The 288,358-nt window shown below is 44.7% G+C and overlaps 3 protein-coding genes and 1 pseudogene across 5 annotated transcripts in view; 1 reads left to right on the top strand and 3 right to left on the bottom strand.

The window, feature by feature from the left end:
- Slc22a16 (solute carrier family 22 member 16) overlaps positions 1 to 7,327 on the bottom strand; it is a 34,380-nt gene extending 27,053 nt beyond the window's left edge. Inside the window, exons 1-2 of the mRNA XM_032888466.1 lie at positions 7,275 to 7,327; positions 3,433 to 3,912 (exon numbers count right to left, since the gene is read on the bottom strand). Of these exons, the coding sequence (XP_032744357.1) occupies positions 3,433 to 3,912; positions 7,275 to 7,327 (533 nt within the window). The remainder of the gene's footprint in view (positions 1 to 3,432; positions 3,913 to 7,274) is intronic.
- A 61,623-nt stretch (positions 7,328 to 68,950) lies between these two features.
- Cdk19 (cyclin dependent kinase 19) lies at positions 68,951 to 209,225 on the bottom strand. 3 transcript variants are annotated; one of them, XM_032888295.1, is made up of 13 exons: positions 208,839 to 209,225; positions 158,039 to 158,114; positions 115,579 to 115,689; positions 113,670 to 113,810; positions 97,865 to 97,922; positions 85,169 to 85,300; positions 81,380 to 81,523; positions 81,147 to 81,216; positions 76,208 to 76,280; positions 75,595 to 75,692; positions 74,939 to 75,017; positions 74,129 to 74,395; positions 68,951 to 73,097 (listed from the first exon to the last, which is right to left on the bottom strand). In XM_032888295.1, the coding sequence occupies exons 1-13, from the start codon at positions 208,964 to 208,966 to the stop codon at positions 72,969 to 72,971; spliced, it is 1,506 nt and encodes a 501-aa protein (XP_032744186.1). In that variant the 5' UTR covers positions 208,967 to 209,225; the 3' UTR covers positions 68,951 to 72,968. The 3 variants fall into 3 exon arrangements, with proteins under 3 accessions (XP_032744186.1, XP_032744187.1, XP_032744188.1); XM_032888296.1 differs by lacking the exon at positions 158,039 to 158,114 and having other exon boundaries at positions 208,839 to 208,934; XM_032888297.1 differs by lacking the exons at positions 97,865 to 97,922; positions 115,579 to 115,689; positions 158,039 to 158,114; positions 208,839 to 209,225 and having other exon boundaries at positions 113,670 to 113,761.
- Positions 209,226 to 222,684: 13,459 nt separating this feature from the next.
- Positions 222,685 to 222,921, bottom strand: LOC116886815 (annotated as a pseudogene).
- Positions 222,922 to 263,673: 40,752 nt separating this feature from the next.
- Positions 263,674 to 279,361, top strand: Amd1 (adenosylmethionine decarboxylase 1). The gene is made up of 8 exons (XM_032888397.1): positions 263,674 to 264,109; positions 271,674 to 271,760; positions 272,856 to 272,982; positions 273,943 to 274,045; positions 275,281 to 275,323; positions 276,232 to 276,469; positions 276,570 to 276,725; positions 277,378 to 279,361. Exons 1-8 carry the CDS (start codon positions 264,000 to 264,002, stop codon positions 277,513 to 277,515), a joined length of 1,002 nt encoding a protein of 333 aa, XP_032744288.1. The 5' UTR covers positions 263,674 to 263,999; the 3' UTR covers positions 277,516 to 279,361.
- The last annotated feature ends 8,997 nt before the right edge of the window (positions 279,362 to 288,358 follow it).

Raw genomic sequence — 288,358 nt, 5'->3', positions numbered from 1 at the left:
TTTCTCCACATCCTCGCCAGCATCTGCTGTCACCTGAGTTTTTGATCTTAGCCATTCTGACTGGTGTGAGGTGGAATCTCAGGGTTGTTTTGGTTTGCATTTCCCTGACTAAAGATGTTGAACATTTCTTTAGGTGCTTCTCAGCCACACAAGATTCCTCTGTTGTGAATTCCAACGCAGTCTTTAAACTTCACAAGCCCCACCTCCATCGTCTGCATCACACACAACATTCTTATCTTCCAAGCTCCTACAGAACAGCTCGCCAAGCGCTGAACACTCGATGGCTTCTCTTGCATAAAGTTCCAAAGTCCTTCCATAATCTTCCCCAAAACAGCATGGTCAAGTGGGTCACAGTGATATCCCACAGTCCTGATACCAACTTGTCTTAGTTAGGGCTTCTATTGATTCAATTAAATGTCATGATGAAAAAGCAAGTTGGGGAGGAAAGGGTTCTTTTGGATCACACTTCCACATTGTCGTCTATCAGTGAAGGAAGCCAGGACAGGAGCTCCAGCAGGGCAGGAACCTGAAGCAGGAGCTGATGCAGAGGCCATGGAGGGGTGCTGCTCACTGGCTTGCTCCCCATGACTTGCTCAGCCTGCTTTCTTACTGTACCCAGGACCATACGGCCACGGATGGTACTGCCCACAGTGGGCTGAGCTCTCCCGCTGTCAATCACTAAGGCCCCATAGATCTTATAGAGGCATTTCTCAATAAAGGTTCTCTCCTTTCAGATAATTCTAGCTTATGTCAAGTTGACCTAACCTATCCTGCAAGGTCTCCCTTAGGCTTCTCAGCTTCCACACACGTCAGTAGGGACTGCTGGCCACACCCGTGGGTGCTTCCCCACCCTATCTGAGACAAAAACACCACCAGAAACTATTTTTAACTATTGCTGATGAAGCCCTTCTGCTACACCTGTGTCCTCTCTCTCTCCCTCTCCCTCCTCCCCCCTCTCTCTCTCTCTCTCTCTCTCTCTCTCTCTCTCTCTGCAGGAGAACAGCATCTCTGAATGGCCACAGACCATCAAAGAGGGAGCCCCTCAGCTTCCTGTCCTGACCATTTGTCTGCACAGCCTACATTTACCCACCTCCTCCAAGACCTTAACGTACCTGGCTCTCTTTTTCCCTCCTAGCTCCTACCTTCCTCAGTCTCATCCACCCTCAATGATAACGTGTCAAGGACAAAAAGGGCTTTAGCCATGCTGCATTTACTCCCTCCACAGATGTAACAAGTGGATGACACCACATGCTATTACCTTCTACATGTCTACATGTCCCTAGTCACCCACTCCATACATCTTCGTGGCTACAGGCAATGTTAACTGTGAACAGCCCATCCTGTAATCTCCATAACCCAGGGGTAGTGCTAACTTGTCCAAACTATCTGTTCAGCTGGAACCCCAGCTTGCCCCCTTCCCCTACATGCTCCAGAGGATTCTACCTCCTCCCTCTTCCTCCAACCCCACCCACTCGGAAAACATCCAAATAGAAAAGGTCCCCAAAATGCCCAGTCCGAAGTTCCTGGCATTCCTGACAAATGTCCCAACCCTCCCTCTCCTGAAGCCACAAGCCCCCCTACACACACACACACACACACACATATGCACACACACAGAGGCACAGGCACACATGTATGCACACACATATGCACACATACACACATATACACACAAGCACACACATGCACGCACACACATGCACAGAGGCATGCCAGCCTTCCTGCTCCCTGAACACTCATCCCTCTGTCGCATTAGTTTTTTTTTTCTTTTTTTCGGAGCTGGGGACTGAACCCAGGGCTAACCCACTGAGCTAAATCCCCAACCCCTCACATTAGTTTTAAAATGCTTCCAGACGTGTCTTTGCCTTTCCCTGCCTACTTTCCCTGCTTCCCATCAACCCTGCACTGTTTACATCGTTCACTTCAGCTGGCCTTTCTCACCTCACACCACTACACCACTCTCATCCCCTCAAACAAAGCCAGCGCTGGCCCTACTTCTGCATCTGGTCATTCATTTCCTTTCTCTGGCCTTCTTTCCTGACATTCTAACCTTCCTCGAGTCCACCAGGCACAAAGGAAGGAAATCAATTTGCTTTGAGTTAGCATCTTTTGTTCTCTGATACAGGTTTCCACGCACTGGAGGTGCAGAGAAAAGGTATTTCAGCACATTTACCGAGGGCTGGAGATACACTGAGCACATTTCAATAACAACAAAAAAATGCTTAGATAATCATTTTGGCACCCATCTGCCAGGGAAAAACATCATCACTCAGCACCTACGAGCGAGCATTTGCAATGATACAACACAGGATGGCCCCACCAGAACAAAGTCCTTCAGACATATTTCACAGTTGTGTCCTAGAGGCAAGGGATTCTGATCTAAGCTTGCTGTCTCTGAGTCCCCAGTGTCCCAAACATGCTTGTAAAACTCCCAGCTGTGAGGACAAAACATGTTCATCTTTGTGTTAGCAGAGGCGCTTAAAAAAAAAAGTGGTCTGTGTCTACTCCGAGATAAAATTTGTTCTAGGTTAGAGTTCTGCGTTTATTTTAATGTGAATGCTTAAAAATGTGGCTGTTCCGTGAAGTATGTGATGGTCTGCACTCCAAAATGAATGTTGAAATACAATCCCCCAAATACCCAAGATGTTCATGTGGTGAGGACTCCCCAGCTCCTGAATGGAATTAAACCCTTACAATAGGGCTCAAGATTGACAGAAGAATTATCCAGCCCCACCCCCATGCCTTCTTCTGAGTAAGATTGTATTAATCTCTGGAGGCCGCAGCAATAACACGCCATCTTGGAGCAGGCCTCAGCAGCTATGAGTCCTGCTGACCTCTCTTATCTCAGATCTCCCAGACCCCAGGAGTGAGGAATAAATCCCTTTTGTGTATAAGCTACCAGTATTTGGCATTCTTGCTGTGGAAGTGCAAAGGGCCTATGACGAGCCAGCTAATTAGATTGTCATATTTATAAATAATATGGCCTAAGGCCACCTGTCTTTAAAATCAAGTCTAAAAAAAGTCAAGAAAAAAATATAGGAATAATTATTATTCATCTAGTGGCTATATGTCCTAAGTGTTTTCTTCTGTATTACTCTTTAAAAGAAAGCTTCAGGATGAGGTATTTTGTGGGGCATCGCTTTGTAAGCTAGCATTCCGAAACAGATGAGCCTGTTTCCCCAGCAAGCACAGCTAAGCGACAGTCCTAGCAGTGTCCAAGCCCAGGCGGGCTGCTCGGTCATCCGACCACTGTGTTACTCTGTATCCCTAATTGATGGATCAGCAAGACGGCACACGTTAGATAGGAAGTGTGAAAATAACTGGGGCTTGGACATAATGCTCTGCCCCACCCCCACCCCAGAAAACCCAGACAGAAAGTTGAATCCTACACCATGCAACAGGGCTAAATATTGCATTTTTTTTTTTTTTTACCTGTCAGAAAGGTAGCTAAAAGTAATTGCTCCCAGCAGCATGGCGAATATAAACAAGGGCTGGATCATGTTCGCGTACCATTTCTGATCACAGACCAGGTTGAAATTTCCCACCACAGAACTTCTCCATTTGCTTTGGTCGTAGATGTAGCCATCGGAGCAAGGGCTGTCCCGCTTATAGCCACTGTACTCATAGCCCAAGTGGGACGTGTTCTCCCTCCAAGTCCTGCTACATCTGGTGAGCTCCCAGATCTCACCGTCGTGCAGCTCCACCATAATGTGGTCTTTGTGCTCTGGAGACCGCAGGGCCAATATGTCCTCCAACCTCCAAGCAGACACGTTGTGGAAAACAGCCTTCCGCACCGTGCCTGGGGGCTTGCACGCATGTTCAGGGATAATTGACATGAACACGGAAGACAGGAAGTGGATACCACAGGAGATGCTCTGGTAGGCACATATGAGATACAGGGCTATCTGGAACCTGTAAAAAGAAGGAAGGGCTAGAGTAAATATGAAGGGTCTCCATCAGATATGATCTCACTACACTTACATGCATATAGATAGGTAAATACAGAAATAATTACAGGTGCTTCTCTCTCGTGTGCGAGCATGCGTGTGTGCGTGCGTGTGTGTGCGTGTGTGCGCGCATTTACTAAGTTTTAGTTCCACACCCATCTCATTAAGTCATTCCGACATACAAGTGTGCGAGCGAGTTCATTTATTGAGCAAACAACCTTTGCCGGGCAACTCATTAGAAAGCCGATCTAACTTAAGAAAAATTCATATTTACTATTTTTTTTTTCCAAACCTGACATGAGAATATCTCTACTTCTCAACAAGTAATTAGAGCGCCGAGTGTCACCGGCTACCCTCGGAGGTAATTAAACCAGCTCTCCGTGTGACCGGAAGTCGGCAGCAAGAACGCCGAGTGTCACCGTCTACCCTCGGAAGTAATTATACCAGCTCTCCGTGTGACCGGAAGTCGGCAGCAAGTTTGCTCATCGCGCCAAGTCCCCGGCGGGAAGATATTCTGATGCCCTGTAAGCCAGTGGCCTCCAGGCCTCTAACTGCAGAACACCGAGAGCTTAGCACTGCCAGCAGGCGAATTGGTTAAAGTTACAGGCAGCACATGCCAAATCTGGTGGTGTGAAGTTTTTTACTCAGAGGGCTGCAGTGTATAGTCAAGTGTGCGTCGTTTGGAAAAAAAGGAAGTCTTGACTGAGAAAAAAATGCCATCATTTTGGCCTACAGGCATCTATGGTGAGTTTTCTTAATTTGACTGATGTGGGAGGGTCCCACTCACTGCAGGCAGTGCCACCCCTGGTCAGGTGGTCCTGGGAGCATATAAGAAAGCAGGCTGAGGGGTTGGGGATTTAGCTCAGTGGTAGAGCGCTTGCCTAGGAAGGCAAGGCCCTGGGTTGGGTCCCCAGCTCAAAAAAAAGAACCAAAAAAAAAAAAAGAAAGCAGGCTGAGTGCCAAGGGAAACAAGCCAGCGAGCAGCTCCCGTCCATGAGCCCTGCTCTAACTCAGTTCCTGTCTTTTGGTTCCTGCCTTGAGTTCTTGGCTTCCCTCAGTGGACTATGACCCGAGCAAGATATGGGAGCTAAATAAAGCTGTTCCTCCCAAGTCTGCCACACAAGAACGAGGATGAGCTCAGACCCCCAGCTCCCACCTCAGAAACCAGCAGAACCTTTCTTATCAATGTTGCTGGGGTAAACAGCATCCCTGAGGCTATCCCGGCCACGTCCAGCCTCTAAGAGAGCTCCAGAGACTCCCTGAGAGACCCTAGCTTGAAAAGTAAGTAGAAAGGGGGCTGGAGTGATGGCTCAGCAGTCAAGAGCACTGACTGCTTCCAGAGGTCCTGAGTTCAATTCCCAGCAACCACATGGTGGCTCACAACCATCTGTAATGGGATCCGATGCCCTCTTCTGGTGTGTCTGAAGACAGGGACAGTGTACTTATATATAAGAAAGAAAGAAAAAGAAAGAAAGAGAAAGAAAGAAAGAAAGAAAGAAAGAAAGAAAGAAAGAAAGAAAGAAAAGAAAGAAAGGCTGGTACTCTTTAAAATAATAAAACAATAAAATGGAGGGTGACCAAGGAAGATGCCCAACAGCTAACCTTGGCCTTCCATGTGCCCATACATGGGCACATGTAAGCACATACGTAATTCACACACAAAATAAAGTCAACTCCAAAGCAACGAAAGGACCAACTAGAACAAATGGAGGAAACCCGGGGTGGCATCTACCAGCCACACTGACCTCAGTTCCTGCCAGAACCATTCCCCCCTTCCCTCCCGCAAGCCGCTTCCCAGGTCGGCTCGCCATCATGGAGACTTGGGGAACCAGTAAGCTGTGGCTTATCACTAGATGAGGAGACTCATCATTCATCACCGTGGCCAATTACAAGTCATTTCTACAAACGCATTGACCCCTTTTCCCTCCCAGGGAGCAGTGTCTGACATCGAGGACAACAGGAACAGCTGCTGGGGTGGGAGTGGTGGGTGGTGCAGGGGGAGGGCTGCGGGGGACATGACTAACCCAGTGGTACAGATTCATTCAGAACAGTCTGTCTCTGTAGTCCAGACTAGCCTAGGATTCACTGTGGAGGCCAGGCTGGCCTCGAGCCCTCAGCAGTCTCCTGCCTTAGTCTCCCAAGTGCCGGGATTATAAACAGCAGTCACCATGCCTGGCTATGGAGTAATTTCTAGCTTCGAACGGAAACGAAACACTAACTTCTCTGATTGCTTTAGTTAGCTCCTTAAACACAAGGAGAAAATGAGATATTATTACCAACTACCTGCCTTGCAGATGAGTGTCTGTAGAAACCTCCGGAAACCTTTTCCTTTTATTGTTTGCTTTCTTTTTATTTTTAAACCATTTTTAATTTTTTAACCTTTATTTTATGTGAATGGGTATTCTGCCTACATATGTGTCCGTATGCTATGCGCATGTTGGATCCCAAGATCCGAGGCTGCCACGTGGGTTCTGGGAATTGAACCCAGGTCTTCTGGAAGAGCAACCAGTGCTTTTAACCCTTGATCCATCTCTCCAGCCCCGCAACCCTTTTATAAATGGTGTCTTCCTATATAGTTGAGGCTGGTCTGGAACTTTCTGTCACCTTCCCAGAAGTAGGACTACATATGCAGACCGCTTCTAACCATGTATTTCTACAGTTTTTTGTAAACCTCCAAGTTACATTATTAACCCAATTTTACAGATGGGGAGGTGGTAAATGAAACACTCAGGCCAATTGTAGTTCATATGTGAGAGCTGACCCCTTCATCCCTGTTAGTCTGCTGTGGGTCCTTGACCATATAGCTTCCATCGCAGTCGTTCAAACAAGGATTCCAACGTGTCTTTTGCAGTGAGCATCAAATTAAAGGACACATGCATACAGTGGGTATCTATATGAAAACAAAGGCTATCTATCAGCCAAGAAAATCTGCCGGGCCCAGAGGGAGAACGTACTAGGGTGCGTATCGGGATTTATCTTGAACTCTGGGAAAGAACACGATTGGGCTGGCAGTTTTCTATACCTGTAGCCGTGCCTTCCAATCGTGTTTTTTTTTTCCCATTGGTGGTCTAGAGAGCACCCTAAGTCCAAAGTGTCCCGAAGGGGCAGACTGCCTGTGCCTGCCAAGTCCAGGCAGACTCCAGCGCCCCCTGTGGCCAGAGGCCAAAAGGACAAGCCAGTCCGTGGGTTATTGGCCAGACCTCTGCATGCATTCAATAGGGGGGTTGAGAAGCTGTGGAACCCATCCCAACCGACAGAAACAGACACCTCAGCGCCCCGATCACGTGCCACCCCACTGTGGCTCCATGTCCTCTTCTGCCTCCCTACCTGCCGAAGTGTCCCACGTGGTCAAAAATCAGTTCCACGTTGCAGGACTCCATGTCAGGATGGCAGAGCCGAGCACCCTGGCGGGCGAGCGAGCACCTCGCCACGCCCTGGGGTGCCCCTGCCGGGGAGGCCTCTGGCCTTCCTTCCCAGCAGCCCACGCGTCTCAGGGATGCCTCGTGAGCCACCGTCACATGTGCATCAACCCCTGCTGGGTGCTTTCCCACACACCCCACGCTGCTCCCAGGACTCCAAGATCCAGGGAAGTGTCAGCACTTCAGGAGGTTTAGGAAATGCAGGCCCCCTGGCTTAGTCTCGGGACATCAAAAGCACCCCATCTTGAACAGGACACTCCTTTGCTCCCTAAACTTTCATGCTTACGAATCTACGATGTGGTGGGTTTTAAGGACACATTTTAAGTAAACATTTGCTAATTCATTCCCAGAGATTCAGGTGTCCTGAGAGGACTCAGGAAGGACTTTGTTGTTGTTTCATGGAGGTGGGGGATGGGGGTGGGAGGTGGAGGATGGGGGTGGGAGGCGGGGGAGAGGTCGGGGGAGGGGGTGAGAGGTGGGGAACGGGGGCGTCATTTTATGTATCTGGGTTGTATTGTGTTGTGTTGTGTTGCGTTGTGATAGTGCCTGGCTATGTAGCTGAGCTGGCTGGGTCAAACCCGGGAGCTTCCTACCTCTGCCGGCTGTGCCCACCCCTCCTCCTCCAACCCGAACCCTCAGAGATGGGATTTCAGTGGCCGCCCCTCATCCTCCAGCCCCGCACCCACTTTAGCTCACAATGATACTGAACCAAAATGGTCCAAAAAGAAGAAGCAGGTCTGAGGATGAGAGATTTTACAAAATCTCTGAATATATTCATTAAGGAGCCTGGAGCACAGAGGAGAATTTAGAAAAGAGGTTCACTCAAAGCATCTGCATTGGGCGCCGGACAGCTCCAACCTGCCCACGCAGTGTCCTGGTGGAAAACTTCTCTAAGAGTGGGTATTACACAGACTTATAAAGAACCCAACATCCTCCTCTTCAATGTGGGAACAAAATTACGTATGAAGCTTGGGCTGCCACTCAACCAGTGCATCTTCCTTTACAGCACATACATTGAATAAAGACGACCCCAATAACAGCAAAACAGGAAGTTAGGAGCCCCCGACTCTGACCCTCTGAGACAAACTTAAGTAGGATAATGACTAAGTAATTCAAAACAGGACCAAAGCAAGGATGACACATAAATTCAAATCATAAAGTTCTCATTGCAGTTTTGACTATCAGGAAGGATTTAACAGCAGTGTATGATTTTAGGAACTCTTACAGGATCGTTATTAAGGATTAAGAAATCACCTATTTGTCTACACAGCACCACTACAAGACAGTACATCTTCCTTGTTCTGCAGAGATCTGCTCAAAAGGGTGAGCTAATACCTAGGTGTTGTTATATATTTTTTAATAATAACAGAAAAAGCATATTAATAGCAAGAATCTTTCCCAAAATGGATTTCTCCTGGGCCTTGTCTACTAGAGAAAATCTGTTGTAGTTGTTTTTTTTTTTTTAATCCAAGGCAGACCCACCTCAGCAAGATCACCTGGTTGTTTTTTAGCTTCTACTTGTTGGCTCCTGGCAGTTGGGGGTCACCACAGCATAAAGAACTATATTAAAGGGTCACAGCATTAGGAAGATTGAGAACCACAGCACTATAAGACCCTACGTCTGGAAGTCTCACTTTCAAATACAAAAACTAGAATGTTAAGTCTCCTTAACATCAAGGAGACAATAAACATCTCCAGAGACAGGAAGCACACTGCAAAGAGACCTTCAGACAGAAGAAAGGAAAGCTGAGGCTGGCTCTCAAGCTACCAAATGATGATATTCCCCTCCTGGTGGGGGAGGGGTCTGTGTGTGTGTCTGTCTGTGTGAGTACCTGTATGTGTGTGTGTGTGTCTATGTGTGTCTGTGTATGAGTGTGTGAGTGTGTGTCTATGTATGTGTATGTATGTGTCCGTGTGTTTGTGTGTGTGCGTGTGTGTGTATCTGTGTGTGTGTATCTGTGTGTGTGTGTCTGTGTGTGTATGTCTGTGTGTATGTGTGTATCTGTGTGTGTGTCTGAATGTGTCTGTGTGTATGTCTGTGTGTGTATCTGTGTGTGTATGTGTGTGTGTGTATGTGTGTGTGTGTGTGTGTGTGTGTGTGTGTATGTGTGTGCTCCCATGCCAGTGGTCCAGATGATTAAACTAGAAGTCAAATTACGGTATTCAAACAAAGAGTTCCAAGGAGACAGAGTGAGGGTAGCCACCCAGGGAGGGAAAAGGGAATGCTAGCCACTGGGAAAGGGGAAAGGTATTGATTGGTGATCAATCACTGACATTGCAGTCTGACAAGAGCAAAGAGGCTCTTCCTAGGATTGTTGTTTCACGGTGTCAGGGAACCCACAAACCTGTGTTGGGACAGAGTGACACGGGAGACTTCAGTTTCATGCCCCGTGTTTCCTCCAAGGTAAAGAATTGCACCAGCTCATATTGCTCGGTGCACCAGCCAAAATTCAAAAGTTACTGTCGGAACACTGGGAGAGGTGCCACACTCGTGTACTCCCTCACTAGGGGAAGTAAAGGCAGGAGAGGCAGCAGTTCAAGGTTCTTGGACTACATATCAGTTTGGAGACAGGCTGGACTGCTTGACACTGAGCAAGCAAAAGCAAATGTTACTGTGGTCTAACAGGGACCATTTGTCTGGTCTTTGCCCCAGTTCCTGGTATGATGTCATCATATGCTTGGAACTTCTTGACACAGATAACTACAGCATCTTCTGTCATCCATAGCGATTTTCAGCCACACTGAGTTTATGCTAATAAAGTTGCTCGAATGGGGTCATTCTCAAGCTTCATAGTGAGCAACCCTTTACCACAGTTCTTCCTATTGTAGTGACCCCCAAACCATAAATCATTCTCATCGCTACTTCATAGCTGTAGTTTTGCTACGATTATGAATTGCGATGTAAACATCTATGTAGAGAGACTAAATTGTGTGTTGTATGAATGCATCACTGGGCAATAGAAAACCTACAGCCTACAGGAAAGGGTAAAATGAGAGGTGGGACATCCGTAGGGAGACAGAATTCTGGGGTAGAGAGAAAGCGGAGGGTTCACCCCATGTCATGAAGAACAGATGATTGGGAGCTGAGCAGAGGTAACCAGCCACAGGGCAGAACTTATATCAGAATACAGAGAACTTGAGTTATGAGGTAGCAGGAGAATGGGCCAAAGTGCAAAGCCAAAGTGTTTGTAAATATAGAGCCTCAGAGTTGTCATTCTGGGAGCTTGGGGCAGGAGATGTGCACCAGCACATCTGTATTTTCCAATGGTCTCAGGTGATCCCTGTAGAAGGGCCGCTCAACCTTCAAGGGATCAAAACCCACAGGTTGAGAATGGCTGCTCTAATGGGTTTCTAGGTGGCTTCAGGGTGGGCTGAGATCCCTTTGGTTACAGGATGAGAACTTTTATCCTCTGCTTCTTTCTGAAAAGGAAAAGCTAGAGACTAAATCAATCCCCACCACCAAAGACTTGGCCTTCATGCTTATGTAATGAATGCCCGAAGAGTGGGTACTTTCAAACCGTGAGCCAGGAGATTCGGGGCTCTAAAAGCCTTGAGCGCTCAGAACTCAGTGAGCTGCTATGGAGGATAACACTGAGAGCAGTGTGGAAAATGGAAGCCTGGCTTGTAGAGCTTCACAGGAGAGCAAAGACTACCACCGACCATTGTGACGTGCTTGAATTAAGAATCTGGAATTAAAAGTTCTCCTTTACCGGAACCATAGATCACACTGGCAGCAGAACCTGGCAAACAATGTGTAAGGCTCTCCTACGTGGTACTGGTTTTGAAGAGGTCGAGGAGAGCAGCCAAGGCTCTGATGGCACTGTGTGACAGGGTCAGAGTCTCTCTGAAGAGAAGCCAGAAGAGGCCATTGAACAACCTCCACTGGTGTAGATTCCAAACCAGAGAAAAGGGCCCAAGCCCCTTGGAGCCCAGAAGATTATGAGCGAATCACACATGTCAGACATTGAGCTTTTAAGACTGTTAGATTTTGAATTTGTATTAATCTAATTGTAATTGTACCCAGAGAGTCTTCTCTTTTAGGATAAGTATTTAACTCGATTTTTATTTTACAGGAACCCACAGTTAAGAGACTTTAGATATTGTAAATGACTTTAAACTTTTAAAACATTAGAGTTTTTAAAGACTGTGATATGGGAATAGTTTTTCAGGGATTTATTATTAATTAATTAATTTATTTATTTATTTATAGCCTGCCTTCACAACTTGAACTTTCACCTGACCTTATAACCAAGCGAATCATATCCTTTAAGATCACCTAAAGCTATGTACTGTGGACTCTGCCTGTCGACGTTTAACTTTTCTTTAAGGAAAACAATGCAATCTCACTCTGCTACAGACTCCTCCTGCAGTCAACTGTCGCAAGCCAAGCTGAACTCACAGCTTTAATCTTAAACTCTGCTCCCTGTCCCTCCCTCACACCCCTCCATGCTCCTGACTCAGGGCACTTGTGTGAGACGCAGTGATTGGATCTAGGAGCACTGTTGAAAGCGGGGACGCAGGGCCCACGTGAGCCACACAAGGTGTGGGAACGTGTGTAGGTCAGTCATGTCTGTTTATGGCCTGGCTTGCTGCTCTTAGTCGGTGAGATGCGAAAATCATCTTCTTCCCTTTTAAAACTCATGCAAGATACTGATTAAGGCAAAGTTTACATTCCTTTCTCCTCATGCCACGCTAAACGTGCTGTTCAATAAGTAAAAATGATGGCCCTCGGTTAAAGGGATTGGACTCTTGGCTAAGTGACTCCAGGGGCCTGTCTTTCTCCTGTGACACTGCTATGCTGTGTGACTTTTAAAGTTATAGTACTAGGTTTTATATCGTGATCTTAACCTGGTATCTTGGGAGAGATACAAGAAAGGGACGTTGTGTCACGTTGGCACGAGGGGTCAGCTGTGCTGTTTAGTTCGTGTCCACTTGACATGAACTGGGAAGACAGAATCTCAGCTGAGGAATGGCCTCCATAACTAGCCTGTGGGAATTTCTGGGGAGCATTTGACTGGTGATTATTGTAGGGGGGCCCAGGACACTGTAGTCAGTGCAAGGCGGTCCTGGGTTCAGTAAACAAGCGAGCCGGTTAAGCCAAGGAGAGCAAGCCAGTAAGGAACATTGCACCAAGGATTTTGTTTCAGTTCCTGCCCTGAGCTCCTGCCCCAGGTGAAGGACTGGAAGCCATAAACTGAAACGAACCACTTCCTCCCGTCTAAGTCGCTTTCGGTCCGTGTTTTACCACAGCAACAGAAACCAAGCTAGGGCAGAGAGACAATAAATTTCTGTTCGCTAAGTCTCTCGCCTGTGTAACTTTTCTGCATCCCAAGACACTTGGGTATCCATTCAAAAATATTCACTTCAGGAATGTGGAGCTGTCCCAGAGGTTAAGAGGGTGTGCCTCTCTTCCTGGGGAAACAACCATAGCTCCTAGCATCCGTGCTGGGCGGTTCCCAATCACCTGTAACCCCAGCTTTAGGGGACCTGACACCCTCTCCTGGCCTCTGCAGGCCCTTGCACTGATGTGCACAGACACATATTTTAAAATGGTATACATCATTTTTTTAAAAAAGAGTATCTGATCTGTAAGCAAACACGAATAGATAGAATATCCTTCTTTTTCGTACAAATTATTTTACAACTCTCTGAACTCTAGCTGAAAAAACAACCCAACGTACAACATTGCTTGGGGAAAAAAAAATCAAGATGTCTTCCCATTACACTAAGGAACCTCTGTCGTTCATTATCCAGACGTCTGCTGCGAAACGTTCAAATTGTTTCCAAACTTTCACAATTATAAATGATTCTACCGGGGCTGGAGAGATGGCTCGGCGGTTAAGAGCACCCGACTGCTCTTCCAGAGGTCCTGAGTTCAATTCCCAGCAACCACATGGTGGCTCACAACCATCTGTAATGGGATCTGATGCCCTCTTCTGGTGTGTCTGAAGACAGCTACAGTGTACTTATATATAATAAATGAATAAATCTTTAAAAAAAATAAAATAAATGATTCTACCATGAATGACTTTTCATAAAAGAAATTCTGTCTGCGTACAAGAGTTGTTTGTTGGCTAAATTCCTAGAAATGGATTACTGGGTAAAAAAGATATCCAATCTGTAACGGTGTTAGACAAATCACCCTCTCGAGTCAGAGTGCCAGTTTCTAATGCAGGCCGTGTCTGCGTCTTTGTTCCTGGCTTCCACCTACACACCATGCTAGCAGACACGAGATCTGCCAAACCAACACACGAAATGTTTATAGTCCCCCACCCCCACCCCCGGATGTGAAATTGAACATCTTTTTTACATGTGTAAGAGCCTTGTGTGTTTTGTTCCTACAGTTCTGATCTTTTCCTTTGGTGGTCATTTTTCTTACTGTTTGGCCGTGCTGGGAATTGAACCCGGGACCTCTTGAATGCTAGGCAAGTATCCTCCCACTGAGCCTCGACTTTGCCCCTGTTATTGTCTCACAGAGATAAAACCAAAGCTTTATGAGTAAGAATGGCACACTTCCCTTCCGGTTGTGGCGGGATTCGTTTTTTTTTCCTATGGTGATCTTGTCATAATGAACTTTTATTTTGATGTAGTTCCCCTGCTCAAAGGTCGACTTTAAGCCTTCTGGGTTTCCTGTTATACTTAGAATTTTCTTCAATTCCAACTCAGAAGACCTCTGTGCCTTCTTTCATATCTCTTTGCCTCACGGATCTGATTCATCAGAAACTTACTTTGATACAAGATGGGAGGTACACATACAACTCACTCAGGTCGACCCCAAACCACTAACTGAACGGTCTGTTGGTCTCCTCTGATTTGAAGTGCACCTTTACCATACACCAGAATAAACCGGACCACACTTTATACTCTACTTCACCGATCCACCTCTCGTAACCCCATGTCATACACGTACGTCACAGTTGCTTTATTCTAGGTTTTTAATCTTTATTGTTGCAGGGGTCCCACATGCTATACACAACGCATCACTGGAGGTCAGCAGGCAACTTGCAGGAGTCCTGTGTAACTTTTTTTTTTTTTTTTTTTTGCTAGTCAAGTGTTTTGGGATGCAGCTTGCAGGAGTCCATCCTCTCCTTCCACCATTTTGGTCCCTAGGAATAAACTCGGGCTATCAGTTTGTCACAAGTGCCATTAACTGCTTTTCCATCTTGCCTCTCCTACCCATTTCTCTTTTTCCCCAACATAATATGTTCATTGATTATTTGGGAATTTCATAAAGCATACCCCTATCACATTTACTTCCCATCCCTCTGGGGCCCATTCTCCCACCGTCGTGCCCCCCACAAAAGTAAAAATGCACCAAGTGCAATTTGTCCTGCCCATGTACTCCTTGGAGCATGGTCAGACTCCCTGCGGCCAGCCCCTTAAGGAAAACTGAGACCTTCACCACCACCAGCCTTCCCCCACCAGCAGAAGCCACCAACTGTGAAAAGCTACAATTTTAAAGAACTCTCTTCAGTGGTTTGCTGTGTGAACTTTTTCTTCCAAGGGGCGGGGGGACCTTGCCACAGAAACCTTCAGGGTCTCTCATTCTCAACTTTAAGTCTGCAGTCATCCGTGCCACCTCAAAAGAAGCTTCCCAGCTCGCAGTAGCCAGCAGCAGCCCAGCTCAAAGACTTCCACATGCTTTCTGGTGTCAGCACAGAACACAGACCCCAACATGTTCCCCAGGGGCAGCACCCACCACGGACTTCAACCTGGCCTCGGTCGGGAGCACAGATCACAGAAACCAACATTGCCGGTGGGAACACAGACTGCGGACACCAGCTTGGCCTCCGGTGGCAGCATGGACCATGGAGGTCTTTTGAGGGGTCTTAATCCAGAAAACGAACTGTTCTTCATCTCCAACCTCTTCTCGTTGCTCAGAGTCTAGGTGATTGTGGAGCTGGACCCATTTCGGGGCAGAGCTGTGTGAGCTCCAGGCTGCTAAACACCGCCCTGCTGGTCTTCTTACTTAGCAACGGCAGGGTCCGCCATCCACTGCACCTTTTGCCACAGCTAAAGTGTGTCTAGTTCATTCCGCCTCTTCTCCATCTGGCCATCACACACTCATGTATGAAAGTAACGACGCAAACTGTGTGTGTCCCGCAGAATAGAGATAGAAATGTATATACACATGTATATGATGTGTGTTGTGAATAAATAGCATGTGGAGTGGTGTGTGTGTGTGTGTGTGTGTGTGTGTGTGTGTGTGTGTGTGTGTGTGTGTGTAAGGCGTTGGTCTGGTTCAACCATAAACACTGGAGCATTGCTGACACCCATTTTGGATATCCTGTTCTTGACCAGAGTCAAGGTGACCTGTGGCTGTGGGGCGTCCAGGAGTCCAGTATACACTTCGCTGTCCGGCTTTCCTGCAGCCCCAGGAAAGGCTCCAGGGAAAGGCTGAGGACCAGCTCCACTCAGCAATGACCTGCTCCACCACCCTCCAAGGCTGCTGCTGCTCCTCCTGCTCCTCCTGCTGCTGCTGCTGCTGCTGCATCTAGTTTCGCTTTTCTCTGCCATGCACACAGCCCAGCTCCATCATCGTTTCTCCTATTTCATGAGACCACTTTTTAAAAGCATCGTCCAGTGAGACCCACCCCTTTTCAGTTGTTCAAAGACACTGTGTGCCCTGCAGATTCACTTTCCACTACGTCTCCCTTTGAAGCCCCTGGGGTCTTCCGGGCTCCTCAAAGCAGCTCTGCCCCATCCCATGTGAGCCTTTGGCTGCCGCCATCTTGAATCATCCCCATTTCTTTAGAGTTAGCTTTGGGAATGTAATATGATGATTTTTAGCAAGGCAGAAGGGCGAGGCCTGCCAGCTGGCCAGAGTCCCTTCAAAATCAAATTTGTCTAAGTTCCTCCATTGTGTCTCCTGATTATTTTTTATTTAAAAGTGTATTTATGTCTTCCCGTTTACTTTTTATCAGACAAAATTACTTCCTATATTGACATGAATTTTAGATTTTTAGATATAATAGCTGCAAATAATCATATTACCTCTTCTTAATGCCTAATTTCCTTTATCCAATTGAATTTGGTAGCACACACAGCCTACTGCTAACTGGCACTAATTGTTAGTAGACAGCTTTGCCTTGCTTCTGACTTCAATGGAAACGCATTTTATTTCTCCAGAATGTTCAATCTGGGCTTTGGACGGAAAGGAACGCATGTGCTCCTGAGTGCAACTGTTCATCCCTTTCTATTGACTCCATCAAGAATGAGTATCAACTTTTCTCAAATGATCTCTTAGTTCCTATGGGGGAAAAAAACAAAATTTCTTCTTATAATAATAGATTTCCTGCTAGTGAGAATTCCTTGCAATCCTGGGATAAGCCCAACTGTCACTTTCATGAGTCAGTTAATGCACTGCTAAAGTCTGGTTACTGATAGTTCGTGCTGGACTTTGGGACTGATATCCATAGTTGCACTCCACTGCACTGCACTACATTGAACTGCACTGCACTGCATTATACTGCACTACACTACACTGCATTATACTGCACTACACTACACAACACCGCACTGCACTGTACTACACTGCACTGAACTGCACAACACTGCACTGCATTACACTGCACTATACTGCACCACACTGCACTACACTGCACTGCACTAAACTTCACAACACTGCACCGCATTACACTGCACTATACAGCATTACAATGCACTGAACTGCACAACACTGCACTACACCACACTGCACTATACTACACTGCACTGAACTGCACTGCACTACACCGCGCTGCGCTACACTGCAGTGAACTACACCATACTACAGTACACCACGCTGCACTGCACTGCACTGAACTACACCATACTACACTATACCATACTGCACTGCACTATACTGCACTGCACTGCACCATACTACACAACACTACACTGCACGGCACTACACTGCACTGCAGTCACTAGTGTAGCCATGTTGTATTTAATGTTCAACGTCATTTCAGATTCATATAAAGTAGTGCAGGCTCCTCTTTCTGTGCTGGCTAAGTAGCATTGAAGTAATCTGTGGCTCACATAAAAATTTACCTCTTTCTTTCACTTAAATTTTATTTAATATTATTGTGTACAGGTGTTTTGCCTGCATGCGTGGTTTTTTTTTTCTTTTTTTCGGAGCTGGGGACCAAACCCAGGGCCTCGCGCTTGCTAGGCAAGTGCTCTACCACTGAGCTAAATCCCCAACCCCCTGCATGCATGTTTATGCACCCCAGGCATGCTCTGTGGAAGTCAGAAGAGGGCATTGGATCCCTCGGAGTTACAGACAGGTAGGAGATGTCATGTGAGTGCGGGGACTCAAACCTGGGTCCTCTGGAGGAGCATTGAGTCATCTCCAGCCCTCCTTTCTTTCTCTTTCTTTCTTATTGTTCTTTTCCTTTCTACCAAAGTTTTTAGTTAAGCATGAATAGGTTTCAATTGCTTCAGATAAAGATGAGTTTATTCATTCAGAAAATTTTTTAATAAACTGCATTACCTTACAATCATCGTGTATTGGAATATCATAATATGGGGGAGTAATCACAGAAATGCGTAAACAAAATTTTGACAACTACTGTCACGCCCACCTCGTCCGGCAAGGAACACGCAACACCGTCGGATCCTTGTCAACAGCCTTTATTGCAGGACACCTTCATTGCTGATACGGGGACCTCGAGCGGCAAAAGCGCTCGCCTTATAAACACAACAGTATGCTAATAATCCTTCAGGGATTGGCGGGGCACGGGTCACCCCACTATCACCCCACTGTCATCCCACTATCACCCCACTACTTGTCCTCCAGGGATTGGCGGAGAACGAATCACCCCACCAGCATGGTACCGCCCCCCTCATTAGCATATTACTGGCCAACAGACACCAGGTGCAAAACCCGTGCGTGCGCAGTACTATTTTTCACCACAAGAGGGCGCCGGATCATACAGCTGTCCTGAGGAGGGGACAAGCCTGCGCATGCGCAGTAAGTTTTACATTCAGACAGGGCTGGCTGTCGGTGCCATCTTTGTTTTGCCACGCTGCTCCCTACAAACTACTATTTATAAAAAACAACAAAATAAACAACGAGGGGCTAAATATTAACAAGGACTAGTTAAATAATAAATGTTCTCTCTTTTTATTTATACGATAACACAAAATACAATATTGAAAATGGCATGCTGGTATTTTCTCAAATGTTTATTAATGGAAAGTTTTTACTTTGTAACAAACAATACATAATTTACAAAGAGAAGTCCTAGTGTGGTTGTGTAGCAACACAAAACATTCACAGTGTGTAACAATGTGTGATTAGAAAAACACAACCCCAGTTTTGTAACGTTTTCCATGTGGGTAGGTTGGAGATGATTTTGAGGGGCTAACTTAATTTTGGGTGATGTTATTTACTTTTTCTTAGGCTTATATTTCCAAACTTTCCAGGGTGATTAAGAACTACTTACATGGGGTTGGGGATTTAGCTCAGTGGTAGAGCGCTTGCCTAGCAAGCGCAAGGCCCTGGGTTCGGTCCCCAGCTCCGGAAAAAAAAAAAAAGAACTACTTACATAAGAGAGTGGGTGTTCTCCACAAGGTCAAGTCCGTTTGGTTGGTTTCATTTCTTTTCGTTTCTCTGTGCATTCCTGTGGCTGTCCTGGAGCTCTCTCTGTAGACCAGGTTGTACTCACCTCACAGAGGTCCACCTGCCTCTGCCTCCCGAGTGCTGGGATTAAAGCTGTGCACCACCACCACCCAGCTTAGGTTGATTTTTATGTTTCTTGATTTTTATGTTTCGTGGGGTGGGGGGTGGGGTGGGGTGTGTGTGTGTGTGTGTGTGTGTGTGTGTAGGTCAGAGGACAACATTCAGGAGTTGGTGTTTTCCTTCCACAGTGGGTTCTGAGGATCAGACTCAGGTCCTCGGACTTTTGAGGTGATCGCTTTTGCTCACTGAGCCATTTGTCTGGCCCTGAAAGTTTTAACGGTATATAGTCATGAATTTACTCTTTTCAAAATTCAAATGTTTGTGTGGTAATGTGGTGATCTCCTTCAGTAGGCAAAGGAAACACAAGAGGCGACCCTTGAAGGTTAGATGGGCACTGACAGTTACTGTCGCTGCTGGGTGTTAACCAGTCTTTAAAGAAAGTAGCCCCGCCCCTGTGGGGGCGGGGCGGGGCTGCCTATAATTAACACTTGCCTCTACTGCTTTCTTTCCAGTGGGAGAATGAAATAATCAACTGTGCGAATAGTGTTTCTTTTTTAGGTAAAAAAAAGTTCAATCAACTAAAAATACATTTTCTAAAACTCCATTGAGGGCCTCTAAGAGACAGAACCATAGACAGCGGCTTCAGGTAACGAGCTTTGGGGCCTAACTGTGCCGTGGGGAAGCAGCGAGCGGCTCTTGAAAAGTCTGCAGCATTCTGAATTGTGGAACAGTCGGCCATTTCTAAAGTGTGCGAGCTCAGTGCGGCTCTGATTGGAGTCCTGAATGAAATATGGCTCTGAACGGGATCCTTGGACTGCAGCCAGCTGCAGGGCAGAGGCCGCAAGCACACGGTGTTTCAGTAGGTCTTCTACGACTCTGGCGTATTTAATGGCACCTTGCGTGGAACCTTTAAAGAGGAAAGGGACAGGGTGGTTTGAAAGGCTTATGAGAACGTTCAATATGTGGGAGGGATTTTCTCCTCTTCCCCTCCTCCTCCCCCTCCCCCCAATCACTGCTCAGAATGAGAACTAGACCTTGCAGCAGAATCAGGTCTGGCAGGAGGCGCAGGGGTGGGAGGGTGCGGGGGAGGGGTGGGGTGTTGGGAATGCTGGTTGAGCCTCTCATCCAGGATCCTTCGTGCACATTAGGAGATAAGCCAGTTTTGTAGCAGTAGTTCTGCATTACTTCAGTAAAAAGGGGAGCTGAACTCAAGGAAGAATGTGGGCATCTATTCCAAGTTATAAATGATGTCTTCCATCTGCCTACAGCTGACTTCTTCAGTTTGAGTATCTCTCTCTCTCTCTCTCTCTCTCTCTCCTCTCTCTCCCCTCCCTCCCTCCCTCCCCCTCTCCTCTCCCCCTCTCCCTCCTCCCTCTCCCCTCTTCCCCTCCCCCACCTCTGATAATCTTGGGCTAGACAGTGACATGTAGCTCCCTGAGTCCCACAGTTCATGAGAGGTGAGCTCACCTGTCCATCCAAAGTCGTGTCTACCCTTCCAGCCTAGTAAAGTAGTAAAGGCTTTACTTCAGTAAAGTCTGGGGACCCACTCCTACGAATCAAGCAGTTTACTGGAGCAGTTGTAAGCCACCAGAGGTAGGTGCTGGGAGCCCAACCTGGGTCCTCTCTACGAGAAAAGCAAGTGCTCGTAACGGCCAAGCCATCTCTGCGGCACTGTTCCGGCTCCTTTTATGACAAACTTTTTGACCATCCATCATCAACCACTCCGTTCATTCACCATTTGCATGGTGCCCCCACAATTCACCCACCCCCTCGAGCCCCACTCTTTTTTTTAATTTTGTATATATAGGTATTTGCATGCACGCACACACGCACACACACGCACACACATACATACACATGTGTGTGTGTGCATGTGTATGTATGTATGTATGTATGTATGTATGTATGTATGTATCCTTGTGCCACATGAGAGAGTGCCTGGTGCCCTAGGAGGCCAGAAGAGGGCATTGGATCCCCTGGAACTGGAGTTACAGATGGTTGGGAGCCACCGTGTGTGTGTGTGTGTGTGTGTGTGTGTCTGTGTCTGTGTCTGTGTCTGTGTCTGTGTCTGTGTCTGTGCGCGCGCGCACGCGCGCGCACTAAGAGTCGAGTCCTCGGAAAAGCAGCCAATGCTCTTAATTGCTGAGCTGTCTTTCCAGCCCCTGACCTTTTCGTATTTTACACCAGGGACATAGACACAGCCAGCAGAGGACTTTTGCACACTCTGCGTTCATGCTTCCGTGGTTTGTTTCCCTGGCACTGTAGAAAGCCCACCCTGCACTCCAGTACCCAGACCTGCAACCTGTGCATCCTTTGGTCCCATCTTTTTTGGTTGGTTGGTTGGGTGGGTGGTTGGTTGGTTTTTTAAGACAGGATTTTTCTGTGTAACCTTGGCTGTCTTGGAACTCACTCTGTAAACCAGGCTGGCCTCAAACTCAGAGATCCACCTGCTCCTGCCTCTGGAATTCAGGGATCAAAGGCCTACGCCTGGCCCTAGGTCCCATCTTGCCACTCCCTTCAGAATGTCCACCATGAATTTCTCAGTTTCCTCTGCGTGCCCTGCAGCCTAGCCCCTCTCTCCTTAGGATCTGCCAGTAGTGTGCTGCGCTTATGCTAACTTGACCGGGCATCCCACCTTCATTCTGCACCCCTCCAGCCTGCCAGGGTCCTCTCTAGAGTTGACATTATTCTCTGTCCCACTCCTCCCATTGTTTTGATGACAACTCAGGCTCCACTGATGAACTCCGCCATCTCCCATAGGCACTGGCCGCCCTCATCCTGCCAGCGGCTTTCACGGACTCGATTACTCTTTCTGCCTGAGACCCAGGGGTCCGTGATCCCTAGGTTCTTCCTGTCCCACGGGTTCCTCCTCAGTGTCTTTGGCTAGACTTTTCTCTCCTACCAATCTGCCTTTGTGCCACGACGGTCCTTGGAGCAGACTCCTCTCCCCCTAGGCTCAATGTTTCACAGATTCAAATGCCATCTCTATACCAGAGACCCCCACACTGCTCTCCGCAGCTGACGTTTACTTAGAACCGTTTCTCTGAGAAGCCATTGGGCACTCGGCCTTCACACGTTTATGTTGGTTCCTCCTCTGCTCCCTGGAGTCACACCCCAGTAGAGGCAACTAGAGGACAAAAGGATTATTGTGTAGAGGCCTCAGTCCCTCTCAGCAGGACACAGCAGCCCCAACTTCAGTGGGAGGAACTTATGTCAGAAAGGAGCTCAGGCAAGAAGCAGGGTGGGTAAGCAGGATCCTCAAAGCTCCGCCCCCTCTTGACCCGCCTTCACCATCTGTATCTCGCTCACCCCAATGGCTTAGCAGCCTGCCCAGAACACCACAAGCAGAAGGGCACTAGGTATTCAAACTCATGGACTTGTGGAGACGCGTCACATTGACGTCATAACACTGTCCAAAACAGACTTGGTGACTCTGATCTCCCCAAACTACGCCCACGGTCCCAAATCTACCTTTCTTTTTTTTTTTTTTTTTTTTTTTTTTTGGTTCTTTTTTTTCAGAGCTGGGGACCGAACCCAGGGCCTTGCGCTTCCTAGGCAAGCGCTCCACCGCTGAGCTAAATCCCCAACCCCCAAATCTACCTTTCTTATGTTTACTTCTTATGAGTGTTTTGCCTACATGCGTGTACTTATGTACACCACATGCATGCCTGGTGCTCTCGGAGGTCAGAAGCGGGCATTGAATCCCCTGGAACTGGAGTTACAGGTGGTTGTGAGCCGTGCGGATGCTGGGAACAGAACCCAGGTCCTCTGCAAAAGCAACAATTGTTCTTAACTGGTGAGCTATCTCTCCAGTCCATCGTTTTTCTCTTTTGTTAATGTCTCTGAGTGCTTCGTCTACATTATGTCTGTGTACCGCTTGTGTGCTGTGCCCACAGAGGCCAGAAGAGGGCATCAGAACCCTGTCACTGGAGTTACAGACAGTTATGAACCACCTTAAGGGATTCAGGGGATTGAACCCAGATCCTCTAGAAGAGCAGCCTATGCTCTTAACTGCTGAGCCATCTCTCCAGCCCCATAATTTTTATATAAAGGTTGTTTTGAACTTATGGGCAGATGGGAGCCACAAAGTGGATGCTGGTAACAGAACTGTGGTTCCCAAGGGAAGAACAAGATGCTGAGCCATCTCTCCAGCCCCAAACTATCCCAAATCTTGCTGACTAGTGTGTTCATTCCCTCTGTTGTTTGGGCCCCAGGCTTTGGGATCTTCTCTGCTGCTGCTCTGTGGCACTTTTCCTGAAGAAGTGTAAACGAACATCTGCTCAGTCCAGACAGGGAATCAACAACAGATCAAAGTAAGAATATCACCAAAGTCTAACCGGATGAACCAGTGTGTTTACTGGTGGTTTGTTACAGTTGTATGGATGATGGGTTTCTAATAAAAACCAGAATGGCTCAACCAAAGCATCACCAAAAGCCCCACCCCAGCACCCCTCACATAAGTTGGAGCCCTGGAGCTCAGTGCACAATCACCAGGTAGATGGACAGGTGGGAGACTATCTTGTCCAAGCTGCTCAGGTTATCTCGTCTTAGCCATCTTTACTACTTGTTACAGTTTGTACATGCTCGGCCCGGAGAGTAGCACTATTAGAAGGTGTGGCCCTGTTGGAGTGGGTGTGTTACTGTGGGTGTGGGCTATGAGAACTTCACTCTAGTAGCCTGGAAGTTAGTATTCTGCAAGCAGCCTTTAGATGAAGATGTAGAACCCTCTGTTCCTCCTGCTCCATGCTGCCTGCCTGAATGTTGCCATGTTCCTGCCTTGAAGATAATGGATTAGGCCTCTGAACCTGTAGCTCAACCCCAATTAAATGTTGTCCTTTCTAAGACTTGCCTTGGTCATGATGTCTGTTCACAGCAGTTAAACCCAGCTAAGACACTGCTTATACAAACCTGGAGAGGAAGGAGTCTAGTGCATTCTGCTCAGTTTCAGGGACTTCCTGGGCCTCTTGAGTTGTTTACTTCTTGGGTAAGCCCTCCTTTAGAACTTCCTGGTCCTATGGAAGATTTTAATTGGTTGGAAACTGTTATACAATAGACATTGTGTTTCCCTTCACACTCCATGTTTAAGCATCAGCATATTATGTGACATTTATCTCCAAAGCGTACCTCATTCCAACACTAGCCACCACATTCTTGCCTCTGCTCTTTGCCACAAGACACTTGATCACTTCTCTGGACCATTGCAGTTGCCTCCCACTCTCCCTACTTTTGTTTCTGCTTCCTAGCCCTTAGTCCACTCTCAACCCAATAATCAGGATTATTCTTTGAGTCTATGAGAACGTCTGCTTTAGTGGAGTGCTGCTAAGGGTATATGAACCAAACATTTCATTTGTAATAGAAGAAAATTTGAAACAAGTTCTCAATGAGTTAATAAAATATGGTTTATTTCTATAGTGAAATATTATCCACTGGGAAAAATGTAGTAGGCCCCTGTGGAAGACGTGACAGAGTAGCATATTTATCTCTGGAAGAATACACACAGAGAATTCCCTCCCAGGAGTGTCACACAGTTCATGATAAAGAAGGGGAGGAGAGTTGTTTATTTCAGCATTTGAATGCTACACCATGCCTTGACCTGCATGGCTCTGAATTGACCTGACTGGAACAACAGGGTAATGACAGTAGGACAGGCATTCAGATGCACAGAAAACTGGGACCAGATGATCTGTGTGCTCTGTGGAGATGCACCAGCAGCCTGGAAACTCAGCACATTTACATGGGCCTCTGAGTGAGGAGGTAGCTTTATTATTCATAGCTGACCAGGAAGGGCAGTTAGCTCAGCTCGGTAAGAGAGCCTTCAGAAGCAAGTAGCCATGGTTGGTAGTTTCTGTATACACGGATTTTACCTTAAGGTCAATCGCTCTTAACATCAGTACATGGACCAGAGGAAGAGTCTGCCATTTCTCTGAACCTGACTGGGGGAAGATTTTGCCATTCCCATGCACCTGCGGCATTTGGGGTCTCGACATGTCTACCCTTAAGTCAGTAGAACACATTCACTCAGTACTTCATCGGTTTCCCACAACATACGAGATGTGTGTACATGAACCCAGACATGCTTACATAATACCTACTGTGCTGGCGTGAATGAGAATGACCTTCATGGGTATGAACGGTTTGTCACTAGAGATGAACACCATATGAAAGGACTAGGAGCTTGGCTTTGCTGGAGAAAGTGTGTCACTGGAGGAAGTGTGTCACCAGAAGAAGTGTGTCACTGCAGGTGGGTTTTGAGGGTTCAAAGTCCCATGCTGAGCCCAGTATCTCCCTCTCTGCCTGAAAATCAGGACACAGCACTCAATTTCCTCTCCAGGGCCTGCCCTGTCTGCAGCCTGCTTCCCATCAAGATGATAGCCAAGGAAACCTGAAATCTAAGCCAGCTCCCAACAAAAGGTTTCCTCAGAGTTGCCTTGGTCATGGTGTCTCTTCACAGCAATAGAACAGGGCCAAGACACATACATACATACATATTTTTTTTCTAGGGCTTCAAGGTTGCTTGGTTGTATTTTTTTTTTCTTTTTTTCGGAGCTGGGGACCGAACCCAGGGCCTTGTGCTTGCTAGACAAGCGCTCTACCACTGAGCTAAATCCCTAACCCCTGTATTTTTATTTTAATTATCATTGTTCTTCTGGTATTTATTGGAGTGAAAACAGGGGGCGTATATGCCCCAGCAGGGATCCTGCCCAAGGTGTGTGTCTCTTCCACTGAGTCCAATGTGTATTAGATTTCCACTGCTTTAATTCTTGTGATGAGGATGGAATCCAGGGCTTTGCTCTTCCTAAATACAAACTCTACTGCTGATCTGCATTCTGGAGCTACTGTGTGTGCGCGTGCATGTGTGCAAATTCACGTGTGCATATTAAAACCAGAAATCAACAATAAATATCTCCCTCTGTTCACATGAGTTTTATGTCCCCTTAACATGAGCTAACAGTCATTTTGGGAAAGGGAGTCTCCCTCTTGGCCTTTGGTGCATTTTCTTGATTGATGATGGATGTGGAAGGACCCAGCTGTGCCATCCCTGGTCCCGGGTGCTATTAGAGGGCAGGGCGAGCAAGCCAGTAAGCAGCATCCCTCCACGGCCTCTGCATCAGCTCCTGCCTCCATGTGATTGTCTCAAGCTCTGCCCCTACTTTGCTGATGATGGCAGGTGACATGGAGATGAGCTAATCCTTTCCTCTCAGGTTCCTTTCAGTCATGGCGGTTAGTCACAGCGTCTTAGTTAGAGTTCCATTGCTGTGAACAGACACCATCACCAAGGCAACTTATAAAGGACAGCATTTAACTGGGGCTGACTTACAGTTTCAGAGGTTCAGTCCATTATCACCATGGCGGGAAGCAGGGCAGCCTGCAGACACACATGGAGAAGGAGCTGAGAATTCTGTCTTGATCCAAAGGCAGTCAGGTGAAGTCTGGCAAAGCCCAGCCCCACAGTGACACACTTCCCTCCAACAAGGGCACACCTCCTAATAGTGTCACTCACTGTGGGTCAAGCATTCAAACACAGGGGTCTGCAGAGGCCAAATGTATTCAAACCACTACACACAGCAATGGAAACCTTAACTAGGATAGTTGTCTAGTGTACTCCAGCTTAGTTTTTGAGATGGGGCTCCTCATGAACCTGGAGCTTGAACCATTTTGGCCAGAATAACTGACAGACAAGTGCTTAGAATCCACAGGTCTCCATCAATCCCGGGTTGCTGGAGTTACCCATGGAGCTACACCCAGCTTTTACATGGGTGTTGGGGATCAGAACTCGGGTCCTCGTGCTTAAAGATCAAGTACCTTGACACCACCACCACCCCAGCCCTCTAGTCCTACCATTCTAATTACTATTTTTATCAGCTAATTAAAATCCTATATTACCAACTTAAAATTTTCCCGTTGGGTCTGTGCTGCTGGCTGATAAAACAGAATTGTGCAAGAGGGTAACTTTTATTTTAATAAAAAGTATCCCAAACAGTTGCAAAATGATCCACAGTATCACCTCTTTTCTTTACAAAGATACAAAGTGAGGGAGATCTGGCTTTTTTTAGCCACATTATCAACTCTGAAAGATTGTGCTGGTTGCCTGTTCCTGTGCCTTCAGTCCTCTCTGCAAGAGCAACTATGTGTCACCAGAACTTCCTGTGTTCATAGCGTCCTCTGCACAAAGCTGCCACAGGGTAATACCGATGTCCAGCCTTTCTACAGCCGCCTGGAAGCCCCCACCGGAAGTGGGCTCTGAACTCATGGAAACCACATCCGCAAGCCGAAGGGACTCAGAAAATGTTACTGGGGTCAGAATCAAATCAACGTTGCTCGATTTCCCCTGCCACTCAAGACAGGGCGGTCCTGTGTCCTGTGATTGCACTGCAGATGGCTTGTGTAGCCTGCAGAAGAATCTAGAGCTCGAATGGGCTAGGGGAAAGATGAGAGATAAAAGTTGCACCCTCTGTTCTAGGAGTGTTGCCGACCTTCCCCAAGCGTCGCTGTCTAAAGAGTAGCTGGAAAGTCTCGCTGAAATTCCCTAAAGGTATAACATTCAGGTTGAAATACGCAGCTAAACATTACACTGGGAGCTTTGAGTGCTGGATCAAGATATACGACTATCCAACACAAAGCCTTGTTTTTAGAGAGACCAAGCTGAAGATGATAGGTGTGGGTGACCATGAACACAGCCCTCACTGAACACTAGCAGTCCAGTAGCTGGCCTCAGAACTTCCTGAAAAGGCTATGGCACACCGGGGGAGAGGCACTGTTAACCACAAGGAGTGATGGCTCACCTCTCACCTGGTCTAAACAGGGACTTCCTGTGACCTCTCAGAGTGTCATATGCATCCCTGGAAATGTCAGGCCTGGGGACAGGTGACTCGGGACTGAGGAAGCTAAAGGTGGGGAGGTCACTGATGGCTTTCAGCTAGGGACAACAGGGCAAAAGAAAGTTGTTGCTCTGTGATAGGCCTGCGCTGAGAGTATCCAGAACTCTGGGGATTGGACATAGTGATTCAGTGTTTCAAAAATGAGTGGAGGAGGAAGAGGAAGAAGAGGAGAGAATCTTGCTTCCCACCTTCACATTGTCTGTAAAGATTAACTAGAAAGCAACCACGATTTAAATATGAGTCAAATTTATAAGTCTTTAACTTTTAAAATGTATAATTATCTCTGTGTGTGTGTGTGGGTGGTGTGTGTGTGTGTGGGGTGTGTGTGTGTGTGTGCATGAGTGTGTGTGTGTGTGGTGTGCGTGTGTGTGGTGTGTGTGTGGTGAGTGTGTGTGTGTGTGTGTGATGGGTGTGTGTGTGTGTGTGTGTGTGATGGGAGTGTGTGTGTGTGTGTGTGTGTGATGGGAAAGAGTGTGTGTGTGTGTGTGTGTGTGTGTGTGTGTGTGTGTGTGTGTGTGTAAGGTGGGAGAGTGTGCCCATGTCATGGCACCTATGTGGGGTCAAAGGACAACTGGGCAGAATCAGTCCCCTCCTTGCACCTCCACTTGTGTCCTGGGGATGGAACTCAAGTCCCCAGATTAATCCCCTTACCCAGTGAGCCATGAGTCCCAAATTTAAAAGTTTTAAAGATACTTGTTCTGCCAGTCAATTTCTGAGTAACGATGTTATAATTAGTGCCTTGTATTTTAATTAGTGCACTGTGCCTTGAAACAACTCACATTTCCTATCTCCCAATTCCCACGGGCCGGGCTCCTCTGCTTGGAGTCTCAGTGTCTGCCGTTAGGCTGTGGTCTCCTGCAAGACCCAACTGAGTACACGTATTGGAAAAATCAGTTTTTGCAGCTGTTGACCAGGGCGTCACTGTGCAGCCCTCAGCTTCTAGATGCCACCCCAGCTCCTCGACATGGTCACTTGTTGCCTCAAAGCCACATTCTCCAGCTAGGTGGACCCTGCTTCTTCTTCTTCTTTTTTTTTTTTTTTTCCTTTTTTTTTTCGGGGCTGGGGATCAAACCCAGGACCTTGCGCTTCCTAGGCAAGAGCTCTACCACTGAGCCAAATCCCCAACCCCGGACCCTGCTTCTTATGTGACAGTCGTAATCACCCTTGACCGTGTGCACGCATGGGCTTTGGGGTATTCTGGCCTAGCAGCAAGCCACACACCTTCCCCACAGTCAAAGCCGCAAAGCAGTAACATAGTAACGAAGAAGGGCGCAGTTCCCTGCCCAGTCTGTGGATTCAGCCAATTGCAGAATGAAAACCTACGGAGGAGGAAACCCTGCATCTGACTGAACTTGGCTTCTTGTCCCCTTTCCCAGAGAGGTTACCGTTACACTGTATCAGAATACGGACAACCTAGGCAAACTAAAGTGCATCGAACACAAAGAACTTGAGGGTCTGTGAAGGCCCTGGAACCAGATTCCCGGATCTCCAAGGAGGGCAGATAGGAAGCTTTTCCCAGTGGGAAGATGAATACAGAGTCCTGCAGACCATCTGTGTGTATAAAAACACGTCTCTGTGGATGCTCCTTGGGTTCCCTGTCTGCTAGATTCTTCTCTGTGCATGGTTTCGGTTCCTGCTCTTGCCCTAGCTCACACACACCGTGAGTCCCCACGGACCCAGCAGCAGCAGCTCGCACACGGTCACTTCTCGAAGTTTGGGTACAGCCAAGCTGTGCAATGGAAAGCCCAGAGCTTGCTGGGACTGGAAGGTTCTGGTCAAATCCCAGCTCTCGTCTCAGAGTTAAGTGAGCAGCAGCTCATACGAAACCTTTCCTCCTCTCACTCTCCTATAGCCTCGTGGGCCCAGAAATTAAATAAGATAACATGAGGGAGGAAACGGCCAGGTTCACTAAATGATCAAAGATCGCTGTTACTCGCAGGTGAGAGTAACTGGCAGTACTGTGCTGTAAGTGGGTACACTCAATATGAACCAGAAGGGAAGAGTTCTCTACGACAGCTATTGCTTTGCCTGTACTGAAACATCAGGATGACACAGCCAGGCTTGCACACTCTGACAGAGGACTCTTTGCCAACCACCTTCTTTAGGCTGTCTCTTCCTTGAATATGAGTTTTTCTTTAATTATTATTAATAATAAAAACTTCCATAGAAGAAAGAGAAACCTTGAGACTTTTCTTTCTATTCTGTTGGGTTGTGTGGCTGCTCCTTCACACAAGGGGAAACTACAACGAATATGATTTCTATCCTGAGTCTGATTATTATTAAATTAAAACGCCAGTGTCGTTTGCATGTAGTAATACCTTCCTCCACAAGGGGGCAGAATGAGGCTGCATATAGTGTTCCTTTAAAAAGGGAAGAAGTTCGTGTTGCATCTCAAGAGACGCGGCGTTCCAGTCATTGTTTAATTTTGATTTTTTTATTTCCTACATGCATGAATTGATTGTATTCCTTAAGGCAAGGGAGACGGAAATAACAAATTCGTTTAGGAAAATGTTGTTCTTAGCCGCCAGCTGGTTAAACTAGCGGCTTAATTCTCTGTTTTAAAAAAAATGCTATGATTCGCCAGCTTTTCCTGGTAGTCATTTTCTACCGATCCTAAAGAGGCCTTATGGCTCTAAATTGCTCTACATTCCTAATTCTTGTTATGCTTCCTGCAGGCCATCAAGTTCATGGGTTTATTACAGCCTTGCAAATTAGTAGGAAAAAAATTTACTAGCCCATAAACATTTTCTCGGTTCCATCATACTCCCGAGGGCAGATTGGTAATGGGAGCTGAAGGCGTTATTATTCGTAGCTCACTCGGTTGTAAAACGGATAATTGTTATGCAACCGGTTTCTGGCTTACGTTCCTCTCCTCAGGACGAGGCTGTGTGGATACCAGCATCGGAATCCAGGTGTCCAAATGAACACCTCATGTAACCGTATGGCGGGAACAGTTATGCGCACAATCTAACTTTACCAACAAACGGCCATCACCCTGGACCGTGGACTGAACGTTCATGTCTCTTAGATTTTACATAGTTGGAAAACTGAGATGTCTGAGCCGGTAAAGTGCTTGCCACCCAAGTAGGAGGCCCCAAGGTCAGTCCTCAGAACTCCGGTAAAAAATGCTGATCCCAGCAATGTGGAGGTCAAAACAGGCAGGTTCCTGTTGTTCACCGGCTGGCCTAACCTACTTCATAAGTTCCAAGCCAGTAAGAGAGAGATCTTGTCTCAAAAAATTAGGTGGACCGCCCTGGTGGAGAGAGAGGACAGTGTCGGGGTAGTCAACGTCTCTGCTCATGTGGTCTGATGAAAAGCAGTCTGTCCACATTCTGGACCTCCAGGAACTCCATGTCTCCCAAAGACAACATCATCGGCAGGGTTCATCCCTAAAGCCAAAATCAGCTAAGCATCCTGAGCAATCAGAATGACCCAAAACTGAGCACAGCGGCACACATCTGTGAGACTAAGGCAGGAGGATTGCCATGAGTTGCAGATCAGATAGAGGGAGAACCTTAAAAAGGGGGGGGGGCAGGGAGAGGTGGGGGGATCTTTATCTCCTCCTAGACACAGAGAGGAGTCACAGGCCAACCCTCATGGCCACATGGACTAAGGACTTAAAAGGCCGAAGAAGAAAATACACCATTCTAAGTGGAGAAGAAAACAAATATTGTTTAGAAGTTAGATTTAAAAAAAAAAATCCTACATAAACAATGGGCAGCTGTTTTCAGTCTTTGCTTTTAGAGCACAAACGGACCGATGGAAGTGGGGTGGGGGTGGGGGTACTCTTTCAAATGTGGTTTGTCTTCAGAGCCCAGATTTTCTTCCAACTAATTTCCAACCCTGGTTCAAAGTTTTATTTTGAAGATTATAGACAACAGCAGGCTTCCAACAACCACGAACGTCCAGACAGAGGCCACAGCCGGCAGCATCGCTGCACCAAGGGGAAGGAGGAGGGCCCATTCCAGCCTGCGTTAGGGACAGAAAGGTTCCCACATGGGCGAGCGTCGGGAAGACAGGACACTGGCCCGCCCAAGCGGGAGACAGACAGCTCTTCAAGATCACGCTTGATTTCAGTTCCTTAGCACTGTCCTTGGGAAAAGCTGTCCTGGCTTTAATGAACACTCCCCTCTGGTAAACAAGGAAATTATAGAGGTTTCCAAACAGGATATTCATATAAAACATTACTAGCTAAGTCTTATAATTATGAAGGCAGAGGGATAAACATGAGACGAGCCTCTTTCTGTAAACAGACCTGAGGATAAAGCCTTAGTTCTTCCTTGCTTCTCAGTTACTGCTCTTTTTTCTTTTTTTTTTTCTTTTTTTTTTTTTTTTGGAGCTGGGGACCGAACCCAGGGCCTTGGGCTTGCTAGGCAAGCGCTCTACCACTGAGCTAAATCCCCAACTCCTCAGTTACTGCTCTTTATGCCCCCCAGATACCTCCCTGTCCCTTGTAGAGGTCTTACACTGTGAGTAATCGATCTTCCCCTGAATCTTTCTAAGTTACGTGCATAAAGTTGTTACTGAGAGAGACCGAGAACAAGCTGAGCAGATGAACGGTTCTCACTTCCTGTATAACTGTTTTCTTTGCAAATATTTGATGCGAGGACCATGACGCTGGCTGATGTGTATCTTGCCACTATGCCTACATGGCCCGGGACATTCTGCATACACGGCCTCCACTCCCACGATTATGCCAGAGCCAAGTCCCTGAAGGATGTCCCACCACGATGCAAGATGCTCTGACACACAGCGTGGGTTTAGTGCACAGCTGCTCTCGCAGAGAAGAGAAACTTTCCAAAGCCAAGAAATGTGCAGTGAGGAAAAAAATCTGGACAGAAGGAGGTGAGGGGGAAATCAGTCCGCACGGAGACCTGGGCCTCCTGAAAGGTGTGAGAGCTTACGTTTCGCAACCTCCGGTCTTCCATGTAAAAATCAGTTTAGAATCAAAGAACACTAAATAGCAGAGAGAGAGAAAGACAGAGTTGAAAAGAAAGTCATTAGCTGTGTCTGAAAATCACCTACAATATGACACGGCGAGGCAAGAAGATAGAAAATGTGAAAGAAAGCTTAAGACCTGGAGCACAACGGGAGCTCTTCTCAATACATGCCCAACCTAGCGTCCAGGAAAGAGGAAAAGAGGAGTGAGATCAGAGAAAAGGCGAGATTTAGACAAAGAAAAAAGATAAATGAGGGGGTTGGGGATTTAGCTCAATGGTAGAGCACTTGCCTAGCAAGTGCAAGGCCCTGGGTTCGGTCCTCAGCTCCAAAAAAAAAAAAAAAAAAAAGAAGATAAATGAGTTTCCAGAACTGATGTAGGCCACAGCTCCACGCACATCAGAAACTCCACCGACCGACGTTGCCCCATGAACCTGTACGACGGACAGAGGCGGTCACTTAAAACTGCAATGTCGCCGAACTCAAAAGGAAGACTTTAAGGGAAATAAGAAAAGCAAGATCGATCTCCTGCAAAGAAAACAACTGGATTGTCAGCAGAACCCATTCAGATCCCAGAATCCTGTGTAAGGTGAGCTTCAATGTGAGAAGAGAGAGAGAAACGGGTGACACGCACCACGCCCAACCCCTTTTAAGAGTGAGTAGGACACAGTGAAAATTTTGAAGTAAACATTATGTACGGGCAAGAAAATGGGCGCTCCAAGGTAGTGCGAAGCTCAAGCTTCCTCCGGAACATACTCCGGGGATCTTTTTTCTGAGAAAAACAGATTTAATAGGAGGTTAACATTCCCCGAGTTGACAGACAAAGACGGGCTTCTGCGCTCCCGACGCTGGGAACTCAGGAAGCAGTTGAGTGATTGGTGGTTTACAATGTCAGAGAGCAGTAATCACAATGAGCTCCCCACTCTCAATTACTTCCAGCATTGTCTGGCTCCGAGGCCATTCTTGAGAACCGAGATGTTTTTCTAAGCCATATTGTGTAGTTTCCACGTGCTCCGCCTGACTAATGCATTAGTCACAGGTTACAACATGAGAGACTCCATCCTTAACAACCCTGCTTCCCCAGTCCCACGGCCTCCATTCAATTCCCCCCGGCCTGCCTCCCAGACTCCTTCTCCCCTTGGCAGAGCGTGAACTGCCTGCTTCTGGAAACCTTTAGCTCTGTCTTTTTTTTTTTTTTCCTCTCTCTCTCTCTTTTAATCTCCACATTCTGTCTTATGTAAACATTCACCATAGATCACCCATCCTTTGCTAGACTCCATTGTCTACGGTCAGATAGCGTGTGCCCCCAGCTGCCAAGAGAGCTGAGCGCAGGAGACGCAAGAGGAAGCATGATGAGGATCTGAGGCAACGGGAGCAAAGAGACCATAGGTTTTCTGTAAAGTGGGAGAGTGTGGGCTAACCCAAGGCATAAGGTGGGAGAATGTGGGCTAACCCAAGACCCAAGATCTGCATCAGCTTGGCAAACGAATGGAGCAGTGCGTGGCTGATGAGAACTGCGAAGGCTCAGGGGACAGTAGCTGCACTGTGGCTTCCAGAGCCAGAGAATATACACAAAGTCGTGACAAGAGGTAAGCACGAAGGACAGACTGCACACAGGGCCCGTCTGTGCCCGGGTCCCAAAGCAGCAGCATCAAGCCAATGACAGAACTAAAGGCAGAAGAGAAGGTAGACTCCTCCAGCTCACTGTACGCTGTATCTCCTGTCCTTTCTGCTGCTTCTGCGATTCTTGCGTGTTTATTCACACAGAGGGGGCTATACTGAAAACATGATAATCAGAATCAGGAGAGCCGTGTACGACATTAACTTAACTTACAGACCACTGACCACGGAAAAGTTCCCTTTTTGACTCCTGACTATTTTATAGCTATAGGGGCTGGGAAAGGTCTTGAAAAGGAGTTTCAAGTTTAGACTTGACCACTGACGTCACAATTCTGTATAGTGACCACCGGAGCAATGACAACATCGACAGGCTGTGCTATGCACAGTGCCCAAGTCCTGAGGCTTTGAGGACCCCAGCCACGTTACGTCTGATGTGGGAAAGGCACCTGACCCACATACTTACTTATTTACTTATATTGGGGTTTTACTGTGTCCCTCTATATGGCCTGGAACCCACCATGTAGACCAGGCTGGCCTTGAGCTTCCAGAGGTCTGCTCGTTTCCATCTCCTGAGTGCTGGGTTTAAAGGTATAGCCCAACACACCTGGCTTATCTTGTATTGGTTTGTCTTGAGACAGGGTCTTCCTGTATTGTTGAAGCTCAACTGTCTGGGCTTCTGATTCAGTCCACCAAGTAGCTGGGACAGCAGCATGTGTCACGGCTGCCAGCTCACGTTTAAATAGGTTTTAGATATCTTTTTTATTCTTGCAACCGTGTTCTCTCTGTCAGACTTTCTGCTGTACACAAAGACACGGTGAAATTATATGTAGCTATTATATTCAAGTTATTATATATAATTACTAAATGTTTTGTGAATATATATATATATATATATATATATATATATATATATATATATATATATCTCCATCCAATGAAAAGGCAAAAACCTCAGTAATTTCTACAAGTAAACTCTAAAGAGTGATTTTCAGGAGACTGACATTAGCAGGAATAGGCCAGTGAGACCTAAGGTGGCATTAAGGAATATCAGAAGAGCAGAGAAAGAGACAGCAGCTAGCATCCTCAGCCCCTACTCCCAGATAGAGCGTTCAAGATGGAGGCCATCTTGTCCCAGACCTCATGGGTGGAAAAGGTCATGAGGGTTGACCTTTCCAGAAACCCGCTCTCTGGAGTGCTAAAGAAGCCAACTGCTGAAAAGCTGTGCAAGGGGTGGTGAGGGAAGCTGGCCAAGGGGAGGCACCCACTCTTGGCCAGCTACTGCAGAGACTGGAGCATTCCAGCAGAAGTCATTTGCTGGAAGGTGCTGGGGAGGCTGTCTTGGGAAGGCATGGTGTGCTGCTGACACTGAAAACCTTCAACTTAGCCGCTAGACTAGAGAGGAGTTCTCCCCCACCGTCTGTCCGCTCTAAGAAAGCTCGACCCATTCTAGTTAGCAAAGCAGAGCTCCTTAAACAGTCCCAACCTCTGGCACCAAACTCATGACTGCCCAGATGGGTAGCTTAGAATATTGGAAGATGTTTATTGAACAGAGGAAACTGCAAGGTAAGGGGACGTTAGAGCCCCTACAGGAAGCAGTTGAGTTTGTCAGGCTGAGGAGGGAGGAAGTTGGGCACCATCAAGACTTCCTGAACACTCACCACTGGTGTGCCTGAGGCTTTGAAGCTCCCGAGACTGAAGCATGAGCCCCTGCTGCCCCACTTCTTTCCTGGGACCTCAGTTTCCCTGGGCAGATCCATGCCTTCTTTGTGGTCATAGCCACATACCAGCATCTGAAGTGCTTTGACAGAGGGTGCACGCGAGGCCCGAACGTTTCCTCTTGAGATCTGTGCTTGCTTTGTTTTCAGAGAACAGTGTCTTTACACCAATGGCCTGAGAACGGAAAACCAGGGCTGGGGATGTAGCTTAGTGATAGAGGAAGAGAGTGTGTGAGGTCCTGGATCCAAAGTCCAACAAAAGAGAGAGAGGGAAGGAAGGGAGGGGGGAAGGAAGGGAGGGGGAAGGAGGGAGGGAAGGAGGAAGGGAAAGGAGGGAGGAAAGGGAGGGGGAGGGAGGGAGGAGGGAGGGAGGAGGGAGGGAGGAGGAAGGAAGGACAATAGAAAGAGGAAAGGAAAAGAGTTCTGCTGCAATGTTTAGCAGCTAAATAACACCTGTGTCTTCGTTTAGACTTTTCGTTACCTACTCTTCAACAGTCAGTACCAGACAATTCAAAGCCCAGGCTTTGAACTACCTGCTGATCACATAACCTTGGACACATAAATTGTCTCTGTGTGCCTCAGTTTTCCAATCTGTAAAGTGGGAGAGACAAAATACCTGCTTCGCAAGATTGAGAGGATTACGTGAGTTAAACTATAGGATATTATTCAGAACAGCGCCTAGTACACAGTAAAAACACTCTGTGTGTCAAGTATTACTAATACTTGAAAACAATAATACCCAGCTACTGCTAGGGGTGGTGATGCACATCTGTACTTCCAGCACTAGAGAGGCTGAAGCAGGAAGACCAGGGGTTTAAGGGCAGCCTCGGCTACATAATTAGTCCAAACCCAACATGAGCTGCATGAGTCTCAACACAAAAATCAGTAGAGAAAGGTGAACAGTCACCAAGCTACAAACCCTCAGATCTACGATGGTGACCAGCCTGCAAGATATGTTGGTGCAACAGTGGCAGAGCACACGAGGGGTAACCAACCAACATCTGATTGATTTAAGGCCCACGCTGTGAGATGGAATCCTTGCCTTGGGTTGTCACAAACCTGAGACGATTAGACCATAGACTTAGGACGAGATCAAATACTACAGTTCTGCTAAAGGAACATAGCAATAATATGACTCCTAATGGCATCCTGCTGTACTCAGACCAGCGTTTTCTCGCACAGCCATTGTCAGAGCAGCTCCTTCCTGCAGAAGATGGAAACAGAGATATAAACAGCTGGACGTTGTGCAGAGAGTGAGAGGACCTCAGAACACACATGTGTGTGCACACATACACATACACACAAGCACACACACATACACACATGTGCACACACATACATACACAAAAACACATATATACATACAAGCACACACATGTGCACACACAGAAACACACACATATACACACAAGCACACATGTGAGCACACACATAAACACACACATACACACAAACACACACATACACACATGTGCACATGTACACACAAACACACATATACACACAAGCACACATGTGAGCACACACATAAACACACACATACACACAAGCACACACATGTGCACACACATAAACACACACAAACACATACACACACGTGCACACAAACATGCACATACACACATGTGCACATGTACACACACAAACACAAATATACACACAATACATACATAAGCACACATACACACATACATGCACATATATACACATACAAACACACTAATGCACACACATACACATATATACACACATTAAAAACACACACATACAAGCGTGCGCGCGCACACACACACACAGGAATCCTGTTAAAACCCAAAACTGGGGAGATGTCTCCATCAGACCCCTCCCCTCAGGGATCAGGGAACCCCAAGGAAGAGGAGGCAGAGAGTGTAAGAACCAGAGGGGACAGAGGACACAAGGAAATAGGGCCTTCTACACAGCACATTGACTCGCAGAGGCTATGGCAGCATTCGTGGGACCTGCATGGCTCTGCACCTGATGGGGGCCGAGAACTGAGAGGAAAAGTGGGCATAAGTTCCACCCCTAGCCCAGAAGCTATCTCCAGTTGATAACCACTCTCTGGGGAATCAAACCACTCTTAAAGCCAGGCCCCAGAGCCCATGCCCAGCAGTAATGACCAACATAAGACGAATACAGTGGTACCTTGGGACAGACTTTGTCCTATAATGTCATGCCAGTCCCCTCTTTTAACCTTACATGTTCCTTGCATATACATTGTGGCTTCTGGTTTTGTGTTTTTAATGGGATTCTTGTGTGTGTGTGTGTGTGTGTGTGTGTGTGTGTGCACTCACACATCACATCTACATGTGTTCCTCATGTTATTTCTTTGGTTCTTTTTCTTCTCTTCGTTTTGTCCTATTCCAATTTGGTTTTTTTTTTTTTTTTTTTTACCTTATTTTATTTTATTACCATCCCTTGGAAGTCTGAAAGGGTGTGGATCCAAATGGAGAGGAGAAGAGGAACTGGGAGGACTTGGAGGATGGGAAACCAGAATCAGAATAGATTGAAAGAAAAAAAATCTATTTTCAATAAAAGGGAAAAAGGAAGAAAATAAGAGAAAAATTAATATATAATATGGAGACCCACTAGGACCCCCCCAGGCTCTTCCCAGGATGTCAATCTTTCCCACAGCCGCTCCTAAGGGACACCCCAGCACAGACTCTTTCTGTGTGGTCCATCAGTGCCACCAGTCACACAAGTCACCCGGCTCCCTCCTCCCTCTATCATCAACTCTGGAGAAAAAACAGCTGAAAACCAAACAAGAACTTGTCCCCGAGGAACTGATCCAAAGGGCTCAAGGCCTGGCAGTGCCAGGCGAAGGACAAAGAACACACAGGCTTGTCTTTGTCATGACTGACCCCTGCTCACAGCCAGCTCTATGAGAAAACGCCTTTCTTTCCCCGAGGTAACTGAATCCAGTTGTGGATTGAGGTTATGTTAATGAGGTTTAAGAAAGCTGTGTGTCTTAGATTTGTGTGTTCCAGATGAGCTTTCTTCCTTTCTCTCTCTCTCTCTCTCTCTCTCTCTCTCTCTCTCTCTCTCTCTCTCTCTCTCTCTTTCTTTCTTCTGGTTAACTCCTGCTAGGCAGGATCCTTGGGCATCCCTGGGCAGTATAATCCTGGTGTACACTCACCCGAGATCTATGTTGGGAGTCCTTTAGACTGAGACCTGGTCCAAGACAAGCCCTCTGAACACTGAGTTCTGCTCTTTAATAAATAGCCTTGAGGTAGTTGTTCAAACAACTCAATTTCCAGAAAGACTTTAGATTGGCTTTATCGTGATTCCTTCCCGACGGAGCTTCTTTCTCTGATTAACTACTTTTTCTGGGGACCCCCCCTGGAGACTTGGGGGTGTCTGGAATTGCTGGCCATGTTGCTTTGGTTTTATCTTGTCTCGGGGCTATTACTGCTTGCTAACTGCGAAGAAGGGAATGCAGTAGATCCTGTTCTAGTCTCCGCCACCCACCCACCACAGGACTGCAGGTCTTGCACCACCCAACTGCCGGCCTGCCCCGGGGCCGTCATTCATCCATTCTTTGCCAGAAGTTCTTCAGAGGTGCAGACTCTACTGTTTTCAACATGACTTTGGTGGTCTTTTTTTTTTTTTTTTTTTAGGTTTATTTATTTGTTATATGTAAGTACACTGTGGCTGTCTTCAGACACACCAGAAGAGGGCTTCTGATCTCATTAAAGATGGTTGTGAGCCACCATGTGGTTGCTGGGATTTGAACTCAGGACCTCTGGAAGAGCAGTCAGAGCTCTTAACCGCTGAGCCATCTCTCCAGCCCGCCTTTAGTGGTCTTACATTGGCAAGACGCTCCTCATGGGAAACACCGAAAGCTGTGAATTCAATTAAAAGTAGAGAGGTTTCTTCCCTAGACAGAAAAGCAAACGATTCTTGGTAGCCATACCGGTCGCAGGATTCTGTGTGTGGACACTATGGTGTGTGGCAGTCCCTCCTGCCCTCAAGCCCCATGTGCTCAGTCCTCCGGTTTCTGCTCTGATGACTGCTTGATTACCCATGTCACTCAGGGTGTTTGACACACGTAAACATGTCACAGTTTAGTAACTATTTGTAGCGGTGTGGCAGAGTACAAGGGGAAGCCATAGGGCAGGTGGACAGGCACCAGTGATGATGGGCACAGTGACTTCCTCGGCCTGAGGGTGACAGGAAGACACAGGTGCTTCCTCCTGAGACAAACAGCCATGTTGAAAGGACCTCCTAAAGAGACCTGTGACACCATTGCCAAAGGGAACCCCATAGCCGAGAGCAGGGGAACTCCCACCTGAAGCCTCCGACTTCTGCTTTTCTATCCCATTCCTTGCTGAGAGACCACACAGAAGCCAGAGAGTAAGGGGACCTGCGGATGGCACTGTTAAGTCAGCCTCCTGAGGGATGAGCTGTGCAGAGGACAGACTGGAAGGGCCAGTAGGAACAAGCCAGCCTGCATACTGTACCTAAAGCTTCAAGTCCAGTGCCAAGCACGTAATTTATGCTATCCCCACCCTCCGCCTCCCGAAACAAACATAAGGAAGGGAGATAAGCAAGTGTGTTAACACGTAGAAGAAAGTTTACCCACAGCAGAAGATAGTGAGGTGTTAATATGTGGAGATTTTCAGAGGAGAGAGGGCTCTGTGGCCTGGACTATGCAGAAGGGGTACTATATGGTGAGCATAGAAAACTGGGCCTCAGTGGGGTACAGAGTAGGGTCAGCAGAGGAGAACGAGATCGGGGAAGCAGGGGCGAGAACCTACATGAAGATGTGGCGATCCAGAGTGTCACCACTGGGTGTGCAGTTTGAGCAAAGATGACAAGATGTCAGGGGGCCAGGCTACAAAGGGTGATGACTGACGGCCACAGTACAGGAAGTCCCTCCCTGAAGCAGGTGGCATTGGTACCCTAGTCTAAAGAACGGTAGGGACAGTCTGGAAGGACAATGTCCAGGGGTGCCAGACAAGAATGAATGGACTAGTGGGTACAGAAAGAAGGACAGGGGCATCAGAACCGAGAAAGAACCAAAAAGCTTGGCCCCTTGTGGTCGGGGAAGCAAACGAGAAAGGAGCCACTGTCCTTGTCAGGAACTGAATTTGAAGCTGGAAAATTACAGCGCTCATAGCACGGAACCCTCCTGAGGTAGCCCGTGTTCTCTCCAGGGACAAATCTGCTACTAGACTCCAGTGCCACAGGAGGGCCAAGCTGTTCTTGGAGATCCTCCAACTTTGAAATCGACGGTGAAAACCGGCCCCGGGGCACATGGGAGGACAGCCACTTCAGCCTTTCCCAGACTGATTCTCTACCTCCTTCATCCTCAAAGGGTCCACACAAGACTCTATTAAAGATGAAAATGTCTAGTGGCCAAGGGGCCTTCCACTGAGGTTCCTGGTCAGCCTGGTCTGCATGATGGCTGGCTTGACACCCATGGCCCCAGAAGGAGAGCAGTCCCTGTGTCACTGCTATATTCAGCAGCAGATGGGACAGGAATATCAGACTTGACCCTCCCTAAAGTGGCCTAGGATTGTCACAGACCCCATTGTCACCTGTGGGCCACACAGCAGGAAGTGGGGCCGCTCAGGAAGAATGCCTCCAGGTCACCTTGGGGACCAACCTGGCTCAGCTCTCAGAACTTGGAGATCTCCTAGAATCAGGTGCAAACCAAAAGGAAGACACACTTCCTTCTTCTGCCAGTCAGGAATGTTAGCACCTCAGTGTCTAACCTCACAAGAACTGAGCTCCCAGCTGTGCTAGAAGCAAGTGGCATGGAGGGCTGAATTGCATGAGACGCCTCAGTGCCTTAGGTGTCCATCACGAGGTCCAGTATCCCCAGCCTCCATTCACTAGGATGCCACTAACAACTAGCCATGACAAACGTGGTCATTTCTGTCACAGCTGTGGAGAACAGACACCTGAAATCAAAGTGGTGCTGTGACACCCAACTCCCAAGAACCTTAAGGGACAGTTCCTTTCCTTCCAGCTCTTAGCGACATCTGGCATTCCTTGGCTTGTGGCTACATCACTGTCATCTCTATATAGGATCTCCCAAGTTCTCTTCAAAACCTGTCCTCTCCTGTCTCAGACACTGGATTTGGGGGCCAACTGGATAAGCCAGGTGAATTCCAAATCTTTAATTATTTCCACAATTACTGTCTTTCCTAGTAAAGTCGTATCCATAGTCTCAGACCTAGGATGTAGACATCTTCCTAGGGACATTCTACCCACTTCCTGTCCCTCCACCTTCATCCTCTCCTTCCCTGTGAGACCTCACACTCTGCCAAGAACTATGTCCAAGCTGTATCTATCTCATCAAAAGGAAAGAAAGCTTTGTTATGTTCCTTATGTTGCAGCTCTAATCCCTGTGAGAGTCTGAATGGTTGAATGGCTACTTCCATTTCTGACTTAGCACACTTCTCTCACAACTTAAGGCAATCCATTATGATAATGTATCAAGCATATAGGAGAGTACAGAAGAGAATATAATCTTTCTATGTCTACATTGTTTTCCTGCTTGCTTTTTTAATGGCAAAAATGTTTCTACGGTGGCTGTTCTGAGGGTATACCTCAATCAGATTTGAGTGGGGGGAGTAGAATATAGGATGTTACTATGTAGCCAGTCGGGCCTTGAACTCAAGATCCTCCTGCTTCAAGTCTCCTAGGCACTGAATTACGAGCCAGTGCTACCTACCATGCTAGGCTACACCTTAGATACTTGGTTAGCTGACAACTCAGTGAGATTGGCATCAAATAGAACATGAAAGGTTGCTGGCACTGTAGCTCTGTGACAGCACTTATCTGCCTTGGGCAAGGCCTGGGTCCAACCCTTAGTACTAATCAATTAATCAATTATTGGTACGTAGCCAAGTCTAGTAGTACATGCCTATTATCCCAGCACCTGAGTTGCTGGAAAGGTTGGGGATTTGAGGTCGTTCTTGGCCACATAATAAACTCAAGGACAGCCCAGTTACATGAAATCTCCTCTTTAAAATCTGAAAAAGAAAATCTCTGTAAGTTGGCTTTGATCCTCGCCTCTTGCCACCGGATTTCCTCAAGAACCAGTAGCTCCTGGTTACTCCTCAACCTTCACAGCTCCTTTTCTGAAACCTACGATTGGCCACCCCCATTTTAGAGTTACTTCTTCAGGGAACTTCTCTCTTTGCCACTGTTTCGCTAAGTGTTACCCCACCTCTCTGCTCCCTAAATCAGGACTTCCCCAGTTCCCTTTTGCTTTTTCTGTTTCCATAGAAACCTCCTCTGGTCCCACCCAGTGGTGAAGACTCTATCTAGCTCTGGTCTCACAGTTTGAGTTGACTTCTGATCATCTCCATCTTGGTGACTCATGAAGACTTCAAATGTCGGATGCCCAGAAGAGGGGTAGGGGTCTTTCCTTTAGAATGTGTACTTCGTCCACAACTTACCCAATCCAGACAGGCATTCTCCCTTTCTCATGAAGCACGAAAATATAATCCTGTAATTACATCCAATAAATGGGTCTGCCTGAAGCCCAGCCCTAAATCACTTGGTCCAGAATTGTCACTATCCCCCACTGCTGTGGATGCTTTGAGAATAAAGCCTTGGGCTGGAGAGATGGCTCAGCGATTAAAGGCTAGGCTCATAACCACAAACAGAAGAGAAGAAAGCCTTGAGTGTAGACCTGAGACTTGGACACCTTCTCGGAACTGGTTTCTAGTTGCCTGCTGCCCACCATGAATCTTCTGCTTCCAGCTGCCTCAAACCGGATGTGTGCTCTCTGCGCTCCGCACAACTCCCCCGACTTCTCTCAGCTTTCCCCATCCAAAGGATGGTTTCACAGTCTTCTAAAAGACTTCCCTTCTTTTCAAATACATGTAACAAAATCAGACATATTGGTGGAAGGCAGACAAATTCCATAAATTGGAGGCACACACCCCTCATTTCCTGTACCAAACAGAGAACACACCCCATATTCTTCTGATCCCAAAGGGTCTACAGAGCTTTTCACCAGTTGGCCCGGAAGCACCTCTTTCTGAAGATTCAAACTTTGCATTTGTGACTCACCTGCGGGAGCTGTGACGAGTCCGAGCTATGGTTAAGAGAGAGGAGTTTGCAGATAAGAAACAAACTCTGTCACTTCGACCTGGCTGCTTTGCAATGACATTCCCCAAGAAGCCAAGCAGTGCCAAAGGAGAAAATTGGATTCATAAACTAATGGCAGGTACAATCAGCTGGAGGAGCTTTTCTTGGGGTGCTTGTTGTATACGTCCATGACCAGTCTTTGGTCTTACCAGGAGATGGCATCAGACTGCTTTCTGGGACCCTCCCACCCCCACCTTGATAGGCCAGCCAAACCAAAAGGACTTCCTTCAGAAGACCAAAGTGAGGCATCCTCTGGGAAGTCCTAGACTGCCTTTGTTTCTGTCTGTGCAGTTTCTGAAATTCCAGACTTTTCTTTTGGTTTCTTGATTACTTAATCCTGTCCTGTTCCCACAACCATAAGATACCCCAAGCTGCTGCACCTTGTGACATAGACACAAACAGCTTTGGGGAGTGTCACATTTTCCCCCTGAGAAAGGCATTCTGGCCTGCCCAACCCCAGGGCTTGGTTACTCTGACAGTTTCATTGGTGTTGCTGTGAGAAAAGCAATGTAGGAGATAAAGGGTGTGCTTTAGCTCAGGTCTAGGTTATAGTCCACCATTGTGGGGAGGTCACAGTGGCAGCAACTTGAGACAGATGGCCACATTTACCCAGTTGAGAAGCAGGAGGAGTGAAGGGGTGTCTGAACGACTGTGCTCAGCCTACTTTCTCCAGCTTGTACAGGGCAGGATCCCCTCCAGGGGAATGGCGCCGCCCACAGTGGGTGCACTTTACACCTTACATCCCACAGATTGTCCTACAACCCAGTCTGATATAGAGAATCCCTCAGGGAACTCTCTTTCCAGGTGACCCTACAATGTCAAGTTGACAAACCAATTATTGCTACTTGGGGAGCAGTCCTGGGTCCACCTCTAGCAACATTATGGGATCTCTCTTGGCCTCCTCTGTCTCATATCTAAATAAGAGGGCTAAGGTTACTTTGTAATTGTTCTAAGAACTAAAAATAATTGCTTGTATGTTATGGTTTCTGATTTTGTAGCTTTATGGTGTGTTTGTGTATGTTCTTTTCTCTTCAGCATTTTTGTGTTTTTGTTTGACCATTCATTTTGCTTTGCTTCATTCTGTGTAATGACTATTCTTGGTTGTCAACTTGACTGCATCTGGAGTTAACTAAAACCCAAAAATAGAAGGGCACCCCTATGAGGGATTCCTGCTTAATTTGAGGTGGGAAGATTCACTGCTAATCTGGACCTTGAGTTAGGAAAACATACCTTTAATCCGGATGTTTTGAGCTGGGAAAACCAACGTCTAGTCTAGATCACGCCTTCTGCTGGGAGCCTATGTAAGGACATAGACGAAGGAAGTTTTCACTTTTTTGCCTGTTTACTTTCACCTAACCAGCAAGTCCAGCCCGTCACTGGCACCAGAGCCTATGTCTCAAAGATGCCAATGTATCCTGGAGACATCCAGCTTGGTGGACTGAACAACTACTGGATTCTTGGACCTTGTATTCATTGGCAGCCATTGTTGGCTTAGCTCGACAACGGCCTGTAAGTTATTCTAATAACTTAATGTGGCTTAATAGAATAATACATATACATATATTCTCAATATATATCCTCTCTATGTATCTATAGTTAGATATCCATGTCTATCTAAAGAGAAAGATTCATTCTATAAGTTCTATATGCTAGAGAACCGTAACTAATACATTCTGTTTCTTTTTTTTTTTTTTTTTTTGGTTCTTTTTTTCTCAGCTGGGGACCGAACCCAGGGCCTTGCGCTTCCTAGGCAAGCGCTCTACCACTGAGCTAAATCCCCAACCCCTTCTTTTTTTTTTTTATAATTATTTTCCCATTTGTTTTCTAGAGAGAGAGAGAAAGAAGGTACAGAGTTGGGAGGGTGGGGAGGTGGGGAGGAGATGGGTGAATCATAATCAGAGCATATTATAATAAAAACTTTTAGTTTAAATAATAATGTAGTAACACCCCAAGAGTCTAGTTCAGAAGCTAGCCCCGGAAAAAGCAAGTTCACTGAAATGAAAAGAATAACTTTAAAGATCAGAGTTATTTGGAGAAAGACAAATACGTACAACACAAAGATGGGATCATACATCTCGTGCCATCACCTGTGTGATGCCTATAGACCACAAGTCAGTAAAATTATCTTATGTACTGTAAGTCTGGGTGAAGGAGAAAGGTTGGGTTGGCCTTTATTAAGAATCCTTTTTGTGATCTTGGTGGGGGTGGCATATGCCCTTAATCCCAGGCAGAGGCAGGGAGATCTCAGCCTGGTCTACAAAGTGAAACCCTTCCTTGAAAAGAAATCCTGTTTGTGTTTATAAGATGCATTTGGGATCTGTCTATCTCTCTATGTATCTATGTATCTATGTATCTATCTTTCTTTCTCTCTTTCTCCTCCTCCTCCTTCTTCTTTCTTCTTCTTCTTCTTCTTCTTCTTCTTCTTCTTCTTCTTCTTCTTCTTCTTCTTCTTCTTCTTCTTCTTCTTCTTCTTCTTCTTCTTCAACAAACAACTGTCTTCTTAGATAAGTATGCATGTGGCTTGGAGCTGGGAATGCTCCTTTGGAGTTGATCTCCATTCCTGGTCTTATATGTTGCACTTCATTTCTTGTCATTCCTTTGGGTCTGGCTTTGGTGACTATTATATCTAAAAGCCAATTCTTGGGCCAGGGATGTAGTTCGTTGGTGAAATGCTTTCTTTGCACATGTATGACCCTGAATCATGCATAATAAAAATAAAGTCTTCACACACTGCATGGTTGTAGTCTCCAGGAAACCACAAGCAATATTTCACCGCTTACTTGAGATTGGTGGTTCAGGCATTTTCCCGGAACAGGATGCCACTTTATAGCAAAGACTCCACCTCTCCCCAACTGGTAGTTCCTCTGGTAAGTAAGGCTTCCCCCAGCTTAGCCTAGAGGTGGCCAATTACAATATCCAGTCTCTGGACATAGTTACCAGTTCATATATTGTTGTGTAACCTGCATCAAGCCAATCTGAGTTTCCCCATGGAACTGTAGCAGCTGCTAGAGAAAACCCTCTCTCCAGATGCTCGTACACCTCAGAGCCTGTGAAGCAGCTTCTGCAGCCATATCCAGTCATGAAGCTAGGACAGGGCACAGTGTCCTCAAATGGAAGACTTGAGGAGAAGGAGGAAGAGAAGGAGGAGGAGGAGGAAGAGGAGGAAGAGACGGAAGAAGAGGAGAGGGAAGAGAAATAAGAGGAAGAAGAGTGAAGAAGAAGGAAGAGGAAGAAGAGGAAGAGGAGGAGGTGAAGGAAGAGGAAGAAGAGGAAGAGGAGGAGAAGGAGAAGGAAGAGAAGGAAGAGGAGGAGGTGAAGGAAGAGGAAGAGGAGGAGGAGAAGGAAGAGCAAGAACAGGAAGAGGAAGGAACAATGGAAGAGGAAGAGAAGGAAGAGGAAGAAGAGGAAGAGGAGGGAACAATGGAAGAGGAAGAGGAGGAAGAGAAGGAAGAGGAAGAAGAGGAAGAGGAGGAGGAGAAGGAAGAGGAAGAAGAGGAAGAGGAGGAGGAGAAGGAAGAGGAAGAAGAGGAAGAGGAGGAGGAAGAGGAGGAGAAGGAAGAGGAAGGAAGAGGAAGAGGAGGAGGAGAAGGAAGAGGAGGAAGAGGAAGAGGAGGAAGAGGAAGAGGAGGAGGAGGAAAAGAAGAAGAAGAAGAGGAAGAGGAGGAGGAAGAGGAGGAAGAGAAGAGGAAGAGGAGGAGGAGGAAAAGGAAGAGGAAGAAGAGGAAGAGGAGGAGGAGAAGGAAGAGGAAGAAGAGGAAGAGGAGGAGGAGAAGGAAGAGGAAGAAGAGGAAGAGGAGGAGAAATCCAGGCAGAGGTGGCCAAATGGGGCAAAAGATAAAAAACCGAAGGATAAGAAGGGAAAAGGAGGGTGAACCTGAGGGGAGGGACGCAGTCAACAGCTCATCAGAGGGAGGCAAAGCAGAGAAGCATCCTTCCCAGCCCCTAAGGTAGCGCTTCCCACTCCAGCTAGGGATTCAGCCCAGACACTGAAACGGGCAGCCTCCCAGTATGGCCCCCACTGCGAACTCGCTCAAGGCAAGTATGAAGAATACACACAGTTATATACATGGATGTTCCCTGAACCTTATTTAAAGTAACAGCAAGGTAGGACCTAGGTGTCCCCAACATGTGTATGTGATATCCATTGTGTTTATATACCTGGGGGACATGGGAACTCATCTGAGTATTAATATATAGATAGATATTAATATGTAATATAATAAGTTATATAGATATTATATACCTACGTTACACTTAACCAGTCTGAGAGGAAACACAAAGGTGCTAATCACTGTAACTCTTCAGTGGGGGGTCACGGCAGGTGTGTACTTCTCAGCTCATTTGCATATTCTAATTTATTTCCTAGAGAGTGTGAAAGCTCCTCCCCATACTGCTAGAAAAGGGACCAAAGCCTCCTGAAGCCTTTGTTCAGTGGACCGAGGCACTTTCTCCAGTTTTCCTCATGGACAATGGCAGCAAAGACTCCTGCACAGGAGTGGGTGTCCCCGGAGCTCATCAGGCTGTGGTGGTGGTGGTGATGCGACCTCCCCTCCGGTGACCTTTGCTGGGTTAATGAGTATCTGCTCACAGCTAGGATGGAGAGTGCCAAGGTGAGAGCCTGCTTTCCCTCCTCCTCCTCCTCCTCTTTCTCCTCCTCCTCCTCCTCCTCCTCCTCCTCTTTCTTCCTCCTCCATCTCCTCCTCCTCCTCCTCTTTCTCCTCCTCCTCCTCCTCTTCCACCTCCTTCCGAAGAAGCTCTCTCGCTTCCGTAGAATTTGCCCAGTAGGCTAGGCCAGTGAGCCCTGGGCGTCTGCCCACCCGGACACTGGGATTACATGTCTGTCACCACACCTAGCTTTTTTATGTGGGTTCTGGGAATCAAAACTCAGGCCTTTACGCTTGCAGGGCATGTGCTGGCTGATCTATCTCCCCAGCCCCTAAAGCTTACCTTCATTGATGTCTGTTGGGGTCCAGCCTCTACCCAGGAGTGCAGGCTGCCCCTGCCAGGGCATGCTGTCTCCAGCAGATGTCATTGCGATTGTTGTGTTATGCCAAGTCTGCCTGTTAGAGTATCAGTGTCATGACTGACAGGCCACGTTTTACACCAAATCCAAACTTAATTCTCACGTAGGCTCCTCCCTGCAACCCAGCTCCAGATCCATTTCTAGAACACTCCAGTCTATCCTGCTCCAAGCTGCTCTCCAGTACTGTGCTGACGGGGGCGGGGACAGGAAATGGGGTAGCCTTCTTTCTGGGGTGTTCCACACAGTTGATACCCTGAGCGTGACAGACGCTGGGCTTTCTGTGGAGATCCTTGTGAATTCTTCAGTAGAACACACGGACAGGTTTAGCCCCCGTCAGCCCCACTGATAAAGGTACGATGATTGGGCTCCACGAACAAGAACAAGTTCCTCAAGAAACGTGGGAGAAGGGGTTGGGGATTTAGCTCAGTGGTAGAGCACTTGCCTAGGAAGCGCAAGGCCCTGGGTTCGGTCCCCAGCTCCGAAAAAAAGAACCAAAAAAAAAAAAAAAATGGGGACAAGCATGGGCCCAAGCGGCTGCTTTCTGCTACGTATCGTAGCCCTGATAAGGTATCCCGGTTTGCTCGCGTCCTCCCCCGGAATTCTGATTTACATGCTTCCTTCTCAGAGGCCTGCCTCAGCTCCAAATCCTTTGCCAGTCAATCTGCAGTTGCCTTCTGGTATCGTCCTAGTGGGGACTGGATTCACATCCTGGTATTTGCGAAAGACCTTGCTAGCATGTGGCCCAAGGGTGGCGTTACACCACAGGAGAGGCCTGAGGCACTCTGAAAATGAACCCAGCCTTAAACACAGACCCAGAACACCAAGTCCAACCGGAATCTGTCAGTGAAATACAGAAATCGCCATCTTTTCTTTCCCCCCGGGGGAGGGGTGGGGGTGGGGGGGTGGGGGGGTGCGGGTGGGAGACAGAACCAGCTGACCTACACGCTCCCTGCCTTTTACACCTTTGTGCTCTTCCAGATCTTTCTAGGTAAAGGTATGGATGATGGGGCTACATATATCACCTCTTGGGATCCCAGATTTTTGGTCCCTAAGCCTTGGCTCCCTAAGGACATCATTCTTGGGTCCAAGTAACCAAAGGCAACAAAAACTGCCTCACTGCAGAGCCCTTTCTCCTACCCTTTCTCCATGCGTTCTTTTGTGTGGGTTCTGGACCCGGAAAGAAAGCAGCGAGTATAGGATCTTTAACCTCTCACTGGCTCTGGTATTTTTCTTTTTGGGGCTTAACGTTTATTGAATTCTTACAGCTTGATTATGACAGGTCTCAATACACTTCACCTTCCCCTGGCTTGGGTTTTACCTTTCTGAGCGTTAGATGTTCTCTGGCTTAGACGAGATCTCTCTGTGTAGCCCAGGCTGGCCTTGAACACAGAGCTCTTCCTGCCTATGCCTCCCAGCTGTTGAGTCTAAAGGCATGCTCCACCAAGCTTCACTTTTAAAGCATGTTTTAGTATTGTTCATGGATGCCGCCAGGAAATAGAAAGACTTGTTTTTAAGTCTTGCTGGGAGTGGCTTGAGCTGTCGCTGGTCAAGCTTGGTTAGGTCCCATGACTGAGACAACAGTGGATTCCTCCATCAGGGCTGTGAATGAAAGGAACAGGACTACGTAGTCCCTGTCCAGGACTCTAGAATCACTCCTGGGGATTATTTTGGGGTAGTTCTTTCTCCAGCCTTGTGTGGTGCCACATGCTTTGGTTGATCCATACCCGGACTCCAAGGCCTGGGCTGGAGAGATGGCTCAGAGGTTAAGAGCTCTGGCTGCTCTTCCAGGCTCTTCCAGAGGTTCTGAGCTCAATTCCCAGCAACCTGATGGTGGCTCCCAACCATCTGTAACGGGATCTGATGCCCTTTTTTGCCATGAAGTTAGAACACAATACATAATAAATATTAAAAAATACTCCAAGGACATATCGCAAAACCACAGTTGTATTTCTCTGCTACAGAGACTGCCCTGTGAATCCTGGGCCCCCTGATCCTGGATCCCAGGTGATCTACTGGATTGTCTGGCTGGATCCCAGGTGATCTACTGGATTATCTGGCCGGATTCCAGGTGACCTACTGGATTGTATGGCTAGATCCGGGTGATCTACTGGATTGTCTGGCTGGATCCCAGGTGATCTACTGGATTATCTGGCTCTACTTGAATTCCTCTTAGGAAGTGGCCAGGGAAGTTACAAATTCAAGTCCTTCTGACCTTCTGACCGCCATTAATTCTGAGCCTGTCCCAGAAGCCTCCCTCAGCCAGGAACTCTCTAGGGATTAAGCTGGGGGTAATCATAAGACTTATTCCCACTCAGAAATTCTCGACCTTGTGCTGTCTGTGGCCCTGGGTCTGTAAACCATTGGTTTAAACAATTTAATGGAGTGTCATGTGCTTCTAGTCTCTGGCACTCTGTAGCCTCAATAGGGAGATTATTTGAACCCGCAAGTTCAGGGCCAGCCTGTCGCAGAGGAAAAACAAAATATTTTGTCCAGTGTTTTATTTCAGAACCAAGTCTTAATGGCTACTTCTGGAAGTTTCTAGAGTCGTGTGCACTAGCGGTCAGCTGGATTTTAGAGATCACCTAAATCTTTATCCATTTGCTGTGGAAAAACTGAGGCAGAAGAAAGTCATTTGCCCTGGTCTGCTGACTTCAGGTGGGAATTGTCTGGGGAGAAAAGGAACAGTTTGGAGAATTGGGTCCTGCACGTTAGGGTATAAATGGCATTTGTTGCTCTCCAGGTCTCGCTCCCTTCCTCATTCCAGCACTTACTGTGGTCTATGCTCTCGGGAAGTCAGCTCCACTGACATTTCTAGGTTGGAAATGTGGACTTCCAGCCCCTGTGGCTATCACCTAGGCCGGCCAATTCCAGAATGATTGGACCTCCTGGAGCTGACACACTCGCATGAGGCAGAGAGCCAAGCCGGGGTTGGAGCTGAGCATCAAGGACCCTGTGAGCTTGTGTGTCATCCACAGACAAGGAACCTGGGACCCAGCCAGGTGTGCCCAGCACTCAGACTGATTACCCACGTAAGCCCAAGCAGTAAGCATTTGTCTCCTATTCCTCGTTGGTTTGTGGGTCTTTCTTCTTTTGTCTTTATTTACTTATTTTTATTTTGAGACGGGATCTCACTCTGCGTTCCAGGTTCACCCTGAACTCCTGGTGCCTCCGCCTCAGTTTCCCTCCCGAGATTTGGCATTGTAAGCGCACACCGCCACATTCAACCATCGCTCATATTTTCCACGCATGTTCAGCTTTCTGCACAGCAATTTGCCTGCAGCAACTGCCCCAAACCAGTTGGAGCTTTGTATTAGAAGTTTTTCCATGTCTCTGAGCATGTGGATGGAATATTGATGGAATCTATCTACATATTTCTAAACAATCTGCCTTCTCTTGATGAGTGAGAATTCCCAACAGAAGCTTGGGGCTGCTACGAGGGGAAGTTTTGTTTTGTATTTTTTAAGCGCCAGCTGTAAGAGAGAGAAGAAGAGGGCAGGACAAGGGAAACAGCCCAAGGCTTGCATTATTTTAAAACCTCTGGAGCCGAGACGATGAGTAGATAAGTATCTCTCTTTCCTCGCTCTGGCTTTGTTTTTTTGTTTTCTTTAAAGGAACAGCCCCCACCCCATCTGCACAATACGAAACGCACACTTCTCAGCACGTAAAAGCGGGGGAGGTTCCCGGTTTTTTGCTGCACCCGACAGACTTTGCCCTGCCTTGTTGACCAGCGGTCACAATAGGACCTTTCATTGCAGGCCACATGGTGCCCTGCAACGTGACCTGGGACCTGGCAAACGCTCCAGGACGGCACAAAGGAGCGGAACTTGTGTTTGTGCAGAGCACACGATGCGGTTGGCAGTGTTCGGGGGTTTCCTTCTCTGCCGCATGCTCGCTCGGCAACTCTGTGGCTCTTTTGCCCTGCCCTCTCCTGTCTGCTCACACTGGTGGACCAGTGGTGGGCCAGCTCGTTAGGAGTCGGCAGGGCCCCTGTGAAGTTCACTCGGGGTAAGGCGCATCGCGTAGATGTAAAATAGAGTGGACCCCACCAGCACATGGTACTCATGGCTTTACCTTCTTTAACCTGTACATTTGCTGAGAGAATTCACTTGGGCAAAGTCTGAAAGAGGAAGGTTGTGAAACTGGGTCAAGAGGAGGCATCTGGTGACAGCACACACTTTCTGTATTCCAAACGCACTCGTGACACAGACTCTACAATGGCCCTACGGCAAGTGAAGGGGCCTTCAGGCTCTTTGAACTTTGCCCCTGGGAAGAAAGCTTTGTTGGGGTGAGATGTGGGGGAGCAGGACACGGCTGGCTGGAGAGGCCTTCTGCCCGTTGATCAGTCAGTCACCGTTTCTTCACGTGGACAGGAAAACGATAGCCAGCAACTTCTTTAGGCTGGAGAGATGGTGCAGGAGGTGAAGAGCACGTTCTGTTCTTGCAGAAGACTTGAGTTCAGTTCCTAGCACCCACTTCAGGCAAGAGTGGTGTCTGTTTGTTTGAAACCGGGTTTCACTGTATCGCTCAGGCTAGCCTCAGACTAACAGTGATTTTCACTCGACAGCTTCCTGTGTGCCTCCACAAGCAGAGGAAAGTTTAAACATTTCAGGAGTTGATTGAGCACCTAATATGGAGACCAGGGTCCTGTGTTGTCACGTTGTTATTACAGACTAGTCACCAAGGAGCTATAAAGAGCTATAAAAATATTGATGACAGAAAAAAAACAAACAAACATTGTTTTTTTTTTTAACTCACTAGTGTCTACAACACCCTCCACATGCAATCATGTTCAGCATTTGTAAGAATCTCATGAAGACAGGACACGTGCATTAATCTCCCAGAGAACGCAGGATAAGGACCCAAGACAACAGGCGCCAGAATTCAAACCTAAGGGATACGGATCTGCAGACAGCACATCTACAGCATAGAAAGCAGCAAGGAGAGGCGGGGTGTGGGGGTGGGGGGATAACTAAGGGTAGGTAGGGCTCCACATCCTGAAGACAGAGAGAGAGAGAGAGAGAGAGAGAGAGAGAGAGAGAGGAAAGAGAGAGAGAGAGAGAGAGAGAGAGAGAGGAGAGAGAGAGGAGAAAGAGGAGAGAGAGAGGAGAAAGAGGAGAGAGAGAGGAGAAAGAGGAGAGAGAGAGGAGAAAGAAGAGAGAGAGAGAGAGAGAGAGAGAGAGGAAAGAGGAGAGAGAGAGAGAGAGAGAGAGGAGAGAGAGGAGAAAGAGGGAGAGAGAGGAGAAAGAGGAGAGAGAGAGGAGAAAGAGGAGAGAGAGAGGAGAAAGAGAGAGAGAGAGAGAGAAGAGAGAGAGAGAGAGAGAGAGAGAGAGAGAGAGAGAGACTCCTGCTCAAGATGAGAGAGCAAAGAGATGGGTTGTTGATGGCCAAGCATCGGTGTGGCGCCGTGCGGTGTGGCGCCGTGCGGTGTGGCGCCGTGCGGTGTGGCGCCGTGCGGTGTGGCGCCGTGGCAAACGGAAGTGCGTGCTAATCTGTTTCCTGTTAAGCAAGGGAAGCAGCATTCGGGCCTGTAGGCTGGAGAACGCAAGGCAGAGGGGAAGATGTTTACAGGTCAGGGTTCTGTGAGGACAGAGAAACCTTTTTAAACAGATTTTTTAAAAAAAGAAATTAAGCTACTAACAAAATCACGACAGTCCAACAAGACAGACAATGTGTACAGGAAGGAGTCTGGATGGAAACGGGTGTCCTCGACATGTCGCTACTGTTACTGTTTTCTAGAGTGTCTGAAAACATCAGGCCCTGAGAGTCATGTCTGTTATTTTTGAGAAGCGTGTCTAGAGTCTCAGGGTTGAAAAGCAAACAAATAACTATGACATGAGTCCAGGCTGGAGTCTATGCACTTCCTGAGTATGACTGAATGAGCTGGAGAACTGACTCTTCTGGCTAACTGACAACCTGGGGTTCTGTCCCTGTCTTTGCTCGGCAGACCAGGTCTTGATGAGAAATCGAAGGGAAGGGACCCCACCCTGAATCCTGATGCCCGATATCAGAGACAACGCCCTTCTGAGGCTCAGCCCCTCAGCCTGCTTGATGTTTTCCAAGATACGTGAGGGGTGGGCAACTGGCTTCCAGTTTGCCTCTTTGCTCCAATTATGCCTTTAATACACAGAAGGGCATGTGGAGGTCATTGTCTGAGGCAGACTTGAAAGGGCAGAGCGAACAATGAGCTCGATTCCTCTGCATCAACAACTCCGGTGACCTTCTGCCTCCAGTGACTTGGAGCCTGAACTCTGAGGCGTCAGCAGAGGCGACCCAGATGGTCTAAGACTCTCCTAGGACCCTCCCCTGCTCCCTGACCCCCACATGGTTCTCTTTGTAGTTCACAGACACTTAGGAAATGAAGCTTCAGTCTTCTGAGCAACTGATGTAATTCCTGCCTGTATTTAGGTAATTCTCTCAGGCTGTGCGTGCATGGATGTGTATGTGTACATGCATGTGTGGGTTTGCATGTCCATGTGTGTAACAGGTATGTGAGGATACACATGTTCATAAGATAGTATGGAGGCCAGAGTTGGTCAAGCATCTTCCTCAACTGCTCTCCATCTTAGTTTTTGAAACATGGTCTCTCATTGGACTTCACCTCAAGTTCCAAGATTCAGCTAGACTGGCTGGCCAGTGGCTCCAGGGATCTTCCCTCCCCAAATTCCTGTTGGGATTACAGGTGATCACAACTGAGCCTGACTTTTCTTTCATTTTCTTTCTTTTGTATATATTTTATTTTGAGTGTGTGTGTGTGTGTGTGTGTGTGTGTGTGTGTGTGTGAGAGAGAGAGAGAGACAGAGACAGAGAGAGAGAGACAGAGACAGAGAGAGACAGAGAGAGAGACAGAGAGAGATAGAGACAGAAAAAGACACACTCACAGAGTCAGAGAGATACAGAGGCAGAGAGAGAGAGAGAGAGAGAGAGAGAGAGAGAGAGAGAGAGAGAGAGAACAAGAGAAGAGAGAGGGAGAGAGAGAATATGCACCTGCATTAGTTCCCACAGAGGCCAGATGAGGGTGTTGAACCCCTTGGGGATGGAGTCCCAGGAGTTTGTGACCCCCTTGATGTGGAAGCTGGGAACTGGAGCTCTGACAGAGCATCGAGTGCTCTTAACCACTGAGCCATCTTCCCAGCCCACGCCTTTTTTTTTTTTTTTTTTTTTTTTTTTTTTTTGGTTCTTTTTTTGGAGCTGGGGACCAACCCAGGGCCTTATGCTTCCTAGGCAAGCGCTCTACCACTGAGCTAAATCCCCAACCCCCACGCCTGGCTTTTTTAATGAGTGCTGTGGATCAGAACCCAGGTCCTCACATTTGAGCTACAAATATTTTTCTCACTGAGTTACCCCACAGCCTGTCAAGCATTCATTGAAAAGGTATCTCCTCTTCTTCTTCTTCTTCTTCTTCTTCTTCTTCTTCTTCTTCTTCTTCTTCTTCTTCTTCTTCTTCTTCTTCGTCTTCTTCTTCTTCTTCTTCTTCTTCTTCTTCTTCTTCTTCTTCTTCTTCTTCTTCTTCCTCTTTGTCTTCGTCTTCCCCCTCCCCCCCTCCTCCTCCTCCTCTCCTCCCCCTCCTTCTCCACCTCCTCCTCCTCTTCCTCCCTCCCCCTTCCTCCTCCTCCTCCTCCTCTTCTCCCCCTCTTCTTCCTCTTCCTCCTCTTCCCCCTCTTCTTCCTCTTCCTCCTCCTCTTCTTCCTCTTCCTCCTCATCTTCTTCTTCCTCCTCCTCATCTTCTCCTCCTCATCATCTTCCTCTTCCTCCCTTTGGCTCTGATTTTATTTATTTATTTATTCTTTGAAATAGGATCTCACTATGTAGCCCTGGGTTCACAGGATCCTCCTGCCTCAGCCTCCCACAGAAGTAGTGGTACAGAGTATTGGCTCCACTTGGGGTCTCCTGACACTCGGTCTCAGAGGAACAGTGACCCCATTCCGTGTGCAGTCTCCAGGGAATGCTGAACCTTCATTTCTGTTTATAATGAAGATGGCCCCCTTGCATTGGCTGCTCCACCACAGTCGCTACCTCGTGAAGCTTCTCCAAGGACCTCCTGGTGGCCAAGTAGGAACATTTTCCTTCCATGACTCAAACTCACAGTCCTCTTGCCTCTATGTGAAACAATGCTGGTTTTGGGCAAATGGGAAAACACAGCCTCTGTGTACAGCAGGCACTCAGTCAATGCTTTTCTACTCACAGTGACTGTTTCCCCGGTAAGGAGGGGAAAGCTGTTGCGGACTGTACACTGAAGACCTAAGAGTATCGACCATGTTGTGCGTGGCTGCTCTGGGAAACGGGTCTCACATCAATCAGTACTCTATTACCTTTTCAATGTTAAGGACTAAACCCAAACCCAGGCCCTAGTGCCCCGTTTCCCCTCCAGGCTGCAGGCTCACTGGAGTAGGGCTGTCAGGTTAAGGGCTGCTGCTGAGCAAACAGAATTGTAACTTGGCAGAATGGGTGAGATGGTGGGGTAAAAAGGGCATCAGGGGAAGGATGTTACTCCTGAGGGGAAAGGGAATCAGGGGAAGGATGTTAACCTCTGAGGAGTGGCTGTGAGGGACTCAGGGGAAGGATGTTACTCCTGAGGAGAGGCTGTGAGGGGCTCAGAGCCACTCCTGGGGAGCCTCTGGAAGGTAGAAGAACACTGAAGTACTACAGAAGGAGTAGAGAGGTACAGAAAGGCCTTTGGGGCTACAGAGGCCTGCAGCCTCCTCCCAGCATTTTTTTTCCCAGAACCACCTGCATCTACTGGCACATAGGCCCGTCACAGGGCTGGGACAAAGGGACCCTTAACCCCTAGGCAGAGCAGCCTCATCTTGTGTCCAAGTTATTCACCTGCCGATTGACAAATATGTAACCATACCTACTGTGTGATGATACCTACTGTGTGGAGGCACCTCCTTAGGGACAATGAGGCCTCACCTCAAAATCACCCCAATAAGCAAGTAGGTGCAAAGTCCAGCTTTGGGCATTCCATTACAGCCCCGGAAAGCACGCTGAGACAGCTGTGGTCTATTGCGTAGCCATTGATGAAAGTCTAAGTTACTCTCATCTAAGCAAAAGGTTCACAAGGGCAAGTCTGGGTTTCTCTATGGCTCGGGGCCTCTGTCACCAGCACAGTGGAGAAAGTGCACACACCGTGTGCCACGTGCCAGCCACTAGTTGACTTCTTATACCCATTTGCTCTCAGATCTTCTACAAGCTCCTCTCCTTTCACGTGTCTCAGATGCCGAGTAGAACGATGTAAGCTTGCAGAGCCCAGAAGACAAGGCCAGGGTCGCAGGAGGCAGACTGGTCTCGTAGCCACCAAGGCTATGACAGTGACCCAGATAGATGCTGAGAGGCACTGCAGGTGACAGAGCCTAGGGCAGCTTCGCCTGAGATCTGTCAAGTGTGGTGAAGCCTGAGGAGATGATTAGAGCAAGAAGGGTTATTCAGTTCTGGTACTGAAAGGCCAGTAGGAAGTCAGAAAGCCTGAGGGGACTCTAAATCACTTCCACCAACACCCAAGAGCTTGGGGAAGTGTGGATACATCACTTCCCGGCCTCTGGGCCTCCAGAGGCCAACGTCCTCAATAGCCCAGAGCAGTTCTTGGCCTTCCTGCTCTCCACAGCCCCTGAGCAGAGATCTGTAACGAGATCGTGCTGCTGGAGGCCTCTTCACTGTCGCTTTCCAGCCTCCTGCAAACTGGGCAAACATTTTACTGCTGAGCCACACCCCTGATCAATCAGACTGCGTCCTGAGGATGACACACCACCGGACCCGATCTTGTACCGAGTCTGAGAGAATCTTTGCCCTGTCATGGATCTCTCTGAGTTTAAATGTGTTGAGTTTGGGGGCCTGTAAATGGTGGTTGCTCTCAGACGGTGATTTTCATTCATTACATGAATTCTCCCAGGGTCTCTTTTACGCTGTGGAAGTCGATTACACAGGTATTACCATGGTTGGCGTCGTACCATCCAGCACCTGAGGGTTTACTTTTATTCAATCGTTTTCTTCATCGTTCTTCGAATTGGATCGTTTCTAATGGTCTACGTTTAAATATACTGATTTTTCTGTGACACCCTCTGGTAAATCTGTGTTATTATTACACACTTAAACCACTTAGATTATTTTTTTAAGTGTATACCTTTTTATTGAGATCCTCTATTTGTTGAGTCCTTATTAATATGCTGATTTCTTTCTAGGGGGGTGGGCATTCCAAACAGGATTTCCTTGCAGAGTCCTGGCTGTTCTGGAACTGGCTCTGTAGACTGGTCTGGCCTTGAACTCACAGAGATTCTCCTGCCTGTGACCCTGCAACCATAGGCTGATTTCTGAATTCCAGATCACAGTCCTTTGCTCCTCGGAACATACTCGCAGCACCTGCTTTGAAACCTTCATTAGCTGACCCTGCTTTCTGCTCAGTCTCAGTCAGGGCTATTGTCTCGTATCTTCCCATGTCCGTTTGTTGGTTGGAATGTTGACATTTTATATGCAGTAGCAACTCTCCTGCCACCACGTCCCTTGCTGCCAAGGTTAATTTGACTGAACTCGGCAAGTGAAGTATTTGCCACGTCTCTGGTCGCTTTATGTTTTTAGTTTGTGTAAGTTTTAGCCCAGCTTTGTAAAGGTTGTGCCTGTGTCTACAGAGCTCTGGAGTCGACTAATAATTCAGCCAGTGCACCTGAAACCTTTGGGGGGCAGTGGGGGGGGGCATCCCTTGTTACTGAGTCTCTGTGGGAGCCGGAATTACCCTTGAAGTCCGTTTACAGCTGTCTCTACCATCCGCTGGGCTCTCTCAACTCCCCCTGGGCACAGGCTCAGTTTTCTGACCAGGCATGAAGGGCTCATCTCTGTAAGATTTTCTTAGGGTGCTCTAGAAATTCCCCGTTAAGCTCCCAGAAAGTCAGCTGCTCTCCCTAACCAGGATGGTGATCACGGACTGGCGTGGATGTGGTGTTTCCTCTCTGTGTCCTCTCGGGTTGGCTGGCTCTGCTGACAACCCTGCTGGGTGTGTGTCACCTTCTGTTCCCACTCTAGCACGCTGGCCGCCCGCGGACCATGGAGTCAGTGCCGTTCAATCAGTGAGGTTCTACACTGCCAAACTGCGATTCCCGGCCTCCCAGGAAATGAAGAATCCTTATTAACAGATACATTTGCACACAGGCCAACTGGTATCCTCTTAACTCTCTTAATTGATCTATTTTTAAGCCTGGAATCAATCAATCAATCAATCAATCAGGTTTGTTTTTGAATCCAAAATCAATCTCCCCCTTCCCCTCTCTCTCTCCCACTCTCTCATCTTTGTTTTCTTTAGCCTTTTCTGGTCTACAAATACTGATGCCAACATTGCAGAATAGAACACTTGAAACTCTCCTGAGTCTGAAGGCTACCTGCTTCACAAATCAAATAAACATTTAAATTAATTTTCTTCAAAGTGCTTCATTTCTTTGACCCCAGAATTCCTTTAAAGGTAAACAGAGCTGAGGGCAGGGCCCAGTAACAGAGCACTTGCCCGTCATGAGCAAGGCTTAGGTTAGATTCCCCAGTGTCAATGAAGGGGTTTGGGGGAAACCCACCCAACAGGCCTAAGGGAAAGTCAATATGCAGTTCTGTTGTGGTCATTTCCTTACGGCGTTCAAATAAACTTGTTTTCTTTCTAATAAATAAGCAAGTAAAGAACAAAACCTAATTAAATCTTAAGGGATCTTGCATTCAGAAGACCCCTGACGGATCCCCTTAAGTTCTAAGCTAGGGGACAATAACTGCAGAGGCAGGGAGGAGAGATTAATGCTATTTTCAATATTTCAAAGACACCACATGGGAAGTGTATAATCACCCGAGATAAGGCTGCCAAACAGGGCCTCACGCCGGAGTTCTAAGTTTGGACTGGAATAATTTCAACACAATATGGAAATTCTGATTATCTCGTGTTGATTAGAGGGGTTTGTTGGTCATTATAAATAGCCCTTGGTTAACAAAAGTGGAAGGGTAAGCCAATTATTACCAAACGAAACACTTTATTTTAACCCTGGGTGTGGGTCCCAGAGAACAAAGGAACAAGCTAAGGGGTCCCTGGAGATAAAATAAATGGAAGCTTCTGATTCGGAGCAGACTTCCTGGGCACAAGGGAGGGACGTGAAGCCAGTCAGGTTGGCCAGAGAGCAACTTAATAAAAGAACACAGACTTGCACGTATAGGCTGCTCACTTACCCCTCCCTGCACAGCACAGCCGCAATGGAGTGAGTCCTGTGGGTTTTAAACAAAATGGAGACCCGCGGCACCTAGGAGAACTTTTCGCATAGGCGCTAAAATCACCAGCAACACGTGGCTTCTGAGTAGTTGAAATATGGCTAATAAAACTGAGGTTTGTTTTTAAACAAACTGTGGTTTGTTTTTTTCCCTTGAGAAAGGTTATCATGTACCCCAGGCTGACCCCAAACTCTCGATGTAGCTGAGGATAACCTCGAACTCCTGCCTCCACATCTCAATCGGTAAAACTACAAGTTTGTGCTACCACACCTGACTCCTTTTTTTAAATAAGAACAAGTAAGTCCTTGATAGATCGCTTAGCCTGACCTCAAACATCTGGGCTCGAGTAATCCCCCTGACCTCACTCTAAATATAACTGTTTTGTGAAGTTAGGGATGGGTCAACCATGGAAGGTCAGACAGACGCAGGAAAACTCCAGAGGAGTGGAGACCGGCAGGAGGCTCCTGGGTTTACTGACCATGAAACGAACGAACCAGCCTTTCAGGCTTGAAGCCAGAGAACCTTGTGTTCCCTCAGTTTGCCAGGTTCCAGGCTCACTTTCTCTCGAAGGGCAGCGAGGAAGAAAACGCGCCGCTGTGGGACCTTGCTCTCCCCTCGGGTATCGCTTGTCAGCGGGCTGTTCTTGGAGGGCTCTGAGCCAAGCCACCCAGGGATGGTTAATATCTAGTTCTCACCCTGGAGGCCTCTCTCAATAGCTGTCTCTTAGGAGTTCTTTCCTCCGGCAGTTTTAGAGGTGACTCCGTCCTGGCTGTAATGTGGCAATGTGGCGCTCTCCCGTGAAGTTTTGGATATGGGGAAGACAGTGAATAGGGAGACCAGTCCAAACTCAGAAACTTCGAGGGTAGAAGGTTTTCTGTGCTCTTAGAAACTTAGGTTCAGCTCCCTTCCCAGTCCTGAGGAAGGCAGATAAAAATGGAGCAGACACATTGGGAAGGAAAGACCCAGGGTCCGAACGGAGGACGTGCGTTTTCTCCAGTGCCGCAGGGCAGGCGCTCTTGGCTCTGCCAGCGGTTTCCTGCGCCGTGCAGAAGCCCTTTGCCCTCATGCAACCCCATCATTCAGTTCGTGGGATAATTTCCTGTGCTCTGCTGTTCTTTTCAGCAAGCCTTGGCCAGTGCCTGGTGTTTGAAGTGTTTAGCCTGCGTTTCTTTCTGGCTAAGATCTTTGTCCACTTTGAATTATTATTTGTTGTTGTTAGAGGTGGTTCTCTCTCTCTCTCTCTCTCTCTCTCTCTCTCTCTCTCTCTCTCTCTCTCTCTCTCTCTCTCTCTCTCTCTGCTGAAGTATCTATACCTGTGTGAGTTTGACACCGGTTCTCATCATCATCAGTTTAATGTCTGCATTGGTGACAGTTCCATGCTGTTGGTTTCTACAGTTCCGTAGCAACGGGAAACGAAATGATGACATTCACAAGGAAGTGCTCGGAACTGAGACCCTGTTAAGTGAAATGAGCCAGCCTGAGAAAGGCAAGCACTGTGCGTATTCTTTTTTTCTACGGAATGCAGATTTAAATGTGTGTGCCCGTGTGTACAGGACAGGGACGTAAAGACAGAAAGGGGCCCATGAAAAGGAAGAACTGGCCTGAAGGGAAGGGAAGAGGAGATGAGGATAAGGACGTGTACCTCACAAGAGCGGAAGCGAGGGTAGGGGCAGCAGTGGCAGAAGATTAAGAACCAAGTAGACTGATATATCTGAGGAGAGGGGACTTGCTGGGGAGAGAGAGGGCTTGGCTTGCAAGTGTGAGGGCTTGACCTTGACGCCTAGAACTCATTTAGAAATGACAGGTGTGGGGTCTAGCTCTTGTAATCCCAGTCTGGGGAAGGCAGAAAGAAGCAGGAGGCCCCCTAGAACCCACTGGCCTGCAAGCCTAACCTAATCAGAATGGTCCAGGTCAGTGAGAGGCCCTGAGTCACAGGTGGTGGACATAGTGCAGAGAAAGAAACTTAATGACCTCATCTTTGGGATGCAGTCACAACATGACCTTTAGTTTTAGAAGATGAGTCAGAGCAGAGACCACAGACTCAATCCAATTATCAAAAGATGTATTGATTAGCTGTTACCAGGATGAGAACCTCCAAGCCAAATCTCAGGCTTGTCTTGAAGGAGGGGTGTGGGGAAGGGATTTTAAAGGAGAAATCCTCCCCGAAAGACATTCAATATCTACACAAGAAAGCAAACACTTTTCTGTTCTGCCAAGTTGAGTGGTTAATGTTGGGGTTTAAATCTCGGCCCACTTCCAAACCAACAGAGAACACCAAACCAATATGGTTCCATGTGGAGAGGTTTAATGAGAGAAGAGTAGAAGAAGATGGGCACGTGGGGAGAAAGTCAGGGTGGGGTATGGGGAGAGAAGGGACAGGGACAAAGAGGGCATGAGAAGAGGAAGAGAAAGAGAGAGCAAGAGGGAGAGGAGGGGGCAAGTAGCCCCCTTTATAGTCAGGCACAGCTGGCTGTTGCCAGGCAACTGTGGGGCGGAGCATACCTGGCTGTTGCCAGGTAGCTGTGGGGGTGGAGCTTAGACAGGATGCCAACTGTTAAGGTAACTCAAAACAATATTTTGCTATCTACATATGCAAGGTTACAGAAGTCAAGAGAGAGTGGGGTGCGGGGGGCAAGAGATACGCAGTCTCCGTCGAGGTGTAAGGTGTGCTCACTATCTCAGATCCGGGTCCGTAAGACGGCCCCAAGTCCTTACTGCATAGGCGACAATCTTCCTGGGAGATGACCCCTCTTTCTTGGGGATGACCTCACCGTAAGAGAATCTATCTGGGGAAGGCTCTGCTGTCCCTGGACTCCGAAGGGCCTGCGGGTTTAGGATACCAGCTGAAGACCTTCCTGTGTCCTTGGAGATCTGGGCCAGGAGACTTCGGAAAAAGTCAACAATAGGGAGGTCACTGTGCCCTCGGCCTCAAAGCAGTGAAGTAGATTAAGGAGCAACTTCTTGAGTATGTGCAGAGTTAAGCTGGTGGCTGTCCCAAAATAAAAGGGGCAGACACAACACAAACGCAAGGAGGCTTTGACTTCGCACTGTGGTTTACTCCACGCCCAAGTGAGCAGTCAAAGCTTTTCAGGAAAACCGTCCCTAATGCCTATCAAAGGTCTCTCGGAGAGCCCGCTAGAAATCTGTGGGGCTTCAGGGGTTAACTAATGGTTTGGGTGTACTGATGGCCTAGAGTGGGCAAGGGTCAGCACTTCTGAGCATGCTCAAATGTACAGACCGGGTCCTATATTGAGGAGTTTCCTAGATGGTGCACGCCCTTTCCTTTTTCCTTTCCTTTCCTTTTCCCTTTCCTTTCCTTTTTCCTTTCCTTTCCTTTTTCCTTTCCTTTCCTTTTCCCTTTCCTTTCCTTTCATTTTTCTTTTCCTTTTTCCTTTTCCCTTCCCTTCCCTTTTCCCTTCCCTTCCCTTTTCCCTTCCCTTCCCTTCCCTTCCCTTTTCCCTTCCCTTCCCTTCCCTTCCCTTCCCTTCCCTTTTCCCTTCCTTCCCTTTTCCCTTCTTCCTTTTCCTTCTTCCTTTTCCCTTCTTCCTTTTTCCCTTCTTCCCCTTTCCCTTCTTCCCCTTTCCCTTCTTCCCCTTTCCCTTCTTCCTTTTCCCTTCTTCCCTTTTCCCTTCTTCCCTTTTCCCTTTCCTTTTCCCTTCCCTTTTCCTTTTCCTTCCCTTTTCCTTTTCCTTCCCTTTTCCTTTTCCTTACCTTTTCCCTTTTCCTTTTCCTTTTCCTTTTCCTTTTTCCTTTTCCTTTTCCCTTTTCCTTCCCTTCCCTTCCCTTCCTTCCTTCCTTCCCTTCCCTTCCCTTCCCTTCCCTTCCTTTTTCCTTTTCTATAAACTGCAAGGCAGTTCTATAAATGGCTGACCTGGGCTATCACCACCCAAGAGACCATTCTCATTCCTATGAGATGATCTGTCCCCCCCCCCATCATAAACAGTAATTCTTATTTTGGGATGAGGGTGTGGGAGAGGGGAGGGTGGTTTGTTCTGTTGTCACTGGAATCAGTACTCAAGGGGACAGTTGGAAGACAGTGACTTATCTACGTCCCTATCAATGGTCTCAAGGAACGTGAGATACGTCAGGTAGACAGACAATGCTGGTATGATTACCAAACAGGACATGAGACAGACTCCACAGGAAGGCCCCCATTCTATGCTTTGATCCTGCTCCCAGTTCCCTTGTGGACCCAAGTGACGAGTCCATGAGTTTTAACAAAAGCAGGTTCGACACGCCTGTTATAAACTCATTATTAAGAGGGGGTGTGTCTGAGGCAGATTAAAAAACTATTTGCCTGGGCAATGCTTTCCCCAAGTCTGCTTTCTGTTGTGTGCAGCTTGGCATTGTAGCGGGCCACTGAACTATATAAATTATGTCACCTCATGAAAGTACTCTTGAAAAATACTAAAAACGCTAAACCTACCTTGGGTAAAACTGGTCTCTGGACCAGCCATAACTTCCTAAGGTAAACTGGTTTCTGGGTCAGCCCGAAATTCTTAGACAATGTGACCCTGAGATAAATGTTCAGTGCCTGAGCACTTGACCGTTCTCTCTCCCGAGTTGCCTTTGGGTAGTCACAATTGCGGTTTTTTGCCCTTAGAATTTCAACTGGAGGTGGAGGCTGCTTCCTGCTAGTCTGCCTGGGACAATCCCACTAGTGGTTACTAAGGATTCCATTGGCTTATTCAGGTACCTCAGAACAATGCCTGAGGAGAACACTGGGTATTCCCTCTATTGCTCTCTCCCTATTGCCTTAAGACAGCGTCTCTCATTGAACCTGAAGTTCTTTGATTAGGTTATGCTGGCCAGCGTGTATCCAGAACGCACCTCTCTGTCCCTAAGTGCTGGGTGTTACAGGTACATAGAGCCAGACCTGGTCTTTTACATGTGTGCTTGGGATTTGAACTCAGATCCTCACGATTTCAAAGCAAGCTCTCTTACGCACTGAGCCATGTCCCTAGCCCAACCATGTTTACTGTCTTTACTTTTATTCATTTGCCAAGTGTGTGTGTGTGTGTGTGTGTGTGTGTGTGTGTGATATGAATGGAAACTAATGTGCTAAGGCTTTCAAACAATAAACATTCCACACGATGCTGTCAGGGTTCCGTGCTCTTAGCACTAAGAAGAAGCCCTCAAAGCTAGAGAGTTTGACTCTCTAGTATCAGAAAGCCCAAATAAAATTGGATATTGGAGGAAAATGCATCCTTCCAGAAAAGAAGTCCGGAGTTAGGCAGCTTCAGGGTTGGTTAATCTCCTCATCTGATGTTTTTTAGGTTTCACTCTTTCCATTGTTCTCTCTGGTCCTCACTGCTGTCCATGAGGATGGCTCCCTTCCTGGTCCCCATATTGCTGTCACAGCTTCTTATACATGTCTAGAGGTAGAAAGGGAACTTCTTAAGCTCAGAGTAAATCTGTCTAGAGACTGTCCCCAGAAGACGGCCTCAGTTGTCCTGGTTGGTGTGTCGCGGGTCCACGTCTGTATCAATAACTCTGCAGAGAACAAAGCCACTGCTCTCATTTTGACCAGCCCATATCCATTCTCTTTTGCTACAAGGGGCCAGCCTTTGTGGAAAAGTATGGCCACCCTGGATGGAATGAGTGACCGAGAGGAAGTGTAGAGGGACTAAGGAGACCACAGTATTGTGTAACTCACTTAGTGATTTTTCTAAATCGTTCCCTCTCACCAAAACTGTGTACGTTGTCCACACACAAACTTGGCAAAGTATAGGCCCTGGGATGCAGGTCCTTTGATGCAGACAAGTGATGCAGCGGACAGGCCACGTTCCCAACCTACTTTGTGTACCATGCCAGTTGTAAAATCCTAAAACCTTAGAGGAATGGGTGTTAAGTGTTCATGCAGTGCACGCTCTCCTACTGAGATGCAAGGAGCAAGGCAGGGGAGCAAACACGTTCTCCAAGGAGAGATCTATCCTATGAGTAGCCCAGCACCTCTGCTGGCTGGTTGTACAAGTGGACATAAGCTGGAGTCATTTGGAAAGGGGGAACCTCAGTTGAGGAAATGCCCCTAACAGACCAGCCTGTGGGACCTTCTCTTAATTGATTTATGTGGGAGGGCCCAGCCCCCTGTGGGTGGTATTGCCCCTGGGGTTTTTCTGGGTGCTCTAAGAACAAGCCAATAAGCAGCATCTTCCTCCGAGCCTGGCATCAGCTCAGGCCTCCAGGCTCAGCCCTGACTTCCTGCTTTGGCTTTTCTCAATGGACTGTGACCCAGGATATGTAAGCTAAATAAACCCTTTCCTCCCCAGGTTGCTTTTGGTCGGCATTTCATCACAGCAACAGAAACAGGGCCAAATGGCTCTACCTACAGGGAGAGTCAAGTTGGATGTACGGCGTCTGTTTTACCAAGAAAGGGAAGCTTTCTACTTAACTCAAAACATTCTTCGTTCCATGATGCCTCTGACTACAGGAATGACCTCAGCAGGCAGACTAGATGGGCAGCCAGGTCCATGAGAACATCTCTTCAAAAGGAGAATCTCGTTCCCCAATACCATCCATAAAAGTGCTTTTTTTTTCTTAAAAAAAAAAAAAAATCTAGATTATTTCTCGCTTTCACTTGAGACAGGGTTTCTCTGTTATCTCTCTTAAAGGTGTTTAGGACACTGTGATTTCATGGCCGAGTTATTTTTCCTGTGGTTTTGTGTCATACTTGCCCTGAATAAAAAAACATGTGGCTGGCAATGGGAGTGGGCCCACACCTCTAATCCCAGTGCGCACCAGGAAGAGGCCGGTGAATTTCTGAGTTTAAGGCCAGCCTGGTCTACAGAGTGAGTTCCAGGAAAGCCAGGGCTCAAACAAACAAACAAACAATCAGAGAAGGTTCCTGGGAACCAGGGAATAAATAGTGCAGCACGCAAACCACTCTCCTGGACTCACATGGAGGAGAGCCGACTCCGAAAGCTGTGCTCCAACCTTGTGGGGCTGGTTTCTGTCTCAAGTCAGAGCCTCGGGAAGAGGGAGCCCGCACCTGAGAAAGTGCCTCCAGCAGACTGTCTGTGGGCAAGCCCGAGTGCATTTTCTGGGACTGAGAACAGATGTAGGAGGGTAAATCCACTGTGGGCACTGACACCCCTGGGCTGAATGAACTGGGACAAGTCGGTAAGTAGCAGCACCACTCCATAGCCTCTGCTTCAGTTCCTGCCTCCAAGTTCCTACGGTGACTTCTGTGGACGATGGACAGCAAGCCGGTGAAGTAAATGCTTTCATCCCCGAGTTGCTCTCAGGTATTTTGTCACAGAAACAGAGCCCCTAAGATGTCCCTCTGTACTACTGCATACACATGCACTATTCTGTCTATGCACACGTGCACATGAGCATAATACTTCGTTAAATTTAAAAAACGTGTGTCTATTCCTAAAATAATTCACACGGAAACAAAGTCAATTAAATTTTATTTCAACCAAGAATACAAAATAAATGTGACGTAACTCATCGTAGCTGGAACAGCCATTCTGAGGAGGGTGGCCGGGTAACTCCAGAGCAGAAGCACCCAGTTCTGAAGACACCGAGGCCACACACCCTGCATCCCCAGAGCGGGCTTCGGGGGGCAGTGGGCTTGGGGTACATACATCACAGCAGAGCAAGGAGAGCCGCGGCAGTATCTACGATCATACAGAGGGGGTGCGTGCAGAAAATGACCAAAGAGAGAGAGAGGTACACTTCACAAACAGGAATTATCAGGAATACAAACTAGTTTAGAAAGGACATACTGTGTAACATATATAAAAGGACTATCAGTTGTTATTAAAAAGGACATCTCAGTCTTGGCTTTGTATAATGCTTTTAGTGTCTACCCAGACAAAGCTTTTTTTTAAAAAATGAAATAGTATTAATTTACTCACTATGTGGGTGGTAACAGTGCCTTAGGTATTTCCCATATAACACGCTAGCATCACTCCCTGTTAAAAACGGCTTGGAAGGTAAGTACCGCCTCGGGGACCATACACTTCTGAGACTGGGGCTGTATCTAACTATTCTTGATGATTAAGAGGACCTAAACTGCTACACCTTGTATAAAATTATTACTCGTGCTGGACTTCTTCCGTTCTCCATAAGCCCAACGGCCCTTCACTGTCTTTCTCGGTCACTGAGGGAGCAGCGTATGGCTGTTGCTACATCTCAGAAGCAAGCAAGCCGCAAGTCTTACTCTCCAACTGCTTTTCCTCTCAGCGAAGCAGAGCATCATCTCAGAGGCAGTAGGGACAGCTAGGGACAGCTAGGGACAGCTAGGAATGAGGCAGCCAGCGTGTGTGGACGTGAGGCCCTCCCTTCCCGCCATGAAGCCGTGTTACAGAGTGCAGCATGTCAGAGCTCTAAGTCCTAAGGTTTCCAAAGCGCAGACATAAAAAGTAGACTTGTCCCCTCCTTGATTTCTGCACCTCACTTCATGGTTTACTTCATCAAAGGGATTGCTTCAGCCTCAAGTTGCCAACTCACGCTACCTTACTTTGAGCTACTCTGTTCGCAAGCGCCTCAATCTTTTCCCTTAAACACCTTGCCACAAAGCTACGGGTAAAAGTGACTTTTAATATAAAGAACAGAAACCTTTCAACTCAACCCTTCAATCCCTCCCTAGACTCGAGCTCCCCTAAGTCAGAGGGTGCCTCCCTGTGTCCCTAGAGAATAAAATAGTATCTAATAAAAGGTCAAAGAGAAATACCATCACTCAAGGCTCACGAAGGTAAACTCCACCCTTAAGGAGCTCCACGGGTCCCATGGTCCTATTAGAGGTCCCAACCCATGGACTATGGCCTTAATGAATACAAAAGGCTTTGCTTCCTTGACAGAGAAAGGAAAGGACGAACAGAAATCATTTCTGAGAGTACTGAGCACAGGTACGCATCACCCACCCTGAGGAAGAAGAGACACTCAAAGGGTCAGAATCAGTGCAGCGATGTGGAGCCCAGTTGTATATACAGTGAAGGTTTCTGGCTTTGTCCTGGAAAACAGATACTGGGAGCGAATGACAAAGTGCCCTGTGTGAGTCAGTTTTACCAGAACAGTCCTATGAATGTGTGAGTGCGCATGGCAGAACTGTGGATCCAGTCTGTGTAGAGCACTGTCCTAATATATACCTATGGATACACACAGACTGGTCTAATGCCTGTTACTATGGATACACACAGACTGGTCTAATGCCTGTTACTATGGAGCTTACTCGAGGGCAAGAGCAGGGCTTCTGTTTTCATTGTCACTTTCAACAACCACCTAGTACAATACGCTGTCCACAGGGGCCACCGCCTGCTGCTGCCGGCTGCTGTGAACTCAAATATGCATAGATGCCTGTGTGACGGCTCATCACAGGCTTTCTCCTCAGTGGTCAGACAGACCTGCTTCCCCGTAACACTGTTTACCATAAAATGCAGAAGGAAGCTTGGTTATCCAAGTGGGTTCAGAAGTAAACAAAAGGACCTTCATGGCACGTGACACTCCCACATGAGTTTATTGTCACGGGATTGGCTGTAACAAGGAAATGTCTCCTGCTCTCTGTTTTCCCGCCCAGCAGAGCACTGGGCCTGTGATAAGGGGAACACTGGCCCTGGACAAAGGGCTCCAGGGCGCGGGACAGAACTTTATATGGATAGCGACACGATGCAGGAGGCTGATCCTTATTTTAAAAAAGATATAAGGGATAAAAAGAAATCTAAGGAGACGGTCAGAAATTCCTCCCAACGAAGCATGTCACGTGTCGATGCCTTCATGTTCGGCCCTGGTATGCTTGTCACTATAAGCCTGTATTACTATTTATAAGCATAAATATGCTGAAATCAGTATGGTCCTGGCTGGCTACAGTATTACATCAATAGTGCAAAGTGTATACTGGCTTCTAAAAAATCCTAGTTTACTTGTATATGGACCCCAGAGTATCAGAACCAGGTAGATAGGTTCACAAGAATAGTTTTTAAAAATCATATAGTTTGCATATACAACAACTGGCTATTTTTTCTAGCTCAACAACCATGGAGAACAAGGCTGGGCACTGCAGGGGCATCAGAACAGGGTGTCCTGGTCCTGCACTGCAATGGGAGTGCTAAGCCTTTACGTTTCCTCGACTCTGGAGGTGTGTGGGGGTCCTCAGAAGGAGCTAAGGAAGGACCCCCTCTAATTCGTAGATCACAGAAATGCAAATCTTCACCTCATCTACTTCACACTATCTGCCCATAGTTCGTAGGCACAATTATTAAGTTTTTTCCTAGGGGCAAAAGAAAGCATTCAGTGCAATAAAAAAGGTTCTTGACAGCGTTAAGTCTCAGTAACAGCAAAATTATGCATACATAATACACACTTTGAACATGAATGAAACCTAAAAGTTTAACATGCTTTAAAAATAGTCACTTTATGCTCTGTCCATACAAATGGAGAACACTGCAGATGAGTTAACAGGCTTCTATCTGAGCATCCTTGATTATGAAACACAGTTACTCATGCTGACCAGACGTGAAGAGACTGAAGAACCAGCAGCGCCTTGAGAGAAGCTCTGAGATGTACATGGAAAAAGCTTTTCCCTCAAGTGGACGAAGCGCGCTTTGATCAGCATGACTCCTTGTGAGGTCCTAGTGCAGCAAACAGTCTCTTCAGACTTCCAGGTGAGTCCCAAAGGACCGGATTCCATCAAAGCTCTTGAAACCTCTTTTAAAGTAGACTTAGCTACATGAAGTTAAAATTATAATTTTAATCACTGAATATTATTCAGAATATGATGATTCTGGGAACTGAGTTCCCCATGAATGATTATATAAAAACCACCAAGTACTTCAGTTCTTCATAGCATAAGCAGGTAGCTGCAAAGACCTAAGCTGTTTTTGGTTGTGGGTACTGTCTGTCCCACATGTGTCTTTCACTAACCTTCCCTGAAAGAGATAAATAGAACATAATAGTAAAGTACTTTGGGACAGTAACAGTTTCTTTTTAAGACTTCCAAGAGCAAAGCAGTTAGTCTGTGAAGACTGTGTAGTGCTTTAAAAGGTGCATTTGACTGGTGTTGCTAGATCAGTTCATGAAGTACAAAACTTTACAGCACTGGAGCCCTGTTCCTAGAACATTGAGATCCTAAGACAAGATAAATTATAATGATTGCTACAGCGTGAGAAAGGTGCACCAGAAACTCCTTCAGAGACTGCTGAAGGATGCAGAAGTGCTGGGGTAGAAAAGACGCTTCATCAGGAAAGTCACAGAGGAATTCATGCGGGGAAGAGGGCTGGGGACACTTCACAAGACTCTTCTTTAAGTCAACGAAGAAGAGATATTCGTCCTTCAAAATACTTAGCATGCAAAGGTTCCCTCTCACACATCTGCGCTTTGCATGACGTCAGTCTTCAGCGTGGGGTTCTTTGTATTGCAGGAACCACCCTGCCGCCGGCTCTGTGCTCCCCAAGGCCAAGCGGGCAGTGGGTCAGTACCGGTGGGCCTGGTGAGACGGGTGGTACTGGGTACTCTGCTGAGATGACGAGTAGCCTAGGGTACCCTGGGACTGAGAGGACCCCTGAACGCTGCTTTGGTAATTCAGGCGAGAACTGGAGTGCTGGAAAAAACAGAAAAGCAGGGCAGGGAATTAGTGACTGTAGGGGGGGGGGTCAAGGTACTCCTCACAGGAGAACAGACACATTAGCTCCTTTCCTCATGAGGCTCCTGCTCAGACCCACAGACAGATGTTGCTATATTCTGCTTGTCTGAAACCAGCCCGCTCAGACCCTAACTAACCTGGTTAGCACTGACTCTGGGGTGGTGGTGGGGACATGAGCTGCACTGGTGAAGGAAGGCAGGAAGGAGCTCCCTGAGATGAAATTTAAACTTTTACATGACTGACATCTGACAACAATGTGGTAGTGAAAACAATGGATCAGTAAGATAATAACCACATCTTGTGGATTCTCACTTCCAATAGCAAACTGTGGCTAGAAAACCAATCTTTCAGGCAGAGTTTTCATAGGCAGAAGCTAGGGACACTGTTGTAAGACAGTGTAAAACTACCCTAAAGGCATGTGATTCCTGGTAAATCCTAGAACCAGAAGATTGGAGGGAACGCTAAAGATACAGACTTAATTAGCAGTACAGACGTGCTCTCCGTATTATCTAGTGCTGTCACGACTTTACCAAGACTTATTGTTTGCGGCCTCTCGGCCTTTACCACTCCCGTGTCTATGTGGCTCCTGTCTACTTCCTCCCATTGAGAGCGAATCTCCTCAGGATCTGTCTCCACTCTAAGTGCTCTTGACTCTGTCCACGTAAATGCTTATGTCATGTCTTTCTTACCCAGGGTGGCCCATATGAGTAACAGTTCTTTAAGAAGCCGTAGGCCCCCTCCTGTCTCTCCTTGGGGTGTTATGAAAGCGAGCTGTGATATGAAGTTCTCTCACAAGCACAGGAAATACCACTGGAAATCACCCCTCCATATCATGCTAGAAATGCAACACCTAATTTTTATATACGACTCTGGAGCTAAGAACTATTTAACTCTAAAAGGACTTGTTAAAAGTCATAAGATAAATAAAATATATTTCATAGAATAAATAAAATATATTTGCATCAAATAGGAGAAAATTCAGGGCGAACCTGATAATCCGATGGCATAACAGGCCCGCCTGAGTTTGCACCCGAAGGCCCGATCCGGGGCTTCTTGTTTGGAGGCACCTGATTCAGCCCGGAGTCCTGGCTGTGCTGCAGACCGGCGCCAGCGGCCCCGCCACCGGCAGTGGCTCCCCCAGCAGTTCCATTGGTCTGGGCACTGCTCTGCTGTGGTGGAGGAGCCTGTTGGGGGGCTGCTGCCTGCTGTTGGGGGGCTGCAGGCTGCTGATGTGGGTTCTGCTGCTGTGGCTGGTTCTTTTAAGGGGAAGAAAAGATCAGACATTTTACTGTGAAGCCAGCTAAGCGGAAAGTTCCTTTCCGTGTGTGATTGCACACGTGACTGTCACATGGCTGGGTGCACAGCCTGGCTGCATAGGTGCTGACTGGAATGACTGAGACAGTAAACTCCAACATACATCATCCCAGAGTGTAACACAGCAAGCCCAAGACGACAATGTCCCCTGAAGTCCAGAGGCTGGGCAGCACCTCCCTCCAAACTAAGTGGTTACCGGGAGGAGGTGGGCAAAAGCCCCTCCAGTCAGGACTCTGGGGAAAAAAGGCTAGGGAGAGGCTACTAGATTCACTTAACATAGAAGGCCTGAAGAGGTACTGCAAAGGCACAGTAGGGTGGGGCTGGCGCCGTGTGAACAAAATGGGGAACAACTGGGACCAGAATTAGGGGCTATTAAAACAAAACAGGAAATTCGGTTTAGACCTCAGTACACGGTTCCAGTGCACACCCATTTATCTCTCTGCCGCTCTTGCTTCCCGAAAGCCAGTGCTGTGTGAAGCTTGTACCTTGTCACCTTTCTCTTCCGGTTCATCTTCATTGAGGAACTCTCTTTTGGGGTATGGAATCTGGCAGCCAGCGAACACACTAAAGCCATATAAAGAAACTCACGTCAGTACCTGACGTCTGTAACTCCATCACCTTACTTTCAAAGTTTACCTTTTCTTTCTTAACTTGCATCCTATTCTGTACTGTGGCTGGTGTTTGCTGGACACTTTCCAAACAACTTAATTTAAGCAATCAGGAAGGAGCGGGCACACACGTGTAAGACACAGAACTCTGTGCACACGACTTCATCAGCACCAATCTAACTGACTCTGTGTCTGCTTTCACAAGGACATTAACTTCCCCCCAGAACAACAAGTGCATTTCTAATACACAGGGCCGGCGTGCGTGCCTGGCGAGGTGAGAGGGAAGGGAGGGTGTCGCAGGCGTCACAGCTCCATCCCTCAGGTCAACCTCTCGTCTGCTGCACAGCATCTGAGTCATACCTGCTCTGTTCTGGCTTTTACCTATGACACCGGCATGGGCCTGTGTGAGGAGGCTTTCTCTGCAGGCCTCATGAGCAAAGCAGTCAGGCAAACTCCCCTGCCTCTCAGGGCATCCAACGCCTCTGACTTGGAGCAAAGACCCTGGAGAAGGAATTGAATAAATGAATACGTACTCTAATGTTGGCAGGGGGTCTTCCTGGAAGTAAGGGTCCTGCAGAGCCTGCTCTGAGGTGATTCTCTTGGTTGGATCCATGGTGAGGAGTTTCTGAAGCTATAACAACAAAAATAAGAAATGTGACAACATTCGAAAAGGTTACTGACACATCAACTACCTGACGTTTGTGTAAACGTCTAACATGATTAACAGCAAATATGTCTCTTACACATGTGCACAAACATGTGTACATGTGCATGTGTTTATACAGTCTACTCTTCTATGTAGGTTCAGGGATTGTGGATCAAACCCCGGTTGCCAAGGCTGGGCAGCATGTGCCCTGACCACTGAGCCACCTTGCTAGCCCTCACATCACCTTGTACTGTACAATAGCACTATAAACAGATTCACAAAATTACCAATACGGCCCCTTAAAGTTCTTTCTTTTTTCTGATATAAATCATTTAATAAATTAAGACTAGTAGTTATGGAAGATTCCTTAACAGAGTAAGATTCAATTTCTCAAGTATCCAGCAATTAATTAATTTCTGATTTCCTTTCAAAAGGGAGACTGGCGGGGACAGATGTGTGTGCTCACGAGGTCTCAATCTGGGAGAGAGAGAAGCACCTACCAGAAGGAACACTTTGCTGTCAGGCTTGACCTTGTGTTTCTCCATGTACTTTATGAGGCTGCTGTTGGCATACCTGCAGGACACAAGCACACGGTGAGAGGAGCACACGGATCACATTCCCAAAGGGGAGCTCTTCGGCAAGCCTCTGTGAGGGGTGCACACAGCTCACGACTCTGACACTCATGAGCACGCAGGGGTGCTGTCAACGCCGTCATCCCAGAGCCCAGTGCTGGAGTCTCGGTAGACATGGCTACATTGGTTACGAACCACAGCGCTAGAGACACAACTCCTGAGACTCAGCAGCCACTCTGAGGCAGACCCCGCCAAGACATGGCTGCTTTGTTTCTCCGCTGGCAGTGGCGGAGACCGTGAGAGCTGCTCATGGGCGTTACAGACTCCCCACCTTGCTCCCTTTAGGTTCTGAGGCAGGTCTCACTAAGTTGTGCACGCTGGCCTTGACCCACCCTCCCATCTCAGCAGCCTCCCGAGCCTAGTGTAAGAGATAAGTGAGTATCAGGACACAGGAGAATATGCAAATATCCACCCACTGAGGAAGTGGAAAGTCTAGGTACATCAATTATTGATATCATTTAAAATGTAAATGGTTTCTTTTTTTTCTTTTTTTTCGGAGCTGGGGACCGAACCAAGGGCCCTGTGCTTGCTAGGCAAGCGCTCTACCACTGAGCTAAATCCCCAACCCCATAAATGGTTTCAAAATATAAACTATAGCCCGTTGTTAGAGTGTGATAATTTCCCTTTTCTGCTTTTTATAATTTGTATTTGAAGCAGAACTGGTGCCTCTTCAGAGTGTTTACATAGGGTGGTGACTACCCTTAATCCCAGCACTCAGGTGACAGAGGTAGGTGGATCTCTGCGTCCTAGGGACTGGAGTTACAGATGGCCGTGAGCCACCACTGGGTGCTGGGAATCTAACTGGGGTCCTCTGCAAGAGCAGCAAGTCCTGTCACTGCAGAGCCACCTCTCTAACCTGTGTGCAGCTTTGAGAGAGGATTTTGCTGCATGCCCAGGCTAGCCCCAAGCCCATTTCAGCATCTCAGGTGTCCAGGACAACAGGGTACATCGCAGCCCCCTGGTTAGTTCCAGTTAGACTTGGAACAAATCCCCAAGAGCACTCATTCTCAGAGGAGTAGAAGCACAGGACCCCCGACGATACTTAGGCGTGTGTCAGAGAACACATGGACAAGGTGGATACGGGGTTTGGCAATGGGAAGAAGCCTGACAGTTTACAGAGAAATCAGGTTTCTCTATCAGTCTTAGGTCTTCTTTGTCCAGTCAACTAGGTTGTTACTAGCATAGAAAAGCTGAATTTGTCGTCTTACTGCTGAATTCAGTTGTATAACTACCACTGTAGTTGTATTTTTTATTTATCTTTTGAATTATCCTGGTTCTAGGCTCTGAAGAGTTTCCAACGTGATATAAACTTGTTAAGTATTTATCAAATTGTGTTTATCTGAACATTCAGGTTTTGAGAGTAAATGTAAGATCTCTTTCAAATGCATATTCTCTCTCTCTCTCTCTCTCTCTCTCTCTCCCTCTCCCTCTCCCTCTCCCTCTCTCCCTCTCTCCTTGTTGAGGATTAGGTCCGGACGCTTCCCAGTGAGCTGCATGACTCCCTCAGCCTCACTGTGCTTCCTCGTGAGCTGCCTGGAATTGACACCTTAGAACAATTACAAAACACACACTGTTTTCTTAGTAATTCATGTCCAAAGTATTTTGGGAATTCTTTTTCCCTGATAAGAAAAAGCAAGTTATTATTCCAGCAAGGTAAGGTAAATGAAATGACCGTGAGACAGCAAGCTCTGTGTCACAGGTCTCAGGTTTGAACAATAAGGAGTCATGGGGCCATTTCCTAGAACATGAACACAGAGCACACAGGCCCAGGCTCAGGAGGACAGACAGGAGTCCTCTTTCAGGCTGACAGTCCAGTGGTGGTTTAATAAGTGAGTTTAAGAACTAGGAAAAGCTGTGTAATATATACGAGGTAGACAGCTCTAACTCCAGACATTGAAATCCAAAGCAATTTTAGAATCTAAAAAACCCCTTAATTCTGAAATATTTTTCTAGGCCAAAATTTTACTACACTTTGAAAAAGAGACATATTTTTGTATATGCACACATGTTTCTGTTTGCAGGTATCACAATGAACATGTGGAGCTATAGAACAGGTCACATCCAGTTTCCTACATTCAGATCTTGAGCTGCAACTGTTTCTACCGTAAGCCACCTTCCCTGGCCTGGGTAAGAAATGTGTAAGTTGTACAAAACGGGACCATCAATCAGCTTAACTGGCGGTGAGCTATGGCAATGAAAACTGTGAGATTTGTTGAGGAAAATGTGCAGTGGCAAAAGAGCTCAGGCCCAACCGTGAGATGTGTCCTTCCAAAGGCAGTGCTAGGGTTCCTGCTGAAGGCTGTGTGCACGAGGACCCAGAAATGAACAGGGCGGGGCTCTCATTTCTGCCAGGCATCCATTTTCCTGGTAAGCTGAAATGATCTTGGTCGTCAACTTCTGGAATCAAATAAAATACAAGCCACTCGCGCATTCCAGAGAGCGATCTTTTTTTTTTACTATCATTATTAGTTTTTAATGTGTGTGGTGTTTTGCACCACGTGTACACAGTGCCTGCAGAAGCTGGTGAGCCCCCCTGATCTACAGTTCCAGTAGGCGGTCAACTGTGTATTCGTACTAAACCTGGGTCCTCTGCAGGAGCAGTGAGTGCTCTCATTGCTGAACCCTCTCGGGTCCCTTTCCTCTCACTTTTTAAAATTATTTTCTGTATATGGGAGTTGTGGCTGCATGTATGTCTTTGTCATGCACACACAGAGCCTACTGAGGAAGGTGTAGGCTCCATTGGAACTGGAGTTATAGACAATTGTTAGCCACCAAGGAGGTGCTGGGAATGTGAGGGACTTCCTTTTATTGGATTGAAGCAGGAAGACCCACCCTAAATTCGGGCAGCACCTCTCTGGGGACATCCCAGATAAAGACGTGAAAGAAGAAAACTGCTTTTCACCGCTTGCCCTCACTCCTGTCGGCAAGTCTACCTATCCTGTTGCTGTCAAATCCCTTCACCATCATTAAAACCAACTTCTTTGGAATGCCAGTGTAGGCTGAAGGCTGGGAGCTCTGCGGAGACATCCAGCCCAAGACTGAACACTCCCAGATGCTCAGCCTCTCCAGTACGAGACACCCACTGCTGAGACAACTGGTCTCCTTCCTATAAGCCGATACGCACGCGCACATCCACACGTGCACGCACGCACACGTGCGCACACTGCCAGCTCTCTTCCTTTAGAGATCCTGACTAATGAGGCTGCTTTTGCACCCGCTTCTGTCTACTCAACATGCATCTCTGTAGCAGCCTTCCACGCTGACCCTGGACCACGCGCTCCTCCTTGCACCGCCCTTCCTGCTTTCTCACTACAGCATCTCCATCACTGACCCTTACCTGGACAGGAACCAAACTATAGCTGCAGGGCCGACTAAGGCCTCTCATATTAAAACTGTAACTGTAAACCTGTAATTTTGGCTGTTTGGCTGTCTGTGCCTCCCTCGCCGTCCTAGCACTCGCTCTGTAGACCAGGCTCGTGTGGTACTCAGAGATCTGCCTGCCTTTGTTTCCCGAGTGGTGGGATTAAAGGTGTGCCACCAGGCGAGGCTTCTGTTTTTTAGGATTACAGCCCTAAATTAGGTATATATGCTAAAATCATTTGGAAAATATTCTTTACATCACAGGTATGACACGGTAACATCTGAGTCTCTTGTTTAAATCTATACACTTTTTTTTAAAGACTGCATTTTCCTACGGAAGCTATGATGTGTAATTATCATGTCTGAGTCTTTGTACCACAACATTCATGCTGAGACCTAATCTTCGACATGTATCAACAGGGAGGCCTTCAAAGGTGTTTGTAATGAAGGGGTCCGTAGGTTGATGTCATTATGCAGGTGAAGACAGACACAAGATAAAATGAGGCCTGTCATTGGACAAGAAGAAAGGGAGGCGGGAACGGACGTTTTAGAAAGGGGGGAGGAGAAGGAGAAAGGAGGAGAGGAAACATGGAGGCAAACGTAAATGATCCTCGCCATGCATCTCTACATAGATACAGGCTGTTATGAATATTTCTCAATGGATGGATTTCTATAGGTCAATTTATCTTATGTAGGTGTGCGGTTTATATCTTTATCAATTGGTTGTGAGTTTATTGTGTGGCTGTATTGTGGATTGAGAATTTAACATATAAATCTGATTGATAAATTAGTTTATTGAGTCCTGACTTCACAGGGTAGTTGGGAGTTTATATTCTAACTACCCGGGGGCAGTTGTCAGGAGTGTGGGAAGATCCGTGGCAGGGAGCTGTGACAGGCCAGCCACTCGATGCTGGACCTCCAGTGTCGAGATTTTACCGGGCAGCTGGAACCAGAGAGTTCACAGCTAGCAGAGAGCTGCCGGGAGAGACGCTAACCAGAGAAACGTTATGGTTAGTTCCATATGGCCTCCGGTGCTGGAACTAACTCTAGACACCAGTGTGGCAAGGTCCCACAGTGGAACGACGCAGGGACCACCTGGATCTGAGAGTACTTGGGGGCAGCATGGAGCCACCGAGATAAAAGTACCACGCGGTGCCATGTGGCCCCATGGGTGCAGGTGCTAGCTTGGGATAAAAGGTTCCATATTTCTTTATTAATTACCGCAGCAGGGGTCCGTGTTCATGAACGGTACTGATGTCTTGGCTGAGGCTCACACAGAGTCACACCTTTGCCTTCTACCATGAAACACCACAGCAGCAAGGGCAGACGCCTGCGCACATGCACCCTGGACGCGCAAGAAAATTAATTTCTGTTGTTCACCAACTGCTTAGTCTTTGTTTCTGTGTTTCCCAGCATTCATGGCCTAAGATAATCTAGAATTACTTACGTTGTTCTTCGAAAGTCTTTTTGAAGTGTTGGGTACTCTGGCATTTTTCTAATATCTTCCCAGTCTTTATCTTTAAAAAAAAAGTTTTTTTTTAAAATAGAAAATATCTTATTAAAATTCTCCTAATTTTTTAGTTTAAAAATAAACAAAAAACAAACTTTATACAGGTGTTTACAAAGAAACATTTTTGAAATGTAACTCAAAATAGTATTTTGAAAAGGGCAACAAATTACCTGCAGGAAACCCCATGACACTAAATATTCGATCCAGTTGATCGTGATGAAAAGGATTGCTTGTTTTTATATCTTCCTGACGACAGTGGAAAATGGGTTCTGAAGTCAAGAGCTCAGCGAATATGCAGCCTATTGCCCAGATGTCTACGAAAGAAAACGCAGCTCTTTATACAAATGCATTCATTTTCTTAGTCAGAATTCCTGGATATATATAATTCCAACACACACACACACACACACACACACACACACACACACACGCACAAACATCTCAGTAGACCAATATGTAAAATATAATAAGCATATTAAGGAAGCCAACAGAAGCTGGGATGCACTTCACTTGGTAAGAGGTTGGCTTGAGTGTACAAGGTCTTAGGCTCAATCCAGCATCACAAAAACACAGGCCATGGCATCACACATCTGCAATCTTCGTAGTGGAAATTATAGATCATGCTCAGTTACATCAAAAGCTCAATGCCAGCCTGAGATTTAAGAGATCCCTCTTTAAATAAACAAAAACAAGATTTACATAGAGCCAGCAAGATGGCTAAAGGCGTTTGCTATGCAAGTGTAATAACCCCAGGAACTCACATAAAGGTATAAGAAGAGAACCAACTCCTCTGCCCACCTCATGCATGCATGCGTGAGTGCGTGTGTGACAACATGTATGTAACATGGGATGGTTACATCATCATATAACAGATTGGAAGCCAAGTAAAAGAGATGTGTACTCATAAATGTCCTGGTAGAGACAGGCTTAGGGAAAACTAATTGACAAACAATGGATTCTTTCTAGGGAAGTCTGAGAGAACGTCTCACTTCATAGCCAAGGCTGGCCTCTAACTCCTAATCTTTCTGCATGTGTCCCAAAGGCTGCTATTCCAGGCTTGTGCTTCCATACCAGACACAATAAATTCCAAACTATCACCACTGATTTAATCACTGAAACACTGATCATCTAAAGGGTCATAATACATCTGATAGAACGAAACAATATCATCATCAACCAGCATAATAAATTCTTTAGCCTTAAGTCTGTACAGAGAGCAAAAGGACTGTGAAAAACTCAGCTTCTGCCTGCAAACCTGTGAAAGTCCACTTGCCAACCAATTCCAAGTCTAGAAGTTAATAAGCAAAGTGCGTGCATCCAAGCACTGCATGGCCCCAGTGAGACACTCTGTCTTAGCAACTCCCTTAGCTGTTGCCTCACCACTACTGAAAGCTTCAGGCAAAGTTTGCAAGAGGCTACAATTGTGACTCCCTGGTCACATGTGTTAGTCCGCATGCACAAGGCCCCACCAGCAATAAGAAAATAAATCAATGTAATAAACATTTTACTAACTATACATCATTGTATTTGTGCTTTATATATTGAAGACATAGCTTAGAGCACTTTAAGGCTATACCTACAATGTTCTGCTATATGCATGTGAGTTAACTTTTGAGATACATATTTACATTCGTCCATTTTGAGAAATGTTATTTAGTAAGTATAAAAGTAGGTAATATTGCTAGGAATATGGCAAAATGTAGAAAAAAAAAGTGTACCACAATGCCAAACACATCCTGAAGATAAACTAAGTAATCAGATGGTTTAATTATATTCATTAACTACAACAAACGTCAGTATGCTCTGTTGTAAACCACACTGCCAAGAGAAGCCATGCTGTAATGTCTCTCTTCTCTGTCCATTCAGATGCATCCCTTCACAGACATGAGCCTTCTGGGTAATGGGACATGACCTGCAGTAACCACTGCCTACCACACCATACCCACCATCATAACCGGCTAGAAAACATAACCTAACCTTCCTTAGTGACGTGGCCAAGGCACCATCATCAGGGATGTCCGTCCTGCAGCTACTTTTAACCCTTCCCTGTTTTCCTCTGTCACTCTTGTCCCTAATGGCTCGATCAGCTTTCTTCCTCCTCGATGTTTTTAATGTTGTCAGTCAGGACTGTATTGTATGTTGCTAGTCATATCAATTCCCGATTATTCAAAGGACAAAAAACAAAATGTAGATTTCCTCACAAACCTAGCATAAAGAACCTCAGAAAAGCAGGCAGTGTGAAGCTGTTTCCTGTAAACATTATTTTATAATCTGTACTCCTATCTAGTTCTTATGTCACTTACACTTGTTTCTGACGTGACCAGGTATGGAGAAAGGTGAGAATGAGTGAATATGCATTCATATATTGTTATGAATATATTTTAAACCCAAAGATATCCCTACCTTAAAATGTAAACCCAAACACTTTCCCTATCTTAAGAATTTCCCTAACTTCTACTGTGAATGGATAATTAGAACTTTGGCTATTATGACTTAGTTTGGAGATGATCTACAGTTTGAGATCTCCCTGTGTAGCCCAGGCTGGCCCTGAGCTCACACACAGCCTTCCTGCATCAGTGTCCTCCCAAGTACTAGCATTCCTTGGCACCTGGCAAGGACCTAAGTTTTTATGTCATAAGCTAAACCTCACTACCCGGGCGAGCAAATGAGTTGCAAGTTGGACAAAATTCAGTGTCAATTTTCCTTACTCATGGAAAAATAGCTGAATTTAAACTTACTCCAATTACATTTATTATAAACAAATAAATAGCAACAAGCCACCACATCTATTTTCCTACAATTGTGCTTCTCAAAAAGTGCTCTCCAGTGTGTAGGGCACACAGAACTGCCTGGGAAAGCACGTGAGAAGCTGGCTTACCATGGACTTACTGTATGTGTAACATCGACTGTGGTGGGTATGGCACCTTGAATGAAAATAACCTCATAGGCTCATATTTGAATACTTGGTCCCCAGTTGGTAGAACTGTTTGGGAAGGATGAGGAGGTGTGGCCTTGTAGGAAAACGTGTGTCACTGTGTGGGCTTTTTGAAGTTTCAAATGAATGCACACCCCGTTCCCAGTTAGTTCTCTGCCTCCACCTTGTGTGTCAAGATATAAACTCTCAGCTAATGCTCCACACTGTGTCTTCTGCCTGTTAGAACACTCCCACACCATGACAGTCGTGAACTCTCTCTGGAACTGTGACCAAATTAAATTCTTTCTCTTGTAGTTGCACAGCCAGGGTGTTTTTCTCACAGCAATTGAAAAGTAACGAAGATACAATGGAAAACAATCTTAGCAGAAAAAAAATTGGCTACATATGTGCAGGGAAGTCCCCATAAGTAAAGCACTAGAAGCCCAGTCCTTCTCTCCCCCTGCCCCCTCTTCCCCCTTATTAATTAATTATTTATTTATTTTCCAGGCCCTGTCCTTCTTGTGGCTACTGTTCGTTCCCCCTTGCCCTCTCTTTTTCTTTGATGTACGGAAATGTCCAGAGCTGAGGGAGAATCTTGCCTGCTGGCTCCCTACCTACAGCTGAGGCTTCTCAGCCCTCAGAAGAGAAAGTCTCCAGAGCGCCCGCTGTAAGGACACCACTAAACCCTAACGAGTGCTTACAGCCGCTTTTCTCTAGTTCCTTCTCCTTGGTGTCCGGCAAGCTGCCGAGCACAGCCATCCTCCGCACTGTCCTTCCTGCTGTGCTGGACCGACTGCCAGTCTGCAGACCACAGCAGCAAGGGAGGTGGCAGGCTGTACCAGGTCTTGGTTACAACACTGGGAAACAATCTTTTCTCCAGCACAACACTCCTGCCCTATCTCCCTTTGTGTGACAGTTCTCACTCACGCCCCCACTCCTCAGATCAATATGCTATGGAGCATCCAGCAAAGAAGAAGGGCATGTTCTCTCCACAGCACTGGCTTTATTATGAACGACTTCACAGTCATGAGCAGGCGACACTTACCGATGGCCTTTGTGTAATGCCTGGCACCAAGTAAAAGTTCTGGAGCCCGATACCAAAATGTCACGACTACTGGATCCAAATCTGCAAGTGGCTTTAGAGGAGAATTGAATAATCTGGCAAAACCCATGTCAGCTGAAAAATAAAACAAATATATAAAACTCAGTTTGACATACTATCAGGGCCATGCCTTTAATTTTTCAAACTTTTCCTCTGAAACTACATGCTGGTTAGGAACTGTTTATCTGTATTAAGATAAGAGTCTTCTGTCAACTTTATTTACTTATCAAGACACTAAAGTTTAAAAGTATTGACTTCCTGAGAGTGAAGATTTAAGTTCAGAGTCAGAAGCAGGACCTAAGCCTGAGCCTTAAATCCCTGGCTCTTGGGAGCAGTTAGGACTGAGTCTCCTTCTTTAGCTGATGCACCTGCCCGCCTGAGACTGTGCACCTGCCCACCTGAGACTGTGCACCTGCCCCCTGAGACTGTGCACCTGCCCACCTGAGACTGTGCACCTGCCCGTCTGAGACCGTGTACCTGCCCACCTGAGACTGTGCACCTGCCCGTCTGAGACTGACTACACATCACTCAGTTCAGTATGTGCTGGAACATAAAATGCCATATTGTGACCTTTCCCCTAGAAAGTTGATTATAACAGCACATTGTACACAATCCTGAAAACAGGCATAAAAGATAATAATTGCTACAAAACACATAATTCATAATTGCTATAGTGATTCATTGAATAAAGATGTAAATGAAAGCTAACTTAGGCATTAGAGGTATAGAAAACTGACACTATGAGGTTCTAGAGATCTTTTTTATAATTTCATAAAGTATTTTATATTTGTTTATAATTTACAAATGGCATTTATACACAGCATACAGCGTCCTTGCATTTTCATCATAGCTTAGTACTTTGCTTCTCACGTCTGAGGTGAAGAACCTAAAGCCAAAGCACAGTTGAATTATTTGTCTCTGTTCACAAGAATAGTAAGACATCGAACTTAAAAAAACATGGTTTGATTTAACAGCCCTATTTTTTTGTGTGTGTACTTTGAGTTTTGTTTTTGTTTTTTTGATTTCTCTGTGTAACAGGCCTATAACTCACTCTATAGACCATGCTGGCCTGGAACTCACAGAGAGGCCTCTGCCTCCTGAGTACTGGGATTTATTAAAAGTATGCATATGTGTGTGTGTGGGGGGGGGAAGGGGTGACATTAGGTGTTTTCCTATATTAAAAAGTGTCTAGCCATTTCCTCAGAGATTGAAACAATATATACCCCAGCAGGGAAGTTCCTTAAACCAGAAGGGAAACAACTCAAAATAGCTTCAGGAAGTCCCTAAAACTGATCAGATTTACTAGGCCCCTCCCTCCCAAGGATAAACTATTACAACTGCTGAGGTCACAGACAGGCAAAGGGGCAAAGAAGAGACTGAGACCAGACCAGCTGCTTGGAGGAAGGAGAGACAAGCCCACTTGCCTGAGAGAAGTTTAGACCAACTGAGTCACTTGCAAAGGATACTCAACCTACTGAGTTGCCTGTAGGCTGCACAGTGTGCTCCAGGTTCCAGCTTTTTTGAGCTGTTACCTGTACTGAGGTGTGCTTTGATGATGTATCTGTCTTTGATCATTTCTGCTCCTATAAGCAACCCCTCATCCATTCTGCTAAGTAACCAATGAGATGAAGTTGATCTCTGGTGGCATTGTACTTTACTCTGTCATGAGTTCCCTATCCGTGGTGAGTGTGTAGTGTTTCCCCAGGCAAAGGTTAGTCATACTGAACTCTCCCGGAACTCAACACTTCTACAGTGGTTTGGCTGGCTGGCCAACAAGTTCCAGAATTCTGTTTCCAACCGCAGACCCCCTAACTCTAACTACTAACTTTGAATGTGTGTGCTGGGGTCTGAATGCAGGTCTTCCATGCCTGTGTACAGGCGCTTAAACTAAGGCACCAGCCAAGCCTCTAGTACCTAGACTTTCAAACACTGATTGACAGCCAAGGAGTTATACACATGGCAACTACAAATTACCAAGGCAGATCACAAGAATGATAAATCTCTATAATTTAAAATATATAATATAATAATATACACAGTACATCTTGAATGTTTAAGGGACCCAAATGCAGGTAACTATAATTGATCATTTAATCTGAGACTAAGTATCTATGCATTAAATTACAACTGACTATGTTGTTTCTTTAGAGTTTGAATAATTTATAATGCTTCATGAAGCGGCTTTGGAGTATTGAGCTCTTAAAAAGAAAGCTAACCAAGGAAATCGGTGCTAATGCCTACCCCTTAAAAACTAAATTTCTCTAGTGATAACAAAAACAGTCAATAGTTTTACCAATTTTACATCTATTTTTATTATTATACAACACTGAGAGAATTTGATATAAGGAGAGTAGCTAATTGTTGCCACTGTTGGTGAAGTATGAAGACGGAAATGCATGGTGCGACACTGTTCTGCCCACTGAAAAGCATGTTATATCAAAGGCAAAAGCTAATGTTTCTCTCCAAGTTGTTTTTTTTTTTTTTTTTTGGAGCTGGGGACCGAACCCAGGGCCTTGCGCTTGCTAGGCAAGCGCTCTACCACTGAGCTAAATCCCCAACCCCTCTCTCCAAGTTTTAAAAGTTTGTTTGTTTGTTTGTTTGTGGAGACAGGGCCTCACTGTGGAGGTCTGGCTGGCCTCTGCCTCCCAAGTGCTGGGACTAAGTGTGCTGCCATGCCCAACTCCATCTTGTAATTGTGTTCAATTCACTGTCAAAGGAAGCGAAGACAAGAGGAAAATGACTACAATTCCATTCTACCGAATGAACTTTACTGGTGCTTTTCCACATAATCACTAATATAGACCAGGCATGTAACCTAAACATGGCTGACTGCTTTCTAAAATACAGTGCATGTGGAAGTGTTCGATGAGATGGGCGTGTGGGTGCTAACCAGACAGAGTCAGACATCAGACAGGGGGCTGCAAGAGTCAGTTCGCGGGCTCCTAAGACGCACTAAGTCCCGAGGCAGGCAGGAGGTCTACACCTCCCTTAAGGTCCCACCTAGAAGGATGCTTTAACCACAGTAGAAAATGGAACTGGAACTGGATTTTGAAGTTTAAGTTTTCAGATAGGGAGATGATGTTTCAGAGGAGAGATGTTAGATAAGCGCTGCTGAATACTTTGGGTTTCTTAATACAGGTTTTTACTCTTAGCCCAGGCTGGCCTGGTGTAGCCCCAGACCTTTTCTCTTTTGAACCTCTGAAGTACTAGGGCTGTGGGCTAAGCCATCTGGAGGGTGTTTGAGGAGCTGGGGAGGAAAGGACACAGCGCTCCTCATTTCCACTCAACGGTACTATTCAGAGCCCAGCACGAACTACACTGAAGTCTTACAGGGATCTGCTGATCTTTTAACGCTGGGAATTGAACCCAGGGTCTGTCTTGTGCAAGCACTCTGCCATGAACTGTGCCCACGTTCCTGTCTTTAAACGGTAATTTTGGGCGGGGGAACAGCACGGTGGAATACTCAGCCGTGTGTATGAGGCTCTGCATTCCAACCCAGGACCACACACACTGACATGGCATTAAAACAGAGTTTATAAGCCAGAGTCCATTATAGTTGCTCTTACTGTTATTGTTCAATTTTATTTTTTATTTATCGCCAATCTTATATTCTTAAAATTCTTAACAATAAGGTAGCTGTCCTGAGTAGAGAACAGAACTGTATGTTGACTACACTTGGGTAGTTAAGGGTAACGGAATCTCAGATGAAGATGAGGAGTCTGCTTGGGGACAATGGAGTTCGGGTTGCCAGGAGGGTTGAATAATGAAGAGAGAGAACAGACATCTGAATTGCAGGCTCACTTTTATTACATCTAGAATTTGAGACCATACATTGTCAAACCCTTGAAGACATAATAGAAGGAAGCTGTGTCCCAAACCCGTGCTAAAGGTGTCCTGAAAGAGCACACTGAGGAGGGCAAGAACAGCAGTGCAGACTAAGACAAAGCAGTCTCAGGGCCTGGGTCAGCGCCAGGCTCAGGATCACTGTTCCCAGTGTTAGGAACAGGGACTGACACAAGCCACTGGATCTGCCCGGAGAGAGGTCATGTTCAGAGACAGTTTTGACAGAGAAGGGACATTAATGTCAGACGATAACAAGTTGTGGTGAGTGAAACCAAAGGGTGAACATTAAGGGTATCCTAGAAGTGAAGAAACAGTGGTGGTGGTGGTGGGGATAAGGGGCAGCCACATGAGGCACAGGGACATAAATGCTAAAGACAACAAGATGGGGGCATAGACTGAAATGGTGCAGAAAGTCACAAGTAGTTTAAAGACCCCACAGGCTAACCAACTGCTGTAAACCTTGTGATTGTAGAGTCAGAATGCTCCAGACCCAGAGACAAATTATCTCAGCTCTCTGATTCCCTTCCTAGTCAGTCATCTGTTGTCTGCATCTGTCTGACCTGCCATCCTTTCAAACATCAGCACAAACACAGGCTAGGAGTGAAGATGTTGGTAGGTAACATCTAAAACCCATGGCAGAGTCTACTTTGATATGACTCTCCCAGTATATTGGGAAATGCCTTGATTTATGATTTGTTCTGAGTAGGAAAGTTCATGCAGCCAGCTCCACTTTGGAATGCTATTCAAGGAAGCTTGAATGTATGCTCCTTGTGATGGCTACTCATGTCCCCTCAGGATAAATACACTACTTTGTTCAATTGGAGAAAAAAGCTCTATTCTGCACCAAAAGTTCTGGTTCTAAGCCATGAGGCCTCCTGAGGAATCACCTCACACATCAACAGAACCCCGTATGTCCAACCATCCACGGGGTCTCCGTGGGTAATGGCTTGCTGGCGAGCTCTTTCTGGGGCCTGAGCAGCCCCTTTGGTGTGGCTGACAGTAGTCTGTCTGACGGTCTCCTGTTCTCACAAGATGAGCACCAGCTCAGGGAATGAGACAACACATCCCATTCTGAGAAGCAATGTTAGTAGTGCCGTCATGAAGGCAGGGCTGGGCACCAGCATCCTGCTTCCACTCCCGTTCTTGTAAACACAGAATAAAACCCAGACACATTGGGAGGAACCTACATTGGTATGAGACCCAAAGAAATGTTTTCCACAAGTGGCACATAAATTTGATCCAAAACACAAATCCCTCTCCCTAGCATCCAAGACTATAGAGATATCAAGGAAAAGATACCTTCACCAAAAACAGGGGGAAACAGAAATTCACAGTAGGAAGTGTTTGAAGACAATTGCCACCTGGAATTCCCCTGGTTTTATTTTTAATAGTTATAGAATCCAAATACCAATTATTTGAAAAACATAGGGAAACCTACAAACTATAACTTGGCTTTATCCACCCCTATTTTGTTTATGTAATAAGAAACATTCAATATCCCTAAACTGTGTTGTTGTTGTTGTTGTTGTTGTTTTGTTATATTAAACTAGAAGTCTAGGAAAGAAAGCAAAATGCATTGAATGGGAAGACTACTTCTATTTGAATTTGAAAGCACCTAATGATAACACTGCAAATTTACAAAAGAGAACCAAAAAGAGTTTTGAAAACTACAGAGACAAAAATGGTGTTAAAAACCAGGTCGGGGGTTGGGATTTAGCTCAGTGGTAGAGCGCTTGCCTAGCAAGCGCAAGGCCCTGGGTTTGGTCCCCAGCTCCGAAAAAAAGAAAAGGGGGGGGGGAACCCAAAAAAACCAAAAAACAAAAACAAAACCAGGTGGTGCTGATGCAGGCAGATCTCTCTGAGTTCCAGGACAGCCAGAGCTAACACAGAGAAACTCTGTCTTGAAAAACCAGTGTGTGTGCATTGACAGCACTCAGGAGGCTGTGGATGGATACACACACACACACACACACACACACACACACACACACACACACACAAGCACACACACATCTCCACCTCAGTCTGCATACTGTCCCTCCTATCTATGTCTTAGGGCTGACTGTTTGGTATTAAACAATCCACTCCCAGCATTCTTAGTGGCCTGTAGATCTTTCCATAGTTGGGACTCTCCCAAATGTGTTCTCATGAGTTGCCAACAGGTAGAATAAGATAGCTTTCTTTCTGAATCTGTGCTAAGAAGATGACTATATTTTGAATTAATATTGCTATCAACATGCACAATTCCGCATGCAGACAATATGAAAGAATTTAAGCTATTTCAATGTTTATAAGGCAGAAAGCATTTCATCTTACCAAAAATTTGTCTAACCTCACATTTTTATATTTACTTATCATTTTATGTAATTTGAGCAAGGTCTCGACTCCAGCCCAGGCTGGTCTGGACTTACTATATATAGTCCATACTCGATTCCAGTCCAGGCTGGTCTGGACTTACTATATATAGTCCATACTTGACTCCAGCCCAGGCTGGTCTGGATTTACTATATATAGTCCATACTCGACTCCAGCCCAGGCTGGTCTGGACTTACTATATATAGTCCATACTCGACTCCAGCCCAGGCTGGTCTGGACTTACTATATATAGTCCATACTCGACTCCAGCCCAGGCTGGTCTGGACTTACTATATATAGTCCATAGCAATCCCCTGCTGCAGCCCCCTGCGTGCTTGAACATTTTGCCAAAAGTATTTCAAAACACATACTTATCTAAAGGATTTTCTAAGTTCAAAATCAAATGACTTGAAACAAAACTAAAATCTTATCTATTTATCCATCACACATAAATATACTTGTGAGATAGAGGGCAAAAAAAGGAAAAAAAAAAAAAAAAAGCCAGAAGGTGGAAAGAACCCAGATGTCCTTCAACAGAGGAATGGATTCAAAAAATATGGTACATCTACACAATGGAGTACTACTGAGCTATCAAAAACAATGACTTCATGAAATCATAGGCAAATGAATGAACTAGAAAATATCATCCTGAGTGAGGTTACTCAATCACAGAAAAACACACTTGGTATGCACTCATTGATAAGTGGATATTAGCCAAAAAGCTCAAATTACCCAACATGCAATCCACAGACCACAACAGGAAGCTCAAGAAGAAGGATGACCAAAATGCAGATGCTCCCACTCCTTCTTAAAAGGGGGAAAATATCCATAGGAAGGGATACAGAAGCAAAGTTTAGAGCAGCGGAACGGCCATTCAGAGCCTGACCCACATGTGGCCCATATATATACAGCCACCAAAACTAGACTGAGGAAGCTAGAAAATGCATGTGGAAAGGGACTGGATATAGATCTCTCCTGAGAGACACATCCAGAGCATGTCCAATACAGAGGTCAATGCTAGCAGCAAATCACCGAACTGAGAATAGGACCCCCTTGGGGGAATCAGAGGAAGAATTGAAAGAGTTGAAGGAGCTTGCAACCCCATATGAACAACAATGCCAACCAACCAGAGCTTCCAGGGACTAAACCACTACTGAAAGACTATACATGGACTGACCCAGGGCTCCAACTGCATATGTAGCAGAGAAAAGCCTTGTTGGGGCACCAGTGGAAGGGGAAGCCCTTGGTCTTGCCAAGGTTGGACCCCCAGTGCAGGGGAATATGGGGGGGCGATAAGGGGGATGTATGGGGGAGGGGGAGGAGAAGGGATGGGGGCTTATGGACAGGAAAGTGGGAAGGTGAATAACATTTGAAATGTAAGAAATATATCTAATAAAAATATTTAAAAAAGTAAAAATGGCCTCGATCCTGATATAAATCCTTATTATAAATAATAAGTTTTTATATTTATAAAAAATGGCTTAAAGATTAAGGATATTTTAATCCTTCACTAAACAGGTCATTTAAAACTTGACCATTGAGCTGTAGAGATGGCTTAGTAGTTCAGAGTTAGTACTGGTTTGCAGAGGACATGGGTTCAGTTCCTAGCACCCCCGTGGTGGCTCACAATCATCTATGACTCCAGTTTCAGGGTATATGACACCCTTTTCAGGGTATGCACATAACCTATAATACATTTATTTTTAAAAATTGGTCATTAGTATTTATTCACTATAAAAAAAGAACTAGGGCATTTCTGCCAAATTAGACAAGTATCTGTGAAACTTGTTTTAATAAGCAAATATTTATATCTATTTATAAAATTTTCCACAGTGCCTTCAATCCTTTGGATTGGTGATTAAATTTTTAAAAATGCAACTAAAACATAAATTGTTAAAATTCATTAACCAACGCTTTCTTAGCCAAACACACTCCCATTAATTCTTTTAAATTCTAAGATTTATCCCTTTTGGGAAACATTTATCTCCATATAAAATAACTGTCAACAAAGTTTTCCCACAGAGAACACCTGGAGAAGAACTAAATAACAAGGGCTAAAAATAGGTGATTGTCAACTGGATACAATGTTTTACATTCCCTTCAGCCTAGATAGGAAGGGCCCTGTCAGGTATTTCAAAGCATCTCTTGTCTTAAGAGAACTTTAGAGTATAATGTTTCAATCTGTATGTTCCACCTCAAACTCGGACCAACTTCCAAGGGCACAGCCATAAACTCACCTGCCACCACACTGACAAGGGTACGGAAAGCCCTCTGACAACATGCTTGCCTCTTACCCTTTCATAGGGGTTAGATATTTTAAAACCTGTCTAAGAGATTTCATTTTCCCAAGTGAGAAGCTGAGAGTCTCTATTTGAGTAAAAGTGCAAAGCAGGGCAGCAGCGTGCCACCCTTTCCGTAAGCACAGGAAGGGTCTGCCTACCCAGCCATCACCTGATTTAAGTCCTGATGCTTTAAATGACTCAATGTTTTTACAGAAACAACCCCTCCATTCTTCAGTGTAACTAAAAAATCTAATCTTCACATTGACAGAGACCTATTTTAAATTTTCCAAATGGAACTTCACTTTAGGGATGCCTCAGTTTTAAATCTAAACTAGTGCCTAACACCATAAAACTTCCTAATATGAAAAAGGAGAAAATATTAACTGGATCCGACCCTTTGCATTACTGTGTTATTACTTAAACCTTCTACTTACTGTACAACAGCCAACCGCACTGACTCCCAATGGCTGCGAGTTGACTCAAAGTACACAAAACTATCAGTCTTCTAAAGACAACAACAGTTACAGTGCTGCTATCAAAACTGGACAATATAGGTTCTAAATTAAGTTTACAACAAATCAACTAGGATTAATTCTTTAAAACATTCATTTTAAAAAGGATTCATATTGAAACACAAAATTATTCTCCCCAAAAGAAACTTACATCTAAGAGACCATTCCATAAAACCCACGTTTCCTGACAAAATGATCTTCAGAGTGCTCCATAGTACAAGCCAGGATTTTAAAAACACTGCTCCTTGACATTCAGGGCACACTGCAGAAAACAGGGTGGGAAAACTGCAATGGCTGGAGGACAGGGGAGGGTGTTGTAAAACGCTGCCTCTCGCACACAACATGGACATAGGGCTCAGGAACTCACAGCAATGGGTGCCTATGCTAAACCTGCACGCAAGGCCCCACCTCTAGCTCAGAAACTCCTGGAAGCCAATGGCTGCCAGTGGGGTTGGGGGAATGGCCACTGGCAGGTTAGTCAGGGTCAGGCAGATAGCCCTATCCCTTGTGCAGGTAGGCAGCACTCAATCAACTCTGAACTCTGTGTTTTTAAAGGGTCGTGAAGGTGGGAAGAAGAGGGATTAAAGGATGTCTGGGTAGAGTGGGGACTAGGGTAGAGATAATCAAAATACACTTTATAAACATATAAAACTGTCACTAAATAAAAATATCCTTAAGCATTACTAAATAATACTGTTATTCTGTAAATGAACAGTAGTTGGTGGGTAAAATTACAAAACAACTTACTGATGTTCCAGCTTCTCTTCTGATTGTGAAATATGAAATAAGACTTTATTATACCCACCTCCTGTTTCTACCCGACAGTAGTAAGACTTGGTACTTATGGGAAGGAAGATTTTCTTGGGAAGGAATTTTGGAAGTCTTATTGTCTTATTTCTTCTGCAATGTAACCATTACCCACTTACTTTCTTCTCAGAGTTTAGTATAATTAGGAAAACAAGTACAAATCACCACAAATATCACTTAAAATGACGTGGACACTAAAGGCCAGTCCTAAAACAGAAACTGACCACATAAAGTTATGGCTACAAAAATCAACATAGCCACAAGAAAACCTAAAATTAGAAGAGAAATAAGTTCTCCTTTAATCACAGTACTACTCAGGAGGCAGAGGCAGGCAGATGTAGAGTGAACTCCAGGACAGCCAGGGCTGCACGGAGAAACCCTGTCTCAAAAACAAAACAGACACCCAAAAGACAAATGTAATACATTATTTCACACATCCAAATATATCTGATATATATCATATAGATGATATATGATATATGATATATCAAATGAAATATTTCATAATATTTAAATGATTGTAGACAGGCACCGGGGAAAGCATATGAATTTTTTTTTTTTTTCGGAGCTGGGAACCAAACCCAGGGCCTTGTGCTTCCTAGGCAAGCGCTCTACCACTGAGCTAAATCCCCAACCCCATGAATTTTTTTGAGTTGGGGATTTGGTTAAAAGTGTTTTATTCTCATCTGCTCCTTTAGTTCTTTAGTTCACACTGCATTCTTGATTGTTTTAACTGTACATATAACACTTATATTATCCATCACATGTAAATATACTTGTGAGATAGAGGGCAAAAGAAGGAAAAAAAAAAAACCTGGCCTCGATCCTGATAGCTAACAATGTTATGTGATATGGGACTCCTTCCTAATGGTTTTTTTTTTTTTTCCTTTTTTTTTTTTTTCGAGCTGGGGACCGAACCAGGGCCTTGCGCCGCTTAGGCAAGCGCTCACCGCTGAGCTAAATCCCCAACCCCTAATAGTTTTTAACAACAATTCCCCCCTCCTGTAGACTGTTTTCCTATGTACTCAACTTCACCATCACTGGGTGCAAGAAACGAGCCTTCCAAGCACCAGGGACACAAAGTGACCTGCAGCCTCACCATGTCCAAATGTGTCAGTGTGCCAAGATGGGAACTGTGAACTCAAGCTCTCAGAGAAACGTCACACCACAAGGCTGATGCTCATCACAACTTTGTGTTTGTGGGAAATTAGAATTTTGCAGGTCCAGGGCAAAGTGAACTCAAAATACCATTCCTCATTTCTGTGCCTGGTCTTCTATTCTTTTAACCACTGGGTATAAAACCTCTCCAATGTACTAATCTGACAGACCCCTCGCCTTCTTTCATCAACTGAAAGCTCAAAACTTGGTCGGCTAGTGTACTAACCCTGTGGCAGAGCTGTCCACCTGCCTCTGTTCCCATCACATACTCGCCACCCGGCCTTGCCCTAAGCATCTGTCTCCCTGATGGTTCTGCCCAAGCACTGGGAAATGCCTTGATAGAAGGCCTTCTTTTGTCTGTGACTACAAAAGTTTGCTGTGACTGCTCCGACAAGAGACCTAGCATCCGGCAAGCTGGATCCACACTGGGAGGCTGCAGTCACTCTTGTTTGGCTCTTACTAACCTCTCTCTTCATTGGGGGGAGGCTGTGTTTGTGTTGGCAGAAGTAAGATTCAGTTGAAAACTGAAGGGAGAAGAGGGAAGCCCGAGAAGGGCTCAATGACAGCAGTGACGCAGGGACTTAGGAAAAGCCGTTCCTTTCTGAGCTACACAGGGAACTAGCAGGTATCTGTCAGTCAGCCCTTTCTTGTAGGAAATCAGTGACTATCAATGGGTTATCTATAGGGAAAAGTCTCAGGACAGAAGTCTTAGTCATGGCTTCGAAGAGTGAACAAGACAGCTCCTTAAGTCTGGTTTTCCTTCACTGTGGCTCTCCCTTCGGCTGAGGTAACACAATAAAGACTCTAGCCCACGCACGGCCAAACATCTGCATGACTGTTTCTCTTGGGGAGGAACTAGCCCTTTCCAGCTTTGCCAAGCAAATGCAAGTCTTCAATAAATGCCTGTAAGAAAACACTTGAGTGGTAAAATAAAAACAACAAATAATGGGAAAGATCCAGGAAGGGGAAAAAAGCAACTTTACTGTCAGGTATTTACTGCCAAGACAGTTTTCAATGAAGGCGAATTCCTTCACCTCCAGGCAGAGGTTCAGAGCTGGGTTACAAGTTTAGAGCAACTTCTTCTGGAACTGGGCTGGGAAGGATGAAGAAGTGGGAAGCAAGCAGCAGGACGGATGGACAGGACTCTGTCCCAGTGACAGCACCATTTGCATCACCTCAGCATTCCTTCCCAGCAGCAATGAAGTCTGCCTGAGTCCCTTCCTGCCTGAGGTGATGGAGCCCAGGTGAGTGAGAGGCGCTACAGGCACTCATGCCCACAGGTAGGCTAGAGTCTGGGCAAAGGCACACTGCAGAGGGCAGGAGGCTGCTGTCAGTAAGTCAGGGTTAGGGCGTTGTACTGGGAACAGGATATGGATCGACTGAGCGATCGGCAAGCTAAAGAAGCAATGGTGTGAGCTGAGTGTTGTGCTGGAGCGTGGCGGTGGCACACTGTAAGTGAGCAAACATCTGTGAGACTGGTTAACGGATGCCTCCGTGCACGATGACAGGGTGTGAGTGCTGTGGAGAATGGGCGACTTTACAGGCCACCTACATTTTCCAACACCTTTTCTATAAACACGGACACAGTAATTAAAGTCGACAACGTAATGAGGGTGTTGAAGGGAAGACACATTGGACGTCACCCGGTCTCTTCACCAGTTAGCTCAGGAGTGATTACCTACCTATTTTGACTCTCCCCCTTTCAGGACCTTCTCCCATTACTAGGATATTTGCTGGTTTCTAGAAATAAAAATAGAGCATTCAAATTACTACATTTATCCTTTTGACATGCTCCAAAATGGAAATTTTTTCATATGAAAATATAATTTTTATGTTTTTTCATTCAGTCTAAACTAATTAAAGATTAAGCACTTTTTATAGTTAAAGCATTTGATATTTTTGAAGTTAGCACTAAATTCATATAAACATTTTTGCCAGGGAAACGCACCTATTTTCAAAGTTGTATCATATAAATAATTATAAAGTAATTGAAGTTATCACTTATATTTGTCCCATAACTTAAAACTTGCACAACTCAAATATATTTTTAATGTGAAAATTTCAAACCACAATATAACTACTCTCACTTAAGTCAACCAAATGAGTATTCCTTGCTAAGTATTTTTGGACTGCATTACAACAACAGCACTGACTCCGAGAGACTCCATTAGAATTCATATCAATTACAATAAAAACGAAAGTAAGCAACTCCAAACACAGCCAGCGGCGGTGGCACACTCCCAGTACTCAGGAGGCAGAGGCAGAAGGAGCTGAGTTCAAGGCCAGCCTGGTCTAATACAGAGTGAGTTCCAGGACAACCAGAGTTACACAGAAAAACCCTGTCTCAAAAGACAAAAGAACACACACACACACACACACACACACACACACACACACACACACACACACACACACACACACACACACACACACACGAAAAAGAAAAGTCCAAACACAAATTCAAAATGTAGGACAATAAAAGCCAAGGCCAACAGAGTCTCAGTAAGAGGAAGCTGCAGGAGTTCCAAGCCTCCCACACCACCTTCATCTGCAAATGTGTGGAGACAACAGCAATGGGGGTGAGCCCATCTCCTCCGAGAACCTGGGTTGGGGGGGGGGGTGCTTAAATTTACTCATTTACTCAATGATAGGCTAGATGGACAGTCGGGCAGTGAGTTTCCTTTTGAGGGGTCTTTTGAGACAATCTTTCTTGCTATCTCCCCCTCCCCCAAGACCCTGCCCATGTTGCTGATTTTTGTTTTAAGAGAATACTTCCATGAAAACAGTGAGCACATACACTAATCATTCACAGGAAGCGACTAGTATTTTATTAAGTGCAAGGCCTACTGGGGTGAGGACCCAGAGTCCATTACCCTGATCCTGAATGCTGACAAAGAGCTGGGGGAAGGAGCAAGGCTTTGAAGAGCCATGCTGGGGGACAGTGAGATGTCTGACTTGAGGGCAATCTTAAACGCCAAGTGAAGCAGTCTGACCCTTAAATGTAGGCAGTGAGGGCAGGAAGCAGAGACCAGAACTGCTGTGAAGAGATAAGGAAGCACAGAGGGACTGGTAGGGCTGAGAAACAGTTTAGCAAAGTAAGTTTACAGGACTTGGTGACTGGGAGGAAAAAAATAACAAAAACCACGACAAAAATCACACTGAGACCCTGGCTTCATGTGACAGGAACAACTGTATCTTTTACGGAACCTGAAAACTCTGAAAAGTATTGACTTGGGAAGGGGCAACAGAGCAGAGATGATAACATGAGACGCTCAGGCCACACTAACCAACAGACTGCTACAGGATGATTTGGGTTCATTCTTCTGGAGACGAACCAGAGGAGTGTGATGACAAAACCAAGAAGGTCGCCAGGGCAGAATGGGCAAAACATCGGGGGGTGGGGGTGGGGGCACCAAACCTTCAAAATTCAAGGTTGCTAACTATCAACTGATTGATACTTGGGGCCATTATAAAATAAAGACTTCCAGGAATCAAAAGGAAATACATGACAACCTCAATTCCAAAGAGCTTAAATTTAGTAGAGGATGATGGAGAGAGGTTTAGAATACAGTATCATCAGCATATTAAACTGAAGAGGGAACAAAAACTCTTTTCAAACCATCAGGACAATATTTAGGAAGGTAACTTTAGGAAAGATGGCTAGGATACTAATAAACAAGAATTGCTTTTCAGGCTCATGGAGATATAGACATGGGGCTGGAGAGATGGCCAGCAGCTCACAGCGCTTGCCTCTCTTCTGGGAGCATTCCCTTCCCTTCCCACGTCAGGCAACTTGCAATCAGCTCCACAGAGTCTGTGCCCACCTCTGGCTTCCCAGGGCACACAAGCCAAAATATCACATTTGGAAACTTACTATTTCTAAAGCATTCCAGGCAAAAGGAGAACCTATACAAAAATGAAAAGCATCCAGGACCAAAATATAACTTATAACTTACAACTTAAACTATGCCGTGGGATGCAGCTAGTAAAGCACTTACAAGGAAAGTTTATGGCTTTGAATGTTATGTCAGCAAGAAAGCTTAGTAAGGAAGAATGTGCCTGACGTGTTTAAGAACAACAGCAGCTGAAAAGAATAAACAAACAAAAGAAAAATGAAACAAAACACTATGTAGAATTATTTTTAAAAATCCAGGCAGCAATAGCAACCAGAGGGGTTGGAGGCTGTCCAGGGACAGCTGGAGGGCTGGGGTGCAGCGGCTGACTGATAAAAGACTCAAACAAGATGCACGTCAATCAATTCCATGCCGCCCAGGTGACACAGCAAGACTCTTAGAAACCAAACTAAGCTACACTAACGATGACAAGGACTGAGGATGCAGCTCAATGGCAGAGCACTTGGGAGGCATGCTAAAGACCTGGGCTTGATCTCCAGCACGTCAACATTAAATGCACAAGGAAGAACAAAGACCTAGGAGCAGCCAAGACATTTGTGAGAGGCTGTGGTGAGAGTGGAGGGGTGAGTATAGGAATTGGGCTCAAACAAAACAGTAGCTCAGGTAAGGAGACCAATGGGCTACAATGAGTGAGCGCCTTGGGGGCCTCAGCACTGATGACAAAGTCAGTGGAGAAACTATTAAAAACTGAGGAAGGAACAGGTCAAAGATGAAAAAAAAGAGTCCTTATCTCACAACTAACATACATACATACACACATACATATATACATACATACATGCATGCATGCATGCATATGTTTCAATTTCAAGAGGAATAAAATATAAATAAAAGCCAAAAGTTTGAAAAAAAAATACAAAAATAACCTTCCTTCCTTCCTTTAAGACAAGAACTTACTACAGAGCCCAGCTGGCCCTAACTCTCATAACTCAAATTGGTTTCAAATTCAGGGCCCACCTGCCTCAGCCTTCTGAGTGTAGGTTTTTTACTTTGTTTTTAACTGTGTGCCTGTGTCTGTGCTCATGGATACAATGTCCACAGAAGCACGAAGGTATCAAACCTGCTTGGGCTGGAGTGCGAGGAGACTGTAAGCCACCCGGTGTGGGTGCTAGGAACCAAACTCAGGTCCTGTGCAGGAGAAATAACGGCTAACCACTGGGCCATCTCTCCATAGCTGAGCAAAATTCTTCATATTTTTTACCATAAACTTTGCGACATTAAGAAAGCTTCCAATAATCAAAACCAAAGAAAATTAAGTCTGCAGCACACAAAGAGAATATTTCTAAGACAAAAGACCCTCTGCACGTCAAAATGGAAGACCAGCATAGAAAAATAGAAAAAAATCCAGACATTTAACCAGAGCAAAAATATATTTTAATAAAAACCCATATGGAAAGATGTTCGACCTAAGTCAGTAGGAGCACTGAGGTAGTGTTTTATCCTAGTAGATTTGTTCAAAACACACAGCTGAACAACAGAAACGTGCAAACTCCGTCCAGTTCTAGTGGGAATATACTGGCCCACGTGCTTAGGAAATAGTTTGGCATAATCTTGCAGAAGTGAGTAAGTAAATCACTTTGAATCAGTCATTTCGCCCTCACACAATACCAGAGAATGTTTGTAACACGGTTCTGCATTGTAAGAAAATCACTGAGATACAAATAGATGGATGGTTCACCTTGGAAGTATTACACTGCATGAAAAAGAAAACTTAGGTGGTCTGCAACATGACAGCATCTCACATAGCTTACACTCAAGCAGAGATAATGCTGCATTTAAGCATGCAGCGAGATAAACCTGTTTTTAGACTGAAGAGAGTAAGGCCATCTGCTAAGTCTCAGGAGAAGGAAGATCCCACACTAGGGAGAAGACAAAGCAAGCATGTCCACTCGGACAGTGGCAGGTTCTCAACGGGTCATGGTATTTTTATGCTTCTAGCATACGTAAATTTTGCATGTACATATTATGATGATGGGAACAACCAAGAAAACAAGGAGCAGGGTTAAGGCTGAAAGGCATTGTCTTCAAGGGTTGTAAGCAGTATTTGATACTCGACGGTGAGTGTGCCACCCAGATATCTCAGGGGAAAGCCGTCAAGGCAGAGAAGGAGCAACCTGAGCACCACGTTCCCGGTGAACTACAGGGTATGAAGGACCATGGTGGTTACAAGGCAGAATACAAGGATGGCCGTTATAAAAAAGGAAGCCAAGGAAGGACTTTTTTCCTGTTTCAAGAGGTTCCACTTTTTAGCACAAGCTCTTGAGTAACAAAATCTGGATACATTCTTAGCCTGTACTCCCAGAGTAGTTGAGGGCTGCCATAGGATGTGCAGGTGGGCAAGGAGCTTGAGAGAGGGAAGCGGGAAGGGGAGCTGGGAAAGGCTAGAGAAAAGATGAGTACCTAGATACCTAGAGAGCACAGAGCCTCTCTACATGGCTATCAGATGTAAACAAAAAAGATCTCAGGAGATGTGACCAAAATGGATGACTAGGTCATTGGTGGCCCAATAAGAAAGAATATTTTTTGTTCAGTTACAAAGCCAGATGTACTAAATACAGCAAGTTAGCGTAAAGAAGGCCAACCCAGGAGAAGGAAGACTCTGAATGACCATCTCTGACTGGCCATGGCGTGTCAATTGTAAGATCATCCTGTTGTTCAAGCCATTTTGCATACTATTCCCTATAATACTCGTAATTCCTAAAGCTTGAGATTTTAAAGCACTTTAAAACTCTAAGATATAAGTGTAACAAAGTCTGTAAGCTGGTGACAACAAATAGCTTCCTAAAAGAAACAGAAACAAAAGGCAAGAACAGGAAGTAGGCCTGCACTACTTACCCGCACCAGCAGGTCCTGTGATCAGGCTACACTGAAAACAGTGCTGGCACCACAATGACACGAGCCTACAGAGAGGAGCAGGAGGCTCCAGACTGTCTTTGTGACAGCATTCTGAACGCCTATGTAAGTTTCTAAGGGCTCCATGTGCTGACAGGAAGGCAGGGCCAGTGGCTGGCATGAACAGGAGCGGCCTACCAACTCTTAGACAATCCACGACAGGAACCCAGAGCTTGAGCAGCATTCACAGGGAAGTCTCCTGAAGTCAGGAACTACAACTACCCAGTCAGTTTTCATCCTTAAAGTGAGACCACCAGCTCTCCCCTTATCCACCAGTAAAATGTGTTTAACCCTTCAGAGTATTTTCTCACACTTTTTGAAAATAATCAGGGCATAGAGGGCTATGAAACAGGGCTTAGAACAACTCTATCCAGTTCTCAAAATTTTACACCAGATTGTGTCTATGAGTATTTAATTTTCAACAGACTAACTTTAATAATTAATATACTTTATTTATATATTAATAAATTAATAATAAAAAGAATTGAGGTGTTCAATGCCCAAACCTAACACAACCACCACAAACCTAAACAGACAATAAAAGCAAACCAAAATTGTTCTGACCCAGTTTCATCCCAATTAGCACAGACCACGCTTCACCAAAACTCTTCCTCTTACTGTGAACACAAAATGCCAGCTGCAAAAGAAAGTGATACTGCTGGGCTTGCACACTTTAGTTGCCATAGAAACAGCAGAAATGGCAGAAGCTGGATGCCTCAAGTTATCAGCAATAAAATCAAACAGAGAAAAATCAGAGCTACAGGGTTTTAGTTAAATTCTACAATAAAGGCAAGTCATGAAAATGTGCAATAGTGACATGATTATACAGAGCAATTCCTTTAATATTCATATTTCTGCAAAATGTAGTAATTCTTAAACCCACACAGGATACTGTACATGTATTCCTGGTCTGCTTTTCCTTTTATAGGATCAATTATTTCACAGGGTTAAATTTACCTCAGCTAATTGGTCTATCATAAATAGAACAGCCACAGCGATCCACAACCACTGCACTCCATTTGCTTGCTTCCCCTACGTCAGCATATTTGGGAATCTCAGTATGATTCTTAACTGCACCAAAGACCAAACAACGGAAACACAGATAGGGACAGGCATGGAGTTAAGTTGGGTTAGTTCCTCTAACAATGGACAATGCTGGCCTGAGATTAATGCTACAACCATGCTTTCATTTAAAGCCAGTGTGGTACAAGTCCCCTCACTTGATACAGAAGTCAAATCCCAGGACAGTTACTCCTGCACTGTTCCTCACTGTCCCTGAACAATAAGACTCTGTGCTGCAGAACAGACAACTACCCAAGGGGAAGTGCCGTGCTTTCCTTCCTTGAACAAACACCGCTGTAGTGTGGAGACATTACTCCACCATAATTATCTATACCTAAAACAACTTCATTAATTGATAGTTGAGCATTTAAAAATACAGCAAGGCACAGTGACTAAACCAGTAGTCCCAGTATTTAGGAAGTGGAAGCAAGAGGATCAGGGTTCAATGTCTTCCCTGATTACTTAGCAAATTCAAAACCTAGAAAAGTGGAGCCAACCTCAAAAAGATAAACGGAGACTGCTGGACATGGAGGAGTACTCCCTTAACACCAGCACTTGGGAAGCAGAGGCAAACAGAACTCTATGAATTCCAGGATAGCTGAGGCTACCTCAAAACAAAGCAAAACAGACAGACAGACAGAAACCAGAGGGCGAGGCATCGGATGAAGAGGGATAGAAAAGATAGACAGAAGTGAGGCATGCAGAGTCCAGTGTGACTTCAGGTTCCAGACATTAGAGAACAGACCTACCATATGCTAGTTGCTAAGGGACAAAATAAGAACAACTAAGTTCCCAACGGTGAACACTCACAATCCACCTAGTTACGGGGTTAGGCAAAGAGTGTCCTTTGATGGGCAATATCCCATTTTAATAGAAGTCTCAGGAAATGAACACCCTAAAATATACTGAGATTATTTCCAAATGTTTTTAAAAAATTGGATTTTATTCTGGGGTTCCAAAAACACATATACACTAATGATTCCCAACAATAGCACGCGTGTACCTTCACAAGTAGCACAAACTCCATTCACCCGAGATAATTCCCCTTCTCCGTAACAAAGCTCTTTCCTGAGATTCCTTGGTCAACTAAAGCAGAAGTCTGACCTGGATCCTGTCCTTAGGCCTTGGACTCGTCACTGCTCCTCAGCTTCTTAGGGACTAGCTATTCACCGCGGCCTCCCTCCTCTCCATCTGGATCCTGTCCTTGGCCTTGGACTCGTCACTGCTCCTCAGCTTCTTAGGGACTAGCTATTCACCGCGGCCTTCCCTCCTCTCCACTCTCATCAGCTTGCCTCAGGGCTGCACCCTTTCTCATCGGCTGACTACAACTTGACAGAGTTGCTGCTGCCCATGAGCCTTAAATCGGCTCCACAACTCTGAGCCATCTCTCTTAAAAACTTGACTGGCCCAGGAAAAAACACATTTTATACAGAACAATTAGGATCCGCCATAACTGGCCTTCCTTGCTTTTCTACCTTTGCTCTTTTCCAGTAATACCAGCTTCTTAGTCTACATTTTTATTGGCGCCATTTCTTCTGCCTGAGATGCTCCTACACCCACTGCTTTCACCATACGAATTATTTCTAGTGTTCCAAGGCCCTCATTCCAGCTGCTTAGGCTCTACTGGGCGCGAGGGAGAGAATGTGAGTATTAGGAATGAGGGCCTTGTTGCTCATGGCGAGGTAAGAGTTCTCTGTGAACTCCACCCCTGGCCCTATAGTTTCTTTTAAAGCGTTTTGTTTTAGACCAGCTCTGTATAAATTTCCCTACAGTGGACCCAGTGAGGGAAGAAGTTGTGTTTTATACATCCTCACAGTGCTCAGTACTGTGTCTAGCACATATGAGGCACATTGCAAGGCAAAGGCTTCTCTACCCAGAGCTCCTAGCCATCATGTAAAATGTGTTTATAGCGTACCTGTGAGCACGAAAGCCTTCCCAGTTCGTGTCCACAGCTGATGTAAGTAGCTGTGTGTAAATAACAAACAACCTGCAATTCTAAGTACATGACTAGCTTACTGTAATACAGCAGTTATGTTAATCCGACCTTGGTACTCACATTAAACAATGCCTGCCAACCTGGCACTGCCAACATTTAACAATGCACGTCTTTGTCTGTCTTTTAGAAGTAGTCATAGGCCTGAACAACAAACACATGGTTTTCTCTTCTCTAACAAGAACCAAAAGGCAACATCATGAAAAAAGCCCAGTGCAACAGAAGCGACAGAAGCCATGTGCCTGGCAGGCTATTCACTCCCTGCCCTCCAAAGTCCTGAGGGGAACCAAACTCCACTGAACACTGTGTCAGCACAGGAGTAAGGCTGCACAGCATTCAGATTCAGCACAAAGAAGGACACCACACAGAAGCAACGACAGAAAAGTTTTCTCTTTACATCTTTCACTCTCAAATAAAATTAACTTAGAAAAACAACGTCCCTGTTCCAGGGTTCACCACAGCCCAATCTATAGTCGTGCTTCTTCCTTTTACTTTTTATTTAGTTTAATTTTTATGTGTGTGTTTTCTTTATTCTTACTACACAAAGAAAGGAAGAGTATCAGGGAACGGTGGGCTAGCTGCGCTCTCTTGCCTAACTGAACACTCAGGCCCAACTGAGAATGCAAACTCCAAAGACAGTGCTGGGAAGCCAGAGCACTGGAGTCTCTAGGATACGGCCTCTACAAGTCTTCTGCTCAAACGTACACTCAGAGGACTGTTTGTTCCCCTAAAGAGCCATCACACAAGACCTGGAGAAAACCAAGTGTCAGTCTTACACGAGAGATCTCGACATGCTCAGTAAGAGACCTAAACACTGCCAGAGGTTTGTGACCGCCCGGGTAACCATTTATTACAACTTATCAACTTGTAATTAAAACAGAAATAGCGGGGTTGGGGATTTAGCTCAGTGGTAGAGCGCTTGCCTAGGAAGCGCAAGGCCCTGGGTTCGGTCCCCAGCTCTGAAAAAAAGAACAAAAAAAAAAAAAACAAACAGAAATAGCGCTTTATATAAATTTTGCCACCAAGATTGAATAGCTAATTCAGTCTTAATGTCACCAAAGCCTGTCTGTGGCTTTTGGTTTTGTCTGCCTTTTTTTTTTTTGTAGTTATTTTTATTTTTTATGTGGCCTTGTGTGTGTTGCAAATGTGCACAGGTACACCACCTGGGTTAACACCCCCCCTCCTCTGATCTTCCTTAGGGTTTCTTTTCTTTTTTTCGGAGCTGGGGACCGAACCCAGGGCCCTAGCAAGCAGTTCACTTTGAGTTCACTTTGATAACGTGGACGGGCCTCAGGGCCTTGATTGGGCCTTGAGGTGGAGGGGAGCACTAGACAGAGCAGTGCCCGATAGAGAGATCTAAGCATGGTAGGAAGAGGCTTCCTGGAGGGGACCTTCCTTAGGAGTAAGAATGAGAAAGTGTGTTGGGGTGACGTTGGGTTCAGGGTCAGGGGGCAGCATTAGCCAGCCAGCCAGTCAGCCGTGAGGGGAGAGGAGACGCGTGCGCTGGCCAGTCAGCTTGACTCAAGAGAGTCACCTGAGAAGTGGGAGTCTCAGGAGAGAGCGCCTCCAGAGACAGGGCTGCAGGCAAGTCTGCATTATTTAATTACTGATTGATGTGGGGGGCCCAGAGACAGGGCTGCAGGCAAGCCTGCTGGGCATTTATTTAATTACTGATTGATGTGGGGGGCCCAGCCCACTGGGACCGTGCCAGTCTTGGGCAGGTGACCCTGCATGCTCTAAGAAAGCAAGCTGAGCAGGCTGAAGGGAACAAGCCAGGAAGTAACATTCTTCCATGACCTCTGTTCCAGTTCTTATTTCCAGCTTCTGCTTTGAGTTCCTGCTCAGACTGCCCTTAGTGACAGAGCATGACAAGTTACAAGTTGTTTGTAGCAATGGTGTATATCTAGGTAATAGAAACCCTAAGGACGGGGTTGGGGATTGTGTGTGTGTGTGTGTGTGTGTGTGTGTGTGTGTGTGTGTGTGTGTAGCCCAAAGCACCAGAAAAGGTGTAGTGTAGATCTTCTGGAACTTGAATTAAAGATGTTGGGAGCAGCCGTTTGGCAGCCAATTGGGTCCTAGGAACTCAACCTGGTCCTCTTCACGTGCAGCATACACTCAACCTGAACCATCTCTTGAGCACCTCCTTTGCACTTTTAAACAAATACAAACTCAGCTCATTAATGCATGTATAAACACCAACTACTCAAATGCAAGTTGAGCTTGTAGGACAAACTCCCACAAACATTCTCTAGAAGAGAAGAGCCAGGGCAGGCCCAAGCACTCGCCCGCTGTCGTCGCTCAGTAAGACCTAGAGCTCCAACATATAACAAAGACACATGTTCCACTGTGTTCATAGCAGCCTTATTTATAATAGCCAGAAGCTGGAAAGAACCCAGATGCCCTTCAACAGAGGAATGGATACAGAAAATGTGGTACATCTACACAATGGAATATTACTCGGCTATCAAAAATAATGACTTCATGAAATTCATAGGCAAATGGATGGAACTGGAAAATATCATCCTGAATGAGCTAACCCAATCACAGAAAAACACACATGGTATTCACTTACTGATAAGTGGATATTAGCCCAAATGCTCAAATACCCTAGATGCACAGAACACATGAAACTCAAGAAGGATGACCAAAATGCGAATGCTTCACTCCTTCTTTAAAAGGGGAACAAGAATACCCTTGGGAGGGAATAAGGAGGCAAAGTTTAGAACAGAGGCAGAAGGAATACCCATTCAGAGCCTGCCCTACATGTGGCCCATACATATACAGCCACCAAACTAGATAAGATGGATGAAGCAAAGAAGTGCAGGCCGACAGGAGCCGGATGTAGATCTCTCCTGAGAGACACAACCAGAATACAGCAAATACATAGTCTAATGACAGCAGCAAACCACTGAACTGAGAACGGGACCCCCATTGAAGGAATCAGAGAAAGAACTGGAAGAGCTTGAAGGGGCTCGAGACCCCATATGAACAACAATGCCAAGCAACCAGAGCTTCCAGGGACTAAGCCACTACCCAAAGACTATACATGGACTGACCCTGGGCCCCAACCTCATAGGTAGCAATGAATAGCCTAGTAAGGGCACCAGTGGAAGGGGAAGCCCTTGGTCCTGCCAAGACTGAACCCCCCGTGAACTAGATTGTTGGGGGGAGGGTGGTAATGGGGGAGGAGGGGGAGGGGAACACCCATGGGGAAGGGGAGGGGAAGGGGTTAGGGGGATTTTGGCCCAGAAACCGGGAAAGGGAATAACAATCGAAATGTAAATAAGAAATACCCAAGTTAATAAAGATTTAAAAAAAAAAAAAAAAGAAAGAAAGAAAAGACCTGGAGCTCAGCAGGCGCTGTGGTGCTGGGATGTGAGTGGGAAGCCAGTCTGACTACAGGTCACACAGGCCACTGATCCAGCAGCAATGCTCTGAGACCAGGGTCAGTGAAGCTTCTCAGGAGCCACTCAGTCCGCCGCCTCCGTCTCTGCTGAAGAACTGAAGTGTCTTATACTCTGAAGACAAGTCTTCATGTCAGAGAGCACAGGACAGAATCAGTGAGGCATGAACTCTGCTCTAGGAAGCTCGCCATTGTGAGAAGCCTACCAACGACATGCTGGCCTTCCTCCAAGGCCACAGCACAACCCATGAACACGTCACCCTGCATTCCATCATCTTACTCTGTGCTGCGTCCTGCTGTAAAATTAAAATAGAGCTTTCTGTCTGTTTACAGGTTTCAAATATTTATAGACTTATGTCTCTCCTTCACTGTCTCTCAGCCAAGAGAAATACATTTAGTTCTTTCTCCTTTCCTTTCAAAGCCAATTCCTCAATTCAAATAATCTTTTTAGTGCTTTTTAAAATTCTCTGCTTTTGTATTACATTCTAGGATCTAAATCATGTAACTGAAATATTGTTCTAGATATGAAAAAAAAGTTAAAAATCATTTTGAGGATTAATGATCCTGTATATGAACTCTAGAATCTTAGCTTTTAGCTACACTCAATTTCCTTTCATTATATTATCAAGCTGCAAGCTTCTATTTTTTCTAGTATGATACTTGCATGATTTTCCAGGTTTCTCCTATGAAATAATGAGCAAGACGCAGTGAATACAAAGACACAGTTGTGCCTCACAGATGGTCTAAAGCAATGGGAAACGAAGCAGTTAAAAGCCTTCCAGGTCTCATACAACAGCTCTGGTCTTCAGCCCACAACAATACATTTCAAGGATCTCCATCTCCTTTTAATAGCGCACGCTTATGTTACGTGCGTTAATGTTTCCACTGAGGACAGACACTCTTACGTTACGTGTGTTAATGTTTCCACTGAGGACGTGTAAATGTATGGGCTAAACATTCCAGTCCTGAAAACGCTTGGGCAAAAGCAGGCCAGTGTGCTCCAGATACCAGGATCCTAGCCAGTGGAAAGGACTGGGGAGACTGTCCCAATTTCATTAGAATTACTTACAAATCATGGAAAGCTACAGTAACCGTGTGGACAAATTCAAACAAGCCCTGTGAGAGGCCAGAGCCTCTCTCATCATATATTTAAACCCTATGTTCACCCTATGGACACAAAGCGTTTGTAAACACTGGGATTCCATTCTTTGGGTCACAAAGTTTTGGGACCTTAAACCAACCCTCCAGACTCCAGAACCAGCTGCAACCCAATTTTTGTTTTTCTTTACACTATACCATTAGTTCCTACTTGAGCCAGACAGAATCCATGTCCTTTCTGAGATAACACAAGTGCCTTCTCACCTTAGAATTTCTTATTGGAAAGTTTATACCCAACACTCCTTCCCTTGCTGAGTTTTAATTCTGTGTCACAGTCCAGCTCCACTTCTGCCTCCTCCCTGAGCGTCGTCGCCTCCTCCCCACCGAGTACTTTCCTTGGCATGAATGGGGAGCGCCGAGTCTGCACCTCTGAGGACCTATGCTAAAGCTGTCGCTGCACAGGGAGGTCACGGTGCCCCTCTTAGTTACCACCTCCTTGAGACAGTCTCTGATGCACTCCCATTTCTCTTTCTTTTACACAAAACTAATAAAAGTTCATGGAGGACAGTGTCTCAAATTCTGCCATTTCTACAGTATTTACTGTATACAACACGGATCCAAAGCCTGCCTTCCAAGAGAGTTACAGTCTGGAGATGATCCAAGACAGTGGTCCTCGACCTTCCTAATGCTTCAACCCTCTCATGCAGCTCCTCATGGTGTAGTGACCCCAACCATAAAATCATTTTTGTAGCTACGTCACAACTATAGCTTTGCTGTTGTTATGAATTATAATGTAGATATGTTTTCTGACGGTCTTACACAACCCCTGTGAAAGGGTGTTCAGCCCACAAAGGGGTTGCATCCCACAGGTTTAGAACTACTAATCTAAGACATCTATATGATAAAACAAATATCATAAAAGAACACACACAAAATATAACAAAATGAATAACAAATTATTTCATCTCGAAGTTGAGATAGATTATGTAAGCTTAATTTTTTTTTAATTTATTTTGTTTTATCATATGTATTCACGCTTTTTACTATGTGCACCCCATGCATGCTTGGTGCCCGTGGAGGCCGGAAGACAGCATCAGAGCCCCTGGGACTGCAGTTGTAGACAGTGCTGAGCTGCCTGTGGGTGCTGGCAATCAACCAGGTCCTCGGCAAGAGCGGCCAAGTCAGTGCTTAACTGCTGAGCCGTCTCCAGCACCAGGCTTTAAATATTTCTGCTGAGCCTTGAAAGACAAGTACCTCTGAGTATAGAGACAGGGGCAAGAATAGTAAGACCAGGAAATGCAAGCCATTAAGGCAAGAGACATGAGGACAACACAGGAACGACCAATAGTAAACGGCTGTAGGGTGTGTCTAAGTCATCAGAGCTATACTCAGTAAGATCCTGAACAGCAGACTAGAAACTCCGAACTTCATGAGAGGCTAAGAAATGGTCATTAGGTCTCATGGACTGGAAGGAAAAAGAGTTAATGTAGTAGACACATGCAGAAGCCAGTACCATGATAAAAGACAGATGTAATAAAGGCCTGAACAAGGAAGGGTACAGGGGATAAAAACAGGTGAGAAGAAGAGAGAAGATAAACATGACAATGCCACGTTCTAGATGTGAACTACAAAAAGGTCAAAAGTCTGGATGCTAAGAGGCGGCTGGTGCCATAACCAAGAGCGAGGACACTGAAGTAGACAGCAAATAAACAAGAACATGGAGTCCTCGCCAATACTCATCAGTGTCCACAGACGTTAGAAAACGATTCTGCTTAGAACAAAACAGTAATTCTGTAAACACTCAAACCAACCCTCAATAAGAGATTCTCACTCATGATTCAAATGTGACTGGACCCTTGAAAATACGAGCTCTACACGCTGTCTGTGTGGTCACTCCAGAACAGCATCAAGTGCCGCCGTGAGGCTTTCAGACGTGGTCCTTTACTCATGACAAACAGGACTGGAGCGCCAGGAGACTTAGAGATCCCTATAATTTTTTAAAATGCTAACTAAATGAAGGACTGATCTGTGGTCACTACCATTCCGTCACAATTCAACTCCAATGCCACAACAAGAGGTGGTCAGGGCAGATTCCAGGCCTGGAGACGAGGTACCCAGGGGCACTAACGCCTTCTCTTCGTGCACTCATTCTTCTCGGCAGCAAATCACTCTCCTCAGCTATTGAGGCTGGAGCTACCTCAACCAAGCCTGTCACTTCTAGATCTGAACTCACAAAAGCCTGAAAAGACAAAGTCTTATGACACTATGTGGGGAAGATGATATCTGCAACGATAACGGCACGGGGATCACCAGTGCCCTACATCCTTATGTCTGTAATAAATCAAAATAGTCTAACCTGGCAATGAAGTTTACACTAGGAAATGTCTGTTATACCAAAGCAAAATAAGACCAGGCGTTTGCATTGTGGAGAATTTGCCTAATTAGTATGTCCTGGCTATTAAACCCGTTTATTTACTATTAAGCAATATTGGTAACAACATTCTTTTCACTAGAGGTAATATCATTATTTAAGTCTAAGGGGATGAAAAATTAGAACTCAACTTCATTATTAGTGCTTTTATATAAAGAAGAAAGTTGAAGCAAAATCCACCAGCTTTCCATCTTGACGTAGCATTAAAATTACACACTACTAATATTAAAAATCACACTGACAGTTTAAAGCCATGTATTGATTTAATAGAGACCGAACGGTTAGAGATAGTCTAGTTGATTAGGTTTTTGATTACTTGAGACAGGGCCTTGCTAAGTAGCTCGGGCTGGCTGTAAACTCCCTCACTGAGTACTGGGGTGGCAGGTGTGCACTACTGCATTCTGTAAGGCGTAAAGGGGAAGGAGGAGGGGAGACAAGGACTAAGGGAGAAGGCAAACCTAGGCTGTCCTTGGACTCGCGGCAATCCTCCTACCTCAGTTTCTCAAGTGCTGAGGCTATACCCAGGAGACACCACTTCGTCAGCTCCCAGTCTTTTGATTGTAGGTTATCCCTCCTTTTGCATGTATTTACAGGTTTTTCTTAGCTAATGTTCTATTATAATTGTATCAAAATGACTGATTCTGTTAGGTTTGAGGAAGAAAAGATGTGTGATGAATTCAACCAACGTGCTTACCAGGTCCCTGTGGAGCACCCAGTTTGCGTGGAGGTAATGGATACCATCGAGGATCTGGTACAGCAGCGACTTAACCATGGATCTTGGTAACTGCATGGGCTTTTTATTTGCTTTTGATGCACGGTGAAACTTAATAATATGCTAAAAATTAGAAAATAAAACATACTGTAATACTATAGTCTGCTCATATCTCCACTCAAACCCCACCAAAATCAAAACTGAAATAAACACTCTGTATTACCTTTTAAAGTTAATGACACAAAAATTTCTGAATAATAAGGTTGTCCAAAAATGTATTTTGGGATGAATGTTAATTGGGTCTATAATCAGACTTAATGAAAACATTAAGAATTTTCACTAAATCACCTCAAAATGGGGAAAGGGTGGATATTCAAACGCCTGTCTAAGCAGTGATATCCGCGTGGGTGGAGGAGAACGGCAAACTGTTACACAAAGTCAGTAAGCTTAGCTAATGTCCCTAACAGGAGGTCTCTGTGCATTGCAGGGAAAACACCACCTCCTTGAGGCTCAGATGCCCCTAGAGGTTTGTATCATATGAAGAACAGTACAAAGGAAAGTAGGAACCACACCACATCTTCACATTTTACAATACATGTGGAATGTGGGTTATAAGATACTGAAATGCAAGGGAGGAAAATGCTGCAGGTCACATCAAAGTCCCAGCCTATACCTGCACTCCAATCCCGCCCAGGGCCTATGAAGAACAGCCAGCACCTGACCCACCCTGAGTCAGAGCCTCAGCCCCTATACTCCTGTTTAAAGTGAGCTAAACACGTTATCAAGGAAGCTTTGTAGAAATAGAGCAGGGTTAAGAAAAATCAGAAAAGCACTTTTGTTTTGGGATAGGGCCTCAGGTTAGTCCAGAATTCAAACTCATTATATATATAGGTGACCCTCAATTCTTGATTCTCTTATATCCACGTCTCAAGTACTTAGATTACAAGTATGCATTACCATGATGAACAAAATAATTTTTATGAAAAAATTATATTTTATTTATGTGTTTTGTGTGTGTGTGCATGTGTGTATATGTGTGTGTAAATGTGTATGTTTCCATTTGTGTGTACTACCAAGCACACATGGAGATCAGAGACGACTCACAGTAATTGGCTCTCTAATGAACTTTCACAGTTCATTCGACGAGACCTTACAGGCCTGTTCTATTCTTATTCAGATCTTTTTATTTATATAGAAAGCAAACTACAACATATGGAACCAAATTTATCTACAACTTAACTGTCAAATTTGGTTTTTTTAGTAGTTTTAGAGACAAAAATGTTTAAAATGCTTCAGTTAGGAATTGGCTTTCTCCCCCTTCTTTTATGTATTGATAAGGCATTCTAAAAACTATATCCGTGGCTCAGAGGTTAAGAGCACTGACTGCTCTTCCAGAGGTCTTGAGTTCAATTCCCAGCAAACACATGGTGGCTCACAACCATCTGTAACAGGATTGTGTTCATATACATAAAATAAATAAGTGTTAAAAGAATAAAAATATAAAAACTATATCCACACTTCTACTTGGTAGACCCAGTTTTAAATTCCCCAATATGATAAGAGATCAACTTGAACTTATCAACTACCGACAAGCATATACTTGATTAAATGTGTGTGCACTTCTCGAAAGGAACCAGTGATCACCACAGGCATTGCCAAACCATCATCAGCTGAGTGCACGGGAGTAACCTCTTACTTCTAAGTGTTACAGATGTCACCATTTTAATAAACCTCTGTTTGGTACTCATCTTTACACCCAGCATTTCCCACAGTTGCTCCACACTGTGAATTGCAGCAGGCTTTCTCTTCAGTGCATTAGTAGTACATTCCGCTTCATGCGTGCCCCTTATCTACATAAACTAATCCTCTGGACAGAGCAGTTGAAACTTACCCAAAGGTCATGTTCTGCATAGTCAAACAGCAGCCACACCTTCCTGTCGCTGTGAGAAAGGAACACCTTCTGCAGTGCGATCACGTTAGGGTGCTTCAGTTCTCTCAAAAGCTGAGAGAGAGGGAGAGAGAGGGGAGGGGGGGGAGAAGGAGAGAGAGAGGGAGGGAGAGAGAGAGAGATTACTTGATTAGCGAGGAGGGGCTGATCTTTTGAGACAAGTCTTACTACAGTCCTAACTTAGCCTCCTGAATGACAGGTATGCACCACTGGGCCTGGTTTTGAGGTAAGCAGCATGAAATGGGAAACAGCTCTCAGAATATTCTGATAATACCTTTCTGGTCCTTTTCTAGAGAGAGTGTGTGTGTGTGTGTGTGTGTGTGTGTGTGTGTGTGTGTGTGTGTGTGTGTGTGTGTGTGTGCGCGCATGTGTGATAATTATTTCCACTCCATGTTGGAACCAGGAAGCAGTGGAATCTTTAGCGCTTACAGCCCAGTGGAGAAGGAGGGCTGTTGGCGTTCTGCCCTTGAAGGAGACACTGGGCCTCCGAGCCCTCCTCTTTCTTCTCCTCTCCTTACACCCAAAGGCACGAGTATTGCCAGGCCTCTGCTGCCACACGCTCGAGCCATGGGGTACTGTGCCATCACACGCTCTAGGCAAAAGGGCCAAAAAGCTACGGCCTGAAATCTCTGACAATACGCCTTTGCAGTGTAGTGATCTGACTATCTCAAGCATCTGTCACATAGACAAAAGCTGACTCACATAGAGGTCCTGTACAGAGAAAAATACCCCTCACAGGGTACAAGCTTCAAGCTCCACCCTGACACGGAAGTGGAGAGACCGAATGAAACTCATCGCCTGCACATGAGAGGCAGCAGCCTGGGAACACAGTCACAATGGCGTGAGCGCAAGGCCAAAGCCTTTGAAACATCCCTGTCTCAGACTATGCGACTGGGATTCAGGTTTACCAGGCACAGAAACATACTAATTCTTTGTTCGTTTTTGTTTGTAAGACAGATGCTCAGCGTCCTCGTTCACATGGCCTACAGTCACAGGCCTACTCAGGAAGTTGAGGCAGGAACATTTTAAGTTCAAGGCCCATTTGGACTACAAAGTAAATTCAAGGCTCGGGCAACTTAGCGAGACCCCATCTCAAAACGAAAAGCAAAAATAGGCATGATGTACAGTTTAACACTAAAATGCTTGCCTAGCATACAGGAGACCCTGAGTTCGGTCTCTAGAAAACACAAGTGCGTGTGTGCGTGCATGTGTGTTTTTACATGCGGCATGCACGACGCGTAAATTCTCTCTCTCTCTCTCTCTCTCTCTCTCTCTCTCTCTCTCTCTCACACACACACACACACACACACACACACACACACACACACACACGACCTATTTATGTTAGTCCAGATTGGCTTTGAATTTGTGATCCTCCTGCCTCAAACTTTCAAGTGCTGGGGTCAAAAATGTGTACCACAGGGAACGGAGAGATGGCTCAGCAGTTAATAGCATTGGCTGTTCTTCCACTGGACCTAGGTTGAATTCCCAGCACCACATGGCAGCTCTGGAACTCCAGTTCCAAGGGGCTCTGACACATGCATCTGGTACTCTGACATATATGCAGGCAAACACCCATACACATAAAAAAAAAAAGTTAAAAAATAAAATTTAGAAAACAAAACAGAAAACCAAATATGAACCAAAACATCTGTCTTGGTAAGCAGTTTTCAAGTCTTGATCATTGTATTTTTGTTGAATTTTTTTCTTTTTTGTTACCTGCTTATCAAATACTTAAAATATGCACAACGACTATATACAAACGTTTTACTCCATTTAATTGTAATAACAATTGTATGATGCAGCTTTAAGGTCAGGGAAGGCTGACAGCCCTTCCTCCGTGGGTCTTCTTTGCTTTAGATGCTACATTAGGCACAGGCTCCTAGCCAGTGACAGGCTCAAGTCAAGCTCCTCCCAACACAATTCTAGGGATTAAACAGAGAGCCAGTCACTATTAAAGTTGCCACACATCACTCCTCGGCCTTGTGGCTAAGATCAGGTGTAAAGGTGCCACAGTTGGACAAGTTTCCTACGTGTTTCATGGATGCCGCTGAGAACGTGATGGAGGCAGAATGACGTCGGACTCAGTCAATCATTTGCACAGGTGTATGGTCGTGCTAGCACAGCTTATCCTGTAACTGTTCGAATTTGCCTCCCGGTCAACCGTGGACTTCTCAGACAAAGGCAAATTGTAATTTCCCTTTGTTTTCCTGGGAATGGCACAATCCTAAGCACACCGAAGGATTGTGGGATTGAGGGATCTGTTGATGATTTCATCTTCTTTCAGAATTAAAATAATACTTATGTATACGCGTGTCTGCCTCTTGCCCACACCTCTCCCTAAATGCAGCATCTCTACTTCAGTGTCTAATGGCTGAGGTGCTGTTCTTAGCTGTCCCTCCCTCTGCTCTTCAAGAAAATGGCCAAGGCAGTGAGGGGAGCAGGGAGGAGCCTGTCTACTCTACTCTCATCTATCGCTTCCTGAGCACGTCCTCCCTGGCCCTCCTACTGAAACTGTAATCAGCTCTTCTCCACTTTGCTTTCCAGCCAGCACTGTGATTTTCACAAGTAAATCAAAAATTGTCTTTGTCTTCAAAGGTAAGGGTAGACAGATGTAAATTGTTTTTTAAAGCAGTAAAATTATACTACTATATATTCTTCCAAACATACTACAGCTCTGTATTCCTCATCTACAATTTCAAACCAATGCTTGCTAATTTAGAAATCTGAAGAAAAACATTTCCACTTCAGTGGAAGAAAATGCACTCCCAGGAGAGCATCCTGTTGGCTACCGGACCCCAGTGCTGCAGAAGCCGGGCCATGAGTCCACACTGCACGTAACTGACCACAGAAACAGTCCTGTCTAGTGTCAGGCAGGGGCTGACTTCCCTTCCATGTCATGGGAGAAGTTGGTTGTGCCTCAATTTGCACGTTCATTTCGACATTCCTTACGTGCAAGCACTCCTTTCCTAAAGATTTCCCTTTGAGTAATTTATGGCCACTGCTTGGTTTCTTCATTTCCCATCTTTTCCAAAAAAATTATTCTTTTAACCATTATTGTACAGAGGTACTTACTTAAAATTGACACAGTTTTGTAAGTTGCTTATTGTCATTTTTATTAATAGCAAAGCTTTTTGTTAATTTAATAGCCCCAGTGCTCAAAATGGCACCTATAACATAATTAAGCACTCAGTAGTATTTGCTGAATGACAAATCAATTGAGTCATATGATTCTTATACATGAAAACAACAATAAATAACCTTGTGAAATTTTGATTTTTTTTTTTTTTACAAATTATCCTCTATCAGAAAGTATTTTGAATGGTTTTTTTAATTAAGATATATTCATTTGGGTTCCAGGGATCCAATCTCAGGTCTCCATGCTTGAGAGATGTGAACTCTATCAACTGAGTCCTCTCCTCAGCTCTCAGATATATTTTTAAGACTAGTTTACAAATGAAACACTTAAGTCCTAGATAAACATTACACAAAAAGTATCTTCACTACCCTCACCGCAACAAAACAACTAGTGAACCTTCTACCATTATTACAGAACAAAGAATAGCAGAATGGATAATTATGACACATCCACATATTACAGCTTCAGAAATGTTTTAAAAAGCGTGTGTGTGTGTGTGGTATGTGGACATGACTACAAGAGTAATCAGATCTCCTGAAGCTGGAGTTACAGGCAGTCGTGAATGCTGACACAGGGGCTTGGACTACAGTGGAAGTCCTCTGGAATAGCAGTGTATCCTCCTAACTGCAGAGCAATAGGTTCAGTCCAACCACACATTTTTAATGACAGATATTGCTACAATGTGGATATACTATTTTAAAATCTACTAAAAATAAAATAATTTATTTACAAGATAAAATGTACAGCAAAATATTACTGATACCTGTTTCACCGTGTGAGATAACAATCATTTTTCTTTTTGAAAAGGTTTTTACAATGAACATTATTGGCATTTTAAGAAATATCACCGATCCTAAAGACAGTCCTTCCCCTCTAAACCTCCACTTATCACAGTATGTGTGATTATCTAGAAAGGACACAATGAAAGGAAAAAGTCATGGCCTACTTCTTGGTAAAATCCTTTCTGTCAATGGACTTTAGTCTTTTGTTCCATAAATTCGTGCTCCACATGAGTCCGTGCAACCACAGATGTGCTCTAGATCCATCTGAACAGCAGGTAAGTAGACTCTGACTTCCTGTGACACACACTGAACCTGGCTTCTGTGCTAGACACTCAGTGTGGTAACCTGGCTGCAGTGCGGCCTTGTCAAAACGCTCAATGGACACACCCTCCAGACATGTTGTTATAAAAGGTACCCACTTTCCATCGTCCTAAACACACACAAAATCTAAGTTGGAGCTCTAAACATCTGTCTCCAAGGCACTACATAAGGTCTTTCCTGAAGCCCAGGATTCTTTACCCAGCTAGACTCCAGCATGCATTTCTATTTTCACCCACACTCCCCGTGCTGTCTGTAACGCTCCACATTCTATTTTTACCCACACTGCCTTTCGTGTTGTCTATAAAGCTCCCTTGGGTTCCAGACTCTGTTTTTTAAAAAGGACTCTAAAATCCTTATACTCAACTTACTTTTCCCAAAATAAATTCAACTTTCTATTATTGTTTGTTTTTTTTTTTTTAAATAAAAGTATGACTCACAGGGCCATCAAGTTTTCTCTTGGGTAAAACATTGCCAATGATTTTATTTTAGAAAGTACTGCATATACCAAAATTTAAAATAACATAATAATGGAGAAGCGAATTTTGTAATAAATTAGTAGCACTGTGTAATTTCACCGGGGAATGATCCTAAAATTGTTGTTAATAATTAGCAGTGACACTCTCCCACCTCTGACAGGCCTTTCCTAAGCTAGCATTTCCAAAGCATATTAGGGCCATTATAGCCTTCCAGCAGGAGACACTCACACTATGAAAGGAAACTACGGTTCAAGGTTCCCTTAATTCTGTGTTGTTCTCACGCACACACACACACACACACACACACACACACACACACACACACACACACACACACACACACACACACACACACACACGGTCTTCCCCTCTCCCCAGTATAAGGTCCAGGTGTGTCCGAGCACAAGTACGAGGCATGAGTTCCAAAGGTCAATGTTTCCCACTGCTACTTGTCATAATACAAACACCACATACAATGTAAGCAAAAAAACAAAGACAAAAACAAGTGAGTTCTGTTGTATTAGCGTATGACACAAAGTAGGCTATTAACTCTAAATCTGGTAATCTACTTAGACAGGTTTCTGGAACGAATGAAAGCCCATCCAGTGACTAAGTACACAAACCCAACGTCAGACTCCTGACGAACCGTAGTTACTACTCACGACTACCATTCCTTGCAAGAACATAAAGAAAAAACAAGTATGCAGTTATCCATGTAGAATACATGGCATAAGATAATTTTTGACAAACAGGAGCTGTACTTAAGTTGATAAAACCCTAACCAAGTGTCAGCTCCACGCCCTCCCCCCCCCCCGAACCCCGACTTTACCTCCAATGGAGACCATCACAGAACACTACAGATGGACAGGATACAGAGATCAGGGGGACATGGGGAGTCCCCACAGTTACAACTACGGAACAGCTCCTGGATCCTGAGCATAGCTCAGGGAGCATTGCAGAAGAGGGGCAGAAAGACTCTAAGAACCAGAATTCCAGCAAGTTCTCTGGGACAGCCTCCTGTAGAAACGGCTGCACAAACGTCATAGAATGTCATCGAGCGTCACTATCAATGGGCATTTTCACCTGGAAGGGGAGAAACCCCAGGGGTTTCCAAGTACGTGATCGTTACATATATTTGGGACTACACAAAAAGAGGGAAGAGGAATGTTACAATAATAATAATCAAAGGAAAGGTTCAACTTGGGGAGGGATGCGTGGGAGAGGTTGAAAGGAGGGTACCTGGGAGGAGCTGGAGGGAGGGAGGAAGGGAGAAGGAAAGTGATGTGGCTCTATGTCCATCCTTTAAAAGCTAACCAATCAAGGCAATGAGAAATACTCATTAAAAAGAAATAGACCATGATGGGAAATGGCACAGTGCTGCCTCCCAGAGTGCTGAGACACTGCTCTGTGAGGGCCGACATGACACGTGCGGTGGCGATACGAAGGAAAGCTGCTGCTCTTTCTACCAAACAGCCTGCTTTCTTTTCTCTCTGACTTAAAGTTCTGTAGATATTTGCTCTGAGAGTTCACATCCCCCTTACTGTGCTAGGATGGATGTTTATTTAGGTAAGCTTCCATGGAACACATTACATATGAGAACATGAAAACAAATAAATCAACAGGACTTTGAATATGCAGAATTAAAATATCAAAATGAAACACATACAATGGAGTCTGCATGATAAAACGTTATTCTCAAGAACATTCTAATTCATTCCCTCTCTCCCTCCCTCTGCCATTTTCTAAATCTAAATGGCAGAGTGAGCCCTCCAAATGCTGTAAGAAATTATACTACTGTTTTCAAACTGTAGCTAAAGGTTTGGGTTAGTAACTACTAACCGCTGACTACCAATAGAAACGATGAAATGCCCTTTAGCTCACTGTGCTTCAAGGGGAGGTGTGAACAGAGTGAACTGGACTCAATCACTCAAGTGTGCATCCTTCACACAAAGTCTAAAGCACTTGCCAGAAACAAGATAACTGGGGAAGCGATCAACTGCTCTGAACTAAACACAATCCAGGAAACATCTACTGCACTGACTCTGTTACACAAAACAATTTCTTTCACAGTCTGCTAATAAACCTATACATGCATTATGAGAAAACAGAGGGCTGGTTTTATGCAACAAAGTAACTAATTTTAATTTATGTTTTTTTACTATCCATCTACTATTTCTAACCAACAAATGCTAAAAAAAAAAATTATATTCACACTAACAGTATGACATTTCTTACATTTTTGTGTGGTATTGAAAATATTCAATGTCTGTTCAAAATCAGGCATTCAACCACTGAACTGTATAGTCAGCCCAACTTTAATCTTGTAAAATGAATTAAACTAGCAGATGTGAAGTTTTTATGGAAATACACTATATAATGATTAGATTTTAAAGGGCTAGAAATCATTACAATATAATGAAGAAAATCAGACAAGTATGGATGAGTAGCCTTAATCAATTCAAAAAAGTGAAGTGCAAGAGACAATATACACAAGTATTTCACAGAAGTGAACACAAGCTAAAATGAAAAAGGACTGTGGCACACTCTACCTGCTTCTATTTAAAATGGAAAAGGACTGTGGCACACTCTACCTGCTTCTATTTAAAATGGAAAAGGACTGTGGTACACTCTACCTGCTTCTATTTAAACTACAACTGAAGCCAAGGAAATGCACTCTATTCTCTCAGAGCAGGGAGAATAAAGCTCGTGTCCGTGTCCGTGAGAAACTAGTTAAAGAAATGCTACATTAAAGAAGTTAAACTAATAAAGAAATGTAGCATAGCACAGAGTCACTAAAACTACAGAGAATAAGATACATGTGTCTTGCTTATATGGAACAATCACTAAGAAATAATTGTAGCTTTAAAAGTAAAACTAGGTATATAATCTCTCTGGAATTTTTTAAACTTTATGAAAACTTTGAAAAGGTACTTGGAAGCCACTTATTTACATAAGCTACTTTCTTGCTAAAGGAAAAGAAAAACAAAGGTTTAAAATTTTCCATAAATGGGCTGGTGAGATGGCTCAGGAGGTGAAGTGCTTGTCGCTAAGCCCGAAGATCTGAGTTCAATCCCTGAGGCCCACACAGTGGGAGGAGGGAACGGACTCCTGAAGGCTGCCCTCTGACCTCCACACTCACCAGCCACAGCACTCCCAAGCCTACTCAACACACAACAGTTGAGTAGATGAAGAAAGGTAAATATTTAAATCTATGTCTTACAGCACTGCTTGGACATAATATAGATATTGTCATGGTGCTTGGAAGTTTGACTATCGTACATTTCTGAAATGCCACAAAAACTAACTCAAGAAACAAATTACTGTAATTATGGTTTTGTATCTTATTATGGTTCTGCACTTAGAATAATCATTTCTGTGGAAAGCTATTCTAAGGCGCTGGGATCTAGACTGCAGCCTACATGACCCATTAGTGAACTGTGAAACCAACTTGCATGAGTTGCAATTAACATCTTTCCCACAAGTAACAGGACTAGGGGAAAAAAAGGAAATGCCAGTATCCAGCAATGGATCTAAGCATGAAGAAAAAGAAAGTGTGGACAGACATAAACAGCCTTAAAAAACTGAAAACCACTGTTATTAGATATTATGTTGATAGCATCTGAAATAGTGTCCTCAGAAGAAAAATCTTAATAATCTATTAACAGTCTAACCAAGAATTTTTTTAAAGGTATGTGTGTCACGTGAGTGTACATCTTCACAAGCAGTTGTGAGTCAACTGACCTGGGTGCTGCATCAAACTAAGGTCCTCGGCAAGTGGTCCTAACCACTGAACCATCTCGCCAGTGACCATAATCATCTTTAAGACAATTTTTGGTATGGCTGACTTGAAAAGGATTCTACTTATCAAAAGAATAATGAATAAAAATACCATTCCTGAAAATTCAAAGAGGGAACTCAAACAGCTATACAACATTAAGACAAACAATTCCTTATAAATGAACTTTTATGTACATACATTGGAATAGCTTCACATTCAAAGCTACATTACTGTTGAGATTTTTAAGATTGAAAATTAGTTTTTTGTGTGTATCTATAAAGAGATCACCAAAATAACAGACTTATTTTTAAATATCAAAGTTTCTGAAAATTCTAGAATATTGGCAAAAAAGCACAATATCAAATATACATACAAGAGAGATCCAGGATATAGATCTAATATTATTATTTTAGGAACGATCTTGCTATACTGCCCTGGCTACTCTGGAACTACTGTGTTCAAATGATCCTCTTACCTCAGCCTCCTGTACAGGCTGCACCGCCATATTCTATGGAGTATATTCTAAGTAGTGTTTCTTTGTGTCAAGAGCGTGCTAGTGCTAAGTACAACACCACCCTTTGACAATGGCCTGTCTAATCGAAGCAAGCAGCCAGAGAATGACTGCCTAAGACTGGGAGCAGAATTCAGTAAAGGAAACCTTTAAGAATGAATAAAACCGCAACAGAACAGGGAAGAATGGAGCCAGGCTTTCTCTCCACTAGCGTGGCAACCAGATCGGGAGAGCTGTGGAGTCAGTCACAGGGGAAGCTCACTCGTCTTGGGCTAATGTCTTGGGCAAAGCTCACGGGTCTCTCCCTTAGTTTACACGACCTTTCCCTTGTTTAGCCAACCACTCTTACTTGATTTTTACTTCCCCAATCCTCTTCTTCCCCACACATTTAGGAAATAATCCTCACATAGAGCAAGTGTCGGTCAGTGGGTAAACTGTTTACAAAGGAGCAAGGTCAGCATGTGTGGGGGTGGGCGTGGCAGTGACGGGAAGGAAGGGATAAAGACGGCAGCGACATAACAACAGGATCCAGGGCCTGATTCCAGGACAAATGGTCCCGATGGCCAGGAAGTAAATGGGCCTGGTAGGTAGAGTTTAGAGATAAGAGACAAGAAGACAACTTGGAATAGGGGGATGACGGCCTTTCCTATCAGACACACAGACTGAAGTCATCAGGATCTGGAGCTCAGGGACAGGGCTGCACTGGAGGTGAGAAGCCTGGGGTTCACACTGCGGAGAAGGGTGCCAAGTGACAGGAAGAGAATTAAATGGAGAACTCTTTAGGAAAATAAATGTTAAAGTGCTCTTTTAAAAGAGACACAAGAGAAAAAGGACACAAACCCAATGTCTAGAGAGAAAAAAGGAGGTGCCTCCTTCACACAGGAGAAGGTGATGTTAGGAACAAAGTACCTGTCACAGAATGAGAAGACAGGACAACGCGAAGAGAAATTCCTACTAGATTCATCAGATTCTATTGGAGGTATTTGGAAACCAAAAAAGAACAGTTTTCACTACTGAAAATTTAAGTTCTACAGTCAGCATCATGTCTGTCTCAAACATTGATGCAGCAAGGGCGTCAGTCCCGTGTGGGAATGTAAATGCCTTTAAACTCAACTGCAGGAGAGACAGAGCCAGGATGTACGAAAAGATGCTACGTTGCCTTCAACAGGCAATGGACAGAAGCCAGCGACTAGAGGCCGTGATTAGAGGTCACCAAGGGCTCGGAGAAGCGCTGCAGCTTTTGGCTTTGTTACAACAGGAGAAACATTTTTAAAACAGAAACAGAAAAATATACAGGAAAATTGACATTTACTCAAATTTCACATATTTCACAGACTGTTCCCTCATTATTTGCTCACTGTACCCCAAATTAATGTGTAAAGATTCTAGTTTTTAACAAAATGAATTCTAAAATATCAAGCATCACATAACTATGACAAAACGACCTTCTAGCAAATGAGCATGGCGATATAGCTGGTAACCCACGGCCTTCTTCCCAGCAGCTGCTCTTCAGTCACACACACACACACACACACACACACACACACACACACACACACACACACACACACACACACAAGAATGATGCCCTTGTAGCTGTAACAAGTGAAGATGGAGCTGGGGCAGCAGCACAAGGCCCTGCAGGAAGGTGCTCTAACCAAGGGCAAGGGCAACCTTCACCATTTCAGTTCTTAAAATGGTGACTTGGTAAGCTTAAACCATTAAAAAAAAAAAAAAGTCCCACAAATACTCACGGTTCAGAGCACCTTACACCTTAAGTCTAGGATACCTAATAGAGTCAAGCATTTTTAGAGCTATTATCAAGCAGAATGAAGACACTGGGGTCAGCAGTTTCTCTTCACCTGCACATTACTGACACTGCAGCTCCCTGACCGGATCCCAGCATTCTTCTGGTGGCTTTGCATCTGCTGCAATCTGTTCACCTCTCTTTTGGGGGAGGGGGTTAGAATGGGGTGGTGTGTGAGACAGGGTTTCTCTGGGCTGTCCTACAACTCACTCTGTAGACTAGGCTGGCCTTGAAATCACAGCCCAACTCTGCCTCCTGAGTGCTGGGATTAAGAGGACTGTGGCCCCAGCTGCCACTGCCATCGCCACTGCCACTAGGACAGCGCCAGCCATCTGTATTGCCTTTTAAAAATTTGTCTAATATCCTCTAGAGTCTGGAACCAAACTTGACAAAGTATCAGGGACCAAAAAGCAAAGAAAGTGAAATCCAAAAGACCACTGCCAAATTTTAAAAATACAAAATTATAACTACGCACCCAAAGCAACCCTCTGAGGAGGCTTCTGTTGGTCCAAAGAGGGCCCTAAAAATGCTGCTGCTGACAATGCTCTAAATGACAGTCTAGGCTCAGCTCAGACTGGACGCTGCTGGGCAAATGGGACGATCACTGTCTGGTACACAAACACCTAAACCCGGCCTTTCTCAGGCGTCTCATCAAGCAGTCGGTCAGGAGAAGCCATTACTTCCATTATCCACACGACGGTCAACTACCTTAGACAAAGGGCATCTAGTTCCTGATTCATTCACACAGCACCCACACTTCCTCCTGCCACTCACTACCTGTTCCCTTAAAACTGACAAGGCTTCCCCACCCAGTCAGACTTCCCCAAATAAACCACCTTTCTACCAACAGAATGGTCTAGTTCAGTGGTTTCACTGTGCCCCTGCTTACAACTTTAACATCTTTTCCAGTAATTCAGATACCTACTAGAGACACTGAATCTGAATCACGGAAATAAGCAATTATACAACAGGATTGCTACTGAGCAGAGTATTAAAAGTTCAAAACCAGCCTCAACTACACAGAAGTTTGGGGATTAGCCTAAGCTTTACACAATTGTCTCAACAATTTAAAAGGGCATTCCAAGTAACTCTGCCCAGAATAAAGCATGCAAGATGTCTTTCTCATATGTAAATACGATTAAGAAGTCTCAGGTCTGCCTGCTGCCAGGCATTACCAACAAAGGCCATACAGATGTCTGAGGTCTGTGCTGCCTCAGGGGTGCCCTGAGGTCAAAGTTATATCCAAGGGCAGAGCTGAGCTGGCCTGCCTGTTTGTCAGCCATGGCACTATGAGTTGGCCCCACCCCTTACCAGTGAGAGAGCTGGTGAGTTGACCAACCTAATTACAATCCAGATCCAGGCCCAACCCAACATCTACCCCATCTATGAGCTGCTGGAGCATGTGAAGGGACTGGTCCTGCAGATCCAAAGCTGAGAACCAGGACTGAGAGCAACCACAGGATGGGGACCCAGTACTGATGGTGCAGCAGAAGCCAGAGGCCTTGACCCAGACCAATGACTCCGCAACGGACTTTTGCAAGTGAAGCTGTTTGGACAAAAGGGTACACTGTGTGACACACTGTGACACACCACAGCTCCCACAGTGGTGTTTGGTTTTAATCTGTATTTATTTTTGCTTTGTTTTCTTTGGGGAGGGGGATTACAAGGGCAAAGGGCACATATGGAGGGACGGGGAGATGAGCGGGATTGGGGTGCATGATGGGAAATTCATAAAGACTCAATTAAAAGTTTTATATTGTTTAAATGTAATTGTAACTCTAGGTGTAGTGGTATGCACTTTTAATTCCAACACTCTCGCGGCAAAACCAGGCAGCTCTCTCATTCGTTTCCAGCGGTCAACAATTCCGTGGTTTCTAAGAGACGGAAGGAACACTGCAGGTTCTCCCTCGTTTCTTAACCACTTTGGTGAGTTACAGAAAAAACAAAAACAAACAAAAAACCATGGCAGTTCCGGCCAAAACTGAAGCATTAGAGGGATAGGTGGGGGTTACATGTGGAAGCTGGAGGGGAAAAGGGCACTATTTTTAAATGTCTCTCACAGCAGAAAAACCAAGGAGGCTAAAAGGTGAAGTAAACACAGGTAAAATAATTCCCTTTTCTCCATCCCCTCGCCACATACCCTGTAACTGGGAGCCTTGTGCATGCGAGACAACAGCTCTACTGAGCTACATCCCCAACCTAAAGGAAGTCTTTTGAGTCCACAGTTCCAAATCCTAGCTATCAATATACACAGACATAAAATATTTTTCACAACCCCAAAACTGTGGCCAGTCTGTTTTATATAACACAACAAAACACAAAATAAAAAAACAAACTTTTGATCAATAACCATCCGCTCTAATAAGCATAAAAGATGGTTTTACATAGTACATTCCTGTTACTCTGATTATCATATACATTTAATATCATAGGAATTATAATGCATACCTCTGTACTAACTCTTTAATATAAAAATAAACAGAAAAAGAGGCCCTGTTTTCAAGTTGTAGGTAATTATTTAGTTCCTAGCTACACTGAGGGCTAAAGGTTAAGCTCAAGGCTTCATTATTGGACAGTATCATGTATTTCCACACAACAGTGAGTTCCTGCAGGTCGTGTGTGTTTAGAACAGTGGTTTTCAACCTTCCTAATGCTGTTACCCTTTAGTACAGTGTTTCAAACTGTGGTGAGCCCCCAACCATAAAATTATTTGCCGCTATTTAATAACTATGTAACACACTTAATGACTGTAATTTGCTACTGCTATGAATCATAAGTTAAAAACATCTGTTTTCTGACGGTCTTAGGCAGCCCTGTGAAAGGGGTGTTGGGACTCCAAAAGGGGTTGTGACCTACAGGTTGAGAACCACCTGCGCTAGCCTATGCAGTCACTGTTGTGTTCTTGGAGAGGGCAAAAGCTGTCCATCCACCTTCTGTTCCTTCTACTGACCTCTGTCTGCAGCACACAGGACCTGATTCTGAGAGCTGCCTCCCTCGGGCTGGAAGACAGAGCGGACATAACCTGCTGACACCACTGTTCCTGTTCTCTCCGACCCCATCGTCCTACCTCATCTATTTGTACGAGTTCTTAAAGGGCATGGCTTCTAACCAATCTTCTAAGAAAGTTTCACTTTAATGTGCTTCTGGCAACATGACCGCACTATCAATGTGATCTTTCACTCTGAAAGGGTAATATGAAATCTCACTTCCTACCACTCATGGAAACAACTAAGATGGTACCTTACACCCAAGAAGCTGGGCCAAGGTGGTCACGTGTGGACCACAGGTCTGCTGGCCTGAGCTAATCACCGAGAACCCACTTTAAGGTGGAGGGAGAGAACCGACCCCACAAAACCATGTTCTGACCAGCAGATGTGCACCGCACAGACATATACCACACACGCTAAGCATACATTTCTTAGGTTAATGTTGTTAAATTTGACAGATACTTAAATAGTCAAGTAACAGCTTGATAACTCAGCTGGCTCTCCACTCTTCTACTTAAAACTCTGCTAAGGAAGCGGTGAGGAGGAGAAAAGCTTGCCCTGCACAAGAAGCACTGCACTCAGATGTGTTCTGTAGAAGACAACGAGACCCTGCCCAGGACCCTCGGCTTTAGCAACCCAGGTTCTTAGGGCAAAAGCAAAGTGACTTTTCCAATTATCTATGGAAGAAAGTAAGTGCCAACCTTGATGCAATTACAGAACGAAGAAACCTGGGCTAAAATGCAAGGATTCTCTCCAACCCTCAGTGTGGGCTCTGGGGGACGTTTTTATTTTGTTTTGTTCTGTTTCTCCTCCCAACCCCGTTGTTGTTGTTGTTGTTGTTGTCGTCCTTGTTGTTGATGTCTGTCGGTCGGTTGGTTGGTTTTTGGGGGGTTGGACTGGTGCTGCTTGTATCTGAATGCTAAATCCTGCCCCCGAGATCTGGTTGCAGTCTTGACACGCACACTCTCACATACACCAAATACCTAATGTAACTAATGAAGGCGCTGACAGCCAATCACTGGGGAAAGCAGAGGTGGGTGTGGCTTCAGGTACTTGGTTGGGGTCCACACAGAGACCACAGGAGAGAGGAAAGAGAGCAGGAGGTCTCCACTAGACGGGATGGACAGGAAGAGGGTTGCATTCTGAAGACAAACTGATGGACCAGAAACAACTCTGGTGAGATTCAAACAGCAGTAACTCGGGGAGCAGAGCTGAGAAACAGGCAGTCTAGTGCGGAAAATAGTTTGAGGGTTGAGCCCAGTCAGTAATTGAGCTAAAGCTGATTAAATTACTCCACAGGACTATGTCTTGATTATTGGGGTGCTTGGCCAGGTCATATTAGGAACTAATACTGTTAGTTATTAAATATCTTATAAGCGTTTGTTTGTTGTGTGACGATGTTGTTTTGAAACAGGGTTTCTCTACAGAGCTCTGACTGTCCTAGGACTCACTATGTAGATCAGCATGACTTAATCACAATTCCAAATCCAGTTCACAATGATGGCATAAAACTTAAAGGAGCTATCATGTTCTTGAAATTTCTACATGTCAGGTACAGATAAAGACACATCATAGAACCTCATCACAAACGGTGTCTGAAAGAAAACATCGTATGTGCTGGGGATACATGCCAAGATGTCACTAGATATCACAGTTCTCCATAGAGAACTATGTGCTTCACCTTGGAAATTTGTCATCAAGAAAAAACTGTCTAACATTAATTCTAATTTCAGCACTCTACACCACTTAAGAAGAACACCAGAGGAAGCATAAGTAATACAAAGACAGTAACTTCTACACAACCACGGCGTGAGGCCATCTCAAGCATTTTGTTACCTGAGTCTTGCCAACATGTTTTGTCGAACTGCCAAGAGGAGGCTATGAGAGATCTGCCCCGGCGTGTCAGCAATGCACACGGGAGAATGCTGAAACCACTGTGCCTGTCACGGTCAGACCTGACTCACTCCAGGTCAGGAGCCAAGCACATTGAAACAACTCTTAGCAATGACCCCAGGGCATCAGCCAAAGACAGCAAGTCTAGGAGGAAATAAAATGACTCCTGTCTAAGTCCATGTGAGCCACAATCTGTAACAAATACAAACACATTTATTTCACAGTTCTGAAAGCCTGGAATGCCAAAGTCAAGTTGCCATCAGATCCACCGACTGTGACAAGCGAGTCCCCTTCTCATTGTAGCCTCTTGTGATGTAAGAGGTAAGAAATCTCTCTGGTCATTCTCACAAAGGCACCAATTGCACACTTACTTTAGGGTTAGGATTTCAGTGTGAAAACACTCATGGAGACACACACACTCAAACCACAGCATCACTCTAACCAGAAGGTTCTAGTCCACACCACCACAGCTCCATCTCCCCTCATTCTCAACCGCTGCCTAAATAAGGGGACAGCACCACTGCTCTCAGCGCTTACAAAGGTAGCAATCCATAACGAAGGGAGAGGGGTTACTTGCCTGGCACATATGATACAAAATAAAATAAGAGATCAACTCAAGTATATGAGAAGCCAAAACCCTACACTTAAATAAACCTAATGAGAAATGATACCTACACTACAGCCCTTGGGGGAATATATGTGATATAACAATATTAATGTCTAAATGGCCAAATGTTAATAATGGACAAACACTGAGTATCCGCTATTTTCTCTAAGAAGAACTAAAGTTTATTTATTAATTAAACTGTCAACATTCAAGCTAATTACAGGCTGTATAATAGCATACTAATGACAATGCCACGGAACTGATTATGGATCTCTAAGATTAAGGCAGACGGAAGTCTTCTCAGCACCCAGGGACACCATAGTCATGATGGGAACTACATAGATCACTACTGACCTGCGTGCAGTGAGGCTAGTGCACGAACCCCGGGGAACGAGCTCATATAGAAGCACAGCACTGAATTACTACAGTGTACAGCACTTAGGACGACAGTAAACAGCAGTGCCTTACGTTTAGGAAGGGCTGAATTTAGGTTTCCTGACCGTTCTCATCTCAGGGTTTCTAATGGGCAGTTAGTAAGAAATCTTAACTAAATACACTTTACGGTAGCATCCTCCTTTCTTCCAAAGGAGACCTTCCAGTACATGAGCATTTCTAAGTTCTAGTATGCCAAGAACCTAGTCTGCAAAGGCAGCAGCACTACTCTCAAGATTGACTGGATAAAGCCAAACGACAAACACCGACAGCATCTGGTCTGTTCTTAAACTGAAGTAAAAATCAGACGAAAACTTTCAATGACTTCTAGAACAGCGTCAGGAATATCAGCTCCACTCACCACCATAGCATTACGCAACATTACCATCCATCCTAAGACAAACACTGTAGCCAAAGCAAGTGGCACAGAGCCCCAATCCCAGCACAAGACACACTGAGGCAGAGGGTTCACAACAAACACTCTCGCACTCTAAAAGTCCATTCTACTTACCGAAACCAAGCACAATGGACGGTCTGGTGTAGATGTGGTTTGTATGCAACAGCCCTTTGTGCTCAAATTATGGTCCCCACTGAGACAAAAAATTGTATGAATATAATCGTTAGGTCAAGGGGGCATGCATGCCAGTGAGAGGATTATGGTAGAAAGCCAGCCCCTTCGTCACTCTCCGGTTTCCAACTGGCAATGTGATATTTGGCCCCCACCTGAATTTGTACCTTGATAGCATCTACAATTAACCCTCACCAAGACAGTCGACCTGATTTATCAGCAACCTGACTTAGATGTTCTGAACCATCACTAAGACCAAAATAAATCTCTTTAAAGTTGGTCAATCTCAGGTAGTTTATTACTGTGGTGAAAGAAGAACTAACACAGAGGACCACCTATAAGTTCAAACACTTCTTCCAACTTCAATGTCAAAATCATGACAAGCTTTTCCAGGGTAGAATATGTATTGGGAAAGCTGTTTTTTCCTTAGGCCATGATCACTTGTATATGGCTCAGAAAAAAAACCTATTTTCTCACTTCTTTACAGCAGGGTTGACATTTACAGAGACAGCAATGTAAGACAGAATTTTAATTGAAAGACTAGTTCACTTTCTTCATTCTTTCCATTAAATACACATCAACAGATCTGAAAAGACGAAGAAGAAGGCTCATCCGCAGGCACCACACACAGTCTGGATGTTCACCACCTCTTAAGTTCATACCATAATTTAACTGCAATGCAGTCCTATTAGAAGTAGGACCTTGAAGAGCGTAGACCCTCATGCATGAAAACAGTGTTTAAGGAGGCCTGTCTGCCCCTTCTACCACAGACAAGAAGAGAAGGCTGTGTGAGTGTGTGTGTGTGTGTGTGTGTGTGTGTGTGTGTGTGTCTGTGTGCGTGTCTGTGTGTCTGTGTGTCTGTGTGCGTGTCTGTGTGTCTGTGTCTGTGTGCGTGTCTGTGTGTGTATATGTGTCTGTGTGCGTGTGTGTGTCTGTGTGTGTGTCTGTGTGTGTGTCTGTGTGTGTGTGTGTGTGTGTGTGTGTGTGTGTGTGTGTATGTGTGTGTGTGTGTGTGTGTGTGTGTGTGTGTGTGTCTGTGTGTGTGTGTGTGTGTGTGTGTGTGTGTGTGTGTGTGTGTGTGTGTGTGTGTGTGTGTGTGTGTGTGTGTGTGTGTGTGTGTGTGGTTGGGGGGGGGGGTTCTGTTGGTACCCTGATCTTTAACGTCCCAGACTCCAGAAATGTGGAAAATAAATTTCTATGGTTTATACATTATTTAATCTAAGACAATTCTAGTATAGCAGCACAAATGGAGTAAGATACCAAATTTCATGATCAAAAGACGAAATCAAATCAAGTTAAAAAAGGATGAAATGGGCAGGTATGTGCCTAACAGGATAGAGTCCGAGATAGCTGGCATGCCTCTAAGTCTATAAGCAGGCAACCCAGCTATATATATCCATAACACTCCATATTTTACAGTGTTGTAGCATGGGATAGTCCCTGGCCCTTCTGATATACTTGTCTGGTTTCCTCTTTGGAGAACTGCCCAGGTAGTCCTCCAATCACAACCCTCACAACACAGCTGAAGCTGCAGTGTAAACCATCAGGTCCAGCACTGATGTGTTTTACGTACGTACAAAATAAAAACATCTTACTAAAAGACTAAAAATACTACCATCCAGAGATCTTTATTGACACTAAAACATAACAAACCAAGGAACAAAGAGTATACAAAGAAGAAAAACTGGGGTTGGGGATTTAGCTCAGTGGTAGAGCGCTTGCCTAGGAAGCGCAAGGCCCTGGGTTCGGTCCCCAGCTCCGAAAAAAAGAAACAAAGCCTTGATGTAATGAAAAACAATATAAGGAAGAAAGTTCGGTAAAGCCAATGTAGAGTTTAAACAGTAAAAATAGAACACTAGGCAAAGATCACTGGATGAACTTAGAAGAGGGATCCACATAAAAATACAAGAACAAGCTAGGTGTGGTGGTGCTGGGGAGACAGAGGCAGGTGAAGCTCCATGAGTGTGAGGCTAGCCTGGTCTACAGACCGAGTTCCAGGACAGCCAAAGCTATACAGAGAAATTCTTTCTCGAAAAGACAAAATAAACAAGAAGGCAAGAGTAATACAAAATTTGAAAACATTATTTGAACCAGTAATTGAGGAAAAAGTAATAAGGACGATTTGGTTAATTCCACAGAACCGGAAAGGTAGGAAACGTAAGACACAAGCTAAGGAGCACATGACTAGGTACAGAGTAAACAGACCGAGTGCTCCAACATGGAGAAGATGCTCACATTTGGAAAGGAATGAATACCAAAAGAATAATAAAAAAAAAACAAAACTAACGGAGCTCAAGAAAATGCTATTTCAATTGGGGGGCTTGCAGCTGTTTGTCCTGAACAGAGCCAGGAGAGTAAGCGGCAAGCCTCTGCCCGTGGCAATGGCCTTAACAATCTATAGATCACCGTACATGCTCTGAAAGCCCTAACTCGGAGTTAGTGGCAGCAGGTGAAATCCCACGGCCCACGCTCCTGATTTATTAGTTGAGGATCAGTGGACACAACAGAAAGCATTCCACTCCTGCTCCTCCACAGGCCTTGAATCTAGTGTGACTTTCACCACCGTGAACGAGACTTCACAATGCCTGGCAGAGCCTCTCACACCAACACGGAGCCGTGGTTTAAGAAACAGGCAGAACCTCTTCTTCCCCTAAGCAGCAGAACCACGTGAGCTATGCTTGTTCCTGACGAGCTCTGTGAACGCCATTTTCCATGCTTTTATGGCTTGGAGGTGCTTCCAATTCCCAATGTGGGTTCAGAAACAAGGATTCTCTGGTCATGTCAGCAAACTGGAGCTGCGTTCAGAGAACATTCCGGAACCCCCTGGTTAGATGCCGGAAGGAATGGCAGTGTCAGTGCTGACTATTCCTTTAAAACCTTGATGCAAGAAACCTGCAGGGGATCAGATGTCAACCCCTCTGGAAACAGTGCCCTCCACCGTTCTGCACTCACGGGCTCACTAGACGCCCTTCCCATGCAGGCCATGTCCCTGCTTACAAGACTATGCTAAGCCACGTGCACATTTACCTGAGAGGCACGGTCCTTCCATATTAAGCCCTTCTTAACAAACATTAACACACAGTAGGATATGTTTTATGTCTGGAGTCATATACAGGTTTCTTCATGTTTGTTGGCTTCTTCCTATTTCCATTTTTCTAAAAAAAAAAATTCTTGCCAAGAAAAAAAATGATTTTTGTGCCCCTGGGCATTCAATCTTCGAGATATTGTGTGTGTGTGTGTGTGTGTGTGTGTGTGTGTGTGTGTGTGTGTGTGTGTGTGTGTGAACATAACTATACTTGTTTATTTTCCTAATCTTTTCTTGTTTGTTGAAGTATTTGTATGGGGATGATGTTTCAAACTTAAGCTAAAAGCTACAATATATATATAAAATCAAGCTTTGACTGATATTTGTAAGATTATTATGTGCCCTGGCTGTCCTGGAACTCCAGGCCGTCACTGAACTCACAGAGCTCACTGCCTCTGCCTGTAGAGAGCTGGGATTAAAGTGTGTGCCACTCTGCCTGGCTACTTTCACTGATTCTTAACAAGTGTAGAACTATTCTATACAGGTTTCCCAAGCAACAGCAATGGACAAGCAACTTAAAACAGGAAGAAAACCAGTATGCAGGTAACTAGGCGTGGGAGTGGGGGGTCTCTGGGTATTCTGTCCGAATGCCTGTCTCAGTGTACCATGTGCATGCCTGGGTGTACTTAGGGCTGTCCTGGAGTTATAGACAGCTGTGAGCCACCACATAGGGCTGGGAATTGAACCCAGGTCCTCTTCAGTGCTCTTAGCTGCTGAACCAGCCATCTTTCCAGCACCTCAGGGAGGAAATACATTAGTTAAGAGACTATTTTTTTGACCTGATGGCACAGGTCTTTCTTTAAACCCAGTGCTTGGGAGGCAGAGACAGACAGATTCCTGGGAACTTGAGGCCAGCCTGTTTTACACAGTGAGCTCCAAGCCAGGCAGGGCTACACAGTGAGACTGTCAAAGGAAGGAAGAGAAGAGAGAGAAGTGGAGGAAAAGGGAGGAGAGAATTTTAAATAAACTGGACAACATGGCCTGTCAGCAATCTCAGCCAACTGCAGATATGCAGCAGGAGGCTCAGAAATCAAGGGCATTCTCGGCTGCACAGTCAGTTTGCTGCCAGCCGGGACTAAATGTGACCCTACCTTAACTCCTTTGGCACACACTTACCCCTCATTTTTCCCAGAGTTATAGTTCTGGCTAGGCAGTAGGCCTCCAACCCTTCTGCCATGAAAATGATCTCACACTCAGTCTTCCTATCTGAGCCCCCCAGGCATCACCAAGTTGACAGAGGCTATGCCCACCATGTTCTTTTAGCATTTTCCTATGGTTGACAAGTAGCAACAGTAACTGGAATAAAGCAAGCTTCCTGAGTACAGGGATTAATGCCATCTGTAAAAGGATCTGGGTTTAGTACAGTCAATGTTAGACTAAGAATCAAAACTGACAAAAGTGGGATTAAACGTGAACTTTCCTGTCTACTGCCACATTTTTAGCAACTACTTGTGATTTTCACAAAGTGACATTTGAGGCCCTTCAGTGCTTCAACTATCACAAGTACGTGAACAGAGCATGAACAGAGCATGAACAGAGCGGGGAGTCAGCTCACGTGAAAGCTAGTTAGCTTGTTTGTGTGAACTGTGGTGTTTTGTTCTCTGTCAAATACTAGAATATTCCCTTTCCATTGTTTGATAGGTGACTAACAAAGTCCAGGAACACATTTATTCTGTAAACTAGGAGGCTACGTACAACAGCACTTTTTAAAAACTGGCTTAAAAAGAACAATCAAAATGGAAGCACAATGAATACACTGAGTCTATAAAGTGTCACTGAGCTCCATCACAGACCCAGCACCACACAGTCTCTTGAGCAACACTCTTAACAACTGGTCTGCTTTTTCTTACTGTGACAAATACTCTGACCAAGGGCAGCTTGAGGGAAATGGTTTATTTGGCTACCATTTCTAGGTCACAGTCTAAGGGAAGCCAGGGAGGAAGCTCGAGCAGGCACTACAGGAAAGATCCTGAAGAAGTCAGCTCACCGGGGTGCCAACCAGGCTATATCAACTACCTTTTAACAGGATGCATGTTGTTGTAAAAATTTAAAAATAAAAATAAAAATAAAAGTAAAAGTAATAGTAAAAACAAAAACCGGGTGAAAACAGGGAGGAATTAGCTAGATTGAATTGTAAAGTCATAATCTCATTTGGTAACTAAGCTGAAATCATATCTTTGCTTTGGTATAGAATTTATTTGTCAAAAGAGTTTAAAAGTACAAGGTTTAGAGCCAGTCCTTCTATTGTTGTCGTTACAAACTTCTGAGTTGATTACACCTGTGAGTTAAGATCCGAATAGCAAAGTAATGGCTCTGATTTTTTGAAAGAACTTTCAAGATTTTATTAAGATATAAAGACAACAGAACAGATTGTCTTATATAGATAGGTGGTTTTCAAAAACGTCAGAAATCCACAAAATTTGAGATCTAAAGTTATTTATCTTTTGTTGAGACACATCTGCTCCTAACAGTTACCCTTTGGTGGATTTAATGAAGAATGTGAACATCTCTACCTCCAGGTGAGGCAATACTTCGTGGCTAGGAAGCCACTGGACAAAACTGCCTGTTTCATCTGCAGACTAATACTGTCCAGAAAAGGACAAATTTTCTGGAAGACGGGTGATCACCAAGACAGGTGATCAGCCCTTCAAAATCTGCATTTCAAGAGTCTGTCAGTTGATTTTGGGCCAGAAGGCTGAAGACTTGTGCTCACATGTTGCTAACAGGGGACTGTGCTAGTGGAGATTTGTCTCTACAACCTCTCAGTTCTGGAAGCCGTGTTAGGCTTCCTATGTGTATAGATATTTGGTCATTCCCAGATTTCTGACGGGGTTGAAGACTGATTATAGTCTCATAACCTATCAGGCTGTAAATCTGAATATACATATTTTATTGGATAATTATCAGATAGTATACAAGCTAGCCAAGATATAATATAGATGACATGGTTAATGAACAGAATTGATGGACTGGGTGATCAGCATATTGTTGGTTTTGTAAATTGCAGAATGGTAATGATGATGCTTAGTTCACCTATGTATAGGGAAAAGGTTTTTTAACTGGACAAAAAGGGGGAAATGTTGTGGTTTGCCTTGGAGTTTTCTCTGAATTTGTGGAATAAAGGCAAGAGCACTAGATTTGGGCAGAGGAAAGAGTCAGGAGCAGGAGGGGGATTGGATTCAGAGGTTAGGTTGAGAGAGGACAGTTGTTGACAGTTGGGCGAGTGGAACCTGAGCAGAAGGGGGGGAGGATGAGACAGTTTAAAAGAGTGAGCAGAAGAGAAGGAAGCTAGGAGAAAGAAGGGAACAGTTTAGAGACAAGATGGGGAACTGAGAAGGGTTAGAAGAGACAAGAGATGGAGAGAGAGGAGAAGCTAGGAGTCGTTGTAAGAGAAAGAGAAACTAAAGCATAAAAGAGTTGATATATTTGGGAGAGTGAGTAAAGAAAATAGTTAGAGATACGATGGGGAACTGAGAAGAGTTAGAGGAACCAGGGTGGGAGAAGAAGCTGGAGACCTGGCAAATAAAAGGTGCAAGGGATGAGTGATTTGGGAACTGGGATTAGGACAGTGTAGGGTGGATCTGCCAAATCTAGACGCTGGATTGCTTTAACATTAATTGAGTTGTATGCTCTTTTGTGTAAGAGTCTCAGTATAAGAAAGTGTGTGGCTGGGCTGAGTTTCTGCCCAAGATATCCAGCAGATATCTGGGGCAGTGAGGTGTGGAACCCTAGCAGGGTAAAAACACCAGTTGTATGCTCTTTTGTGTAAGAGTCTCAGTATAAGAAAGTGTGTGGCTGGGCTAAGTTTATGCCAAGATATCCAGCAGATATCTGGGGCAGTGAGGTGTGGAACCCTAGCAGGGAAAAACACCCTGAGGGAAAACATTCACCCGGTTTTTGTTTTTACTATTACTTTTACTTTTATTTTTATTTTTATTTTTTTTTTTGGTCCAATTGGTAGGATATAATTGCTCAGTTAAACATACAAAGCCCGGTACCATCTATCCCTTGCACCTTTTATTTACCAAGTCTCCAGCTTCTTCTCCCACCCTGGTTCCTCTAACTCTTCTCAGTTCCCCATCGTATCTCTAACTATTTTCTTTACTCACTCTCCCAAATATATCAACTCTTTTATGCTTTAGTTTCTCCTTCTCTTACAAGGACTCCTAGCTTCTCCTCTCTCTCCGTCTCCTGTCTCTTCTAACCCTTCTCAGTTCCCCATCTTATCTCTAAACTCTCCCAAATATATCAACTCTTTTATGCTTTAGTTTCTCTTTCTCTTACAACGACTCCTAGCTTCTCCTCTCTCTCCATCTCTTGTCTCTTCTAACCCTTCTCTGTTCCCCATCTTGTCTCTAAACTGTTCCCTTCTTTCTCCTAGCTTCCTTCTCTTCTGCTCACTCTTTTAAACAGTCTCATCCTCCCCCCCGACTGCTCAGGTTCCACTCGCCCAACTGTCAACAACAGTCCTCTCTCAACCTAACCTCTGAATCCAATCCCCCTCCTGCTCCTGACTCTTTCCTCTGCCCAAATCTAGTGCTCTTGCCTTTATTCCACAAATTCAGAGAAAACTCCAAGGCAAACCACAACAGATGCATACCCACCTACCTGTGAATGGTACCTCCACAGTAGACCAGGCTCTACTAGATAAGTGAGCAATAAAGAAAACACCCCACAGACATCGCTACAGGCCGATCTGACGGAGAGATTCTTCAGTTGAGGCTCCTTCTTCCCAGTGTTAGCAATCACAAGTCAATCCCCTCAGAACTTAGCATGAGCTCATCCCTTCACAATCTGACACACAAGCTCACCACTGTTAACAACCTTTAAGCTATGACCCCGTCATACACTCCAGTCTCTGGGAAAAAAGGGGGGAAAGAAGAATTTCCTATCAACAAAACAAGTGTTACTGTGAGAGGGGAGAAAAGAACACAAACGACCATGTGGCTGAATCCAAGGGTACTGAGGGGAACCAGTGTGTGTTACAGCAGAGTTCTGAATACACACGGATGAGATTCTGCAGCTAAAGAGTAACCTAATTGTGTCTGCAGTTTGAGATTAATCCAGCGGCTATATTTAGGACAAGCTGGCAGAGAGGCAAGAAGAACAGAACATTGTTGCTAAAGGTTAGGCAAAAAATACTAAGGATTTAGACAAAGGCAGTAGAGCAAGAAAAAGAAGCTGCCAGGCTGGATGGTGTATGCCTGTAATCCCAGCCTCAAGAGACTGAGACAGGGATAGCCGCACAAATTCAAGGGCACCCTGGGCTACACAGTGAGAGCCAGAAGCAAGCCTGAGCAACATACAGAGATCTTCCTTCAAAAGCATTTAATTAAAAATTAAGCTGAAGTTGAAAAGCATTTTGAAACAAAAATTAAGATATGAACTCTAAGTAGGATAAACCTTGACCATGAAAGAGTTCCTCCTCACTGACTTCAAAAGTAGGAGGTAAAATTGTTTGTTTCTAGGGCTAAGTAAATGTTTAAACCTAACACATACATGGAAAACAAAACACTGTTCTATTAGTCAGAATTGTAAGTTATACAGTCACAGGGAGGGTGCCAGCCAGAGCAGGCTTTATCACGACACCGAGTATGCAGGCGAGGGACGCCGAGGAGAAAGGCCCGCTAGGTAAGGCCCATCAGGATGGAATTAGTAGTCTCTGGGCCTTTCTCTTATACATTCAGTGTGTAGAATTTGCTAAATGAACTGATTGCTTAAGGATATTATATACTAACTTCTTAAAAATATAATTTATGCTAGTTTCAAAGCATTTATTTGAATCTGCTGATTTGAAAATTTACACAACAGAGAAAAAGAACCAAACTGGAGAATATGGAACTAGGTCTGTTTTTGAAATGCTGGAAACCTCAAAAGTCTAATTAACAAAACGTTAGGTCAAATTGGGAGAATAAAACTGAACAGAAGAAAGTAGCAGGTTAATAATGTTATTGATACCTCTCAGAGAAAGAAATCAAAGACTGAGGTGAATGTGAGTATTGCTAAAGACAGTAAGAAGCAACCGCACCGTTAAGGCACACATTAGCAGCCTTCCTTCCCCGTCCAGCCTAACAATCCCTGCAGCCTCTTAAAAAGCTGGGAAATCACTACCAAGGTGCCATGTGGGCTCTGCTATAACGGTCTATAATCATGGCTGGGCACAAGTAATACACACCTTAAATAAGACTTCACAAGATTTAAATTCAGTGTATGTTAGGACTAAGACTGAGTGGGGGCTTAGTTGACTGGTGGATTATTTTTCCCTGTGTTGTGATGAGCCTCCCACCTCCACCTTTGGAGCCCTGAGATGCACAGGAGTCCTGACACTTGACTTTAGGGACTCTGTTGCTGCTGTTGTTGAGCTTGTAATATAATCACAGCATCCCTTTCCCTTTCCTCCCTCCAAGCCCCTCCACTGCTGCTCTCCTTCAAGCTCGTGGCCTCACCTTTCACTAACTGTCTTTGTATTCCTATATGTATATACATACACATTCCTAATGTCGTCTGCTCTGTCCAAATAGTGGTACATGTATGCTTCCAGGGCAGTCCTGGCTTTAGGTTTAATCTCTAGTTTTTCATTTATTTAAGCTTTTTATGTCTACTTATGAGACAGGCCTACTGACTTAATACAAGTCCAGCGCTCAGCACACAGCTAGCAAGCATCAAGCTCTAGGCTCACTGGTCCCTCCCTCACTCACTCACAATCAGCCTGTGCAGCAGAAGAGATGCTCGGCTGTTAAGCACTGGCTGCTCATGCAGAGGACCAGGGTTCAATAGGCCAGCACCCAACTGAGGCTCAGAACTGTCTACAGCTCCAGTTCCAGGGGCTTCAATGCCTCTTCTGGTACCTGTGGGCTTCCGGCACACAGGAGGTGCACAGACACACATGCAGGCACTCATACACGTAAAACAAAATCAACCTCTTTTTTCATTCTTCCAAAAATTAACTTTGACAAGATAAAAAACACACAGCAAGGCAGTGGTGGCACGTACTTTAATCCTAGCACTTCGGAGGCAGAAGCAGGCCAATCTCTGAGTTCAAGGCCAGTCTGGACTGTAGAGTGAGTTCTAGGACAGCTAGGGCTACACAGAGAAACTTATTTTCATGTCTCGAAAAATTAAAAAGAAGAATGGGGAGGAGGAAAAAGCACTAGAGTCTAACTTTCTATTCAAATGTAAAAACCTTTCATTAATTTTAGCTTAATCTAACAGTCCTTTCTCTCGTGAGAGAGAGACTAAAATCCTAAACAACTCATCCTGTTGCCTTGGTTTATAAATAAACTCAGAAAACGCTTCTTTCTCCATCTAGCTTGTAAAAAGATGCAGTGTTGCCAAAAAACTTGGGTAGGGTATTGCTATGGGAACCAATTTCAGTATCGTTTTTAAATACCAGTGGCTTCAAAGAACAGTGAGTGACTCCATCTGACTGGGAAGATAATCCTGGTACTTCAGTGCCGCCGCCGGGACAACCATGTTAGCATCTCGCAGCAGCATTGCTTCACGTACCCGCTCTTTACTTAGGAAGCACAGCCTAAGAGATGCTTTATGAGACAATAGGAGTGCATAAGCAAAGATAAATTAGTGCCAACTATCTTGAGTAATAAACAGATATCATCAGGTCCTCCTGCCCAGAAACAAAGGACTGAAGCCCATGCCTGCCAGTTCAGGGAGCCTCAGTCTCGCAGAAGGTCAACGCAAACCCAAAGAAAAGGGTAAAGAGGCTGGTGAGCTAGAACTAGTGACAGCTGAGGTCTGAAAACTCGGGACCTAATTTAAACGCCCTAGGGCATGGGAGGAGTTCCCAACTCAGAATGGAGCTGAGTTTCATGCCAACTTGACTAAAGAGAGTCAATTGGGAAAGGGGAACCTCAACTGAGAAAATGTCTCCACCAGGCTGGTTGGCAAGCCTGTGGTACATTCTCTTAACCAAGGTCTGATGTGGGAGGGCCAGCTTCCTGCAGGCAGTGCCATCCCTGGGCTGGCACGAGGTGCTATAGGAAAATGGGCTAAGCAGGCCATGAAAAGCAAGCCAGTAAGTAGCAAGTTCACGGCCTGGACACCAGCGCTGGCCTCCAGGTGCCCACCCTACTCCTTCATTATGGGCAATGGTATGGCCCTGTACGCAAAATAAACCCTTGTCTTCCCAAGTTGTTTCTGTGTTTTATCACAGCAATAGAAACCTTCAGACAGGCAGCATAATGGGAAATTCAAAAAAATGTTTTGAAAGCCTGGTGGTGATGGTGCATGCCTTTAAATCCCAGCACTCAGGAGGCAAAGGCAGGGAGATCTCTGTGAGTTCAACGTCAGCCTGGTCTACAAAGCAAGTTCCAGGCCAGCAAAGACTACACAGAAAAATCCAAAAAAGAAAAAGAATGTTGTAAACTAATAACTTAAGCTTCTATTTTATGTATATTCAGAACCGCCCCCTATTTATTTATTTATTTATTTATTTATTTATTTATTTATTTATTTGTTTGTTTGTTTGGAGGAGGGCACATGGATGACACAGTGTGACAGCCTGCCAGAGTCAGTTTTCTTCTTCCACCACATGAATTCTGGAGATCCAACTCAGGTTATCAGGACTGGTGGCGAGCACTGCTACCTGCTAAGTGAGCCGACTTGTCAGCCTACAATACATATCTCAAAATAAATAAACAACCAACAAACCCCATAAAGTCACCCAGTACTCTCAATAAATTAAGTCAATAAGACTGTCTTCCCTTAAATATCAAGCTGGAAAGGACAACTATTATTTGGTGACATTTTTATCATTCTTTGAGATCAGTACTAATATTACAAGCCAACAATATATTCCTGAGTTTAAATATTTTGAACTAAAGAGACAGCTCAATGTTTTATGTAAGCTTGCTGTCAAGCCTAAGAATTTGAATTTGATCCCCAAGACCCACATAATGAAGGGAGAAAATCAACAAATGCAAGCTGTCCTCTGAACTCCATACATGCCGTGCCACGCGCGTGCACGCGTGCACACGCGCGCGCGCACACACACACACACACACACACTAGCAATAATATGAACTTGTCAATAAGTAGAGAAGGTAAAACCAAGTACAGTAGTACATGTCTGTAAGCCTATCACTAACATTAGGTAGAGGCAGAAGCAAGGCGTCCAAGGCTAGCCTCAACTACATAGTGAGTTGAAGGCCAGCCTAGGATACATGAGACTGAAAAGAGATGAGGGAAGAAGAGGTAATCGAAAAAATAGTAGATGGATGGATGGATGGATGGATGGATGGATGGATGGATGGATGGATGGAAAAATATAAAAAACATAGAAAAATTATTCATCTTTTTATTGAGAACTATGAAATCACTATGAAAGTCTATCTTCACGGGGGCTGATGGCTCAGTTGCTCACTGCCTGACTTGTAAGGGGACTCTGAGGTCCATGTTCAACAACCACAGAGAGCCAGGGACAGCAGTACATGCCTGTAATCCAGTGCTGAAGGCTGAGACAAGATGCTCCCTGGGGCTTGTTAGACGTCAGTCTGGTAAAGACGTGCACAAAAGACCCTACCTCAAGAACCAAGATGGAAAGCAAAGGCAGAAGATACTCAGTGGTATGCTCCAACATACATGCACTCGTATGCACAAACAGATTTTTAAATCAATTATTAAATTTCCATAAGATTTATTTGATTTTACACATGAGTGTTTTGGCTGCATCTATGTAAGTAAACTGCCCACAGAGGCCAGAAAAGGGCATCAGATCTCCTGGGACGGGAGTTACAGAGAGATGTGAGCTACCATGTAGGTGCTGGGAACTGAACCCAGGTTCTCTGTAAGAGCGACCAGACTCTGAACCACCGAGACATCATAAGTCCAATTTTATGCACAAAAGGCTGACCCTGAACTACTCTATACCCAGGGAGGCTCTGAACTTCCTATCTTCCAGCCTTGGCCTCCAAATATCTGCAGTCACAAACCTGTGCCCTGCATATTGCGTCTTCTTTCTGTACTATGTATCCTTTCTGTGTCACACTGTCTTAGTTTCTGATGCTCTGATGAACGAAAGCAATTTGGGGAAATCTTAAGTCACACTCCATTAATGAGGGAGGACGAGGCAGGAACTCCAGGCAGGGACTGAAGCAGATGCCATAAAGACTTACTGGATTGCTGGGCCTGCTTTCTCATACACTCACCGATGCAGCAGGGGTGCCATCCACCCAGGAGCTGGGCCCTCCCACATCAGTCATTATTGAAGAAAATGTACCATAGACTCACCGATAGGATGACTTCTCAATCCAGGTTCCCTTTTCCCAAATGATTCTAGCTTGTGCCAACTGACATAAAACTAAGCAACCACTTGTATTCTATGTATACTATGTTCGAAACATTCTCGGTTGAGCTTGATGATAAACCAACTTCCTCACCAGAACTCGTAACTGACCTTCAGGTCCTTGACACACTCCTTTCATTTCACCAAGGTCTCCGCTCCAAGTCTCAGGTGTCTAGTAATGAACAGACCTTGGAGAACAAGTCTCACAGCCTTAAAATATTACTAACAGTGTTTAGATAAACAGCAACAATCACTCAACAATTAACTCACTTTGTTCCAAGCTATGTGCTACACAGATTCCAAATTTCAAGAGTGACTGTATCAGACAATCTCTTAGCTAGTTCTATGGACGCAAGAAAAAACTATAACCCCCAAAAAACAAACAAACAAACAAAAACCAAAAACAAACAAAACCAGTAGCACTTAACTAAAATACTACTATAGGACCCCAACACCAGGAACTTCAACCCTATACAGCCTAAGCAGGAATATTCATCTTTCTTTCAGAGACAAAGACTAAAAATCCTTCAAAATAACTAAGCGTAGCAAGTGAGCGGTCGATGAGCTAACGATGTCCTCTGTGAAAACACTAAGCACAAGAAACAGAGGAGATGGGTCAGGGTGCTAAGAAGGTGCACAAAACAAGTACTGCCTGTCTTTGTAGGGTCATAAACTGCTACAGCCATGGACGGATCTCTTAGGAAAACATTTTTTTTTTTTTTTTTTCAGAGCTGGGGTCTGAACCCAGGGCCTTGCGCTTGCCTAGCGCTCTACTACTGAGCTAAATCCCCAACCCCAGGAAAACATTTTTAAAAAACTGAATGTAGGGGTTGGGGATTTGGCTCAGTGGTAAAGCGCTTGCCTAGGAAGCTTAAGGCCCTGGGGTCCCCAACTCAAAAAAAAAAAGAACCAAAAAAAAAAAAAAAAAAAACTAAATGTAAAGAAAAAATATGAGAACAAGTGCATAAGCAACAAGAGAAAAACAACAGAAATTAAATAAAGGATAAAACTATTAACGGCATACAAATAAACAAACTTTCACAGACATTTAAATTCAATATGAGGGTTGGGGATTTAGCTCAGTGGTAGCACGCTTGCCTAGCAAGCGCAAGGCCCTAGGTTCGGTCCCCAGCTCCAGAAAAAAAAAAAAATCAATATGAATTTATAGTGAAATGAGTTTTTTTAGTCAGTACAGAGTGGTGCCACTCACAAATTAATATTATATATTACATAAATTGTTTATTATAACACGAACAGTGACTCAAAAAACAGTTAATATATATACAAATATATATTTAATATTTTAAAAGGCTCTAAATCCAGAGTAACAGACCTGAATCACTGCTAGACAAACAAATTGCTTTACTCAGTGATACAGTATAACTTACAATTCACTAGTGCTACATAACAGTTCCATAGTTTATTCCATTGAAAACACTATTACTGATGTCATGTGTTTAAAAAAAAAAACCCTATTTTGAGTTTATTTAATATTTCCCTAATTATGATGGATTTTTCTTATGAATATGAAAGTTTCTACTTTTTATTTCTCTTTATTGAAAATAGATTGTTTTCATAAATATATTCTGGTTACGGTTTCCTCTCTTCCAACTCCTATAAGATCCTCCCCACAAAGAAGCAAAGAAAAAGCACAAGAAATACATATATGTGCAGAGGTACACACATTGATACACAGAGAAATCCCCTAAAAACACAAAATCAGAAACCATAACATATGAACAAAATGTCTGTAGGGTAAGGAAAAAATGCCCAGACAGATGACTGGGGAGTGGGAGGAACATCAACTTAAAAAATACCATTGAGTTCACTTTATGGGCCTGACCCAGTGAAGATTCCATTGAAGAAACTGTGTTCACTTGAGTGGTTTACATTTGGAGATAACTTCTAGGTTAGGAATGGGAGCTTGTGTTTACTTCCACTCAACACTGGGACCCCATCAGGCCCAGACCTGTGCAGCCCGAGCAGCTGCCAGTCTCTGTGAGTTCACGTGTGCTTCAGCCGTTCAGTCAGTGTCTAGCAGGCCTTGTTTCTTTGGTTCTCCATCCCCTCTTTCTGCCTCACATGTGCACCGTGACACAGACACACACAGACACACACAGACACACAGACACAGACACACACACACACACACACACACACACACACACACACACACACACACAAGTAAATTAGCATTTTTAAATTCAAAGAGAAAACCTACCCTTAGCCAGGTAGTCTATCAGTTGGGAGGCCAGCCCACGCTGCAAAGCAAGAACCCGTCTCAAGAATAAACTTACGCCAACACCCTCCAAGAGGTTTGCCTTCTAATATAAAATGTATTTTCTTACAATTCTTGAGAAATTCCTTCAGAAATTCTTTACAAAGACAAGAAAAATTACAACAGTAGCTTATACCAAATCTGGCAGACACAAACTTTATGAAGCTGACACAGGCAATGAATACAGAGCACCTTTAAATTATTTCTATTGGCACGACTACAATTTATATGTTAAGACAGATATAAACGATAGTTACCTAATGCCTTTATTTCTATGAGTTTTTTTAAATGACAAAAAAAAAAAAAAGCCACTAGAGATGTCACTGACATCTTTACGTCCAGCAAGAACCTTGGGATGCTGTTTCTAGCTGACCTTGCCCACCTCTGAGAACAGGCACTGTGGTTGCTACAGAAGGAACAATAAGCCCAAGTAGCAGCTGCTTCCCAGCATCACGCTCGCGCCTCAGTCAGATCAGACTGCGCCGGGAATGTTTGGTAGCCATGGCCTTTTTCTCGAATCACAGACGGGGTAGAGAGGCAATTTCACGTATGCCGACATATTAGCTCCATCCCGGTAAAGTACCTCTTACTGTAAGTTCAAGTGTAATAAAACAATGGACCTTCCACATCAGAAAATGTTACTTTGAAAAATCCATATTATCGTTTCTTAAATCATTTGCAGAATATGTTCAATGCAAAACCACAAAGATCAGTCATCAGGAATATAGAAATTTTAAAATGATAGTAGACTTAAGATACCAACTTAGAGTTCATCTGGTGGTATGGAAAAGGAAGGAAATTTTCACTATACATTTTCAAGTGTTCATTTTAGCTTTTGCCAACCTAACCTGTCTTCAACCTTAGGCTGAAAAGCTACTTTTGTATGCTATCTTCTGTTGCTCCTGAGACAACAGCACATCAGGAGTGTATATGTCAAAAGAAACTGATACGGCAACACTTTTAGAGTCATCTCAAATTAACTGGGCTTATTATATTTGACAGCAAAATTCAAAGGAGTCATCAAAGTAAAGGTTCACGCTGCAAATGAATCCAACAGCCCTCTCCATGCACCCCTCTTGATGTACCCAGAGCAAAAGATACTTTAAGACTCCCAAAAATAAAATAAAATAGGCAGCACTCAACAGAGCAAAGGAATAAAACACAAAACTTGACGAGGACAAACAAAAATGCCATAAAGTACTGAAAGATATTTAACTTGATAACATGATAGGATCATTACATTGAAAAACATCAACTTCTAAGAATCCTGGGGCTGGGTGTATAATTCAGTGGTTGGCCACTTGCCCATCATGCATTGCAGGCAGCCCAAGTTCAATGCCCAACACCAACAAAACACACAGTATGGGGTGGGAATGGGGGATAATTTTTAAAAGCTCAACAAGAAAACACTCAAATGAACCCATGCTGGAAACATCTCAAGGCTGAAACCACAGCGGAATATAGGCTTATGTCTCTGGCTTGTTTTTTAATATAAGACATATAAAACAGCTTGGCAAGGAAGTAGATCACCCACCCCCTCAAAACGTTAGGTATCACTGTCATCTACAAGGTGTAGAATTTCCAGTCAATTAAAGATTCTTCTAAGGAAAACAATAGAGCCAAACTTGTAGATGACCAGACCCGCTCAGTGTGCCAAGAGGCTTATAAAACTGAAATGTATGCTTCGCGCTTTCCAAATGCAGTCTAATTCCTGTGGGTATCTGCCAACCTCCGTCTCATCCTGACTGTGCGTCGTTCTAACCACCATTTATGTGAGCACCTTTTATCACCAACACAAACGGAAACAGTGAGTGGGACTGTGTCTTATGACAATCCACTAGTGCTGCAAGAAATTCCTTTCTCTTAATCGTGCTGTTTCCTGCTAGAGTGTGCATTTCTGTGTCAGCACCCCAACTGTGGGTTCCCCGTTTAGACCACCTTGTCCACTGGGGGCCTCCACTTACTCAGCACAGCCGCTGATGGAGCCATGTCCCCTACTCTACCCTGAGCTCTCTAGTCCTCTCCTCTCCTTAGAGTCAAAGAACTAGCCCCACAGTCACGGGGATTAGGTGGGACAGCTTCGTTGCCACATGACCCTTGCACTTTGTCTAATTGTTCCCAGTCTCTATTCTAGTTTTTACAGACCCCAAGCACCCGAAAGACTTGAAGAGCCTGCCTGCCACTATCACTAAATATGAAACTATGAGATGTGGCCCAATGTTCTAAGACTTTAATTCAATCCCAGCATTTGGGAGGAAACGGCAGGGAAAACGTAAAGCTCTCTCAGTTGTACAGTGAGACCTTGCCCCAAAAGTGCAAGTCCAAGACGTTTATTCCCATTACTTCCTCCTAGCGCTGTAGTGGAGTGGCAGCATACGTTAACACGTGCAGGGGACTGGGTTCAGTCAAGCACCAGGATCAACAAGCAAGGCTAGAGCACAGTGGACAATACTGCAGCCAAAGTGGACGACACTGCAACCAAAGAAACCAGCAGCACTGTCCTTGAGCTCTGTGGCTCCAAACGGCCTGACCCAGTCACCTGTGGGACTCATCGGTTCTAGTGGAAGGAGCCAGCGACTCAAGTATCTTTTATTTCAATGTTTTCTGAGGAAAGGGTATTTCACATTTCACAACTCAGACTTTTATATGCATAAGAGTTGTGCTGTGCAAACTGTCACAGAAGTATTCCTACTATCTACGAACAGGTATAGATGGAGGAAACAAGTATATTCTCTATTACCATTCAAAGACAATACCAAGTACTGAACTTCTGAAAGGGACATTTATGTTCGAGGCATGGTGGTACAGACCTGTAACCCCAGCACTTGAGAGGCAGAAGCAGGCAGACTACATCAGGTTTCAGTCCAACTGAGGGGCAAATTCCATGCAAGCTACATAGCTAGAACCTACCTATTTCAAAACGAACAACAAATAAAATAAGAAGTAGTCAGCAGGCCTCTATTAAAGACCGTTTATTTGCTGCAAGATTAGCAATTCAACTTCAGAAAAACAGAGCACACTGCTGTAAGCCCCTTCCTTTTCCTACCACAATAGGCTATACCTTGAATTATGACCTAAAAAAAACTCTTACAAAAAACCAAAGCTCACCAAAAAAAAAAAAAAAAAAAAAAAAAAAGAAAAAAGAAAAGAAAGAAGAGAAAAAAAAAGAAAAATGGTGGGCTGAGAGATGGCTCAGAGATTAAGAGCACTGACCGCTCTTCCAGAGGTCCTGAGTTCAATTCCCAGCAACCACATGGTGGCTCACAACCATCTATAATGGGATCCGATGCCCTCTTCTGGGGTGTCTGAAGACAGCTATAGTGTACTCATATGCATAAAATAAATAAATGTTTAAAAAGAAAAGAAGAAAGAGAAAAGGCTAGCACAGTAGTGCACAGCTTTAATCCAGCACTAGGGAAGCAGAGGCACATGAGTGTATGGGAGCTCAAGGCCAGCCTTGGTCTATATGAATTCTAGGCCAGCCAAATATATTCAGAAACACCCTACCTCAAGACACAAAACAGAACAAAACATACAAACCAACCAAAGCCCCATCTCCACAGCCACCTACTGACAGGTAAACCAGGTCAGGCACTGCTGTCAGCATGTTCAAGACATGCAGCCAGCACAAAGCAGTCTGTACAACCAAAGCCTATTTGATCCAAAATCCAAGTTCCTTCCTACCTTCAAATGAAAACAAAAAGTTAGTACTGCTTGCCCCATCCCATTCTAATGTCCTGTTTCAAGGATTAAGGAAGAGAGCAAGTAGAGTTCAATTCCTGAGACCCACACAGTGGGAAGAAAAAATTCACACGTAAGTGTGTCTGACCTCTCACCTCTACATATGTCGTACCTCTAAGTGTGTACACACAAACAAGCATGTGTGATACCTGTGTCTCACTTCTGTGCTGACACACACTCGGTGGAGACAGCCGAGTCGTCTGAAGCTCATGGGCCAGCCAGTCTGCAGTGTGCAGCCCAGCAAGGAGAACCAAGACAGACTGCTTCAAAAGAGTGAGAGAGCAGAGCCAGCCGCTAAGAACAGTTCTCTGACCACGTGCATGCATGTGTGTGCCTGCACAGACACTCTCCAAATCAACACTATAAATACGGAATGTCTGTCTTAGTTCAAACCCATGATTACTCATTTGAACCAAAAGTTTAACTACAGTGCTTGCCGTGCGAGCATGAGGAGTGCAAACATCGGCGTGTACACAGGTCAAGGTGCAGACTACACCTGTGCTCCCTGAGCTAGAGCTGCGGAGCAGGGAGCATCCCTGGGACTTGCTGGCTACAGTCTAGCCAGGCTGGCCAGCTCCAGACTAAATAAGAAAGTATGCCTCAAAGGATAAGATGGAGGACGTGAGCATGGAGAGGACAGACTCAGGAGGAGTTGAGCGTGAGCATGGAGAGGACAGACTCAGGAGGAGTTGAGGTGAGTATGGAGAGGACAGACTCAGGAGGAGTTGAGCGTGAGCATGGAGAGGACAGACTCAGGAGGAGTTGAGCGTGAGCATGGAGAGGACAGACTCAGGAGGAGTTGAGGTGAGCATGGAGAGGACAGACTCAGGATGAGTTGAGTGTGAGCATGGAGAGGACAGACTCAGGAGGAGTTGAGCGTGAGCATGGAGAGGACAGACTCAGGAGGAGTTGAGCGTGAGCATGGCGAGGACAGCCTCAGGAAGAGGTGAGAGGGGGCATTGAGATGACAGACTCAGGAGGAGTTGAGCGTGAGCATGGAGAGGACAGACTCAGGAGGAGTTGAGCGTGAGCATGGAGAGGACAGACTCAGGAGGAGTTGAGCGTGAGCATGGAGAGGACAGACTCAGGAGGAGTTGAGCGTGAGCATGGAGAGGACAGACTCAGGAGGAGTTGAGGTGAGCATGGAGAGGACAGACTCAGGAGGAGTTGAGCGTGAGCATGGAGAGGACAGACTCAGGAGGAGTTGAGGTGAGCATGGAGAGGACAGACTCAGGAGGAGTTGAGCGTGAGCATGGAGAGGACAGACTCAGGAGGAGTTGAGGTGAGCATGGAGAGGACAGACTCAGGAGGAGTTGAGCGTGAGCATGGAGAGGACAGACTCAGGAGGAGTTGAGCGTGAGCATGGAGAGGACAGACTCAGGAGGAGTTGAGCGTGAGCATGGAGAGGACAGACTCAGGAGGAGTTGAGCGTGAGCATGGAGAGGACAGACTCAGGAGGAGTTGAGCGTGAGCATGGAGAGGACAGACTCAGGAGGAGTTGAGCGTGAGCATGGAGAGGACAGACTCAGGAGGAGTTGAGCGTGACCATGGAGAGGACAGACTCAGGAGGAGTTGAGCGTGAGCATGGAGAGGACAGACTCAGGAGGAGTTGAGGGTAAGAAGGGAGGGGACAGACTCAGGAGGAGTTGAGCGTGACCATGGAGAGGACAGACTCAGGAGGAGTTGAGCGTGAGCATGGAGAGGACAGACTCAGGAGGAGTTGAGCGTGAGCATGGAGAGGACAGACTCAGGAGGAGTTGAGCGTGAGCATGGAGAGGACAGACTCAGGAGGAGTTGAGCGTGAGCATGGAGAGGACAGACTCAGGAGGAGTTGAGTGTGAGCATGGAGAGGACAGACTCAGGAGGAGTTGAACGTGAGCATGGAGAGGACAGACTCAGGAGGAGTTGAGTGTGAGCATGGAGAGGACAGACTCAGGATGAGTTGAGTGTGAGCATGGAGAGGACAGACTCAGGAGGAGTTGAACGTGAGCATGGAGAGGACAGACTCAGGAGGAGTTGAGCGTGAGCATGGAGAGGACAGACTCAGGAGGAGTTGAGGTGAGCATGGAGAGGACAGACTCAGGAGGAGTTGAGCGTGAGCATGGAGAGGACAGACTCAGGAGGAGTTGAGTGTGAGCATGGAGAGGACAGACTCAGGAGGAGTTGAGCGTGAGCATGGAGAGGACAGACTCAGGAGGAGTTGAGTGTGAGCATGGAGAGGACAGACTCAGGAGGAGTTGAACGTGAGCATGGAGAGGACAGACTCAGGAGGAGTTGAGTGTGAGCATGGAGAGGACAGACTCAGGAGGAGTTGAGTGTGAGCATGGAGAGGACAGACTCAGGAGGAGTTGAGTGTGAGCATGGAGAGGACAGACTCAGGAGGAGTTGAGTGTGAGCATGGAGAGGACAGACTCAGGAGGAGTTGAGCGTGAGCATGGAGAGGATAGATTCAGGAGGAGTGGGGGCTGTGTGTATTTGCTCAAAAGACACTATAAATTCCAGAAGAGTTATTAAACTGTTATTCCTTTTTAAAAAGGTGTAAAACAACTAGGAATGATACTTGATGGCAGGAACCACTGGCTTCCACATGTCTGTGCACACGCGCGCACACACGCACACACACACACACACACACACTTGCATGTAAGCACAAACATACATAAGACCATAATAAAGTTCATATTTTAGGGTCTCTAAGAATACATCTTGTTTGTCACTTGTCTGCAATAAGGTCTCACTATGCATGTAGCTGTGACTGGCCTGGAACCCCCAATATAGAGCGGACTGGCCTCAAACTCATACAGACCCAGGTGGTTGTGGGGCACACCCATGATACCAGTACTGGGAAGGCAGAGGAAGGCAGACCTCTGAGTTCAGCCAAGGCTACACAGCAAAACCTTTTCTCAAAATAAAAAAATTAAAAATTAATAATTAAAAAAAGAAAAGAAAGAAAAATTAGAAGTACTATTTATTTTATTAAAGAAGGCAAATATATTGTATAACAGAAAAAAATGTTAACTATCACCACAGAGGACAAGAGAGCCGTATTCTAATAAGGAATTATCTGCCGAGCCTTCACTCCTAAAAGTAAAATCTGTGTGTTTTTAAGAAGAAAGCAACCAAAGAAGATATTTTGTCCAGAGTAAATCACGGAACATTTCTTTAGTTCTACTCTAAAAACTAAGTCAAACCTTTATGAAAAAATTATCATATAACATCCTGTTAAAATATCTATGGTCCAAAAGAAAGCTGTGTGCTTTAGTTTCTGCACAGAAATCTGATCCTTTCACAGGAAGGGTAGAGCCCGGCTGATACCTAGTTCTATACGCACATGTTTGACAGAGTGGGACACATAAGTGAGGGAACCCAGAGTCACCGAGACATAAAGTGATATAATAACACACCCTCAAGGCTAGTGCTTCTCTACTCCTCTACAGTGATGCAAACTTTATTAACAAAAGACTCTTAAAACTATTGTCTAATGCCATCAAGTTTTCTACTTTTAATATATGAAACTTAATGGAATAATTTTAAGGTTTGTAGAGACAAATTTTAAAAACTTAAACAGCTTTATTTGTGGATCTTTCAAAGCTTTTCTCAGAGTTAATTGCAAGCTAATTACATATTCTATTAATTCTATTTCATAACGTTCATCTATACCAAAAGCTGCAGGGATCCCACTGAACTTTATAGCAGCCGGCTGCCCAACACGGAGCCTACAGAGAAGACAAAAGTGCTAGCTCTTCACTCTGTTCCCACCTACCTCTGCCCTGGGTGGACACAAATACAAGGTGACAGTCCCTAACTGCTCATCTGCCCATTCCCTCGGGACAGCAGAGCTGGGATGCGAATGCATGCATACATTTGGAAACAGAAGAGAAGTAGGACTTCTCAGCACTGCAGGCCAGCACTGAGACACTCAGCAGCCAGGCAACAAGTCAGGACAGGGGCTGGAGACACAGCTTGGTGCCTGATCAGCTGCCTCATGTGTAAGGCGCTGAGTTCAATTCTCAGCACTAGGGGGAGAGGGCTTCTTGACTTCTCTTCCCTCTGGCAATAACAAAAATGAGGTTTCTATTTCCATGATTGTGTGTGTGTGTGTGTGTGTGTGTGTGTGTGTTGCATGAATGCTCACCTGTGTGGGCACATGTGCATGTAAGCAAGTGTATATACACTACGTGCACAAGTATGTGAAGACCAGAGGTTGACATCAGTGCCTCCTTGACTTCACTTTATTCATTAAGGTGAGGTCTCTCACTTGAACCCAGGGCACACTGACTCGGTGAGTTTAGTTAGCCATCTTCTAGAAATACAGGCAGGCCCACCCCAAATTTACTGGGTATCAGAGATGAAAGCCCAGTCTTCAGACTTGTGCAACAAACACTGCATCCCCTGAACCACTGCTCCAGGCCTAAACTGAATGTTTTTGTGCCTCAACCCCAACTCAAATTTTTAAGTCACTACTTTATGAGCTCTCTGTGAGGTGGGCAGTGATTTTAAGTCATGAGGACAAAGCCCTTCTAAAAGACTCCAGAGAGATTCTTTGCACCCTTTCAATCATAAAAGACACAAGAAAAGGATGGCCAACCATCCATAAACCAGGGCAGTAGGCCCACACCAGACACAAGCTCTGTCAGTGTCCTGATACTGGAGGCTCCAGTCTCCAGAAGTATGAATGGGTGTTCTTATGGCATTCAGTCTATACCGGTTTGTCATGGCTGTCCAGAAAGACTACAGCGGCTCCTCGACCTGTACGCTAGAGCCTGCTGCCCTGACTAGTCGCTCTCTTAGCTGCTCTTTGCCATGCCAACAGCTCAATGGTTGAAGCCTTTGAGGACTCACAGCTCACAGGTGTGATGTGCCCATATAACCTCATGTGAGTAGTGAACAGTTCAACAACTTCACAGTTGAAGCTTACTTTTCATTACTTTAGATCGAAGCATACTGCACAAAAAGGTAATGGGCTTTACTTTATGTGTGGGGAAGGGAGAATTTTTGCAAGGAAAGTAATTTCTTTTTTCTAAATTATTTTTATTTGTATGAGTACACTGTAGCTGTCTTCAGACACACCAGAAGAGGGCATCAGATCTCATTACAGATGGTTGTGAGCCACCATGTGGTTGCTGGGAATTGAACTCAGGACTCTGGAAGAGTAGTCAGTGCTCTCAACTGCTGAATCATCTCTCCAGCCCCCAGAAAATAATTTCTAAGTGTTGATATAGCAGATGTTTTCTTTTTAACCATTCTTTTCTACAGTGTTATTTTTTTTTTACTTTTTATTGAGTCTTTGTGAATTTCACATCATGCAACCCAATCCCACTCATCTTCCTGATCCTGTACCTTGCAACCTCTCTCCCAAAAGAAATTAAATAAACAAACAAAAAAAACAAGCAAGCTGAAAAACAAAACAAAAATCAAAGGAGAAGGGGTGGGAGGAAGGGAAGGAGGACCTGTGAGGAGTACTGAGAGGATGAGGGGCTGATACTGGGATGTAAAGTGAATAAATAAATAAATTTAACAAAATTTTTAAAAAAGAAAATACTCAAGAATGACTTTGGTAATTTTAAGTTTTCAGATTTTCCCATTTTATATAAACTATCCTTAAATTGTCTGTGAAATTATCATCCACTGAATACATTAATGCACATTTTCTACTAGATATCCAAGATTGATAACAAAATAAACTATATCTACTTACTGCAATCTCTCTACAAGCCGACATAGATATTCCTGTGCCTTCGATTTGCTTAAGTGCATATTCCTTTTCATCTTTTCTGCATGTGAACAGAAAAAAACAAAGTTTTTATTTTTCCATATATTATTTTTACATTTAAAATTACAACTACAAAAAAATGGAAACATATTTAATCTCTCAATAATATGTAAACATTCTATCATGCGTTGCTGATTATTTCTGATACTATTTCTAGTATAGAAACATAAAATACCAAAAGAGAAATTCATTAATAAAAACACCAGTCAGAGCTAAAGCATGAAACTCAAAATGAAGAGGATACTGAAGCCAGCACTAGTTCCAAAGAGTGAACAAGAATAAATATAAACGCAAACATATTGTAAGAGCACTCCCAATCCTGAAGTCTACAGAAGTATTCTGTTATAAACCATCACCTCAGAAATAACTGACAGGTAAAAACTACCAGTTTATGTGATTAACTAACTCCCAATTACAAAGCACCAGGCAAAAGCCTTTTAAGACTTCAAAACTCAGCACTGACACTGCGTTCTCAAAACACTACTGGGGAAGTCGAGTAGTTAAGAGAGGTTTTGAAACCCAGCAAAGAAGACAGGACTGGGAATATAGGGAAGCCTAATAGTTACCAAGGATTTTAACCTAGTACAGTGTTCCAATAGTGGGAGGAGGGAGGGCAGATGAGTGGCTAATTTTACAGAAAATGTCATCAGAGTGGAGACCAGAACTGGCCACAAGAAGGCCAGCTGACTATCATCACTGCAAATTGAGTATCTGGCAAAAACGAATCTTGCCATGGATTATTCTAGTAACAGGGACATAATCTATGCCCTCCGACCTTTATCTTCCAGTTGTAGTAGAGCACTGGTTCTCGGTCTCCTTTGGGAAATCACAACCCCTTTGGGATCAAATGACCTTCTCTCACAGGGGCTGCCTAAGACCACTGAAAACACAGGTATTTACAACTCACAACAGTAGCAAAATTACAGTTTCTCATTTTAATTCTTCAGTGAAGGTTTTTAATAGGGCTTTATCATTCATTAGTGACTATGCTTCTAAATTCAAGTATTTAAGTAAAGTTTGCTTAGTAATTCTTAAACAGTTGTTTACATTTTTCATATGCATTAGGTATATAGATCAGATTTATTAGGGAAAATGAGGAAAACTACTAAGAGCAAGAGAAATTCCAAGGGTAGGATCTCTTTCCCTCTCCCCCCCCTCTTCTTCCTCCCTTCCCCCTTCTGTCCCCCCCTCTCCTCTCTCCAGGGTGCTGGGATGAAAGGCTCAGTACCATCACACCAGGCACACAGGCTTATTTTGAGGAACAAAGACAAACACTAGGAAAAGCTTAGAGGCTCCTTTCGCCCTTTCTTCCTCTGTTTCCTGGCCATTCAGTAACCACCAAAAAGCACCAGCAGATGAGAGAGCAGTTGAAACAGTGCCTCCTCTGATGCGAACATCAAGTGTAGGAACTGCTGCGTGCATGGAACCAGTGTGCCTATGACTCTGACCAATGTAACATACAGGCTTCATGCCTAATAATTAAATTAACTACCAGCTATTTATTATTGAATATGTACAGCTATTAATTCTTAAAATTATAAAAAGCTTTTTGACACATTATTCACATTCAATTATAGCTTATTTTTTCACTGAAATCTTTCAAGTCCCAGTTCTCCTACATGAAGTGCTCCAAAAACTCATGGAATTGCAGTTTTATTTTTAATACTGTAAAGAATATTACACAATCTGGATAGGTTATTGTTGCTATGGAAACTATAAGATTTTTTTGCAGTAAGTCAAAAAGTGCAAAATTAACACATCACATTAATAGCTTTTAAATTTCATATCCAGGCTGTCAAAGGAATTTGAAAGCTTGAGAACAGACTGAAGCATAGGCCTCTTACCCTGAATTATGTGGACAGAAACGAGGAGCAAACCTAGTAATTATTTCACTTATAAAGTTCAAATTTAACTTTCATATGCTAAATTAATAAATCCTAGAAAAACCTTCAATTTTAAGATTTGAAGTTTTAAAATCGAGAGGGACTATATCTTTATCTTTTTGTTTGTCAAGCGGTAAATGGTGAAGGGGCACATCTGAGATTCAGCGTAAGAAATGGCAAGGTCTGGGGGTCGGGAGGGCGCATTAGACTCTGACAGACTCAAACCATCAGCATAAAGACAATAGGCACAAGACCTGATGCACACTCTCAATCTCAGTCCTCGGGAGGCAGAGGCAGAGGCAGGGGGATCTCTTGAGTTTGAGTCCAGCCTGTGCTACATAGTAGAACACCTAGGGCTGACAACCTAAGTTCAAAATCCCCAGGTCCCACACGATGGCAGGAGAATGCACGAGCTGTCTGACGTCCATACACACATACCCAGCACACAAATGAAAGAGAAGTTCTAATGACGTGACGCTAGCATATGTGCAGAAATAGTTCCATCCAGGCACACAAGCCAGGGAAGCTTACTGCTGCTCTCATCTACGCTGTGTCCGCATCCTAGAACCTGGCAGCTGGCAGCAGTAGTACCCCAGAGTGTGTACGTGAACTAATACTGAAGAGAGTAAAGCACTGTCTTGTGGGACTGAAAAGACAGCTCCGATAGTAAAGTCCCTACTGTGCTGTAAGGGAGAGGGAAAACAGTCTGGCATGGCGGCAGCACTGTCATCCCCACCCTGGGGAGGCTGGGACAGCCAGCTTCTCAGGACATGTCAGCTGACCTAGCTACTCCCCGGCCACTGAAATCAGACTATCTCAAAAGAACAGAAAGATGAGATAAATTCCATTGTAAACACAATGAAAGTTACCTTTCACTGTTTTGTCAACTTGACACAAACTACAGTCATCTGGAGAGAGGGAGCCTCGACTGAGAAACTGCATCCATCAGAGGGTCTGTTTCCTTACTCAGTGATTGATGTGGGAGGGCCCAGCCCACTGTGGGTGGAGCCACCACAGCAGGTGGCAGTGCACTGCACTAGAAAGCAAACTGAGCAAATGCGTAGACATCATTCCTCCTGGGTCTTCTCTTCAGTTTCTGCCTCAATCAAGTCCCTGCCTCGTCTTCCTCTGATGGTAGACTATTAACTGTATGTAAGAGGAAAGAAAGAAACACTTTGTTCCCCAACGTGCTTTTGGCCATGGCTTTTATTACAGCAACAGAAAATAAACTAGGACACTAATGTTCTAGAAAGGACTAGTAAGACTGAAGGCACATAAAACTACTGCAGGGAAACTGAGAGGTGGCAAGAGAAGATCCACAGCCTCCACACTAGAAATGAAGGAACCAGACAGCGACTGGGGGCAGCGCTGACACCACTCCCTTCTGCTAACAATAGAGCAGAGCGTGGAGTTAGGATGGAGACTAGAAGAGTTAACACTTGTAAAGAGGACTGACTGTCAGCCTCAAATGACTAGATAAGGAAGATTAACAAAAAAGACAAATGAAGGGTGAGTCTGAGCTTGTGTTCTCTGGGGGTGAGGAGGGATAGTGTGGCTTTGGCTTTGCAAGATAGGGTCTTCCTGTGCAGGACAGGCTACCTGACACCCAACTATGAAGCCAGGTTGGTCTTAACCTATCACACGGCTTTCCCAAGCTCGAGGCTTATAAAGTGCACTCCCCACCTCACACGGCTATGACTGAAGCTTGAGTGACGAGGATGAGGAGGGTAGGACTAAAGGCAGAAGTGACATCGATTACAACTGAGGCTTCGTACTACTGTACTGGAGGAAGCGCATAGGTAAGAAGGTCTAAGAGAGAACTAGGACCAAGAGAAAAAGCCAAAGCCAGGAGAGCAAAGAGGCTAGAAAAGAGCTGTTTCTGAAGGCACACTCACATCTCAAAGCTCACAGAAAACAAACAAGTCTATATAGAGATTTATCTCCTAAATTAGCTTTCCTGAGCCAAGACTGGCACTCTGGTAACTTTTAAAAGAAAGTGTGACCACTAAGACATTCATTCTTCAAACTCTATGATACCTGAATCTTGCCAATATTATTTTTTCTCCAAGATGATGCTAGAATATACCAAAGTATGTCCTTTCCTTTAGTATGTGACAATCTGAGTCTGCAGCCTAGAAAGCTTTACTATCACACTCAAGGAAAAGCAACACAGAGTAAGTATTTAGAATAACAGGAAGCCAAACTTAGCTTTCCGCTGTTACCATTCTGAATAACTCAGTGAATATTTACAAAGCACAGCAGTCGTGATACATTTAGAACTACTGTTATTTTATAATGTCATGACTTTCCCCCTAATGTTAACCTAGAACCTTGCCAGGAAAACACACTCCTACTGATCTATAGCCCTAACTCGTACACATTTTAAGAAAAGGTCTTGTTAGGTAGATTAGGCAGGCCTTCAATTTGAATTCTTGGGCCTCTATGCCCTAAGAGCTTGTGTCGGGCATTGGAACAGCACCATATCAGTGTAAATTTTAAGTATTATATTATTCAAAAGTAAAGTTAAAAACTGATATTGACATCCATCTCCCCAGTCTAGCCTCATAACTGAGCCTGACCCTCCTCATCTTGCCAGATCTAACCAAGGTCCCATGTCCAGTACCTAGGCTAGTCTGGCCATCCCTGCCTGTGCCATATCTAATATAGAGGCTTCTGCCAGGACCTACCCTTCCTACCTCCACAAACCACAGGCCCCTCCCTCATTCATGCCACATCTTCAACCTTTCCAAAACTACCCTCACAACTCCAGGAGTGGACTAGGAGGCACAGCCTGTACCAGCACAGTCGCCTCTATCCACCTGACTTCAATCCTCCCAAGCCATTTCCAATCTCTAGGCCAACCTAGTCACACATCCTACAACGTAGGACATAAGAAGTCCACCCACGGCACCCAAATCCTGTGGGGAAGAGAGCGGACCACCTAGGAGCTGCAGGACAGACTGCCACCTGTGCACACCTCGGCCCACATTCCTGGTCCAAGGGGAAACTGCACAGTGCCTCTGGACAGAGGGATATAGGAACAGACAGCCACCAGTACCCGCGGTTCTGGTCTGCGCCCAGGACAGAACTGATCCTGCCAAAGAGCTCCCTGCACCCAAATCCCGTGGGGGAGAGAGCTGGAACCTCAGAAGTGTGGATACTCCTGAGAAGTCGGAGGAGACTACCCTCTGCCCACAGTCCATATCCAAGAGGGAGGGAATTGCATCATGCCAACTGTGCCTGCTGGGTGCAAGGACCTACAGGACCAATCAGGGGCAGGACCTTTTGATTCCTGCCTGTGCCTAGAGCTGGAAGACAGACTCCAGGAGGACCGCCACAGCTGAGAGCAGAGCACCTGTTCTCAGGAAAGGCTGAAAGAAAACAGGGAAACAGTTCTACAGGAGTGATGACACAGAGGCCTACAGGAGGGTCAAGACACTCTCAGAAACAGCAAGACAAGCAAACACCAGAGGCAACCCAAGGGCTAGAGGCAAGCACAGGAACCTAATCAACAGAAACCAAGACTACTTGGCATCATCAGAGCCCAGTTCTCCCACCAAAGAAAATACTGGATATCCAAACACACCAGAAAAGCAAGATTTAGATTTGAAATCATATTTTTTAAATAATGATGGAGGACTTTAAGAAAGATATAAAGAACTCCCATAGAGTAATGCAGGAAAGCACAAGTAAACAAGTAGAAGCCCTTAGAGAGGAAAAAGAAAAATCACTGAAAGAATAACAGGAAAACACAACCAAACAGGTGAAGGGATTTTTTTTTTTTTAAAGATTTATTTATTATATATGAGTACACTGTAGCTGTCTTCAGACACACCAGAAGAGGGCATCAGAGCTCATTACAGGTGATTGTGAGTCACCATGTGGTTGCTGGGATTTGAACTCAGGACCTCTGGAAGAGCAGTCAGTGCTCTTAACCGCTGAGCCATCTCTCCAGCCCCCATGAAGGAATTGAAAATACAAACAATAAAGAAACCACAAAGGGAGACAACCCTAGATATAGAAAACCAAAGGAAGAGACAAGGAGCCGTAGACACAAGCATCACCAACAGAATACAAGAGATAGAAGAGAGAATCTCAGGAGCAGAAGATTCCATGGAAATCATCGACACAACTGTCAAAGATAATGTAAAATGAAAAAGCTACTGGTCCAAATTATCCAGGAAATCCAGGACACAATGAGAAGACCAAACCTAAGAATAATAGGTATAGAAGAGAGTGAAGACTCCCAACTTAAGGGGCCAGTAAATATATTCAACAAAAGTATAGAAGAAAACTTCCCTAACCTAAAGAAAGAGATGCCCATAAACATACAAGAAGCCTACAGAACTCCAAATAGATTGGACCAGAAGCGAAATTCCTCCTGTCACATAATAGTTAAAACACCAAATACACAAAACAAATTAAGAATATTGAAACCAGTAAGGGAAAAAGGTCAAGTGACATATAAAGTCAGACCTATAAGAATTACACTAGAAACTATGAAAGCCAGAAGATCATGGACAGATGTCATACAGACACTAAGAGAACACAAATGCCAGCCCAGGTTACTGTATCCTGCAATACTCTCAATTAACATAGATGGAGAAACCAAGATATTCCATGACAAAACAAATTTACACAATATCTTTCTACAAATCCAGTTCTACAAAGGATAATAGATGGAAAACTACACTGTACAGAAAGCAAGAATGTAATTTCCTTGCAATGAAACCAAAAGAGAGACAAACATAATTCCACCTCTAACAACGAAAGTAACAGGAAGCGACAATCACTATTCCTTAATATCTCTCAACCTCAACGGACTCAATTCCCCAATAAAAAGACATAGACTAACAAAATGGATACATAAAGAGGACTCAGATTTTGCTGCATGCAGGAAACACACCTCAGAGACAAAGACAGACACTACCTCAGAGTAAATAGCTGGAAAACAATTTTCTAAGCAAATGGCCCGAAGAAACAAGCTGGAGTTGCCATTCTACTATCAAATAAAATTGACTTTCAACCAAGAGTCATTAAAAAAGATAAGGAAGGACACTTCGTATTCACCAAAGGAAAGAACCCAGATGCCCTTCAACAGAGGAATGGGTTAAAAAAATGTGGTACATCTACACAATGGAATATTACTCAGCTATCAAAAACAGTAACTTCATGAAATTCATAGGCAAATGGAATGAACTAGAAAATATCATCCAGAGTGAGGTAACCCAATCACAGAAAAACACACTTGGTATGCACTCATTTAAGTGGATTATTAGCCAAAAAGCTCAAATTACCCAACATGCAATCCAGACCACAGGAAGCTCAAGAAGAAGGATAACCAGAAGAAGGATAACCAAAATGCAGATGTTCCCACTCCTTCTTAAAAGGGGGGAAAATATCCATAGGAGGGGATACGGAAGCAAAGTTTAGAGCAGCGACTTAAGGAATGGCCATTCAGAGCCTGACACACATGTGGCCCATATATATACAGCTACCAAAACTAGATTGATGAAGCTAAAAAGTGCATGCGGAAAGGGACCAGATATAGATCTCTCCTGAGAGACACATCCAGAGCATGTCCAATACAGAGGTCAATGCTAGCAGCAAACTACCGAACTGAGAACACGACCCCCTTGGGGGGAATCAGAGGAAGGATTGAAAGAGTTGGAGGAGCTTGGAACTCCATAAAAAACAACAATGCCAACCAACCAGAGCTTCCAGGGACTAAACCACTACTGAAAGACTATACATGGACTAACCCAGGGCTCCAACTGCATATGTAGCAGAGAATAGCCTTGTTGGGGCACCAGTGGAAGGGGAAGCCCTTGGTCCTGCCAAGATTGAACCCCAGTGCAGGGGAATGTGGGGGAGGGCAATAAGGGGGATTTTTACGGGGAATACCCTTATGGGGGAGGGGGAGGGAAGGAAAGGGGGCTTATGAACAGGAAACCGGGGAGGGGAATAACCTTTGAAATGTAAGTAAAGAAATATATAATAAAAAAATTTTTTAAATGTAAATAAAAAATATCCAATAAAAAACTAAAAAAAAAAAAAAAAAGAAGTCCACCCACATCCCCAGATCTCAACACCAAAATACTAACAAAATAAAAGGTCAAACCAGTATCTTTTCTCAAAAAAACTATCAGTCCTATAGAAGTGTCTGCCAATGAGCATCAGCTGGATGAACACCAGGACATGCATAGAATTTCTAAGATCTCGGCAAACAATTCATGAGTTTAAAGAAGCCACAAAGAAACAGCTCAATGAAACTGAGCAAAAGAATGTAAGGCTTGAGTGATGGTAAAGAAAACACAAATGTAAGGCTGACAGACTGGTGAAGGCAATGAACTTGAGATGGAATTCAGTAAGGAGACAGAAACACTGAAGAGAACTCAAGCTCTCATAGACATTCCAATTCACAAGAGCCTCAAAGAAAAGAAAATACCTAGCAACAAACCTAACTAAAATGAAGACCTTGACAGTGAAAATCTTAAACCTTTTAAGAAAGACACAGACACTAGGAAAAGGAAAGACATGCTATGCTCATAGATTGCTTAAGTTAATATTGTGAAAAAAAAAGTTTACCAAATTTATAAATTCAATAAAATCCCCATCTCATTCTTTACAGAAATAAAAAAAAACTATCCTAAAATACATTCAGAGCCACAGAAGACCCCAGATAGCCAAAGCACTCCTGAACAAAAAAACAACACTGCTAAACGGATTACCTTTCAAGATCCTAAGATATCTTTATTACAGAGGCATCGTAATAAAAACAATACAAAACGGGCTTAAAACCTGTCACTAGCTGTGGTGGTTGGAATGAGAATGGCCCCCATCTCTGAATGCTTGGTTCCCAGTTGGTGGAACTATTTGAAAGGGTTAGGAGGTGTGGCCTTGTTGGTGAAGGTATGGGTGAGAGGGTGGGGGAACTACAGCTTTGAAGTTTCAAAAGCCCAGCCACTCCCAGTTAGCTCTCTCTGCCTTGTAACTGTTCAACAGGAAAGCTCTCCAGCCTGCCCCTGCCTGCCTTGCTGTCGTGCTCCCTGACATAAAGCAGCAGACTCTAGTACTTACTCTCTGGAACCCTGAGGCCCAAATCAAATGCTTTCCTTATAAGCTGTCTTGTTCAGAGAAAAATAATTAACTATGAAGGTAAGTAGTCTGAACTAGAAAAAAACTGTACTGGGTGAGGTAACCATGACCCAGTCGCACGGTCTCTCTCACCAGAGAGCTCCTGGCTCCCAATCTTCAGATGTAACTACGCATGTGCCCTTGAGTAACTACTGTAGGTTTAGACTGTTTTTTTTCAAAACCTACTTTAAGGTTCTTAAATGCTTCGACCTCTCTTCTAACTCACAGCCCAGAGGTAGGGGAAATAAAGTTACTGGGAAGGGTGCTGTGGACCTGCTCCCTGGACTTCCCTCTTCACTGTCAGGATATCAGTCCAGTTCAGCAGCCAACAAACTCAGCGGGAGCAACAAGGCTCCTCCAATTTGACACAAGTCAGTGGAGTGGTCGGAATCAGCCAGAATACCACAAGAAGTGCTCTGGTGCGTTTCTTTCTACAACATGAAGACCAGCAAAGATCAGCAAAGCGCTTCGGGCTTAGCAATGCTAGAGCACCCTCTCACTGTTTGTGGGGTTCCATTTACATTCTTTCTAACCATCACCCCCCCCTCAAGTGTCTGTTTTCAGCAAAACACCACATGCCCTCTGACAAGACAGCTTCCAGAAAAACATCATGTAACACAACTGAGTTGGGAAAAAAAAAAAAAAAACAAACCTAGAAATTCATACTTCAAACTACAGAAACCAGAAAGTAAAGAGAGACTACTGCTGCTGGGGGAAGGGTGTGGGAGAAACAGGTAACAAAGCAGGGTCCAAGTGATCTGATCATGGAAACTTGAAGGGGGGTCTTTAATTAGGGATCAAGGAGGAAATAAATACAAAAATAGAAAAAAGGGTAAAATACAGTAAGAACATCTGAAAAGGTTGTAAGAAATCCTATTAACTATTTACTTTTTTAAAAACTATGGTATACCTAAGTCTGTGCATAAATGTACACACATAGTTTAAATGAAATTTTGCCATCTGGACTGACAATTTGGCTCCTTCAAAGAGCCAAAAAACCACCTAAACAAATCCAACACTAGACATGAGATGCTTTCTTCAAAGGTGTTGTCAGGGATGTCCAAGAGACTCCCAAAACACACAAGCTATTCGCCCTTGGTTGTCCCCAGAGGTAAAAAGTAAGCCCCTGTTGCTGAAGACACCATGCATTTCAGACACAGGGTCCAGATGACCTAAATTCCTTCTCCCTGAGGGCTACCTTTCATGACACCAGAAGATAGCATACAAGCTTCCAAAGGAAAGGAGCAATCGACAGTCATGACCAGCTATGACACCTCTGAACCACAATGACCAGTATGACAGGATAACCCAGGGTGCCCTAGTGGCACACCTTCCTTGCCAATGCTTCTCTAAGTGGACCTAAGAGCCACTGGATAAGAAGGAAACCAAGCCTGGTACTGAGAGTAGCCAAGGTTAGTGAAGTCACACCTTAGAGTAGAACCTATAACCAGCACAGTCCCCAACAAATTCTCAACATTTTTTCTTATACCCACAGGTAAATGAAGACCTCACCCTTCATCATGGAAAGCTTTCTTTGCGACAGAGACCATTACAAGAAACCACAACCAACCAAAATAGAGTTGTGCAATCTAGTCTGAGCCATGACATTTATAAAACAACTCCCGCACAAAAGGGTCAGGGAACTTTGTAAAAGTGGAGGCAGAAAGATCGTGAGAGCCCGAGGGTTTGCTATGAGACTGTGTCTCCTAGTAAGTCAGAAGCTAAGTCAGAAGCCTAAGTGCCACCAACATGGCTACTTAAATATGGGCTGAATGAGGGCAACAGATATGTAAAGTGGATGGGGTGGGATTGCGTGGGGGAGCCCATAAGGCTTCACAAAGAGCTACAAGCAATTAAGGAATATTGGGAGAAATAGGCTTCACCAGAGAATAGGACAGCAATAGGTTATCCAATACCAAATGTTCAGCCCATACATATGTATTATATATGTAATATGCAATTATTATGTATATGTAATATATAATATATATGAGAAACATACAGATAGACCAGCTTGTATTTATGTATTTAGGAATATATACATACATGTAACATCAATTAATGAAAAAAAGAGGCCATGAATTTGACAGGGGGATCTATGGAAGGCTTGAGAGAGAAAAGGAAAGGGAGAAATAAGTTATATTATAATCCCAAAAAATAAAAAATTAACAGTTATACTATATGTATCCATATAGGCAACCTTATTTCTATGCCCCTGCTGTGAGTATGTTAAGCAAACTCATTCATAAGTAGTACAACAGAAACTTCTTTTGTTGTCTGAATGACAATGGCCATTTAAACTAATTCTGAGTAACAAGGTCTTTATTAGTTTAGATTTCTCTCATCAACGAATACCATCAGTAATGCTCACACCTGCCAAGTATTATGAATCTAATTCATCTCTAAATATAGTGAATTTCTAAGTCAGCATTCCCCTGCACCATTAAATCTAACCACCAATTCATTATGTCCTTTACAAAAACTGGTAGACTTTATTAGGTCTCTTTCCTTATAAACTAATTCATAGGATTTATTTTTCTGTAAAATACCTTCAATCTTCAGCAGCGCCTTTATTTGGAATTCAAATATAGACATTTTACAAATTCAAGTTAAGTTGGGTTAAAAACAAACCAAGACAATCAGAACAGGCTTCCAGCAATCTTCCTTTTCCTCAGTGCCCAGTTCTCAGGTTTCGTTTTGTTATTATTTTATGTATTGACATTTCAAATGTTCCCCCTTCCCAGTTTCCCCTCCACAAACCTCTTATCCCCTTCCGTCTCCCCCGCCTTTATTAAGATGCACCCACACGCACCCACCCACTCCTGCCTCAGCCCACTAGGATTTCTCTACCCTGGGTCATCAAGCTTCCACAGGACCAAGGGCCCCCCTCCCAGTGATGCTCGATAAGGCAACCCACTGCTACATATCCAACTGAAGCCATGGGTCCCCCCATATATACTCTTCAGTTGGTGGTGTAGTCCCTGGGAGCTCTGGGGGATCTGGTTGGTTGATATTGCTGTTCTTCCTATGGGGCTGCAAGGAAGCTCCTTCAGTCCTTCCCCTACCTCTTCCACTGGGATCCTGCACTCAGTCTGATGTTTGGCTGTGTGTATCAGCATCTGTATCGCTTAGGCTCTGACAGAGCCTTTAAAGGGACAGCAATACTGGGCTCCTGTCAGCAAGTGCATTTTGGTATAAGCAATAGTGTCTAGTGTCTGAGTTTGGTGTCTGCAGATGGGATGGCCTTTCTTTCAGTCTCTGTTCCATTCTTTTGTCCTTGCGCTTCCTTTTGACAGGAGGAATACTGGATTAATATTTTTGAAGTAAGTAGGTGGTCCCATCCCTCAACTGGGGTCCATGCCTATACACTGAATATGGTCTCTACAGGTTCTATCTCCCCTTTATTGGGTATTTCTGCTAAAGTCCTGTTAGGTCCTGGGAGTCTCTTGGGTCCCTGGCATCTGGGAATTTCTAGTGGCTACCCCCAGTTCCCCATCCCCCACTGCTACTCTCCTCCTTTCAAATTCCTGACCCTCTGTACTTCTCCCCCATATCCTCCAGTATCTGAACTGGCTCCCTTTTTCCTCTTCCCCTCCTCTCCCCATCTCAGATCCCTCTCTCCCTCTAATTCTGATTATTTTCTTCCCCCTTCTGAGTAGGACTACAGCATCCACTTTGCTGTGGTGTTCTCTTCTTGAGCTTCATATGGACTGTGAGTTGTATCTTGGGTGTTTCGAGCTTCTTTTGTATCCACTTATCGGTGAGTGCACACCATGTGTGTTCTTTTGTGACTGGGTTACCTCACTCTGAATAATATTTTTAAGTTCCAGCCATTTGCCTAAGAATTTCATGTAGTCTTTGTTTTTAATAAATGAGTAGCACTCCATTGTGTAAATGTACGACATTTTCTGTATCCATTCTTCTGTTAAAGGACATCTGGGTTCTTTCCAGCTTCTGGCTATCATAAATAAGGCTGCTGTGAACATAGTGGAGCATGTGTCCTTGTTATATGTTGGAGAATCTTTTGGGTGTATGCCCAATCTGGGTCCTCAGGTAAAACTATATCCAATTTTCAAGAAACACCAGACTGATTTCCAGAGTGGTTGTACCAGTTTGCAATCCCACCAACAATGGAGGAATGTTCCTATTTCTCCACATCCTCACCAGCATCTGCTGTTACCTGAGTTTTTGATCTTAGCCATTGTGACTGGTGTGAGATAAAGTCTCAGGATTGTTTTTGATTTGCATTTCCCTGATAACTAAGGATGTTGAACATTTCTTTAGGTGCTTTTCTGCCATTCAATATTCCTCAGCTGAGAATTCTCTGTTTAGCTCTGTACCCCATTTTTTAATAGGGCTAATTTGGTTCTCTGGAGTCTAACTTCTTGAGTTCTTTGTATATTTTGGATGTTAGCCCTCTACCAAATGTAGGGTTGGTAAAGATCTTTTCCTAATCTGTTGGTTGCCGTTTTGTCCTATTGACAATGTCCTTTGTCTTACAGAAGCTTTGCAATTTTATGAGGTCTCATTTGTCAATTCTTGATCTTAGAGCATAAGCCATTGGTGTTCTGCTCAGGAAATTTTCCCCTGTGCCTACGTGTTCAAGGCGCTTGCCCACTTTCTCTTCTAGATTATAGATTCATCATATCTGGTTTTATGTAGAGGTACTTGATCCACTTGGACTTGAGCTTGGTACAAGGAAATAAGAATGGGTCAATTTGCATTCTTCTATCTGCTGACCTGCAGTTGGACCAGCACCGTTTGTTGAAAATGCTGTCTCCCCCCACCTCCCACTGGATAGTTTTAGTTCCTTTGTCAAAGATCAAGTGACCATAGGTGTGTGGGTTCATTTCTGGGTCAATTCTATTCCATTGATCTACCTGCCTGTTTCTGTCCCAATACCATGTGGTTTATCACTATTGTTCTACAGTACAGCTTGAGGTCAGAGAAGGTAATTCCCCGAAAGTTCTTTTATTGTTGAGAATGGTTTTTGCTTTCTGGTTTTTTTTTTTTTTTGTTATTCCAGATAAATTTGAGAATTTGCTTTATTTCTGGAAGAATTGAGTTGGAATTTTGATGGAGATTGCATTGAATCTGTAGATCGCTTTTGGTAAAATGGCCATTTTTACTATGTTAATCCTGCCAATCCATGAGCATGGGAGATCTTTCCATCTTCTGGGGTCTTCTTCAATTTCTTTCTTCAGAGACCTGAACTTCTGGTCACACAGATCTTTCCCTTGCTTGGTTAGCATCACATCAAGGTATTTCATATTATTTGTGACTATTGTGAAGGCTGTCATTTCCCTAATTTCTTTCTCAACCCTTTATCCCTTGAGTAGAGGAAGGCTACTGATTTGAGTTAATTTTACATCCAGCCACTTTACTGAAGTTGACTTCTTCCTTTCCAATTTGTATCCCTTTGACCTCCTTTTGTTGCCTAATTGCTCTAACTAGAACTTCAAGGATTATAATAAATAGATATGGGGAGAGGGGACAGCCTTGTCTTGTCCTTAAATTTTAGTGGGACTGCTTCAACTTTCTCTCCATTTAGTTTGATGTTGGCTATTGGCTTGCAGTATATTGCTTTTATTATATTTAGGCATGGACCTTGAATTCTTATGCTCTCTAATACTTTTAGCATGAAGGGGTGTTGTTTTTTCTCAAAGGCTTTTTCAGTATCTAATGAGATGATCGTGTAGGGCTTCTTCCTTTGAGTTTGTTCCTATACTGGATTACAGTGATGGATTTTCATATAGTGAACCATCCCTGCATCTCTGGAATGAAGCCTACTTGATCATGGTGAATGATCGTTTCGATGTGTTCTTGGATTCAGTTTGCAAAAATTTTTATTGAGTGTTTTTGCATCAATATTCATGAGGGAAATTGATCTGAAGTTCTTTGTTGGGTCTTTGTGTGGTTTAGATATCAGTGTATCTGTAGCTTAATAGAATGTACTGGGTAGTGTTCCTTGTTTCTATTTTATGAAATAGTCTGAGAAGTATTGGTATTAGGTCTTCATTGAATTCTGCACTAAAATGATAGAATTCTGCACTAAAACTATCAGGTTCCAGGGAATTTTTGGTTGGGAGACTTTTAATGACTGCTTCTATTTCCTTGGGGGTTATGGGACTGTTTAGATGGTTTACCTGATCCTGATTTAACTTTGGTACCTGGTATCTGTCTAGGAAATCATCCATTTCATCTACATTTTCCAGTGTTGTTGAGTATAGGCTTTTATAGTAGGATCTGATAATTTTTTTTAATTTCTTCAGTTTCTGTTGTTATGTCTCCCTTTTCACTTCTGATTTTGTTCATTTGGATAATGTCTCTGTGCCCTCTGGGTAGTCTGGCTAAGGGTTTATCTATCTTGTTGATTTTTTCAAAGAACCAGTTCCTGGTTTTGTTGATTCTTTGTATAATTCTGTTTCTACTTGGTTGATTTCTGCCCTGAGTTTGATTATTTCCTGCCATCTACTCCTCTTGGTTGTATTTGCTTCTTTTTGATCTAGAGCTTTCAGATGTGCTGTTAAGCTCCTAGTGTATGCTCTATGGAAGTACTCAGAGGTATGAGTTTTCCTCTTAGTACTGCTTTCATTGTGTCCCGTAAGTTTGGGAATGCTGTGCTTTCATTTTTGTTAAATTCTAAAAAGTCTTTCATTTCTTTAGTCTTTAATTTCTTTAATTCTTCCTTTTAGTTATCATTGAGTAGATAGTTGTTCAGCTTTCATGTGTATGTGGGCTTTCTGTTGTTGTTGTGGTTGTTGTGGTTGTTGTTGTTGTTGTTGTTGTTGTTGTTGAAGACCTAGCCTTAGTCTGTGGCTAGGATGCATGGGATATTTCAATCTTCTTGTACTGGTTGAGGCTTGTTCTGTGTCTCATGATATGGTCAATTTTGTAGAAGGAATTGTGAGGTACTGAGGTATAGTCTTTTGCTTTAGGGTGAAATGTTCGATAGGTATCTGTTAAGTACATTTGGTTCATAACTTCTGTTAGTTTCACTGTCTCTGTTTAGTTTCTGTTTCCATGATCTGTCCATTGGTGAGAGTAGGGTGTTAAAGTCTCCTACTGTTATTGTGTGGGGTTCAATATGTGCTTTGAGCTTCAGTAAAGTTTCTTTCACAAATGTGGGTGCCCTTGCATTTGGGGGCATAGATGTTCAGAATTGAGAGTTCTCCTTTGATGAGTATGTAGTGTCCTTCATCATCTTTTTTGATAACTTTTTTGATAACATCTATTTTATTGAATACTAGACTGGCTACTCCAGCTTACTTCTTGGGACCATTTGCCTGGAACATTTTTTTCCAGCTTTTTACTTTGAGGTAGTGTCTGTCTTTGTCACTGAGTTACGTTTCCTGTATGCAGCAAAAATCCTGGGTCCTGTTTATGTACCCAGTCTGTTAACCTATGTCTTTTTTTTTTGTTGTTGTTCTTTTTTCGGAGCTGGGGACCGAACCCAGGGCCTTGCGCTTCCTAGGCAAGCGCTCTACCACTGAGCTAAATCCCCAACCCTAACCTATGTCTTTTTACTAAGGAATTGAGTCCACTGATGTTGAAATATTAAGAACCAATGATTGTTGCTTCCTGTTATTTTTGTTGTCAGAGGTGGAATTATGCTTGTGTGGGTTTCTTCTTTTGAATTTGTTGTAAGATTAGTTTCTTGCTTTTTCTTGGGTGTAGTTTCCCTCCTTGTGTTGAAGTTTTCCTTCCATTATCCTCTGTAGGGCTTAAAATTGGTTTTGTCATGGAATATCTTGGTTTCTCCCTCTATTGTAATTTCGACTTTTGCTGGATATAGTAGCCTGGGCTGGCATTTGTGTTCTCTTAGGGTCTGTATGACATCTGACCACTATCTTCTGGCTTTTAGAGTTTCTGTTAAAAAGTCTGGTGTAATTCTGATAGGTCTGCCTTTATATGTTACTTGATCTTTTTCCCTTACTGCTTTCAATATTCTTTCTTTGTTCTGTGCATTTGGCATTTTAATTGTTATGTGACTGGAGGAATTTCTTTTCTGGTCCCATCTGTTTGGTGTTCTGTAGTCTTCTTTTATGTGTATGTGCATTTCTTTTTTTAGGTTAGGAAACTTTTCTTCTATAATTTTGTTGAATATGTTTGCTGGCCCTTTGAGTTGGGAATTTTCACTCTCTTCTATACCTATTATTTTTAGCTTCAGTCTTTTCATTGTGTCCAGGATTTCTTGAATGTTTTGAGTTAGGAGCTTTTTGCTTTTTGTATTTTCTTTGACTATTGTGTCATTGTCTTCTGGGGTATCATCTATGCCTGAGATTCTCTCTTCTATCTCTTGTATTCTGTTGGTGAACCTTGCATCTATGACTCCTGATCTCTTTCCTAGGTTTTCTATCTCCAGGGTTGTCTCCCTTTGTGATTTCTTTATTGTTTCTATTTCCATTTTTAGATCCTGGAAGATTTTGTTCAGTTCCTTCACCTATTTCATTGTGTTGTCCTATACTTTTTTTTTTTCCTTTCTTTTTTTCGGAGCTGGGGACCGAACCCAGGGCCTTGTGCTTCCTAGGCAAGCGCTCTACTACTGAGCTAAATCCCCAACCCCTGTCCTGTACTTCTTTAAGAGAGTTATTTATGTCCTTCTTAATTAAACTCCTCTATCATGATCATGAGATGTGATTTTTAAATCAGAACCTTGCTTTTCCAGTGTGATGGGGTATCCTGGACTTGCTGTAGTGAGAGAACTGGGTCCTGATCAGGCCAAGTAGCCTTGGTTTCTGTTCTTGCCCTTGCCTCTATCTGCTTATCTCTGGTGTTAGCTTGCCTTGCTGTCTCTGACTGGAGCTTGTCCCTCCTGTGGGCCTGTGAGCCTGTGATCTTAGGAGTGTGTCAGCACTCCTGGGAGACCAGCTCTCTCCAGGCAGGATTTGGGTGTGGAGAGCTGTGGCACAGGGTAAGCTACGAGGCACAGATGGAAACCAGAAGCCAGACCTTAGTTTTATACAACCAATTTTTTTTTCCCTCTTTCCTTCCCAATACTAGGGATTGAACCAGTGACTTTGGTATGACTTATACAGAGCAAAATGCTCTACTGCCCAGTCCTCTCTAAACAGTATTACTAAGCAGCCCAGGCTAGCCTTAGAACACAGTGTGTAGTCCTGACAGGCCTTGAACTTGCTTCATAAATACTTGTAATTGTAGGCAGCACTACCAGCTCTGACCAACCATATATTGATTAGAAAGTCTGAATTCAATTTTAAATGAAAAGGAGTGTATTACAACTATGGTTCAGTAACCCTTAAACCTTACTAATTAGGCTCTATGTGGACAGGACCCTCAACCTCTTACTTTCTAGTCAAAAATAGTTCTGCTCTCATTGTACTCCTAAAATCTTAAATTCAATGTGCACTGGTAAATATCAGTATTTAATTTCTTAAAATGTCAAACTTTTAATAGTCAAAGTGGCTTTAAAACGAATATATCTGCAGTAATGCCTACAATTCTGGCTATCAAAAGTGTTGTGCTTTAAAAAATAAAATTAAGATCTAGTCTACATAACATAACCAGCAGCAAATATTTAGTATAAACCAAACCTTTTACGTAAAACATTGTCCTCCTTTAGAAATTCATAAATTTCAAGTCAGGCTTACCACAAGTGACACAGGGGACAGTAGAGATGTCATTTATTTCAGAAATGTTTGTATATGTGTGCCTATGCACATACATACAGAGTCCAGCAGAGGATGCCTAGTGTCTTCGTCTATCTGCCTTGTTACCTTGAGATGGGTTCTCTCTCATTGACTAGAAATTCCATCTCAGCTAGGCTGACTGGCCAGCAAGCTCCCACAACTCTCCATATCTACCTATGTCTGCCACCCAAAGCTAGAATTGCAGATGCACTCAACCATACCTAGCTTTTATGTGAGTGAGAACCAGAGCATAAGGGCCCAAGTTCAAACCCACAGAATCCACAGAAAAACTGTCTGGCATGGCTGTTCGGGCCTATCCTGCTGACACTGCATGTGGAGACAAATCCAAGCTTGGGTCCTCATGCTTGCAGAGCAGAAGCGCTCTTGACCACTAAGCCCTCCCCAGTCCCTTCAGAAATGTTTCCCTCGGCACTGTGCGTGTGCAAAGCTCTGTGCTGGAATCTGGAAGGAGGAAGACAACTCCTCTGCTGAGTCCTCGCACACAGAGGCACACTCGAAAGGGATATGGTTTGATATGTGCTCTTCTCACATGGGGGGGTGGGGCAGGGGAACATGAGCAAGGGGAGCGAAGGCATAAGATAAACATGAGAACAGCTTAGTCCAAGAGAAAGGGCTAGAAATGGGAAACTATCAGGTAACTATTTATCAAAATAGCATTTGAATGCTTCTTTGGAGTTAAGCACAAAGACCATTAAGCAGTAAGAGGGTCAGGCCAGAACTGGTAGACACCTAAAAATTAAAATCCATACTACATTCAAGAAACATGGATTAGAGAGATGGCTCAGTGAGTAAGAGCACTTGCTGTGCAAGCATAAGTGCCTAAGTTCAAACCCCAGCACCCACATAAAAAGTGTGAGTCATGGCTACTCATGGTTATAATGCCAACACTGGGTGTGGAGACAGACAGATATTGGAAGTTCACTGCCCATCCAGCCTGGCCAAAATTTTGAGCTTCTGGTTCAAAGACCCTGTCTCAAGGTAGTAAGAGAGCAGCAGCAGACACTGGACATTTCCCCTAGATTGTGCATGCACACTCTTGGGCACACAAACCCACATATTCTCATGCATACACCATGCACAGGAGTGGGCCAGAGAGAAACTGTGACAAACAGACAGAACAAGAATATGGCTAGAAGCTGGGTATGGTGTAAACGCTTGTAATCCCAGTGCTAGGGAGACAGGCAGGTGGATCTCTGGGAGTCTGAGGCCAGCCTGGTCTACAGAGTGAGCTCCAGGACAGCCAAAGCTACATAAAAGAGAAACTTTGTCTCAAAACAAACAAACAAACAAATAAGGACCTAAAACACAAGAATGAAATGAAAAGGAAAGTCCAACAAGCATTATTTTTGCATAGTATGCTAAAAAACTGTCATTTTACCCATCCAATGGAAGTCATCAGAGGTTTCCTAACAGTACAAACATGTAAGCAGACAGCTATTAGTATATAGTATATAGTATATACTGATAGTATATAGGACAAACGAATTTTACCTAATCTAGCTAAATATATTTAAGCACCAGGAACAAGTTAATGTTCAAAAGTACTGCATAAATGTACATTCACATATGTGCACACATGCACATGTATGTTTCCACAGAAGATCCAGGAGTCGGCAAAGAGAACGGAGTTGCCAGAGTAATGCCTCAATGAAAGGAAAGCACCTTGCAAAGTAACAAAAAGTGCAGATACACGCCCCAGATGGCCCGTACCACAGGACAAAACGTAACACACTGACTTACAGAAACATTATCACTGTAGTGTGGCTGTTTCCTCTGGGTTGAACCTGGCCATCACTGTAAGCAGAGCGCTGTGATAAACACCGTCCCCTGTCCCGGTCCCTCACAAAGTCAAGCGCATTGACATCCCCTGTAACTGTGGGAGAACAACTGGGGTTCACTTGGACCTTCATGGCCCGTTCCCCGGGGGCTTCCCATTACCACTGCTATCTGCTGACCAACTAGGGTGGCACTCCTCAGGGGTGTGTGGCTGCCTGTCTGAGTCACTCACATTCCTGTAACGACCTGAACTCACTCACTGGTTCACCAAACAGGTCTTAGAGGGAATCCTGTCATTGTCCATGCTCTCTGCCTGGGAGGAACAGATGTTTCTCAGTTTTCTCCCATGCAAGCAACATTATTCAAATGACTGCTAAAACCTAAAATAAAAATGGTGGGGTTGGGGATTTAGCTCAGTGGTAGAGCGCTTGCCTAGCAAGCAGAAGGCCCTGGGTTCGGTCCCCAGCTCCGAAAAAAAGAAAAGGAAAAAAAAAAAAAAAAAAATGGTGACGAAAAGAATGTAAAAGAAAAGGTGGTAGTGGTGGCCTTATATGATGGTGGCCCATGGTCTCATAAGCCTCTTATTATATATTAATATAATCTGTGCCATGAACACCAGGGTAAACAAACATTAGCATTCATGAACAAGTGGTGAGACCCACAGACTAACAATGGGACTCCCAGCCCATTCACAGCACATGCTATAGAGATGAAAGAAACACGCTGGTAACCACTACCCTTCAAACGGCTGCAGCAGGAGGAACTATTAAAAGTCCTCCCTATATATAGGATATTCTAAAGGAAACTGACTCGGCCCATTAACTGAAAGGAGACACAAAACAAGTAGGTGTGGGCATTACCTAGATTATAAGAGGCCCAAAACAGGTAACGACATTAAAAAAAAAAATGCATCAAAATCTGGACAGCACCATGGTTCAAATAAAAATAGCTATGAAATGGCTCGGTGCCTTGCTCCACCATCAGAGGCTTCCTCCAGCAGCAGACGGGAACAAATACAGAGACCCACAGACAGTCATTGCAGAGACTGAACTCTCTGCCTTAAATGAGATGTCATTATCAGATCCTCCCCTCAGGGTCAGAGAAGCCAAGGAAGGGGAGGTGGACAGGTTAAAGCCAGAGGGGATGGAGGACATCAAAAAGCAGGCTTTCTCAATCAACAGCCTGAGGCAGCAGGCCCAGGGCTGCACGGGTGGGCCCTCTGTACTGGAGGGATTCCACGGGGCTTCCAGTCTGCTGTTTTATGGGATCCTGAGTGCGAATGAGTGGGTCTGATTCTGGTGCCTTCTCTTGGGCTTTTCCTTCTGTTTGTCTTCTCCAACTCTGATATGACAGTTACTGTTTTATCTTCTTATTTATCTTTTGTTAATTGTATTATTATCCCTTAGGAACTTGCTTGCTTTCTAATGAGAAACAGAAAGGGAGTGGCTCTGGATCGGAGGGGAAATCATAATCAGGATATATTATGTGAGAAAAACAATCTATTTTCAGTAAAAGGGAAAAATAGCAATAAAGTCTATTTGTTTGTAGGACTGTTAAAACTACTTTTAGATATGATGCTAGTACTTTAAAAGTTCCGTGATCCTATCATAAGCGACTAAAACCACGTCACCCATCTCTTCCGTCACTCCATCCCCCATGAGGAAGCACCTAACAAACTAAACTGTGGGAGCAAAGTCTCTGCCATCTTCATCAACTTCTTAAAGATTTCCACAGTAACAGAAAATCTAGGAAACTTCCTTGAAAGATACATGTTAACAATATGATGGCGGAGGAGGCAGCTGGAGCAGCTCGGGGCCAGAGTACTTACTTGCTGACCGAGTTTCTTCCAGTTTCTGTGGTAAAGACCCTGACAAAAGCAACCAAAGAAGGAAAGCCTTAACTTCGGTTTACAGTCAGGGCACAGGAAAGTCAAGGCAGCATTACATTCATAACAAGAAAACAGTGAATGCAAGCTAATGTTCAGCTGGCTTTCCCTGTTTTATACAGTCCAGGATCCTAGAGGAAAATGGTGCCACTTCGATTCGATTAATGCAACAAGATAATCTCCCGCTGGCATGTGCAAAGGCCATCCATTCCCCAGGTGAGTACAGGTCTCATCAGATTGTCAAAGAGGATTAACCAGCACACCCAGCACACTCAAGGTCCCAATAGAAGTCACGGGATCATGAAGTTAGACTCTGGTTGCATCCCTGCTTTGCTCTGTCATGGGTTCCCTATCTGGTGTGAGGGGTGCGACAGGGGGGTGTGCATGCGTGCGTGGGTGTGTGTGTGTGTGTGTTGCATCTCCTTAGGAAGATGTCACACACCCCTGCACTGCAAAAATTCAACAATAAAAAAGTATGGGAAAGATAAAATAAAAATGACAGTGATGACTTTACATCAATATTTTCACTGGAACAGTAGGCAGTATGTCTTAAAATTTACTAGAATACAACTACTTCCGTCTGGAGGGAATGGAAAGAAATATGTAAATATTTTGTCATTCTCAGATGTAGCTCTGTCGAGTCAGACAAGAGTTAGATCATTAGAGCGGGCACCGCTGCTCCCTAGTTTATTTTGTGCTCAGGACTAAGCCCAGGGCTCTGTGTTTGCCAAGCCTGCTTTCTATCTCTGAACTATACCCAGCCCAACCTCTGGCTTCTTCCTGAGACACTTTTTACAAAATTACCTCAAATCCTAAGTATTTATTCAAAATAAAATACCCAAAAAGATTACCAAGATCCAAAATACTAAAATCAACATTTTTTTTAACATTTTAAATGCCTTAGTTTTAGACATCTTCCTTTAAAACAAACAGAAGAAGATCATTCATCGTTTATTTACTCATGTGGATGGGTGTCTGCCTGAGCGTATACATGCAGTCTGCATGTGTGGTGCCTGTGGAGAGTCGATAAAGGGCTCGTCCCTGGCACTGCGGCATCTCCCCCAGGAAACCATCTCATCACACGGGCCAGCACTGCAAGAACTCAACACTGAGAGGAAACGCACACCTCCCGCTGTTAGCGATGCTTGTGAGCCTCCGTGTGGTGCTGGGAGTAGAATACAGGTCCCACAGAAGTGCAGCCAGTGCCTTACCACGGAGCCATACTGTACCCCACATTCCTTTAGTCTAGTGGGAGTTTCTGCATCGCTTTCCTACTTGATGTTAGATCCTATTGCCGGCTCTGTCCTCACACAGTAAGTAAGAAAAGGCTCTTTATAGCCACAGTCTCTGAAATACACTTACAAGGGGAAAGTTAATTGGCTTTGAAGATTTTATTTGAAACTTAATCAACATTGCACATAAATCATGAGGTCAAGCCAAAATGTTGGCTGTCTTCTTCTGAGAATGACGTTGCAGTAGACAGTTCCTATTACTGTGTGCTGGGTTCTCTTGCTGCTGTTTGAGGCGTTGTCTACACAGATCAAGTCTGGACTCACAGAGATCAGTCTACCTCTGCCTCCCCAGTGCTACAAACAAGGGTGAGAGCCACCACGCCCCCCCCCCCCTGCATTGGAACACAAAGTCAACAAGCAGCTCTGAAGCAAGCTCCTCAGTCTGTCTCATAAACGTGCTGTGCTGAGAGGGACACCTCACATAAAGTATCAGCAATTTCCTTTCAAAAGTTCCCACAAGGGTTGGCCTCAATTTGTCTACTTAATGGCCATGATGTTACCACCTTTAGGGATATGGAGGCAGAGGAATTAGGAGTCCAAGATCATCTATACTTACACAGTGATTTCAAGGCTAGCCTGGGCTACAAGAGACCTAATCTGCAAACTCAAAAACACTAAGGCAAATCTAGGCTTATCAAATGATGTAGTTCATACAAATGTCAACCGAAGAGTTAAAGTCACTAATAAGTTAAAAACTAAGATATGAATTATATAAAATTGTTACCCAATTGAAATCAAATGTAAATACCAGTAATAATGAGCCATTCTACTCTTAATTTATATTGAACAGCTATCTTTTTAATTTACCATTAAATCAACTTTTTAAATCCAAGCAAATCAGTACTATCCAACAGGACATAATACACTTATTATGAGCTGCAAAATAGCTATTCTTTCATGGTACTTACTACAGAGCAGACACTGATCTGCAAACCTCAAACACTGACTCTGCATTCCTATCACAGGCTACAATGCCACCACGAGCACTGCTAAGTAACACTTCTAGACTACAAGTCAAGCAGAGTCCAAAGTTGTAAGGTAAGTGATTTAGCTTTAATCGCCACAGTGATGTTTTTCATGTCTTTTCCTCTTCTGAGAAAAGAACGGCATGTGCCAAGGCTCACATGCAAAGGGACACAATACATCTGAAGGTTGACAGAGCAAGGGACAGAAAAGAAAAATGCCAAAAAAGAAACAAACAGGACAGACAGGTAAGGCACATTACGGAACCTGGACTTCATCCTATGACACAAGGAGAGAACCTATGCAGTCTATGTTCCTACGAACAGTCTGGAGGGTGAAGAACAGGGAACGTAGTTACGGGGCCCTGAAAGTTAGGTGTGTGGAACAGCAGCAAAAACCAGGACTAAGAGCAGAGCTCTGAGAGCCGACAAGGGACACTAGGAAAACAACAACAGACAGCCCAGAATGACTCCTGTGAGCAGGCCGGGCAAAGGTAACAGAGCTGCAGTCACAGAGTTACACACAGCAGACTGATCAAGTTTAGGACTGAAAAGTTGAGCGCTTTGGTAATGTCCAAAGGGAGATGTTAAATGCCCATGGCTTAGAAGGGAGACGGGAGGACAGAGGACCTTTAAGAGCATCACTTTGAAAACAATGGTCTCGTATGTACAATGTATGCTACAGACTGGAGGTGCAGCTCCGTTGGTATGGTACTTGTCTGGCATGCACGAAGCCCTAGGTTTAATTCCCAGCACAGATAAACCAGCCATGATGGTACAGGCTTGGGAGGCAGAACCAGGAGAACCAGAGGTTCACTGCCAACCTTAGTTAACAAAGGCCCAGCCAAAGCTACATGAGACTCTCTCAAACAGAGAAGGGTCCAGGGAGGTAACACCCTGGAGAAATGATTCAGCAGTTAAGAGTCAACTCTGTTCTTGTAGAGGACCAAAATTCACTTCAAAGGGAATCCAATGCCTCCCTACCTCCATTAATTACATACATACACGCGTACACACACACACACACACACACACACACACACACACACACACACACACACACACACTTTTTAAAAAATTTTTACAACCATATATTTAATCTCATCCTCCTCAAAGAAACTGAAAAGGGGTAGGGGATAGATGAGACATCTTTCTCTGTTTTGATAATCTACTGAGACTCTTAATTCTACCCATATATACCATATCACAGTTAAATAACTGTGTATAAAATTCAAAATGATAAAAATAACCAATTAATTTGGAAATGAAGTAGAAACTCTCAAGAAAATTGCTTTCAATTACTACTGGTAAATTAAAAATAGTCATTAAAGAAAGTAAGAGGCAGCGTTCCGATGTAAAGGTGTTGTATGCAAAGCTTCCTCCATTAACTAATCTGAAACCTCATCTATTGCGTCTAAGAGACAGGAGGAAATGACTCAGTTGACTGGCGATGTCAGCCTCGCATCCACTGTGCATCCTCCATGTCAGATGCAATGTTCAGCCACCTACTTGACTCCTAAAAGAACATGATTTCCAAAAGACATAAAACAATTACTCTAAACATTTAATAAAATTAAGCTAGAAAACAGCTATTCTAATGCTCATTCAGAATCTACTACAAATTGACCTTGCTATGAACTCTATGCTTTGCAGTACACATATACTGTTAAACATGTTAGCTGCTCAGATCTTTTATTAAGGAACGAATCTAAACCAAATGTGCTGCTGCACAACGTTCATCTCAGCATTAAAGGGACCGAGGCACAAGCATCTCTGAGAATTAGAGTCCCACACAGTCTACCACAGAAAGTTCCAGGCCAGCCAGGTTTACACAGTGAGACCTGGTACCCTGCTTCCAACAAAAATAAAGCTACTACACCTGAGAAGGCTGCCTCACTAGGTAGAAGTGGGGCCACACAAACATGCAAGAGTGAAGACCTGAGTGAGTTCAAATGCCCACAAGTCTTATAAAAGCCTGACTATGTGCTATGTGACATCCGTGATCCCTGTGCGCCCACAGAGGAGTAGGAGACAAAGGCAGAAACTCTGCAGAACTCACAGACCACCAGGCTGGTGGATGGGCCGGAAAAGCAGGCAGGACGCCTGGTATCAACTGGAAAAGAGACTCTCAAACAGGGCGCCAGGCGAGAACCAGCACTCAGGGCGCACGCTCACCCACACTCACACGCAGGGATGTGCAGCACACGTGTGCCTATGCACAACTGTTAGAGGAATTCTTCCAGTACTGTGAAGAAGGTTCATAAAGTTATGTAAACTCATAAAAGTAGTATTTATAAGATTTGGCACATAGATGGCAAAATGATTCCCTTTTTTTTTTTTTGGTCAAAGAAACATTATCCAAGAAAGGTATATCAGAATTTCTGATCCTAATTTCATTATTTTCTTTAAAAGCAACTCATTAAAAAGGCCTCTATAAAAACGTATTTTACAAGTATGTGGGATGTGTTTGTTTCTCTACTAAAACAAGCACAAACTTGAGAAGAGCATATTAACAAGTTGGGAAGAGAGGTAATTAGCATACTGGAGACTAGCATTTCTGGCACATGGAACCTGACATAGAATGTCTATCCTCCAGTCATGAGTCACGGATTAGGCTGCCTCTATTTATTGTGAAGCAATCTTTCAGTAAAAGGAGCAGTAGGGAAGAATACAACATGAATAATGACTTGGACAAGTTCCCAGAAGAAACCACAGTGCAGCTAAGTCTGAGAAATGGCACAGTCATACTACACAATATACCAGTGTTCTCTCTTATTAATCACTCCCAAACTTAATGTCAGAGAAAGTGAAAGTCACTCTTCAGCTCTGTACAGTTTCCTGATCTTTGTTGCTCTGGTCTGTGGGTGTACACGCAAGCAAGCACACAAATGGCAGTGTGCAGTGGCAGTCAAAGGCCACCTGCCTCTCTCCCGCCACTGCACGGGTCCCAGGGATTAAAAGTCAGCAGTTATTGGCACCCAATGCTGCACCCACTGAGCTATCTCAGCAGCTCTCAAGTCTTTTCTTTCTTTCCAGACTTGAGTAATAATGAATAAAAATGCATCGTGGATGTGATCAAAGCGATCCAACTGTTGTACCCTTTAACACGGAAAGCTCTCACTTGATACATCCCACCCCAGCACACACATTGACAGACACCAGAAGGCAACACTCTTTACTTTCTGCTGAAAAGTCTGCAACCTCCAACACTTGAGGTCCACACACAAAGCCCTCCTGGAATCTCCCAACACAGCAGAGGCAAAGAGCAGAGTTTGTGTTACACTGCCCAAAACATAAAATGTCAAATGCCCAAGTCTACGTATCTGCCAAGGAACTCAGACTTTAGCTCTGACAATGAGAAAAATCAATGAAGTATCACTAATACACAGATCATCATTTATTTTACAACTGATTATGCAAAAAGAAAAGCCCAAAGGCGGACTGAGCTTGAATCACTGTACATACTTCAAAAAATGTCTGCTGCTGGGCTGCTGGAAAAACTAACCACACAAAAGTGTCGATTCCTATGAACTGAAACAACAACTGTTTTGTAATTATGTGAAAGAACCAATACATGCACATGGAAAATAAAAGGTATTAAATAGAAAAATAAACCTCACAAAATAAAATATGGGGAATCCTGTAGTCCAGGGCATATTCTCTAAGAACCAGAAGTTATTGAACATATACGGGGAACATTTTAAAGCACACCTGGAAGGACGTGGACGCAGAGAAAGGGGGGAGAGGGAGGACTGTGGAGCTAAAGCTACTCCAAAGGCAGAGCTTAGTTTGGGCGGCAATGCTGGAATGAGTAAGGCATGCTAGGCAGGAAGGCCGAAATTAATTCTGGTCCAATACTGCAAAATCAAAATAACCATGGAACAGGACTTTCAGAAACCATTCCTATAAAATATTAAACACTTAATCAAGTAAAAGAATTAGATCTGTAATGTTGTTTCACTCTTCTCTAATAACAGGCATTTTTTAAAGGGATAGCCCAGGATAAACTGGGCAGTAACCTGAGAATTGAGGTGAAGGCTGGAAGCTTTGCATTCAAGGCCAGTCTGAGCTACAAGAGAGACAGAGTCTCCAAAGCCTGAGAGGAAGGAAACCTCCAAGACCTGTTCACGGCTACTAGAAGAAGAATGTGACCCTTTATATATAACAGTGTTCAAAGTCTCACCAGAGAACAGGAAAGTGGAAGGAAGCTCTGTCTTAACACTGGCGCCCTCTCAGCCCGGTGCTGCACACCCTCAGCTGGCTGGGGCACTCCAGAGAAAGGCAAGCAATTCAATGTAAGCTGCAGGCCAGCCTGGTCTACAAGGTGAGTTCCAGATCTTAGAGGGACACAGCCAGACCTTGTCAAAAAAAAAAAAAAAAAAAAAAAAAGGGCGTGCCCAACACAATATTATAAATTCTTAAAGTTTTGTGATTTTGCCTCTTAAACTTACTGACATTTAATTATACTGCAAGCATTTTCTAATCCGAAAAGAGAAAAGAAAAGAGGCCGGTAAGATAAGCAGATAAAAGCACTTTGTCACCAAACCTGTCAAACTGAGCTCAATCCCTGGATCCTACAAGTTGTCATCAGACCGCCACACACATGCCTGTGGCACATACACGCAAATGTGTGTGTACAAGCACACACGTGCACACACCCACACCCACACACATAAACACACACACACACACACACACACACACACACACACACACACACACACAAACACACACACACTTTAAAAAACAAAAAATGGGGCTGAAGAGATGACTCAAAGTGGAGAGACGGCTCAGCAGCTAAGAGCACTGACTGCTCTTCCAGAGGTCCTGAGTTCAATTCTGTGCAACCACATGGTGGCTCACCACCATCTGTAATGGGATCTGACGCCCTCTTCTGGTGTGTCTGAAGACAGCGACAGTGTACTCATATATAATAAATAAATCTTAAAAATAAAAACTCGAGCTGGCACGTAGCACAAGCCTATAATCCCAACATTCAGAGGCAGAGGCCAATGGATTACCAATCAAGACCCGCCTCAGCTCCTTAGCCAGACTCTATCTCCAAGCAAACCTCCCACCTCTTAGGACAGCTGTTATCAAACAGAACAGAGCAGGCTGAGGAGGCTCATGCACTGAATCCAGAACTCTGGAGGCAGATGCAGGTCTCTGTGTTGTAAGCCAGCCTGATCAACACATACGAAGTGAGTTCCAGGACGTTCAGGCAGATACAGTGAGACTCTGCTTTGAAAAAAGGAAAAAGTAACAACCATAGGAAAAGTAAATACAGCAACTTATGACTAAAACGTTTTTTAAAAGTTAGCTTTCAATCCTTTAATCTTTTTAAAAGTTACATTTCAATACCCAAACCTTGCCCAGCATGTCATTCAGGTCTCTATGCCAGTCACTCCCATCTCCACTCCTCCACCTAGTCAGAGCTCTGTCCCTACACACCCTCTTGACCTTTCCCCTAGCCCTGCCCTGTCTACCCACAGCTATCACAAAGGAGCAGAAACCCAGCATTTCTCATCTCTCCTGCACTCTCATAGCCCTGTCCTGTCTACCCCACAGCTATCACAAAGGAGCCCAGCATTTCTCATCACTCTCTCTCAGCTCCTGCTCTCTCATAGCCCTGTCCTGTCTACCCACAGCTATCACAGAGGAGCAGAAACCCAGCATTTCTCATCTCTCTCTCAGCTCCTGCTCTGGCTCACACCCCCTTGCCCTCTGCCCCCACATGGTTAGAAAACTGGCCATGAGGTTGCCCTCTATGAGGCCACTATGGTCACTGGGCAGCAGCCATCTCTAGAAAAAGGACTAAAGGCACTTAAAACATTTTTTAATTGTTTCTTTATTGTAACATGTATGTATTCCTTGTAAAACTGGGAGTGGGTGGGTGGGTGGGAGGATATATGTCTATTCCCACCCTGGAGATACTGGAATCCACTCCATCTGGAATGCATTACCCTCATTCTTTAGTCAGGCCCACAGCGGGCTGTTGTTTTTTTCCTTGGCAAATGTATTGCCACCTCCATTCTGAGTACTTACTGAATGGCACTGCTGGTCGTTGGTTTTTGTTTTGGTTTTTTTTTTTTTGAAAGATTTGTTTTTATATCTAAGTGCCTGTAGCTGTCTTCGACACACCAGAAGAGGGCATCAGATCCCATTAGAGATGGTTGTGAGCCACCATATGGTTGCTAGGATTTGAACTCAGGACTTCTGGAAGAGCAGTCAGTGCTCTTAACCACTGAGCCATCTTTCCAGCCCTGCTGGTGTGTTTTAAAGGAACTGTATTTGTTTTGATTCCTACTCCAAAGATATAGGAAGATTTACATTTGTTTCTAAACTGTATGGATTATGCTAGTTCCCAATGAATGAAGAAGTCTTTCCATCTCACCTTGCAGCACACTGTTCCCATGGAGCCCACAGCCCCATCACTAACTATGCCTCCTCAATATGAGCCCATCCTTCTCATGGGGCAACTGAGTTTTTGAAGGATAAAGCAGGACCCTGCATTCGCAGCCCCAGGAGTGCTAAGGGAATGGAAGAGACACAGGGCAGCCACCGGTGCTTCTCGTCATCCAGGGGGGGAGCTTGCTTCAACTGTTAGATTTCTCTTACCAAGTAAAGCAAAATAACATTAACTCTGAAAATAGCAAGGCCGTCCATCCCCTCCCTGAGGCCCCCTCCCTCTCTCTCCTCTATCGAGCCAGCTGCTGTTAAAGACATCATTGACTTTACCTCAGTTTTCCTACTATTTAAAAAATACAATCATAGAAAAACTTCAAAACCACATGTACCTTAGCAAAGTTTCTTTTCATTTTAAGTTAGATGTCATTCCTTATTTCAAATCATGAAAAACAGAAACAGAAAACAAGTCCACCGTAGTGGTGCACACCTTTAGTCCCAGGTCCTGGGAGGCCGAGGCGGGAGTTCTCTGAGTTTGAGGTCATCCTGGTCTATAGATGGCTACACAGAGAAATCTTGTCTCAAAAAGACAAAAAAACAAAAACAAAACAAAACAAAAACCCCGGAAAAGAAAGAAGAGATACAAAACTGTCTCCTTCTTCTTCCCCTCTTCCTGACAAAATTACTTTAAAAAATTCCTAAAATGTCTTCTTTCCGGTTCCACACCAGTCTTCTGTATAATATTTCTTTTTATCACAAGCTAAACATCTAGGTTCCCAACAACATGACATCATCAAAACCAAGTAAGCGCAGCCTAAAAGGTACGATGTGAACTGCTCGAGCTGGTAGTTCTGGCAGACGTGCTTCTGTCAGATCCAAACATCCACAGCTCACTACCTAAGTCTTCTGTGGCACTCAGAGAGCCTCTAAGCTCAATTCTGTAGCATCCCAAGCCTAGGACCATGGTATAAGCCTAGGCCCTCGGCACTTAAAAGAGAATGAAGCAGCAGCCAGAGATGGCTCAACGAATGAGAGCCCTAGCTAAGTGCTCTTCCAAAGGACCTAGGTCCAAGTCTCAGAACCCACACGGGAGCTCACAACTGAAAACGACTCCAGTTCCAGGGGATCCAATGCCCTCTGAGACTCTGTGACACCACTCCTGCATGTGGTGCACAGATATACATGCAAGAAAAACACTAAAACAAAATAAAAATATGAGAGAGAGACAGAAGAGGAGTCACAAAATTCGAGACAACGTGGTATGCCTACCTGATGATCCACCTCAAAAGAAGGAGAAATGTAAACGCCATATACAATCAACTAAAGACAACAACCACAAATGTTTCTAAATGTCATAGTCAAAAAAGAACATTTAATGGAAGAAAGACTTCTATAGACTTTTCTTCTAAGGTATATAAATTGCCAATAAATACATGAAAAGATCAGAAGCCAATAGGGAAATAAAACTCTCAAGAAACTATTTCCACTAGAACAGTTATTAAAAGAACAGAGGAGAGGGTTGGTGGAAGGCTTGGAGGGAAGACTCACTAAGTCTGGTGATTTAAGTCTCATCCCCAGGACCCACCTAAAAGGGGACTAAGAGAGCCAACTCTGACCTAGGCATGTAAGTGACGTGGCACTTCATGTGCACAAAGGCATGCATGCACACGCACATGAACACACAAATAAATTCCAAGTTCTTAAAAGAAAGAGAGAAGGGTTGGGGATTTAGCTCAGTGGTAGAGCGCTTGCCTAGCAAGCACAAGGCCCTGGGTTCGGTCCTCAGCTCCGAAAAAAAGAAAAGAAAAAAAAAAGAGAGAGAACAATGAGTAACAGCAAACACACAGAAAGGATGTGAGTCAACCATGCTCCAGCACAGACGCTGGATCAGTGAGTCTGAGAAAGAGATGGACAGAAACGAGGACCAAGACCAAAAACAAAAACAAAACAAAACAAACAAACAAAAAAAGGACAGGAAGTTGGGGAAGTGATCTGGGAAGAAGCATTAGGGTAAGATGAGGGAAGAATTGGGAGAGAAAGGAGTTCAACAAATAAAAACATAGTGAGTGCACATATGAAATTCTCAAAGAATAGAAACTTTTTTTAAAGACTGAGAAATCGATCACTAACACTAGGTAAAAATGTAGAATGGTGCGCCCAACATGCAACACATCTTGTCAGTTTCTCACAATGTTCTATATTGGAATTACCATATGCCTGAGCAATTCTACGTCCTGGGTATATACTCAAAAGAGACAAAGACATATGCTCAAACAAAAATGTGTATACATATTTACATTATTCTTAGGTACCAGAAAGTAGAGGGAACACAAATCTTCATTAATGGATAAACAAAATGTGGCCGTATTATTACCCATCCACGAAAAGGAAGTGTTAGCACATCCTCAGCCTGGCATACCCTGTAAGTACCGTGCACAGTTAAGTAGGTCAGTCATAGAGGCCAGACTGTTCACCACCCACCGACAGAAGGCAGACAGCGCTTGCCAGGATTGAGAGGGAAAGAATGAATACGGACCCGAAGGGACGGGGCTCCTTCGGGACCACATCTCCCAGCATTAGGCAGTAGTAACAGTCACCAAACACTCAATGTACTAAAACAGGCTCAACTGTATCTTTTTTCTCATTTATTGAGACAGAGACTCTATATGAAACTTTGGATGGCCTGGAATTTGCCATGTGAACCAAACAGGTCTCAAATTTAGAGGTCCGCCTGCTTCCGCCTCCTAGGTGCCAAGGATTAGAGGTTTGATCTAACAGGCTCGGCTTTTCTTTTTTTCTTCTTCTCCTCTTCCTCCTCCTCTCCTCCTCCTTCCCTTCCTTCCCTCTTCCTCCTCTTCTCCTTCCTTCCTTCCTTCTTCCTCCTCCTCCTCATTCTCTTCTTCCTCCTCATTCTCATCATCCTCCTCCTCTCCTCCCTCCTCCTTCATTTTCTTCTTCCTTATTCCTTCTACCTCTTTTCTGTCTTCCTTCCTCCTCCTCCCTCTTTTTTTTTTTACTGAATTCTTAATTACTTTATTGCAAATTGATTTTTTTATTAGATATATTTCTTTACTTACATTTCAAATGTTATTCCCTTTCCTGGTTTCCTGTCCATAAGCTTCCATCCTCTCCTCCTCCCCTCCCCCATACAGGTATTCCCCCCATCCATCCCCCTTACTGCCTGCCCCCATATTCCCCTGCACTGAGGGGTCCAACCTTGGCAGGACCAAGGGCTTCCCCTTCCACTCACTGGTGCCCCAACAAGGCTATTCTCTGCAAATACATATGCAATTGGAGCCGTGGGTCAGTCCGTGTATAGTCAGCATTGTTGTTCTTATGGGGTTGCAAGCTCCTTCAGCTCTTTCAATCCTTCCTCTAACCTCCCCTTTTGACTTTTATATTTTCAACTGTGTCTGAAGGCAGATTCGTACACAAAGTATCCACAAAAACCAGACTTCAGATTCCCTGAAGTTTGAGTTATAGGCACTTAATTGTGATCCCTCCGCCATAGGGTGCTGGGAACCAAACTCAGGTTCTTTACAGGAACAGTACGCTCTCTTAACTGATGAACATTTCTCTACCCGTCAAAAAAATTTCCCACTGAAACAGAGTTTAAACAGGCCTTAAAACCCTGTGCTCAAGAGATCTTCCTGTCTAGTCTCCCACCTAGCTGCACAGAATTATGAATTTTGTTACTTAAATTCTACCTTACTAGAAAAAAAGCATATTATGCATGTAATTTTTTAAAATGTACTATAAGGAGATAAGTCAAAATACTAACAATACTTACCTCTGGATATTCGCAAATAATTTTTTCTTTTGTTTTGATCTTGTCATTAGGTCTTAATATGTGACCCAAGCTAACTTCAAACTATCTGTCCCCCTGTCTCAACTTCATTTCTGAGATTACACGTGTGCATTCTCACACTCGACTGTACTCTTCCTTATTTTCTAAAATTCCTAACTTTCCTTATTGCCATTTTTATATATTGGGTTTTGGAATATGTAAATCAAAACATTTATGATATTTTAAACTTTTTTAAGAGACGAGATTTTGGTATATTGCCCAGGCTGGCATAGAACTCCAGACTGAAGCTATCTTCCTGAGCCCAAAGTATCCAGGACTACAAGTCCATGTGCTTAAATCTAAGGCTTTTGCTTATTCTAGTACATGATATTTACATGTACTACATTTAAAACAAAGGGGCTTATGAAGTCTTGAGAGCTTCACCTGATGTATTTTCACACTAACTTCCCTCCCAGTAGCTTCCACACGCACCCCTCTCCCTACCCACCTGACTCCCAGCTCCCATTCACCCCCTCCAAGTACACGCCAGTCTGTGCTGACCAACTAACACCTCCTGGGAGCGGTGCCTGCCCCAGAGTGAGAGCAACAGACCAGCACTCACACCACTAAAGAAAGCTGCCTCTCATCTCACAAACGCTCCTCAGCTCTGGGACTCTGTGCCCACCTCACCTCTCCATTGTGGGATTCTATGGTTTGAACTCGCCCAGGCCTTGAACATGCTGTCACAGCTGCTCTCCGCAACTGCGTGCAAATAGAAATGCTTTCTTGTGCCCGGAAAAGTTTCCTCCAAGTCATCTACCACTTCAGGCTCCGCTAATTACACATTACGTTTTAAATGTTTTGTCATTCTAAGTGGGAAATGTGTGCACAGCAAATACACTTCCCAGTACAGTTTCTAAAACATCTTCCTCTCCCATGTACATCCTTGGGTCACGTCCTCAGTTTTCTCTCAGCCAAGGCTTCCATCCCACAGACACTGCCATTAGGAATCTGTCCTGAGTACTACGTCCTGGCTGTGCACACAGATTATACCTCTCCTTTGTCTCTGCAGCATTACCTGTGTCACAACACTTGGCTCATGGAAGAAACCAAACTCTAGTAAAGAATGAATTAAATCAATTGGCACAAATGGAGGAGCAATGAGAGGGAGCCATATCCATGGACAGAGGCAGGCAGGCAGGTGTGCTGATGGGCAGGACAGGAATGGATGGATGGACAGGCTGGTGGAGGACATGAGGACAGACGGAGACTGTCAGAAATTACTCTCATAGGACGGACGTGATCATGCTAAGCGGTCCAGCTCCCGTGTGTCACCGTATCTGCTGAGCGAGCCTCTTCTCTACTGTCTCACGGCTTTCTGGTTGTGCGGGGGATTAAATGTAAACTTCTCCATACTAAACTGTCTCCTGTAGTCATTTAGTCATTCAGGCCAAAAAAAACCAAAACTTAAAAGCAATATAGCTGGATATAAATACACCAAATTCACTTATTTGGGGAAATATGAAAGAGAGACCTTACATTTTCTCAACTATATCTTTAATACAAAGGTAATGAATTTGCAGGCAGCACAATACTTAAAATTGCAGAATTCAGCACATTCCTGTAGCCCTTCAAAGTCCCTATACATTGGTAAGTAAATAAATGTGTCTCTGAAAGTTAGACTAGAAAAATATTCCCATTATCTCAGTGTAACATGAGACTGTCAGAAAAACCTAAGAAGGGGGTTGGGGATTTAGCTCAGCGGTAGAGCGCTTGCCTAGCGAGCGCAAGGCCCTGGGTTCGGTCCCCAGCTCCAAAAAAAAGAAAAGTAAAAAAAAAAAAAAAAGAAAACCTAAGAAGGGAAAAAGAAAAGCAGTGCAAAGTAAAAACAGAAAATTGCTATAAAAAAGCACCCCAGAGGCAGAGGCAAGTGGATCTCTGTACATTCTGGGCAGCTTTTGGGTTACCTAGTGAATTTCGGGTCAGTTAAGGCTACCTAATGAGACACTGCCTCAAAAAGGCCAAACAAATAAAACCTAACAGTAAGGTACTTGCTGTCAGTACCTGAGGAGGCCAGAGAAGAGAGTGTAGGTAGAGGTAGGCAGGGGTGTGCAAAGCTGTGTGTCTGTAATCTCAGCACTCCCACAGACAAGGACTAGAGAATCTTAGAAAGTTTGTAGACTAACTATTAAGTTTCAAACCTGGGACAAGTGGCCTGAGGTGCCTAGTTAACATATGTAACTACGGGTTACAGGGTATAGCTAGCATACCCAGCCCTCTGCCTTGAACTCTGCAGCCCCACCCCACCCCCAGAGGCTCTTCCCTATACCATCCAGACATTTTGGCTACCTGCCCCTCCTTTGTTACCTCTGGCCTCATGGCAGCTGCACTAGGTTCCCCTCCCCCACATAGCTCAGGATCAGGACCACTCTGGACTCCCTAAGACGCCTCTGCCTCTCACTATGCTCTCCCCCATATTTATAATAAACATCCTCTTCCACCATACCTAAGAGCAGTCATGCATTTCCTTTTTGCTTCTTTTCTTTATTCACTAACTAGGCCAGACTATACTCACAGAAGCAGAAAGGAAACACTGTCCTGAACAAGGTGGAAGAGAAGCTAGTCCAGAAAAGCACTCTGATTCCACAGGCAGTGTGTCAAAAGCATGCTCAATTCCCACACGAGTAACACACTCTATGTCTGTCTGTCTGTCCACCTGTGCATCTATCTCTGTCTCTCCCCCCTCCCACCCTTTCCCCCTCTCAAAGCTATTTACAAAAAAAAGAAAGAAAGAAAAACAAAAACAAAAGAACTGTTCATAGCAATGATACTGAAAACCCCTAAAACAAAAAATTCAGAATCTTGAATTCAAGTCATAATAAATAGGAACCCAGGCCTCACTGAAGACCAAACTGAAACTAAAATAAAGGGGAAATGTCTCGGCACAGACGTAGTGAGGGCTGAACACGGACAAGTTTAAGCAGCACTGAAGGAAGAGTAGAGGAGGGAGGCTGGTTAATGAGCATCCCTGAAGAAACGGATGAAGGATACAGGGATCAAATCAACAACAGGATGTCAGAATTTGCCTGTAACCCAGCTCTTCAGAGGTAGAGACAAGCAAAGAGGAGCTCAAAACCAGCCTTAGCAGCCCAGCAGGCTGGAGGTCCACTTGGGCTATGCAAGACACTGAAACACCACTCAAATGCTGAACGGGCCACAGAAGGATGTCCACGTGGCAGGAGTGGAGTGCAAGACGAGAACAGTAGGGCTACTCATTACAGATCTGAAGTTAAATGCAGTTATCTACCCAAACTAACAAGCAAACACGAGTAAAGACACAAGAGACAAAGCCAGATGAGAAGAGAGACCTGAATCTTCCAGACATCTGTAAATGTTACAGAATCATAAATTAATTGAGAAGTCCTTAAAGAATACAAATGGAGCAGGAGGGGGACTGGGAGGAGTGAAGGAAGGGGAGCTGTGGTCTGGATATAGTGTATGAGAGTAAAATTGTATATATCAAAAGAGATACTTCTGAGAAATTGGAGAGAGACAATAAAACAAAGATTTTATTTTCCATTTTATGTACAACGACACTGCTGAAGGTTTGGCTTTTAGTGTGTACAGCCACTATTTAATGATTTTAGTGGAATACACACAAAGTATTTCTACTAAAAGATCAACAAACAACACTGGTTCTGCACAGAGCGTAAGAGCCTACTATGTGCTGCTGCATAATAAAGTCTCAGTCAATGACAAATCACACATATTGGTGGCCCCACAACACGACGGAGCTGACAATGTCCTACTCCCTGGGGACAGCACAGCAGCACAGTGTATGCAGCACAGCACTCCAGGTCAACTCTACCAGAGATGCTTGTAAGTGTTCAACGCCTACACCAGCAGCTCCCACCCAAGGGCTCATGGCCCCTTCATGGGCAGTTGAGCAGCTTTTTCACAGCAGTCACACACCAGAGCCCTGCCAGCAGGCATTTACACCACGGGTCACAGCAGTAGCAAATCACAGGCACGAAGTAGCTGCAAGAATGATTTGGGGAGGGCTGGAGAGGTGGCTCAATGGTTAAGAACGCTGACTGCTCTTCCAGAGGTCCTGAGTTCAATTCCCGGCAAACACACGGTGGCTCACAACCATCTGTAATGGGATCTGATGCCCTCTTCGGTGTGTCTGAAGACAGCTACAGTGTACTCTCATACATAAAATAAATAAATAAAAGCTCATAGCAAGAATGATTTGGGGAGGGTGTGGTCCTCACAGCATAAGGAACTGTATTAAAGGTCCTCAGCATTAAAAAGGTTGAGAACCACTGTCTGCACAGAAAGGTGAATTCGTGGTTGCTGAAACTATATTCTAACTTTTGCCTTCCAAGAGGATTACTTATAGCTTTTTGTTGGAAAGAAAGGTTTTACCGGTTTTGGTGGCTGGGAAGGGTAGCTGTTGAGAAATAGGCAGAAGGCCTGAAGGCCTGGTCTCTCTGTACCTAGACTGCCCTTGAACTGGGATCCTCCTCCAGCTCCTGCAAGCTGAAATAACAGGCAATTATCAAAACAGCAGCACGCTGACTCTCAAAATGACTGTGAAATACGCTCAAGTACCAGGAACAGCGAGAGAGCTCAGATGGTTCAAGGTGCTCTCCTCCTTCAAGCCTGACAATCTGACTTCAACCCCAGTATCCACATGGTGGGTGGCAAGAACAGACTGCCACATTGCCCTCTGACCCCACGTATACACCATGGCACAGTGCTCATAGTCACACACATACACAAGCACACACCCATAATTTTGTTAAAATAATCCTTTATGGCGGCGGGGAGTGCTAGAAAGGCAGTTAGAGGGGACTTGCTGTTGCTCTCCCAGAAAACCTGAGCTCAAGTTACCAGGACCCAAGCTGGGTAGCTCAGGATCGCCTGTAATTTCACCTTTACAGAGAAAGCCCCAGGCCTTCCTCTAGTCTCAAGGGTACTACCACATACACAGAATATACACACAGAATACACACACACACACACAGAATGCACACATACATACACAGAATACACACATACACAGAACACACACATACATACACAGAATACACACATACACACACAGAACACACATACATACACAGAATACACACATGCATACAGAGAATACACACATACATACACAGAATATACACACATATATACATACACAGAATACATACATACATACACAGAATACACACATACATACATAGAACACACACATACAAATTGGATAAATCTTTTTAAAAGAGTAAGTTAAATAAGCTCACCGTAATAAAGCAGTCAAAAGTAGCAACATTACTTTTCTTAAAAGTTAAGTTTACTTTTTTGTTTTCGCTTTGCACTGTAGAAGTTTTCTTTTTTACAGGATTGGGAACTAAACCCAAGCTTGTGTGCCAAGCACTCACAGACTTGGACGGCATTCCTGACCTCCTGCAGTGTGGTTACTGTTAACTGTGTCTTTAAAAGGGACTTAAAGCACTGAGGAAAGCCAATGCTTTTAAGTTTCCTTAATTTTATTTATGTATTTATTTATGAATTTATTTATTTATTTTTGGTTTTTCGAAACAGGGTTTCTTTGTGTAGCCCTCAGGCTGTCCTAAAACTCACTCTGTAGATCAGGCTGGTCTTGAACTCAGAGATCTGCGTGCTCCCAGAGGGCTAGGATTAAAGGCGTGCATCACCACTTCCTGGTTACTTCATTTTTAACTGGCTTGCATATTTGTTTATGTAGATCTCTAATACTCAGTGAATTAGATTCTTTCCTCTCTTTTCCACCCCTACACCTCCTTTTCCTCACTTCTCTTTGTAGCTGAGGATGAACTTGAATTGCAATGCTTTTACAAATGACTTTCTTTTTAAGAGCTTTATGCATCTGGGCTGTCAAATGTATCCTGAGGCTGTATATCATACCTAAACAATACAGGTGACAAACCTTTGCAATTGAGGATGGTAGATACAGTAAACAGACAGAAAGCTGTTGCTGACACAGTAATTTATCATAAACTACTGTTTCCTTTTCTATTTTTTTGTAGAAAAGACAGTTTTAAAGTCTCAGCAAGAAAGCTGTGCTTTCCTTGTAGGAAGACGTACTGTATTTTTTTTTTTTTTAAGATTTACTTATTATATATGAATATACTGTTGCTGTCTTCAGACACACCAGAAGAGGGCATCTGACCTCATTACAAATGGTTGTGAGCCACCATGTGGTTGCTGGGATTTGAACTCAGGACCTCTAGAAGAGCAATCAGTGCTCTTAACCGCTGAGCCATCCCTCCAGCCCCGTACTGTATTTTTTGATCTCCAGCACGAGAGGACGTTTTATATGTGAAATTAAAGACATCGTATGAGGATACCAATTATCTAATGACTCTAAAGGCTTTTATTTCTGTGATCCATCACTCACTCCTGCAGAATTCAAACCTCAACTTAAAAACATTACTGCTACACACTTGCATCCTGAATCACATCCTGTTCTCTCTCGAGATGCTTTCATCCTGCACAGTGCATGCTCCAAACAGCTATTACAGGAGGTGTCGGACACGCAGCTATTTATACATGGACAAAATCTTTAAAATAGCATCGTTGGCTAACTCTGCCTGCTTCCAGACCAAAAATGCTATTTTTAAGAAATGGCTGAGTTACTTAAATTTAAAATGCACTCTAAAAATATTTCTTGTCACTTTGTTTTAGAACCAAAAGGAAGTACTAACATTGGACAGCTACATAACACGGTAACAACAAGTTCATCCTTTACAAACACTGAGCTGAAGTAATTTTTGGTTTGGGGAGGGTTCTTTTTGTTTGTTTTTGAGACAAGGTCTCACTATATAGCTTTGGCTGGTCTGGAACTTGCTATGTATACCAGGGTAGACTCAGCTCTGCCTGCCTCTATGCTCCACTGCTGGGATTAAAGATTTGCCACACTCAGTTTTTAATATCCAAATACTCAAAAAACATCTAAATACTCTAATGATACCAGCAAGAAATCTTCAAACTATAATATGTTAACTTAAAATAGACTACATTGACTTCTTCATCTCTAACTACACTATCCTAAGCATTTTTCAATAAACAAGTTCACCACTTAATAGCATATTACCCTCTTATCCAGTATATCAAGTCCCAAAAAGTGACAAAAGTACAAACACTTCCTTCATCAAGACTGTATTTTAAAATTCGTTCTGGTTACGACGCTACATTCCTAAAGCAACAGTGTCTGGAAGCAACTTGCATGTCCTGTGGCAAACAAACAACCCATTACTGACCCTCACCAGCATCTCCAAATAATCCATTACTGACCCTCACAGCACCTCCAAATAACCCATTACTGACCCTCACAGTATCTCCAAATAACCCATTACTGACCCTCACAGCACCTCCAAATAACCCATTACTGACCCTCACAGTATCTCCAAATAACCCATTACTGACCCTCACAGCATTTCCAAATAATCCATTACTGACCCTCACAGTATCTCAAAATAATCCATTACTGACCCTCACCAGCATCTCAAAATAATCCATTACTGACCCTCACCAGTATCTCAAAATAATCCATTACTGACCCTCACAGTATCTCCAAATAATCCATTACTGACCCTCACAGTATCTCAAAATAATCCATTACTGACCCTCACCAGCATCTCAAAATAATTCATTACTGACCCTCACAGTATCTCAAAATAACCCATTACTGACCCTCACAGTATCTCAAAATACTGACCCTCACAGTATCTCCAAATAACCCATTACTGACCCTCACAATATCTCAAAATAATCCATTACTGACCCTCACAGTATCTCCAAATAATCCATTACTGACCCTCACAGTATCTCCAAATAATCCATTACTGACCCTCACAGTATCTCAAAATAATCCATTACTGACCCTCACAGTATCTCAAAATAATTCATTACTGACCCTCACCAGCATCTCAAAATAATCCATTACTGACCCTCACAGTATCTCAAAATAACCCATTACTGACCCTCACAGTATCTCCAAATAATCCATTACTGACCCTCACAGTATCTCAAAATAATCCATTACTGACCCTCACAGTATCTCAAAATAATTCATTACTGACCCTCACCAGCATCTCAAAATAATCCATTACTGACCCTCACAGTATCTCAAAATAACCCATTACTGACCCTCACAGTATCTCCAAATAATCCATTACTGACCCTCACAGTATCTCCAAATAATCCATTACTGACCCTCACAGTATCTCAAAATAACCCATTACTGACCCTCACCAGCATCTCAAAATAATCCATTACTGACCCTCACCAGCATCTCAAAATAATCCATTACTGACCCTCACAGTATCTCAAAATAATCCATTACTGACCCTCACAGTATCTCAAAATAACCCATTACTGACCCTCACCAGCATCTCAAAATAACCCATTACTGACCCTCACAGTATCTCCAAATAACCCATTACTGACCCTCACCAGCATCTCAAAATAATCCATTACTGACCCTCACAGTATCTCCAAATAGTCCATTACTGACCCTCACCAGCATCTCAAAATAATCCATTACTGACCCTCACCAACATCTCAAAATAATCCATTACTGACCCTCACAGTATCTGCAAATAATCCATTACTGACCCTCACAGTATCTCCAAATAACCCATTACTGACCCTCACCAGCATCTCCAAATAACCCATTACTGACCCTCACCAGCATCTCCAAATAACCCATTACTGACCCTCACCAGCATCTCCAAATAACCCATTACTGACCCTCACAGTATCTCAAAAGCCACTCCTCAGTCTCCACTTTTGATGTGTATCCTGTATATGAGTATTAACAAACTAAATCAAGTCACTACTTCCAAAGGTAGAGAGTCTAGGAATTTAACCTACAGACATATTAACATTGCATTATATTAATATTACTGGGATATTCGCTAGTGTTAGTACTAGCAAAAACCTAGGACAATCTGAAAGTTCCATCAAGAAGGACAGTTAAAGCATGTGTGTGATAAAATAGAAAACAATAAAACGATTAAGACATGTCTGTACATAAGCTATGCGACGATTGGTCTTCAAGTTGTAGAAGTTTAGAAAGAGAGCTATGCAGACCACAGCATTTATCACATCAATGGCATACTCGATATATACACAAACCCGGAAAGGAAAGTGCACGGCAGAGGGAAAATCTGCCACACCGGCTGCGTTTCCATGCCCTTGCACTAACTAGTGCGTTCTTCATTGTACAGGATACTTTAAGATTTAGTTTTATTTTCTGTGTATAAGTGTTTTGCCTGTATGTATGTATGTATGTATGTATGTATGTATGTATGTATGTATTCTTGCATGATGCCCATGAAGACCAAAAGAGTTCATGAGGTACCATGAACTAGAGTTACAGATAATTATGCACCACTGAGTGGGTGTTGGGAATCAAACCTGTGCCCTCTAGAAGGGTAGCAAAGTGCTCTTAACTGCTAAACCCACAAAATATTTTTTTGAAACTATCAATTTATTTCAAAATGTGGAGTGGTTCCTTTTCATTGTCCTATACGCCCTGGTACTCGTTCCAGTCTTCTTCAGACGCAGTTGTAAAGAAGCAGAGCTGAGACGGCTGCTGCAGTCCACACAGGCTCAGGACTACTGCTTCTACCAAAAGTCAGTGAGAAATTATTTCCCTCAGGCCTCAAAAAAATAAAGTTCTAGAAAGGTTATATTGCAAAAGTTAGCTAATTAAATATAAACCAACATTCACTTCAATTACTAAATGCTAAAAATACTTTTTAACCATAAATCTGTAATATCAAGAAAGAACCCCTAAAATATATGAGTCTGGCGTCTTCTAATCATGGCTATAAAACAGCTATTAAAAGCACAAAAGAAGAATTCACACTCTAGCAAAAACCACTTTGCTCTAAGAAGGAAAAATGATTACTATTCCAAAATAACTATTTTCTTTATCAACCTCTATTAAAAGAAACTGTAAGGTATGGTAGCGTGCACCTGTGCGCCCAGCACTCTGGAGTCTGCAATGAGAAGGATGGGGAGTTTGAGACCAGCCTGGGCTGCATAGCAAGCCTTTGCCTCAAAATGAAAGGGAGGCAATTAAACAAGCATAACTTCTTAGAAACAAAGTAACATGCACACAGCTGGGGGATGGGGGATGGGGGGTGTGGGGGGGGGTAAGACTGATCAGTGCTAGAGCTAGAAATACAGCTAAGGAGCTCCTGTGCCTGCCTAACCTGCAAGAAGCCTTGGGTTGGACCTGTACTAACCAGGTAGGTGCTAGGGCTTACGCTATGGTGCTAGCAGGAAAGGGCAAAGTGGAGAGAGCCTAAAATCACTAGTCAGTCCAATAGAAATATATCAGTCACCCACCTCATATGACATCACCAGTTCAAAACTCCATGCCGGCTGTGGTGGCGCATACCTTTAATCCCAGCACACGGGAATCTCTGTGAGTCCCTGATCGTCCTTTCTTTTCTCTCTCTCTCTCTCTCTCTCTCTCTCTCTCTCTCTCTCTCTCTCTAATTTTAATTTGTTCTTAAGGTTATGAAAGCATGTTTACCACTTTACAGAACTTTTCAATTCAACAATTTGGGTTTGTTTCCAACAGGGTCTCACGCGGCCCAGGCTGGAGTTGAAGCTGTTTCTCCTCTGCCTCCTGAGTGCTGGGTGGGATTACAAGTGCGTGCCACTACACACACACAGCATCTGATCATGTATCATACCCAAGCCTGTACCAGACACTGAAGCTAACTTGTGAAAGACTAACATCTTAGACAGCGAAACTGTCTGTAAGGACGAACGGAGGCACAGCTAGGTCCACTGAATGACTAAGGGGACACTTCTGGCAGAAAGCAAATAGAGCTGGGTACTGAAATGTGAACAAGGACAACCCCATCCTAGTTAAAATGTAGATGTCGGACAGGGAAGACCTAAGTCCTAGAAAACATAGTTCAACGCTACAATAGTAAATCAATTCAATGAACTGGAAAGAGAAGAATTGGTCAGGATTTGACTGTAAATGTCTTTTGATGTCAAATTAAGAGGTTAGATCTGATTCTGTTAGACATAAGAAGAAATGTATAATTTTCCTAACAAAATACACCTGACTATTTTCAGAAAGAGCGACAGTGGCAGCAACTTGGACCTCAGTGCACAGTGAAAAAAGACCAAAGGCAGACACCGACTCTGCGGTGTGCAAGTCAGAGAAAGGTCCACAGAGCTGACACAAGGACCAGGGTCAGTCAGGAAGATAAGCAGCCATGTGGATACACTCTTCTGCTGTTCTGTTGCTCTGGGGATTGACTCTGGGCCCTTGCGCAAGCTACCGAGTTTACCCCACATAACTCCTCTGCACTCCTCTTTAGATGTCCTCTCCTAGAGTTTTTTCCCCGTATTTCTGGTATGGGTCTTTTTTTGGCTTTTTGTTTTTGTTGTTTTGTTTTTTGTTAATTTGTTTGATTGATTGGGGGTTTTTTTGTTTTGTTTTGTTTGCATGAAGTGCTTAGAATAAAATTGCCAAAGGTAGAGGAGAAATGGCGTTTTTTGCTTTCTTCTCATTAGGAAGGAAAATGAATGACAAAATACAAGCCTCCGGTGGTCTGGGCTTCAGGCTTCCTCTTGGAGCCATGAGCTCCGAACTCCCCCTGGGTAAACAGAGGCAGCTGAGCTGGATGATCTAAAGCTCTTGGCAGTTTGAAAAATACTATTTATTATCGCAGAGCTAACCTCCTAAACCTCCAGAAGCCACCAACCAAAATGCCACCATGATCATCCATGAACCCACTGTGGAAACTCCACTGAAAGCAGACGGATGCTACTGTACCTACTGTTTGCCCGTGGTTACCTCCATGTAGTCACAGCTACTTGTGAAGGACTTCATGACACATTAAAACATGTGCACCCTAAGACAAACTGAAACTCTTAAGCACTCTGGCAGCTTTCACTTTCAGTTACCATGCATCTTTCAAACCATCGGTCACAAAGGGCAGCTTCTTGTTTTCAGTTAGTCTTGGAAATCCAACTCACATTGGACAAGTTTTCACAGATGATCCTATGCCACAGAATCAGGTTTTAATGAAAAGAATGTTTTAACAATATTCCTTTATCAGTCATAATTAAGTGTCCATAACTAGAAAGACACTATCATCAGACTTGTCACTGTAAAGTTTTATGCCCAACTTTTTCTGAAACAGGGTCTCATGTGCCCCAGGCTGCACGGAACTCATATATAGCCAACTACAGTCTTAGACGTCTGATCCTCCCAGCTCCACTTCCCAAGCACTGGCACTGTGCCAAGTCCAGTTTATCCAGTTTACCCTGTGTAGAGCCCAGAGCCTTCTGTATGCTAGGCAAGCCTTCTACCAACCAAGCTGCATCTCCAGCACAGTGCGAGACTTTTCACTACTAAAGAAAAGCCTTATGAACTAAAAATCTAAGCTATCCTGGAGCAGGAAGCACAGCTCAGTGACAGAGTGCAGGCTTGGTATTCCCAAGACCCTATACTCGATCCCGCTAAGTAAATTTGGTTCAGCAGGTGAAGGCACCTGTCTGATAGGGCCGGCAGGGCAATCAATTCAACCCTCAGAACTTACATGAAGGTAGATGAGAATCTTGCCAAAAAGTTGTCTCCTGACCTCCATGTGCATGCCACAGTCCACACGTAATAGTTCTAATAAGTAAATTGTAGGTAATTAATTTTAAGCCTGATTTTTTTTTTTGGCATTTATTTCCTTTGAATGCATGTCACAAGTGTGGAAGTCAGAGGACAGTCTTATGGAAATGGGTCTCTCCTCCCACCATGCGGATCCCCAGGATCCAACTCGAGCCTCAAGCTTGGCAGCACACTCTCACTAGGTGGCCATCTTGAAAGTGCAAACCTGACTGTTTTTTATAGGGAATCATTATTTTTCCTTCCAAATGAAAAATTAATAAGTAACATTTTTATTAAGGGGAAAAATTTGGGAAAAATAAGCCATGGTGCCATGTTGAACAGCAAAGAAATTGTATATAATAGTAAGATATTCCACAAGTCAAGTAACTAGAAACAAGAATTTTTAATGGTTTCAACACAATGAAATGCTAAGTGTTTGAGGAAACACTTTTACCCTGAATGAAACAGTATACAATGTACACAGGAATCAAAACATTACTAAGTACCACTGTGTATGAAAATCTTTACGCACCAATTAAATATAAAAAGGTGAAAAATTCAGACACGTCTTACATTTCTAGCCTGCTATAAATTCACACTGCATGGTATAGCCTATTTTGAATCTCATTTGAAAATCTCATTCTGAAGGAAAAATCTGTAAGCTATAACTGAGGCATAAGCAAAGGTTTTCCTACTGAGAGTTATTTCTTCCAATGTTATTCTAAAGTTCTAACAAATTTTGTTTATATGTTAGTGTACATTTGTGTGTGTATAAATGCATATATGTATGTATATGTAATAGTGTTAGACACGCTAGAGTTATTTCTCTCTAGCAGGCCTCATCTCTCTTGCTCCCTAAAATAGCACCAAGCACTACTCATTTTCCCGGAGCTTACCAAGATGTAAAAAGAGGGGACTGTAATTTAGAATGACCAGACAATAGAATCCTTTACCATCCAAATCTGTGTCACATTTGAGAACTACCACTAAAACCTTTTGTTCTGTCAAATGGCTGATTAGTGATGAACATAAAACTAATCCCACTGCCAAATCACCAGAGACGCGAGTGTTAGTGTAAAGCCAGGAATCGGAAGCAGACACCTGATCCACAAAAATAAAGCCTATCATGGCTTGTTTTACGTGAGAACATGTGGTACAACAGTCTGACAAGATATTTTCATATTCTAGGCGGTTTTTGTTGGTTGGTTTTTGCTTTGGTTCGGTTTCGTTGAGACAGGGTTTCTCTGTGTGGCCTGTCTGGCCTGGAACTCAGACTACTGCCAGTGCTCGCCCAGCTCTAAATGTTTTGTTTTGTTTTTTAATTCTACTTTGAAAATATAAAAACTGACCTTATGTATTCTACTTTACCGATTTCACTCAAAGAATAAGTGTATTTGAATCAATATCCTTATTATAGAGACATACTGAAAAATAAGTAGAAACAAGAAGTGTTTCTGTTGTAAACCCAGCCATTCTATGCAATTCAGAATCAGAACTGTTAATTTCTCTCAAAGTTTCAGGGCAAATAAAAACATAAGTGTAAAAACAAAGTTAGCACAGTCTCTGGGAGATAGAGAAAATCCAGATCAACAATGTAACAACACTGTCCAATCAGAGCAGCAGATCTGCCTTCCCTGAACACCCCGTGAAGATTCCCACTGGAACACCAACTTAACCAGTAGAGTGGATATTCCAAAACCAAAGTGTAAGTAAGTCAAGTATAGTGCCCTACAGCGCCTGGTGTGCACTCAGGGACACGTGGTAATTAAAAGAAACAGCTCAGACAACTGAGTGGCCTGGCCTGTACAGTTCTACCTGCAACAGCAATTAATCATCATCCTTGAAACCCACACACTACCTGTAGTTTTCCAGGTACATGTATGAAACACTTCATATGATTGTGTTCTGGTTTTCCTCTTATAAAATTAGCACACGCACTGCTTGCTTTGATGCTGAAGTTCCTCACCAACTTTATCAAAGCACAGCCAAGAAGCACTTTCAATGAGGTGTGCTGATGCTCTGCTTTTCAAATGCTCCAGCAGTCACAGTCTCCCTTTTGTATAGTCTGACAGTTGCTTGAATCTTTTTCTAAGAGAAAGGAATTCCTTCCGGAATGGGGACAAGGTGACAAAACCCACCACTGCCAGTCACAAGTTTGGTTCCACCTGTCCTGTTCTTACAAACTGGTCTGCCCTCTGGCCCGAGGGGTACATTCTCGATGCTTTATCCAACTTGTCTTTTACTGCTATAACAATCCAGAAAGACTTCCCAAGAGATTCCTATAGATCCCCTCAACTAGGAAAACGGTGGTCCAGGCCCAAGCCTGTCACTTCCGTTTTCTGTTCTTGGTGGTCTAGGTTCTCGATAAACCAAAGCTCACAGCCATTTGACAGAGGATGAGAACTGGAGAATATTAATACTCAAGATTTCTTCCTGAAGAAAAGAGAAATGGGCCGAGTGTGGTGGCATACGCCTTTTAATCACAGTACTTGAGAGGCAGAGGCAGGCGGATCTCTTGAGTTGCAGGCTAACCAGGGTGCACAGAGAGAGACCCTAACTTATAAGGGCTGGGGAGGGGTTTACCTAAAATAATCAAGAGGCAGGAAAGGTAACCAACCAGAGAGCACTTGAAGTTTGTAATATAGAGCTAATCTCTCTCCAGGGTCCACCTTCAGAGTGCTGAATTCAAAATATTAAAGTGTGGGAATCGGGAGCAGGATCGGGAAGTCCCCAGGTAAACACCAGGGATGTAGGCTGGGTTGGCAACGTCGAGGAAGTCAGACCAGAGGGGCCAGTCAGGACCCCAAGCGCAGGGCCACCAGACGGGAGGCGCCCCCGCGAGCTTTCAAACCGCCGCCCCGGGAAGGCGCTGCGCCGATTGGAAGTTCCACCACGACCGTCACCAGCACAGGGCCAAACCGGTAACTCTTCAGCCAAGCCCTCGAGAGTCCCCCGGGACCAGACCCCTAAACTCCACCTCCAAGCGCGGTCTCCACCGGGTCCCGCCGCCCGCTGTTAAGCTCGCAACAGCGACTCCAGGCGGGACCGACGCCCCCGACGGGGCTACGCTGTGCGACTTGGAGGGGCGCGACCGGCCAGCGGGGGGCGGCAGCACCAGTGCCTCCGAGTTGGCCCCGGGACGTCGCTCTGCGACCCACGCCGCCTCTTCCCGTGGGCTCCGACCCACCCAGCCCTCCGGGTCTCAGCAGTGGAGGAGACCGGACGAGCCCACTCCCCGCCCGCGCTCTTACCCATCTTTCCGCCTCGCCTTGTAGACGTGCCCGTAGGTGCCGCGTCCCACTTTGCACCCTTCGTACTCAAACAGATCCTCCACCCGCTCCCGCTCCGCCGCCAGCTTCGCCTTGAAATCATAATCCATTGTCTGCTTCCCCCATAGAGAAACCGGGACGCGGGGGCCGCCGCCACTCAGTCCCTCCTCCGCCGCCGCCGCTCCACTTCTCGAACAGCCGTCGCTCGGGCGCGCGCGCGCCGCCCGCCGCTCCGCGGTCCGCCTTCAGCAAGGGACTCCTCGGCGGCCGCGGCAGCCACCTCCTCCGCCTCCTCCTCCTCCGCGGCGGCGGCGGCGGCTCCCGCAGGCACCCACAGTCCCGCCTCCTCCCTTCATTTCCTTGTTTTGGAACCTGGTGGGCCGCGCCGCGGCTTTCTCGAACTCATTAACGAACCAAACGGCCCGCCCCGACGTCGCGAGCGCTCCTGGGAAGTGTAGTTCAAGAGGCCTGGTGAGTTGTGCTACCCCCTCGAGCGCGAGGAATACAATTCCCAGAGTTCATTGAGCCTTTTCGGCCACGCCTCCACAAGGCATGTACGCCTGCGCACTGCCGCCGCCCCACCCCCTCAGGTAGCGCGCGACTCCCTGTTCCTGTAAACTGTAGCGCAAAGTTGCAGCGGGATTTTTGCGAGCCTGTGGGAGCTGGCGGGAAGGAAGCGTTTGCTGAGCCGGGAAGAAGCAACCCGGCTCTGACAGTCCTTGGGCTAGAGGAGCGGGAAGCAGCTCATGAGAGCCTTGCTCAGGAGCTCATTCCGTCGCACCCGGAGTTTAGGACTGAGGTTTAGACAGTTGTACTACACATTGTTTGTTTTCTTGGGCAATTGATCCTCTTGTTGCCCCGCCCCTTGCCTCGTCTTATTGGCAGAGACTGAAGAGTGGCGTCCTCTTTGGTGCCTGGGTATCTCCGGCTTTGGCTTTTTTCCCGCTCTTGATTGGTGATTGGATGTGCTGGGTTCTTCCTGATAGGTTAATCTTGTTTCTTTACGATGCAAAAACCCTATTTCAAAACCTGAACATTCAGCGGTTTCTCAGCTCTTGCTAGGAGAACCGTGTAACTTCTAGGGCCCACAGCCAATCATCTTTTTCTTGGCGCTGTAGTCGGGTTTTATCCTAACATATGCGGGTGCGGTAGCCGAGCTTTAACCATCTGTCTGAGAACAATTAAAGCGCCTGGAAGATTGCAAAAATGCAGCGTTTTAAAAACAATCATTTTTGCTGGCTTGTAAAGCGTTTTTTACAGTCTGTGCGTAATGGCAAGGCTCACCTAGGGGCTTAAGGTATTTATCTTACTCATGATGTTGATTCGTTATGGTGTCTGAAGCTCGGAACCCGTCACCTCAAAGTAGGACTGTAAAAGCCTAGAAAGTGCCTTGCTAAAAATGTGTCCCTCTGCACACTGATTGCTTTTAAACGAAAAAGAATTGATATCCATCCGACACGCACGTTTCAGCTCCCCTCCACTACCTAAAATAAAAGGCAGCATTTTTGTAACAAGGTTAAATTTATAAGGGAAATTTGATAAGGTATCTGTGTCAGAAAGGCAGCTTAGCTATTCGTAGACAACCTTGCCCGGGAGGCCATCTAAAAGAATCGACTTATTATTCCCTCTTTATTTCCTTCCCTCTCTCTTCATTTATCTCCGCTACCTACTAAAATTTCCAATTCTTGTTCTTTCTGTATGTCTTGAGCTTTAATCATCTAGCTTTTCGACTTCATCATGTAGGACTCCCATGCATACTAGACCAGGCATGGTGGTACACACTTGTAGTCCCTGCTGCTCTTAGCAGAGTCAAGGAGAATCTCTTGAACCCAGGATTTTGGAGCCAGCCTAGTAGTGCCACTAATCCGGTTTGTGCCGTTTTAACTTGCAGAACAAGTAACTTAGAAGGATAGAGGGAAGTTATTTTTCCCTCCCCTATAATGAATGGCATGTCTCATACATCAAATGCTCAGACACAAATGTAAACATGGCTACTGCTAGGATAGGATTCAGATGTAACATTGAGTAGGATAACAAAAGAGGTAATGGTCAATTCCTCCTGAAGCAATAAGGAGAGTAAACAATTTTTTTTTTTTTTTTTTGTAAGTGTAATACATTGCCTGCTGGGTTTTCAGAAACTTGTAAAACTGGATTGAGGCTGTTCCTTTCCCTACCACAGCCCTCTCTGGATTATTTCTTTTTTTTTTTTTTCCCCCGGAGCTGGGGACCGAACCCATCTGGATTACTTCTTAAATCTTGAAAGTCAAGATTTTATTTCAGTCAAGAATCTGAGTTACTGCTGGGACTCTAGATCACTCAGTGTAGTACTTGTGTAGCATGTGTAGCATGCACAAACGTGTGGCTTCAATCTTTAGCACCACATAAACTCAGGCATAAAAACATGCCCTCCTGCAACCCCAACACTAGAGGTGGAGGCAGGAGGATCAGAAATTCAAGATCATCCTCAGCTACAAAGAGAGAGGCGGGGTGGAGAGATGGTTCAGCGGTTAAGAGCACTGGCTGCTCTTCCAGAGGTCCTGAGTTCAATTCCCAGCAACCACATGGTGGCTCACAACCCACCTGTAATGGGTTCTGATGCTCTCTTCTGGTGTGTCTGAAGATAGGAACAGTGTACTCACATACATAAAATAAATAAAATCTTTAAAAGAGAGAGAGAGAGAGAGAGAGAGAGAGAGAGAGAGAGAGAGAGAGAGGCAAGGAAAGAGAAGGAGTCTTGGGAAGAGACGGAGAGAATCTAAGTTTGCAAGCACATTTAAAGTGGAACTCTCAGTGGTGGTGCCTGCAGTCCTAGGTTAGCATTGGGAGGCAGAATTCAATACTTAATAACTTAATAAATAATAAGGCACAAAGCACAGTGGTGAAATCGGCAGGATGACTGTTAGACTGGGTGGGCAGCCTTCATGAAGGAAGAAGTCAGGAAGCAGAGCACATAGGCCAGTAAGCTGTCAGGCAGAACAGCCTGACACACCCCACCCCACCCCACCCCCGCCCGTCACAACGTGACACATTATGAGAAAGCAGCCAGCTCCAATGCTGCAAGGGTAAGCTAGATAGAAGGAACGGATGACACAGGACAAATAAGGTATCAAATGACGAGCCCGCATGCCTGTTCCCTTTGTTTTATTTTTCTATAAGAAGTCATTAAAAACTGTGTCAGTCTGTTTCGGGGTCACACTTTGTAACCCATCAAACTCGGCATCCGCCTGCCTCAGCCTTCCAAGCTCTGCAGTCACAAGTATGTGCCACCACAACGTTTATCAAACACATCTGAGCTCAGGAGAAATGCAATCAGTCCACGTGTTTAAAAAATCTTTCTGAGGGGTTGGGGATTTAGCTCAGTGGTAGAGCGCTTGCCTAGGAAGCACAAGGCCCTGGGTTCGGTCCCCAACTCTGAAAAAAAGATCCAAAAAAAAAAAAATCTTTCTGACAATATTGTTCAGGAGACATTAAAAGGAAAGTACCATTGAAGGAGCTACTGGTTACAAACAAACAACCCACAGAATAGTGGTGTTCCTTATGAGGGAGAGGCAAGTGTTGGGAAATGTTGAGAGTCAAATTGAGGATCTGAAGGGACCCAATCAAAAACTCCCTGAACCCAAATCCCGTGGGAGGGAGAGCTAAATCTTCAGCGGGGCAGACACGCCTGGGAAGCCAGAAGAGACTACACTCTGCCCACATTTCTGACTCCAGAGGAAAACACTTAACACCATCTGGGACCCTGGTGCACGGGGGCCAGGGAAAAGGTGGTGCAGGCCTTCCTGATTGCCGCCCTCATGGAGAGCCCAAAAGCAGCCACCCAAGAGCCACTTCAGCCACGGGACCACAGGTAAGACCAACTTTTCTGCTCCAAGCGACCTGCCTGGTGGACTCAGGACACAGGCCCACAGGAAGAGCTGAAGACTACACGCCCGAAAGCAGAACACTCTGTCCCCATAACTGGCTGGAAGAAAACAGGAAAACAGGTCTACAGCACTCCTGACACACAGGCTTATAGGACAGTCTAGCCACTGTCAGAAATAGCAGAACAAGGTAACACCAGAGACAATCTGATGACGAGAGGTAAGCGCAGGAACCCAAGCAACAGAAACCAAGACTACATGGCATCATCGGAACCCAATACTCCCACCAAAGCCAACACTGAATATCCAAACACGCCAGAAAAGCAAGATCTATTAAAATCACATTTGATCATGATGATGGAGGACTTCAAAAAGACATGAAGAACTCCCTTAGAGAAATGGAGGAAAACATAAATAAATAAGTAGAAGTCTATAGAGAGGAATCACAAGAATCCCTGAAAGAATTCCAGGAAAACACAAACAGGTGAAGGAATTAAAAATGGAAATAGGGGGTTGGGGATTTAGCTCAGTGGTAGAGCGCTTGCCTAGGAAGCGCAAGGCCCTGGGTTCGGTCCCCAGCTCCGAAAAAAAGAACCAAAAAAAAAAAAAAAAAAAAAATGGAAATAGAAGCAATCAAGAAAGAACACATGGAAACAACCCTGGATATAGAAAACCAAAGGAAGAGACAAGGGAGCCATAGAAAGCATCACCAACAGAATACAAGAGATAGAAGAGAGAATCTCAGGAGCAGAAGATTCCATAGAAATCATCGACACAACTGTCAAAGATAATGTAAAACGGAAAAAGCTACTGGTCCAAAACATACAGGAAATCCAGGACTCAATGAGAAGATCAAACCTAAGGATAATAGGTATAGAAGAGAGTGAAGACTCCCAGCTGAAAGGACCAGTAAATATCTTCAACAAAATCATAGAAGAAAACTTCCCTAACCTAAAGAAAGAGATGCCCATAAGCATACAAGAAGCCTACAGAACTCCAAATAGATTGGACCAGAAAGGAAACTCCTCCCGTCACATAATAGTCAAAACACCAAATGCACAAAACAAAGAAAGAATATTAAAAGCAGTAAGGGAAAAAGGTCAAGTAACATATAAAGGCAGACCTATCAGAATCACACCAGACTTTTCGCTAAAAACTATGAAAGCCAGAAGATCCTGGACAGATGTCATACAGACCCTAAGAGAACACAAATGCCAGCCCAGATTACTGTATCCTGCAAAACTCTCAATTAACATAGATGGAGAAACCAAGATGTTCCATGACAAAACCAAATTTACACAATATCTTTCTACAAATCCAGCCCTACAGGGGTTGGGGATTTAGCTCAGTGGTAGAGCGCTTGCCTAGCAAGCACAAGGCCCTGGGTTCGGGTCCCCACCTCTGGAAAAAACAACAACAAAAAAAAACAAAAACAAAAACAAAAAGAAAAACCAAATCCAGCCCTACAAAGGATAATAAATGGTAAAACCCAACATAAGGAGGCAAGCTACACCCTAGAAAAAGCAAGAAAGTAATCTTCTTGGAAACAAAACAAAGAGAAGACAAGCACACAAACATAGCCTCACATCCAAATATGAATATAACAGGAAGCAACAATCACTATTCCTTAATATCTCTCAACATCAATCAACTCAACTCCCCAATAAAAAGACATAGATTAACAAACTAGATAAGCAATGGGGACCCTGCATTCTGCTGCCTACAGGAAACACACCTCAGAGACAAAGACTGACACTACCTCAGAGTGAAAGGCTGGAAAACAACTTTTCAAGCAAATGGTTTGAAGAAGCAAACTGGAGTAGCCATTCTAATATCGAATAAAATCAATTTGCAACTAAAAGTCATCAAAAAAGATAAGGAAGGACACTTCATATTCATCAAAGGAAAAATCCACCAAGATGAACTCTCAATCCTAAATATCTATGCTCCAAATACAAGTGCACCTACATACATAAAAGAAACCTTATTAAAGCTCAAAGCACACATTGCACCTCACACAATAATAGCAGGAGATTTCAACACCCCACTCTCATCAATGGACAGATCATGGAAACAGAAATTAAACAGAGACATAGACAGACTAAGAGAAGTCATGAACCAAATGGACTTAACAGATTTATAGAATATTTTATCCTAAAACAAAAGGATATACCTTCTTCTCACCACCTCATGGTACTTTCTCCAAAATTGACCATATAATTCGTCATAAAACAGGCCTCAATAGATACAGAAACATAGAAACAATCCCATGCGTCCTATCAGACCACCACAGGCTAAAGCTGGTCTTCAACAACAATAAGGGAAGAACGCCCACATATACATGGAAGTTGAACAATGCTCTACTCAATGATAACCTGGTCAAAGAAGAAATAAAGAAAGAAATTAAAGACTTCTTAGAATTTAATGAAAATGAAGGTACAACATACCCAAACTTATGGGACACGATGAAGGCTGTGCTAAGAGGAAAACTCATAGCTCTGAGTGCCTGCAGAAAGAAACAGGAGAGAGCATATATCAGCAGCTTGACAGCACACCTAAAAGCTGTAGAACAAAAAGAAGCAAATACACCCAGGAGGAGTAGAAGGCAGGAAATAATCAAACTCAGAACTGAAATCAACCAAGTAGAAACAAAAAGGACCATACAAAGAATCAACAGAACCAAAAGCTGGTTCTTTGAGAAAGTCAACAAGATAGATAAACCCTTAGCCAGACTAACGAGAGGACACAGAGAGTGTGTCCAAATTAACAAAATCAGAAATGAAAAGAGAGAAATAACTACAGAATCAGAGGAAATTCAAAAAATCATCAGATCCTACTACAAAAGCCTATATTCAACAAAACTTGAAAATCTGCAGGAAATGGACAATTTCCTAGACAGATACCAGGTACTGAAGTTAAATCAGGAACAGATAAACCATTTAAACAACCCCATAACTTCTAAAGAAATAGAAGCAGTCATTAAAGGTCTCCCAACCAAAAAGAGCCCAGGTCCAGATGGGTTCAGTCAGGTCCAGATGGGTTCAGTGCAGAACTCTATCAGACATTCATAGAAGACCTCATACCAATACTATCCAAACTGTCCACAAAATTGAAACAGATGGAGCGCTACTGAATTCCTTCTATGAAGCCACAATTACTCTTATACCTAAACCACACAAAGACCCAACAAAGAAAGAGAACTTCAGACCAATTTCCCTTATGAATATCGACACAAAAATACTCAATAAAATTCTGGCAAACCGAATCCAAGAGCACATCAAAACAATCATCCACCATGATCAAGTAGGCTCCATCCCAGGCATGCAGGGGTGGTTGAATATATGGAAAACCATCAACATAATCCATTATATAAACAAACTGAAAGAACAAAACCACATGATCATTTCATTAGATGCTGAGAAAGCATTTGACAAAATTCAACACCCCTTCATGATAAAAAGTCCTGGAAAGAATAGGAATTCAAGGCCCATACCTAAACATAGTAAAAGTCATATACAGCAAACCAGTTGCTAACATTAAACTAAATGGAGAGAAACTTGAAGCAATCCCACTAAAATCAGGGACTAGACAAGGTTGCCCACTCTCTCCCTACTTATTCAATATAGTTCTTGAAGTTCTAGCCAGAGCAATCAGACAACAAAAGGAGATCAAGGGCATACAGATTGGAAAAGAAGAAGTCAAAATATCACTATTTGCAGACAATATGATAGTATATTAAGCGATCCCAAAAGTTCCACCAGAGAACTACTAAACCTGATAAACAACTTCAGGAAAGTGGCTGGTTATAAAATTAACTCAAATAAATCAATAGCCTTCCTCTACACAAAAGAGAAACAAGCCGAGAAAGAAATTAGGGAAACGACACCCTTCATAATAGTCCCAAATAATATAAAATACCTCGGTGTGACATTAACCAAGCAAATAAAAGATCTGTATGATAAGAACTTCAAGCCTCTGAAGAAAGAAATTGAAGAAGACCTCAGAAGATGGAAAGATCTCCCATGCTCATTATTGGCAGAATTAATATAGTAAAAATGGTCATTTTACCAAAAGCGATCTATAGATTCAATGCAATCCCCATCAAAATACCAATCCAATTCTTCAGCGAGTTAGACAGAACAATTTGCAAATTCATCTGGAATAACAAAAAACCCAGAATAGCTAAAATTATCCTCAACGATAAAAGGACTTCTGGGGGAATCACTATTCCTGAACTCAAGCAATATTACAGAGCAATAGTGATAAAAACTGTATGGTATTGGTACAGAGACAGATAGACCAGTGGAATAGAATTGAAGACCCAGAAATGATCCCACACACCTATGGTCACTTGATTTTTAACAAAGGAGCCAAAACCACCCAAGGAAAAAAGACAGCATTTTCAGCATGGTGCTGGTTATTGACCCATGCTTATCACTCTGTACAAAGCTTAAGTCCAAGTGGATCAAGGACCTTCACATCAAACCAGATACACTCAAACTAGTAGAAGAAAAAGTGGGGAAGCATCTCGAACACATGGTCACTGGGGAAAATTTCCTGAACAAAACACCAATGGCTTATGCTCTAAGATCAAGAATCGACAAATGGGATCTCATAAAACTGCAAAGCTTCTGTAAGGCAAAGGACACTGTTGTTAGGACAAAATGACAACCAACAGATTGGGGAAAGATCTTTACCAATCCTACAACTGATAGAGGGCTTATATCCAAAATATACAAAGAACTCAAGAAGTTAGACCGCAGGGAGACAAATAACCCTATTAAAAAATGGGGTTCAGAGCTAAACAAAGAATTCACAGCCGAGGAATGCCGAATGGCTGAGAAACACCTAAAGAAATGTTCAACATCTTTAGTCATCAGGGAAATGCAAATCAAAACAACCCTGAGATTTCACCTCACACCAGTGAGAATGGCTAAGATCAAAAACTCAGGTGACAGCAAATGCTGGCGAGGATGTGGAGAAAGAGGAACACTCCATTGTTGGTGGGATTGCAGACTGGTACAACCATTCTGGAAATCAGCCTGGAGGTTCCTCAAAAAATTGGACATTGAACTACCTGAGGACCCATCTATACCTCTCTTGGGCATATACCCAAAAGATGCCCCAACATATAACAAAGACATATGCTCCACTATGTTCATAGCAGCCTTATTTATAATAGCCAGAAGCTGGAAAGAACCCAGATGCCCTTTAACAGAGTAATGGATACAGAAAATGTGGTACATCTACACAATGGAATATTACTCAGCTATCAAAAACAATGACTTTATGAAATTCATAGGCAAATGGATGGAACTGGAAAATATCACCCTAAGTGAGGTAACCCAATCACAGAAAAACACACATGGTATGCACTCATTGATAAGTGGCTATTAGCCCAAATGCTCGAATTACCCTAGATGCACAGAACACATGAAACTCAAGAAGGATGACCAAAATGCGAATGTTTCACTCCTTCTTTAAAAAGGGAACAAGAATACCCTTGGGAGGGAATAAGGAGGCAAAGTTTAGAACAGAGGCAGAAGGAACACCCATTCAGAGCCTACCCCACATGTGGCCCATACATATACAGCCACCAAACTAGATAAGATGGATGAAGCAAAGAAGTGCAGGCCGACAGGAACCGGATGTAGATCTCTCCTGAGAGACACAGCCAGAATACAGCAAATACATAGGCAAATGCCATCATTAAACCACTGAACTGAGAACGGGACCCTCGTTGAAGGAATCTTAGAAAGGACTGAAAGAGCTTGAAGGGGCTTGAAACCCCATATGAACAACAATGCCAACAACCAGAGCTTCCAGGGACTAAGCCACTACCCATGGACTCACTCTGGACTCCAACTGCATATGTAGCAATGAATATCCTAGTAAGAGCACCAGTGGAAGGGGAAGCCCTTGGTCCTGCCAAGACTGAACCCCCAGTGAACGTGATTGTTGGGGGGACAGCGGTAATGGGGGAAGGATGGGGAGGAGAACACCCATAAAGAAGGGGAGGGGAAGGATTAGGGGGATGTTGGCCCGGAAACTGGGAAGGGGAATAACAATTGAAATGTAAATAAGAAATACTCAAGTTGATAAAGATGAAAAAAATTAAACAGAGCCCAGTGGTTAATTAAATGTATAGCCCGTGGAAAGGGGATGTTCCCACATGGCCTCAACATTTAGAACTTCACCAATGAGATAGAACAAACTTGGACAAACTAGGAATACTGGACTGGAGGCAAGACTTGAGAGAACAAGTATAAATTTGGTTCTAGCCAAATACAGATTTAGGAATCATACACTGTGTAATGCTGGAATCTCGCCTCTACCCTTCCAGAGATGTTAATTCCTACAACTCTTTTTTTTTTTTTTTTTTTTTTTTTTTTTTTTTTTTCGGAGCTGGGGACCAAACCCAGGGCCTTGCACTTGCTAGGCAAGTGCTCTACCACTGAGCTAAATCCCCAACCCCCCCACAACTCTTGATACCAAACTGACTACATGTTAAATATGTTCATCTCCATTTCAAGACTCTGCTTCCACAGAAGTCAACTGGCCGTACTAATATGTCCTGCAAGGTGATGAAATAGAGGTTACTTTTTTAGCCCTAGGCGTAAGAAGGAAAGGCCTAGAAACAACAGAACTATTCACTGACCCTGTCTGGGAACAACACCTAGCACTGATGACATTTCCATCTGAGTATTACTACGTGGTCTTTTAAAAACTTTACTGTTAGTTATGTGTTTGCGTGTCTGTGTGAGTGGATGGCATTGTGTGAGCACAGGCATGCGCAGTACAAATGTAAAGGTGTGATAATGACGATAAGATTTGATTCTTTCCTTCTACCATTCCAATCCTAGGGATGGGATTCAGGTTGTCAGGCTTGGCAACAGGCGCCCTTCCATGGTCATGTGAAGGATGTGAAAATACTCCTCTCCCGTTTCACATGCTGAGCTATGTGTCTACACTGAAGCCATACTTTTCATAAGTCATACCAAGAACAACTATAAAATCTCGGATACCAAGGATACTAAGGCAAGCCCCTTTCTGTAGACGCAAAGGTTCCACAGAGGGGTCACTAAAGACTCCGATAATGATCATCAATTGGCTGAATCAAGAGATACCTGGGAGAGGAGTAAAGCACCTTCCAGCTGTGTCTGTGTGGGCGTCTCCAGGACAGTCGATAAGCCAAACACCAGCCGAGGGAAGAAGACCGTTCCTGAATGCGGGTGGCACTGACAGGCCAGGAGCCTGAAGGGAGCAAAAGGGTGGGATAAGGAAGTGAACGTAAGTTCCACTCCTCCTGAGATGGTGCACCCACTGCTGCCCTTGGCACGGACTTCAGACTCCATCTTCTCTACCCCCCCACTGTACAGAGAGCTTCCAAGGCCCTCAGCCTCATAGTAGGACTGCATCACGGGTTCATAGTAGGCGTACCATCACTGGTTCCACTTGTTCTGAGGTTTCTGTCTCCTTGGACTAAGTGGCTACTGGCTCACCAGCAGGCAGACAGTCATGGTTATACTCTTCATACTAATCATATGAGCTAACCTAGTGAATCATATGTGTGATGTATGTTTGTGCACATGTATATATGGGTGCACATGTATGTATATATATATGTGTGTGTGCACATGTATATGTATGTGCACATGTGTGTATATATGTGTACATGCATATGTATGTGCACGTGTATGTATATATGTATGTGCACATGTATATGTGTGCACATATACATGTGTGTGCACATGTATTTGTACACCCACACAGTTCTACACCTGTCAGAAGGTAACTCCAAAACAGATTTTTTTCTTTTTTTTTTTTTTTTTTTTTTTTTTCCGGAGCTGGGGACCGGGCAGGGCCTTTGCGCTTGCTAGGCAAGCGCTCTACCACTGAGCTAAACCCCAACCCTCCAAAACAGATTTTTAAAGATCTACAGAGCAAGTTCCAGAACAACCAGGGCTACACAGGGAAACTCTGTCTCACAAACAAAAAGCCACATGCATACTGCTCTTGCAAAGGACCTATGTTTGGTGCCCAGCACCCACATCAAGTTTCTCAGAATGACCTATAACTTCAGGTTCAGGGGTCTGACACTGTCTTCTGGCCTCTACAGATAACCTGCACCCACCTGCACATACCCATACGCCATAACAGACAGACAGAAATACACATAGCTAAAAACAAAAAAAAATTAATCTTATTTAATTAGGTTTTTTTTTGGCAGACGGATCAAAGGAATTTTACCCTTTCAAATACACAATAAACATAAGGGACTTCCAAACAGTAATGCCATCAGCTGATCAATCCCTGTATCAAGGTGTCAGTTACTTCAGAGGGTTGAAGGTATTGTTGGCTAAATCTCTCCGAAATTAAACTCCTCAAAAAGGCAGCATGCCTACATAGGAACCTTGCCTGTCTCTTTGACATAATCTTTCCAGGAAGACAGACCAAAAGCTCCCAAGTCTGCTGTTGCCCAGTCACCCTGGCACTCCAAAAGCCTTCTCCCCAGTTCTGGGTGTTTTAGCTCCAAATGGGCAGGCGTTGTTCCCTGACACTGGATTACAGCCCACTCTGTAGTTTAAACAAGCACACATAGCCCCCCACTCATAGCACCCCCAGAGGTAACAAGCCATAATCGCGTTCCTGCAAAGAACATGAAAGGTCTGCTCTAAAATTAAATCACTGTGCTCACTTGGCCCAGACAGAGAACTCACAATGGAAACATACCTTGACAATGTTATTCAAGTCCAATGGCACGCCTGCCCGGCCTCCAGTGGACCAGTCACGAGGGGAAATGAGCTGTAAATCCTTCCATCAGGTTCACTGCGTGTGTGGACAGAAGCAGTAAGTAAACTCGGGGTGGCCTGATCATTCTTACAAGTTTAGTCATCATAACTTAATAAGCTACGTGGAGGTCAAGTTTGAGCAGAGACAAGAGATTTCTTTTAGGACAGTCTTATGTAGGTCAGGGAAATTTTTCGAGTTTTGGTTTTCATTTATTTTCTGAATCAGGGTCTGTCTGAGAGCAGGCCAGCCCTGAATTTATGTAGCTTGATTTTGAACTCCTGAGCCTCCTGACTCACCCGGCAAGTGCTAGAATTACAGGCTCGTAGCACCACACCCAGCTACAAAGACTGGCATTTTCTTTGTGTGTGGCAGTAAGGGAAGATAATGATTACTTGGATGGTGAGGTGCAACTGTATTAATACATGTTGAAATGCTTAGTCTCCCCTTAGTGCAAATATCTATAAATTTAAAAGGCCTTCATATTATGAGACTACTTCTGTTACAAAGCTTTTCCTGCACAGACATGAACCAACTTCTACTTACCCCAGATAAGGCACTGATGACAGGCCAAAGAAACAATTTGGCACACTAAAAAGTTTACTGGGGTAACTTACAGGAGCATGGTAATTCAAAGGCAGCTGTGTCACCAAAAAGGTGACCCCAGCCTGGGTGCTGACTCACAAAAGCTAAAATCCTGGAGCTCTCTGACTGTGAAAGCAGCTCAACAGATCGGGGAGTCCCCTCTCCCTAGCAGTTGCTACTGCTTACATAAGCTTAGAGAGGAAGGAGCCTTGTGAACTCTGATAAGTTTCAGGGATTTCCTGAGACCTATGAGTTGTTCACATTCTGACTCTATTTTTTAATGATTTATTTTTATTCTATGTACATTGGTGTTTTGCTTGCTTGTATGTGTGTGTGAAGGTATAACTCCTGGAATTGGAGTTATAGACAGTTGTGAACTGCCATGTGGGTGCTGGGAATTGAACCCAGGTCCCTTGGAAGATCAGTGCTCTTAACACTAAGCCATTTTTCCAGTCCCCAGATCCTGAATCTTTTTTTTTTTTGTCACACATCTGCCTTTATTGTAAACAGCAGGTGGGACATGTAGCAATGGTAAAAAAATAATTTACAAAAGCAGAGACTTGGTGAGCTGCCTGGTGGGTGCCCTTGGAGACTCATACATAGACGCCAACCCAGAGCAGGAGGAAGAGGACTCCAAAGCCCATGAAGAGTGAGGCCTCCAAGGAAATGAGGAGCTCTTTGTAAATATTGACGTGTACTTGGTAGAGGTGACCTCATAAACAAAGAACCAGGCAGTGAAGAACGTGCCGATGGCCAGAAGTATCAGTGAGGTGAGGAAAGATGGCCAGGTTCACTGGGCTGGTATACCTACTCATGGCCTCGAGCTCCATTTTGCCCCGCACAGGATAAACCACCGATCCACCACCGGAAGAATACCAGATCCTGAATCTTAATAAACCTGTTTAATCAGGAGGAACACAGATTCTAAACTATAAACTACCAGAAAAGGCTTTAGAAGACCTTACATCAAGGCTGGAGAGATGGCTCAACGGTTAAGAGTACTGACTGCTCTTCCAGAGGTCCTGAGTTCAATTCCCAGCAACTACGTGGTGGCTCCCAACCATCTATAATGGGGATCTGATGCCCTCTTCTGGTGCGTTTGAAGACAGTGTACTCACGGACATGAAATAGAAGACCTAACATCATACTTTGATAACTGTTATAGACATCGGTGTTCACTATATTTGTTTCTACCTACCAGTGTAATGCTTCGAAACAGTAGGCAAGAATCTGTAATCAAGGCATACCTAGAATCACGCTCCCTTTGTTCTACAGACAAATCTTTCTTTGCCTTCTCCAGTTTCTGATGTCCTCGGGGATCTTCTGGCCTCTGACTTTATTTCCTCAAGGATTTTTTTCCTCAGCTCATTTCCTCTTTTTACAAAGACACCAGTCACTCGATTTAGAGTTTACCCTAATCTCATATTACCAATCTTAATTGCCTCTAAAAAGACCCTTCCCATCTAGGTATAATGACTCATACCTGTAACACAGTACTTAGGATTCTGAGGCAGGGAATTGCTTCAGAAGCCAGCAAGAAACCAGCCAGAACTAGACATACTGAACTCCAGGACACTCTGGGCTACAGTGAGACCCTGTCCCCCCTCCCTCCAACCCCCAAAAAACAACCACAAAAAAAATGGGCACGATATCCCTCAAGAGGTAGAGGCAAGTGGGTCTCTGTGAGTTTGAGGCCACCTGATCTACATACGTGTCTCAAGACAAAAAAAGCCAGGAAAGTGCACAAAGATATACATGGAAATGACTATTTTTTCAAAACAAAAATCTTATAAGTAATTTGAATATCGGTTAAACAATTTTATTCTCTTCAGTGTGCTATGCTGTAGCCTTGGTGTGAACATTGTATATTTATATTGTTTTGATAGAGAAAGACTTCAATTTATACAGTGTATTTTAAAATGCTCTTTAGGATCTATAGACATGATGCCATTAAATACTATGTTACAGATGATTGCCAAAATATTTTCATTTATGACAGCTCTCAAACATTTCCAGTTATTTATTTCTATTTCAAACTCTTAGAGAATCCACAGGAATGTCTATGCTAATGTTTCTATTTTGTTTATTTAATTTTTTTATTTCTTGGTTGGTTGATTGGTTGGGTAGGGATTTTGGAGGGGGCCTTGGTGTTTGTTTGTTTGTTTGTTTGAGACAGGCTCTATATAGACTTGGTCAGCCTGGAATTCACTATGTAGACTAGGCTGGCCTTGAACTCATGGATATCCTTCTAGCTTACTATTTCTACTTTAAATCATAAAGCATGAGACATCAGTTGATTTAGCTTGGGGATTTTTTTTTAAAATAATAAAAGTGAGCTTGGGGATGTTTTTCTCTTCAATATATTTTTATTTATGAATCTGACTGGAAATGACTCTCATTGAGCAGGTTGATAATATTGAAGATAACGGAGAATTGGGCCATGTTAGTAGGTGCATAGCCTTTTCATGTGCAGTCCTAGGGTTAGGACCCAGGGTCCTGCACACACTAGGTACCTACTCGGCCACTGAGCTCTGTCCTCCTCCTCCCAGCACTATTTCCCTGTGGTTGCCTACCTGCTTCCTTTATAAGTCAGGGTGCTTCTGGTTAGACTTCCACCATCCCCACAAGAGACAGGTAACTTGCTCTCTGATTGTCTATGGCAAGGTTTCTGAGGATTAGAGTTAATCCATCTCTAAAGAGTTTCTTCAGCAACTTTATTTTAGCCTCTGCTGGTTTTTAATCACACAAAAGAAATTCGACCTGTACCCCATCTATGTTGAGTTTCTTGCTATAAAAAAAGAACCTTATAAAAGTCACTTCTTGTCACATTAGCTCTCTATTACACTGCTCTAATACATTCCATTGAGTTTCTCCACGTTCCTTGGACAAGGACCCATGTGATCCACCCTTTTATAACTTAATAGACAGAAACTATTTGTAGGATGAGCTCCTTACATAATTCTCTGGGTATGGTAATTAAGAGGCCCAGTGTTTTATTTTAGACTCATTCTAGTAACTGTTCATTTTTATAAAGTACTTAGCTCCCTTCAGCTTTGTGTGATGGGAGGAATCTCCTCCTACGCAAGCTTCCGCATTTTGAACTTCTAATTGTTTCATGTGTCTCTCATAAGTTGTATTTGGTCCTTCGTGGAGGCCTTATCACTTATATCTTATGAGCTAATAAGCAAGTGCTAATTATTTTAATGTTTTACGTTTCTCGTGGACATATAATATGCTACCATTAACGCGTTTGATGAGAATAAAATCTTATTTATTCTATGTAGGGCATAAAAAGGAAATTTATTTTTTTTCTTTTTATTTATGTGTTTGATTTTAAACTGCTAGGGATTAAACTTGGGGGCCTTGAGCATACCAGGTAAATGCTCTCCTGCAGAGCTCTACGCCTAATCCAGGGCACAAGAAAGGGAAAGAAAAGAAGGTAACATTTATTATACACCTACAGGACAAGCACTGTTAGGGGACACAATTGGACAATGTCTTTTTATTCCTATGATAATCTCATAGACTAAGAACATTAAGGTTAGAAATATTCCATGAGGGGTTGGGGATTTAGCTCAGTGGTAGAGCGCTTGCCTAGCAAGCGCAAGGCCCTGGGTTCAGTCCCCAGCTCCGAAAAAAAAAGAAATATTCCATGATCACAACTTGTTGATGTCACACTATAGTGGGTGAGCCTCAGGTTCTCATTTTATATCTATTTTTGTCCTATCTGTCTGTCTGTCTGTCCTGACTGAGCCAGTAAAGAAGACAGAAAAGCTGGGTTTGGGAGGTCGTCCATGAGCTATGTCTTATGCCAAGCAAGTTTATTGAGAGTACAGCGTATTACAGGCTGTTAGAGTGGACAAAGTCAGCGTGCTCTATGATACAGTGGGAGAAAAATCAGGACGAGACTTCAAGTATGTTTCACAAAGGGATCACAGGGGATCTCAAGAGAATTACAGACGGAGCACAAGACCAACCAGCAGGAGAGCAGGTAATGAACTCTGACCCCAGGTTAAGAGCAGCAAGCGCTAACTCTTGAGGAACAACCGAGCTACCCTTCCAGGTCCTGAGCTGAGACTTCAGTGAAGGGAATTGTGGCGAACAATAGATTTTCAGTGTAGACACAACAGCTGTCCTTGGAGGAAGATACCATGGGAGACACTCATAAAGAGGGAAAATCAATGCCTGGCCGAGTGCCAGCTGCCTTTCTTGTTAGAGGCTTATAGGAAGTGTTTTGTTTTGCTACGTTTCGTTCGAGACAGGGTCTCACTCTGTAGACCAAACTGGTCTTGATTTCCCAGTCTTCCTGCCTCAGTGTGCTAATTCCCACTTCTACCTAAGATGGTCTGAAAGAACCTGGGACGCTAACCCCTGCGATTTCTTCCAGGAGTTACCTAGATTAGATTAGCCACATGTATGCGGGATTCTCTAGATGAGGTTACCCTCTGGGTAGGCCCATGGAATTGTTTATACTAAACCGATTGAGGTAGAAAGACTGATTTAACTGTGGGTGGTGATATGGAGTTTGCGACCCCTGGGGAAAGACCATAGGCCCAATCCAATTATAATTAAAAGATTTATTGATGGGGTTGGGGATTGAGTGGTAGAGCGCGTGCAAGTGCAAGGCCCTGGGTTCGGTCCCCAGCTCCGAAAAAAAAAAGAAAAGAAAAGAAAAAGATTTATTGATTAGCTGCTAGCAGGACGAACAATCCCTGAGCCAAATCTGAGATTGCCATGAAGGAAGGGTACGGGGAAGGACCTTTAAAGGGGAAAACCAGATGAAGAACTTCAATATCTACGCAAGCAAGTAAAAGCTGATCTGTTTCGCCAAGTTAACTGATGACGGCAGCTCAAGACAGTCTTCGGGTATCTGCGTGAGCAAGTTACGGAAGCAGAAAAAGCAGTCATAATAGACGGTCACCGCCGTACATTTCTGAGCGGGATCACTGAGTCAGGATTACTGGGGATTTATCCCCCAAGGACTGAAGTCAGAGACAGATAGTTGGTGGGTACCAAGATGGACGCCTAGTATAGAAGGGAGCTGCTCTAAGCACACCAGTGGAGCCACGCCAAGGACTGGAGTTCCAGGCTGAATAAAAAGAGAACATTAATCTAGCTACAAGCTTTTATCCGTCCCTACTTCCTGACACCAGACACAATGTAACCAACTCCCTCAGACTCCTGCAACGGCCAACCCCTGCCACAATGGACTCCACCTTTGGCCCATTAGCCTCTCTGGAGCTCGCTTCTTGTCCAATAGAAAGTCATATAGAGACACAAGCGCTGGGGTTTCGTGTACGCATCGCCCCCAGGTCACCAGGTCACTTCAAGTTGAAACCAGTGCTTATCTGTCACCCCAAAGATCCTAAAGCTTTTTTTTTTTTTTTTTTAATCCTAAAGCTTTTAAGAATCATACAAAATTGTCTTTGCCTATACTTGCTAAATGGAACCACGAAGCCTGGGTGATGGCACGTTTTCCCCCAAAGACGGTTCACTCAGTTTCTTAAGCCCACTGAGACCTGCTGCCCAAAGGAAAAATGCGTTTCAAAATCTCACCGCTTGTTGATGATGATGACAGGCCTTGTAGCCTAAGACTTCTAATGGAGATAGACGGCAAGATTAATGTCGTTTTCGTGCCCACAAACATAATAGCCCTTCTGAAATCTGTGGATTAAGGAGTGATTTCAACTTTTAAGCCTTATTATTTAAAAAAGAGTGTCTTAGTGCAATCGTTGATGTGGTGATTCCTCTGATGGGTCTGAGCACAGTAATTTAAAAACCTGAAAATTAGTCACCAGTCCAGAGGGTAAAGGACTTTTCTGACTCAAAAGAAGTCAGAATATCAGTATTAACTGGAGTTTAGAATAAGTTGACTCTAACCCTCACTGATCACCTTGAAGGAGGATTCAAAATTTCACCATAGATTTGGTGAAACTATCTAGAGAGTTATAGGCAGAATCTTAAATTGGGGTCTAGTGAGTGAGCGAAGAAAGCCATTTCTTGAAATGTAATCTATTTATTCTCTGTGAAGATATATTAGACATTGTTGAAATAACAGCAAAGGTCTTCAAATGCACACGCACTTAGGTGGTAAAACAATGGCAGGGATCAAGAAGATTCCAGTTTTTCGTGGCAATCTTGTACCTCCAGCTCCTGAATGCCAGGACTTCAGATGTAAAGTCACCTGAACTCCACCTAATTCCAATTTTGAAAGACCCTCTACTATGGATAAAATGTTACCAACAGTATCACATGCTGTAGCAAAATCTTTCATTAAAGAAAAAAGTAGCTTTCTGAGCTGACAGCACTCCTGCAAACATGGTGAACCTTCCTAAGACTCACAGGACATTCGGCAAGAAATGTGAGACGCACCAACCCCACATGGTGACACGGTACAAGAAGGGCACGGGTTCTTTGTATGCCCAGGGAAAGCGGCGTTATGACAGGAAAGAGTGGCTGTGGTAGGCAGACTAAGCCCACTTTCCACAAAAACTACAAGGAAGATTGTGCTGGGACTGGAGCGTTGAGCCTGTCTGAAGATCTAAGAGGATGCTGGCTATTAAGAAATGCAAGCGGGGTTGGGGATTTAGCTCAGTGGTAGAGCACTTGCCTAGCAAAGCGCAAGGCCCTGGGTTCGGTCCCCAGCTCTGGAAAAAAAAAAAAAAAAAAAAAAAAAGAAATGCAAGCATTTTGAACTGGGAGGTGACAAGAAGAGAAAGGGCCAAGTGATCCAGTTCTAAGCCAATTTAGTTATGAAGACAATAAAATCTTGACCTTTCACCCCCCTTTGATTACAGTTGGTCTTTTGGGAGAGAATAAAGCTTTCAGAAATTAAAAAGAAAAAAGAAAAAGAAAAAGAAAGTGACCAAGCCAGTTCAGTCAGTCAACAGGGTCCCCAGGGAGGGAGTGAGGATTGAAAAGAAAAAGACAACTAGACAACACTATAACATGACTCCACCCAGTGCTGAGGCTGAAGCCAGTTTATTTTTTTCTCCAGTCTGCTTTTATATCGTTCTAAGTACAAGCAAGGAATAAAGTCAGTTCTAGGTCAAGGAACAAACAAAGCAATAAACAAAGTTCCATGGTGTTCGGGGACTTATCAAGGCGATCAAGATCCTTAGCCCACTTCCTTGTCCTAGCCCAACGTCAATTTCCTATCAAATTTCTAGAAGAGGCCCCAAGAGCCCTCCCTCCACAAAAGAAGGTCAATAGATGTGTCAAACTTTTTAAAGATTTGTTTTTACTGCTTGAATCTGTATAGGACTGTGTGACTGAATAGAGTATGTGCACAGGAGTGCAGTTACATACAGAGGCCAGAGGTCATCCGTTCCCCTGGAATTGGAGTTTGCAAAGCAGCTCTTTTGTGCAATGTATGGAAGCATCATCTGTCAATTAAAAAGCCAATGGCCAATGAACTAAGGCAGGAATAGGAGGAGGAAATTCCAGCAGAGAGAGAGACAGAGACAGAGACAGAGAGACACAGAGAGACACAGAGAGAGAGACAGAGACACAGAGAGACACACAGAGACAGAGTCAGAGAGAGACAGAGACACACAGAAACACACAGAGACAGAGAGAAACACAGAGAGAGAGGGAGAGAGAGAGAGAGAGAGAGAGAGAGAGAGAGAGAGAGAGAGAGAGAGGATTGATTATTTCTGGGAGAGAGACAGACACAGGAAAGAGAGATTCACCCAGAACACCGATGGAGACAGACACATGAACTGAGAGTGGGAACCAGCCATGTGGCACTCTTAGAAGAGAATAAATGGAATAATTGAGTTGTGAGCCAGTCAGAAAACAATCCAAAGCTCTCGGCATTTTTTTTTCATGAAATATTAAGTATCAGAGTTGTTATTTCAGGGAACAAACGAGCTTTGTGGAAAAGCTAGAGGTTACAGGAGTCACGGGTGCTCCAAGCCACCTGATGTGGACACCGGGAATTCAAGCCCTCTGTAAGAGCAATGTACTTTCTCAACTACTGAGCCCTCCTTCCACCCCAGATGTGACAATTTTATTATAGCTCATTTGTGAGTGTAGTTTGCATACCTGGGGATCAAATCTAGAATCTTGTATCCCTAGGCTTGGTCTTAATATTTCAAGAAATTGTCTTAACCATTCAAAACCTCCAGCATGCAGCACCCTTACGGTCAGCAGCCATTGACACTGAAGCGAGACCCTCCACCAGGGAAAAGACTGCGCTCCCTGAAGGCACATTTTAGTAATAAAATTCTTTGGGTTTATTGTTGTTGTTTGATACTGTGGATTAGACCCCAAATTTCACATTCAGCTAAGCATATGAGCTCATATTACTCTACACCTAGAGCCCTAACAAAGTTTTGTTTTTAAACTTAGGGGTGTCTATTTTTTCTTTTTACAGTTCAAGCTGTAATGATTTTGTTAAAGATTTATTTGTTTTATGTATGTACACTGTACACTGTCATCATCTTAAGACACACCAGAAGAGGGCATCAGATCCCATTACAGATGGTTGTGAGCCACCATGTGGTTGCTGGGAATTGAACTCAGGACCTCTGGAAGAGCAGTCAGTGCTCTTAATCACTGAGCCAGCTCTCCAGCCCAACTTAGGGGTATCTTAGTTAGCATTTCTATTGCTATGATGAAACACGATGATCAAAATCCAAGTTGGGGAGGAAAGGGTTTAGTGAGCTTACATTTCAGCAGCACTCTTCATTCACTGAAGATGACAGGGCAGGAACCTGGAGGCAGAAGCTGGTGCAGAGGCCATGGAGAGGTGCTGCTTGGTGACTTGCTTCAACTGGATTGCTCAGCCTGCTTTCTTATAGAACCCAGGATTACCAGCCCAGGGATGACTCCACCCACAATGGGTGGGGCCCTCCCCCGTCATAGACTAATTAAGAAAATGCCCTACAGCCAGACTTCTGGAGGCATTTTTTTTTAATACTTATTTATTTATTTATTTACTTATTTTATGTGCATTGGTGTTTTGTCTGAATGTATGTCTTTGTGAGGAGCTCAGATCCTGGAGTTACAGACAGGTATGAACCGCCATGTGGGTTCTGGGAATTGAACTTGGGTCCTCTGGAGGAGCAGCCAATGGCTCTTAACCATTGAACCATCTCCCCAGCGGCTGAGGCATTTTTAGATTGAGGTTCCCTCCTCTCAGATAACTCTACCTTGTGTCAAGCTGACATAAGACCAGCCAGCACAAGTGGGGACAGCAGCAACAACTTCTCCAGAACCTCTTGCAGAACCAGGACTAAGAGGGACCAGACCACAGGCATGGCCGCGATCTCCTGCTCCAACTCCCTTCTGTTCTTTCCTCCAAGCCTGGAAGATAGACTTGGACACTCTGGTGACTTCTATGTGTTGGCTCAGGCAGTGGTACTATTAGAAGGTGTGGCCCTGTTGAAGTGGGTGTGGTCTTGGAGTGGGTGTGGCCTTGTTGGAGTGGGTGTGGCCTTGTTGGAGTGGGTGTGGCACTTTGGGCGTGGCTTTTAAGACCCCTCACCCTAGCTGCCTGGAAGCCAGTCTTCTACTAGCGGTCTTCAGATGGAGGACTCTGAGCTCTGCCGGCGCCATGCCTGCCTGGATGTTGCCATGCTCTCACCTTGATGATACTGGACTGAACCTCTGAACCCGTAGGCAGCCCCAATCAGATGCTGTCCCTTATAAGACTTACCTAGGTCATGGTGTCTGTTCACAGCAGTAAAACCCTAACGAAGACAGACACCCACTGGCTTACCTGATCTCCCTAGTGTGGTCACACTCATCTGCTCTCTGCACTTTACCAGTGCTTAACACCTTATGTTGGGGTAAATGGTGGCAGATTCTAGCCAGTGAGAACTTCTGAAGTTAGAACTTTGCCCAAAAAATAACAAGTTTGCCTTTGAATTTATGTCTTTGTTTTTTGGGTTTGTTTGTTTTGTTTTGTTTTTTGTTGTTGTTCGCTTGCTTGCTTGTCTTCAAGCGTGGCTCAGGCTAACCTGGAATCTATTTTGTAACAAATCAAGAAGACCTCACACTGCTGACCCTCCTGTCCCAGTCCTAACTGTTGGCCTCACAGGTGAGCCTACCTTTGTGCTTTGAAAATGAGCTCTGATTGGACGACCAGGAGTGGGCGTGAACCACGATGAGAACCGGATCTGGCAACCCCACATGCACACGGGCCTCAGCCTGGGCCCAGGGTCTTGTTTTGGTTTTGGTGGGAACCCAGCTACAGTGACTCATCAGAAAGAGGCTGATTTATTTAGAGGCAGCCCTGGCTGGACAGTGGGAAACCAGCCTGCCGTTCATCTGCACAACCCAGGCCCCGGCATCAGCACAAACATTATCTCTCTGGCTTCAATGTCTGGACAGGAACTGCCAGTACCCTGGCAATAAACACTCTCACTAAGTCATGATAAGATAAAAGGGCACACGTCGCAATAAAGCATACCAGTTAGAGTCTGTGCTTGGGAAACTGTCTCGGCACTGCAAGGCAAATATTCACAGGCATGAGTAAAAACTGAGTTTGAAGATTGCAAAAAGAGAGCTCGGTGGTCGAGAGTGCTATGTATTCTAGGTGACCAGAGTTTGGTTCTCACAGCCACTTGGAACTCCGGCTCCAGAGGGTCTGATAGTCTCTTCTGACCTCTTTGAGCACCCACAATCATAGACAAATAAATTAAAGAGATATGTTTTTTTAAAAGAGATTATGAAAAGAAAAGATAAATAAAATATTGCCCATTAAACATCTTGATCCCCAACACACACACATACAATCTCTGTCTCTCCCTATGTCCCTCTCCCCTCCCGCCCCCAGGGAGCGAGTTGATGCTGAGCTAGCTAACCCCTGTCCTTGTGCTGAACCCGGTAAACACGTGGGGGTTCTAGATTATATCGGTAGATCAACATGGACACACCTCCCTGGACCCGAGATTTTCTGCACACAGGTCTGTGTGTCTGTTTTTCTTTGTTTCCTCCCCCCGCCCCGCCCCCCAGGTCAGGGTTCCAGACCCATGCTTCCGAGGACGCGGAACTCTGCTAGTTCTGATATGTGTCCGTTCTGACTTCTGGTGGCCAACTTGAAATTACAGTGGTTTGAAAGCCACACTGATTCGGGAGAAGCTGTACTTGGGCTTCTTAATCTTTCCCTGTCCTAGAGATAAGCAGCACGACGTGTACTGTATCAAACATGGTGGGGTTTGTCTTCTTTTTACTTACAAGGTTTAGCTTGCAATGCACTGATTTGTGGGGCGGTGACTCACAGGAGTAGTCTGCGCATGTGACGTAACACAGGGGCGTGTAAATCTACCCGGATAACATGTAGAGATTATGCGGTCCTTTTCAATGGAAAGGGAGTCTCTAAAAGTTTGGAGCCGGCCAAAAGTGGCCTCAAACGCACGGACTTTTGCAAGCCCGGAGCCTTAGCCTCCACCGTAGCTGAGGCATGATAATGATATTAATAAATGATGAGCATGCATACCGGCTCCTCAGATTAAAAGTCAGCTATTGATCATGTTTAACTCCATCTATGACATTTCTTTACAGCGACACCTAGATAGGTATCCAGTTAAGGCACAGGGTACTGCGATAGCCAAATTGGCTTTAAGGATGCAAGTACATTGGGGTTGGGGATTTAGCTCAGTGGTAGAGCGTTTGCCTAGCAAGCGCAAGGCCCTGGGTTCGGTCCCCAGCTCCAAAAAAAAAAAAAAAGGATGCAAGTCCAGGGCTGGAGAGATGGCTCAGTGGCTAGAGCACTGGCTGCTCTTCCAGAGGTCCTGAGTTCAGCTCCCAGCAACCACATGGTGGCTCACAACCATCTGTCATGGGATCTGATGCCCTCTTCTGGTGTATCTGAAGACAGCTACTGTGCATTCAGATAAATAAAATAAATCTAAAAAAAAAAGAATGTGAGTGCTTCCCTGAGCTCTTGATCTTTTTTTTTTTTTTTTTCTTTTTTTCAGAGCTGGGAACCGAACCCAGGGCCTTGCGCTTGCTAGGCAAGCGCCCTACCACTGAGCTAAATCCCCAACTCCTGAGCTCTTGATCTTACTCTCCTGCCCTTACCATTTTTCCCTTCTCTCCGCATCCCCCCTTCTCTCCACAAGCTCATGCCTCTACTCTACTACTCTCCTCCTCTCGTATTTCTCTACTTCTCTCTCTCTCTGCCCTACTACCCTCTTAACTCCCCTCCCCATTCCCTGAATAAACTCTATTCTATACTATTAAGAAGAAAAAAAAAAAAAAAAAAGCAAGTGCTTGCCTGCTGTGAGAAAGATGATGGTCAGAGGTGAGGTCCTTTCTAGAAGTGTAAGAGAAGAAGGGACGGTGGCAGTAGGAATAAGACAGCGAAAACCAGGCCTGGGAGAGCTCACCTGCAGTACCAGCCCTCAGGAGGCTGAGAGAAGAAGACCCCTTTTTAAGGCCAGTCTCACCCACGTAGATCAAGAAAATATTAAGCTGTCGAAATTCAAGCCAAGCAGTGGTGGCACATGCCTTTAATTTCGGCCCTTGGGAGGCAGACGAGTTTGTGAGTTCAAAGCCAGCCTGGTCTACAGAGCAAGTTCCAGGACAGCCAGGGCTGTTATACAGTGAAACCTGTCTAAAAATCAAACAAAAAAGTTCGAACACATAGGAAAAGATAAAGCTTAAAAGAACTGACTTTATAGTGTGTGCTTCCATATGTAAATAGTCACCATGTAATAATATATATTAAAGGGACTGAATGTACCTCCTTAGTACAGCACCTGCCTAGTAAAAGCAGTAAAAAAAAAGTAATAAAAGATCATTATAAAATTATTCAACGAATAGGGGGATTTATGATATACGAAAATTAAATCCAGATAATCAGTTCGAGAGAAGTAACTACTGTTAACTCTTTAGTGTGTATCATCCATTTTTTTTTTTTCAAAATACATGTCTTGGGGCTACTATTGCTGTGGTGAAATATCATGACCAAAGCAACTCGGGGAGGACAGGGTAACAGTAACAGTCAGGAAAGGAACTCCAACAGGGCAGGAACCTGGAGGCAGGAGCTGGTGCAGACACCAGGGGCTTATTGGCTCGCTCCTCATGGCTGCTTGCCTGGTTTGGTTTTGTTTTGTTTGTTTGTTTGTTTGAACTTTGTATTCATTATTTGGAAGTTCACATTATGCACCCCAATCCCACTCTTTTCCCCATCCCTTCATATTTGCCCTCCACTCTTGCAACCTCTATCCAAAATAATAATAATAATAATAATAATAATAATAATAATAATAATAATAATAAATAGAAATTAAGCTCTCTTCATGGAGGTTGCCATGTATCCCAGAGTCTACCCTGTTGTCTACACAGCTTTACTTAACAAAAGTTCCTTGTATGAGTCACTGGTGCGGTGAGGCCTCTGGCTTCTGCTGCACTGTCAATACTGGGCCCTCACCAGGACTCCTCTCAGGTGTCCTGCTGTTGCCCTGTGTCTTGGAGATCCTGCAGCTTTGCATCTGCAGGTCTGGCCCCTTCATGTGCTCCAGCAGTTCAGAGATGGGGTGGATGTTGGAGTGGGTCAGCTTGAACTCCTGGATCTGGGCCTGGGTGGTAGCTGAGTGGGTCAGCCTAGTAGCTCTCCCACACCCACACCACAGAGCCAGCTCTCCAGCACTGCCCCTGCGCCCACCCCACCCCCCACCTCCCCCCACCCCAGCTCACCCAATGCTGCAGCCAGTAAGGGGAGTGGACAGCTCTCCTGTGCTGCCCAGGTAAGGTGCAGGGGTCCCTCCCCCAAGTGCTGCAGCCAGTGAGGGACAGGATCAGTTCTTCAGCCTGCTTTCCTATAGAACCCAGGACCACAAGCCCAGGAATGCCTGCCCCCACAATGGGCTGGACTCTCTTCGTCAATCACTAATGCCCTGCAGGCTTGCCTACAGCCTGATCTTAAGGAGGCATTTTCTTAGATGAGGCCAGATCCCACCTCTTTGATGATCTTGTGTCCAGCTGACGTAAAACTGTCCAGTACAATGTATATCTAAAAATAAACATGCAACTTTTGAAAATCAAGTATAGGGCTGGAGAGATGGCTCAGTGGTTAAGAGCACTGACTGCTCTTCCAGAGGTCCTGAGTTCAATTCCCAGCAACCACATGGTGGCTCACAACCATCTGTAATGAGATCTGATGCCCTCTTCTGGTGTGTCTGAAGACAGCTACAGTGTACTCACATATAAATATTTTTTAAAAAATCAAGTATAAACCTTTGGGGGAGGTGGTGGGAGGTAGCTGAGTGTGTCAAGTACTTGCCACACAAGCATGAGGACTTGAGTTCAAATGCCCAGAACCCACATAAAAAAGCCAGGTACAGAACCCTGCACCCCTAATCCCAAAGACAGAAGGATCTCAGGGTCCTAATGACCACCTAATCTAAGTCAGTTCCTCCATGTTCAGTGAGAGACTGGACTCAAAAAAGCAAGGTAGAGAACATTAGAAAAAGATAAGCAATGTCAACCTATGGTTTCCATAAACACACACATACACACACACACACACACACACACACACACACACACATACATACACACACACATACATACTCACACACTCACACACATACACATATACACACACACACACACTCATACATATACACATACACACACTCACACACACATACTCTCAAAACATACACAGTCATACAACACACTCACAGAAACACACACATACACATATACACACACTCAGACACACACATACTCAGACACACTCAGCTACACACATACAGACATACAAATACACTCAGACACATGCCCCCCCAACACACATATTCAAACATACTCAGATACACATACACTCAGACATACACATACACTCACAGATACACACACATACACATTCATACACTCAAACACACATATACACACATAAACATATACACTCATACAACACACTCAGAAATACACACACACATAAACACACAGACACAGATACATACATACTCATATACACACATACACACATTCTCAAACACACATATGCATGCACACACATAAACATACATATACACGCACATACACAGTCACACACACAGAGAGAGAGAGAGAGAGAGAGAGAGAGAGAGAGAGAGAATGAATAAATAGTAGTGCTTTGTTTCTCTATAGGTATGATAGGACAAATGATAAATTTTTTTTTTTCTTTTCTTTTTTTCAGAGCTAGGCAAGCACTCTACCACTGAGCTAAATCCCCAACCCCGATAAATATTTTTAATATTTTAGACACTTGTGCATGGTGTGTGTATGTGTGTGTGTGTGTGTGTGTGTGTGTGTGTGTGGAGAAGGGAGGGAGGAAGGGAGAGAGAGGAAGGGAGGGGAGGGAGGAGGAGAGAGAAAAGGAGACTGAAGACTGACTCTAGGGTCTAACAGATGCTAAACATGAACTCTTCCACAGAGCACACTGTCAGCCCCTTTAATTTTTTTTTTTTTTTGAGTATTTTTATTGCTCAACTTTTTTTTTTTTTTAATTTAGCTTTCCAACTCCGCCAGGCCTTCAACCTTTTCACAAGGACATCCTGCTCCCGGCTGAGAAAAGCAGGCTTGAGCCTGCTGCAGGCACGTTTAACACATGACGATGAAGCACTGCAGGTCCTGTAGTGTGCACTTAGTCAGCGAGTCCTAAAAACTTGGCCTCACCACACCGTCCCACCCCTCCGCCTGAGCGTACACGCGTTGGCGATCGGACCAGAGGTTAAGGACGTCGGCTTGGCTTGTTGAAAGCTTGCAAGAGTTTGTCAAATGCTGGGTGGTTGTAAAGTATCTTTAGTCGCTGTCCCCAGACACTTTTGACTGTGCGCTCCAATTAATAAAGTGTGGGGCACATTCAACAACCACATCTGTCAAGAATCAGAATACCCTACCAAACACATGTGTTAATGCACACTGTAAGAAAATAATGTTTTCAGCTCTCTTGACCACCCCTTTCAGGGAAATAGGTAACCTTAGCATTTCTTACAAAGTAAGAAACTAATTTCAATCCGAGATGTTGGGAATGTAGCGCCGTTTCAGAGCCCGTGAAGCATGCAGGAGACCCTGCGTTCTACCCTCAGTACCAGAAATATAAAATGTTTTAGGTGTATTATTAAAAGTAATGCTCTTTCCACTTTTGTATACTGTTTAAAAATATTAATTACACAGTGTTAATTTTTTTGAATGACCCAAGTGCCCTGCTCCTCCCTGTAAAGCCCTCATGTGAAGAATCAAGAATATTGTCTTCTTCATGTCGTCATAAAAGCTGCAGTTGGAGAGCAGAGCAGGGCCTTGTCACATGGAGGACCAGAAAACCACAAGTTTCCTGTCAGAGGAGACTGTCCTCCCTCAAAAGCCGATCAAGTACGGTGGAGGCCACCAGCTCTCCTCCAGCGGGCTAATCAGGGGAAACACAGGACAGCGAGCAGGGGTGGGAGTTAAGTTCCTTCACAGGAAAAGAAGCACCGTTCATTCCGTGAGAGACAACACCATCCTGCTCACTATGTAAAGGGGGAGTGTGGTTTCTTGATTAAAACTGTGACACGTCTTTAGACTAAATGTGTATACAACTGAATGGATATATTCACATCCTACATTCTGCCCCTTCCTGTCCTTTGTGTGAAATATTCTTTTCCAATAATAACTCTTCTCAATACCAACCCTTGAGTCCAAACCCAACGTACCGCCTGGTTTTGTGTCAACTTGACACAAGCTAGCGTCATCAGTGAGGAAGGAGCCTCACTTGAGTTAATGCCACCATAAGATCCAGCTGTAAGCCACTTTCTCAATTAGTGATCGGTGAGGGAGGGCCCAGCCTATGGTTGGTGGTGGCATCTCTGGGCTGGTGGTCCTGGGTTCTCTAAGAAAGCTGGCTGAGCAAGCCAAGAGGAGCAAGCCAGTAAGCAGCACCCCTCCCTGGTCCCTGCACAACTCCCGCCTCCAGGTTCCAACCCTGCTTGGGTTCTTGTCTTGGCTTCCTTTGACGATGAACAGTGCTGGGGAAGCAAAAGCAGAATAAACCCTTTCCTTCCCAACTTGCTTTTTGGATTTATTTATTTTATGTATATGAGTACACTGTCACTGTCTTCAGACACACCAGAAGAGGGCATCAGATCTCATTACAGACGGTTGTGAGCCACCATGTGTTTGCTGGGATTTGAACTCAGGACCTCCGAAAGAGCAGCCGGTGCTCTTAACCACTGAGCCATCTCTCCGACCTCCAACTTGCTGTTTGGCCATTGTGTTTCATTGCAGCAATAGAAACCCTACTAAGACATCCAGAATCTCATCTATATCAGATTGCAACAATAAATAATAATTTATGAAGGAACTCGGAACTCAAAGCATGACTCATCCGGAGGCAAATTCTCTTTCCAACTGAGAGCTTGTGAAACTAAAGTTCTTTCTTTCCAAAGCCCAACTTGTGATGGGCATAGGACAGACAACTTTATAACAAGAAGAAACCAGAGACAAAGTAATAAACCCAGAGCCAAAGGGTAATAAGTCCAAAAGGTAACAGAGCAAACAATTCTAAACCCAAAGCTGGAAATTTGACTCCAGGTCTCTGTCACTCACTGCCCACATTGCCGCAGGGAGTTGGCTCCCCGAGGTGTTGCGTGACTGGGAAGTAGGAGAGTACTGTGCCTGCAGGAGTTGCAGGCTGACATTCAACAACAATTAGTTCCTGGTCGGTCGTGGGAGCAGCCCCATCCAGAATGCTACAGTAGGCATTGTCCTGGGCTGTCTGATACATCCCTTGAAATCTGGCAGCTCTGTCCCAAGCTTACAAGCTCTGTGCGCCCACGGTATTATCACACGCAACAGCAAACGCTTATTGCCTGACTCTCTACAGCCCTAACCCTACTATCACAGCTAGCACATTTGAGCCACGGCTTAGGTCAGCCAAAGAGCACTGGAATTAAGGGCAAAATTCCAAGTTCCAGGGGACCAAGTTCATGGATATGGCTCTGGGTTTAAGTGGGGGCGGGCCCCGAGATCTCAGCAACGAGCCAGGCGTGGCGGTGCATGCCTGAAACCCCAACTACTTTGGAAGGCTTAGGTGCAGTGCGAGTAGGGGTGGGGCTGGCGAGGGGATTGGGGGAGGTACTTAAGCCCAGGAGCTAGCAACCAGCCTGGGCAACATCGCAAAATCTTGTCTGTAGAAAATAACAGTGACAAAACATTCTGAAATGCCTTTGGAGTGCTTTTCCATTGTCCTGAAGAAATGAGACCTGTCTGGCTTCTACTCACCTCCCTGACGACATCCCTATTCCTTTTGTGTGTGCGCGCAACCTCTTTAATTCTCTACCACCCGGAAAGCCCCCAAAACTTGGAATCCTAGTTTCTGCTTTTATTATAACTTTTACTGTTACACAGTTTTTTCCTCTCGCTGTACTTTGTATAGTTAAAAGAAAGCAACGGAGCTAAAGAGGTGGCTCAGTGGTTAAAAGCACCGGTTTCACTTCTAGAGACCCCTAGTTCGATTCCCAGTACACACATGGTGGCTCACTACCTTCTGTAACCTATGTTACAGGGGATCCAACACGTGTAGCCTTCCTGGGCACCAGGCACACACACAATGCACAGACATGCATGCAAAGCACAACACCCTTATTCAAGTGTTAAAAGAAGAAATAAATCATGGAGCTAGGCATGATGGGAGGCAAAGGTGGACGGTGGGAATTCAAAGCTAGCCAGGGGCCAGCAAGGGGCTCAAGGGTAAAAATGCTTGCTGCACAAGCCCGGTAGCGTTAGCTGGGTTCCAGAACCCACACTGGAAGGACAGAATCCACTCCTGAAAGTTATCTACTGATACCTGTACTGTAACCCTCACATATGTGTGTGCACAAACACACACACATAAGTAAATAAACACACAGAGAAATTACATTATAAATATCTTCTGCCAGATGACCTAGGTCGTAACTCTGAAATTTAACCCATTCACTGCTGTTTAGTAAGAAGATAAATAACCTTAATCGCTCTTTCCAATACCTTCTTTCGTCAAAATTATCTTTATGCCGTGCTTTTACCAACAATCTAATCCCTGCTCATGACCACATATGGAATACCTAAGGAGCCTTGGTCATTCCCAACACTGTTCTCTTCCCAGTCCTTTAGGGTGGCCTAAACCAGCCGGGGACATTTCCAACTTGCTTTTCCAAATTCTCCAACCTCTATTTCTCAGTTGCAAACTGTCTCTACATCTTTCTTTTCCTCCTCCTCCCTCCTCCTCTCCTCCTCCCTCCTCCCCTCCTCCTCCTCCTCCTCCTCCTCCTCCTCCCCCTATTCTTCCCTCCCCCCTCCTCCTCCTCCCCTATTCCTCCTCCCCCCCCTCCTCCTCCTCCCCTCCTCCCCCTCCCCCCTCCCCCCCTCCTCCTCCCCTATTCCTCCTCTTTCTCCCTTTCCTCCTCCTCCTCTTCTTCCTTCTCCTCTTCCTCCCCCACCTACCCTTTTTTTTCCCTTCTCCTTCTTTTTCCTTTTTGCAACTCTCCATTCCTGCTACCAATTTTCAATTCAGGCCACTTTGTACTACCATAATGTAGTATTGCAGTCTGAGTAATCTCTAATGAGTTTTAATGAAATATAATTAAATTGTATTGGGGCATCGTGCTGTAGGGTGGGGAAAACAAGCCCAGGAAGGTGATTAGCATCCGTGAGGCTCTTCTTTGCTTCATTACCCTTCAGTGGAGGGACTGAGAGCAGAGGACAGAGAAAGGGAAGCAGATAAACAAGTGGGTAGTTAAAGGCATTGCTTTTTGTTCTGTTGTTTTGGTTTTTGGGGGATAGGGTCCTTTTCTGGGTAGCCCTGGCTATCCTGGGACTCTGTAGACCAGGCTGGTTTCAAACTCAGAGATCTGCCTGCGCCTGCCTCCCAGGTGCTAGGGTTAAAGCTGTGTGTACCACCTGGGGCTCATCGTGTTCTGCTTTTTCATTCTTAAACAAGCTTCTTATGGAAAATTATAGTAATCACTATTTCTCAATGTTATTTAATCAAATTATGTATCTCTTTACTCTAATGCTAGGCATCTAGTAAGCCAACTGGTCTACCACTAAACCCCTGTGTCTTGGTTTCTATACTGAGGAATTAACACAGTGATTGATAGATTGATAGATAAATTGATAGATTGACAGATATAGATATAGATATAGACATAGACATAGACATAGACATAGACATAGATATAGATATAGATATAGATATAGATATAGATATAGATATAGATCGATTCCCAGTACACCCATGGTGGCTCACTACCCTCTGTAACCTATGTCACAGGGGATCCAACACGTGTAGCCTTCCTGGGCACCAGGCACACACACAGTGCGCAGACATGCTGCAAAGCACAACACCCTTATTCAAGTGTTAAAAGAAGAAATAAACCATGGAGCTAGGCATGATGGGAGACAAAGGGAGACAAAGGTGGAACGTGGGAATTCAAAGCTATATATATATATATATATATATACACAAATAGTTAAATTAATCAGTTAATTCATTAAACAATAGTTAACTCATTGAATCATGAATAAATAAAAGTCATACCCAAACCTAAGCGTAGTCTAGTCAGGCAGGGAAAGGGGAACCCGCAGGAAGAATTCAGTGGTCTAAGTTAGCATGCTAGTTTTTAACTACCTGAGAATTTGGAGCCAACAATAGAGGTCAAGAACTTTCTGTTCTACCCCTCAGAGCGTCCTCCCGTGCTTACAAGCTCTTCCAGTTTATTATGGGATGACTGCGAACACTGGCTCAACATCAAACATCATGTGATGGGCCACCAGGTAGCCATAACCGTGTGCCCTCGTAATGTCTGCCTTGTAGGCTCTTGGGCTGCAGCAGCAAAGCCTTCTCTGAGCCCGTGGAACTTGGCAGGGGTGAGGGGAAATCCAAACCGATTCTTTCTCTCCAGGAATTTTCAGAGGCTGTGCAGGATGTTTGGTTTTGGGCAGTTACCTTTGTCCTTTCCTTGTTTGTCCCCCCCCACCCCATTTATTTAAGGCTTAGAATGTCTCTGAGAGCTTACTGCTTAACAGAAGATGCAGAACAGAACATGTTTGACAAGAACAGCGTCCTTTATCCACATCCTGGGTGACGCCGCACCTTAGTTGCTACAGATCCTGCTTCTGGGAACTGTTGACGCCCCCCCCCATCTCACACTGCAGATCACGGGCCTGTCAAAGTTAAGCAACACGGTGCTTCGCCCAAGGGGCCTGAATACAGATGAGCTGTGACTAACTTTTATGTAGGTCACCAAGGCGCACGAAAGGAAGATGAAAGAGTCCCAGGAGACAGGGATCGCTCCTTCCTGTAAAAGTCCTCCAGTGTGATTCCAAGTGGGTAAAGACCATAGAGTAGCACCAGGACCTTCCGGAGGACAAAACCTAAAATTACTACAATATCTCACTGAAGTAATTCCCCACAAAAGTCTTCCCAGAGGGGTCTCGTTATAGCTCCCAGCTTCCCTGCAGCTCAGCCTCCCGTGTGCTGGAATTACGAGCCCTGCCACCACCATAACTGGCCCACGGTGGAGACCAGAGGTCAATTTCGGTGTCTTCCCCGGTTACTCTGTACCTCATTTTTGAAACACGTTCTTTCACTAAATCTTTCTTCTTCTTCTTCTTCTTCTTCTTCTTCTTCTTCTTCTTCTTCTTTTTTTTTTTTTTTTCAGAGCTGGGGACGAGACCCAGGGCCTTGCGCTTGCTAGGCAAGCACTCTACCGCTGAGCTAAATCCCCAACCCCTCTTTCACTAAATCTGAAGCTCACTGGTTCTGCTCTACTGACTAAGCAGCCAGGCCTAGGGAGCCACCCTATTGCTGCCTCCCCAGAACTGGGATTACAAGCAGGTACGGCATCCCCATTCTGTCCCTGGCTTTTTAGGTGGGAGGAGATAGCTTAGATAAACTTAAAAAATTATTTAATTTGTTCTTTTGTTTTTGTCTTTTGGAAACAGGGTTTTTCTGTGTAACAGCTCTGGCTGTCCTGGGCTTTTTACTCCATAGACCAGGCTGGCCTCAAACTCACAGAGATCCTCCTGCTTCTTCTTCCCAAGATTAAAGGTTCACACCACCATGCCTGGTGTTTATTTTCATATGTATAAATGCTTTGCCTACATGTGTGTATGTGCTCCACATATGTGCCTCGTACCTAAGTCTATTACTGTGGAGAGACACCATGATCCAGGGCAACTTTCATTAGAGAAAACGTTTAACTGGGGGCTTGCTTACAGTGTCACAGATTTAAGTCCATTGCCACTAAGTCTGGAGGCAGGGCTGGGGAGATGGCTCAGTGTTTAAGAGCACCAACTGTGGGTTGGGGATTTAGCCCAGTGGTAGAGCGCTTGCCTAGCAAGCGCAAGGCCCTGGGTTCAGTCCCTAGCTCCGAAAAAAAAAGAAAAGAAAAAAAAAGAGCACCAACGGGCTGGAGAGATGGCTCAGTGGTTAGAGCACCGACTGCTCTTCCAGAGGTCCTGAGTTCAATTCCCAGCAAACATGGTGGCTCACAACCATCTATAATGAGGATTCCCTCTTCCAGTGTACTTATATATAATAAAGAATAAATCAGCACCAACCGCTCTCCCAGAGGTCCTGAGTTCAATTCCCAGCAGCCACACAGTGGGGTATCTAATCCCAGTTTGTATCTTGGCTATTGTGTATTATATTAATAGTTAGAATTACTTTTGTTGTTGCGTTTAAGTCCTAACAATGAATTCTCACAAAGAAGTTGGATTTTAGTTCTACCGTTTAATTAATAGTTGATTAGTCTGGGGTTAATCGTACGACCGCACAGTGGCCGGCACGAAATTTACCAACCCTGAGAGGGATAGCTCAGTCAACCTTTCGTTTACTGCTTAATGCTTCTCACTGCCGAGTCCCGTGGGGGTGTGGCCAGGCAAGGTGTCTCGAGCTGTTTTATGTGCTTGATAACCCTCCCCTTACATTTTAGAGAAATGTTTAAGGAATTTTTTTTTTTTTTTTTTTTTTTCCGGGGCGGGATTGAACCCAGGACCTTGCGCTTCCTAGGCAAGCGCTCTACCACTGAGCCAAATCCCCAACCCTTGGTTAAGGAATTTTTACACCGGCTAATGGATATCTGCATGTGTAATCTTATCTCTAATTAATTATAAGGCCAGGACCAAGAAAAAAAAAATCCATCTAAGCATCTAAGGTGCTTGCTTTATGATAGCAAGTTTGCTCAGGTATAGAAGAGAGAGAGAGAGAGAGAGAGAGAGAGAGAGAGAGAGGTAGAGAGAGAGAGAGAGAGAGAGAGAGAGAGAGAGAGAGAGAGAGAGGGCAGAAAGGGGTTTATCTCTTCACTGCTGCCGTTCTGCTGGGCCGGCCGTTTTTGTGTCTAGGTTATAAGCAGCAGGATCTAGGCTTCCGGTAGGATGGCTCAATAGTCAAAGGAGCTTGCCGCCAGGCCCGCGGACCTGAGTTTGAACCACACTTCCCTCTGGTCTTGACTTGCTCCAGCCCCACTTTTCTCATTTGTAAAAAGATCTGTTGCCCAGCAGCTGCGCCACGTGCTTCCATTCTGAAACTTAGTATGTTATTTCTTGGGCAGTTCCTTCCTGTCGTCGGTGGGGACTTCTGACAATCGTATCTTTTCTCTCCTTTATTCATCCCCCGACTTGTGCTACATTGCCAGAGATTTGCTCAAACTTATCTCCTGCCCTTGATTGTTCTTTCTCTCTAAAACAGAACGACTTGGCTCCGTTCATTTCCAGCCCTCCTCCTTTGATCTGTTGAAGGTCTCTTGTTTGTGTTTTCCTAGGGGCGGCGGGGTTATGGTGTGGCGTGTGGTTACGTGCTCTGGCCTGGGGAGTTCGCTGCCCGCGTGTTTCCATTTTCTCTGGCTTCCTTCCTCTCAGAACATCCGTTACTCTCTCGTTAGTACTGATAGATTTCTTCAATACCTTATTCTGCCTGCAAGTCTGAGGCTGACGCGTCACGGAACAGAGAAAGTTCTGCATGTGTGGTCCTTGTGGAAATTAGGGGTGGGGTCCTGACCAAAATGGGCATCAGATAGATAATAGGCCCATCACTTGGAGATCCTCAGTTCCTGCAGGACGGAAGGCTGTCAGCTCAAAGAGAAATGAGTCTTGGCTTTTATTAGATGTTAGAGCATGGAGTCAACCAGGTTGGTTTTCCTAGTAGTTCAATGGATTAAGTTATGACTTGAAATTTTACCATAAGCTGTGAACATCCTAATCGAATGTCTATAAATAGTAGTTCTCGGAAAACATGTGCTTCTTCTTCTTCTTCTTCTTTTTTTTTTGCTCCAGGTTTTCGAGACAGGGTTTCTCTGTGTAGCCCTGGCTGTCCTGGAACTCGCTCTGTAGGCTGGCCCAGAACTAAGAGATTTGCCTGACTCTGCCTCCCAAGTTCCGGGCTTAAGGCATGGGCCACCACCATCCAGTTAAAGCATGGTTTTTAAACTTCTTTTTACTGAATGTTTGTGGGGCTGGCGACAACTGCAGGGCCTGGACCTACGGTAAGCAGCACTCTACCACAGAGCTATAGGGCCCAACCTTCTCCAAGGCTCGATGCGTTGTTCAGGTAACCCTTAGGGCCTTTCTGACTCTGCTTCCCAGGCCGCAGGGATACAAGGTGGTCCAAACCAGGCTTATCAGCTTCAGTTTGAGGAATGGCTGATCCTTCCCAACTATGTTATTAGGGGACAAAGTAGTGCAAGGAGGTGGGCATGTGTGTGGAGGTCAGAGGACTGCTTGTAGGAGTCTGCTGCATAGGTCCCAGAGACCAAACTTCTTGTCATCAGCCTTGGTGGCCACATTGGCTGAACTATCTTTTTGGTTCTTGACAATAAAACAAAACAACAACAAAAAAAAGTTGCTTGTTTGTTTGTTATGCATTTTTTTTTTGAGACAGGGTCTCTTTATGCAGCCGAAGGTGTCCTGGAACTCGATTCGTACACAGGGCTGGTCTAGAACTCAAAAAGACGTCCCCACCTCTGCCTCTCAGCCCTTAAAAGGCTTCTGATGGGATTATTCCCTGATGATGGCTTCATGAAAATATCAGATCACGGACTGGAGAGATGGCTCAGCTCTTTAAGAATATGGGCTGGGGGTTGGGGATTTAGCTCAGTGGTAGACAAGGCCCTGGGTTCGGTCCTCAGCTCCCCTAGAAAAGGGTTGGGAGTTTATAGCTTTGAGCTACAGCTTTATAAACAACCAAACTTGGGGCTGGGGGCGCTGGAGAGCATGCTCAGTGGTTAGAAGTATTTCCTGGTTTCCCAGAGAACTCTCTTGGCTGAGTGGCTCACAGAGGCCTGCAGCTCTGCTCCAGGGGGGGTCTTACGCCCTCTTCTGGCCTCCACAGGCACTGGACCCATTTGCTGCATTCACTCACACAAATACGCATGTAAGTAAAGGTCAAATCTTTAACACTTTTTCTAATGAACCCGTGCTTCAAGAAATAACAAATGTAGCCAGCTGCAATGGGGGCGCCTGCTCTTTCCAACACTGGGGAGGCAAAGGCAGGTGGATGTGGCAGTTCGAGGCAAGCCAGGCTACACAGTGAGACCTTATCTACAAAGAGAAAGGAGAGGGAGGGGCTGGGGATGTAGCTCAGTGTTTATAAGTGGTGCTCAGATGCCGGTGACTATGGTTTTAGTCACTTGAGTCACCACAAAACAGAACAACAAAATGTCGTAAGCTGTGTAGCAAGTACTCCATTTAAACAGAAAGAACCCCTATTTCCAATCCTGAAAGCCACAAATGTACCTATGGTGGTTTGAATATGCTCGGCCCGTGGGAAGTGGCACTACTAGGAGGTGTGACCTTGTTGGAGGAAGTGTGTCACTGTGTCGGCCAAGTTCTATCCAGTGGCTGCTCCTTGGCCCTCCTCTTGGCTGCCTGTGGGAACAAGTCTCCTACTGGGGGCTGCTTTCTAATCAGGATGTAGAATTCCAGTTCCTCCTCCAGTACCATGACTGCCCTGGATGCTGCCATGCTTCCTGTCTTGATGATAATGGACTGAACCTCTGACCCTGTAAGCCAGCCCCAAATAAATGCTGTCCTTTATAGGAGTTGCTTTGGTCATGGTGCCTGTTCACAGCACTGGAACCCTAAGTCAGCCCCCTACTCTCAACCCCTATCCCAGTGCTGGGGGTGAATCCAGGGTCTCACACATGGGGTCTGCTACTGAACCACCCGCAACTGTAATGCGAATTTATTTTAAAACAAAACAAAAAAGCCACATGAGGGCAGGAGTGATGGCTCAGAGATAAAGGCGCTTGGCACCAAGACTGATGATTTGGGTGTGATCCCCGGGACCCACACAGTAGGAGGAGAGAACCAACTTTTTTAAAAAAAGATTTATTTAGTGTATGCAAATGACGGACCCTAGTTCTTACTGAAGTGTAAGAGCTATTAAGAGGCTTGGCCTGGTAGAAAGTAGGTAGGTTATGGAGTTCTTGTGAAGGACCCTAAGGGCTTTTGCCAGTTTTACACCCACCGCCTCGGGTCAAGATTAGGCCAAGTCCCATTCTCTACCCACAGTTCTTGGGGGAGCAGGGACATTCTTGAAAAACCCCCAGAATGTACTGACTGATAGTCACCTGACCCTCTGGTCCCAGATAGAGATGTCATATGCTTGCTAACCAATGGATCCAAAGGTCAATACGCTTAGCCAATAAGTTTAAACTGTAACCTTGCTGATGCAACCTGTACCCCTAAAAAGTATAAAAACTGCTTGTTACAGACATTTGAGGTCACCTTCCTAGTCATTCTCCATGAGGAGCTAATTGAAGGTCGACCCTGACGTCTCGCCAGAAAATAAACCTCTTGCGTTTGCATCGAGCTCCGTTCTCGTGCCTCACTTTGGGGTGGGGGTGGGGGCTCCTGGTAGTTAAGACTTACTTCGAGCCTTTCATGAGCACACTGTAGCTGTCTTCAGACACCATTACAGATGGTTGTGAACCACCATGTGGTTGCTGGGAATCGAACTCAGGACCTCAGGAAGAGCAGTCGGTACTCTTAACTGCTGAGCCATATCTCCAGACCAAGAACCAACTCTTGATAATTGTTCCCTAACCTTTAACTTGCACATGTGAAAATTCAATTTAAAAAAAAGTAAAATGAATTTTAAAAAGTCAAATATGTTAGCTGGACATGGGAATGCACTTGGAATCTTATATTCTGGAGACTGAGTCAGGAAGGTGGCAAATTCAAGGCCATCCTGAACTACAGAGACTGAGGACAGCTGAAGAAGAAGATCAAGTCTATCTGTGGAGAGCTTTTGGGGTTTTCTAGAAAGGGCAGGAATTTGACATTGGGCCAGGACAAGGAAGCAGGCTCAGAGAGGGATCTGATTTTAGGCTGGGCAAAGAAGTAGGCTTCAGGCAAGAATATGACTTTGGGCCAGGACAGAGACGTAGGCTCAGGTATCTTGGTCATCCTGAGAAGTCCTTAGAAACAGGGGCTTTGTTGATGGCCTGGCTTGTTCCCTTAACCTAGAACTGGCCTTATTACTTGCATGTAATTAAAATGGTATAAAAGCAGACTAAGAACTGGCTGGGGTCGTGCTACAGTGTTGTCCAACTGTCATCTTTCTTTTCAGTCCTTGCTCCTGCCCTGGAGAACCTGTTGACTAAGCTGGCTTGGTTAACTCAGAAAACAAAATAAAAGAACAATAGAAATGTGTTTGTCATGTGAGTCTGGTAGGCTTTGCTGGTGTACACCTGGGTCACACCACTTAAGACACCAGGGAACCAGTTCCTGTTTCCTGTCCTGTGTCCTCCTAAGCAGAGACAACTAAACACTAACACCTCAAAGACCTAGGTCTGTGTTATTGCCGAAGCAGGGAAACACCTCACTTTGAAACCTGAGCATTTTTTTTCCAATAAAAAAATAAGTGGAGGGGCTGGAGACATGGCTTGGTGGTTAAGAGCACTGACTGTTCTTTCAGAGGACCCAGGTTCAGTATCTAGCAACTACACGGCTATGTTCATACCCATGGTTCATAACCATGTGTAACTCCAAGATCTGACACCCTCACACAGACACACGTGCAGGCAAAAGAGCAATGCACTGTCGTAAGACCCCATAGTGGCCTTATCTCAGGAGCGCCACCCACAGAGCACAGATTGACAAAGTGACCATTGCAATAGCATGAGGGTGTAAGGTTTTTAATCCACATACGTGGGGCTGCTCATCCATGCTGGGAGAGGCAACCCTGAACCCAAAAAGCACACAACTTTTATTTGTTACAGAGGGCAGACTTCAGCAAGAGGGTTAGCTGGCCCATTCTCATTGGTGGTGCGCAGGACAAAGGATCTGGTCAGGTATTGGCTGGCCTGCTCAAGGGGCTGTTCTTGGCTTAGTCACTTTCCTCATCCAGCCCTGCACCTGGCCCTGGAGAATCACTGGGAAAGGCTGTTGGCACGTCCCTTAGAAGGGGGTGGAACTGGGTGGTCGGGCAGGGTCAGGATGGCATCTTGCAGTTGTTCTCGGAATTTACCACAGGGATGGGTAGGTAGAACAGTTGTTATTGTTTTGTCTTAATTAGTTTAGTCAGAATTGTCTCAATACCTTGATCACCAAAACTTTATCATATCACTGGGCATCCTGAAGTCAGATGTGTCTTTCAGAAAGGTGACAAGTTTGTCATAGGCATCCTGACCACCCGATGTATTTCTCAAAACCTTGTTTTTACAGCTTTGTTCTTCACATCTATGAAACTTTATTTCTTCAGCACAGAAAACAAAACTATGTATATTCTTTTAAAAAAGAAAAAGTTGAATGATCTTCTTGTCAGGTTCTTCTTGTCAGCATGAATGCGATACACTTTGGCCTAATGGAGACCCTTCTCCTAATGGTAAGGATCTGTGGTTACGTTGCTTCTCTCAGAATACTAGAAGTTCGCACAAATTAAGGTAAAATTGGAAATAATTGAAAATGGTGCCTAGAAAACACTTTCCTTTTGTAAAGATTTATTTTTATCTTGTGTGCACATGGTCTACCTGCATGATTGTCTGTTTATGCCTGATGCAAGTGAAGTCAGAGGAGGGTGTCATCTGCCGGAAGGGGAATTAATAATAGTGTGGGTGCTGAGGACTGAACCTGGCCCCTCTGTAAGAGCAGCAAAGGCTCTTAACAACCGGGCCACTTCTCCAGCCCCAAGAAACAGTTTTCAACACCAAACACTTTCGTATTAAACACCTCCCCTCCCAGCTTTTTGAGGTAGCATTCCATTCTGTAGCCTAGGCTACCCTCGAACTCAGCATATAACCCAGGCTAGTCTTGAGTTAACAACCTTCTTGCCTCACACCTCAAGTACTATAAATACAGATATGAGGTACCATGGTGTATTTAACTGTGTGTGTGTGTGTGTGTGTGTGTGTGTGTGTGTGTGTGTGTGTCTGCCACTATGCACATGTGGAGTCAAGACAACAACTTTTAGCACTTAAATCTCTTTCCATTGTGGATATTCAGGTCATCAGCGTTAGCAGCAAGTACCTGAACCCACTGAGCTATCTCTCCACCACCCATGCCTTTGGGGCAGGGTCTGGCTGTCATGGAACTTGCTATGTAGATCAGGATAGTCTCAGAGTCATAGAGGTCCTCATGTCTCTGCCTCCCCCAGGGCTGGGTTAAAGGGATTCACCATGACTAGCTTGAAAAACTATTTTTAGAAATGGTCTTACTGGGTTGGAGAGATGGCTCAGTGGTTAAGGGCACTGACGGCTCTTCCAGAGGTCCTGAGTTCAATTCCCAGCAACCACATGGTGGCTCACAACCATCTGTACTGGGATCCGATGCCCTCTTCTGGTGTGTCTGAAGACAGCCACAGTGTACTCATATACATAAAAAGGAAGAAAGGAAGGAAGAAAGGAAGAAAGGAAGGAAAGAAAGAAAGAAAGAGAGAGAGAAGGAAGAAAGGTCTTACTAATAACTCTGGCTCTCCTGAAGCTTGTATGTAGACCAACTCAAAGCAATCCATCTGCCTCCGATTCCTGACACCAGGGTGTATTATTCTTAAGTGGGTATTCATTCATGTTGGAGCTGAGATACTATTAGATTCTTGGCCTTCCCATTCACAGCTGCCCATTGTTGGGCTAGTTGGTCTGAAGACTTAAGTCATTCCAGCAGTTTCCCTTACTATATAGAGACATTCCATACGTTCTGTGACTCTAGAGAACCCTGACTACCAGAGGCCTCCAAGTCCTGGGAATCAAATCCTGCTCTTCTGGAAAGTCACTTGCTGCCATTGGCTGTGAATCTTGGAGTTCACAGCCTGATCTAACTTCCTGCAACACGGTGGTGTGTGGTGTCTCTGCTCCACTGTCTATCAAATGCCCTGGTGGAGAGCACAATGGGGAAAGAAAGGGTTTAGAATTCTAGGTCACAGGGCTGAGAGATGGCTCAGTGGTTAAGAGCACCGACTGCTCTTCCAGAGGTCCTGAGTTCAAATCCCAGCAACCACATGGTGGCTCACAACCATCTGTAATGGGATCCGATGCCCTCTTCTGGTGTGTCTGAAGACAGCTACAGTGTACTCAGATACAAAATAAATTAAAAAAATAGTAAATTGTTTAGAATTCTAGGTCACAGTCCATTTTCTTGGGGATGCTAAGGTAGGGACTTAAAACATCACATCAGGGGTTGGGGATTTAGCTCAGTGGTAGAGCGCTTGCCTAGGGAAGCGCAAGGCCCTGGGTTCGGGTCCCCAGCTCAAAAAGAGAACCAAAAAAAAAAAAAAAACAAAAAACATCACATCAACCGTCAAGCAGAAAGCAAACACGCAGATCCTGTGTGTCCTCTGCTAGCTCCCCCTTGTTTACTGTTTAGGACTTCTTGCCTAGGGGATGGTGCCAAATAAAATAGGCTGGATCTTCCTGGGTCAATTTTCAACCAGAACAGTCTCCCGCAAACCAACCTGGGGTAGAGAATTTCATGTGATGACTCTCCCTTGGTGACTCTAGGGTCGAAAGTTAAAACTGACCAGCACAGTTGGTAAATATTTAACAAACAGCTCTTTGATAATATCAAGATTCCTGATTGCAGAGTTTACCAATCTCATTGAAGTGAATAATTTGACCACAGCCAAGTCCATGCTACCAATGCGATATCAATTCACTTCCAAGTTTTCTGAGAATGTAAAAATTGGCTCTCACAAACAGGAAAGAGCCAGCTTTGGCATTCAATCATTCTTTTGAATTAAAATTAAAAAGTAGATGAACGGCTGCAGTGTATAGCTCAGTGGTAGAGCACTTGCCTAGCAGGGGCCTGTAGAACCCATTACCCTTCAAAGTAACTCATTCTAATCTTAAACAATAAACGTACACATCAGTGCAAAGGTGGAAGGATGTCCGAGGGTACAGGACTGAGGCCCTTGGCCCCACAGCTAAGAAGGAGCTGAATTCTGCCAACAACAATCACATGAGCTTGGAAAAACACTTTCCCTGTTGAATCTTGAAATGGAGGCTGCAACGTTGGCTCTGTTCTGGACTGAGTGTTCTGTCACTGTCCTCTGAATTCATAAGTTGAAATCCTACTCCCCATGAGTTGGCCTTAATATAGGGCCTTCTGGAAGGAAATAGGTTATAAGATGGGGATCCTCCTGAGTGGGATTAGTACCCTTATTTAAAAGAAAAGAAGAAGAAGAAAAGAAGAAGAAGAAGAAAAGGAGGAGGAGGAGGAGGAGGAGGAGGAGGAGGAGGAGAAGAAGAAGAAGAAGAAGAAGAAGAAGAAGAAGAAGAAGAAGAAGAAGAAGAAGAAGAAGAAGAAGAAGAAGAAGAAGCAAAACAGAAGAAGAAGAGGGAACAGAAGAAGAAGCAGGAGGAGGCAGGAAGCTGCAGCAGCAGCAGCAGCACCACCACCACCACCACCACCACCACCACCAAGGACTTTTGAATCTTCTCCCGCACATGGTGACTCATGGCAGAGGGCCCTCCTCCTGGGGACCTAACTCTGGCATCTAGTTTTTCACTTTCTGTTCTAGAACTTTTAGAAATAAACTCTTATTTTTCACAAGACTCTCTGTTACAGCAGCTCACGCTGACTAAAAGAAAATGAGAAGTTGATTACAGCCCTGTAAGGGACCGTGGAGCAGAGACTCCAGCTAGGCCACGTGGGAACCCCCAATCCACAGGAAGACTGGGATAGAAAACTGTGCTATTTTATGCCACTAATTCTGTATAGAGTTGTTATGTAGCAATAGGTAAGTAACAGCATGTACAGGAGTATGTTATACAGAACTGTAGCTTTTTCTAACAATAAAAGTTGAAAGAGTTTGATGGTGAAAAAAATATGAGGGTTGGACCTTGAGGAAATATTGGCTAATGCGGCTAGTTTGAGACAGTAAGATGGGTTAGTGTCTTAGTCAGGGTTCTCTAGAGTCACAGAGCTTACGGGCAGTCTCTATACAGTAAGGGAACTGGTTGATGACTTACAGTCTGTAGTCCAACTCCCCAGCAGCTGTGAATAGAAGTCCAAGGATCTAGCAGTGACTCATTCCCATGAAGCAGGTGAAGAAGAAGAAGAAGAAGAAGAAGAAGAAGAAGAAGAAGAAGAAGAAGAGGAGGAGGAGGAGGAGGAGGAGGAGGAGGAGGAAGGAGGAGGAGGAGGAGGGGAGGAAGAGAGGAGGAGGAGAGAGAGAGAGAGAGAGAGAGAGAGAGAGGAGAACCAATGAGTTGGTCTCCAACAGAAGGGGAGAAAGGTGTGAACCACCATGCCTGGAGCTGGGACTAGCTTTGTCCCAGGTGACCTTGAACTCAGAGATCTCCTTGCCTCAGTCTCCTGGGATTCACAGCCACTTTGCCTCAAGACCTCCATACCAAGATCCAGGTCAGAAATTTGTGTCTCCCAGCCTCAAGATCTGGATCACAGCTGAGCTTTCCAGATTATCTGGATTATAGTTCATTCCAGATACAGTCAAGCTGACAGCCAGGAATGGCCACTACGGTTAGGAAGATACTTTGAAGTCCATCACTAAGACACTGGAGGGATGGCTCAGTGATTTAGAGCACTGGCTGCTCTTGAAGGTTTCATTCCCAGCACCCACATAGAGGCTTTACAACCATCCCTGGCTCTAGTACCAGGAGACCTGGAGCCCTGTTCTGGCATCTGCAGGGGCTGCGTGCACACGCACATATGCATACCTGCAGGCAAATAGCGAGATGAAAATAGCGAGTCTTTTTGAAATGTCATTGCTTAGCCAGGTGTGGTGGTGCACGCCTTTGTTCCCAGCACTCAGGAGGCATAGGCAGGTGGACCTCTTGAGTTCAAGGCTAGCCTGCTACAAAGCCTGTTCCAGGACAGCCAGGGCTATGCAGAGAAACCCTGTCTCAAGAAAATGAGTATTTATCCAATTAGTGGTGATTGAGTACTGACCTCTCGTCAGGTCTTACCTTTGAGGGTGCTCTATTGAGCAGAAGAGATAGAGCACAGTGGTGGATTGCTTGATTAGCATGTGCCATCTGTCCCCATCACTAACACAAGATAGGTAGAGGAGGAGGAGGAGGAGGAGGAGGAGGAGGAGGAGGAGGAGGAGGAGGAGGAGGAGGGATGGAAGGGAGGAGGGGGGGGAGGAGGAGGGAGGGGAGGAGGAGGGGAGGAGGAGGAGAAGGAAGAGGAGAAAGAGGGGGAGAAAGCATTAAGCAAAAGTAAACAAGCTCTCCTGCAGCTTAAAACCGAGTTGAAAGTGTAAGAAAGCTGGCAACCAAGAAACAATAATAGTATAGGAGCAATAAAAATATGTACAGGGATGGGGGCATAGCTCAGTGGTAGCCCACTTGCCTAACATCATGTGCAAGACCCTGGATTAATCACGTAATCGTGTTGTTCTAGAGAGCAACTAGAGACTGGGAAGTCCACGGATCAAGCTGCTGCTAGCTGATAAGGGCTTTCTTTGACATTGTGTAGGAGAAAGATGAAAGGCAAGAGGAACCAACCGCGGCCAAGTCCCTCTGGAGAACACCTAAACCCATGTGTGTGCGTGTAAAGGCGACCCTTGGCCTAACCATCCCTTAATGCTAGTAAACTGGCAACGATCAATTGTTTTTTTTTTTTTGTTTGTTTTTTTTTTTTTTGTTTTTTTAAGAAGAGATCGATTTTGTTCAGACTGTGGCTCAAACCAAACTGGGGTTACCATCTCCAGATCTCATTTCTACACAGAGATCGCTTGCCCTCCGTCTTTTACAGGCGGGGATGTGGAGACCTGTGCACCAGCTTTAGCCATGAGAGCAGAGACTGCATCTTCCACCCACTGAACCACTGGGACTTGGTTTCCACAAAGATGGAGAGCTGTCGATTGAGAAGCCCTTCATGGGTACCTTTCGTTGTCAACTGGGCTGGATTCTGATTTACCTAGAAAACTCTCCTCTAGAAAAGTCTGTGACTCAGAAAAGTTTGACTGAGGAGAGGAGGCCCAGCCTCGATGTGAGCAGCTGCATTCCGTGGACTTTTAGAGTACCAGAACTAAGAAGGAGAGGGTAAACCCAGTGCCTGCCGTCATCGCGCTCTGCTTCTTGGCTGCTGAAGCAGAGGCATCGCACATTCTGACCGGTGTGTCTTCACTGTCTTGATGGACTGTATTCCCTCTTAATGCATGCACTGGCTATAACAAACCCATCCTTCTTTAGGTGGCCTTTGCCAACCATTTTGTCACATCAACACATAAGGCTCAAGTTGGAGCCAGGGAAGGTGTTGCCTGCCTGTTATTGCAAAGCAGGAGTATAATGAGTTCCAGGCTAGCCTGGGTTTCGTAGCTCATGTCTCAGAAGAGAAGCAGACTGAGTTGCATCTTGTCCTAGGACATCTATTTAGCATTGACCTGTATGTCTGTACCTGACAGCATTTTCCGTGTGAGCCTGGATTTAAGCCCAGAACATTCGTTATATGTTCTTTTACACGGTACTGGCTGTCCTAGGGATCACTACATAGACCAGGTTGGCCTCGAACTCACAGAGCCGTTTGCCTCTGACTCCTGCGTGCTGGGATTAAAGGCGTGCGTCAGCCAACCCCACCCTGAAGCTTTTTCGGCTTCTATTAAATCACAAGAATAGAAAGGAAAAGAAACCAGAATCTTGGTTTTAGTTATCTCTTTTGTGGAGCACAAGACCCTGTGTGTTGGGATCAGAGGACATTTTGGCAGCTTGTAGGAGTTGATTCTCTTCTTCCAAGTGGTCCTGGGGATGGAACTTGGGTCATCAGGTTTGGTGACAAATACCTTTTGTAGCTGTCTGTCTATCTTTCCATCCATCCATCCATCCATCCATCCATCCATCCATCCATCCATCCATCCATTCATCCATCTTTTGAGACTAAGTTCCTCTGTTTAGCCCTAGCTGTCCTGGAACTTACCAGACTGGCCTCAAATTCAGTATCCTATCTGCCTCTGCCTCACAATGCTGGGACTAACAGCGTGTGCTACCACTACCTGGCATAAATACCTTTTCGTGCCAAGCCATCTTGCTAGCCCGACTCTTTGGAGTCTGTTTACTTGAGGACTGTCTACTTCTTTCTGTGGCTACGAATGGTTTTTATAATCTCTCTCTTGATGAAACCTTGTCATAGTGGAACAACATCTGTTAGAAACTCATGTTAGCCTGAAAGCTATGTTTCTAAAGTAGGTATTGTCTTCCGTATTGGCTTGGAATAAACCACTCTCTTGTTTGAAGTTTTTTTCTTTTTATATCAACATACCTCATGAGAAAGCACAGGTTAGCAGCAGCCTCCTGGGGCAAAGCTGTCCACTCACTCCGGACCATCTGCCTGTCTCTGCATGTTATGCCAGTACAAACAGACTCTAATCTTTTTGACTCACTATATTTGTGGCTCGCTACATCTGGACCGTCCATCTTAGGTAAACTTCCAGAAGAAACAACATTTAAATTACAAAGTCTAAAAGACTAGAACAAGCAAGTAGAGGCAGACCTGATGGCTCAACCTTTAATCCCAGCACTTGGGAAACTGGGGCAGGAAGACATCCTACGAAGAGTAAAAGAAAAACCTTCCAGATATATTAAATTTACCTAAAGGTAGAAAATCAGTATGAAGTGAGTGAGTGAATGGTAGATATGATGGTGGTGAAGAATTCTTCAGGTAGGCTCACAGACAGGCTTGACAGACAGTGTGATGGTTTTAATTGTCCCCTGGGAAGGCAATGTCAGGGAGAAAAGGTCTAGATCAAGTTGGCCTGTGGGCTTGTCCTTGGGTTGTTGTGACTGCCTTAATTGGGTCGGGAAGACTCACGGTGGGCAATATCATTCCTTAGGGTTACCTTCTGAACTGTTAGAAAAATTGGGGCTGTAAAGGTAGTTCAGTGGTTAGGAACATTTATTTATTTATTTCCTTCTTTTCTTTCTTTCTTTCTTTTTTTTTTTCTTTCAAGACAGGATTTCTCTGTGTATCCCTGGTTGTCCTAGAACTCACTCTGTAGACCACCAGGCTGGCATTGAATTCAGAGACTCCGCCTGCCTCTGTCTCCTGAGTGCTGGCGTTAAAGATGTGTGACCATGTATTGCTTTTTCAAGAGGACCAGGGTTCAGTTTCTGTCATCCATGTAGTGGAACATAACTATCAGAGACTCCAGTTCTTCCAGGCTTCAAGGGTGGCACGTGGTGCACAGAAATTCATGAAGGCATGCGTGTGCATAAACAGATTGACTAGGCCAACTTAGTCATCAAGGGTTCTCCAGGGCCGGAGCGAGGATTAAAAAGAAAGAAACAATTAGACAACAGCATGACCCCAGCCTGTTCTGAGGATGAAGCCGGTTTATTCCCCCCCCCAGTCTTATTTTATACCATTTTGAGTGCATGCAGATAATAATGTCAGTTCTGGGTTCAGGGAACAAGCAAGACAATAAACAAAGTCCTGTGATCACTGTTTCTAGGGGCTCATCAGGATGCCCAAGATAACTGTGCTTACTTCCTATCCTAGCCCAAAGTCAGCTTCCTGCCTGAGCTTACTTCCCTATCCTGGCCCAAAGCCAGCTTCCTGCCAAGCAGCCCCAAAGCTCTGCACAACAGATGACAGATAAAATCTTTAAACAAAAACTGGATACCTCAAGCTGGCTCGAGCCGAGCACCCCATATTCATTTCTCTTCTCTTCACTGTGGATGCAACTAAATGTTTCAGGTTCCCACCACTGCAATGTCCTAGCTACAACGGGCTGTAACCTGGAGTTGTGAGCAGAAAAAAATCCCTTTCTGCAATAAGCTGGGTTATTTTGGGTTTTTTGGTTTTTTTGGTCAGGATATTCTTTTTTTTTTTTCCCGGAGCTGAGGACCGAACCCAGGGCCTTGCGCTTGCTAGGCAAACGCTCTACCGCTGAGCTAAATCCCCAACCCTTGGTCAGGGTATTTAATCACAGTACAGAAATGAAACTAGGAGGTTAATACAGTTTAGGTTCATGTAATGATATATACGTGTATATAATAATAATAATAATAATAATAATAATAATAACAACAACAACAACAACAACAACAACAACGTAGCTAAGTTAATAGTAAATCTGGAAATTTTTTTTTTTTTGGTTCTTTTTTTCGGAGCTGGGAACCGAACCCAGGGCCTTGCGTTTCCTAGGCAAGCGCTCTACCACTGAGCTAAATCCCCAACCCCTGGAAATCTTTTTCTAAGTGTCAGTTTCCATTCTACAAGTGTTATTTTCTGCTTATAGTAAGTCAACCGAAGCGGCCAAAGGAGGGTAAAGAGACTAAGTACTGTGAGAGGCCAGGAATCCTATTTTAGGGCTCGAAGTATGAAAATGGGAGAAGAGAAGCAGAGAAAAGACAGAGTCTCGGTGTATGACAAGCCGACCACACTTACAGAAATACAGGAAAAGAGAAGCCCATGAATGCTGTCTTAGGGTCTTACTGCTGTGAGCAGACACCATGACCAAAGCAACTCCTATAAAGAGCAACATTTATTTGGGGCTGTCTTACAGGTTCAGAGGTTCAGTCCATTATCATCAAGGCGGGAGCATGGCAGCATCCAGGCAGGCCTGGTGCAGGAGGAGCTGAGAGTTCTACATCTTCATCTGGAAGAAGCCAGGAACAGACTGAGCATCCTCAGGCAGCTGGGAGGAGGGCACCACGACACCCTTTCTCCAGTAAGACCTCAGCTTCTAACAGTGCCACTCTCTGTGCTGAGCATGTGCAGGCCCTCAGAGATGCCTTAGGGTTTGTGCAAGCACAGTTAGAGATGATGATGGCCGATGACCAAGAGGTGAGGGTAGAGGCAACAGAGGTCAGCTGGGGTGGGTACCCGAGAACAGCCAGGCTTCAGTTTTGATGGGGAGGAGGCTGACTTTGCTGAAAAGCAACTGACCTTCTTAGATACGGTAGCATCTAGATGCTCATTCAGCGTTGGGGTGATCAGGCAGGCGGATGCTTCAAAGATCTGAAAGGAACGGGAATGCTTGGGCTGGAAAGAGAAATCCGGATGGTATTTGTATGGTGTAGGTCGTCAGAAGTTGTGGTCTCACTAAGTAGATCATCTGGAGAAGAGTGTATAGAAAGGAGAAGGCAGGGGGAAGAAAGGGCAAGCAGTCTTGTAGTGTCGGGAAGGAAATCCAGTGTAGAAGGAAGACTGAAGAGGGCTGTTTTTCATGAGGGAAGGGTAAGGCTGGGGATAGGGTCTAGCACACCTGAGGCTCCAGGTTCAATCCCCAGCACTGGGGGAGGGGTTAGTGTTTCAAGTTAATGTTTCAAAGACTGAAACATTAGATTTGACCAAATGTGGGCCTTGAGAAATACCGTTTTATCTAATTCCCAGGGCTAAAAATCCATTCCTGGGATCTGAAGGAACACTGAAGAGGTTGGAGTACGAATCTGCCTTTCCCTCTTTTGAGGAGTTTTATAAAAACAAACAAAAGCAAAAACCAAGAAAACCCGATGACAGCAGAAGGGAGAAGAGGATGGAGATGAGGAAGGAATTCTAGGATTGGGGATTTTGGACTGCTAGGAACTCCCAGCGGGCAGAGGTGCTTGTCACCAAGCCTGATGACCTCAGTTTGATCTCTGGGACCTCTATGATGAGAGAAGAGGACCAAGTTCCCCAAGTCGTCTTCTGATCTCCACATGCAAGGTGAGGACACACACGCACACGCACACGCACACGCACACGCACACGCACACTCAGTGGTACAGCATATGTTTAGCATACGGAAACCCTGGGCTCAATCTCCAGTCTCACTCCAACATCCCAATTGGAGTGTCTACCAAAGAAAATGAGTCCTTATGATCCTGAACTGTAAAAAACAGGAGTAGAGGGGTCTCAAGTTCAATACCAGCCTAGGCTACATAGTTCAGGTCCTTGGGTTTAATCTTTAGGACAAAAATAAAAAAGAGCAGATAGCAGTCTTTTAGAAGGTAGGGGTGTGTGTGTGTGTGTGTGTGTGTGTGCATGTGCATATAGGCAAAATTAAATAAGCACTTCTTTTTCTTTAATTGCTTTCGGTTGTTCTGGTTTTTCAAGACAGGGTTTTTCTGTGTAGCCCTTGCTGTCCTGGAATTCTTCTGTAGACCAGGCTGGCTTTGAAGTCACAGAGATTCACCTGCCTCTACGCACAGAGTACAGGGACTAAAGGCATGTGTCACCACAGCAGCCTGCTACATAAGCCCTTCTGAAAAGAATTTTGTTTTTATTTTATGGGTATGAGGCTTTGCCTGCATATAGAGATATACATCTTGATCTTGCTGGTGCCCACTGAAGTCAGAAGAGGGTGTGGGGTGCCCTAGACCTGGAGTTACAGATGGTGATAAGCCAGCATTTGAGCAACAACTGCTCTCAACAACTGAGCCCCCCACCCCTCTCAAAGTGGAAAGAATGGTCACTGATAGAGACTAGTCTAGGAATGATGACAACTTTGGACATAATCAGTTTTGGGAAATATCTAAGCAAAAATGAACTACCTTAGCTAAAAGTACAAGTGATTTGAGCTTCAGTAGAATAGTCCTTAAGGAAAATTATACATTTTTACAAAGAAGCAACGCAATTCATTGACACTGGTTAAGTTAGCCTCTCTCTGACAATAATTTACCTCACCAAGGTTCTTGGCACTTTTGTTAACTTAAATTAGGTTAGGAAAAAGCATAATAGTAACTTAAAAAGCAACTAATTATAAATAATTATAAGCCAAATTATACTTATACTACAATTAGTGTTTGAGGTTTGTAGGCAGTCTTCTTTTCAATAAGCAACCATCAAATAATTGAATAGCTTGTAAAACATGGAAATATTCCTTTAATCTTTATTTCAAGTATAACTACATCCTCCTCGAGTTACTATTATAATAGAATAAATAGCATTTATTGTATTTTGTCCCTATCCCTAGTTTGAGTTGTATGCTTTTAAGAACATGTATCTCCCTCATCACACAGGTCCTTTCTCAACAAATTTCATAGACATATGAATCCATGCTCTTGTAAGGCAAGAGCTAGCCAACAGTGTCTTCTGCAGTGCATTTCTCTAAGGATAATAGGTCACTTTGTCTTGTTACTATAATAGTTTTTAATTTTATGAGCTTGGGGACTGTCCCCCAGTGTTTCCAAGTAATAACTTTGTTAACATCTTTTGCTACTCAAGATTAAAAAAAAAAAAAAAACCTACTTCGAATTGACCCTTAATTTACACTTTAGATTATCTTTAATGAAAACTCCTTGATACCTGTTTATATTATTATTATATACCCGTGAAGATCCTTTTTAGGCATTTGAGATAGCATTGTAAATTTGCGGGATAACTGCTGGTTGAGAGGAATACTTTCAATTAGTTCACCCCTGGAAGAATAGCCTAAGCAAAATATTATCAAATAACCTCGTATTATACTTAATAAAGCTAATTCCTAGAAAGTTTTGCGAACTAAATATCCACCAGTTGACCTAATGGAGTATGGGTGGATAGGTGGCTGCTGGACCTCAGCCAAGTCCTAAGCTAGGCGAGGCACACGGTTGGGGGTAGGTAGCGCCAGAGCCCTCCAAGGCTGGGCGCCACGTTGCTTTTCTCTTTTCTCTTTTGAAATAGGAAGACAGCGCTTCTGGCTATTGTGTAAACCCGTCGAGGGCTGCCTTCATTCCCACAGCAGATAAAGCACAAGCAGAATTAAAGCGCATTCCAATCCGACCCCGGGCAACACGTACGTCACTGACAAACGCTGAATTTTATTGCCTTGGCTGCGTTCCTCTCGAGGAAACACGTGAAAAAAAAAATGGTTTAAAAGAAAAAAAAAGCACCTCGGCTGAAAGGAGGAACAGCACAGGATCAAAGCCACCACGCCAACCCAGCAGTGGCCACCGCCCCCGCCGAGCCCCGCAGACACCCCTCGAGAATCCCTCGTGTTCTCTGCTAACCCAGCTGTATGCAGCGTGGGACAGCCTCGCCTATCTCCGGCTCTCCCCACCAGCTCCACAAGCAATCCCAGCTTCCCAAGTCCCCAGCCGGACAACAGTGAGGTCTCCCGCTCAAGGGACAGCGGCAGCTTCATCTGCAACCAAGCTGGTAGTCCCCTGCACCCCCTGTGGGCCCTCCGCCAGCCAGCCGGCGTTCGGCGACGTTTGACTGACACGAAGCTGCCCCTATGAGACGCGAGGGCGGGGCGATCGCGTCACTTCCTGGCCTGTCGGGGGAGGATGCTTATATAAAGTCTGCGCTCACGCACAACCCTCGCTTACACAGTATGGCCGGCGACATTAGCTAGCGCTCGCTCAACTCTCTCTAACGGGAAAGCAGCGGACTACAAGAGACTGAACTGTATCTGCCTCTATTTCCAACGGACTCACGTTCAACTTTCGCTCACGAAAATAGCCGGGAAAATTTTATTAGTCCTTTTTTTAAAAAAAAGTTAATATAAAATTATAGCAAAAAAAAAAAAAGGAACCTGAACTTTAGTAACACAGCTGGAACAATCCGCAGCGGCGGCAGGAGCGGCGGGAGAAGAGATTTAATTTAGTTGATTTTCTGTGGTTGTTGGTTGTTCGCTAGTCTCACGGTGATGGAAGCTGCACATTTTTTCGAAGGGACCGAGAAACTGCTGGAGGTCTGGTTCTCCAGACAGCAGTCCGACGCAAGCCAGGGATCTGGGGACCTTCGTACCATCCCAAGGTGGGTGCTGGGGCCTGAGGGTGGTTCGCCGTCGCCTCCTGCGAGGCAGGAGTGGCGGCCTCAGGTGGGGCCAGGTCAGCGGGCGGGAACTGGCTTCTCCCGCCGCCGTTGCGGGGCCGCCTGCGCCTGGGGGAGGGGAGGAGAGGAGGCCGGCGCGGCCGCGTGCTCAGGTAACGTCCCCGGCGGACTGGGGAGCCGAGCAGACCGGGCCCCGGCGGGGGGCGCGCGGCCCTCCGGCAGGTGTGGCTCGGTTCGGCGTGCCCGTGCGGGTGAGGGGCGGGCGGAGCACGAGTTGGGCGGCCGCCGGGCGGCGAGCAGGCCTCCCGCCGCGGGGTAGGCGGCCGCGCGTGGCGCTCGCTCGGGCGGTGGGATTGGGCGGGAGTGGCCGTGTCGCAGTGCCCGGCCCCGCCGACGCCCCGACGTGCCCTGCAGCAGAGGCATCGGGACCCTCTGGGCTTTGCCCCGGAGGCTCCTGACCTTGGGCTATGTAACCTGTTCCGGAGGCGAGGCGAGGTCGGGGAGAGCGCGGAGGGGTGGAGGAGGGTTTGCCTGCTTTCCAGAGGTACAAGCGGCTCAGCCCGGAGAGCTATTTTATTTGATGCCTTAAGCCGAAGCAAAGGAAGCCTGGGGCCCCTAATCACGCCCGGGCGATCACACGCTGCACGGGACGTGGTGCGGAGAGCTGTTGGTGACCTCGCTATGAGAATCGAGCTTAGAAGCGCGGGTGACACCGAGGATGCACGGACCCGGCGGCGGTGACACCAGTCGCAGGCTTTGGCGGCGGGTATGCGGGCTCCGCTGTGCTCTAAGGCGCACTAACGCGGCTGGAGTGGCGGAGGAACCGGCGTGGTCCGGTTCATTGAGAGGCGGACCAATGAGCTCCTGGGCCCCTCCGGAGCCTGGCCCCAGGGTGTGGACCAATGGGCGTTTTAGGAATGTTGGCTGCGCGGTGCAACCGTCCTCTGACAAAAAGCGAGAAGAGAATCCAGGCGGCCACGTGCTGCCGAGACTTTAAGGCACACTGGGAAACGCAGTTCTTAGTAGTTGCTGCAAACGTTTCCATTGTAGGGCAGAAATGTACCCGAGTCGCTGAGGTCTCAGTTTTCGATCCTCACGCGAGGCGTGTGCCATTTTCAGTTGTAAACACTCTTCGCGTTTTCTCATAGCAAGCCTGGAGAAGCTTCCTTACTCCTTTTACAAATGGCAAGCTGATTGTGGTAGGCGCCACGACAAGCTAGTGTTTTAATTTTATTTCCTAGAAAATCTCAGGATGGACTGAAAGAGGGACGCGCTAGGAAATTACAAAGACATTTGGAACTTGACATGAATCTACATAGTATTTCTCCTTGATAATGGGAAGGTTTTCGTTCTCAACTTAGTTGGAAATGCCAGAGTGGGATTCTAGAAATGGATCAGAGGTTAAGAGCACTGGCTGTCCAGGGGACCGGGATTCAATTCCCAGCACCCACATAGCAGCTCAACCATTCTGGGGGATTCTGGAGGATCTGACGCCCTCTTCTGACTCCTGAAGGCACTGCACACCTGTGGGGCACATACATGTAGGCAAAACATCGATAGAATAAAATAATATATATTAACGCTAAAATATAGTAACGCTTGATTAAAGTGGTTTCAGAGTAGAGGAAGGATGGAGCTTTTTAAAAGGTAGGCTATTTTTTTCCTACCCAGGGTTTCTGTGTAGCCCTGGCTGACCTGATTCACCTGCCTCTGCCTTGGGAGACCCACCACCGACCTGTGCTTTCTGTAAAACTACCTTTATACGTGTGGGTGGATGTGTAACAAGAAACTGAAATTTTTTTGTTTTGTTTTGATGTGGTTGTTATATATCACATAGGAGCTGAAGTCTGTTGGAAAGAACTGAAAGTTGACGGCTTTTTCAGTGACCATCTAGCTGAGGGTGCACTGGTTGTTAGAGGCTCTAAAGAAGTGCCTGGAAAACCAGTGGATAAATCACCTAGTCAGGGGCTCACAGGTTTGCATCTTTTCTGAAATGGAAGTAATAACCATGAGTAGTGGGATGAAAAACGACATTTACAGTAAGTAGTTAAGGTGTTAACAGCCTTTGATTCTATTCCTTTTTAGGCCAAGGCTGGGTAAGAAAACATCGATATAGAATGCAAGGTATGAAAGTTGTCAAAAAGCAGTTGTATGTAGCTAAACCACCTTTCAGGGTGGTGGTTGCTTCGAGACAGTTTTTCTGTGTGGCCTTGACTGGCCTGGAACTCACTACATAGACCAGGCTGGTCTTGGAACTCATTAACTTTGTTGTATTGCATAATAAATTTGATAACCAAAAAGTCCTTACCTGTCAGTGCTGAACTCAGTAACCACCAAAATGTGAAGAGACTAAAGGCTGAGGTTAGACGGGTGGGCAGTTAAAGAAGCTGTCCGAGCCTGAAGCCTTTTCACACAAGCCTAGTCAGAGGGTAGCTTTAGAAATAGGGAATGCATTGTCATGAGAAGCAGGGAAACGCCTTAAACTAGGTGACCAGGCCTGATCGTTTAAGATCCAATTGATTATGACAACGTGAGAGTTTTAATAGCAGTTTGGCGATCACTCCCAAGCTGCAAATCTATGGGGGGAGGTCCTTAGGAATTGGTGGCACTGGGGAGGCAGAGGCCATGCTACTCTACAAGTGAGTTTCAAGCCAGTCAGGTGCTACATGGTGAGATCCTGAAACAAATTCAAACAAGTGGATAGTTGTATAACCACATAAGAGAAAGCTACCCAGCAATAATTGAACCATTGTTCTGTGCAACACACGAGTACTGACTGACTGATGTAAGCAGATCTGCTGAGAAAAGAAGCCTGACAAGCACACACGCTGTAAGATTTCAGTTCTGTACAACTAGGAGCTGTAGACTAATCTGACAAGACTGGGCAGTGGTGGATTAGAGGCCTTATAAAGGAGCATTGCGGGCTGCGGTGTATTATGGCACAAGCTCTTAATCCCTGCATTCGGGAGGCAGAGGAGGGAGGTAGACGTTAGCCTCGTCTTCATAATCAAGGTCCAGGCAGGTCAGGACCGTGCAAGCAGATTCAGGTTTGTAAGGTCGTCTGGCAAGAACCCAGGGTAAAGGTACTTGACGGAGAAGCCTAGAAAATGAGTTTCATCCCCAAAACAAACCCTTATAAAAAGTTGAAGGAAACCCCTCCCAAGAGTTGTCCTCTGACGTACACAAGTGCACCGTGGTGACTTATCCTTTAATCCTAGAGCTCAGAGGCAGTGGATCTTAATGAACTTGATGCTTGCCTGATCTACAATGTCAAAAACAATTCAACCTTGTGTCTGTTTGGAGGTGCTCTTTAGAAAGTAACTTGCACTTTGGACTCACTTTCTCTTTCATTTAGTTTAGGATTTGAGGTGGTAGCCAGTCTCTTCAGATTTCAGACCTGCCCCACCTGCTGCTAGTGGTGCTGTAATCTCAACAGGAGACCAAGGCAGTAGGGTTTCGGGGAGGGGCGTTAGGGTTAGTCTAGGCAAGAGCAGGACCCTGTCTCACATTTGGCCAAGTGCTAGGACCTGCACCCTGAGGAGAACCCAGGTGTCATTTTAAGTTGGTTCTTGTAACCGTGGCAGGGAGGCAGGACAAGTAATGCCATGGGCTGGCTGGTGAGCCCTGTCTGAAGGGAGCTGGCCGCTCCCACCAGTGTGCACACACCCGGTTTAGTTGTTGGTAGTAATTTTCTCTGGTAACTCTTGTTAGGCCCCATTCAAGTGTTCTTGCTAATCTCAGAGTTTGGAAGACGTTTTCTCCTGAAGGTTTTGATTTTATATTACATATGGGATTGGATATTTTGTGTGTGGTGTGAGGGAATAGATTCTTTAGGCAAAATGGATCCATCTTTCTAAGCCAAGACAAAGTTCAAAAGACATTATTAGCCTTTGAGAGTACTCCGTCTTCTGACATACCCTAAGCAAATGAGAGATTCCTTTTATAGGCTTTGATTTATTGTTTTTGCTTTTATTTGAAGGGTGTGCACTTGATTAGGTGTTGGTAGCAGTCAGAAGGGGGTGTCAGGCTCCATTAGCCAGAGTTACAGGCAGATGTGAACTGCCTGACTTGGATGATGGGTGTGCTGAATCCTGAGTTCATTTATTTATTCGGAGGCAGGGGTCTTTCTGCAGAGTCCTGGCAGTCTTGTCTGTCTTGGAGCTCGGTTTATATAAACCAGGCTGGCCTTTGAGGTGAGGATCCCCCTGCTGCTGCACCCAGCCTACAGTGCCATCAGGCTGAGCCGTCGCCCAGTGTGCAACCCTTTAACAAAGGAAAACCTTGGCTGATGCAGTTGGTTTAAACAATGACTTGACTGGATGGAGAGGTGTGGTGTGGGTGATGTAGATAGATGGCTGAGGGAGGAACGGTCTGTGTGGGGTGGGCTTTAGAATCCACTTGACCATACAGACCAACAGTGGAAGCCTGTCCAAAAATGAGACTGGTCTATTCTCAGTAATAAGGTGAAGTTGGGTGGGAAATTCCCCTGGCAATGGAGAAGATAAATGCATTATTTGAAAAATATTAGAGACTTTTAAATTGATGGTAGAAGTAATATTTAGAATTGGTGGGATATTCTTAGCCTACTTTAAGGGACATTATAAGCAAGATAAAATTTTGAGTAAAGGATTGTCGTTGTTAAAGATCATACACTTTCTGAGCTCATTTCTTTGACTACTGTTGCACGGGTATAGGAGTTCTTTCTGGTCGTTTTACACAAAATTTACAGTGCGTTGCCAGAAACCCTTTTAGTGTGAGCTTCCCACAGCAGCTGTTTTGTGCTGCACGTGTGCAAGTGTTTCTTCCTGTGGGGCAGAGGGCAGCTAGCACAGCTCTGTTCTTCCCATCGCCCTTTCCCCTCTGGTTCTGGGGTCAAACTCAGGTGCTACTGAGTCATCTTGGTGACCCCAAATTATTAATCTCAGTGTAAGAAGTATACACTGAGCATACTGGCAGCAATAGAGAAAATAGCACAGATAAATTGGGGACAAGTTTGGTTTAGAGGTTTGTGTGCTTGCATGCAGGTGCCCTCGGAGGCCAAAAGAGCATGGGATGTCCTGTAAGCAGCCATTATCCTTCCCTCAGTTACTTTTGACACGTGGACCAATTATTGGGTTAGTTAGGGTTAGGTGATCTGAGTATAGTATGACTCGGAAACAGACTTTCCTTAGTCAGGCTTTGTGCTCACTGCTTTGGCGTCAGTTGAGTTTTAAACAGTCACTAGGTAAACTGGACTTTGAAACCAGCCACTTGGGGAGTGTGATATGCAGTGTAACCACTTAGGTTTGTGAATTGAGATCTCTGGACAACTTGGTGGAGATCTCTGCTCAGCTGGGTCTGGGAGTCTGTGCCATGGTTTTATCAGCCTTTCAGGTGACTAGAGTGTGACTGCTCTGTCTGATCTCATTCCCTCTCCCACCAGTACTGTTGTGATTTCCTGTGGGCTTTGTTAAATGTCTACAGCTTACTTATACATAAATAAGTATGTATACTTATGCAGTGTAAAGATGATGAAGACTAATGGTGTGGTAGAGCAAGAGATAAAGGTCTGTATGTGTGCAGTGTATAGTTAATTTTTCCAGATAAGCTCTCATCAGTCCTTAGCTTGTGTAACCTGTACTTGTTAAACCAAGCAACCCTTTCCCTCGGGCCTCATCAACAACCTACCTTTAAAGTGTTTCATGTATAATTTGGGTTTTCTGCCTGCGTGCATAACACTGAAACTGGAGTTCCAGTTAATGGGCCTCACTTGTGGGTGCTGGAAATCAGACCCAAGTCCTTTTGAACCTTTTTAGCACTTGACTTAGGTAGAATGGTAAGAATATTTATGACTAATGCTAACGTACCCTTGGTTTATCTATTTATAGGATTTGGTGGAATTTTCTTTTTCTAAGCTACTGAAAGTTGCACTGGGGCAGTGTTCTAAACCTTACTGGGTGGGGCAGGTCATACTATCACTATCGTGTGCATTTTTACTTTGAAGGGCAAGCTGGGTTGGCGCTCAGCCTTACGTGTGCTGGGTGGGTCCTGAGTATTGTGAGGTTGGGGTTGGCTTGTAGCTGCCATAGCCTCTCTGGTGCTAGGTTTTAAGCCTATTCACGGGCACTGAGCACAGTGCCTGGCTTTGCCTATGCTGTTCAACCTAAGGCAACTTTATTGTGCTTCCTCCATTGTAGCAACCCGGCATGCTTCTACCTCAAGTGACAGTGATACTCAAAGTAGTCCTCATTTTTTTTCTGTCTTGGAATGAAAGGAAGCAGTTGAATAAAGGTCTCAGGTCAAACAGTTGGACTTCTCAACCGAGTGATTACTTATGAAGGCTCATGCACTTAGAGCCAGAAGCTCAAGACGTAGAATTAAAGGCAGTCACACTGTGCATGTGGGCACAGTGTGATAGGAAACACGCCTGGGATCCAGACTTGGGAAGCAGAGGCGAGTAAGTGAAGGACGGCCAGGGCTATACAGTTAGACCCTGTCTCAACCAAAAACCAGGGTTGAAACAGTTGACCACAGTAGCACACCCCCCCACGCCCCCGTGTGTGTGTGTGTGTGTGTGCGCGTGTGTGCGTGTGTGCGTGTGCGTGTGTGCGCGTGCGTGTGCGCGCGTGCGTGTGCGCAGAGCCTTACTAGAACCTACAGTAGTCTATCCGTGTATATGGTTATTTGTGTCGATTAAAGGCAGAACTGAGCAGTTTCATGAGAGATTTATCTGCCTTGGAGCAGTGATGTGCTCTAACATTACGAGGCGTGGTGACTCTTGGATGGGAAAGCTCTGTTGCTGGTGTTGTCTGTTTAGGAAGTACCCTGGGGTACCATTATTAGAAAACAGTGCAGTAGGGATGCCTGCCTGTAGTAGTAACTGCTGCACTCGTCGGTCTGTTTGTAAGTCTGATTACAGATGTTAGCGTAGTGTTGGAACTGGTGGCCGGCAGAGACAGCAGCCGGTTAGGATCACACACTACTCTAGCGCCCGGGCCAGTGTTTCTTACACGGGACAGCTGCTACTGAGGAGGCCCTTGGCAACATAAGGCCAAGGGCGTTTGTACCTCATGTAAAGGCCTCAGACCCCAACAAGGAAGTATGTGGAGTGTGTGTGAGAGTGTGTGAGTGTGAGTGTGTCACGCGCACGTGTGAGATTTGCTTAGATAGTGGATGGAAAAATTACTCCCTGATAAAGAGGTTGAGTCTCAGCCACCATGTGGCAGCTCGAAACCGTCTGGAACTTCCGTTCCTAAGGGTCTGACACCCTGCTATGGCTCCTGTGGGCACTGCATGCGTGTAGTGCATAGACCGTGCATCTGAGCTGGAGGCCAGCCTGTGTACATGATGCATGCCCAGGACAGTCCTGTCTCAAAGTAAGTAAATGGACAAATGGTTTTAATCACTGTGTTGATATCTCTATTAAAAACTAGAAATAGAACCTGGGCAGGGTGCTGCCTGCCTATCATTTGGACTGGGGTTCAGTCTCTAGCAGTGGGGGGCAAAGGTTTGCTTGAACAGGAAGGTGGTGGAGATAAGCACCTTAATCACTGTTTGTTGGTGACAGATCCGAGTGGGATGTCCTTCTGAAGGATGTGCAGTGCTCGATCATAAGTGTGACAAAGACTGACAAGCAGGAAGCTTATGTACTCAGGTAGGTGCCGTGCAGCGTGGCCTGAAGTAAGTAGCCGTCCTCGCGTGCTTCTGAGATCCTTGCTTTAGTTCTTCAGTTTACCATCTGGTATGGACTGTGACCTGTGTTTCTAGGTAGGTTTTTGTTTTAAGCCTTGCCTGGCAGCTCGTTGTGACTGTGGCCATATTTACCACATGGTTAGCAGCAATATCGGTCGGATGAAAGATAAGGAATGATAAGTACAATTCTAATATCTACCCCACTCCTACTGATCTCTGCCAAGGTTTGAAATTTTGCTCATTACAACCGGGTTGCTGTATTAGTGTATATACAAAAGCCATTATTGTTAACCTTTTAAAATTGGTGTGAAGTCAGTTTAATCAATAAGCACTTTGGGTGCTTAGTTTAGATGGGCCTTAGTCGGCCTTGGGTTAAATACTGTATACATTGTATCTTCTTTTTTTTTTCTTAAACTAAGTTTATGCTTGGCATAGGCAGATGTTTATCAAACTACTAACTTGCAAACTGTGCCACACAGATGTAATAAGTAAAAACATTGATTTCCTTAGGAATCTTTTTATCTACTTGGAGCAGTTAAGAAACAGTGGAGTGAGCAGTGGTGCCCATGACAAGGTGGGCTGTGAATGTAGTAAATAGCAGTAGGCACAGCGACATCAGCTGTGCTTGGTCAGGCCCTCGTGTGGTGTCCAGACATGAGAACGAACGTCACACAAAGCCAAATACTGTTCACGGTAAAGTAAATCACACCCTGGCAGGGAAATGGCTGGACTTGGAACCTATGCTAATTATTAGCAAGGTTATACAGATTGAGGTGAAATGTGTGTGACCTCACACATTCTGAATCCAGCCAATAGTCATGTATGGCCGTGAGTGGAAGAGAATGAGAAAGGCTGACTTGGGAGATTAGAAAGGAATGGGTGCGTGTCATAAGCTGTAGAAGGATATAAAGCTAATTGTTTTTCTACTTTGGTGGTAGTTTGGTTTGGATGGTTAAATACATAAATACATCCAACAGTGATTAAAAACAGACGTGCTGATTGTACTCTCGGTAACACCTGATGCAGTGGTGATGCCCTTGTGCTTTTTCTGTTGCAGTGAGAGTAGCATGTTTGTCTCCAAGAGACGTTTCATTTTGAAGACATGTGGTACCACCCTCTTACTGAAAGCACTGGTTCCCCTGTTGAAGCTTGCTAGGGACTACAGTGGGTTTGACTCGATTCAAGTAAGTACGCAGACATTGTGTAAACTGAGTGTTCCGTTCTGATGGAGTTTAATGGTTTACCTCAAGGAATGGAATGTCATTAAAATCTCAGAATTGGTTTCTTTGCACCTGTGGTTGGGATTGAACCCAAGGCTTTCCACATGCTAGTCAAATGCTGTCACTAAACTGCTGCCTGCCAGGTTAATCCTGGGCTTTGGCTCTTTTGTTTTGTAATAGAGGAAATGTTATTCACCAGGCTTGCTCAAGCTCAATCCTTCTGCCTTTTCTTCCAGAGTTCTGGAATTACACGTTAGCATACCCAGCCTGCGTTGTGGGTGGGAAAGGGGGGGGGAGTCTGGCTTTGGAGCCCTAGCTGCTCTCAAATTTATCCTCTTTGTTTTAGTGTCCTTAGTACTAAGACTAGAGCTGTGAACCACCATTGCCACCCTAGCATAGATTTGATAAGGACTCCACCATCCTCGTGAGAAAGTTAAGCATAGGCACTTGATTGTGCTGCTGACTGTTGAGCACACTTACCATGCAAGTTTGTCATCGATTTATCCCCAGAGCCCACCAAAGAGGGGAGAGGTGACTCCACATTTGTCCTCTGACCTCCACATATACACATGGTACACATACATGCACAATATATTGACCTATGTTGTCCCATAGCTTTGGTCAATATACAGAAACCAGTCCTCCAGGCTGGATTTGGTGGCTGCACACCTGCAATCCCAGCTTTGGTTTGGGGCTGCTGGGGCAGGAGGAACAAACTGGTCTCCACAATGAGACCCTGCTTGCTTGCTTGTCAATTTGTATGAGTCTTGCCTATAACATATATGTGTGCCCTAGTGCTCATGAGGACAGAATAGGGCATCATTGATCCCTGGGGCTACAGTTAGAGTGGCTTTTGAGTCTCCATGAATGCTGGGAAACAAACTTTAATCTTAAAGATCTTTCTCTCTTTCTCTCTTTTTTAAGAGCTTCTTTTATTCTCGTAAGAATTTCATGAAGCCTTCTCACCAAGGGTACCCACACCGGAATTTCCAGGAAGAAATCGAGTTTCTTAATGCAATTTTCCCAAGTAAGTAAACCTAGAGTATAATGACTCTTGTCGTTTAGAGCTGGGCGGGTGTTTTGTGTTTGTTTCTGAGATGGGTTTCATGATAGCCCGTGCTGGTCTGGATCTGGCCTGGAACCCAGGAGTTGTTTATACTGCTTGATGCTGCGGGGTTCATTTTATTTATGTTCTGCTTACCTGGATGTTATAAAGACTTCAGACATGTTAGTTGTGTGGGTAAAACAGTACAATTGTATTATGCACTTGTGAAAATAATGTGGCCAGAGTGAGTTTGTGGCAAGTGAGGCAGTAGGGCGTGCACCGTACTCATGGCGACTAAGTAGACTGCAGGGATGCTTGAGGTTAAACACTCAGGGCCCGAGTGGACCAGATAATGTTTCAAAAACAGTTGCCAGGGAGATAGCTCAAGGAGTTGTAAGTGAACTTGCTTCACAAGGACCCAAATCTGATCTCCGTACCTACATTTAAAATAAAAGCAAAGGCGCCAGGTATTGGGCCTGGAGGAGTTTAATGCTGGAGCTAGGGAGGCAGAGACTGGATCCCCATGGCTCGTAACTCGGCCTGTTCTGCGGACTTAGGTATGTACAGCTCACAAATAGTGGTGAGTACACGTGTAGCATGCATGAGGCCCTGAATTGATCTTCAACACTACAAGAAATAAGACTTGAGACACTTGCCTGTAAGTTATGATATGCTGGGGTTGGGGATTTAGCTCAGTGGTAGAGCACTTGCTTAGGAAGCGCAAGGCCCTGGGTTCGATCCCCAGCTCCGAAAAAAAGAACCAAAAAAAAAAAAAAGTTATGATATGCTGCCAGAGAGGTGGATCTTAATTTAGCGCCATTTCCAAGTTGGTTTACTGGACTAAGGGAAAACTGGAAACCGTTTGGGAAGAATATGTAAGTAAAACAGCTATGAAAAGTGCCCTGTGGGATTTTTAGGAAGAAGGTAAGCATTCTACAAGGTCACCAGCATCAGTGGCAGCCAGATAAAATGCCTGCACAGCAAAGGGGAGGTGTAGAGTGATTTAGAAAGGACCTAGATTTGATTGGTGGTACCAGCGCGGTAATGGATCTGCTGCCTCTGATGTGCGGGCACAGAACACCCATGTAGCCCCTGTAAACTCATTCATGGAAACAAGACAGCAACGCAGATGTTTTTCCTGTTAGGATTCAGTCTAATTTCCCGTCACTGGTGCTATTAAGTGATTTGTTTTTAAGAAAAATCCTCTTTCCTCACAGATGGAGCAGCATATTGTATGGGACGTATGAATTCTGACTGTTGGTATGTAGTTTTAGTTTGGCTTTGTTGCCTATGTGTGTGGGGGGGGGGAGAAGGGTGTTCTAAGCTAGACCTAGTAACCTACCCCAGTTAATCCTAGCTGTTCTGGAGGCTGAGGCAAGAGGGAAGACCAATAACGTCAACTTAGTGCAATAAAATAAAAAGGAGAAAAGATAAGAGGTCTAGCTCAGTGGTACAATGTACTTAGCCTGTGTGTGGCCCTGGGATGTCCTTTAATACTGTAAATGTGTTTTTAAGCAAAGTTGGAAATTTTGTTGTGGGAGACAGTTTCACTGTGTGCCTTGCTGGCCTTGAATTCTGCTCTGTAGACCAGTGTCTGAGTCTTTGCCTGTGTCCTGAGAGATGGAATTAAAGGATGCTAGCACGCCTGTTGAAGTTGTTTTGCAAGTTTTGTTTGTCTGATCATTCATCTCCTACCCATAACTTCCCTGGTCTGCACAAGCATCGGTGGTGCAAACCTTTAATCTTGCACTGCACTCTGGATGCAAGGGCAGGTAGATCTCTTAGGTTTGAGATCAACCTGGTCTACAGAGTGAGTTCCAGGACAGCCATAGCTACAGTGAAGCCCTGCTTAGAAATAATAGATGTTCATTGCTCACATCTACTCATGCAGTTACGGCTTCATCCATCAGCCCCCTTAGATAGAGAGAACGCTTACAGAAAACTGACTTCAGAGGCCACCAGTCTTTCCTGAAGATTGGGAGCTCAGGAAGCACCCCCTTTCCGCTACAGGCGGATGTCATGCAGGCAACTGCAGCTGCTATGAGGCTCTAAAATATGGGTGGGCATTATGAAGAGGGGGCATGGGCTTTTTTGGGTTTTGTTTTTTATGACTCAGTTTCTCTGTAAACTGTCCGCTCTGAAGTAAAACCTGTTTTACTTGTACATAGGTACCTGTACACTTTGGATCTCCCAGAGAGCCGAGTAATCAATCAGCCAGATCAAACCCTGGAAATTCTGATGAGTGAGCTTGACCCAGCAGTTATGGACCAGTTCTACATGAAAGATGGTGTTACTGCAAAGGATGTCACTCGTGAGAGTGGAATTCGTGACCTGATACCAGGTTCTGTCATTGATGCCACACTGTTCAATCCTTGTGGCTACTCAATGAATGGAATGAAATCGGATGTGAGTGGCTAGCAGTCTGAATAAGTATTTGTGTCTTCTCCTGTCTGTTAGTAACAGCCTTTGCTTGATATTAACTTACTGTTAATAACTTTTCTCTAAGGGAACATATTGGACTATTCACATCACTCCAGAACCAGAATTTTCTTATGTTAGCTTTGAAACAAACCTAAGTCAGACCTCCTATGACGACCTGATCAGGAAAGTTGTGGAAGTCTTCAAGCCAGGAAAGTTTGTGACCACCTTGTTTGTTAATCAGGTACCTTGACCTCTGTTTTATTTTTTTCCTTTTTGGGTATTCAGTGTCTTATATATGCTAGGCAACTGGTGTGGTTGTTACAAGGTGACACAGTGACGAGATGTGTCCCAGGGCCACTCCCTGTGCTGCCTGGCAGTGATGGCTCATTAGGTTTTTAGCAGTCCTATTCTGTATAGCTCTCCTTTTAATGAGCTCCTGTTCCGCTGATCTCCCTGTTGACAACCCTGTTGACAACCCTGCTTCCCAGCCCAAATGGAGATAAACAAACAAACTGCCACGCCTTGGGGTGGGAGAGAGATCAGTAGCTAAGGCACTCAGCTTCATCTCAGCACCCATTGCAGGAGGCTCACAATGAGAATTGCTTGCCCACTTTGCCCAGGGGCATGTACACACAAACACACACTCTTTTAAAATGCACAGTTAAGACACACCAGAAGGGAACATCAGATCCCATTACAGATGGTTGTGAGCCACCATGTGGTTGCTGAGATTTGAACTCGGGACCTCTGGAAGGGCAGTCAGTGCTCTTAACTGCTGAGCCATCTCTCCAGCTCAAAATGCGGTTTAAGATAGTCGTCTATTCGTGGTATTACTGTTTTGTGTGGGAATATTCTGGTAGTCAGAAGTACTAATGTTTGTTTCGTTTCCCCAGAGTTCTAAGTGTCGCACAGTGCTTTCTTCGCCCCAGAAGATTGACGGTTTCAAACGTCTTGATTGCCAGAGCGCTATGTTCAACGATTACAATTTTGTTTTTACCAGTTTTGCTAAGAAACAGCAACAACAGAGTTGATTAGGAAAAATGAAAAAGAAAAAACGCAAAAAGAGAAGACACACAGGAGGTGGTGGCTGCTTTCTAGATGTTGATCCTGGGGGCCATGCTGACCGTGACCACCACCTTGTAGCTGCAGAAAGCCCTAGGTGTAATGATAGTGTAATCATTTTGAAGTGTATGCATTATTATATCAAGGAGTTAGATATCTTGCATGAATGCTCTCTTCTGTGTTTAGGTGTTCTATGCCACTCTTGCTGTGGAACTGAAGTGCATGTAGAAAAGAACTCTGACTGTATGAATCTTTACGACACTTGTGAAAACGATTCGACTTGGTTTATGCACAGCGTAATATTTCTGCAGGCATCGTCCAAAATCCCCCACAGACAAGGCTTTCGTCCCCATTAGATGCGGCCTCAGCTGACCATCGGCGACTGTTCTATTTGCTGCCAGAGTTTTTACATCCAGTTACCTCCACTTTCTAGAGCATATTCTCTACTAATGTTCAAAACCGATTTCTACTTCATACAGGTGTCTTATGCAATGGCAATTAAAGTTTTCTTCCACAAGTTGAGTCTTTGTAAGGAAATGATTCCAGTTGCTTGTTTTGTGTTCTACTGTTTTAGTAATTGCTCCTGCATTTATAGTCCTATGGGTTTTTCACTACCCCTGATGAAGCAATACACGGTCACACTGTGGGCTTACATTGTAATCTTCACCCCAGATGGGAGCTCAGAGACGGTCCCTTGCTCATTTTTCCCTAAGACATAGAATGTGGCCTCGCTATTGGCATGCCCTTCTGTGGGAGATAAATGACGGAAGTGAAAGTATCAGATAAAAAGAATCCAGTCCCGGGGTGAGCAAGGAGAACCAACCCATGGCAGTGATGGGCTGTGCAGTGCACTCCGATGAGCTCTCACAGTGGAGTGCCCACCATGCCTTCACTAACTCACTGAGCAGTGATAGGGATGCCCACCAAGTCAGAGCAGAAATCTAACCTAAGGATTCTCACCTCTGTAAGTGCCGCCATTGCCACCACTTTACTAAAGGAAGTTTCTGTTCAGAGGAGAGTCTGTACTTCCTGCCTGTCCTAATGTCGGCTGTTCTCTCTGGTCTTTCACCATGGCGTTCAGATGATCAAATGAATGGCTGACCGGCCGCAGGGAGGACTCTTCAGGTTACTCGGCCTGGAGAATGGAGGAAACAGCACGGTATTCTGACATTTAATGGTACCAGAGACGCGGGCTTTCAAGAGCTGGCCTGTTAGTGGCATTTTTAAGCAGAAAAGAGCAAACTAGATGAAGTTCCCTATTTATTGCCCTCCCACCGTTTCCTTGGCAGTTTCTGGACTGGCGCAGTGATGCCTTGTTCCTTCCGTATTTATAACGAACGAAACACTTTTTTAGCGTTTCTAAGCATGGAATCTACTTGGTTTGAAATCAAGTGGTTGGAACACTGTCTGGATTTTTACTTTACACAGTGTTGATTGAACGCTTCGCTGGGGAAGCCTTCAGTCAGCTTTATCGGTCTGTTCTGTAATGAGCTCAGCACACCTAGTTTGAATTGCTGTTTGGAGGGCCAGTGCTTATTTGAGCTGGGTCTTGTAACCCAGTAGACTTTGGCTTGAGGTCTGACTCCCCCATCTTATGAAATTAAGAATTTGAATGTTGGAAATTGCACAGGGTTTGCGTGGAACAAAGCCCAGAAAAAAAAAAACAGCAGGCGGACTAGTGATCTAGTGTGATTACAGGTGGGGAAGTTTTGGTGCCATAATTTCTTTGTTGGTGTTGGACTTTTAATCAGCTGAAATGTATTTCTGTACCACAATGTAAGCTTCAATAAAAGTTTGCTTAATTGTCTAGTAACATCCAGAAAGTTTTCTGTTTGGTGTCTGCTTAACCAAAACACGGAGGATTTCAAACATTTGACGGTAGAAGTGACAACCTTAATTAAGCTCAGTAGGGCTGCATATACAATGTTCTGTTGAAGTTTGGCAAGTACCTCAGCTCTTGGTCATTTTAAAGTGTCTAGTAAGCTGTAAGTAGGCAAAGATACTTTGACTTTGATGAGATGGGCTTATGTTAGAAGATACCTTGCTGGTTTTCTGTTTAAGGAAAAGGGTGTGGGAGCGTGGCTGGAGAAACAGCTCAGTGGTTAAGAGCACTGACTGTTCTTCCAGAGGTCCTGAGTTCAATTCCCAGCAGCCACATGGTGGCTCACAACCACCTGTAATGGGACCAGATTCCCTCTTCTGGTGTGTCTGAAGACAGCTACAGTGTACACGTACACATTAAATAAATCTTTAAGGAGGTTGGGGATTTGGCTCAGTGGTAGAGCGCTTGCCTAGGAAACACAAGGTCCTGGGTTCGGTCCCCAGCCCCGGAAAAAAAAAAAAAAAAAAGTAAATAAATCTTTAAAAACTAAGAGAAGGGTTTAGAATTACTCTAGGCATGAAGTAGCCCGAGGCAAGAGGCTCACTTGAACGCTATGGCTGTGTGTGCTAAGATAGACATCCTAGTTCTATTCTGACAGAAATGTGCTCCCCATTCTCCTGCTGTAATGGGAGAGGTGCTGCTGACTCTGCTTGTTCTGTCCCTTCAGAGGCCGTTGTCCCATGAATTGCTTGTTTCTCTTGAGTTCTGTACTTTCCTTCCTGACTTCTGGTTTTCTTCTGTTTCCTTTGGTCAAAAAGTGCTGGTCCCTGTGTGATAGGTGGTCAGAAGGCCAAGCAATTGCTGTTAACTTTGACATTAAAATTCCCAGAGTATACAGCTGTGTGGTTTTGGTGACACCAGAGACTTGGACACGTACAGACCATTTAAGCGGCCTTACATGGATGTCTTACATGGATGTCTGTCTGACAGTCCGCCCTTACCTGTGCATTGAACATTGGAGTGGAGTAAAGAGGCTGCCCATCAAGGCTGGTGGCCTACGTGAGGACCATCTCCCACCAGCTGCTAGCTCCATGTATGCCCCCTTACACACAGCGCGAGATCGTGCAGTAAGTGTTGATCATAGGGCCGAGCCCTGACTGCGTTAAGAATAAAAAGTGCTAGGTGTCTAAAACTAAACTGCCCATTGGCACTACACAGTGTAGAAGAAGCAGACAAGACCTCTGGGGTGACAGGATGTGACATTCAGAACAGACGAAGAGGAAATAAGATGGAGAAGAGACCATGGTTAGCATGAAGTGGTAACACACCAAGTGCTGAGTGAACACTGAGGGGCCAGCATGTGACGAGAACTTTAAACTCTAGTCCTCTCTAAAGGACTAGGTGGCTTACAGTTCCAGAAGTGTAGTCTTAGCATCAGGGCAAGAAACGTTGTGACATTCGGGCAAACATGGTGCTGGAGAAGGAGCTGAGAGTTCTACATCACTTGAGGCAGCAGAGCCCGCCCCCCAGAGACAGACTTCCTCTAAAAAGGCCACGCCTACTCCAACAAGGCTACAAGCTAAATATTCCAAATGGGGGCCATTCCCTTTCAAACCACAGTACGAGTTCAAATGGTAGGTCTGGTAGCAGGGACCTTGAGCTGTAAGACCTTTTTTAGTTTGCTTGTTTGGATTTGGGGGGTCGGGGGGAAGGGTCTCACTTTATAGCACTGGGGTGGGTGGAAATTACATTGTAGATAGATCAGGCTAGCCTTAAACCACAGGTCTACCTGCCTCTGCCCTACCTTTGGAGACTTGGGACTATAGAGCACCACCGTGCCTGTTTCATACATTTCTAGATGCAAAGAATAAAAACAAGGGGAGAGACAAGATGGGGGTGGGGGCCAGTCATTTCCCGGTTTTTGTACGGCATACACCCTGATGAGGAAGGAACAAGTTCAAAAAACTTGAGAAACTGCAATAGTAGAACAATTTTAGATACATTTTAGAAGTTTGTATTTGGAAAGAAATGACATTAAAATGCATGTGAACTTAAAAGTGGTAACATCACTTCCTGAATGAGCAGTTTTGGTCCCTTAGACGACATTCAGTGTGGATCTCCCATTTAAAACAACAGCTTGGGAGATGTGGTGCAGTTGACACGATACCAGCCTGTCTGAGTCCTGAGACGATTCCCAACACCAAAGAGAAAAGCACAAAGGAAAAAAACACCACGTTCCTGCATTAGGGTAAAGGCCTTTGGTAGGTATTACAGAACTGTAGCTGCTTTGCTATCTGACCTTTCTTGTATCAGGAAGTTAGGCTCAGTGAGGCTCTCATCTAGTGACCAAGCATTCCATGGTCTTTAAGGAAACATCATTACCTGCTTCAAGCACGATTACTGTTGAGATCAGGCTGTGCCTTACCCCATGTTGAAACAGACAGTCGCTTTCCACCCTGTGCATGGCCCTAGAAGACTCCCCATTCATGTGTCCCCCACGGTTGATGTGGCCTGCTCAACTGCCTGCCCATCCTCCTGCTCCCCAGTCAGGGCTTTCCTACTCTGAGCCTCGTCCAGCTTTTCTGGACTCTGGCTTTGCTCTTGAACCCAACTCTAGCAGTGCCAGCATGGGTCCCTCCTGGCTCAGGTCTGACTGGCAGAGAAAACAGCTCTGCTGTAGCTCCTTTAACATGTATTCATTCTGTGAGTCATACATATGCAGACATATTTACTGTGTGGCATGATGTGAGAATTAATATTAGTAATTAAGATTGGCATAAAAGAATCTACAAGAAGTACAGGGATTAAGATGAATCAGAGATCGAGGGATTGGCCAACCAGTGACTGATCCAACTTGAGACCCAAACCACAGGAGAGAGAGCCCAGTCCCTGACACTACTACTGATTACTCTGCTCGCTTGCAGACAGGAGCCTAGCATAACTGTCTTCTGAGAGGTTTTACCCAGCAGCGGAAGAAAACAGATGCAGAGACCCACAGCCAAGCATCAGGCAGAGTTCAAGGAGTCTTGTGGAAGGAAGAGTAGGAGGAAGGACTAGGAGCTGGAAGGGTCAAGGACACCAACAAGAAGACCTACAGAGTCAACTAACCTGGGTCCACGGGTGCTCTCAGAGACTGAACCACCAGCCGAAGAGCATTGCCTGGGCTGGACGTAGGCTCCACACACAGGTGTAACAGGTGTGCACTTGGTCTCCACGTGGGTTCCCCTAGCAATTAGAGTGGGTGCTGTCTCTGACTCTGTTGCCTACCTTTGGGGACTGCCTTGTCTGGTCTCAGTGAAAGAGGATGTTGTTAGTCCTACTGCAACTTGATGTACCAGGGTGGGGTGGTACCCACTAGGGAAGCCTCCCTTTTTCTGAGGAAAAAGAGATGGGAGAATGGGGGAGGGGTGAGAAGGTGGGACTTGGGGGAGAGGAGGGAAGCAAGGCTGTGATCGCTGTGATCGGGTATAAATAAACCAGGGGAAAATATGGAAGTGTAAGCTGAATAAACCCTTTCCTCCCCAGCTTGCTTCTTGGTCATGATGTTTTGTACAGGAATACAAACCCTGACTAAGATAAGAGTATTGCAGCCCTTTCTCATCTCTGTGGTGCTTAGCTCGAGAGGCTGGGGTCCTAGAAACTCAGTGGGCACCAAAGCCATCCCAACCCAGCACGTTTCTGGGGTTTTGTCTCATGAGGTTCACGGATCACAGAGGGAGACACGGAACACTTTATTTATTGCAGGGAGAGGTCCGAGCTCCCGTCTGGAGGTGCATGGATTGGAGTATCAAGCAGGCTTACTGCCTCAGACTTTCCAGGACAAAGAATATGGGCGCAGTGAGCTGTCAGTCCAAGTTCTCATTCCAGGTGTCCAGGTCCTTGTGGGTTTTGGTCACATTCTCAGTGTGGTTTCTGAAAAGGGAAAAAGAGAGGAAGCCACACCCCTTTATGGTACCTCCCACTGAATGAGGCTACAGAATTTCTCAAGGACACTTCGGCTTTTGACCATGAAATGAAGCCCTTTTCTTTTTCTTTTCTTTTTTTCTTTTTTTTTTTTTTTGGTTCTTTTTTTTGGAGCTGGGGACCGAACCCAGGGCCTTGCGTTTCCTAGGCAAGCGCTTTACCACGGAGCTAAATCCCCAACCCCATGAAGCCCTTTTCTTTAGGGCTGTTTTACACTGAGCTGGCCATCCAGTTTCCCCCTCCTGTTCTCATCAGCCACTGACTGACTGTCCTAACCTTACCTGTGGCATCTGTAATAACTCCCTAGAGCTCTTAGAGATGTGGCCTGCAGAAGGTGCTATTATAAATTGCGTTCACAGCTGGTGAGTGTGGGGTACACACCTGTAACCCCAGCTCCCTAGAGACAGACAGGAAGATCTCTGGGAGTTTGAGGGCAACCTGGCCTACATAGTGAGCTCCAGGCCAGCCAAGGCTACATAGTGAGGTCGTGTCTGATGGCCTCCGTGGAACAATGTCATGGCTTCTCCTTTGTTTGACCACATGTCTACCAAGAACATGGAACCAGGGTGTTTGTCCTCCCTGCCCAACCCTGATGAGCTACTCAAGGCCTATAGGAGTGAATTTGTCATCATCTGCGCCACCATTTTAAAATATAGCCTGAAACAACAGGAAAAGTAGAAACAGAAGGGACAGTCACCTTCAATAAATACATGTGGGAGGCTATGGAGAACAACCAGTAACAGGACAAGGCTGGGAGTGGTACCTGCTGAGTTTAAATGCAATCCAAAGGGCATGGAGAGATGACGACTGTCTTAGTCAGGGTTTTACTGCTGTGAACAGACACCATGACCAATGTAAGTTTTATAAAGGACAACATTTAACTGGAGCTGGCTTACAGGTTCAGAGGTACAATCCATTATCATCAAGGTAGGAGCATGGCAGCATCCAGGCAAGCATGGTGCAGGAGAAGCTGAGTTCTACATCTTCACCTGAAGGAAGCCAGGAACAGACTGAGCGTCCCCATGCAGCTAGGAGGAGGGTCTCCAAGCCCACCCCACAGTGACACACCCACCCCAACAAGGCCACACCTTCTAATAGTGCCCCTCCCTGGGCCAAGCATATGCAAACCATCACAGTGACTCATAGTATTTGCTGGGGTTGGGGATTTAGCTCAGTGGTAGAGCACTTGCCTAGCAAGCTCAAGGCCCTGGGTTCGGTCCTCAGCTCCAAAAAAAAAGTATTTGCTGTCCTTGCAGAGGACCAGAGTCTGATGTCTAGCACTCATACTAGCTCACAACCACCTATTTAGTTCCAGCTCTGGCCTCTCTGAGCACCCTCATACACGTATGTGTGCTCACATAAAGATACACATACACATGGGGTTGGGGATTTAGCTCAGTGGTAGAGCGCTTGCCTAGGAAGCGCAAGGCCCTGGGTTCGGTCCCCAGCTCTGAAAAAAAGAAAAAAGAAAAAAAAAAAAGATACACATACACAGGAGTAAAGGTGTTAGGAATAAATGAATAAGCAACTGGAGAGGTGGCTCAGTTGTTAAGAACTTAAAGAGGACTCAGGTTTGAATCTCGGCATCCTTATGGAGGCTCACAATCATCTATAATCCAAGTCTTAGGGATCCTATATCTTCTTTTGGCCGCTGCAGGTACCAGGTATGCCATGATTGCATATACATGCAGGCAAAACACACACAGACATAAAAACCAATGAACGAATTGATAATAAACACAATATAAGTAAAGACCGAACTGGCCCACGCTGAGAAGATTGTGGGGTGCAGCCAGGACATCACGGAGCTGCAGGACATGCTCACAACAGCTGGAGGGGGTCATTAGCATTCTCGAAAGCAAGGTGACTGACGTGGTGGGATGTTAAGGGGAAATGTTCAGTACCCAGTGCTAGGCCTGAAGGACGGGTCGCCGGGAGCTCCTGGGTGACCACCAGCAACACCCAGATGGAGATCCTCAAAGGCAAGCTAGGTGAGTGCTTGCCTGGTAATGGGCAGGCTGCCCAGAGGACATTGCATGACAGCCAACTCCTGAAAATTGACAATCCAGATGAGCTAGTGACCCTGAATTTTGGTTGTTCAGTTCCTGTTTTTGAAGACACAGAAAACACAGCTCTGTTTCTCTGTGTAGATCAAGTTGGTCTTGAACTCAGAAATCTCAGAAACCTCTGCCTCCCCAGTGCTGGGATTAAAAGCATACATAATTCACAGCCACCTCACAACCCTCACCTCAGAGAAAATAGTTATCTTATTCTGGAGCCAAATATGAGTGGGACACAGATTTGGGTTGTCCCGAATTCCACATTCTTGAATCTAGTCTCTCGAAGTTAGTATAATGACAGAACAGCGTGTCGTGAATCAGGATACTTCTTTTTTTTCTCTCTCTCTCTCTCTTTTCTTTTGGAGCTGGGGACCGAACCCAGGGCCTTGTGCTCGCTAGGCAAGCGCTCTACCACTGAGCTAAATCCCCAACCCCCGATCAGGATACTTCTTAAATATATTGGTCAGCTTCATTAACACTGCAGGATATTTAATCGCACTGTGGTCCCTCAGATTGTGTTCTTTACTGAATGACCAAGCCAGCTCAGTCAGCTGAACAGGGTCTCAAGGGAGGGAGTGAGAATGGAAAAGAAAAAGACAACTAGAAAACATAACACGACTCCAGTCACGGTTGAGGCTGAAGGGTGTTTATTCTTCTCCTGCCTGCTTTTATACCATTCTAAGTACATGCAAAGGGTAAGGTCAGTTCTAAGTCAAGGAACAAGCAAGGCAACAAAGTCCGGAGATCACTGTTTCTAGGGGCTTATCAGGTTGCCCAAGATTAAAGGAGTAACACACCTTCCTCCGCTGAGTTAACCCAAATGTAAATATTCTTATCTCAGCCTACTTCCCTGTCCTAGCCCAGAGTCAAATTCCTGCCCAACTTCTAGAAGTGGCCCCAAAAGCTCTCCATACAGGGGTGGTGTGTGTGTGTGTGTGTGTGTCTGTCTGTCTGTCTGTCTGTCTCTAGTTGTGGTGTGACTTATCCTCATCCTTTAGCACACACCTTTAATCCTTCTGGCTAGATTATAGACATGCCCTTAGTACACACCTTTTTCTTTTTCTTTTTAAATTTTTTTAAAATTTATTTATTTATTATATATAAGTACACTGTAGCTGTCTTCACACACACCAGAATAGGGCATCGGATCTCGTTATAGATGGTTGTGAACCACCATGTGGTTGCTGGGATTTGAACTCAGGACCTCTGGAAGAGCAGTCAGTGCTCTTAACCACTGAGCCATCTCTCCAGTCCCCCACACCTTTTTCTTTTAAAAAAAGGTTTATTTATTCTATATAAGTACACTGTAGCTGTCTTCAAACACACCAGAAAAGGCATCGAACCCATTACAGATGGTTGTGAGCCACCATGTGGTTGCTGGAATTTGAACTCAGAACCTCAGGAAGAGCAGTCAGTGCTCTTAACCACTGAGCCAACTCTCCAGCCCTGGTACACACCTTTAATCTCAAACAAAAGAGGTAAAAATTACTTCATAGAAAGAAGTATCCATGTTTGAAAGTGATGTCCAGTTGAGTGGCAGACAAAGTGAGAAATCAGAACTCTGTGAGTTCAAGGCCCTTCTGGTCTACAGAGCAAGTTCCAGGACAGAGAAACCCTGTGTTTAAAAACAACAAAACAAAACAAAACAAAAACAAACAAAAAATGCCCCCAAACCAAAACCAAAATAAATAACTTTTTTCTTTCTTTTGCTTTCTTCTTTCCCTTCATCCCCCCCCCCCAGTCCCATCCTTCCCTTACATTTTATCCTCTTCTGAATTGGTAAAGTACTCTACCAGAAGGCTTTCCCTAGGATGAGCTGAGAGAGGCTGCAGGCTGTCAGATCAAGATCAGAGCCTGTGACCCCAAACCACCGCCCTTCCGGAAACCAACATTTGAGTGAATTTGGTAAGCAATGAGCTGGAATCCTTACAAGCAAGTCTCTTTCCTGTTGACTGTGCCCACCATGGAATATTAATTTAGTATCTTGGTTGTGACGTACCAGGCATACAAGGTGCAAGACACCATAAGTGCTTCTTCGCTGAGCTGAACTCCAAGACTAACATGGCAATATAGACCAGCCTCGCTGTGCTGAGCCACCAGGGTGCTACAGTTAATAAGAGTAAGCCATCAAGGGGTTGGGGATTTAGCTCAGTGGTAGAGCGCTTGCCTAGGAAGCGCAAGGCCCTGGGTTGGTCCCCAGCTCCGTAAAAAAAAAAAAAAAAAGAACCAAAAAAAAAAAAAAAGGGGTTGGGGATTTAGCTCAGTGGTAGAGCGCTTGCCTAGCAAGCGCAAGGCCCTGGGTTCGGTCCCCAGCTCCGAAAAAAAAAAAAGAAAAAAAAAAAAAAAAAAAAAAGAGTAAGCCATCATTAAAGTGAACATCACAGTACTTCCTAGAGGGGGATGAACCTGATACGTGGGCCACCGATTTCATTAGCATAAAGAAACATAAATATTTGTGAGAAATGACATTGAAAAACTGGTTTCACAACTCCGGTATAGTACTCGCTCGGGAAGTCATCGTTTGATGAGACCTACAATCTATCTGCGAGACGTTTTGCACAGTAAGAAGGGACAGAGACTTGAACAAGGCTATATCCCTGCAGGAGTGTCACATAGTGGAAACTGGTCTCATACAGATAAGTGCCTAACGAAGGGGGGAAGCTCAGAAACCCAGACAGGAACCGGGACTTCCTATCTGGAGAACACAGTGCGCTCTTTTCACAGCAAGCGCTTGCAGACTGCTGTAACCGTGGGTGCTGTGGTGTGCCTGATATCTCATTACTGAGTGAATGACGCTGCAGTTCCAGCTCTGTCCGCATCCTACGCCGCTCACCGTCCTCCCTTCTCTCTCAACCACAAGATCCTTTTGTTCCTGAAGAGGATCAAGGCTGCTGGCATTAGGGGGCCTCGGGGTTACGCGGCCCAGTCTTCCTATTTTTTGACGCAGCCTAAAGCAGCTGAAGAGCT

Source organism: Rattus rattus, chromosome 18 (assembly GCF_011064425.1).
Source record: "Rattus rattus isolate New Zealand chromosome 18, Rrattus_CSIRO_v1, whole genome shotgun sequence".
Taxonomy (NCBI): domain Eukaryota; kingdom Metazoa; phylum Chordata; class Mammalia; order Rodentia; family Muridae; genus Rattus; species Rattus rattus.
This window is presented reverse-complemented; position numbering and strand designations above follow the sequence as displayed.

Excerpts from the sequence above, each read along its gene's own strand:
- Cdk19 (XM_032888295.1), bottom strand. The coding sequence starts at position 208,966 with ATGGATTATGATTTCAAGGCGAAGCTGGCGGCGGAGCGGGAGCGGGTG. Across the intron at positions 113,811-115,578 it reads ATGCAGAACATGACCTTTGG|CATATTATTAAGTTTCACCG; the intron begins GTAAGTTTCAAC and ends TCTAATTTTTAG. Across the intron at positions 75,018-75,594 it reads GACCCCCTGCCAACATTAGA|TGTGTTCGCTGGCTGCCAGA; the intron begins GTACGTATTCAT and ends ATATGGCTTTAG.
- Amd1 (XM_032888397.1), top strand. The coding sequence starts at position 264,000 with ATGGAAGCTGCACATTTTTTCGAAGGGACCGAGAAACTGCTGGAGGTC. Across the intron at positions 264,110-271,673 it reads GACCTTCGTACCATCCCAAG|ATCCGAGTGGGATGTCCTTC; the intron begins GTGGGTGCTGGG and ends TGTTGGTGACAG. Across the intron at positions 275,324-276,231 it reads CGTATGAATTCTGACTGTTG|GTACCTGTACACTTTGGATC; the intron begins GTATGTAGTTTT and ends ACTTGTACATAG.